General features: G+C 45.8%; 7 protein-coding genes and 1 non-coding gene across 24 annotated transcripts; 4 read left to right on the top strand and 4 right to left on the bottom strand.

The window, feature by feature from the left end:
- The first annotated feature begins 16108 nt into the window (after nt 1-16108).
- On the top strand, nt 16109-56072 carry ari-1 (E3 ubiquitin-protein ligase ariadne-1). 3 transcript variants are annotated; one of them, XM_065427424.1, is made up of 11 exons: nt 16109-16330; nt 16404-16653; nt 22965-23032; nt 25229-25310; nt 28721-28792; nt 29534-29749; nt 30425-30531; nt 36309-36423; nt 39857-40306; nt 45585-45697; nt 55203-56072. In XM_065427424.1, the coding sequence occupies exons 2-11, from the start codon at nt 16441-16443 to the stop codon at nt 55282-55284; spliced, it is 1518 nt and encodes a 505-aa protein (XP_065283496.1). In that variant the 5' UTR covers nt 16109-16330; nt 16404-16440; the 3' UTR covers nt 55285-56072. The 3 variants fall into 3 exon arrangements, with proteins under 3 accessions (XP_065283496.1, XP_065283494.1, XP_065283495.1); XM_065427422.1 differs by having other exon boundaries at nt 16110-16330; nt 16432-16653; XM_065427423.1 differs by lacking the exon at nt 16109-16330 and having other exon boundaries at nt 16337-16653.
- A 4405-nt stretch (nt 56073-60477) lies between these two features.
- Nucleotides 60478-62078, bottom strand: LOC135898485 (2-aminoethanethiol dioxygenase). The gene has a single exon (XM_065427425.1). The coding sequence runs from the start codon at nt 62044-62046 to the stop codon at nt 61369-61371; it is 678 nt and encodes a 225-aa protein (XP_065283497.1). The 5' UTR covers nt 62047-62078; the 3' UTR covers nt 60478-61368.
- Nucleotides 62079-64160: 2082 nt separating this feature from the next.
- On the top strand, nt 64161-74639 carry Dbp80 (putative ATP-dependent RNA helicase Dbp80). The gene is made up of 7 exons (XM_065427421.1): nt 64161-64318; nt 64371-64479; nt 64551-65000; nt 66511-66688; nt 68316-68716; nt 69693-69884; nt 73662-74639. The coding sequence occupies exons 1-7, from the start codon at nt 64256-64258 to the stop codon at nt 73721-73723; spliced, it is 1455 nt and encodes a 484-aa protein (XP_065283493.1). The 5' UTR covers nt 64161-64255; the 3' UTR covers nt 73724-74639.
- A 4192-nt stretch (nt 74640-78831) lies between these two features.
- Nucleotides 78832-139094, top strand: LOC135898481 (phospholipid-transporting ATPase ABCA3-like). Of its 8 annotated transcripts, XM_065427413.1 has the most exons (23): nt 78834-79083; nt 81391-81458; nt 81783-81995; nt 82417-82639; nt 83442-83636; nt 88518-88693; nt 90000-90134; nt 90830-90959; nt 92092-92246; nt 92699-92848; nt 93759-93969; nt 95476-95725; nt 99134-99186; nt 100244-100489; nt 109488-109817; nt 112688-112813; nt 115884-116174; nt 117637-117831; nt 119489-119895; nt 120565-120752; nt 124701-124874; nt 134487-134706; nt 138469-139094. In XM_065427413.1, the coding sequence occupies exons 1-23, from the start codon at nt 78897-78899 to the stop codon at nt 138739-138741; spliced, it is 4596 nt and encodes a 1531-aa protein (XP_065283485.1). In that variant the 5' UTR covers nt 78834-78896; the 3' UTR covers nt 138742-139094. The 8 variants fall into 8 exon arrangements, with proteins under 8 accessions (XP_065283491.1, XP_065283486.1, XP_065283485.1 ...); XM_065427414.1 differs by lacking the exon at nt 112688-112813 and having other exon boundaries at nt 78833-79083; XM_065427416.1 differs by lacking the exon at nt 83442-83636.
- Nucleotides 139095-139830: 736 nt separating this feature from the next.
- On the bottom strand, nt 139831-190510 carry LOC135898480 (cytochrome P450 4V2-like). Its single transcript, XM_065427412.1, has 11 exons — nt 189471-190510; nt 162680-162798; nt 160735-160820; nt 155795-155991; nt 154094-154163; nt 153037-153163; nt 151868-152056; nt 151070-151243; nt 150214-150280; nt 147752-147931; nt 139831-141494 (listed from the first exon to the last, which is right to left on the bottom strand). The coding sequence occupies exons 1-11, from the start codon at nt 189703-189705 to the stop codon at nt 141328-141330; spliced, it is 1611 nt and encodes a 536-aa protein (XP_065283484.1). The 5' UTR covers nt 189706-190510; the 3' UTR covers nt 139831-141327.
- On the bottom strand, nt 166160-170550 carry LOC135898479 (calcium-activated chloride channel regulator 2-like). Its single transcript, XM_065427411.1, has one exon. It carries the CDS (start codon nt 170249-170251, stop codon nt 167096-167098), a length of 3156 nt encoding a protein of 1051 aa, XP_065283483.1. The 5' UTR covers nt 170252-170550; the 3' UTR covers nt 166160-167095.
- Nucleotides 190511-206408: 15898 nt separating the features above from the next.
- On the top strand, nt 206409-237333 carry LOC135898448 (uncharacterized). 8 transcript variants are annotated; one of them, XM_065427368.1, is made up of 4 exons: nt 217742-217875; nt 228203-228389; nt 235309-235495; nt 237085-237333. In XM_065427368.1, the coding sequence occupies exons 2-4, from the start codon at nt 228359-228361 to the stop codon at nt 237305-237307; spliced, it is 441 nt and encodes a 146-aa protein (XP_065283440.1). In that variant the 5' UTR covers nt 217742-217875; nt 228203-228358; the 3' UTR covers nt 237308-237333. The 8 variants fall into 8 exon arrangements, with proteins under 8 accessions (XP_065283438.1, XP_065283437.1, XP_065283440.1 ...); XM_065427370.2 differs by lacking the exon at nt 217742-217875 and adding an exon at nt 227134-227325; XM_065427369.2 differs by lacking the exon at nt 217742-217875 and adding an exon at nt 227134-227440.
- On the bottom strand, nt 216892-216964 carry TRNAT-CGU (transfer RNA threonine (anticodon CGU)). The gene has a single exon. It is a non-coding gene; the product is annotated as a tRNA-Thr (tRNA).
- Nucleotides 237334-239697: the final 2364 nt, after the last annotated feature.

Below are 239697 nucleotides of genomic sequence, written 5' to 3'. Positions count from 1 at the left end.
TCCCTTAACGTTACACCCATCATTCTTCTTTCCATAGCTCGTTGCGTCGTCCTCAATTTGAGCAGAACCCTTTTCGTAAGCCTCCACGTTTCTGCCCCGTAGGTGAGTACTGGTAAGACACAGCTGTTATACATTATTCTCTTGAGGGATAATGGCAACCTGCTGTTCATGATCTGAGAATGCCTGCCAAACGCACCCCAGCCCATTCTTATTCTTCTGATTATTGCAGTCTCATGATCCAAATCCGCGGTCACTACCTGTTCTAAGTAAATGTATTCGCTTACCACTTCCAGTGCCTCGCTATATATCGTAAACTGCTGTTCTCTTCCGATACTGTTAAGCCTTACCTTAGTTTTCTGCAGATTAATTTTTATACCCACCCTTCTGCTTTGACTCTCCGGGTCAGTGAGCATGCATTGCAGTTGGTCCCCTGAAATATATATATATAGAATATAATTTATTGATGGGAAAGACAGAGAGGTCGACCTGAGCTACTGTGCTCTAATCTGCTACTCTTCAGTGGGGAAGAGGGATGGGGAGTGAAAGTACTGGGATGGATGATGATGATAAGAGAAGTGGTGGGTGCTTATGTACATGAGACAGTTCTCTTGCTAAAGCCGCTCGTCAAGCTTGGTGTCCTGCTAGGTTACTAAGCAAGGCAATATCATCAACGAATCGCAAGTTAATAAGGTATTCTTCATTAACTCTTATCCCCAATTCTTCCCAATCCAGGTCTCTGAATACCTCCTGTAAGCACGCTGTGAATAACATTGGCAAGATCGTATCTCCCTGCCTGACACCCTTCTTTATTGGGATTTTGTTGCTTTCTTTATGGAGGACTACAGTGTCTGTGGAGCCGCTGTATATATCTCAGTATTCTTACATACGGCTCGTCTACACCCTGATTCCATAATGCCTGCATGGTTTCGACTGAGGTTTCGACTGAATGAAACGCTTTCTCGTAATCAATGAAAGCTATATATGAGGGTTGGTTATATTTGGCACATTTCTCTATCACCTTATTTATAGTGCTAATATGGTCTATTGTTGAGTAGCCTTTACGGAATCCTGCCTGGTCCTTTGGTTGAGAGAAGTATAAGGTGTTCCTGATTCTATTTGCGATTACCTTAGTAAATACATTGTAGGCAACGGACAGTAAGCTGATCAGTCTATAATTTTTCAAGTCTTTGGCGTCCCCTTTCTTATGGATTAGGATTATGTTAGCATTCTTCCAAGAATCCGGTACACTTGAAGTCATGAGGCATTGCGTATAGAGGGTGGCCAGTTTTTCTAGAACAATCTGCCCACCATCATTCAACAGATCTGCTGTTACCTCCCAGCTGCCTTCCCCCTTTGCATAGCTCCCAAGGCTTTCTTTACTTCTTCCGGCATTTATTTTATAAAAGATTTTGCATGCAGAAGAAATGTTAGTAAATTTTATGTGCTTGGTTTTTTCAAGATTAATTTCCATTTGCCAATTATTGCACCATTCCTTTAACCTTGAGAGATCAGATTGTAGTTCTGCGACGTCAGCCATGCAAGTTATTTTCTTATAAATAACACAATCGCCCGCGAAAAGACAGATCGATGAACTTATGTTAGATGCTATGTTAGTAATGTGTAATAAAGAAGGAAGAGGACCCAGCATACACCCCTGAGGTATCCCAGATGTTACACGTTTCGGATTAGATACGTGATCGTTAAGTTTAACTGACCGTCACTGACTGCTTAGAAATTCTTCAATCCAAGCAGCCATTCTCAGGTCGAGACGCGCAGATTAAGTATTTTTAACATTAGTCGATTATGTGGAACACGGTGCAAAGCTTTTGAAAAATCAATGAACATGGCATCGATGTAGACGGGCATATCTGTCACATATCTGTCGCATCTGCATATCTGCAGATCTGTCACAAGTTCGAAAAGTTGTGTCTGACATGATAATTTTTCGCGAAAACCATGCTAGGTGTTAAGAAGTAAATTGTTACGGCTGAGATGACCCATCACGTGTGAATATATGATGTGCTCTAGTATTTTACACGAAATGGACGTAAGTGAAATCGGCCTGTAGTTGTTAGGATGATTGCTGCTGCCAGGTTTGAATACAGGTGCCACACAAGCAGATTTCCAGTCGTCCGGTATACAGCCAGAATCAAGGGATTAATGGAAGATTGATGCGAGCAGGTTAGCTGAATTATGGCAGGTTAATTTAAGTAGATTGGCGCTGATGCCATCGGGACCGGGACGCGTGTTTACAATTGCTAGTAGGTACAGCGGGGCGTGGCACTTGCAGAGACGCCGGATGTGTGTGCGCATGCGCGAGTAAGAGCAGGTGCGAGAGCAAATGTGGGCACTTTAGCTCGTTGAGTATACAACTCTGCCCAGGCGTTACAGAGGAGTTTCTTAGCTCGTGTTGTAGGCATTTGTCCATAGGCGTGCCAGCAGAAGTCATGGGGCGCGATAGTGCTGAACTTAGCGTCGCAAGTTGGTGGTAGGACGTAACTATATTTATTCAATCATGTTTTTTACTAATTGAAACAATGCGTCATTATTTCGCATTATTCGCGGCGCCTCCAGGACACCGAAGTGGCAATGGGGACACCAAAGCTGGAACCCAGCCTGGTCCGTGGGTTGGGGCTCGCCGAGGCCTTATTTTTTTCATGCCAGCTGCCATGATAAATTCTAAAACACCCTTACAGTAAGTACACTGTAACACCGTCCTATGTCTTGGCTTCGACTACGTTTTCCGGCGAAAATCCGACCAGGGCATTGGCGCATGCACACTAATTTCGAACCTTCTGAAATATATTAAATATCACCTCTAGCCATTTAGAACATCACGTACAAGGAGCTCACCTATCACAGACTCAAATGAAGCAGAAAAGAGTAAGCGCGATTGCAAGGAGATCACGCAAAGAACAATGAGTGTTGCTACCACGTAGGTCGTGGACTCGTGGCCGCCACCTTGTAAACTTGTTTTATCTAAGAACTTTTGATGGAGGGACTTTACGTCTACTTAATGCATGACTGAACGCCACCATGGTGTGCAGCTCAAGTTTGATTTTAAATGTTGACGCAGACGCCACTATACTTTCAATTTTGGCACCTATACGACGCGCCAAACATACGCCAAATGCGGTTGTCCTCAGTGAGCCGTGGTGCACCTAGCCCGTGGACTCGTCGCGGCGTCTACGCTTAGCAGACCGCAGCTACATGCAACTAAGTGTGTATGTGCAGCATTTGCTTTGTGCACGACAGGGCTTCAGTGCGTGCTCGTGCTCATATGCTCCAGTCTGGCCGTGCTACGTGGTGCGGACCGGCTTTGTCCTTCACCAGCTTGAGCGACAGCTGGTAGCCACATCCAACTTGCTATTTTGAAGTGGCTATCAGTAAGTCTACCGAAGTGTCTAACCAGGCTTGGCCAGGAGTGAGCGCACACTGGCCAGCGTGCCAGCGTGCGTGTGGTCTGACTGGTTCGAGGCTATAGTTGAGTGTAGAAAACCAGTCGAAATTAGCAGGGTGGCCAAAGTTTAATTCCTACACTGTTGGCTGCGGCCGTGCGTGCACGAGCAGACGATAGACGGCTTCTTCTGGAAATACGTAATTATTATCGAAATTTGAAAGCAGGTTTTCGCTTACTCAAGAAGACCGGGATGTGCAGAAGGGTTGAAATCCGGACCAGTTGGTACATAGTTGAAGGAAAAAAAAAACAGTCAAGAAACACAAAGGACAAGAGGAGAGAATCACACCACAATGACCGGTTGTTGTGGTGTGAACCTCTCCTCTTGTCCTTTGTGTTTTTTTACTGTTTTTTTCCTTCCACAGGGACGTGACAGAGACACAGGACAGTGCTATTGTTAAATAGCGCTAGCCTGTTAGATGAACTTCATAACTAAATATACGCAGTAACAGTGAGAAAAAGCGCACTGACCCAAACACCCTTCTTGATAGCAGCTGCATATGGGAATCTGTTATATTACAAAATAAAGCGTCCAGAAAAGTGTGCATGAGGAGCAGGAGCAAGCAGCAATAGACGAAACGACAGGAAGGTTAGCCAGTTCTCAGACCGTCTGGCTACCCTGTGCTGGGGAAAGGAGGGAAATAAAGATAACAGAAAAGAGATGCATGTTGCAAAAAAAGAAGGAATTAAAAGCAATAAAGAAAGGGGGAAAGGCAAAGGGAATACGGCACTGCTTAGAGTCTGTCTCTCCGCAAGAAGTGCAATGCCTTCAAAGCTTTCTGTGCTGAGAACGGTCTTGGCCAGTGTCCGAGAAGCCAAGACCCTTTCCTCCGACAAAAGGCGTTTGTCAAGACTATCTAGCACTCTTGAAAGTTCTGTGGGCACAGTGAAGCGGGCACACTAGAGAGAAGGGGGGCGATTGTTTCCTCTCATTCACAGTTATCGCATGTAGAGTTGCTGGCCATTCCGATCTGAAATCGGTAAGCAGTCGTGGAAGCCACGGCAAGCCACAAGCGGCAAAGAAACATCCCCTCAGCTCACGGAGGAAGGAAACTTCATGCCTCAGCTCTATAGTCCTGACGGAAGTCTTATAGCCGTAGATTCGGATCGAAGTTGTGAAGACGAGCATTGGTAAATTCCGTCGAGTTCCACTGTGCAAGTGTTAGTTTACATGCGAGCGAACGAAGCCCTGTAGTTGCGTCTGTTCTGGATAACGGTATAGCTACACAGTGGAGGCCATCATGAGCATATAGGGCCGCCTCATCTGCACGGTCATTCCCGTAGATACCGCAATGGCCCAGTATCCACTAATAAACTATGTTGTGTTTTTCTTTAATGCGTGGTGGTGAAGAAGTCTTATGTCAGCGACTAATTGTTCATTCGGTCCATGACGAAATGGCGTAAGGAACTAGAGAGCGGCTTTGGAGTCGGAGAAGACTGACCATGTCTGGGACAGTTCTTCAATTACAAATTCTAGAGCAGCACAGAGGGCAGCGAGTTCTGCAGCCATCGATGATGCAAACTGCAATGTCTTTGTAAATGTGAAGGCGTCTGCATGTGTTTCTCAAGCAGGAGCAGTCGTTTGGCTTGTAGGGCTAAAAATTACTATTGTGCTTTCTTATGGATTCCAGCGCAACTGTTTAGGTGTTTTGAATTCGCGATATATTGTGGTAAGGAATTTGATACTGAACGACAGGGTCTTCTCAGTGACGGCGCTGAGCCTCTGCTCTGGCAGTTCATTTAGCAGCAGGGGCAGCAGAAGCATTTCCACCGATTGCGTCACTCATTGTTCAGAAGGAAAGCGTGAACACGAGAACGCGTAAAGCCCCTAAATGATTTTTATCTAGGGGCTTTAGGAATTCGTGGCTCGCGCAGAGTGCATTCGCCGGAGCGCGGAACTCCGCAGGTGAAGTAGCGCTTGCACTCCGCTTTCCCCCTCATCCTTTCGCCACACTCCCCCTCATGCTTCGGCTGCTTTCCTCCCCCTCCGCTTTCCTCCTCGCGCTGCCTTCGCTCTCGCCATCTTTCGTCTGCGCTTCGCGTTCGCTCTTTCATCCTTCGCTGTGCTCGTTCACTCGGTTACGAGACACAATGCCGATGCATGCCACAGGAACGAGCGCCTGTGAGCTGCGCTCTAAAACTAAGGGGTTAACTAGCTCCTCAATGATTAATTAAGAAGCTAGCGCTATCTAAAAGTTGCTGTCTTTTGAATGCACGTCAGCTTTATTTGTAACGCAAAAATGTTTTCGGGCCACCAGAAGTATAGAATGTGTAGAATACCGTATAGCTACTGCGGCGGAGATGGTCACCTGCAGGTAGATACTGAATGAACCGTATTGTGTAAAATTGTGAGCGTTGGGAGCTCGGTTTCCCGGAGGCAAAGAATACACGTTTTAAAAGCATCAGAACGGAGAGTCGACTGGCTTTATTCAAAAGTAAGACCAGGTTTACCGAGTGACAGTGGTGGCACCCCAGTCGGGCAGCCGCTCTTCGGTTCCAAAAAAGAGCAAGAGGCAATGACCCCCGTGTTGTCTCCTTTCTTGTGTGTGTGGTTTTAACGCAAAACTCGTTTGTAATGACCCCCACTGCGGGGACAACCAAGTGACGGACGGTCGCTACAAGCGACGTCATCTCACACCATCTAAAGTACCGGTCGACACACATGAGGATGTACCTAAAATATGTCGGCAGGGTGGAAGAGGCCCCAACAAGTCTGAATAAATGTGATCGAAACAGCTTTCTGAGGGTCAACATGGCTGCACCACTGAACACTTGTGCCAGGCGTGTGCCGAATATTGGCCGCCGAATCTGATAAGGAACGAACGGGCGAGGAGCTGCCAGCTGCCTGCGATGGGTTGAACGTGATCAATATGTTGTGTAGGGAAACGGCACCTCCGCAAGCTGGAGCGACGAGCCTTTTTCTCGCAATTGCTGCAACTCGGGGTCGTTTTGCTGGGCGAAGGTTAGAGCTTGGAAATCCACAGGGCCAGCAGGCACAGTGCCGATCCGCGACAGTTCGTCAGCTGCCTATTTTCAGTCCCGGAGAAATGGCGGATGTCCATAGAAAATTCGGAGATATAGGAAAGTTGCCGAAACTCACGTCCTGAGTACGAGGAACTGTTGTTCTTTAAAGCGAAGGTTAACGGCTTGTGGTCGGTCAGAATATAGAAGCTACAGCCTTAAGAGAAAAAAAAAGGAAGTGCTTGACAGCGCAATAGATGGCCAACATGTCCCTCCCGAAGGTGCTGTAGCGAGCTTCGTAGGTTTGAGGGGATTTGAGAAGAAGCCAGCGGCCTCCAGTCTGTGCCATCTGTTACGCTTGGCGTGTAACACCCCGGGCAAAAAGGATGCTCCACCACCACGCCTCATCGAAACGAAGGATGGATTCCTAATTTGCCATAGTTGTCTCGAGTGGATGACTGGTCTGGCAGGGCCCGGCAGTGCTTACAGGCCCCTTCATGTGTGTGCATGCCTAAGCGCAACGAAGGATGGATGCCTAATTTGCGGTGGTTGTCTTGAGTGGATGCCGGTCTGGCGGACGCCCCGCAGGGTTCACAGGCCCCTTTGTGTGTGTGCGTGAAAACACTTTCCGCGAACCAGGCAGGGCCCCCAGGCTGCCGCCAGCGGAGTCACGCTCGTGAAGACGTCAACTGGGAGGATGGGTCACGCGCCTATCCACAACCAGACGCCTTTCAACGAACTCTAAAGCTCTACAGGAAAACTTCCTGAACCAACGTCGCCTAGAAGAAAGGATAAGCGCCTACGATCCCAGACCTGCTGTTTGCCACCTGCGGAGGCGGGCTCGTGAAAGGTCGCCGGGTGAGTGGGTGCCGCCGCCAAGCACCGTGGAACTCGGTGCATATCACGTGGCGTTGACGTGAGCAAGATCCCGCCTAGGACTTTAGCGGGCCTATTTAAAGGGCTCCACAATGTACCTTTTCACTTCATTCTCTTCTTCTCATCTTTCACCAACCCTTGAATAAACCGTGAAAGTTTCTAGAAATCGTCTCGTCCTTGCCTGGTCGCCATGGTCTACCGTATGCCTGCAGCCCGCCAACGCCACGCTACCCAATAGTAATGTCGGTCGAGCTTCGATAAACCGGTGTCGCAAACAACTCGGCAGCGGTGGGGTACGCTACTCTGGAGAACGCAACAACTGGTTGGCAGCGATTGGGATACGCTCCCCTGGAGACCCCAAATTTGGACGACATCTACGAGATCGTAGCCTCTTCGTCCTGATGACAACGTTCGGAAGGAAGGTGTCAGTATTCATGACTGCATATGATGAGTGCACGGCTTTTCTTCACTAAGACATCACTTGGCTTTACGTATTTTTTTTACAGAGCAGGGATTTTTCTTTAACCGTTGGCGGAAGTTTTGAGTACGTCGAGGTTGTTATAGAGTGAAGATTTAGCAGCACTAAGGGCAACCATGAACTTGAAGGCACTAAAGAAGCCGCAATTGTTGAGCTTGGCCAGAGTTAGGCCTCCCAATCGCCAAAACAATGAGGAAGCCGGAGATCATAGAACGATCGAGGCGACCGAGGCAGACGAAGATGAACTCAAGGAATGCCTATAGAGCATTGCGGATAAGGCGGAAAAGCGTAAGCGCCTAGAAGAAAAAGAAGCGCGTAAGCGCATGGAAGAAAAGGAAGAGCGTAAGCGCCTAGAGGAAAAAGAAGAGCGCGAGCGTGTTGCACGCAATGCACTCGAAATGAAGCGCCTAGAGATTGAGCTTCTGAAAACTCAAAATACTGAGAGACCTTGCACAGAGGCACGCGAAAGCGACCGCAGAATGACAGACTTGATGGCACCCTACGCAGTAGGAGGGGACATAGGTATTTTTCTGGTACAGTTTTAGCGCACGTGTGAGAAGGCAAAATTCGCGAGAAACACGTGGCCGCAACGCTTGCTTACGTTACTGCCAGTGAGGTAGCTGATATTATCGCCCGCATGGGGAAAGAAGAAGCAGAGGACTTCGATGAAGTCAAAGCGAATCTACTTAAAAAGTATAGGTTATCAGCAGAAGCATTCAGGCGAAAATTCAGGGAGGTCGAGAAGACCAAAAGTGAGTCATACTCAGATTTTGCATACACCTTGGAGGTAAATCTGAAAGAATGGCTCAGAGAAGAAGGTGCACTCGGCGACGCCGAAAAGACAATGCAGTGCGTTGCTTTAGAACAGTTCTACCCCCGGTTGTCAGGAAACCTCAAGTATTGGGTTCAGGATAGGCCAGGCGTAGACACTATCACGAGAGCGGCCAATCTCGTTGAGGAGTACGTAACTCGCCGTGCGTTCGAAGGCAACGAAGCTCGAAGGAGATGAATAAATACTGACCCGGCAAGCCAGAGCGATGGTCAAAGTCGAGTCAGTATAAATCCAAGGAAAGGTCAGATTCAGCGAATATTAGTGATGAGAACAGCAAGTGGAGGTAGGAGTCACTCGAACACAGGGCAGAAAGGCAAAAGAAAAAAAAAAACTTTCGAGGCAAAGAAACCAGTAGGTTGCTACAACTGCCAGCAAACGGGGCATATCTCCATGGGATGCAGAAATCCCTATAAAGTGTTGACGTCACTAAGTAGTAACGAGGAAGATCTGAACTTGCTAGAACCGCACATTCGAGACCTTATGGTAAATGGCAAACCGTGTCGGGTGCTTCGCGACTCGGCAGCCACAATTGACGTGGTGCACCCGTCGTACGTGGAGAAAGGCCAGTTCGCGGGAGAATGTGCTTCGATAAGGCAAGCCGTAGAGGCCTCCAGTGTTTGTCTCCCGGTGGCAAAGATCCGCATCGAAGGCCCTTTTGCAGTACTGGACACTGAAGCCGCCGTCTCGGCACATCTCCCGTCGCAGTATCCATATTTGTCTTCTAACAAATCCGAGGATTTGCTACGACGCAAGTTCATCGGGTTTAGTGAGGGAATAGTGCAAGCCCTAACCCGTTCCAAGGCAAGAAAGCTCGCGGCCAAGGCAGTGTACGACTGGCCAGTGGTGGAGGAAACGGGTTTGACGGAGGATTCGTCAACCAGCACTAAACAGGACAGCCCTATAGGGGATATTGCGGAAGGTACACTAGCTAATGAAGAGGCCGGGAAAGCACCGGAGCCTGAAATGTCTCGAGAGGCAGAATGCAGAAAAAAGTTATTGAATGTAAACCCTGCCACAATGATTGCTGAGCAGGAAATGCGCAAGGCCCAAAGCAATGCTAAGCATTACTATGACAGGACGAGTCGGACGCGACGCTTTGAAGTTGTGGAAAAGGTAATGATCCTGAAACCCTCATTAAAAAACAAACTACAGGTTCAATGGAAAGGACCGGCTGACATAATTAAGAAATTATTTGAAACAAACTACGTAATCACGGTACCGGGGAAACGAAGAACACCACAAATGCACCACAGCAGTCTACTCAAACCATACCGGCAGAGGGAGGCCATCGTGAACATGTCCCTTAACCAACCTCAGGAGATGCCTGTCGACTTTCTGGTGTTAACATCAGTAACGGGGCAAAAGACATTCACGAGACCATTGAAAAGCTAGTAGAGCAGGCGGAGTTTAATCCCAATCAAAGGGCCAAACTGAGGGAACTCGTGTTTGAATTTAAAGACATATTTTCAGACACACCTGGCAGGACCACTGCGATTGTTCACGATATCGAGTTAACCTCGTCGGACCCAGTTCGTTCGAAAGCTTATCGCGTTTCACCTCGTCAACGTCAAGTCATGACCGCTGAAATAAACAAGATGTTAGAGCTAGGTGTAATCGAGCCAGGAGAGAGTGATTATACCTAGCTTCTTGGTTGAGGTCCCAGGAAAGGAGCCGCGACCGTGTATCGACTACCGCAGGCTCAACTTAATCACGAAGGACCAGACCTACCCAATACCGCATATCGCGGAAAGGCTTGAGAGAGTTAATCAGCAGTGCTAATTTCATTTCCACGCTTGATTTGGTCAGAAGGTACTGGCAGGTTCCGTTGACCGAGAGGGCAAGCAGGCTTGCTGCGTTTATTTCCCCGATGTGAACCTTTCGGCCGAAAGTCCTGAGATTTGGATTGAAGAGTGCTTCCTATTGTTTCTCTAGCCTTATGGACCAGGTGCTACGAGGAATGGAGGACTTTGCACTTCCGTATCTCGCTGACATAGCAATCTTTTCTTCATCATGGACGGACCATATGCAATACTTTCGAACCGTGTTGTGTCGTCTTCGAGAGGCCAACTTAACTGTCAAGGCTCCCAAAGGCCAATTAGGGCGCGCGGAGGTAGCTTATCTAGGTCACGTAATAAGGCAATGCCATCGTCGGCCTTCCGAGGTTAAACTGACCGCAATAGACAACTTCTCGCAACCACGCACCAAGCGGGACATCAGGTCATTCCGTGGTTTGGCAGGTTTTTACCAAAGATATATCCCGCTTTATTCTGATATTGCAAGTTATTTAACAGATGCTCTCCGAAAAACAGAAACGCAGACGGTAAAGTAGTATGACGCAAAAAAAAAAGGCTTTTAGTATCCTGAAGAAAGCACTAACGAGTCAGCCAGTGGTGAACGCGCCCGACTACTCTAAGCCATTCATTCTTCAGTGTGATGACCGCGACAAGGGTAGGGTGGTGGTGCTTTGTCAAAGAGAGATGACGAAAACGAACACCCTGTACTGTACGCCAGTAGAGAGCTTTCAGTTAGGGAGGAAGCATACAGTGCATCAGAAAAGGAATGCGCCTGCTTGCGCCAGAAGCTAGCTTGCTATATCGCTGGTTCAAGGTTCATAATAGAGACTGACCACTGTACCTTCACATGGCTGCCGTCCATGTCTACGAAAAACGGTCGTCTTTTGCGCTGGAGCTTGGCTCTTCAACAGTACACCTTTGATATTCGCTACAAGAAGGGTAAGCTTAACGGCAATGCCGACGGTCTGAGTCGTTGCCCCTAGGTAACGAAAGCCTCATGCTCACTCGGGTTACCGTGGCATTTTTTCGTTTGTATTTTTTTTCGTACGTTTGTTTTATTATCGCGAAGTTGTAGTCGATTGTTAGCTGATTTTAGTAACCACGTATTAACGCTTTCAAGAAACGGCTGTTTTAGTGTTCGGGGTGGGGAGGGGGGGGGAAGGGGGGACGCGCGAAAGGAATGGCAAAGCAGTCGCGGGTTTTCTTCTTCCTTTTTTTTTTTGTAAAGTCTGGTGTGTCTTGGGGGAGGGTGGCCTTCTGCTCGCTGCTTTGTGGTTGTGGGTCCGGCCTTGTTCTGGGGTGATTGCTTGCCCAAACAGGAGACGAAAAGTTGCGAGACCTGTTTACAAGTCCAGTTTCACCGGACCGGGGAGAAAAGACACAAGAGCGCCACGAGGACTGATGAACGACTCCCGGGAATCTACCAGCCACGAACCAAGGGTTCGTCAGCCCTGAGGGGAATTCTGCTACTGAAACGCCGATCCCTCGCACAGTGGCTGCTGGCCTCTACGCTTCGGGATCTTCCTCCCCCGCCGGAGCTGCTGTTACAGTTGGCGTGTAACACCCCGGGCAAAAAGGATGCTCTACCACCGTGCCTCATCGAAACGAAGGATGGATTCCTAATTTGCCATGGTTGTCTCGAGTGGATGACCGGTCTGGCAGGGCCCGGCAGTGCTTACAGGCCCCTTCGTGTGTGTGCATGCCTAAGCGCAACGAAGGATGGATGCCTAATTTGCGGTGGTTGTCTCGAGTGGATGCCGGTCTGGCGGACGCCCCGCAGGGTTCACAGGCCCCTTTGTGTGTGTGCGTGAAAACCCTTTCCGCGAACCAGACCGGGCCCCCGGGCTGCCGCCAGCGGAGGCACGCTCGTGAAGACGTCAACTGGGACAATGAATCACGCGCCTATCCACAACCATGCAGACGCCTTTCAACGAACTGTCAAGCTCTACAGGAGAACTTCCGCGAACCAACGTTGGCTAGAAGAAAGGATAAGCGCCTACGTTCCCGGACCTGCTGTTTGCCACCTGCGGAGGCGGGCTCGTGAAAGGTCGCCGGGTGAGTGGGTGCCGTGTTAGGTGCTGTCGTCAAGCGCCGTGGTACTCAGTGCATATCACGTGACGTTGACGTGAGCAAGATCCCGCTTACGACTTTAGCGGGCCTATTTAAAGGGCTCCGCAATGTGCATTTTCACTTCATTCTCTTCTCCTCATCTTTCACGAACCCTTGAATAAACCGTGAAAGTTTCGCACTAGAAATCGTCTCGTCCTTGCCTGGTCGCCATGGTCTACCGTATACCTGCAGCGCGCGCCGACAACGCCACAGTATACCCAGTAGTAACGTCGGTCGAGCTTCGATAAACAGGCGTCGCAACACATCGTGCTGCCATGGTGCTGCTGCGGTACTACAACCACTGGCATGGTTGACGCGTCTACCACAAGGCGAGTTGGCGTGTCGGGCGACGGATAAATCAGCAACACTGCAATCGCCAACCGCGTTTTGGCTTCCTGGGAGGAGTGTTCGTGCTCCGAGGACCAGTCGAAGGCAGGCGTGTTTTCTTCTTCTTCTTCTGTTTTTTTTTTTTTTTGAGTCGCGGTGGAGCAAGTCGGTAAGCGGCTTAAGAACTTGTGCACAGGATGGTATGAAGCGCCTGCGAAAATTTATGAGCCCCAGAAACTCGCGCTACTCTCGGAAGGAGCTTGGAGAGGGGAAATCCTCGATTGCCCGCACCCTTGATTGCAGTGGTTTGTTGCCTCGGGGTGAAATGCGATGGCCGAGAAAATCCAGCGCTTCAACTCCGAAAATGCATTTATGGGGCTTTAGGACCAGGCCGTGTTCATACAGTCTCTCAAGTGGAAGGCGAAGGTGCTCTTTGTGCGCTTCGTCTGTGAGACTTGCAATGAGAATGCCGTCAATGTAGACGAAAATGAACGGGAGTCCGCGCGTAACTTCGTCCATGAACCTTTGAAAAGTTTGCGCCGCATTCTTCAAACCGTAAAGTACACGGACAAACTCAAATAGGCCAAATGGAGTAGTGATTGCTCTCTTCGGAGTGTGACTGGGTTCGACAGCAACTTGGCGGTACGCGCCCATCAAATTGATCTTAATGTATATTTCTCCTATATTTTGGTTCCTGCGAGACGAGTGCCGAAGCCATGTATGTCGGGAAGGCGATGTTGATCCGGAGTAGTGACTGCATTCAAAGCTCGGTAATCACCAGAACGCCGTCAGTCGCCACTGTCCTGCTTTGGAACCAGATGAAGAGTTGATGACCGCATTGCTGGAGGAAAGACGAATATAACGCCGAGCTGAAGTGTTTTAACTCACGGCGGGCGACTTGCAACCTCCGTCCAGCGAGCCTCCGTGGCTGGGCGGCGACAGGTGGGCCGGTGGTGGTGATATGCTGCGTCACCTTGCGTTTCAAAGGGCAGTGCATCGTTTCGGAGCTTCGTGAGTTGCGGGTACCCAGCAAGTATTTTGTACGTTAAGACCGGCCGAAACATACGGATACCAATAAATGAGGTAAGGTTGGATTGCAGGCCAAGTACAACGAGGGATGTGACGTTATTCTTCAGGCGCCGATTGCGAACACCCGCATCTAGGTTGAAATGGCTGAGGAAGTCCGCTCCCAGTATCCGCTCCCGTTTCAGGTCATCGCGTATACGCTGGGGCTGAAGGCGTACCCGCTAGGAAGTCGTCTATGGCATCGGCGGTGTCGGAGGGTAGCGCGTCGACAACGCACGTGCAGGTACTTTGCTGTCTGTGAAGTGATGCGCCGGAGTTGAAAACGGGCGTCTACTTGTATAAACCAAACTCGGGGATTCTCGGGCCAAAAGCTGTAAAGCTGAAGCTCTGCAGTGATGACCGGAGACGTAATCATGGCGTCTCTGTCAACAGGAGTAGGAGCAGCGTCGTCCATGGCTAGTGTTCGAAAAAAAAAAAACGTGAATGTCCTAGGTCGCCCCTTGTTGGGAGCTAGGTTTGGCGGAGGCAAGGAGTACACGTTTTGAGAGCTTAAAGAGTCGACTGGCTTTATTCAAAAGTAAAAGCAGGTTTGCCTCTTCGTGGCAGTGGTGGCGCCCCGGTCGGGCAGCCGTTCTTGGGTTCCAAGACAGAGCAGGGGGCAGTGACCACCACGGCGGGGACAACGAACCGACGGATGGTCTCTACAATTTAATAAATTGGTAAAGCATAGTTTAGTCTAATTGACAACCCGTTTTGCAGACTCGCTTAATAGCAACACTTAGCGCTCCTAGACTATATCCTATTCCATATTCAAGCTACCATTCCATATTCCGGAATCTCGGGCTTCCATTCCATTTCCATTCCATCTGCTAAAATGGAGTTGTTCCATTCTGGAACACCGGCTTTGCATTCCGGGCCTGGGCAAACGTGGAAGGTTGCGGAATAATTGTAGTTCCGGAGTTGCCACTCGGCACCTCTGATTGTGAGTGTGGGGGCACGCTCCGTGGCTCATATGTATCGCCTACACAATTTTTACGGCGAAAATGTATATTACTACGCCTCCGGCGGTGGTCGGTGACCGTCCGTCTACGCGTCGCGTCGACACGAAAAAAATTTAGTCTCCAGTTTCTTGCGAATGCTCTGTATCTCTCAATCTTATGTAGGTATCTTGGAAAAAGATCACACTTAAATAGGCCGCTAAGATGACTCTATCATTACGCCAAGTTTTATTTACTTGTCATAATTAGTTCACAGTGAACTTTTAAACGTTACAGAATTCCCGTCTGGCTTGCGGTGATACTTGCATACGCCACTACTTCATAAAATAATCATAGATTACTAGATCACTCCACAGCCAAAAGATGTATTCGTTGTCTGTGTCCTTTAACAACAACGACGACGACGACGACAATAATTACTACTACTACTTCTAATAATAATAATAATAATAATAATAATAATAATAATAATAATATATTTATATACATAGATGCGACGATTGAGGTCCACAGGGCCACAGCTTCGCTGCTCGTCCTTCTTCGCAGTGGAAGGGCTGATGAAATTTTTTGTGTATGTGTTGTTGTAAAACAAAAGATTTATGTACTATATATGAGGGGTTCGGCCCTCAGGGCTGTGGAGGCAGTGCGCCCTCTGCAATGAAACCTGTGTGCGGGCGCTCGCCCCCACCGCCTCCTGGTTCCGGAGCGCCTGATCTGCGCGCAACTTTTTCTCAAGCTCTTGCATTTTTTTCAGCGTAATATCCTACTTGGTTCTCCAGAGCAGCAACCATCGCTGTGCAACTAGCCACGGAAGTGGCGCGCTGGAGGCAACCGGAGATACTCTTGAACGAAACCTGAACCTGGACGGCGTACGTATTATACAAGCATAGTTTATAACTGGCACCTGTAATTTTTTTTTTTTCGCAGCTACATCTAGACAGTGCGTCATGAGTGGCTCCATGACCCTATCTAAAGTCGCTTAATGCCTGAACCTGTAACATTTCGACTTCGTTTCTACGAAAGTCTCGTTCTAGCGAATTAAGTGTAAGCAGTGGTAAAATACCAATGGGTGGAGGTGCAAAGCACTCGTATGGGGCTGGAGTAAAGAGATTTAATAATGGCAGCCGTTCTACAGTGCTCAAATGAAGCGCGAGAGACCGCATCGTGCGAATCAAAGGCGAAAGACGCGTGACCTGCACGCACACCACCTCCGGGGCTGGCAGGTGCGCGGTCGTGACCTAGTCGGTCCCAGCGGTAGCAACAGCAGCGTCGTTAGCGGCGAAGAAAATAAAGACGAAGTGGGGCGAAGCTGCTGGCCCGGCGGCCCGTAGAATCCTGCGGTGGGTCTACCGTGGGCGCTCGCCGCGGGTATCCGCGGGGTTGCCGCCGGACGCAGCCGCCGCCGCGGCGACCACAACTCGTCGGCCTCCTCAGGTGGCGCAAGCAGCGCAATGACGTCACAGGATAAACACGGTATGGAACGATGAGCTGTAAGGAGGCCTGTGTTAGGCCCAGTGCGGTTTCTCGATTTATACTCTTATCACAGTCTTCTGTTTCTTAACACATTCTCCAAGGACGTGAACATGGATTCGGAAGACGACAACATGTACAATACGGATTCTGGGAACGAATCTAGCGGCGAGGAAGACGACGGACTGTCTATTGGTTTGGAACCAGAACCGACGACGGCCAAAGAGAAAATGGAAATTGAAGACTTTCCTTTTGAAGTTCTCACAACCGAGGATATTGTGCAGCACATGGTTAACTGTATCAGTGACGTTAACAATATTGTCGAGGTGAGTGTGTCACGGCCGTGGTAGGTGCGGGTGGTGTCGAAGTGGTGTTTAAGCCTAACTGCCTGCTTCGCATCTGCCTGGGCGTCTTGGGAAAAACGCAACAACGGTCTTCTCTGGTCGCTCGCCAGTATGGAGAAGGCATCGCCCAGAAGGCCAGTCCCATCAGTGCCTTTTGAGATGCAGAGCCTGCCTGGGGCGTTTCGGTCGCAGCCCTGGTCAGGATCATTCACAACAGCGCCTGTCACACCGGACGTCCTCTATGGGCACGAATTATGCATCGGTGGTGCTGACTGCATGTCCATGCGGGCGACGGCAGTCTTGTGCTGATCGTGTGCACGGTTTCACGAATGAAAAAAGCGAAAAGAAAGTTTAGGATTTCGTTTATGTAGGCGTGTGTGACAGGAGTTCGCTGTGCCGGGGCTGTCGTCTGCTGCAGGTGTCGACGAGCGCGCTTGTTTAGGGGTCACGCGCAGATACGCGCAGGTGCCCTCGTGAATTGCTCGTGTGTTGTCCTCGCTGATGTCACCCATAACGGCAACGACACGATTCTTGTGTGGCCGTGCTCAACGCTCAACATTATCGAATGGTGTTTTTCGGCACTGAAGAAGGAAACCGAGTGGTTATAAGTACGTTGAGTCCGTTATGGGCAGCGATCGCACGCATTGGAATTGGAAACTAACCTAAGTATTTTCTTTTTCGTGATAATGTAAAGGGGTTAACAAAATAGCAGCTGAACGCTGTTTAAGGAGGAGCTAATCTAAATTTATTCTTGTATAGGTTTGACTAACACGACAACGCAGTAGTAGTTACGTTAGCATTGTTGAAACCATTAATTCGCATTTCGCTTGCGAATGATTGTCGATTACATTATAACTAGCCAGTATCAGGGTGGTATCACAATTGCTCCATTGTTGATACGCACATAAATTGTAGCATTACTAGGCCGCTTTAGCTGTTGTTAATTTCTGAGCAAACTCTATGCGAAGGGATACGTGCACAGTTGCACAATGCTGAATATATATATATATATATATATATATATATATATATATATATATATATATATATATATTCCCATCAACTAGATGCCCATTTCTTGGGGCATTTGCTGCTGTCAAAATATGACACTGCACAGACTCGAGTAGGCTGGCAAGATCTCTGATCTCTGTTAGCTTCTCGTATTGTTTCAGGTTATTTATTAGATTCCTTGAGCGCTTAGCAGGCAAGTTGCCATTTTGTATATCAACAGGCATGCATTCCTTTTTCATCTGTGGCCTTTGCATCATAGTATTAATCAAAACAAAACAAATGGAATCCTTGAAATTAGCTTGTTTATAAAACAATGAAGCTGAATTAATGGGTTAAACACACCTGATTAAAAAAAAGAAAAGTATGCTGAGCAGTGTCATGCTGTTAGTACCCCAGTCAGATGGGCATATTTAGTGACACTTTGAGCGTGTGCACTTCGCCTTTAGTGTCGCTCACAGGCTGGTAGACTGAAAGGACTAGTGACACTTGCTGTGTAGTGCACTCATCATAGAGTGTGTTCGACGAACTTGCTTCGCTGTGCCAAAGTGTGTAGCCCTCGATAGTGGTGCTTCAAGAATATATAAATAAATGCTCACAGCAGAGTCAACACTAATTCTAAAATAACTTTTTCATGATTTCAGATGATGTGAGGGACTTTACGGCATCAGGGAAGCCAAAATGAGCTCGTGACGCTCATTTACAGTGGAATCCGTCATTCTTTTGTTTCTTTAGATTTTGGATATGTTATGCACTTGTATTGACTCGAAACAAATGGATGTGCTAGCGAGATAATTACATTTTAATGTTTTATTGCAAAATTTAGTCTAAATAAACATTTCTTGTTGTAATAAAAGAGTAACCATTTCTAAAATTAAGAATACTAGGAATCATATCGAGCAGTACAGTTCTAAATCAATGGTGTTGGGCTGCTGAGCACGAGGTTGCAGGATTGAGTCCCGGCCACGGTGGCCGCATTTCGATGTGGATGAAATGCGAAAACATCCATGTACTTTGATTTAGGTGCACGTTGCGGAATCCCAGGTAGTCAAAATTTCCGGAGGCCCCCACTACGGCGTGCCTCATAATCAGAAAGTGGTTTTGGCATGTAAAACTCCATAATTAAAAAGAAAAAAAATTATTAAATTCTAAATCAGTATTGTCATCAATACCCGAATGACACTACGTTTTGCTGTCTAGCACCAAGCTGCTGAAATGACACTCATTGAGGCTAAGTGCAGTTGCTTGAAGTGTCACCAAATTTGCCCATCTGACTTGGGTATTAAACATAATTTTTTGCATGAAATGAAATTCATTTCACTTTAGGGGCGGCATTTACATGTTATAATAGTACTTGATCACCGTTGTGAAGGCCTGTCCTTTTGAGATAGCTGCTAGAGTATTGTTTCCTAAGCAAGATTCTGTAATATTTGCATTTTCCCCATTTTGTTGCTGCAGCATAACTGAGGGAACCTAAGGACTGGAGGGGTATTTATTTAGTGATAGGACAGTCGTAACCAGGCACAGGCTGAATGAGCAGTTTCATAGCACCTGTGCTTCTGCTTAGGATTGCGGTTTATGCTAGTAGTTAGTGGTAGCGGTGTTAGTGACAGTAGTGGTTCCTCGCTTGTTAGTCAACGTTTGAAGGTTAGTCTAGTTGGTGTCAAATGTAGTTCCTCTTCCACATGGTGTCATGAAACTCGCCATGTCAAAGTTGAGTTTCCATAATCTAGATTCACAATGCAACAGTCACTAAAAAGGCTTTGAGACAAAAATATATTTACCATTTTCTGTTCAGCGTAAAGCTTTTATATTCATCAACTGAGACTTATTAGAAATTCTATTCATGAAAAAAAAAAGTCCATACGACAACAATATGGCGAAAGATAAAGGCATAGGTTTATTAGTGATAATTGTATTATATTTAAGTGTTACACATGGCGATGGTTATGATTTCGCACAAAATTGGCACTTTTAAGTGAGTAATGCTTAAGAACTAAATCTGCACTTGCTAGATGTATATATGAGGGACATTCTGAAAGTAAGTTTCATCCTTTATTTTCACATGGACACATTATTACCAATAGAAGTACACCATGGCATCTTGAACTATACACCTTGCACTATTTTTCCACATAGTCGCCACTGTCATTGAGACATTTGTCATAGCGTGCAATCAGTTTGAAGAAACCGCTCTGGTAAAACTCGGTGCCCTGCGATACAAGGAATTCTCACGCAGCCTGCTCTACCTCAGCATTGTTTTGGAAGTGGCGTCCCAAGAGTGCGGCTTTCAGTGCAGGGAACAGGTGCCCATCCATACCGCATAACGGCACACACTTCCATTGGTGACCACAGTGTCTGCACACATCTATCTGCTTTCGTGATTTGTACTCGAATAACCTCGGGCATGCTGGTCTGCCGCTACTCTCTCTTCTTTGGCGCTCTTCTCATGTGTCATTCCTTGTCTGCTGAAGCCTCTTCCCTTATTGAACCCACAACAGGCGTGAATTCTTATGGCGATTGTTTGTTTCACCTGGTGTACTATCTTCTCATAAGAAAAAATTAGGAAACTTTTGGAACCTCCTTCGTATTGGTTGCAGTTAAAATAAGAGTAAGTGTAAATGCAGTTCCTTTCAGTCGTGGCTGAGTGACCCATCACATATGATTGCATTGACTTTTTTATTGTTTAATGAATGTCTAACACTCCAACTTTGGTCATTATGTTACTGTTTTGCAGCACTCTGAACATGTGACAGGGGCACATTTCTCACATTTATATGTCAGACCCACTGTTCTGGCTATTATTAATTCTATGGTAATATTACATTGATAAAGCATGCAAAAGCCAGCCATTGCGTATATCCCTTACGGGAAATGTCCTTGTAATTGATGAAAGATGTTCACCCAATTAAGCACAAAAACAAGAACAAGAAATAGTAAGCTTTTAGATTAAGAATACTATCATTGAAAATAAAAAAGAGAAGCTCAAACTTTAGATAAGTGCTGGAAAAAGTGGGCTGCCTTTTTGAAAAATAATATAAAATGCTGAACCATAGGCATTAGTTGTTCAAGGAGTTTCTTTCGTGATTCTTAAGTTTTTCTTGAAATTGCTTTATCTGACTTTCTATTCAAACACATCCCAACCTGCTAAAACTTGTTTCTTAAATCACTGTTGCCATTGTGTCACTGACTTTATCAACAAATGCTTGAATGCTGTTTGTAAACAGTTGTATAACTGCCTTGTGCTTTCGTTGCTCTAACTGCCAAAAACAAAAAAATGCCTGGCTCTTTTCATTATTTGGTGAAAGAGGTACTGTGATAGCATTATGTTTTACATTGAATAGCAACAGCCATTGTAGAATCGCTTGTTTTCATGCATTACAAGGCATGGTAACTAGTGTTGTTGCTTTGTACACCAGTTTTGTTTTTTCTTGGCTTCACTGTGCTTGTGTTTAAACTCATTTCCCTCTTTGATACTAATGTGCTTCAAGTAAGGCAGCCTTGGCTATTGTAATTCAAGGGTTTCTTTCACCTAATTCTATTCCATTGTAACTACTGCTCACAGTCTTACCATCCTGGTGATAATGGAGCTGAATTCTAAAACCACTGACGAAAGTGTGAAAAGAAATGACATTCGAATAGAATTGTTCCTTAGGCTTGCCACGTTCGCTGTCGGTTTCGAAAAACCATCATCATGATCTTATATACATTTTTCCTGTCCCACACAGCACCTCTAACTGCACTTAGTCATCCTTGCTGCTGATTTGTTTGTTGTGAAGCAGTCGATCCATTTAACACATGCATGTACCCAGCACTCAGCGTCCTGAAGGTGTTGTTGATTGAAAGGCTAATTTCACAACAGAAGGTGCCTCTTGTCCACCTTGGTATTGGCTTCAATGAGACTGTTGGCATGACAACAGGCTGACAGTAGCTTTGTGTTGTGTCAGTGCTGACACAATTGCAGCTGGGTGATCCCTGTATTTGCTCTCAAAATTGTGTGATGCGAGGTTCAGACTGTGAGGTATATAGGATGGGCAGTTCTACAGTTACTTCCTACAAAGCGGTTGTCTTGTACGTGGCATGTGCCCACATGGCACGGTTTCCAATAATTATGTTTTCGGCTGTGTATTTTTTGTTTCTTTATGTTTCTGCCAAGAAATTGGTGGTACACAGTTGTGCAGTCATCGTCCGTCTGATTAACCAGACACCCCTCATTAAGAAAAATATTTGCTGCCGTTTCTTCCAAACACTCCTTGTTATTTTTCATACACACGGATGTGTCTTTAGGCAAGGCAGGTGATAGGGACATCATATTGTATCTCATTGCTGCTATTCAGGCCTTGTTGCACAAAGTAGCTCCACTTTGGAATACACTCGGTATCTCATAGCACCATTGTGTGTTTTCAGCTTCCATGAAATGTTATGGTGTAGATGCTGGTGCAACACATTCCTTGAGGCTGTGCTCATTAGGAATATTGAAATCCAAGTGTTAACTGTTATTGTAATCATATTTCTGGCCCATTTGTAGCTGTAGACTAACTTATGAATGTTAAATTTGGTCTTGGCAGAAGGAGACAGGGTGCTGCGAATCAAAAATCACATATGGGATGAGTTGTTTAAAACACCAAAGTTTCATTGAATTCAGTGTGCTGGCTGAAACTTCTGTAGAGGCAAACTGGTGCACATGAGTGGCTTGCTGGAATTCCACTAATAGACTTGCATTACACTTGCCTGGATAAAGGGGTCGACATTTAATGTGATAATGTAAGTGCTTCAATCAAAGTTTTCTTTGTCCCTCCATTCATTCTTTTACTGTTGTCATGCCCCCTCCCACATTCACCCTACGTCAAAAGAAATAACATTGCATGCCACCGCCATCACCAGGGGAAATCAGCAATGTTACTGCGGCAATGTGAAGTTGGGAGCTCGACTGGCTGACCGCTGAGCTATGGCATTGCATTACCTAATGTGATGATGTACTGCTCACCATAATGGTGCAGCTCGTGCTGCACTCAAATATGCATATTGGTGTGCAATTAAACCTAAAAGGTGATGAATGACTTCAATGTGAAACTCTGCTTGCATTCACAGAATGAGCAGTATAATGACAGAACATGTCATAGTGACCATGACATAGTTTATGTGGTTAACTGTGTGGTTTACGTGGTCAGCTATATGAGCAGGGCATAATTATTCTGTTGCACTTCTGCCATAGCTTGCCCATAAATAAACTGGCTTGTCTCAATGATAACAGTTAGGGCTGTGCTGGCGCGGCTTCTGTGCAGATCCCGCCCACCACGACTCGGATCCTCCTGAACCATTTCAAATGGGACATGGAAAAGCTGTACGAAAGGTGAGCACAGGCACAATTGCTGACCTCGTCAAAAGCAGTGCTTGCTAAACATTTTTTGAAGCAGCACAGCTTTTTCAGGGTTCTCAGATATTGCAGTCATGACTTTTTGGGTAATTGTAGAATCTGAATAAAATTTGCTATTTATATCAATATTTGCCAAATGCTTTTTGCTGGAATTTGGCCTTATTTTGCCACAAGGAACCTCACTGGCTTTGACACGAAATACAAAGAAGAAACCTCCTCAAAAAGATTGCTCCATTTAATCGTTCATTTGGCTGCGTGACGCTTTTTTACCTAGAAATAAAAGCAAAAGTAGCAAACTCTTTATTGAGGAGGATATGTGAGCAGGTGAGTTGAGACTGCACTGGAGGGAAAGGAACAAGGGCATTGCCATTGATGTTGATGCTCACGGAATCCAATGATATTATCAGTACGTAGAATTTCCTACAAGGAATTAATAGAGGGAACTCTGGCACAATGATTATACATGGCACAGTCTTATTTCTTTCTGCATTAAAAAAAAAGAAAGGATTGCATAGAACTTTAAACCTATTAAAACAGAAAAAGGCCCATAAGTAAAGCTGCAAGGATGTCTGAAGCGACGAGCACAAAAATCAGACAAATCTATGTACCACTCTCCTGGAACCTGAATGATCATAGTGCCAGAGTGAGTTCCCTCTTGTGATTTTTGTAACTCTGCGATCTGTTGTACCCATGTAATCCTTTTTTGGGGAATCTGTAGCAGCAGCACACCACATTAAAAATATCTTCCGTAGACCCCCCCCCCCCCCCTATTTTTTTTTTCTTTTCTACTACTTTTCATGTTTGCTGATATGCAAAACCCAGAAACACATCGTCAGGAAGCCTCGTGTGCGGGTTCAAGTCGGTTTTGGTGGGGGAGCTAATGCTGCAGTGGATTGTAAGGAGAGTTATAAATTGTCATTATTTCAATTTTACTTGGAAAGGAAGACAAAACAGTGAGTGTGTTCACACGTTTTTTTCTGTGATCGTAGTGCATTGAGCTGTGCTCAGCTCAAGAAATACATGTGGCTTACATTCACTGCAGCCCAAACAAACGTGGCAAAGGCTGTTGCATGAGCATGTTGGAAATAACATTTGTAATATTATGTAAGAGCAGTCCTCGAATGACGTGGTTCAGTGATTCACACAGAGATGTCTTGCATTATAAAATTAAAGCTGCATGACTAGTCAAGGGGCAGCATCCGATCTTGAGCTTCATCCTTTAATGGTAAGCCATTCCTAGGCATTGATGCTGGTAAACTCATTTTAAAGCTCTCCCTATTGAATTTCTGCCCTCTGTATTAGTTTTTTTTAGATCACACGCTTAGTGTACTTGAGTAAATGCTTCAAAAGCACTTTCATGTCTATTCTAGACTAGACAAACATGGCACATAGGTAAATCAAGAGCAATAATGAAGTCCCATTTTAATTACATGCAGTTGAGCTGTGTTACCTAAAAGGCTTAGGCAAGCTTTTTTTTTTTTAATAATCCTGAGTTTGAACAAAGTACGTCCCAAAATAGAATTAAGTTATTAATAAACAGGTGTATGTACGGAACAGTTGCATGCTGCCTTCTGTGCAAATTGGAAGCATACATAAAGCAGGTGGATGCCTTATAAAAGTGGAGAGCCCTTGAGATGGCAAATTCTAGAGCCACGAAAATGTAACTGTGCTGGTGGAGCAGTCCTTGTAATGGCATCCATGAACATAAACACAAACGTTAGCACCAAATGTGAGCGCATTTTGGATGGTTCATGCCTTGTGTTCTATTGAGTTGTTTCTGGCTGCATTGTTTTGTTGTGGGAACTGCGAAGTTGGAATGAAAGCGTTAAGTGATTTAACTACAAAGTTTGAATCGACTGGATTGAATTAAAGCTTTAAGTGGTTTTCAAATGGCATTAAAAACATAGTGAGCCGATTGAAAATTTGGAATTTTGTTTAATTTAGCTGGCATCTTGGCTTACGAGTGTTTGAAGCATTGGAACCAGACTGTCTCTCGATTGCTGCCTTCGATCATGTTGTCTGCTTGCATTGAAATACATGGGTACTGGAGTTGTCATCTTTTGGTGTAACTTAGGCCAGCCAGTAAAATTTGTTGCTTGAGATATACTGCAGCAAGTTCTTCTGGGATGCATGCAATTTTTTTTGTTTTTTGCATTGGCTGTTTTCGTGCAGGTACTATGATGGTGATCAGGAGCGGCTTTTTAAAGAAGCACATGTGGTAAATCCATACAAAAAGCCTGCCAAATCACAGAAGGTGAGAGCTTGTATTTTGGAAGAGTTATAATAATCATTTTATGGACACAGAAAAGTAGTGGCAGATTTTTACATCTCGTGACTACATGGTGTGTGGATTAATTGAATTACATTCTCTTCTTCACTTTGCATCAGTTAGATACTTTCTTTTGCTGCCATTTGTATTTCTTGTTAAGCTATTTTGTCCTTGGTGGGGGAGCAAGTTTATTATGGAAGAGCTGGAAACTACTTGTTTAAATGTTTTGTATTGTGTTAAGCTAGTAGTAAAACAAGCCAACATGGCCAAACTTGATGAGCTTTGCTCAACAATATAAAAATGAAAGTACTGACAAAGTATGATTGCACAATGCTCAATTTAACTCTTTCGGGACCGGGGAAAAAACAGGCAATTCTGATGGGTGTCAAAAATTAGTTTTTATTACGAATAGTCATTACGCTATATTGCTGCAATGTTTATCAAAATGTAGCTAATTAGATGGTCTTTCATGCATAAAGAAAGGTTAGACTTAAAAGTGATATATAATATTTTTTTAAAAATCTCAAATTCAAGATTTGCTGAAAGAACAACATAAAAAAGTTGGAAAAGTCATGGATATACAAGTGGAAAAACATAATAAAAAAAATTCAAGATATACAAAATGTGCTACAATGCCTCCTTTCTTGCTTGTGAAAATTTGGCACGCGTATCTACAACTGTCTTTTTTTTTGTGTGAAATCTAGCTTGCACCAGTGGTCAGCCACTCAGGTCCCACGGTTCTTGTGCCACTCGACGAAGCAGTTCCGGGCAGTCGTAAAACACAAGTGAACTTGGCATGTGCTGCAAAAGACATTAGTTTTGAGCTCGATTTTCTTCTTCTCATAGCACAGCTTGCAGTTTCTGCGTTTTGCCACTTTTTCCGGCTTGTGGAGTGCATGTTTTGCGACGGGTGGTGGAGGCGTGTGTGCTTGCTTGGCACCGTCAAGATTCAGAAGCTGCCGAATGAGCTCTTCTCTAAAAGCTAGGTGGTCAAACCCGGCAGTGCGTGCCAGCTCAGGAATCTCTGGGTGCAATGTGCGGTGAGCTTGGAAGAGTACGAAACTGTTCACACATGCAATATCGATGCAGTGGAAGAACAGAGTCTTCCACCACCGTACGCTTCTCATGAGAACATTATAATATCCAATCATTTGATCCGATTTATCTACGCCTAGCATGCCAGCATTATAATCATGGATCAGCAGAGGCTTTGTTATAGATATCTGAGTCCAGGAGTTTTGCCTTCTTTCCCTTCTTTTGCGGTGACCGTGTCATTTGCAGTATGAACCGTGCTCATCATGTTGACAACACGCCGGTCTTTCCACTGAAGGTACAGGATGTTCTGATCGCGCAACCATCGAATGTCGCCACTTCGAGCTTTTTTTTCCCACCGTGCATCCTTCAGTTCGGCAGGAAATCCTCGGCGATCCTTGCGTGTGGTTCCGCAAGCCAATGTTTTTCGGCTGAGAAGATGACTGAACAGGCTAGTAGAAGTGTAAAAATTGTCCATAAAGATCCTGTAGCCCTGATCAAGATATCTGTGACACAGCTGGCAAACTACGTCGAAAGCTAAGCCATGGGGCCCTGGCTGCTCACGCTTACCGGTATACACACTAAACTGCACAGTATATCCGGTGCCAGGGTCAGCTAGGACCCACAGCTTGTAGCCCCATTTTGTTACTTTATCTTTGATATACTGTCGGATGCCTGACCGCCCTTTCGATTTCACCATGCGCTCATCCACGGAAAGATCGCGATGTGGCTGGAAAAGATTCGCTGACACTTCGTTCATGTGTTGCAGGAGCCACCACATGTATCGGAGCTTTCCTCTTGAACTTTGAGTGACATCGTCCAAGTCTGCAACTTGCAACATTGCGAGTAGAGCTATGAACCGGCGTCGCCGCATGATCCGTGGTGGGAGCAGACCGCTGTACAGATCTCCTACGTTCCAATACAGCTTCAGCCGAGGAACCTTCACAACGCCCATGTAAATTACGAGTCCGATAAACTTTAGCATTTCACTTGGGGTGACTTCTTCCCAAGATCCATCGGAACAAGCATGCGTTGGTTTTTCCAAAATGTGAGTCCAAGCATACTTGTTCGTGTTGTCACAAATTGTTTCGATCACATTCATCGAGAAAAACAGAAGAAAGAAGTCCAGAGCAGTCAAGAATTTCTTTGATCCGCTTCTGAGCGCCACGCCCACTTCTGCGTCCAAGTACACGCCAGGTTCCCGTTGCGGCGAAAACTGAATCCGCTTCTGCGCTGGCGGCAGCAGATCATTGCCGTAGCTTGTTGAGACCCTATCAAGTAAAGATAAAATAATGAGAACATATAGCGAGCCCGTTCACCTACTCCAGAAAGAAATGAATGTGGAACTATGCTCACCTTCGGCTACTAGATGAAGTCCGTGGCTCATCATCATCCGAATCGGAGTCCGAAATAAAATCGGAGCTGCCGAAGTCGTCTTCAGACTCTTCGCTGCTCGGTTCATCAAAAAAAATCCGTTGCCGAAGCAACGGAATCGCGCGATTGACGGCGTTCTTTTCGAGCGACCGGACGCGAGCACGACGCCATTTTCCACTGCGTCCGCCGCCGCCGCAATCGAGAAAATTCTCTCTCGCGTATCGCCACCTGCTGGAAATGAAAGAAACTATGCCGAAACCGAGAGTCTAGTTCCTGACGACCTCCTAGATGGAGCTACATGTCCAAGCGCGCGGAAATTTGAACGGGGCAGTGCGCGCAAAACCGTCGATCATATATGATCGATGGCCTATGGGCCGGTCCTGAAAGTGTTAAAGCTAGCTCTGTGCTTTCTGGCAACAAGGAGTGATGGAGGAGGGAAATTGAGATAATGGTGTGATGCTTAAATCAGAGAAATCTGTAATAAGGTTTAGAGAAGTAAAGCAACTATTACAGGTTAGCACGGGTGAAATTCAGTTCCTGTTATGTTGTGGAATTCCAGGAAAATAAAATGGTGTGTCTGTCTTGTTAAGGAGTAATAGCCGAAGTATTCTTTCCCAGTCTGCATTTAATTTGAGCACTTTAAGTACATGGAATGGTTTTCACAGCAATGCTTAGGTGGGCATATTCTTGAGCAAGTTTTTTAGAGCAATTAGTACCAACTTTTGATGCATATTGAAATTAGGCATCTTGTTTGAAGGAAAATAATTCTTGTATTTTGAGTTGACGATATTTTTAGAGAGCTTTTCAAAAATATGTTGTCTTCAAAAAATTGTGCATGGGATGTTATTGTGCTGGTATCTTTTCTATTTGGCACCCCTCTCTCCCCTCTGTCTTTTAAATTAAATTTGGCTTCATTAGTGAGGCATCATTGTGCTGTGATTTGGAGGATAAATGCATTATTGTGTGGCCATGTTTCCCCATCTTCACAGAAGAGACAAGTTTCTTCGGCAGCCCATGGCATGGAAGACTGTGAAATTTGCCTGCGCGACCTTCCAAGCTCGGTGAGTTGCCACAACCTAAATAGTGGCCTCCGTTCATGGGGCTCACACTGACGAATGCATGCTTGATAGGGTGGAACTATGCTTATGCTCTTCAGTGTGCACTGAGCAAAAGTTCACAAATTGTGACTCTGTGATACACAGTAAGTCAGAGTATGCAAAATAAAAGCTGACAGGAGTGCTTTTGGCAGACTTGGAATTCAGGTCCTAACAAATGGTGGTGTCATATTTGACTGCACAAAATTACTAGTGTGTGGTTGTAATAATTGAAGCCAAAATTTGTATTGTAGTTATAAAAGACTTCAATGTCTCTCTTTCGTCATTGAAAGCTGCCAGTTGAAACTTTCTGAGCTCTCTCCTGAGTCTAATGGCATGAAGTTTTTATGCTCATGTTGCACGAAACATGTCAGGGCTTTTTACTGAAATTTTTTTTCTGCACATTTACTGTAACACTATGCATTTGTTAATCACAATTAGAAAGTTTTGTCGTCACAACCATGGATGTTATTAACCCGAGCGTCCATCTAAATTTTGTTTAATAAATCATCTTACAGAGCATTGTTTGCGCTGATAATTTGTCTTAGCGATATTTACCTAAACCATATAACCGAGGTGCCAGTTGAGTGCATTTTGATTTGTGAAGTGCTCGTGCATGGGTATTCCAGCCTGTGGCCTATCTGGCAGAGCCTAGTAGGGTTCCCATAGAATGTTTAGAGGGGCTCCAGTGTGGCGTGTCATGCACAGATGATGACTGGGTTAGCCTGTGACCACCGGTTCTGCACCGAGTGTTGGAACTTCTACCTGACCACCAAAATTATGGAGGAGGGCATGGGCCAGACGATCTCATGTGCCGCTCACGGCTGCGACATCCTTGTGGACGACCAGACAGTAATGAAATTGCTGTCAGACCCCAAGGTGAAGCTCAAATACCAGCACCTCATCACCAACAGCTTCGTTGAGGTGAGTTCTTAAGCACAAAATAAGAGCTTTAGCTGAATGTTTGTGGTCCGCACTGCTCAGTAGGAAGGATACTAACAAATTGCACACAGGCACTTTGTAGGAACAGCATCTATGTCAGCTGCAGAAGTCGGAACACTGCGATCATTCCGCTACTGAGTTATTTGAGCAGAGCATGACAGAACACCCATTTGGCTTTTTTGTCGTTTTGCAGCCAAACTGATTGTATGTTGCTCACATCTGTCTTGAAAAACACAATGTATGAGTGCTCAAGAATCCTGCCTTTGATGCGCAGGCATCACCTTGTGATATTGCATACATTTTGTGTGCATGCATAGCAAGATGTATGCTAGTAATGTAAAGTTAATTCTGTTATAGGTAGTGCTTGTGTTCGTCCTTTCTGCCTGTGTGTGTGTGTCTTTTCCTTGATTTTTTGTGTGCGTGTGTGTGTGCTGATTGTCCTCAACAGCTATGCTATGCCCAACAGTTAGTCTTTCTGTGCATCTTTGCTTAATCATACCGCTCAGCAAAACACATTATTACTGTTGTCTGATTTGCGCTGAAATCTAGTTATTTATCATCATCTAGTGAGTAGACGAGCAACATGTTTTTGTCATTACTGAGTAGCCATACTGTAGTTGACCATGGGGGCTAACTGACCAGCTCTTTCTGCGCCAGTGTAACCGGTTGTTGCGGTGGTGTCCTCAACCCGAGTGCAACAATGCCATCAAGGTGCAGTATGTGGATACACAGCCAGTCACCTGCTCATGTGGCCACACCTTTTGGTGAGTCATGTTGTCAATAACAGGGCTATTCATAACATTGTCCTTGTGGGTTTGTCATGTGGCACACAGAAGCCGGTTCGCTTGCTTAGCTTGTTGCATGTTACACCCTGAAACTATGACGCATTGTTTACCACAAACCTGTTGTGACTGCAAGCCTCATATGGCTGCAAACTCTGAATTCTTGTTTGTCTTCAGACTGTGCAAGATACCATTTTCAGTGTGAAGTGCTACTAGCCTAAAGCTAATGCTTGGTATTAGATTTGTTGTCTGCATCAAACTCACTGTTGCTACACCTTCTGACTGAATTCTTCCATTGCTGGTTGTATGCAGGCAGGTTACTATTGGACATAGCACATCACTACAATGACCTAAAGGGACACTAAAGCAAATATTAAGGCAATGTGCACTGTTAAAATGTCGTTACAGAAACCTCGCAGAGCTCGTTTTGTGTCAACAAAAGACTAAGAGACAATCTAGTCTGAAGGGTCTGCACACCTTCAGTTCAAGTTGCCCGCCTCCAAAGGGGGAGTGGTGCCATTGCATACACCATTACTGCCCTTTACTGCCATCAGTGAGTGAAACGGCGCCTGACAGATGGTGCTACGGTTTGTTGCAAAAAACACAAATGCACGGCCATGGAGAAACTGAGCTAAGACAGAATGTTGGATCCACTGCTGCAGCTGCTCTTGGTCAAGTTTTCTTGTGTTTAATAAAGAATTTGTAAGGACAGTTTTGGTCTTATAGTATTCTAGTATTTTTTTTTTGTGGATTTCTGTATTGCTAGGGATGGAAGTGCTATGCCAATTGCGCCATCTTGTGCCAAACCATTGAGCTGCGCCAACCTGCGGCAAAACATTAATTTCGAATGAAGTTGCCAAACTTAGCAGGATGTGCAGGTTCAGTGGCAACCACGCAGCCATGCATTGGCTAGCTCTTAGCCCTGCAGTCCAAGCCTAAGCAATCCATGTCAGCGTTGGCTACTTCAGAGTGTGGGTGTGTTTAGTGGCATAATTGCAACTAGGCTACAAGAAAACCAAAACTATCTTGTGCTGTACAATGCATTACAAATGTTTTATAAAAGCGTTATGCATTTGCATATAAATGTGGGGGTATATTTTAATCCCTATTATTATATTATAATAATATATGACATTATATACTTATTTTATATTGTACGTGTATATTTCATGGGGCAGTCGGGAATGAAAGCCGCTCTGAATGAATACGTTCGCACAGCCTGCTCAGCATGTAGCTCATCAGTTTCGTTATGCATTCTAGCACTCGGTTTTGCGCCATATTGGTACATCAGCATCGATTAAAGGGCAAACAGCGTGCATGTGACGTTCTAAATCTATTTTGCATGTGCACCACGTCCAGTTACCGGAATGGTTGTGCAACACACCGACAAATGACCTGCTTGCTTTCATGAAACTTCTTGGTCACAAACATTCAATGGCAGTTGAAATCGTCACTTAACTGTGCACTCGGGCTACACAACATTCTGCCCGGCCGCACCACTCAGAATCAGGCTCTTGCAGCCGCAGAGCATAAGCCAAGGTAGTAAAGTTTCATATTTAGTCAAACTTAGCGGCCAAGTTATGGTAATAATTAAATGTTCGACAAAACCACAAATCTCTGAAATTGTGTTCATGGCAATGATATTCACGACACCACTTGCGCAGATCGAGTACAAAAATTATAATAAACCATTGTGCGATGCGCAAAGTATCGATTGCTGTTATACACTGGCTTTATGGCGCCTGTGGTGGAACCGCAAATAAGCCCAAATAATCAAGCTTATTCAAAATATTGGTCACTGACGCCAACCGGAGAGCCAGTGAACATTTATATCCCTTTATATATATATATATATTTTTTTTCAAAAATATATTATAGCTTTTACTCAGCAAGCGATGTTAAATTTTGGCGAACGTGCACTGACCAGTACGTCAGCTTCACATTTATTCTGTGGTATTGTGCTGTCTTAACTGAAGGTGGCCAAGAATGAAAAATTACCTGAGGTCACTATGTGAACGGTGTTCACTGTACCTTGATGGGTGTTGTTCATGGTGCCCACTGTGAATACTTTTCGTTCATTGTGCACGAATATGCTTAATTAGCTAAATTTATAAATTTACGTAATCAACGAGATGCCAATTAAAAAGTTGTGGATGACGTTGAGAAATGACCAATAACAGCGTTTAAAACAACCCAGTATTCGTGAAAACCTTAATGAGAAAAAAAAAACCTGTTGAATAAATAAAAAATAAAAACAAGATAAAGCCCTTTGTGGCCTTGACAACGCTCCTGCGCATAAAAAATTGCATCAACCTTTACGCAAACCTTGTCAAATAGGGGTACTGGGAACGAGTGGCTGTGCGTCAGCATTTTTTGACGCGCATCAAAGTAGCACGATCCTTGTAACAGTTCGCTTTCGAAACCGTTACACAGAGGTGGCCAAGGTTTGCATGTTCATAATAAACACAGTGAGCTGATGACGATGTTTACATCTGAGACCACTTACATTACTGGTGTGGGGACTCGTCACGTGGATGTTTTTGATGTTCTTTTTTAAAATTTTCCCAGGCTTTTTCTTGCTCCTTTTTTTATTTTTGAAAGAGGACTACACAAGACCTAGGTCGCTATATAGACAGTTTTTTCATGGGTGCCACCTTGTTGCTACACAGTGACACCATCTATGGGCAGTCGGCAGGCTGGCTTGGGCGAGCGCTCTGTTTTGCATGGCAGGTGTACGCTCGGTGGTAGTTTCTGGCGTTTGTTTTCGCACTCGTGCGCTCTGTTTAGTATGATGTGGCACCTCCTACATGGAAAACAGTTCTGTGGGACGTACTGCAGTGGTTTAAGTCGGCACAGCCGGACTTTCTGCTGGCATTGAGGCAGACAGAGCAAGCAGCGCGATATGTCCTCGTGTGTTTGAGCCTACAATCAGCCTCGGAGATAAATTGTGTATTTCTGAAAGTTCCATTCACTAATGTGACCTTATTGCAGTATTATCCTCTAGTTCTAAGCTGCAGTTTAGGAGCAATGAAACATACGCGACGATCGTAACAGCGTGGGTACTGTTCTGCTACGATAGGAGCTGTGCTGTTATACTTTGACAAGTGTTCAAACTTTTAGCTGGAGATTACATTGCGTGACTACTTGGTGCAGTGGATGAAGTTTCCACCCATGAATAAAATATGTTTTGTTAGTAATAACAGCATACCTTACAGTGTGAACTATACTTGTCAAGGAGAGCGACCGTTTACGAACTGCGCGAGCATCCTAAGCAGTGGTAGGTGCTGGATTACAAATATCTTTGTTCTATATAGTGCATGGTCCAAGCATGTGGCATCAATGTTTATAGATCTATAAACATTGTGCGGCATGACTATGCGATGTCGCACTGCAGCGTTAGCCCATTTTCTCTTTCTTTTTCGGGAAAGAGAATGATAATTTTTTTTTTTTCGGTTGTGTTCGTTTTGTTTTCTACGACACATTTATTACGGAAATTTTGTCCTAAAAAATAGCCATCGCATTGTTTTTATGCAATCCATTTTGGATATTATGGCTTTACAGGGCAAAAAGGCAGTGCTGAAGCACATAGCTTATATATTAAATGGGAAGAAAGGGGGTTAACCGAGGGGCCCGATTTTTATTAGTCATATCACAAGAAGCCAACAAATGCACGCGAAATGTGAAGGTTGTTGGATCGTTTCCCACCTACGGCAAGTTGTTTCTTCATCCACTTTCATTTCCATTAATTTATCGTTTCTTTACTTCATTTATTAAGCACAAGTAATTTCCCCTATGTTGTCCTTGGTGTCAGTGTTTGTTGGCGTCTTGTGATATAGCTTATATATGTATCATGCTGGTTCACCAACCGCCGTTATTGGCGCGTGGAGCAGCACCATTGGCCTCATGCAGGGGCTAGCATAGACATAAAGTGATTTCAAGCCTACTAGACTTGATATGCGTGAGAATGATGCCAGTGTATCACAAATATTTGATAGCGCCTGCTGCTTAGATGTCTCGTGGTTGCCTTAGGTTGACCATACATGAGCATGCGCTCTTTTAGTCCCTACGCCAAGCAGTCAGGTACTGAGCAGAGTTAACATTTGATGCTGCTAATACAGAGAGACGCCGGTTTTTTTCGTTGAATTAAAACCGATATATGCAAAATAGTTCACAACACATACACGCACCACGGCTGGTAGTGCGCATCGCGTGTTTGCTCCCACAAGAGATATTTCCGTGTACTGTAGTTACTAATGCACCGAAAGGCTTCCCCGACAACCTTATATGAACGGACATTGCGTAAATTTCACAAAATACAATCTAAAACATCCTGAAATCGTTCCTCAGCACACGACAGCAATACTTTCAAGCAGCGCCGCGCCGGATTGCACAAGCCAGAGAGGAGGAAAGGCTCGCCGCGCACCCTTTCCTCCTCACCCTATGGAAAGGTCTATACGCTGTTTTTAGTAATTTCTCGACGTATTTGACAACTGTTGCATTGACACGTTATTGAATAAGTAAAGTAATAAATATTAGTTCATTAAAATTAAATATTACTTGCTTGTTCACAATGAAAAAAAAAGAAAGAAAGAAAACTCGACTAGCATTGACACAAGTCTATCAGCATAGAGTGAGCACAGTTCACGGAAAGCCTTCGGTTATTATTTTATTGGACACATTTAGTTGGTGCATCCGGTATGTAACTTAATGAACCTTTCTGGGGAACCTGTATAGTTTTCTTTTGTAGCTTCATGCTGAAGTCAGGTGGATGACAATATTTCCCTGTTATGAATTTTGCTGGCCTTACGGACTTCCGCAGAACTGACCTGCCGTAATTTGAGAGTTTTCTGCGAAGTCAAATAAGTGACACCTTTTCTTCATATAACTGTATTTCACTAATATTGACCTTCACGAAGCTGCTCCAAAACACATATTTACTGCTCCAAAACAGACAATTCATGCTCCAAACCTGCTCCAACGTGCCACATTTGCTGCTCCCAGGGCTGCTCCAAAACTTCCTTGGCCGCTTCCATCCCTGTATTGCACTTATCGTGAACTGTGTGGAATGGGGTTGGGGCAAGCGTCCTTTTGAGCACTCATATTTGCCTCAGGCAAGACCTGCAAAACACAGATGTCTTAAGTTTTATTTAATCTAACCTAACGTTTTGTTTGGTATACCTGTAAAGGGACTCGAAAAAAAATATATATATACATGACCTGTGTTAGTAAATTGTTCTTCTACATTAAAAAAAAGAAGGAAAGGAAAAATGCTCTTGCCATGAAAAAAGGCTTCATAAGCCAGAAAAGGTGCAAAACTGAAGTAAAAATGGTGCCACCACCTTAATATTCCTGCTCCAGCTTGCTATGACATCATGAATTTTGATGGCACCTTGTTGGGCCTATTCAGCATTCATTGGTAAAAATTGTGCGCATTGTATTCTGAAAAGAGCAAGTGACTGAACCAAGCAAGGTTCAAGAACCTTTACATTAATACAATGGCCTGAACAGTACGAGAAAATACATTCAAATTTGGGATGTCACATAGATGTAGCGGCCCAATTTCGGTGTGAAGGTTGAGAACTGGAACTTTGACCTTCGTGTTTTTTTTTTTCTTTTAGTACTCATTCTATCCTGTGACATTAACAAAATTAAAGTTTTGAAAGAACACTTCAGTCTTAACTGGTGTAGTGTTTCTCCTTGGTGCGCCTTTAAAGGCCATGGGTGTGAATAGTGTATTGACACCAGGTGTACCTCCGCAGTTTCGCGTGCGGGGAAAACTGGCATGACCCTGTCAAGTGCCACCTGCTCAAGAAGTGGCAGAAAAAGTGTGACGACGACAGTGAAACGTCCAACTGGATAGCAGCAAACACCAAGGCAAGTTTCTGCCTCCTGTATGTGGCGATCACACTTGTCACTACCGCCATTCCTGGGACTGCACATCGACCACTTGTGCGTTTAGTCAAAGGCCCCACCGTGCAGTTTATGTGCCATGAAATCTGTTGATAAATTTGCAAAAAGAGTAATTGGAAAGAGATTATTTCTTTACATGACAGAGTGACCCACTACCCCTTGTTACATGTGCAGGATCACAGCTAACAAAGCTTGCCAACATTCTGATCTCAGTATGGTAGCAACAGAGCTAGCTTAGATGGCGAGCATAGCTGATATAAACTCTTAGGTATTTATTTTATCTCATATGGGCAGTTTTTGTTATCTTCATTTTGTCTACGTGCAGATTTTGGTTTCAGTAAAAGGTTGAAATAAAGGAAAATCCTTCAATATTTTGAACAGGGCATGCTTGTATTGATATGAAACAAATGTTGAAAGTGGTTTGAACTGTCACCCAGAGATGGGGTCTGCAAAGGCAGCATATTGCAACATTCAGATGCTCTGGTATGTGCCCTTAGTGTTCACTTCTTGGGTAAAGCATTTCACCGCTGGGCAATGTCCTAATGTTGCAGACACTTCTTCGCTGTACTCCTCAGAGACACCTGAACAGAACAGCTGGTATGTTAGTCACTATTGTGCATTCACTCAGTGCTGGCTGTGAGCACATTTTTTGGGGGTAATGGGTGCATGGGCTGTTCACCATTGTTTCTGTCTTCAAATTGGCTTGGCCATAGCTGCACAAAGAAACCGTCTTTTCTGGAGTTAGGTCCTTATAACAATTCTTGGTTCTCCCATAATCTTTGCATACTCAGTCAAACCTCGTCTAATGAACAGGTTATAAAGAACTAACAGATATAATGACATGATCACAATTTTTCTTAAAATTTTCATACAGACATTTGCATTTGAAATCTTATTTTAAACGCAAAAATTTATTACAAATGGATGTATCGAACCCTACCGGTGCCGCCTCGCCACGACACACTACCTCCACTGCCGTTTCCTGCACTCTGTGCACACAACATGCTGCGTCTTAGTCGAGTGCCATGTATGCTGGCATGCGAGAAGGAGATGTAAGCTGCAGAATACTAACTCCTAATACCTTAAGCATGGCTGTTATAAACTATTGCACATACACAGCCAAGTTAAGGAGAACATTTATGTTCTTTGCGATCGCTTAGCTTACAAGCTCTCTGTCTGTGCCAGCAGTGCACCTGCAAGCCTTCAATTTCATACAATGCTCGTTGCTGGACACCAGAGTAAATATTATGGCTTTTTTTGCTCATAAAACACTTATAGGTAGGGGTGGGCGATTACTGTAATATCACCAAATTGAACAGGGGACGTTAAAAGAATTCATTTCGTAAATTGAATATGTATGTACTATTAAGATTTTTCGGGTATTCGATACATTCAATGTAGGGACTCGTGCAGTGCCACATGTCGCGTGCGCCACAGAGCCCTTCATGCTCGATGCTGCCCAAGCTAGCATTGCACTTCATTTTCTCTGAAAAAAAAAAAGCAAAAAAGTGCTGAGCGCGCTGCGAATAAACCGCCCTGGCTAACGCAGTACTGGACTTCGTCACTGGGAGCGCTCCCCGAAGTTGGCCCGATGTGGGGATTGCATACACAGCACCCAAAAGCCAAAATTCACAGAATGGCACTGTGTCTGCTGGGTCCGCCTCTGTCAGTACAAGGTTCATCCTGGCCAACGGGACCAGCCGAAATGATAACGCAACGCAGAAAGAAAGAACTGCAACAAAAGCTGCATGTATTTTGTAAAGTGCAAAAGCATGAGGGAAGATCAGGCCAATTAGCCGCTGACAAGCATGCAAATCACGTTCGATACACAACGACAAGCTTCACACCGCTTCAACTGCCATCAATCTAACCTATATGCCCTATCTTGAGGATGATCACTGATAAGCCACATGCACGAACACATTAGCGGCAGGCATTTTGCGACGTCTTGCAGCCTATTAGCACATCTGCCTAAGCCATTAGGCCTAATCAGTGCTGTTTCATTGGGCGTCGACGACTAAAGTTGTGCAGATCCTTGCGCAGCAGCTGCATGACGCATAAAAAATAGACAAACCGCCTCGAAAATTAAGGTGAGTGCGGGATGGCAACAAAGTTGTTCATGGTCACCATCTTCGCGACACATCCGTCTCTTTTTGTAGCTTCGATAAGCCCGTCATAAGACAAGCTTTGGATTTACATGGAGGACGTAACAGTGTCATGGCCAGCTGTATGCATTTGTGCGGTTGGCAGATGAACAGGGAAAGAGAAGGGGGAAGCGAGCGTCGTGAAAACTTGCTGTGACCCTCCAGATTCCAGAGTTCTTGACCGGTGCCAAATCACGCCGAACCTGACAATAAAACGCCATGGATGGTGCCTGCTCTTTATCATCGGTGCCGGCTGCACATGGAGCGGTCATGAAGTCGCATGATTCACAGTCCTTTCGTCTGTCTGTCAGATTAGCCTTTTGATAATCCATCTGCTGGAAAGTTGGGATAGGCCTTCTGTATTCTGGAGAAAAACTGAAAAGCAAAGCTTTCTATAAAAAAAAAATAAGATTGTCGCAAAACACGGGTACACTACTAAAATGAGAAGCTAATTGGTACTTCATACAAGATAACGTCTCCAATTCTTCAGTTTCAGAGGGAAACAAGCACTTGATTCTATTCAACAGAAATTCTATTGATAAAAGAAATTTTCAGACTTTCATATACAAGAACTGAGCTGTTATCAGAACTGGCATACTAATTTGGTGTTCCCTTTAATAATAGTAGACCATATTGTGTATCTTGATTTCTATGTACATAAGTTACTGATAGCTTGCTACATTCTGGTTATGCAATGCTAGGAAACTCCCAAAAATGTTCAGTGCCATATTTTCAGGCCCAAAATTTGTAAACAATAAGTTTAGCAAAAAAATTTAAAATATTCAATATTTGATTTTATATTTGGCTTTCTTTCTTTCTTGATTCCACTCGATTCTAAATCTACTATTTTGTATCACGCACCCTACTGATAAGTCAAGTGATTGCCAAGAATGTCACTAACGTAATGTGCACAATAATTTAGCAGCTTATGTGCACCAGTTTACCACGGCATCGGCTAGACAGTGCAACATTTTTACGTGCCAAAAGAATGGCTTCCTTACACTGGACAAATGAATTGACATGTGGATTCATTTGCTTTTTATTAGCAGTGCTTGGCCAGTGCGTGCCAAGCTATTGCATCAGGTTAAACATATCTGGTGGTAATGGCAATATTCTAGTGCACTCAGGGTTGGGGATGATTAACTTTAGTCCAAAGCTTTCCCCTGAGTTGTTCGTATCATATAGTGCAGTCATTTCAGCTGGGTAAAGCAGTTTGCTAAAGCACAAGACCAAAACAAGGTCTCCACATGCAGGAGTGCCCGCGGTGCAGCGTGACTATCGAGAAGGACGGTGGCTGTAACCACATGGTGTGCAAAAACCAAAATTGCAAGGCTGACTTCTGCTGGGTCTGCTTGGGTCCCTGGGAGCCGCACGGCTCATCGTGGTACAACTGCAACCGCTACGACGAGGAGGAGGCACGGGCAGCGCGGGACGCGCAGGAGCGGTCGCGGGCAGCACTACAGCGCTACCTCTTCTACTGCAACCGCTACCTGAACCACATGCAGAGCCTCAAGTTTGAGCACAAGCTGTATGCGGCCGTCAAGGAGAAGATGGAGGAAATGCAGCAGCACAACATGTCCTGGATCGAGGTGCAGTTCCTCAAGAAGGCAGTGGACGTGCTGTGCCAGTGTCGTCAGACACTCATGTACACCTACGTGTTCGCATACTACTTGCGCAAGAACAACCAGTCTGTCATATTTGAGGTAAGAACTCCCACTGTATCCTCTCCAAATCCAGCAGTTCCCAAAACTTCAGAAACTTTTGAAACCCTTACCGAACAACAAGGAATTTCCACATTCCTAATACCTTATTGGCCAGGCTACTAGTAATTAATAATGTGGAAGAAGGCACTAACACCAAATACTATAAAGTCTGGACGGAATGATTAAAGTTCTGAAAACTGCTCAACGTTTGCTCTGCCATGGGATGAGTCACTAGTCTCTGAGGAAACTGCAGTTGAGGGCAATAAATCTTTTCCTCAATTTGAATCATTTAAAAATGTTATGCCATCTCTGGACTGAAGGGGGGGGGGGTAGCAAAGGATTTGGGAATCCATGCTCTGCTAGAGTGCTGCTGACCACACTCCTGCAAATAGCTAGACAAATATGCCAGCCAAATGGCTCGGAGAGGATCAGTGAGCTCTGTGGTAAAATTCTGTGAAACTGGCCAAATCACATCTTTGTTTATATTCTGCTGTTATGAACTAATTATCTTTAAGTTATTAGTTATTGAGTAATGTTGACCAATTATAATTGGTGGGTACACATCATGAGAGGCTGGTTCAATATTTCGACAGTGATACCGCCAATCTTGCGTTACGCTTTGTTTTCTCATGTAGAAAAATTGTGTTAGTAGCATTCACAAGTGTGGCAGTCTGGATGAGTTCAAACTATTTGATGATGTTTTCTTGAATCAGCGCAACTCTCAAAGGTTAAAGGAAACAAGACACACATGGAAAAACAGGAGGCAGGGGTGTAGCTAAGTGATGTAGGATTGGTAATATCGATTAATAATTAATTGATTAAATGTAGCCACAAAATTATTAATATTCATTGATGTCCACCTTTCATTTAATCGACTTATTCGATTTGACCTGTTCAATTAATCATTTACGAGAGTTGACAGAAGTGGCGCAAAAATTTGGAAATTGTACTGGAATGGCAGCGCATGAGTGCTGACTGTGCGGCTGCAGTAAAGCAACTGTTTCCTTTTTTCTTTTTTTTGATGCTGAGCCGAGCATGGCCTGACACTGCAACTACACTTCCAAAGAAGTCGAGGAGAGACTTGTACGCGACCTTTTCGTTGTCAGCTTGCGTGATAGCAAGCTCTCCGACAAGTTGTGCAGGTGCACAAAGCTCAGTCTCAAAGAATCTTTGATGCGTGTGCATCAACAGGGGGTTGCTGAGAAGGAGCGTATTGCACATGACTCCCTCGGCATGAGTATGGCGACTTTGTCCATCCGCATGGATGCTGCAAAAGCAAACACCTTCCGCAGCAGCCAAAGCTTCATCACCTCCAGCCTCAGGATGTGGGTGTTAATTTTATGGCAGAGCATCCCATCCAACAACGGAATGCCCAGCTCGACTTGCTCTCTGCAGCAAGTGCTGAAAAGAGGGCCACTTGTTGGTGATGTGCCATGCAGTATTCAGTGTCAGCTGTAGGGCTGAATGAGGTTGGCTCAGCCAATCTGCCCCGAGCCAAGTATGTTGACGTGAAAGTCAATGGGACACGGCTTAAGTTCAAGGTCGATAGTGGCACGGGAATTTCTGTCCTACCAAGCACATTCCCTTGAATTCCTATGTGTCTCAATCCTAAAGAAGCTGAGCTAATGGGCCCCAGAGGGCAGTCGCTGATGGTTTTAGGTACCTTCTGGGCTACCTTGAAATGGAGGGACCAAACGGCGGAGCAGAAAATGTACATTGTGTATTCGTAAATGATGCCTCCGCTGGGTTTTCCAGCCATTCAACCACTGCAAGTCATCAAATTTGCAGAAACCATGACTCAGGACGAAAAGTATACCACCGAAGGCCTCTCTCAAGAGCTGTTCGAAGGTCCCGGCATGCTGAAGGAACCATATGAAATCAGTATGGAGCCAGGGGCCATTCCATTTTTCTTATGCACACTATAAAGGATACCTATCCTATTGTGCCTTGTCTTAATATCCAAGCTCGACAGATTGGAAACATTGTGCATAATTATTGGAACACAAACACAACACATAATAGTGTGCTGGCCTGGTGGTGATGCGGAAGGACTGATACATACCGCATATGCGTGGACTTGACTAAATTGAACACATGCTATTGACGCTCGAACAAGTTCTGAGACTCCTCACAGTGGTGAAGGTCTTTCCAAAGCTGGATGCTTCATCTAGTTTTCACCAGGTCAAGCAGGTGGAATGGAGCCAGGAACTTACCTTATTCATAACACATTGCCACGGCGGCCGCATTTCGATGGGGGCGAAATGCGAAAACACCCGTGTACTTAGATTTAGGTGCACGTTAAAGAACCCCAGGTAGTCAAAATTTCCGGAGTCCCTCACTACGGCGTGCCTCATAATCAGAAAGTGGTTTTGGCACGTAAAACCCCATATATTATTATTCATAACACCTTTCGTTAGGTAGTGGTTTTGCTGCACTATGTCTGCACCAGAGTGCTTTCAGTGCAGGATTTCCTGCATTTTTGGAGGGGGCAGCAAGGCATGGTTAACAGGAATAATGATATTCTGGTGTTTGGCCGTAACTGAGAAGAGCAGGACAGAAAATTCGGCAAAATGTTAAACCTGTTAAGCCGGGCACGGCTTACCCTAAATAAGGAAAAGTGCAAGTTTGGTGTGTCCAGCATTAAATTCGTGGGTGTTGTAGTCTCTGCAGATGGCATCTTGCCAGACCCAGCTAAAGTTGAAGCTGTTCAAAAGATGGAACCACCTGTGAATGTCGGAGGTGTCCGAAGATTAATGGGAATGGTAAATCATGTCGCGAGATGCTTGCCACATCTGTCAGACATGTTGGCCCTGATTCGAGAATTTTTGTGCAAGCGGACAGCTTGGTTGTGGGGTACACCTCAGCAAGGATCCTTCGAAAAATTAAAAGGTATACTTTCTTCGAAACCTGCATGGCTTGCTATCACCGAACACGCACAATGGGGGTCTCCGCTGATGCAAGTTCTTTCAGGCTCGGAGCGGTCCTGATGCAGGATCAGCCAAAGTGCAAAAGACGTGCTGCAGCCTTTGCTTCACGCTCGCTCATGAAGACTGAGCAGAGATACAGCCAGATGGGAAAGGAGGCCTTACCTCTCATGTGGGTTGTCCTGTGTTTTTACAAACTTCTTTGAGGCCTCCAATTTGTCATTGAAGCAGGCCATCAGCTGCTAAGAACACTTCTGGGTGACATAGAGGTGGATCTGCTATCACCCAGGATACAGCGCCTGCAATGTAAGCTCAAGGTACTGTACATTCCAGGCAAGCTGCTAGCTTCTGCCGACAGATTGTCAAGGGCTCCGCTTCCCTCTTTGGACACTGCTATTGCTTCCCTTGAAAGCTACATGCAGCTGCATGCAAGTGGTCATGGCAGCCATTGGCAAGAGTGTGCCCATTGACTTGGAAACAAGGAGAAGGCATCAAGCGTCTGATGGTGCCTGCTCTACCTTGGCGAAGTTCTTCAACTATGGTTGGTCATTTAGAACGAGACTACTACCTGTAAACTTGGCAGGGTACTGGAAACAGCACAATGAACTTTTGCTTGCTGACTCACTTCTGGTGAAAGGAGGTCGACTGGTTGTTTCTGAAGTCTTCTAAGTGGAGGGCTTAAGACTGTTTCATAGGGGTCATCTCAGAGTGGCTTGGTCTAAGGCGAGGGCATGCCAGTCGCTATGGTGCCGGTCGCCCGGAATAAGCCACAGAATCGAGGAAGTAGTCGAGAACTATGAACATTGTGCAACTGTGAGACAGCAGAGGACAGAAACCATGATACGGGCGGCTGCCCCAGATCTCCCTTGGCAACAAGTGAGGGCAGACATTTTTCACATTGAAGGTCAGGACTTCCTATTAGTATTTCTCTACTACTATTCACGGTTTTTGGAAGTATTGACTCTTTGCGGAACGTCAAGGAAGTAATCATTACTGCATTAAAGATATCATGGCTCCAATTGGTGTACCTGAAACTCCTTAGGGTAACAACGGACCGCAGTTTTCATTGAAAGAATTTGCGGACTTTGGGTTGACATATGGCTTTATTCATTGCACGAATAGCCCTATTTCCCCCCAGTCAAATGGGGAAGTGGAACGTGCAGTTCGAACAGTGAAGGAACTGTGGAAGAACGTTGACTTTCACATGGCTCTGCTGGTGTACAGATACACCCCCGTTCAGGCTTAAGTCCAGCTCAGCTTTTGATAGGTTGTCACCTGTGCACCTGTTTGCCAAAAGTTTGTGACCATCTAACTTCAAAACTGCCCAACCACAGGGCCTTCAAAGAGCATGACAAAGCTGCTAGGCGCACGGAGACCACGGACTACAACTGTCACCACTGTGCTCAACTGCTACTGGGTCTACCTGGCCAGAATGTCTGGGTGAAAGTTGCCCAATGTGTGCCGCTTGGGTGCCGAGTCGTGGTCAGCATCGGCGAGGCTACATGGTGGAAATACCGAGAGGTGTGATTCAGGAACTACCTGGCCAGAATGTCTGGGCGACAGTTGCCCAATGTGTGCTGCTTGGGTGCTGAGTCGTGGTCAGCATCGGCGAGGCTACATGGTGGAAATACCGAAAGGTGTGATTCAGCGGAACTGTCATGTGCATTTTCCGTTTGCTGGTCGTAGCGGGTCACCTGGTTCGAAAGTGCCACTCCAGTGCCGGAGACAGCAGAGACAACTGACAGTGCGGAAGAACTCTTGGGTTCTCAGCCTGCTGGTGGGGTTCCTCCTGAGGCTCCACGCGAACTTGTGCCTTCCTTGCCAAATGCAGACGACCCAGGGATGGTGCACGCCGGGTCTCCACATCACTGTCCTCGGTATACTTGATCGGTACAACACGTTTGACGACAAAGAGGCTGGATCTGTATAATTAGTCTGTAACCAGTCCACCTTTTTGACAGGGGGGATGTAGTGTAGAGAGCATTTCTAACCCTACTAACGTTCCTGACAACTGACCCTACTTATTTGTCCATTTTGGTATTCTGCTGGCCAGTATAAAAATATGTGGCAATAAAGTGCCAGAATGCGACAGGCGGTTCCACTTCGTTCACTAGAATTACCACCTCCAATTGGCGTGATGTCACTTGAAAAGCATAGTCATGCTGCATTATGTATGCAATTTACACTGTCCAGTTCAAAAGTTGATGGACTTTCTTGTTTACTCTATAAATTGAGGCTTCGTACTGTGATAACCAAATTGACAGCTGTCAAAGAAAAAATTAAAATAAACAAGAACACGAGAATCTGATGTCCTTACTCCTCCCAAAGTCCTCACAGGTGATTGCTTTGTCCAGGACAATCAACGGGACCTGGAGAGTGCCACCGAAAAATTGTCCGAGTACCTGGAGCGCGACATAACACAGGCTAACCTTCTTGACATCAAGCAGAAAGTGCAGGACAAGTACAGGTATGTGTTTTCTGCTTGCCAATATTAGTGATGGCAGTGCATCTGTAGCTTTTGCTGGACAAGGTATTATGAAGTGCTGACCTTGTCCACCTGGCTCGTTGGCCATGTCTGCTGTGCACGAGTGTGTGTAAATTCCCCTTTATCATCCTATGCCAGCAGTATGAAAAGTAAAAGTGGCTGTGGTTTGAAAAGGTTAAGGAACTGTGGGCTCCCAGCTGCATGTACAGCATATTTGACTAGGATATTTATGACGCTGTGGCTATAAACTTGCCTAACAACTAAGCAAGTTTACTTTGCTGGAACCTGAGATCTCAGACTTGGCCCTCAAGGAAGACACCGAGATCAGTACGTCAAAAATTTAATCTTCCCATAAAACCAGGCAAGCTCTGACCGCTAGGCAGTCTGAGCGCATGACGAGAGCTGGGAACATGCCATGCCCAACGACCGGTTCTTCTCCCAGCAGCTAGCGAGAGGTGCCTCATACTTCTCCTGCATTGCAGCTAGTAGGCGCTCCAGGCAGGTAGTGGACGATCTATGGTCCAGATGGGTAAACAACCGCATAAGAAGCCATCACCGGCAATATCCAGACATGCACACTAACCTAGGAACTCAAAATAAGCACAGAGTCAATGTCCGTGCATGGTGTGAGGCACAGAATTGTCAGGCAGGCTGTACGTTTTTAGATCTGCAATATGTACTGGACTCATCTCTTCAACTCTCTCTCTCTCTTTCATTTGCATAGCCTGTTAGATAAGGGAGACCTTTTCTTGGTTATAATGTGCGGCCTCTCCGAATACTGAGTTGTTCTGAAATGCTTGTCCTGTGATGCGGAATTGGCTGTTCACTTTCTTGGGTATGGTGTCGCCACATGCGGAAAAATTCGATGTGCAGGCGGCAAAGTGAAACTCTGCTGTAATTTCACTAGTGGTTCAGAAAGTGAACTGCACTCACCCTCGTGTGATTGGTCAAAATTGCGCTTTTGCTGACAAAAGCATGATTCTGACCAGTCGCATGAGGGCATGCATACGATAAGATAGAACCCCTTTTAGAATGCACAACCACTCACCGCTCGTATGTCTTCTTGAAACAGCTGCAATGGACCTTTTTAATGTATTGGCTCACGAGCCGTGGCGTGTGGTGTTGGAGGCGTGTAGAATAATGGTGAAACGCAAGTGCAAATTTACTGAATAACTGGGAAAAAAATTGTTTTTTTGCATAAGCAAAACTTGAAACACATGTTCAATTTCATTTCCATCTCCAAAATTAGAAAATTTGAAGGAATAAGATGTCAGCTGGCACAAGATAGGGGGAATTGGAGATTGCTAGGAGAGGCCTTCGTTCTGCAGTGGACATAAAATAGACTGATGATTATTAAGGGGACCTGGTTAGTGTTGGCAGTATTCTGTGTGACTTGCTCAGTGGTGCTAGCAGTGCTTGCACGTTTTGTGCTTAGCCCTTCAGAGGAGATGTGAGGCTTCAACATGAGGATTCCCACAGTAGGCACTAGTGGGTTCATGGTGTACCGATATGAAAGGAAACGCCGGATTTCTGTTCAGAGCCAGTGCTCTTTGTACCTGCGCTAAAATAAAGCTTGCTCAGGGGCTATGGCATTGCACTGTTGAGGACAAGGTTGGAGGTTCGATTCCTGAGTGCATTCTGATGTGCACAAAATGAAAAAGCATTCGTATATCGTGCCTTGGGTGCACACTAAAGAACCCTTAGTTGACGAAATTATGTCATCCTCTATAACACACTGTATAGTTCATTGAAAACTCCTTGAAAAATCATGTTTTTTGGGAAATTTCTTAGTTTTGAGTTATTACTTGGTCATTCAACTCTTATTTCCCCAAAAGTCAAGGCTGAATTCAAACAAGAAATTGGTGAAAGATCAATCTGAATCACTCGTGATTCTCAAAACCACAAATTTACGTGCATGTCGGCAATCTTTGAACGCCCGCCTCTTGGAACCTCGGCATTGTCCACCATTGCAGTTTGTTTGGAGAGGTTGTGAAAGCCTCATTCTTGTAGACGAGGCACCTTCAAGTTTCGTATTTCTGCCGAATAGAGAAATACCCATTTCGTAGCCAGCTGTTCGCTTCTGTACTAGCCATTTAAATCACGTGATACTCTAGTGAGGCCACCATTGACTGCAGCTGATCAGTTCTGTGATCAGTCCACCTGAAGAGCTTGTCACATTAGGTAGCTTGCATGACCAAAGGAGAGTTAAGAGAATGTTTGCTCAGCTGAGGCACGAGATCATCATTGTGGCATGGTGAAAAGAGCATGCCTTGAGGACTTCACCGTCAAGAACCGGGAAGGACCAACATATGGACGGGAGGGACAACATATGGAGCTGGACAATTCTAAATGTACTGGCTGTGTAATGCGTGCATTGTTATATGTTTTCAACAATTTTCATGAAATTCTGGTTGTAACAGGTGTTTACAACTTTCAAATGTGTTTTTTCTCAATTTACATTTTCAGGCAGTTTTCAAAACTAGCATGCAAACTTTCGTGCACTTAATATTGCTTGTTGTTAATGAAATTTTGCACAAAGCGACTGCAGATAATGTAGAGTGCAATTAGTTGTCTAAAATATTGATGCCCCTTCATCATCATCATCATCAGCCTGCTTACGCCCACTGCAGGGCAAAGGCCTCTCCCATACTTCTCCAACAACCCCGGTCATGTACTAATTGTGGCCATGTCGTCCCTGCAAACTTCTTAATCTCATCCACCCACCTAACTTTCTGCCGCCCCCTGCTACGCTTCCCTTCCCTTGGAATCCAATCCGTAGCCCTTAATGACCATCGGTTATCTTCCCTCCTCATTACATGTCCTGCCCATGCCCATTTCTTTTCTTGATTTTAGCTGAGATGTCATTAACTCGCATTTGTTACCTCACCCAATCTGCTCTTTTCTTATCCCTTAACATTACACCCATCATTTTTCTTGCCATAGCTCGTTGTCGTCCTCAATTTAACTAGAAACCTTTCTGTAAGCCTCCAGGTTTCTGCCCTGTACGTGAGTACTGGTAAGACACAGCTGTTATACATTTTTCTCTTGAGGGATAATGGCAACCTGCTGTTCATGATCTGAGAATGCCTGCCAAACGCACCCCAGCCCATTCTTATTCTTCTGATTATTTCAGTCTCATGATCCAAATCCACGGTCACTACCTGTCCTAAGTAGATGTATTCGCTTACCACTTCCAGTGCCTCGCTACCTGTCGTAAACTGCTGTTCTCTTCCAATACTGTTAAACCTTACTTTAGTTTTCTGCAGATTAATTTTTAGACCCACCCTGAGCTAGTGTGCTCAACCTGAGCTAGTGTGCTCTAGTCTGCTACTCTGCACTGGGGAAGAGGGAAGGGGAGTGAAAGTACTAAGATGGATGATGATGATAAGAGAAGTGGTGAGTGCTTATGTACATGAGACAGTTCTCTTGCTAGAGCCGCTCGTCGAGCTTGGTGTCCTGCTAGGTTACTAAGTAAGCCAATGTCATCAGCGAATCGCAAGTTACTAAGGTATTCTCCCTTAACTCTTATCCCCAATTCTTCCCAATCCAGGTCTCTGAAAACCTCCTGTAAACACGCTGTGAATAGCATTGGAGAGCTCGTACCTCCCTGTCTGACGCCTTTCTTTATTGGGATTTTGTTGCTTTCTTTATGGAGGACTACGGTGACTGTGGAGCCGCTATAGATATCTTTCAGTATTTTTACATACGGCTCGTCTACACCCTGATTCCGTAATGCCTACATGACTGCTGAAGTTTCGACTGAATCAAACGCTTTCTCGTAATCAATGGAAGCTATATATAAGGGTTGGTTATATTCCTTACATTTCTCTATCACCTGATTGATAGTGTGAATATGGTCTATTGTTGAGTAGCCTTTACGAAATCCTGCCTGGTCCTTTGGTTGACGGAAGTCTAAGGTGTTCTTGATTCTATTTGCAATTACCTTAGTAAGTACTTTGTAGGCAACGAACAGTAAGCTGATCGGTCTATAATTTTTCAAGTCTTTGGCATCCCCTTTCTTATGGATTAGGATTATGTTAGCTTTCTTCCAAGATTCCGGTACGCTCAAGGTCATGAGGCATTGCGTATACAGGGTGGCCAGTTTCTCTAGAGCAATCTGTCCACCATTTTTCAACAAATCTGCTGTTACCTGATCCTCCCCAGCTGCCTTCCCACTTTGCATATCTCCCAAGGCTTTCTTTACTTCTTCCGGTATTACCTGTGGGATTTCGAATTCCTCTAGACTATTTTCTCTTCCATTATCGTAGTGGGTGTCACTGGTACTGTATAAATCTCTATAGAACTCCTCAGCCACTTGAACTATCTCATCCATATTAGTAATGATATTGCCGGCTTTGTCTCTTAACGCATACATCTGATTCTTGCCAATTCCTAGTTTCTTCTTCACTGCTTTTAGGCTTCCTCCGTTCCTGAGAGCATGTTCAATTTTATCCATATTATACTTATATTATGTCAGCTGTCTTACGCTTGTTGATTAACTTCGAAAGTTCTGCCAGTTCTCTTCTAGCTGTAGGGTTAGAGGCTTTCATACATTGGCATTTCTTGATCAGATCTTTCATCTCCTGCGATAGTTTACTGGTATCCTGCCTAACGGAGCTACCACCGACTTCCATTGCACACTCCTTAATGATGTCCACAAGATTGTCGTTCATTGCTTCAACACTAAGGTCCTCTTCCTGAGTTAAAGCTGAATACCTGTTCTGTAGCTTGATCTGGAATGCCTCTATTTTCCTTCTTACTGCTAACTCATTGATCAGCTTCTTATGCACGAGTTCCTTCCGTTCCCTCCTCAGGTCTAGGCTAATTCGATTTCTTACCATCCTTTGGTCACTGCAGCGCACCTGGCCGAGCACGTCCACATCTTGTATGATGCCAGGGTTAGCGCAGAGTAAGAAGTCTATTTCATTTCTAGTCTCGCCGTTCGGGCTCCTCCACGTCCACTTTCAGCTATCCCGCTTGCGGAAGAAGGTATTCATTATCCGCATATTATTCTGTTCCGCAAACTCTACTAATAACTCTCCCCTGCTATTCCTAGCGCCTATGCCATATTCCCCCCCTTCCTTGTCTCCAGCTTGCTTCTTGCCTACCTTGGCATTAAAGTCGCCCATTAGTATAGTGTATTTTGTTTTCACTCTACCCATCGCCGATTCCACGTCTTCATAGAAGCTTTCGACTTCCTGGTCATCATGACTGTATGTAGGGTCGTAGACCTTTACAACCTTCATTTTGTACCTCTTATTAAGGCCCTTAAAAAATTTTTAAAAGGAAAACTCATATGCCTATAATAGGAACATAAGGTATAAAAATATAGTCTTGAACTTTTCCTGAATATGTAACGTGTTATGCACACATTTTCTATAGTTTCCGGCACTCTACAATATGCAGCAAAATAAATTAGGGCATGATGTTTCGTGAAAAACTTTTTATAAGCTAAAACTAGGGATGTGTGAATATTTGAAATTTAGAATATGAATATAATATTTTACTCATTCGAAGCACATTCGATTCGAGAAATGCATCCTCGGAAATTCACGAATGTTTGAGGTGGCTGAATAACGGTAGAAATGGCAAATATTTAGACAAACTGCGAATAATTAAGCAAGTAATGAATTATATGCTTGTTCTGTAATCTCCTAAGAACATGTTTATTCACTGAGAACTTTGCGTGATCCACTCACTATCTGTATGCTCTGTTTCAGTCTATCTGCATCACACCCATGTGACATGATCAGTTTTGATTTCTTTTTTATTAAGCTTTATTCCAGGGCTCTTTCATAACAGTATGTGATGTACATTCGAGCTCTGTAAGTGTACACAATAACATGTGTATATCGAAAATATTACCTGGACAATTTTTAGATGTTTGGAAATTAAAAAGAAGAAAATATACGTCCGAGGAGAACATTGCATCACCATCGACAACTCCCGCCTTGTGTTCCCGCTTTTCTAAGGTGGTCACCGGCTCTTTGCTATGTGCTTTGCTCTGTGAGGCAAACGCAAACCACTCTAACTTCGCCGCTGCGCTATTTGCAACTATATCAGTGCTGATACAGCCGTTGCTCAAGCAGGTTCTCTAAGAATGGCATCAACTGTGGATGACGAGCCACCGAGCTAGCAAGAAAAGAAAGCCGGAAGAAGTCTATTTTGGCGGTATTACACAAGACGCGCTGTTGACAGCTCAGTGCAAGTTTTGCGAACGTGTTCTTCAAACGCCGACGGGAACAACCACTACTCTTCAGAATCACATGAAACAGCAGCCTTTGTTGATGGAAGAGTACAAAAAAGACGCCGCTGCAAACGTGCCATTGAAGAATCAACCGACGCTGGATGATATACTACAGCAGAGACAGCAGCCATTGTCTCAGAAGAAAGGAAACGCACTTAACCAGAAAGTGGCAGAAATGGTCACCTTAGATCTTCCTTACAGCTTTGTTGAAAACCAGAGGTTCAAAGCACTGATGAAGAAAGCAGCTGCACCATGCTACAGTCTGCCATGTTGAACAAAATTATCGCATGTGCTCGTAGTTCCGTGCCTGTACGACGAAACAAGAGCAAAGGTACGATATGATCTGCGAAATGCACTTTGACAAGGAACAAGCACTCTCGCTTTTACGAGTGACATCTGGACGTCACGTGCCAACGAGGGCTTTATAAACCTCGCATGTCATTTTCTTACGGTGAAGTTCGAGATAAATAAGTTCACTTTGAACATGCGACATATGCCAGAGAGTCACATGGACGTGAACATAGCTGCCTCATTGGAGTAGCTATGCATCAACTGGGAGATACCAATTGACTGCATGAAGTACACTGCGACGGACAACGGCTGCAGTATCCGAGAGGCTGTCAGGAGACTGCCACGGCTCCAGCAAGCCTGCTTTGCGCACAAACTGCAGCTGGCGATCGGCGATGCAATGTCGTGTACTCCGGCAATCAACAGACTCTCCATGAAGGTGAAAGCAATTGTAGGACACCACATGCATAGCGCTAGTGCGCAGAAAAGACTGAACGATCTGCAGAGGCAGTTGAGCAAAGACGTGCTGCATGTTGGGCAGGATGTTGACACAAGATGAAACAGTCAGTACCTCATGCTCTCGAGGCTCCTTGAACTCCGAGTCCATCACACTTGAGCTCACCGCTTCAGACACAAGCATAGATACCTCTAACTCTGCAGGGTGGAGAGATACACTGGGGTTTGTAAAGGCACTGAAGCCCTTGTTTGACACAACTGTGATTTCAAAGGGGCACTAAAGTCAAGCTGAAGTGATAGATTAGTGCTCTAGAATCTCTACGGCGTCAATATTATCACGAACAGAGGCTTAATAATCGAGAAATTGAGGTAAATGCAGGACATGATAAGAGACTCCACCGGGACATTCAAGTACTTGCCCGTTGATAAAAGCACTCCTCAGTTACATTCTATCTTTAGTACACAACCACTTGTTGCACAAAACAACCTTGTATTGTAGTACAAGATGAAATAAAGTGCTAGTTGTCCAGTTCTATATCATTTTTAGAAAACAGAACTCGTTGAAGTTACCCTTCGCAACAGCGCGGGCGGTCGAATGGTTTTGTTTTCTCTCGACTCCGTGCCGCCCACGCTTTTGCGTTTCAGTAGCTATCGCGCAGTGTTGCGCTGGTTTTGCTGGCTCGCTAAACTCGCACGAACTGCAAGTAACAGATAATTCAACTTCCATGTGATGTCGCGCGATGCCCAAGCAGTCTACACCACTTGACCAAAAAACAGCTGCAGCGGCGAATCCTCCGCTCTGTCTTGGTTTGGTAGCACTGTCTGTTGGGCGCCGTTTTACTCACCCACGGCAGCAAAAGATAGTGCTGGCGTACCCAACGTCGTCACTCCCCATGTTGGGTGGTGGGAGATGTGAATTTCGAAAAAGGTTCAGATGCAATTTTCTCGTAAGCTAAGTATTTTCTTTGCATGAAACAAACTATGCGAGGTTTCTGGAATGGTATTTAAACAGTCCACATCGACTTAGTATTTGCCTTTAGTGTCCCTTTAAGTGCTGAGAAGTACCTCTCCTTGTCATGTGAAATATCAATTATTTTTGGAATGGTGCATTGCCTTGGACGATTGCAAAGGCAACTTAGGGTTTGCTAACAATCTTGCAAAATGCATCAAGACTCGTTTTGCAGAGTGCAAATGTGACGAAGTGGCCAGCTTCACCATGTTTCTTGATTTGCGCTTTAAGGCCACAGTTCATCCGGCATCTGGTCAGGTGATTTGGCTGAAAGACCTTGTGACAGAGGAGCTCCAGGCAGCTGACGTGGAACCCAGTGGGGACACTGCCATGCCTGCGTCGACTTCATGTCCACTAGTGGCATCCAGTGTATGGAATGCTTTTGATGATCTAGTGATGAACAAAAAGAAGACACATTTGGCATCTGGCCCTGAGGGGGAAGTTACAGACTATGTGGAAAAGCCTCTTTTGGAAAGGGGCAATGATCCTTGTGAGTGGTGGCAGTCCATTGGCCATTTCAAGTACCCACTTTTAGGTACACTCACCCAGAAGTACTTGGCCATCCCTACCATTTCAGTTCTTAGTGAGTCTTTTCTACTGGTGGAAATGTTGTCACAGTGCGTAGAGCGCTTACTTTCTGAACATGTTGAGCAGTTAATTTTCCTTCATGATAATCTGTAACAAGTGCATTACCTGATTGAGAGCATTACCTGACATTACCTGACTGCATTACCTATAACGAGTGCGTCTTTAACCTGAAGCTGCCTTGTAAAATGCAATATTATTTTTAAAAGGGTAATAAAACTATTGTTACCTCATTTTGCAACTTTTTAATACTACACACATATTCAATATTCGATTCACATTCAAAAATTTCAATATTCGCACACCCTTAGCTAAAACATGTCCGTAAAAAAACTCTACATTTTATATTTGCAGATTTTGCAACTTGGGAACTATTACAGTATTAAAATCAACATCACGAACTCTACTAGTGGCCAAATTTTCAAAGTCGCAGGTGAAGAAATAAAGAAACATCTTTTTTTGAGAACCAGCTCCCCTTAAACCCCACAGTTTAGTTCCATGGGGGCAAGTGGGATTGAAGAACCATACTTGCAAATAGCTTCATAGCGAAACAGAACTAGATACACACGCGCAAGAGAACACAAGGACCAGCACCCGTCCTTGTGATTTGTCTCTGTTCACCATGGAGGTATTGTACCAGCTAGCTCGCACCCAGACCCTATTTAGCAAACAGCAATAAGTGAGGTTCTGACTTACACTTTTCCGGGAAGAACATTTATACTCAGATTATGTATTCCCTGTCCTATTGGTGCAGTGTGTACATAAGGTTCGATGGCACCTCTGTCAGGGATTCTCCTTGACTGTGTACTGTGCCTTGAAGTGTATAGATGCTAAATGCGCGAGGTTTCTCTTTAAAAAAACTTGTGTGAAACTTGCGTGTTGCTTTTGCTCTTGTGCTGCAGGTACTGCGAGAGCCGGCGGCGGGTCCTGCTGGAGCATGTGCATGAGGGTTATGAGCGGGACTGGTGGGAGTATACCGAGTGACACCACTGTGTGCGGCGGCGGCAGCGGCAGACGCTGTTTCTTCTGTGCCAATGCCCATTAAACGAGAGACAGTGCTCGCGCTGTGCCGAGCAACATTTCCATGGCTGAGGCAGTCAGGGGGCGCCACCTAGGGCCAGGCCCTGGGTATAAAGGTGGCTGCCAAGCGATGTGTCTGCTTGTACCCAGATGTGATGAAGGGGGGTATAAAGAGCAGTTTTCGGATAAAATTGTGCGCACGAGGACTTCATGATTCACTGAGTCTAGACTCCTCTTGGCCTTGTATGGCATCCCGTTTCCGTGGGTACGCTGCAGCGATGCTAGGTAGCATCGCTTCCGCTTTTTTCAGTGCTTGTATGCCAGAGGATGAGCTCAGTGGGCATTTCTTGGAAACAACAGCTGCCTTGTGAGCACTTGCTTCTGCCAGAGCCAGTGTGTCTTTGCAAAAGTCTCCTAGAACTTTTGGCCTCTCTTATGGCAAGTGTTGCTAGTGCTACAAATGCAACACCTTGTGATGCAAGTCGCTCAGCATTCAGCAAGTAATGAAGCCACTGTGAAGACATGTTTGGAATGTTCTCCATCCTTGTGAATAAAAACTCATGCAGCTGGCAATGCAGGCTGCTGTCTAATCCAGTGCTTGCTACTTTACTTGTCCATGCAAAAAGCCTGTGTCAAATGACGACATTGTTTTAGATTAAAATGCTTCATTTTACTTGATACTGTGCTCGAGTAGGATGGTTGAGCAGATTAGTTATATTTATTGTAATAAACTGCAATGTTTATTTCCCATACTAGTTATGCATTTTTTGTTTGTTCTCGGTGCTTATGTTTATACTGGAAAGTCGGCATGACTGCTGTCACTGTTAAAAGCTGCCAAGCTCTATGCAGTTATTATTTTTTACTCAAAATCATCAAACAGCTGATTGCAAGATTTCAAATAAGTTGACTTTCCTTGAAGAAAGGTGCAAATGTTCACTAGAATTATGGCACATTTTTCTGGTGCGGCAGTGCAAATAAAAAAAGACCCATCACCCATTTCTCTCCAGCACTTTGGCATGTATATGAAGGTAAAGTTGCTTATTGCAATACTGCGGTGTCAGTCGTAATGGCTCTTGTGAGCCTATGCTCATAAGGTGGTCTTTCAAGTCTGTTCGTGCAGATCAGTTGAATCACTGAGTGGTATCCTCCTGTGTCAGTGCCGAAAATTGTTTATAACTTCCCTTGAGGGAGGGTATGAAGGAAATGAAGGCACAGATGAAGGTATTGCCGCCGTCGTCCGGTCAAAGACGAGGGCAATACACAAACGAATTTACGCCATTAATCAGGCAGATGGTCATTTTGTGTTACTGCCACAGAGAATTTTGGCCAAACCCCCCTCATGGGTACGTGCTCTATTTAAAACAACCACCACCAACTGCGAGATATGTTTTGCACTCATTTTATGGGTAGTGCTTTAAGTTACACTTAATGCTTAATGGTAGGGAGCTGTTTCCTAAAGCAGCAGTGGTTTCCCCTTGTTTTCTGTGAGCCAGTGCATAATAGTTGCTGGCCCTTGATAATCACATTAATGGGCAGGATGTGTGCCTTTGCATTCTTTGGCATTCGTCTTGGCTGTGCAACGCTGCGAGTAATGTGTCGCACTGTTGGGACTGCATTGTAAAACTGATTTAGCAGTGCCAATGAGAAAACCTAAAGGGAGCTGCAATGACACAGAGTGTCACTACAGATTTAAATGAATTGCTACAGTTCCTGACCATCGGAGTGTGTACGCCCACTACTGTTGGAAGAGGCTCTATGCTATTCTAGAATGCATACAAGATTGTTAAGAGTACAAGACAAGCTTTTTCTTTTAAAGAAATCTGTGTAGGTTTCTTTTGCAGTGTCGAACTACAATTTTGTGGATTCAAACTTCCCGTTAGTGTACTTTCAGAGAACTCGAAGTTAAACGTCCGACTTTGAAAGACTGGCACCAGGTTGTTCACTTCAGCTTAGTTGTCTTCAGTGAGTAATTAGGGTTCCTGAATCTTAGTTTCAGTGATGATGTTTTACAGTGAAGCTGTCTATGGCCAGGATCCATGGATTTCTTTGTTTACAGAATACTGTAATCGCCAATGGCTCATACCCCGCAAATGCAATGGCCCATGTCACCGTAAGGCAGAGGCTACAAGCACTCAGCGAAGTGAAGCAAACAGTGCATACAATTCTTTGGAATCACTCATACAACATACAGAACGGCATACATAAAGAACAAGCTGAAAAGAAGCATCCGAATCACAATTGATAAGGCACTCCTGCACTATGGAATGCAAAGCACATATTGCTCCCTGCATAAGTTTCTCGGTAAAGACTACTGTTGCACAAGCTGACATGGCAACGGCAGCTTGACTATAGCATATCAAGCAGGGAGTGATGTAACTACACTTTCGTACGTAGAAGAACCCACCTAGCAATTGACCTGTGTTGTGACAGTGCTATGGGAAGGCCACATATAACGAGGACTTCTGAAGAGCAGTATGCATACAAGGCGAGGTGAATTTCTTGTCTCTAGTCCACTGTTTTTAGGTGTACGAAGTAGCGACACAAGCCAAGTCGCAGGCCATCGAGATCTCTTGGGCTACTAATTAGATAAAGTACATGTGAATGTCACCACATGAATAATTTCAACCTATGTTGCAATGGGTAATTGTTCTAGCCGTTTACAACTTCGCTGTTCAACCACCTTCACAGCATGAATTGGAGACCATGTTTTTATTTGGCAATTTTTTTTCCCTGACCCAAGTAAGTTGCATTTCTGCGCTGTTTTCTTGGGAAATGCTTATCGCCTAGTGTCTGCATGTGCCATATAACATTTCCTTTGGGTGTTTTTGAAGCAAGTGTAAAAAAAATACTATTGTGCTAGTGTATGGCAACATTGACAAAAAAAAATATGTTTTAAAATTTGCTTACATGACATTTCTACTCTGAGGCAACAGCTGTTCAGGTTTGCCCAAGTAAAGCAGTAAACTAGACTACAGCAGTACGTTTTGTATTCCCGCAGATAATCTGCAGTTGCCAAGCACTTAAAAAATGCTTTCCATGAACTTTATACAGCACACCCGTTAAAAGATTGCTCGCACATATTTTTCAAGCTGTAGAATCTCTATAACATGTTTCTCGATGGTAAAAGGATGACATTTCACAAGTGTGAAGGCAAAGGAATTAAATTTTATATTAAGGTTGGTCTCAAAATGCTAGTTCATAATATTCTGACTTCATGATGCAGCACAATTTGTCGGCAAGTAATAAAGCTATGGGCATGATTATGTAGCTCGTAAGAATTTTGGTATCAAAAGCAAAACTGGGTCGTAGAAACAAATATTGCAGTAAATTATTTATGGGGCTCTAATGCTTGCCAGTATTTTTTTAATAAGATTTGGACCTTCATATAGCACAAAAAATGTCATGTCAGTGCTGTTAGGAGCAAGGAAGCTGAGGCAACAAAATTCTTGAGACTGCTAAAGCTAGTAGTGCACATATTAAAGGAAATAACTGATAACGCCACTAAAAAATGTATTTCATTAGAACAGCAATGTGTCTGAGAACACAATCTGGCAACATTGATACCTTCAGGTAGCATGCGCAGGTTTATTGGTTGCCTTCACCCAAAGAGATCACATTCTCGTGACGCCTGTGGCAGAAAGGATGTTCTACATCCGCCGCCAAGGTCTACGAGTGGTGGCGCTGGCTAACACTCCCAGGGTTCTACTAGCAAACATAAATACCCGAGAAAGTGGACGGGAAATGGCGCTGCATTAGTTCAATTGGTAGAGCATCACATGCAAAATGCGAAGGTTGTGGGATCATTCCCCACCTACAGCAAGTTGTTTTTTCATCCACTTTCATTTCCATTAATTTATCGTTTCTTTACTTCATTTATTGCACACAAGTAATTTCCTCTATGTTGTCCTTGGTGTCAGTGTTTGTTGGCTTCTTATGATATTCCTGCATCAAAGTAATATGCAAATTGAGCGAGACTACACAAATCCTCACTTCTGTCCTTTTTATCCTCTAATGTCAAGGTCAAGAAAAATGAGCCAACTGTAGTTATAAATAAGCCTACTGTGCAATATTACAATTTATGTGAAACACTTGATACCAGCAGTGGTAATGTAATATGAATTTGTATAAGGACAAGACAGGGTGTCGGAGAGAAAATGTGGCAGCATTTTGCAGAACTAAATCTTCCAATAGATTGTTTTCACACATTTTTATGGCTGCATTATTAGAGGGAGAGTAAACAGTTCTGCACAAACTATGCCTGTGATTTCATCTGCAAATAATCTAATTTGGAGAAAGTGTAGGTGTGCATGATGTCACTGCACAGAAACAAGAAGGCAAATCCTGTATTCCACGAACAACCTTCTACAAGAAGTTCCCAGCTCCAGCGAGTAGGAAACAGCACCACCCTTTGACCTAAAAAGTTCTGACAGTTCCTGCGATTACATGTTTGTGAAATGCCCTGCTCTATAGTGCCTTTGAGTAAACACTGAAGACACTTTATCCCGAAATTACAGTTGCACAAATTTCCAAAGCATTCACTACTTTAAATCGCACAATGCTTCCCTTCAAAGGATCCTGGAGAAGAGGGAAAGATTCCAATTGAGGCACATTTGTGTACACATGAGAAACCAACTTGCACACTTCAGTTCTGATGCTTAATTTTTACCAATGATTTGTAAGTCAAAATCACGCATTTGTGCTATGTTTAAGTTCAACAAAGGTTTACCTTCATCAGTGTGCTTGTTCTGTGTGTAGTGGCTTTTTCTATTTCTAGAATGACTTGCAGTGTTCACTAGAATCATTACGCACAACTGACCAACAGTGTTCAAACAAGGGATGCCTCGGGCCAATGTTTTGACAAGCAGACTTATCTTTGTCAAGGCCCCAACGAAGACAAGTCATCCCTTGTTTGATTACTATCAGTCATCTAGTCTCTAAATTCCTGCAATTAACTGTGTTGGCTTCATTAAGCACAACAAATCATACATAGTTGGATGAGTCGGTGCAACTGCATTTAGCTTTACTGTGAAAGTGAATGAATGTGCCACACAAGCATAAAGCAGTGCCTGTATGGTGTGGCCTCTCCTCGGTGTGCCACCTTTCATGGTCGCACTAACTGTCCAGCTATGTAGCTGGCCTTGTCCTACAATTGCAACCTTCAGTTTTCAAACTGTTTTATTAAATCAAGGCAACGGATGTCAAGTGGCTCACTAGCCGTCGTGCCAGACAAAAAGAAAAAAAAAAAGCAAATGAAGCTTCATGTTTTTACCTGAGCATGGAATGAAAGTACTGGAGGCACCTTTTCTTTACCTAGCCTCTTCCACAACCAAGAAAAACGCTAACGACTTTTGCTTTCTAAAGGTAGCAAGAAAAATCTGAAATCAAAAGAAGTTTGCCTGTTGGATCTGACCTTAATGGCACCAAGTTGGCAACGAACGAGTGGTTAAGTTCTCGACCGTACAAATTAAAGTGATCAGAGCTAACTTACGGTTAAATACTGGCAACCTAACTGAATATACAATGAGGATTGAAACACCAACAGATCACAGAACACTTTCGCCAAACAGAGCTCGGGACCTACCGAAAATGGTTCCCCATGGCGAAGGAAGGTCAACGCAACCTGTAAAACTATACGATTAATTTACAACTGAAATGCTACTAGCTATAAAGGTCTGCACCGCGGTAGCGCACAGATGCTGCGGCGACATAATTCATATGAAAGAAAGCCCGTGCAGTGCAATGACCGCTAAATAAAAGGAGCTAAAAAAGTTCGTGTGCAATGTTCCGTAAAGAAGGCTATGTCTGTACTAGATGCGAGCACAGCGCGAAGGACATGGTGAATAAGGAGGGGCGGGCGTTGCTGCGGCATGCCGAAAGGTACTCGCTTCGATTCCACCACCACTGCTCACACAGAGAGTCGAGGCGTGCACGTCCATGTGCGCAACGCCGCAACCGACAGACACGCCATCTCGCACCAAAACGATGCGCGGTCTATTCCACTCGTGCGGAGGCGCAGCCCGACACTCAAGTCCCCATTTACTGTGCAGCTTATAGTTGGGGGCCGATGGGAGGTCCACGATAGGGCGCCGAATTGCACCAAAAATCGCGCGGCGGCGGCACCCGACGCAGGTGCACGGAAGAAGTTGTCTCGTCTGCAGGCGGCAGAGCCACGCTGTAGTAGTGGCAGTCACGCTCGACGCCGTCGTACGGCGGTGCGAGAATGTCAAGGAAAGCAAGCGGCCCGTCCAAGGCCCGGATCTCGTGCAAATTGCGTTCGCTCGGCGTCAGGCAGCAGGGCGCACTGTCCGGGGCCACGGTCAGATCCGGGTGGCGCTGCGCTTCGAGCACTGCTTCGTCACCGCTGTGCGGCCTCTGTGCGCTGTAACTGCATATAGTTCCGGACCCGTGTAGCACTTTGAGAACACCAAACATCCCGGGGTGATCGTGCAGCGGTATACGCTCCCCGCGCCGTATGATAAAGATACTCATGCTAAATGCCCGGCTCTCGTAGAGGGAGATATACGTAACAGGTGCTGCGCTGCCGCCGTTGGTAGCCTTCGACAGTGCATGCAGAAGCTTTTCGTCCAAATTAACGTCCTTGCACGTGACATGACCGATTGTCCTCTGCAGTCGACCAAGGCAATCGCGGAATGTTTCGTCAGCAAGGTAGCCACGGGCAAAAGTTAACTGAGCTTGGCGAGCAACTACCTGGATGAGCGCAGCCATGTTGACGCCGCCGGTCGCGCCATCCAGCGACACGTGCACCAGCTCACGACACGGCCACCGTGATTCACAATAAATAAGTAGCACTCAAATAATGAAAAATTGTTTAAAATAATAAAATAATTTTGTTAGGTGTGATTTTATAATTTTATGGCTTTTTACATATGAGATTTATGCGGAAAAGTGCATAGATAATAGCGATATTTGTTTACCTACACCACTACACTGACTACACGAGTGTAGCTATACACTATAATGTAGAAAGTCACCATTCTTTATTTTTTTTTGCTTGGTGTAGAAAAGAGTAGCTACGCTTACCTACACGAAGCTATATTTTATAGCTGTAGTGTAGCATAAAACTTACACTTTTTATACACGGTCGCTTCAATGAGTGTAGGCAGCAGACGACAAACAAGCAGGCTGGTTGGCTGGCGTTGCAAACGCGCAGCGCCATTTTGTCTGCGACTGTCGGTGCTGGCAACGATACAATAGTGAATATTCGCTGGAAGGACGGTAGCGAAGTGCTGGCACGACCATGTGTCACAGAAGAACATGAGCTAATCTTCCAAGAAGATAAAATTATCGTACTCATGGATGGTGCGGGCTGTTTCAGACTCCGCGCTGTATTATACGAATTAAAACGTTGTCTTCGTACCCTGCGCGTTCGCGATGTATTTCGCTGTAATTTGTCTAGATTTCTTGATGAAAGGAAACTCGTACACTGGTGCTGTTTCAGGCAAAGGCATATACGCAGCCATATAGTTCACGCAGCCAGTAAGTGCGAAGTCAGACGAAGTGCGGAGTCAGCTGGCGCTTTTCGTCTGCTGATGCACAAGCATTGGCAGAAGACAACGCGCTGTCTGCTCTGATTGGTTACAGCCAAAGTCCTCCCATACTGGATGGGCCACACGAGGCTTCACGAAGTGTAGGTTTAAAAAAAAAGCATTAATAATAAACATTTTTTTAGAGAGAGCAATGATTAATGATGTCATGTCAAGCTCGTTCGTTCTTCGTTGTGTTCGTCGTGCGCTCCTGCCTCCCACGCTAGGCAGTTCTCATTCGGTACAAAGAGCCATTGCGAGACGACTGAGAATATTCTAGTCGATATCTATAGATCATTGCAGTGAATGCTTCAGAAACCGTTCACAGGTGATCCCTGTGATTTCGGAGCACGGTTACGGTGGCTAGCCACCGTAGCACGGTCGTTTTCGGAAGTATCGGAAGACATAGCCCACTCGGTCCGCTCTATTCATAACGTGCTCATAACACAAGATAACAGAAAATGGGGTGCGATCGAGGCACTTTGAAGGGAGATTTCTGCTCCGGCGGGTCGGGCCAGCATTGCACTATCTTCGGGATCGGCCCACGTATGGGGAGTGCTTAACGCCCGCTTCACGTTCGCCGCGGGACGAGTCGGTATTGCACTATCTTCGGGATCGGCCCACCTGTAGGGAGTTTTTTGCTTACGGCACTAAAATTTCCTTGGAGGGTAAGGCTTCTGCAGACACGAGCGTACCCTTAACCCGGTCATCGTTAATAAAATTGGTTTTGCTCGATTTAGAACACATGCTTTGGCGCTGCTTGGCGTTGGCTGGTGATGGTTCTCGAGGTGAACAGTAGTGGCAGCGTATGCTGCACTGTGAAGTACTGGCGGACCAACTCAGCGCTGTCCGGAGGGCCCGTGTGACGGCAGAGGGGTTCGGCCTCTCTGTCCCGACGTGGGAGCGGCCCGCATCAGTCCCAGAGTGATCCCTCAGGACCTAAATACAGTTCTTCATACCATATAGAGGTATACAACATCGCTGCAATAAAATGATAGTGACATTTGTGGACGATCATTGTTAGTAGAAAATACTCACAGTGCACAACGGGAATAAAAAAAAAATAGTATTCAGAAAGCCCGCGCTCAACATAAAGTAAAAAAAAAAACTATATTTAAGAATGCGTATGAGCAACATTATGCTTTTTTCTTAAGTTGATTATGATATTATCTATTATAAAGCTATCACTTATTAGCATTCTCTGTGATCTAGTTTATAGTTGTTCCTGAACAAAAGGCGTTTCGCGTCAAAATTGCCGGAAAGCGAATAAAAAAGTAGGTGGCGCTGACGCGAACACATTATCACTATCATTCCGACGCGGTGTTAGCTGTGTTCTGTGTTGCGGTATTTCACTCCGTGTTCGAAGAATTGTGTTCGCCTGACTTAACAAAATGTCAAGTTGGGCTCAGGACGCAGACGAGCAAGAGAAACTAGTCTCAAGTCTCACTGACAAGGTAAAGAGAACGTTGTGAGAAACGGCAATGTTCGCTGACACTTGTTTTGCAGGTGTCGGGAGTTAGCATCGATGGGTCCGGAGACGCAGGTCCGAGCGACAACGATGAAAAGTCCAGTGACCCTGATAGCAAACCAGCGGCTACAGAGGGAGATGAGCCCGGTAAGTATTGCAATGCGTGTTTTACGTGAGCGAGACGACCACGTGGTTACACTACGCGCTCCTCGTTTCAGTGGTCACCCCGGCGGAGGCGTCATTGATGCAGAAAATAATCCGGTCGCGTCTTGTGCGCTCGACACATGACGTGGAGGTCCAGCGCAAAGACCCTAAGTCGCCACTGTACTCGATCAAGACGTTTGAAGAGCTGAAGCTTCGCCCAGAACTTCTGAAAGGCGTGTACGCGAGTGGCTTTGACCTGCCGTCCAAGATCCAGGAGACGGCATTACCCACGTTGTTGGCTGACCCTCCGCAGAACATGATTGCTCAGTCACAGAGCGGCACGGGAAAGACTGCCGCCTTTATTCTGGCCAGCTTAAGTCGAGTGGAGGAGGAGCAGCGGTACCCGCAGGTGCTGATACTGTCACCCACGTACGAGTTGGCCATACAGACTGGCGAGGTGGCTAAGAGGATGGCACAGTTCTGCACCCGCATCACCTTCTGCTATGCCGTGCGCGGAGTCACCTGTGAGGTTCCTTCTCATTTTTGCCGTCTATTGCCTTGTCGGCCGGGCTGTGTTGCATGATGCCTGCTGCATTGCAAGCTTTAGCAGCCCCCTATATGGGCTTTGGGATGATTTTGTTCAATCGTTGATCATTCCGTATTAAAGCACCATACGTAGCAAAAAAACATTCTGTCGAGCTTTAAACTTAATATGGCTTATCTTTGTGTGCAGCTATATGAAGTTCCTGCCATCTTTTGGGTAACACGCCAAAGTGAATTAACTGAAAACAGACATTGGCAGCCCCTCCAGAAATGTCAGACAATGAAAGCCTGAGGCAGAGGAGTAGAAATAGCAAATCACTGAAGGGCAGTGTTAAGAAATGACAGCCACCAAAGTGCCCCGCGAAAGAAGTGGTTCAAACATGTGTACGAAGTGGTGAACCATGTGACAGCTTAAAAGAATGTGTTGCTGGGCAGAGCATAACTGAAAACGAGATTTGCAGCTTTCAGCATTCAAGCAATTCTGTAAAGAGGGGATGAGCCTTAAGTACAGTGATATAAAATAAGTAGAAAATTGTCTGTGATAGGAGGGCAGGAGGGAGGACATCTATAAGAGCATCATTTGTAAAGGAACAAGTTAAAACTACGTGTAAGCAAGCCAGTCAAAACTATGTTGTCTGCCATATTTGCTACACTTAGCTTGCATGCGATGTAATTGCACGGTGTTTTAGTACTGCTCACAACCTTTGACGCACAGGCACAAATATGCTTGGACATAAATGTATTTCAACAAGTACAGCATACTAATGTGCTAGCAGTGTTCTAATGAGGCGGCTGTCACGACATTGTTGCAAGCTCTCAGTACTGTGCTGCATGTCAGGCTTTCTGGCCATTAATTACTTGTTTACCATTAGCCATTAATTTACTTTGTTTACAGGAACCTCCCTGAGAAATGTGACATCAATCCAAGTTATCTTTTACGTGTTTTTACTCTCTGTGGTGTTGGCCACTTTTCGTCATGGCACAGTTTTCCCAAGGTCACCGCCAACATAGACACCTAAGGTTTTCGCTTTAATAATAAACTTTGTTCCCTGGTGTTATCATTGCTGTTTTCCTGTAAACTCATGCCTCATACCTATGATCACAATGTGGCTTCGACTGCTGCATTGACCCATGCATCAGTGACACCACGTGACCCCTCACCCGCCCAATTTTCACGATGTATGCAGATGACTTGTAAACAAACGTGACACCAAAGAATAGGGCGCACGTTTCGAATTTGTCAGTTTAAAAGACTTTACAATTAGTGATTTTTTTGCTTGTTCGACATATTGATCCGTCGTATCGTAATTACGGAGTTGGTGGCTACTAACAAAGCAACAAAAGGCGAGAACAATTTTACACCAGTTCCCCTTCAATGTTGGAAAATGAGGTGAAACTGATTGTACTGAGACATTGGTGCATTCTATCAAAGACAGTGTACTAGCTGCCATCATTCACAATTTATGAAGGTGATGTTCCTGTGCTTTTCAGTCTCGCAAGGAGAAAAGATAGAAGACCAAGTAATCCTGGGTACACCAGGAAAGATCATTGACTGGGCCTTCAAGTTCAAATTCTTTGACCTGTCACGCATCAAAGTCTTTGTGCTGGATGAGGCAGACATCATGATTGCCCAGCAGGGACATCATGACCAGTCCATACGCATCCACAAGTGAGTGCCCTCAATGTTTATATTGTTCTGCACTGGTTTATAATGGCTGTGCAGCATTTGCTTAGCGCTGTTTGTGTGTTGTGTTTTCAGAAGGCAGGCTACAGCTTAGCCGACATGTCCTGCTGTGTATAATTGCAGCGCTGTGCAATACTAAACCTGTAATCCCTTGTTGAACTGCTATTGGATAAGCTATGATTTCATGTGTCATACTACTGTATAGAAGGATGTATGTATATGGCCAATATTTGACTGTATAACTTAAATGGTAGAGTTGTTTTTGACGACTGAAAAACAAAATAAGCAAAAGCAGTGCCTGTTTAGGTTTATAGATGCATCTGTTTTGTTTACCTCTTACTTTTGTTTTTGTTATATTCTGTGTGTTCATCATCAGAATGCTTATTTGTTGCACTGGTGCATTTGTCATATGTTTGCAAGATTATTTAATATTAATAAACACATCTGGCATGTCTGTATGTTTTTACCTTTCCCATTTTCTAGGTGTGCTGATCTTTACCAACTCCACCACAAAGTGTCACAGTTGCTAGCTGTCATAATGTGAAGAATAAATGATTGTTTAAAGCACCCCGCACTAGGTCTGGCCATTTTGAGCTGACAAGTGCAGTGCATACAATGCGTGCTAACGATCATGTCTGCCAAGTGTTACATTGCTACGCGCCACGGAAACAGCTGAAGTTTCAAACTGAATGCCATTTGCCTTTCTCCTCGTCGGCACCGTGCTCCAAACTGGAGGGTTGACGTATGTGCGCACGTGCTCCTATGTGCATGTGTTCGTGCTGTGATGTCGCTCATAGTGACTCATGTCCTTGAGAATCATTCAAGGCAACATCTGTTATTTGTGTAATCTGTTGCATCACTAGACAAATTAAAGTTTAGAGAAATTATAAAATGCACAAAAACAGAATGTCTGCATGTTTTTGATTTACTTTGCACTGCAGCAAGCGAGATGTACTTACGTTTCGTCTGCTTGTTCTCATGTAGTGCAGTCATGCGTGCTGACAACGAAACTATGTGATTTTCTACCGTGTTCCAGTGCGCGATCATGCTCTGTGATCCGCTTGCGTCTGCCTCAGTGTTCATGCAGCACTGGCTTATATTGCTAGTCAGGGTTGTCCTAGTGCACAGCGCACAAAATCATGCGCTGCACGAAACAAGACAAACGTAACAGCTCGCGTTTGAGGCCATCACTGTTAGCTCGTCGCGCAGCAAAAAAAGCGAGAAAGAAAAAAGAGTCTTTGCTCGTGACGTATGCATCACGCAATTCTCCAGCTCCGGCATGGGCGAACGCAGGGAAGGAATTTTGTTTGCGGAGGCTAGATGGGACAAGTGGGGAGAGTGTCTCTCTTGGCAGGGGTGTTCGTCTTTTGAAATTGAGGGTTTGCGACTCTGAAATATTTATATCTTGGCTATTAGTGAACCAATTTGAAAAATGCTTGCGGTAGAACACTCCTTAGAGTGTTCTACAACTTCCAGCACACAACTAACAACTTCCAGCGTATAACCGAAATTTGCTCTGCGGCCTGGTGAGGGGCCCTTGCATCTTTTTTGTTAAGTAGTGTCCATTTGGTATTTCAGCAGTCATTTAGCAGTGTGGCATATGTCTTTGCAGGCGGCTTTCTCCAAACTGCCAGATGATGCTGTTCTCAGCCACCTATGACAAGGATGTGATGGAGTTTGCAGAGATGATCATCTCCAACCCCGTGGTGATCCGGTTGCGCAAGGAGGAGGAAACCCTGGAGAACATCAAGCAGTACTATGTGGTGTGTGCTAGTAAGGAAGAAAAGTTCTCGGCTATTTCCAACATCTACGGTGTGCTGGCTATTGGGCAGACAATTATCTTTTGCCACACACGTCAGGCAGCTGTCTGGCTGGCCGGACAAATGACCAAGGAGGGTCATGCTGTGGCCCTGCTCTCCGGCGAGCTCACCATTGAACAGCGTATTGCTGTACTAGAACGATTCCGCAAGGGTCTCGACCGTGTCCTCATCACCACCAATGTCTGTGCCCGGGGTAAGTCTCAAGTTAATGGCTTCTTCCGTCCTACCATCACCATTGTCTGCTCCGGGCTCACTATTTCCACTGCCTTTATCGACAGCAAAAAGGAGGGTACTGTTTCCAGATTCACCACAAGCCTATTATCAGTCTCATACATGGCCTTATCCTCAACAAGCATAATTGCTACTAATTGGAGTGATTCAGCCTGTCGAGGTGGCCAAATTCAAAGGTGCTCACTTGCCTGTGAGAAATTTATTAGGGTGTTCTGTGCCGCTTATCGATGCATGTGTCTGTGGCGGAATGGTTTCAATGTCTGGCTTCTATGCTAGAGGTCTAGTGTTCTAATCCTGCCATCAATTTTAATAATGATTATTTAATTATTTATAGCCATACGTTGTTGAAAATGATGAGTTTAGAAAGTTGCAAAGGCGTTTAAAGCCAGGAGGACCAAGTTTAGGCAAATCCAAGGTCTCTACTAACCATCATTCCTATGCTGGTTGAAGCACCTCGCTTGCAGCTCCTGTAGACACTAGCGCCGTAGTTCCCTCTAGTAAATATTATATGAAACTCTAAGCTGTTATGAACAGCAGTAAACGCAAGGATAAAGTCTGTGAAGGCAAAAATAAGGAAAGTGTTCTGGCGTTAGCTGTCCTCGTATAATTTCTGCTGATGGCTATGGCAATACGGACTGTGCTGTTTCGTTTACATTGCAGTATGGTGTTTCGATACATTGCTTCAATGCTGATTGCAGTAAAATTGACATTCATTGTGAGATGGGTTTTTCCAGATGTATTATTTAAGGTTTGGTTAAATTTTTGTAAAACAGCAAGCATTAGTGGTACACCAGTTACATTGTCATTATTCTTTTGCTGGATCTCTTTCTTTCTTTCTTTTTTCATGTTGAGTTGTCTGGTCTGGTTCTGCTTTGTCCAGTTTCAGTTTCCAAATGTATGGTTTCAATATGCTTGCATGTTTGTTTGCTTACTTGCAGGCATTGATGTGGAGCAGGTCACTGTGGTCGTAAACTTTGACCTTCCTGTTGACATGAAGGGCCGGGCCGATTGCGAAACATACCTGCATCGCATTGGGCGCACGGGCCGGTTTGGCAAATCGGGCATTGCTGTCAATATGGTGGAAGGCAACCGGAGCTTAGCGGTCCTCAAGCAGATTGAGGAACACTTTGGTAAGTTTAATGTGTCACTGTTTGCCATTCCAACTTTGCTCGGCGGGTGCTGCCACATTGAAAGCCCTCTACGGGCTCTCGATAACATTTTTTTATTAGCACTATATTGCAAATTTTGGCACAATACTAGCATACCAATACAGTGGCAATGACTTCTGTTCATCTGTTAGCCTAACTGACATTACATTGGCTGACCACTGCTTCTGTATTGGTTGGGCATGTGAGCGTTGCATTATTTATGTTCTTGAAAAAAAAAAAATATGGTAGGGAACCCTAGTCATTGACTTAGGTGTCTCTTAGTGGCGATCACACCTAGGCGTTGGTGTTCTTTAGGTTAACTTTAGGCGAACACAATGCACAAACTGAACTTGGAGGCAACTGTTTTCCACTAATTAGCTGGTTAAATATCATGCCACCTTCTTGTGTGTGATGTCATTACTGACGTCATTACTCCCGCTTTCTACTTGCGGGATTCCAGGAATTTCGCCAAAGTCTTGCTCACGTGGCAGGTCTCCAAGTCTACGATTCTCTGCTTTGGTGTGCGGTAATCAGTGATTTCTAATTCTTATTATTCTGTACACTTTAGTTACTCAACTTGTAACTAAACTTATGCTCTGATATCATATCTATAATGAAACTCGTGAATTTTGTACAGTACTATACTTTATGATTTATTTTGAATTTCGTCCCTAGTCGTCTCAGGGATTCCTAATTAATTCTATTTATTCCAGACACTTCAGTAACTCAATTTGTAACTAAACTTATGCTCTGATATCATATTTATAATAAAACCCATGAATTTTATACAGTACTATATTTTTCCGATTTATTTTGAATTTACTCCCCAGTCGTCTCGGGAGGTTAATTGGAAGTGCTGTGCAAGAAACAAGAGTGTCACTCAATGCTCGTGCCCTTAAGAAAGCAAATGTAGTGCGATTGTTGTAAGCTTGAAAGCATGGCATGCGTCTGTGCTTGGTATGAGAGCTTGGAGTACCGTATTTACATGATTGTAAGTCGACTCGAATGTAAGTCGACCCCCCCATATCGCGTGACAGGAAAAAAAAGAAAAGTGGAGCATACTCGAGGGTGCATTCGCTAACGAAAATTTATTAGTAGCTGACATGGACACTGGACTTCTCGTCTTCACTAGTGTTGCCATCATCATCGTTGCTGCGGTCACACAGCACGTCATGGTCCAGCGAAATTTCACATTTGGCAAACCGCACCAGGACATCTTGTGGCACAGCAGCCCACGCCAAATGCACCCAACCACACGCAGCCGTCAGGGAGGCTCTTTTGACAGGTCCGGTTGGCGTTATTTTGCAGTCTTCTGCCGCCAGCCACTCATACCCACGGCGGAGCAAGGCGTTAAAATTAAGGCGAAGGTCTGGGCTTGTTTCATGACCATGTCGCACTTCACTGGCAGGGATCGATCACGCATTTCAACGACGTACGCTGCAAGCTAGCCTACAGCTCCGGAAAGTGTCCAGACTTCGGCACATGGGAAATTTCCCACTTGCCGGCACAGGTGAAAATTTCGCTTCGCTGCAGTTGCCACTCTCGCACCACCTGTTCAGAAACATAGAAATTGTGGCCCGCTGCGCAGTGATTTGTTTCTTCGGCGTAATGGATGGCAGCCCTCTTGAACGCTGCTGTGAACGAGTGCTGAACGATTAGTGGGGCCTGGAGCACTCATGACGACTGGGGAAGCATAGATGTAGCACGTAGCCGGCAGTCAAGTGGAATGCGTCGAACCAATGCCTTTCAACAGAGAAAGAGAAAGCTGCGAGTGGTGTCTGCTCTTCCATGAACCACCGATACTCCCCGCAAGCGCCGCCGTTCTGAGGGTGCCGCCGCTAATGGGAACAGCAGCGCTTCCATCAACTATTGACCCCCCCATGAGTGTTGCATGCACTGTAAAACTCTAAAAAATGTTGAAAAACTCTTCCAAAAGTGAACAAACATGCAGGATAGCGAAAAGATACGGGTAGGGCCATAGAGCAAACATAAAATTGTAACTACGTTGTAGCTCCCGTGGGTCTAGCTTTTTTTGGCGGGGCCATATTTTGGTTTCGTTTGTAAGTCGACCCCCCAACTTCAGACTTTCATATGTAAAAAAAGTAGTCAACTTAAAATCGTGTAAATACGGTATTTCGTTTTCTGTGGCTGCAGTCAAGAATTGAGAAACGTGTCTGCAAGGTAACATATTTAGGCTTGGGCAAATAGTCAATATATTCGAGTAGTATTATGCCATTTGGTATTCACTTTAGGTCGAATTTCAGTATTCCAAATTTTTTAATTATTCAGAATGAATGAATGTAAGTTTCAAAACATCTACAATCAATAGTTTTGGTTTCCGTAAGAAAGTCGCATTGCTGTTGACACAGCCCATAGTTGAGACAAGTTGAAGATGAAGCCGCCATGCCACTGACTGTTTATTTTTTTATTATTGAAGTTTCAGATATAATTACATTGTGTTGCTTGATTTTTTTTGGATGTCATTCGTACGCATGACATTGAAAATTGGTGCCATTTAAAATGTCTCCCGCGCACATCGCATTTTTGCTTTCTTTGGTGATGTAGTAGTTTCTTGGTGAACAAGACCAAATGACAAATTTGGTCACTAGCACCTGATGAAGCAGTGCTGATTATGCCTAACAGCCAAGGCAGTGTCGCCATGACGAAAATTGGCTACTCAGCTGCTTGATGTCAATTCTGGAGCTGTAGCTCGCACCTCACCCATCTCCCATCCCACTGTTGAGCAGTTGTAAATGGTTGTTTAGTCATAGTCAGACCAGGCATAGCTGAGTTTCTACTGTCATGTGAATGTCACGCAGAGAAGTAGAGCTTGTCTTTTCTTGCAAGCTGTAACCTGGTGAATGTACACTAAATTTGTGATACAGTCAAAACCCACGATAACGAAATCCCACAACTACAAAATTCTTGCGGCAACGAAATATTTTCGTATCCCCGGCGAACGCCTATAGGATTCAGTGCATTTCGTACCACTTGACAACGAAATGTAGCTGTACTACAATACCGCATCAACGAAATTTGCCGGAACGTAATCCCGCATATTACCTACTCGCTCAAGGCTAAAAGGCTGCAAAGTGTGCTCAAATGCGATTGCTTTGCACTAAGATTTCGTAATGTACCACCACATTACACTTGCCTGGGCACCGCCATTTTTGTTTACAAAAACAACCAAGTGCCGGAAGTGTTTGCACTTGAAACAAGTTATGGCTGCCATCTTGAAGCTGTAATCTTGATCGACAGCCTTCGTGTACATGAAGTAAGATCACTTGCGCACTCGTCACCGGATACACTGGCGCCTACGGGTGACAGCGGGAACTGGAGAATGCTGCTCCATGTGTGGAGTGCTGTTGCACTGCGTCCGATGCCGGGTTGTGCAATATTTCGCAAAAGTGATCGTATCTCTGAAAGCGGTTGACCGAAAATACTGCTCCACGGCATTGCTGCCACTGCTGATCGACACATGCGGCCCAATTTGTATGTTCGTCAATGCGGTTTTATATCCTCGAGCAAGCTTGCCAAAGTAGGCTAACGAAATTTTGATAGCAAAGTTTCATTCTGTGACACATTACCTATCTGCGCTGTCTCGTTTTGCAACAATGAAATTCTTGCGAAAGCGAATTTTTTTGTGTTCCCTGCTGATTTTGTTATTGCGAGGTTCAACTGCACTGCGGAATTTGTGAAAGGAGGCTTGTGTGACAGCCTGTTATAGTATAAGACTCTTACCTTGGTTCTTCTTGGCAGCGCGTCCCATTCAGAAATTGGATGCAGAAGACATGGAACAGATAGAGAAGATTCAGAAGTGAGCAAGCAAGCCCGCAAATTTCTCCAGGAGGATCTTCATTACGGCAATGCTACGAGCTTCTTCATCAATTCAACATTCATTTACACCTTGGCCACTTGTGACATTGTGGACTTGCTGCAAAGACTGTGGAAGCCAATTTTTCATAGGACTGCTCTCCGACCAATGTGTGCACAGAGGACAGTAAAAATGCTTTTTAGTCATTGATATAAACGTTTCCAAGGTGTCTAATGCAGTCACTAAGTTGTCAATGTGCTCTGTAAACATTGCTTCACATCAGCCTTGTGTGTGTTGTGATGAATGCCGGTGGTGCTGTGTAAGAAGGGTCCATAGCCCACCTTTTGGAAGCCATGCCGAGAGTTGGTTGTGGAATGTGTGATTTCTGGCTGTGAGACTCCAGATAGTTTGGATTATAGCTTGACTCTTTGGATGCTGCTAATATAGGAGCAGAAGTTAGTGCAGCGGTCGTTATTGAATGCAGTGTTGCATCAGAAAGCAGTTAATGTTTTATTTGCTAAATTTTTTTTCCTTATGCAGATTAGCTGAAATACATTGAATTCATAAATGCAGTTCAATGTTTTTAGTACCAGCTACTTAATCACTTAAGAAGAGCAGAGTTTTGTTCATTTCGTTGTCTGAATTTGTTTTAAGTTATTCATCATGTTGGTGCAGTGATTTTTATGGTGACCTCATTTGTGTGCCACAAGTAAAAATAATGACAGCCTGGTCATATGACTGGTCAGGCCAGATTCGCTGGTGAGCCTAAGAAAAGTTGGCTGAACCTCCACCAAATTGGTGCAGTGATGGTTAGACCAGATGTATAAACACTTGTTTTGCCCACAGCTACCACAGGGCATGATATGCTGTTGAAAAGGATGTGCCAAAGGAACCGGGAATAAAAACTGCAAAGGGTAAACGTACGCTGAGTGTTACAATTAATTGCACTGACTTTACCTGTGTGATGACATTTCCTTTTTTTCCCTTTTAATATGTATCATAAACTGTTCCTGTAGGAGCGATTAGTGGCTGTAGGATTCGAATGTTTATATAGTGGGAGCGTGTATGCAGCCAAGGTGTTGCTTGGTGTGCAGGTCGGCACTTGAGAGAGTGGTGTCTTGAAATGCTAGTCTGGTTGCAGTCATGGTGTGTTGCTTCAGATGCAGAGCCACAGATAAAACTGCTTACAACCAACACTAATACACAAGCTCTGATACAAGTTCCAGTTTCCCTATTCACATATCGTATATTCGAATATAAGGCTAGCTTTTTGCCATAATCCTTTACCTCAAAGTCACCCTCTGCCACATATGCGAGGCTGGTGGATTTGGTTAGTGTTTTAATATAGCAGCCACAGCATGATATTTTGGGCGATCCAGATTTTAGATGACAGTGAAAATTGTTGCAACTGATAGATAGACTGGCAGGTGAGACAGTACCACATTTTTACGCATATATCTCGCACCTATAGTATAACCGCACTGAATTTTGACAGTAAGGGCAGGGTGCAGGTTACATGCAAATTTTACCTTGCGGTGTGACTTCATGGCAGTGCTAATTTCACCTTATGGTACAGCACGCTCCCACACTGAACATGAGAATCTTAGGTTGCTGAGGGCGTAACATCCATGAGTGTATAAGCACGACTGAACGAAGACGTAGAAAGAAACACGTACTCAGAGACAGTGCTTCACTTTCAACTATAGATTTTATTTTCGCATGCATCAATAAATATGTACTGTACGAGCGGGAACAAATGTGACAGCAAAAAACATTCAATGGTGCATGTCGATGAACCATACACGTGTGCAAGGCATTGTGAAAACATATACTGCAATGGTTACAAAGATGAACTGAGGAATCATATCTCCTTTTGAGAAAGCGACACTGATGCTCACGCACCTTTCTTCTAATTTTGCAATTTCGTAGGCCTCCACAGTCTCCCTTGTCATCCTGCTATGAGCCCTATACAGAATGGAAGTGCTTTCAAACATGGGTTTGCAGGAACAATCTCGGCAATGAATACCCAAATGACCTGTGATTACCCTAGCGACATTATATCAATGCTCTTTTAATCTCTCATTGATGTATCTGCCGTTTTGAGCAACATACGTTTTTCCGCACAAAAGTGGAATGGCATAGACAATGTTATGAGTGCAAGTTACAAATTGTTTGCGATGTTGAGTAGAACATGCGTACCTTTTGTTGTTCTCTGTACTAATCTGTTTGCATAGTTTCTGTAGATGCTCAGGGGCAGAGAACACCAAGTCCACCACTGATTTTGCCGCTATTATTTTGAGATTATGTGAAATGCAATGAATGTATGGTACCGCAGCAACTTTCTTTGCTCTAGCAGTGGCACTGCTTCCATTCAATGCGTTGTTACACTTCCTGCTTAAGCTCTCCACGACAGAGGCCAGCATACGCATCGGGTTACCAGAATCTGCCAGGTGCTTGGCCTGATCTCCGAAACTGGCTTCCACTTTGTGGTCACATGACTTTGTCAGAGAATTATTGAAGTATGGTGTTACTACTGCGCATTTTACGAGTTTTGAACGAGCTGAATGAAATGGTAGGACTGGCTTATTGCCTCTCGGCTGATAACTCCAGCAGGCCTTTGTGGGGAAAAGTACAATCCTAAGTGTAAAAACCTTATGAAATTGCCTTCATGTGTCAACGACAAAGGGGACAACACTTCAGTGAACGAGGTTACGGTTTTTGAAACCAGCGAGTCAAAATTGTCTGATTCGTTATTCAATATGATTAGGAAATCGTCAACTAATCTGAACGCTTTCACTACATCGGTGTCATGTTTTAGGCATTCATCAAGAACCTGGTGACGGTTAGCTAGATATAAGTCACTTAAGCAGGGAGCAATACATGACACAATGCATATGCCATCTCTTTGTTTGACAACATTTGCTTCCCAATCGCGTAAGTCGAGTTAACATAAAAACGAAGAAGTTCTAAAAACCTGCCGCAAGTGAAACCACCAGCGTTTTGAAATCGAACCGCTCCAAACTGGTCAATGCAGTCATTTACACTTTTCATAACCTCATTCTGCGGGAGAGAATAGTATAGGTCTTTTAAGTCAATAGAAAAAGAAACGAGGTTCCTGTCTTGCCAGTGTTTAAAGAATTCCACCACTTGTTCAGAATTAGTTACCAAATATGGCTGGTCGATGGTTTCTATGTCCTCGTTCAGTCGTGCTTATGCACTCTATCATGGATAGAGTATGCCCTGTTCGCTTCACTTTGCGGTGTGCTTGAAGCCTCTGCCTTACCAGGGGTACGAGCCTCTGCTCCTGGCCGCGATCGCGCCACATTTCTGTTAACGGACGCGGACACGAAATATGCTGACTACCGAGAGGCTAGTAACTTCGCTAAGGAATTACAACTTCATCTGTTTTTCTATTTCCTTTGCTGAGGTATACTAAGAGCCAGCTCTTTGGACGTGTCACTTCAGCTTGGCACCAAATGCCTTGGACCATGCAATGCATAATGTTCGCGTGTACTCAAAGGTATACTTAGGCGCTTTAAAGAGTGGGCCCGAGATCGGCACGGGCCCGTGGCTTCAAGCCCAACCTGGGCCCGCGCCTCATGCCCGAGTCCTGCTCGGGCCCGCTGAAAATCGATTCGGACGGCCCCGCCTTGCCCTCGGGCCAAGTCGCGCCCAGGCTTTCGGGTCGGCCCGGGCACGTGCCGCGCGCAAGGCTGTGCACCTAAAGCATGTTTGTGATGAATGTGATATTCAACCGAGACTGGTACCTCGTTTTGGTGAAGGGCCTAATCCTTACCGCACTCCTAAAGCGCAACCTGTATTTAGTGCTTGTGATTGCGCCTTTTCTGTGTGTGACTGTCACTGTGTATCCCCTCCCCCCCCCTCTTCATAAAAAAAAAAGTAGTAGTCGAGAGCTAACACTTTTGATTAACAATCCAGGCTGCGCTACTACTTTTTTCTTCGATTTATTTTTTCATAAACGTCTCTGAAAACACACTCGGGATTACTTCGGCAGACGTCCCGAAGACTAGAACAGCCAGGAATGAGTACCCAACACCACATAAATCCCTCAATAAGTTGGAAGAGAACGCACTTAGGAGACTACAAACTAATACATACCCAACGCCAGCTAAGTTACACCAGTGGTACCCTACACTATACTCCCCGCAATGCCCACACTGTGGAGAGGTAGCTAACCTCTACCACATGGTGTGGGCTTGCCAATTTAATCCCATAGTTGACCCCATTCCAAATCCCTCAAAAGAGCAGTGGGAGGCTATTCTGCACAGCGATGATCCTGACCGTCAGCATTGGCTGGTGGGGAGGGCCAGCGCAGCAGTAGTAACCAGTGGGCTACCGGAATAGGCGGCCCACCCACGAGTTCAACGAATATCCTGCAAATAAAGATGTTTTCAATCAATCAATAGACTATACACGGTGACAACCTTCTGCGGCTGTGAAGGGAAAGCTACGAGTGCGTGGCTGCTGCGCATGTGTTACCGCGCCAAGTAGTCCGGCAGCGTATGACATTGCTTTTGGCGCCTGCTCGGAACAGACGCTGAATCGACGCAGCGTCCACGTGCAACGGTTTCGCGTTCCCCAAGGCGCGGAAGGGAAAAGCGACAAAATAAGTAAACCTTTTCACTCAGTAGTGTGTTCTGTCTTATTGAACTGTTGATAATAAGGTGTCCACGTTTTCTCTTCCCCAGCCTAAACTTACGTGGGTTAAAACGCGGGACTATTTTCAGAAGCGTTTTCACTTGTGCGCGCTTCTCCTCCATAGCTTTCTCTTCATAGCCACAGAAAGTTGTCCGCGAGTATACTTATGTAATGAAAGATGTTGTAAAATAAAACGTATTCTGCATTTCGGCCAAATACGCATTGAGGGAAAAATGGCGCAATTACAACAAAATATCGGCCTTTCAAATGGATGCATAAGTTCGCCTAAACACCTTTCTATGAGTGTAACTGTAAAGGGATGAGTTATAGACGCGAGAAAACACCCTTAAAGGTGCAATTCGCTTTATTACGTGCGCATCTCAAAGACAGCTCCCCCACTCGCGGCCGCGTTGTGGGCATGTGTCTTTACAGAGGAACGACGCCACCTATTTGAAAAGACGACGAAACAAAGAACGAGAACGAGCCTCCCTCGAGCTCTCGCCGCGCTCGCAGCAGTAATAATGTCTTTGTGGTGGCTACACCTCCGCTTGCTCTTGTGGAAGGACGTCTACACGTACCAGTTTCGCCGGCAGAGGTTTCTGACCGTGCTGGAGTTCCTGCTTCCAGCCTTCATCACCTACGTGTACATCTACGTCGCTTCGCTGACCAGCACCTCCGCACACAAGGGGAACGCGCGGCTAGGCCTCGGTGCGTATGCACATGTATAATACACGACACAGGCTGGGCACACGCACCCAATACACGCGATGACTACATTCATCGTGGTAAAGCTGCAGTACTTGCGCACGCTTTGATCAACAGCAAATAATAATAATAATAATAACTTCTTTATTTCCATCAGTGATGGAGGAGACTGCGGGTAAAAGTCGCTTTGGGCAAGCGACTTGACTAGAGCCCGCAGCCTCCTTTACAAGGCAAACAGCGATTGCACAGGAGGCATATATATACATAACAATTGACTATATGTGGAATATGCACAAATATAAACGCAAAAAACACAACTTATCTGAAAAACGCTCTTCAATTATTTAAGAAAGATTGAGTGACAAAATGTTCACGTAAAGCTCGTACACCAGTTATATAAATGTCAAGACTTGATTTCAGAAACAAATTTAAAAGCTTTTGTTTTGTTTATATTGATTTGTAGACAGTTTTGTTTTGACCATACATGAAGAGTTTTCAGAGCAGTGTTAGCTTTATTCTCAAGGCTACTAGAGTCAGGTGACGAAAAAAATATATTGGCGTCGTCTGCGTACATTACGTATTTCGCATCTTTATAGATATTTACTAAGTCATTTATATATATGATAAACAGGAACGGGCCAAGAATAATACCTTGAGGAACGCCTCTGGTGATATGCTTCAAATTTGAGCGGCTATTGTTTATTTCAACATATTGATAGCGATTATCAAGATAAGATTTTATAAGGCTTCCACAGTGCCCTCGTATCATGTAGCTTCCTCTTCTTCACTCCTTTTTCTGCTCAAGGGCAGGTATCAAAGATTCGGCCCAGCGCTGGGCGTTCAAGGGATGACAACCGTGCCTATTGCGTCGTTAGAAAAGAAAGAAAAAAGTACTGAACGTTGTAACATGGTGTACTGAAGCCACCGAAGTCAGTTGCATTGGAACGAATTTGTGTTCCACAACGTATGCAAGATTTGCAGGATTTCCTCGATGCGCTCCTGCACACGGCATATGTTTAAGTCACGTGAGGCTATGCCTAAGACAGTGCTTAAAGTCTGGGGGGCGGGGGGTGGCACCCCTTCATTTTGCAAGGAGGGGCGCGGCCCCCTCTAGGCATGTCAACTGTAGCACTGCGGCACCCATTCGACAAGCTCTCTAGGATATAGTGCCTTATCTGGGGTAATTCTAACTTTTCAATTTGTTGGTTAATGATTTTGTCGCAATTAATTGGTCGGTGTAACATGAGCAAAAACAGGTAAGCAGGTATCGTCGTACTGCTGCATGGGCATTTCCCCGAGGCACTGCACATGACGCCCACCACCCTTGTTCGAGTAAGATTCATGGCACAGCAAACTGTCTCGCAAGTCACCTGAGCGTGAGGCTACCTGCTTGTGAATCAGTGAGGGTTCAACTTGGTTCCTTTAGGTTACCAGTTAATTTTAATTCGTTTATTTCGTTATGAGCGCTGTGTTATGCCAAAGATGCGTGCATTTTGTACCCTTTTGTAGGTAAGTAGGTGTGAAAACATAAACTATATTGTTGTAGAGCATGAGCTTATCAATGAAGCAATGCAATTATTGTTCTTTGTTGCAGCTACACTTAATTGCCTTGAGTTAATATATCTCTAAACCTTTACCTCCAAAGCTGTGTTTGAAAAAACGTTTCCAAAATGCCAATATTGTCCAAATGCTTTATTGAATGGGCCCATATTAATAGATGCCCGAAATACACTCAGAATAATATATTTATTTGCATGAACATCCTCAAAAGTTCGGTTAAATCTAGAAAGAGTTGGCTTCACTACACTGCTTGAAGTTGACTCTTTCAGCGCCAATAAAGTAAACAAAAATGCACGTCTCAAACACAACTTCTGTGGCCTGTGAGAGTTGCGATGAAACCGACTGTCACGTAGAATCGCATTTAGTCATGTAGAGGAAGGCCCTAGCGCGGCACATCGAACCCAATATTAGAGAGTGTAATTCCACTGTCCTCACAGCGCGCATGCGTGTCCTTTTTTATACTTTGTCCGTAATGTCACTATCGCTTTTGATTTCAGATTTATTCTAAAATTAATTAAAATTAAATTCTGGGGTTTTACGTTCCAAAACCACTATTTCGATCGAACCACTAATTTCGGATATTCCAACCACTAATTTCGACCACCTGTCACACACACAACACACACTCGCACACACACACACGCACGCACGCAGTAATTGAGATGTCCCTTCACGCTCGAACTTTTTTCCTTATTGTCGCATGTAGTTGAGCATCATGTAAGGTGTTTTTGGTACAACGCATTTTTCCAGACGTATTCGCCTGGGCAGCTTCTTACCTCGGCGCCGTCTCAAGTGAGAGCGAAAACCTGATCCCGGTGGTGAGTTCGATTTCTTCAGAGCAGATCTGCATCGTTGTTGGAAGTGTGTAAGGCGATGACCCCATTCGCATAGCAAGGACGTATCACTTGCAATTTAGAACAGCCTTTAAGAAAACATTGCGATGTAGTTGTTATAGCAAGCGAGACGATGCATGTCCGACGACGTTCAATAAACACGGTATGCAAGTAGAGATATCAAAAGAGAAATGAACAAAGTACATTTCACCGCATGCCGAACACATACCTGAAAACGACCTTGCGGAGCCCCGTTTGCTTCTTTTCGAGCCACATTGTTAAATCTGCTTCGTTAAATGCTGCCGACAGGAGGGCGACGACGCGTACAGCATTCAGCAACCGCCGGAGGCACTCGACGAGGAGCTGCTGTTACCGGGCGACGTGGAGGAGCAGAGCGCGCCCCGCAACGACGCTACATACATCAAGATCATGTTCGGCATTTTTCCCTACGCGGTCAGCATGTGCATGATTCAGCCTTTCCTGGTGAAGAAGACCGCCTCTGAGCTATGCTCGGGCACTAAGGTAAGCGCGCGGAGGGCTTATGTTCCAGGAGTAGCATTTATGACAAAAGCAGCTATGTTCCAGATTCGGAATGATTGCGTCCACCTTCTCGCTACGTCATTCATTCATTCATTCATTCATTCATTCATTCATTCATTCATTCATTCATTCATTCATTCATTCATTCATTCATTCATTCACAATTAATTTATTTAAAAAGCGGTGCGTCTTTCAATTAATGCAAACAAAGTTAGAATAAGTCAAAAGTGTTGAAATCGCTGATGCGTGGAAGAAACAATTGTTGGAACACGAAAAACGAACCGCTCATCGTGTCAAGACAAATTATTACATGACCGACGCACTGTGTTAGCAGCAACCGTCGTGTATAAGCTACGGATATGCGAAGTGCTGGCGGCGAATGTCACTTTTGTGTGAAACGCAGGAGCTGATGGTGACCAATGGGCTGTCCGAGTTCGTCTGGTGGCTGGGCGGCTTCTGCTGGTCCTTCATCATACTGCTCATGGGCTCGCTGCCCGCAACCGTGCTCACCAAGACGCACGCGTTGCTGCCGCGCTCGAACATCGTCTTGTTGCTGATGGGAGTTATCATGCATTGCGCCTCGAGCTCCCTCTTTTGCCTCGTTGTCGCCACGCTCGTGCCCAGGCGTGAGTGCACCACCACCACCATTACTACTACTACTACTACTACTACTACTACTACTACTACTACTACTACTACTACTACTACTACTACTACTACTACTACAATTACTAGTAGTGGTCGCAGTAGTGGGTGGTAGTAGTAGTCACATTCGATTCTCATCCACCTGAATATACCATAAGGCTACAGGGGAACTTACATTGCATAATAACACATTCGTTTTAGCAATTGAAGAAAAACGTGATCCTAATCTGGTGTTTAAACCGGACACCACAACCTGCCCATGCCAGTGACTCTACCAATCAGGCTATCTCTTAATTTGCTGCTTGGTCGTGGGAAGGCGAATTAATAGACAGCTTGAAGCGTATCTACACTTTTTTTAATGATTAATGCTACAGCTTGTGGTGCTGCTTGAGCGTGCTGCCACCACTACCACCTATAAGGTGGTCTTTTCCCCACAATGTCTCTCAGTGCGGAAAAGCCAGCTTTAATGAGTTCTTTTAAGAAAAGGAGCATTTGCAGATACAATAAAGCACACCGCTTGTACAAAATGGAATGTACAACATGTTAAACGCTGCTCTAACCTTTCGGGACGAGGGCATAGCGAGGGAGAGGAAGGAGAGGCAAGGAAAGGCCACGGAGTTCCGACGTCCATGACTACGTTGCGTGCAAGGCAGGGCCGCGTTGATGCGGTCAAGAGGTGTCTTTTACTGCGGCGCTGGCATCGATGAACGTTCGAAGCCTTCTTAACCGCGCTCGCTGAGGCAGCCGAGGACTGCATATATGCCTCTCTCACTGTCGTCGCAGCATCGGTGGGCCTGGTCACCATGTCGTTCGTGGTGTTCGGGTCCCTGGTCGTTCCTTTCGGCCTCGCATCGTCCGTTCCGTCCGTCGTGGCTCATGGAAATGTTCTGGAGAAGGTCATTACCCTCTGCCTCCTGTTGCCAAATGTGGCCTTCAACTACTTCCTCATAAACGTCGCTGATCTCGGCTATCAGGGAGGTGAGAGGCCACCAGTTTCTCCGAGATTTTCGCAGCATTTGAAGGAATACGAATAAAAACTTGTGTATATGCGCTCCGTTTTCTGTTTCACATGGCAGGAACGGCATCGCCAGAAGCAGAGCGCGTTACAGAAATGTCCGTTTAGGTCGCTTGTTCACCTTACGCATTATTGTACAGCTGTTATTCAATGCCTGCACAAACAATGCGGTAGAAAATATGCAGATGCAGCGTACATATAGGCATATATGGCAAGTGAAGCTTAAGCGAAGACGTTAATTAAACGATTTACAACTAACGGTGATTCCTATAGTATTGTTTGCTTTCATATTATGCGACGTGTTATCTCATAGATTTTTTAAAACGTTTATCCACCACAAAGGTCACAAATTTATTGACATGCAGTTTTACAGCGGCACTGTTATGTATGTGTACCCTCCCGTAGATTTTTCAGTATTTGTGCCTCAAGGCTCCCGCGCACTTTCAAGGTCGCGTCATTGGAAACTGTTGGCGGTGCTTCTCGGAACGCTGATTCGTACTACTTCGCGCGCTGGTATATGCGTTCAGACCGCTCAAACGGTATTTACAATTGCATATTACATGTATTTATGCCTTGGGAATAGATGCCGTTCTTTCTCTTCTTTGTTTCATTTTTTTTTGAAATACCGCTCGGTGATTGCGCGTGCATTGTGGCCGCGGTGTCGGCTTTCATTCTACGAAGTTATTGTACGGTTCCCTTTGGAGAACAGATATCTTTCTTGTTCTTCAAGCAGCATGTACCTCTCGTCTATATTTTTGCGCACATAGTTTTCCATCAGTAGGTCTCTCGGAGCACAGACGGAAAAGCACATATAAACTTCCCGCTTGCCGCTTCAAGCAAATGAAACATATCTGCCCCGTCCGACGCCCTGTGGCCAGATTTACGGGAAGTATTCTTATAGATAAAGAAAAAAAGCAGTGTAACATTCCATTCATGTTTCCGTCTTCTTCGCTTAACAGAATGCGGAGAAACTGGTACGGGTTCTTTTATCGCGGTCGGACCTCGGGCGCCGAAAACAGTCTTAGGTATCCGTTACATATGCCAATATTTGGGCCGTAATCCATGTGAAATTTTTGGTCCAGTTCATGCTTAAAAAAAAAAAGCGACGTGGCTGCCTAATTTGTGGCTACATAGTGGATATGTCGTTGCGCTGCTGAACTCGAGCTGACTGGTTCAAACCAGGCGGCGGAATTCAATGGGAACAAAATGGGAAAACACTCGTGTACTTCTGTTTAGGGGCACGTTAAAGAACCCCAGTTGGTGAGAACTGAACAGGGTGCCTGATATAATCATGTCGCCAAACGTAAAACGCCACAACTCCTTTCTGGGCAAGTTGTTATTGATTCATTATACTAAATTTTTATATACGTAGTCGTGAGTGGCGCTCTGTCCCGTTGTTCTCTCTTGTGTGCTGTGTGTGGTTTTTAGGCGCCTTAAAAGTTTATTATAATAAAACGCCAGAATTTGTTTAATTAAAAAAGGGAGGTAGCTGCGTCCCTCGGTTTTTTGATAGGGGTGTAAACGAAATAAATTATTATCGAGTCCGATTTCTGAGAAGAACATGTTACGCTTATGTTATATTTCATACCTAAATATAATGCCTTTCCCAACTGTACGCCCGCTCAACTAAGCAGCTTTTGTATTATAAACAGCTGCTTTTAGTTATCCGACGCACTATCACAAGGACAATAATGAAGCAATTAAAGGAACAGCATGCCTCACATACACGTAGATATACTTGTAGATCTGCTGTGTTAAGTGTGGTACCACATTGGGCACCCAGTTTTAATGGGTTGCAGACATGGTGAGATTGTTAAAAAATGCTTTCTTTCCCTGAATCAAGTTAGCAGATTTACAGGCTGCCTCGAAACGGGGCGTTTATGTTGAACGATAGCTGGGAACTTGTTCAGCAGGACCGATTAACACCAGTGCATGCGTTAATTCTCTCAGGAACGGGTGCGCCTCTGCGCAACAACCACGGCTCTCCACCAGGACAATCATTCGGACGAAGAGTCCTCACTTGTATCGGCCCCTCCCCTAAATTCTGTTATGCGTTACATTCGAACGGAAACGGCTATTCAATAACTTTTAATAGTTAAGTCTGGAGGCGAATACGATCTGAATAGCAAATACCGTTCGATTAGGCTATATGTTTCTACTTTATTTCGCCTGCTGGCACATTGAAGGAAATCGCCCGACAAGCCACGGAGATCACATTGGTAAAGACTTCCTAGTTTCCCCGATTCAGTCTGAGTGCATCGACAATATCTTTTCCCTAACACTGTTGTTCTTATTAAGTTCCAATAATTAGCCCGATTCGTTTTCTCGGAAGGTAGATTGGTTCACCTGGGGCTGCTGCAGCTTTTAAAGGAAACATGCTTTTTCCGGTCGGGCGCTTTCACCTTTTCAGTCAGTGCATTTAAACTATTTGATAATATTGGACATACCTGTATAGTATCCTTAGATTAACATAGAAGTGCATTGGTCATCTGCATCTCTTCGTGTCACGCGGTAAATAAACCTGGTTTATTTCACTATAATTTGGTTTTCTTTGATCATTGTCCCTGATCAATATTCCACCAATAAGAAGCGCGCGTCAAATGACCCGATACCAATGAAATTTTCTTACGTAGCTTCATGTTGCAGATAGGCGGCCTCTGTGGCAAAAATAACGTGTTACATTTAGAAAAAAATGTTAAAAACAGCAGTTCAACTGGCTCAAACTACAATTGGTACCGGCCGACAAGAGTCGCTGGCGCACCAATGCAAGTAAAACCACAAAAAAACCTTACTGCAGAGACTCTTTGCGTGAAAACTGGGCGTCCGCCAGCGCCTGCGCAACGAACGCGCGCTCGCTAGCAGACGACGCACTTGGCAGCAAAATTGAAGACGTCATGTTGTATAATCCATGCCTCAAATATGTGTGCGTAGCAGAAAGGTGTCGATATAAATTTGCAGTTAAAATAAAGGACCATTATAAAAGCGTGCGCGCGCAGTCGGTCCCAGCGCCCGCAGCGAAATTACGTTGAATATGCCGCGAAGCACGTGTTCGCCCCAATCCAGTTCACTCGCAGCGCCCTCACACAATTTTTCCACACGCGACGGCTCAGCGGGAGAGCGCCGTTCGGCCCACTCGATCATTGTCCAGTACACTCTAGTTGACAGCTGCGCCGGCGTCGGAGCTTGAGTCATTAGCAAGGATTCCAGCTGCATAGGCGCGCGCTCATGCCACGTGCGCAACCAATCAGAGCCGTTTCGCTTCCGCCGGTGAAGGAAAGAGCAGGAAAGGGTGTCGCGCGTGCTGCGCCGGCTTCGTTTACATTCAGTTCAGTATCGGAAAACAAATAGGACGGCCACGCGTTGTGCATTCCACTGAGGAACGAGAAACCTTTGACGAGCGGCGGCCAGTACTCGCCCGTACTGGCCGTCGGCGCCCCGATCCAGCCGTTAGAGCCGCCCGAGCTCAGGCAATCGGACAGCAAAAAAGAGGCCGAAGCAATCTGGAACCGTTACCTCTGGGTTACTTAAATGTCACGAAGGTCAGGTGCACAAAGGACAAGCTTCGCTTACTGCATTTTCCGGTAGGGGAAGGTTTGGTCATTTTTCTTTATGCACTGCATAGTTCACAAGATATATGCCGAAATTTTAAGTTTAAGCTAAGAAAGTTTAAGTCAGGTGGATGCACAGTGTGAGACATATACGCAGCGATATCACAAGGACTTAGAGAAGAATGGTGATGAGAGGATTATGCACAAAATAGTGCGGCACGTATTAAGCAACATTTAGGTATTCTGTACCTCTTGTGTCACAGTGGGACCTGGCCATGCATTCTGGAGGATTGGCGAAAAACGGGCACATGTCAGTGGCACATGCCGATCATGCCGGCTAAATCAAGTAAAGTAAATGAAAGAACCTGCAAAATATGATTCGCCATTTTATTAACATATCGGTGTGCTCAAGAGATATCTGTGAGCCGACATTATATGTTCAGATTTCATGTAGGAAGTTATTTTTATGTTACGCAGACTAGAGCTGGACATATGTGGTTAGCATATAAGGTTTATATGCATGAGCCATATCGTGGGCACCGTCATATAACCTTGTATATATTTGCACAAGTATGTCCGCCGAGATAGCGACCAACCCAACAGCCAGGAAACCATGCTTGTCAAACCGTTGAAAGTTGGTAAAGAAAGCTTCGTTTAATAACCAAAGCCAGCCAGTGCGAAACGATGCAGCCCGTTTTATTTGCCACATATGAAACCGACCGTAACTCTTCCTTGCTTTTAGAGTTACCTTCTTCAAGCTTGAGCAAACTCTTTTAGTGGTCATATTCAATTGTTGATTTTTACTGTGGCAATGAATTATCCATTATATGCATTCCTAAGTTAATGCACAGAAAGAGACACGGATTAGTGCCTCAGCTGCTGCGGCACTAATCTCGATGGTGCCGTATATTCGTAGAATCGGGCGCGACCTTCAACATTTGCGACAGACAAAATTACGAGTGACTATGATGCGGCAGTGTGGGAATAAGAAGTCGCCCCCGAGTGCCGTGCAAACGCCGCGACGACGTATACGCCAAGCGGATGTACGAGACGAAAACCACCCGAAGGTGAGAGTCTAGCGAGGAGGTCTCGGATGCAACGCATGAAACGTTATACTTCTACCATTCATTCTCCCACCGCACGCGGCTTCTCCGCCTTCTGAATCTGTTGTTATTAACGAATACACGCTCTATATTTTACACACATACGTGTAGCAGCCTTCGATGGTGGAAACATTTTTTCGTGCCTCACACACCCGCGAACGCGGACGGCTGCCGCGCTGAATGCTGCGCGCAGGTCCCGGCGCGCACTTCTCCAACATGGGCCGCGTGGGCCTGCACGGCACCTGCGTGTACCGCGCGCTGCACGCCATGGGCGGCTCGTGCCTCGTCAGTGCTGTACTCTGCTGGTACCTGAGCAACGTGTGGCCGCACAGCTACTCGTTCCCGGAGGCGTACTGGTTCTTCCTTCAGGTGAGCGAATGCGCACAATGCCCGCGTTGCATTCTCCGTTTTTCAGTGTAGCTCGCATAGAAGAATGCACGCTGCGCAGCTGAAGCCATATGCGGGGTGAACCGAGATGCTGATTAATCAAATCGTAAAGGAATTTAGGTTTCTTGCATGCTGCCGGTGACACTTCTTTACCTTATATTGGTTTACGACTATTTTAGGACGTTATCTTACGAGGACATGGCTAAAGGTAAGCTGTTGCCTTACTGGGCAGTGACGTCATGACATTGTGCTTACCTTGTGTGCCTCTTAATATCCTCCTTAAGAACTAAAAGTGGTAGTGAATCACAATTTTGTGCGCGAATTACGGTGTTCAGAAGCTGAGAGAGAAATGAACAAATTTACAAGATGGGCGGACTACATCATTCGTGCAGGCATCAAGCTCACGCTCAGTGGCTGCATGCAGCGTTGCGCTGCTGAGCTTGAGATCACGGGCTCGATCCCCGCCGTGGCGGTCGCGTTTCGATGGGGAGCGAAATGAAAAAAACGATCGTTTACTTACGTGCATGTTGAAAGATCTTAATCCAGCGTCCCTCACTGCGGTTCGTCTCATAATTACGTAGATCGTGGTATTGGCGCGTGAAACCTACAAATTTACTTCAGTTTTAATGCCCACGTCGCTCCATTTCGCTCGCTTACTTGGATACTAGTTGGCACCGGTTCTTGAGACTGCGTTTGGGCTCAGGCACGACGTGTTGCTTAAAGAAAGCAAAAGCGACGTAAACGATCACAAGGGCTAACTTCTTGTGTTCGTTCGCGAATATGATAATCGATGACGCCTGAAAAAGTTTCTGCGGTGATTTCTGGTTACAGGTCACTTCAAATGTATGATTGCGGCCATTTTTAGCAACAAGGAGAAAGTTGTGCGTACATACTGGGGGCGATATAACACGATATATACTATTTTCTTGTTCAGGCGGCCGCGGTGTGATACGGCCGCAGCCAAGCAGTTAATCATCCAGAAAGGCATTACGCCACATAAGACACCAGTTATGAGGACGAGAGACGGTTAAAATTGACTGTTTGCACTTTACATCGCAAGACTGGACACATTATGGACAGAAACATATTGCCTGCTTTAAGTCGAACGGAACACGAGGAGTAAACACAATTAAACACCATGTGTCCCAGCAAAGAACGCGTTGACGTGTTTTAAAATATGGTGGCAACCAACAAGCCCATCTCGCAGTAACTGCATGATGTGTATTTAACTCGATATATAACTGCATTTGAGCGCTCCAAAAACACTTTCCTGCCACTGCCCACGCAGCCTTCATATTGGGGTTTCTGGCGACGCGTGGACATCCCGGAGGAAGGCCTTACTGAGATCAAAGAGAATACGACGCTCTTCGAGCCTTTGCGCGAGCAGAAGCAGGCGCACCTCGTCATCTACAAGCTGAGTAAGGTGAGAGCTGCCATCGAACTTTTTAAGGACCGTATTCAACAGTTCAGCAGGTAGCGTCAATCGTAAGCGAGCAGTCAGGCGACGCAGAGCAAGAATAGCTGGAAACCCGAACGTCTCACACTCGCGCCAATTACTGGCGATCCGGCTGGCTCACTGCTGCTTCACTGCAACGATTTGGCTGACCTTGTCCGTACGCTCTTCTTCAACAACATATCTTCCCAGTCCCCAGTAATTGTTGCCTCTTCTTGTAGGCTTCGTTCGAGAATAGCCTTCTTTAGGCTTCGTTCGATAATAAAGGTGCCGGCGGAATTGCATTATTTTGAATTGAGCTGCGGGCACATAGAAGCGAAAAATGTGGGCCATTTCCACACGTTTCGAGAGTTTCAAGCAGCATTCGGTAAAACCCTTTTCCTGAGGCGGACAAGGTTGCGTAAAAACGGCTTCAAGCGCGTTTTCGCCCTTGATGTGTCCGTTCACCCGGATGCACTTCGACTCTCGAGACTTCGATGCTTCGCGCGCTTGCGTTTTGTAGGTCGCCGACACAGGCACCATATAATATTGTGCGATCTGCTGCAAGCGGTAAATTTTGCAAGCTTATTGTACAGCTAACTGTGAGCTGTTATCGCAAGCAGCGTGAAGCGGGTGCTGCAGGCTGAAAGCTGGCGTTAACTTCGTCCTTATTTTTCTACCCACAGGTCATTAATCCGTTGTACCTGAAACATTACATCATTAACAACGTCACGATAAAATGTTACATGGACAGCATCACAGTCATACTGGGAAGAAACGGTTGCGGAAAGTCAGTGCTGCTCCGAATGCTGGCAGGTAGGTCCTCAACCTAGCTTGACTCATGGTCTGTTAAATGCTAGTCGTTTTAGTCCATACATGTACCTTATACGCTCATGCTGGCAAGTTTGAATACCGCTGCATATGCCACAATCGGCCATGCACACTCCATTTGCTGTAAAATGTCGCTAAGCCGTACCTGGAGGATCAATGACAGTGAGCGCACTAACCGGTAATACGAGTTAACCGAAAGCTATAGTATACTATTATAGTACTCACCTGCGCAAAGCGAAAAATTACTTAACGAGACGAAACGCCCTCAATAGACTATTTCACTCAAAACAAGAAAATTCTGTTGTTTAAGCCTGCGAATGCGGCGGTATGCGACGACTGTAGCCTCAAACTTGTTCTGTAAGGAATACACTGTTTTCTGGCATGTCGCTCTTAGTGGCCAAGAGGCGTATGATGCATCAACGCCTGCTTATATACTGCAATTCTTGCTTGTTCATGTCGTCAGCGTCGTTGTTCACATCACTTGAGTTATCACAGGTCTGTCGACGTCTGAAAAGTTGTGTCCACGTCGCGACAAAGTTCAAAATACGCAGCTTCGTTCGAAGCCCTGCAGCTAAAAAGTCAGCTACTAGTTTTTTTCAGACTTCATTTTCATACTCTCGGCGGTGTCATTCGTGCGCTCTTTAAAATTATACACGCGGGAAAGCATTCTGCACCGTCATAGAGTTGGCCTAACCGAGTTGGTCGGGCTCTATACTGGCTGATTCTTCGTCGTATTCACGAAGGTGCGATTATAGGGACGATTGGTCTTTTCACTTCGATCATTGCAAAAGCGTGAAATTCTTTAAAAAGAACTGCTGAATTTAACGCATAGTCATGTTCCTTGATTAGACAGGTCACGCGCATGCGCGCACGTGTGTAATAAGGAAAGAAGAAGGTCGTGCCAACTAATATTAATGATAATAAATAGTGGGGTTTTACGTGCCAAAAGTCGGTGCAGCTGCATGTTGCTTTCCGGGCCACCAATCTGTCGTTTAGACGCGGAAAAGGAGTTCAATTAAGTGAAATTAACAGTACTGTACTTAGCATTTCTTCGTTACTGTTTGCTGTTTCGGGAATTCCCCCATTTACAGCACAGTCTCTCTCTGTCTTTTCGAAGGTGCGATAAAGCCGTCGTCGGGGACGGCGTTCTTTGATGGCGCGGACATGCGCACCAACCTGTGGAAAGTGCGGGCGAACATCGGCTACTGCCCGCAGTACAGCACGCTCGTTCCATTTTTCACGGTGGAGGAGAACATGCTGTTTATAGCACACGTGAGCCACTTTTTTTTTCGCCCCATCTGTGGCGCGACACGGAACGAACCTCTTTAACCGTTGTATTAACAACATGCGTGGTTAATCAGAGTTTCGGAAGGAACAGCAAAAAAAAAATGCTGCAATGTGGCTTACCTTACCTAAACAAATAGTTTTCACGAAAAAACGGTGAGATACAAAAGTGCAAAAATAAACATACTAGCAAAACTAACAACAATAAACATACTAACAACAAAGGTGTTGTTAGTATCCAAGGATACACAAAATTACGACAGGATTCGAATACACATAACTATTCACTAATATGTTCATTGAAGGCGTTACAACGAAGTGGACGGCGGGAAAAAGAAATGGTTCGTGATGATGCTTCTGCGGTTGTTTGGTTTTTTAACGTTCTAGAAATCTTCCAACGCACAATGCATTCACGAAGGCTTCTCCGCTTTTCGTTACAGTTGCGCGATGCTCCGGACATCGACGACCTGATACTGACGCTCCTGATGCAGTTCCAGTTGATCGATAAGAGGGAGAGCCTCACAAGCAAGATTAGCTACGCCGAGCAGCGGCGGCTTCAAGTGGCCATGACCCTGCTCGATAGCCCAGAGGCGAGTCTGCCATGACCAAGTCACATATGCATGGCGTCAGTGTACTCAAAGCTGTGCTATCAGGCGTTCTTATAAGAACGCCGGATAGCACGGCTTTGAAAACTGCTTGCCGTTTTGATGAAAAATAAATGATGGACATGCTCCGAGAGATGGAGAGCAGCGTGGCATAGAGAGTGATGCAAATGTCTTCGGAACAACAACAAAATGAATTGAGAGGGTGTCCTAACTGAAATTAGGAGGAGAGCACTTCGAGCGTCATGTGATGCATTGGGCTGATTACAAATGGTATGTTAGTGACAACGACATGCAACGTATGTGACATATTCCAGGCTCGGTGATGCCGCTGCAGATCGTGACGTTCCAAAGAAGCGGTGGTGATGACGTCAAATTCCGTGCAGGAAATAAAAATAAAATTAAGAAATATGACGTATTATATTGTCGCGAAACCTTTTTCTAAGTCAAAGTTAATGACGTGACCAAGTCTTCAGAGGTTTCATGGTTAACATAGTTCCTTGTTCAAAGTTGCTAAAAGCGAAGTGGTAACGATCAAGCTCTCTATGCATGCGCTGTTCCTTTTTTTTTTTACAAGCATGTAGGTGTGACTACTATTTGTAGCGACAGCTGAAATACGATCTATGAAGCTGCCGCTTTAGGCTGGGAAGAGGATGGGAATATTGTCGAAGACGATTAAGGATAAAGTTGTCACATGGAGCGACGCGCAGGTCAATGGCTGTCGGATCTGTCGGCACCTATATTTTGGACCTCTCATTTCTTAGCTCGAAAGTTAGCGAGATGTTAACGCGCGCAGGCTGGCTGATATTAGACCTACGAGATAGGGTACCGTGTCGCAGGCGGCGCGGGCGCCAGTAACTGCACCGCATACCGACACGCGCTCCTTTTTCTTTTTCAGTTCGCCTTCTTCGACTGCCCGACGGAGGGAATAGACTCGGACTCACGAAACGTCATCTGGGACGCCATACTGAAGTGCCGCGCCCAGACCACGGTGCTGATCGCTACAAACAGCACCGACGTGGCTGAGATTCTGGGAGACCGCATCGCCATCATATCCAGGAGCCTTATAAGCTGCTGCGGCTCTGCCATTTACCTGCGCAAGAAGTACGGTGAGTGGGTTCCATAGTATTTACGGCAAACCGTAAAGACGGCGTATACCCCAGGCTGCTTAAACCATTACGGGGATGAAAGTATTGGGTCGTCTGCGAGAGTAATAGTCCGGCGCACGTGTCTTTATTCACTGCTGCTCTGCGCTGTACCTAACCGTCTCTCGAGGCAAGTTCTCGTACTGCCAGTGATTTGCAGGCACTTTTGTTTACCCTAATAATGAATTCCTATTCGTGTACATCCGGATGATATATATGATTCTGACGATGAGTGCAAGTAATATGTTTCAGTGCGTAACTTACATTTGTTCTTTTGATTTTGAAGGTTCGAAGTTTAGTGAACGTCATTAAAAGGAAGAACTGACGGCGTGAATAAGAGTATATTGCAGGACCCACCGACGATGATTGTCAATGAAATTAAGCGTACAGAACGAACGAACGAACAAAACGAAACGAAACGAAACGAAACGAAACGGAACGCAACGCAACGCAACGCGGAATATCGTGAGAAAACACGTTTTCTTGGACCAAATTAGCTATTTTCTTGCAAGTAGTTAGGCATTGCTAGACCGTTGTTTGACTGGCTGCTAATTAAATGCTTTGCATCGCGATGTCGTTGTTTAACTGTTGTTTTATTGCACACATGATGCACATAGTCATGTACAGTGGGTTGTATAATACACACATGGTTACTCGGTGGACAGAAGGAGGATCGCAGACTTGCACAAAGACCGTTTCGTGGTCCGTCCGAGGTGAATGGAGGCACAGCCGGCCGTTTCGCGGGCACAGCCCCTTCGCGCGTTTCGTGCGAACGCGCGAGGCTGCATGACGAGGCTTCAGACAGACAGAGGCGAGCTGCAGGTTGGTAGGCTAGTAGTGCTTTCGCACTGAGACAAATAGGCGGTAGCACGTACGACATCAGTGAGCTACAGCCTCGACAAGCCGACCTTTTCTGACGCTGCCTTCAGGACCGATCTGCACGCTGACTTTTGGGAAATAGACCATATGCATGGTTGCCCGACATTTTAAGGCATTGTTTGGTTCGTGGTAGCACTAACCGACGCCCTCGTCACGATTGGCGCTGTCCTCCCTCCCTCCACGCTACACTCCCCCCTTACTCTCCGGGTGCTCGGCGGCTAGAAATTGCCGCTTGCCTATCAGGCGTTGAAGGCCAGCTTTCCACGAACATTTCCTTCCGATCATTTCGTTACTACGGTGATGCTCCCTCCTAGACAAGTGCTTGTGCCCCCAGCCAGTTTAATGCAAGTATACAAGTACAGTCACGTGCAATATGAATTGCAACACCGGTGCCCGTGGTCGAAGGGGCTCCAAGGCTGTACGGCTGTGCGGACGCATGGTAAGTTCCAGACCGAAACACAGTTTCAATTAGTGGTGTCTATTAAACTGCTATTTCGCATGTCAGAACTGCTGCGCAGCCGTGGAGCCCCTTCAACCACGAACAAGAGTGTTGCAAGTCATATTGCATGCGACTGTACATACAACTCGCAGGCCAGGGCTACCGTCTGCAGCTGGCCGTGTCTTCTAAGTGCGACAAGCCGCTGGTCTGCTCGTTCATCGAGAAGCGGCTATCGACGGCGGAGAAGGTGCTCGAGCGGCGAAACATCATCGTCTACTCCCTCGGCTTCACCGCCGCCGCCGACATCGTGCGCCTGCTGCAGCAGCTCGAGGACAGCCGCATCAAATTGCGCGTGAGGAGGCTCTCCGTGAGCGCCTCGTCGTTGGAAGACGTGCTGCTCAGGTCGGGACCCGATGCGCTTTTGTTAAGCATAAGGCGAACGTTTGACTGACTTGGTATATGCCACACTTGAGTGCCACAGCCCTGCACAAGAAGGCAGGTTTCGCCTAAGGGCGAAGAAAGAGTGCTTGAAGGGCCCCCTCACCAAATCACAGTAAATTTCGGTTATATGCTGGAAGTTGTTACATGCCCTCTAAGGAGCGTTCTATCGCAAGCATTTTTTTAATTGGTTTATTAATAACCGCGGTACAAATATTTCAGTGCCGCGAACCCATGATTTCAGCAGGCGGGCTCCACTACCAAGCAAGACGCTCTCTCCACTCGCCCCGTCTAGCCTTCGCAAGTGAAATTCCTTCCCAGCGTTCTCCCATGACAGACCTCGAGGATCGCGTGACACTTAAGTCACGGGCCCGCATTCCTTTTGTTTTCTCGCTTTTCTGCTGCATGCTGCACTTCCGCTGACGGTCTCACGCGCGAGCGTTTGTCTCGTTTTGTGCAATAACAGCCTTCACGTCTTGCTTCTTGGGATGGTATGGTATGGTAAAACTTTATTCTAGTCTTTCGGAACGCGCGTCAGCACAGAAACAGCGGTACAGAAAGGCCGAGCCTCTCTGCTGCGTCGAGGGCCCGATGGACAGCCCGTAGCTGTGCTTCACGATCGGGCCATTTGGGCGACGTGATGCCGTCGCGTAACGCGGGGCACCGCCAGAGCATGTGTTCTAAGTTAGCTACGTCTGAGCATAGCTCGCAAATATTGGTCGAATGTATCTCTGGATAGATTCTGCTTCCTGGAATGCAGAATTTAAATTCGTTGTTGTTTGTTTGGATAGCCAGTATTACGGACTTCTCAGGTAAAGAAAAAAAAAAAGAGAGAGAGACAGAAAAGATCAGGGCAGGACACGCGCGTAAGCATACAGATCGACAACTGCTACGCGGCTTGTCCCAAAAAGACCACAGTTTCGTTTGCGCTCTATTCTATATAAAATCCAAGTGTATACCGTGCAATAATTCGAACTCGTCCAAGGTTCAGCTCCTACTGGTTGCAGAGGTTGATCTTGCTTTCCAAGTGAGTTCAACAGCGCGCCAGTCTGTCACGAGAGTGACACCTTAAGAGACAGCGGGAGAAGCGAGAAGTCGTGACGCTCTATACCGTTTCCTCACCTACACAGGAGCCACACATTCCAACAGCAGGCTGTTTTGAACAAAATGTGTGCTATATTGAGAAACATTTCACTTTGTAATCGGTTCTTTATTGAACCGCCTCTAAAATTTGACGGAAGGGCATACTTATCAGTAGATGACTGTCACTTCAGAAAATCGACCAGGCCGTTCAGGGGCGAGCGACTGACCGCTACATCACCGGTTATTCTACCGTTGCTATAGCCGCTTCGGCGCCATTGCTTATTTACCCACGTAGGCAATCGTAACTGAAGTACAGTTCAGCTGCAATGATAAACACAACTTAAACATATGCATGTGTGTATGTCGTCACTTCTTTTTCCACAGCGGAGGTGTTAAGGGCTCGTTTCCCTAGTATCTTGTCCGCGTGTAGAAAAAGCTATCATCATCAGTATTGCCTCCAGCGTCGTCGTCTTCCACTGCTGGCTCGTTAGCGCAACTCGGCGCTACCACGCGAACGTGCTTGTGCCACTACTACCATGCTCTTCACCGTCAGTAATTAACTAACCAAATAATTAATTATTGTTAAGCAATTAAATAATTATTTAATAACCATAGTTATGTAATGCATAATTGAAAAGGACTTTAACGTACTGTTGTTTAATGAACCCAGTGATAAACACCGGGGCCGCACGTTTCAGCTTCGCTGGTTAACCATCTGTACGGAGTGCTTGGGCTGGTAATTTTATGCGAAGCATATTACGAGAGCTCAACCCAGCTCCTCAGGCGCGGCGGTGTCGCCTTGAAACCACGTGACACCTTGACGTCACGACAGAGGAGAAGTGGCTTTGGCTCAACTCTTGCAAGACGGGCTGGGTGGGAATCGAACCAGGGTCTCCGGAGTGTGGGACGGAGACGCTACCACTGAGCCACGAGTACGATGCTTCAAAGCGGTACAAAAGCGCCTCTAGTGAATGCGGTGTTGCCTTAGAAACGAGCTGTTTCTAAGGCGTGCGTCTCTTGCTTAGGTGCACATTTCGTTGCCGCGCCGAACGCTGCTTTGCTCGACGCTCACCGCGTCCAATGCGGGGCGCGTAGTCGCTGCCCTGTAGCCCATTGTCTTACACCCCTTGGCGGGTCGACGGGAACGCTGCCGCGTTCCACTCTTGAAGGCGAAGCAGTAATGCATGAGTTGTTTCTTCGTCTAGCCGAACCAAATATAGCCAAGCAACAGCAGTTCACCAGGCTAAACAGTGGTTCAACAACTAAAATAAAGGCTAGTATGCTTCGCATCCTGGGCTTAACCTTACCTAAGCCACAGCAATTTTTTTTTGAACGCAACTTTCTTTGGACGTATTAGTAACTAGCAGCACCGTGGCACGGTATCGCCTCATCTCTGCGGAACAGCAGTGGGGCACTCCAGAAATTTCGACCACTGAATGCATTTCAGGAAACCTTTTGGCGCCAGTGAGATGCGCAGATTGCGATGCACAGGCCACGTGCGCCGATGCACAGGTGGCATCTTTCCGGATTGATCCATAGGTTCAAATACTGGTACTGGCTTCATATGATAGCGTTTATGAAAGGCTTACCTGTTTGCATTCTCGTGCGTGAATGTTGGATTTCTTTCTTCGGCTCCGTTGTGAGGCCCGATGGAGCAGCATAACAGACAAGTGAGTGAGGCGCAGCGAGTGTCAAGACGTCGCGATGTCATGTTCCCGTATGTAACATCCTTCTCCTACATGACATCTGGCTGTATCGAAACAAGCTGTATATGCGCTTTTATATTTGCCAGCATTTCAAGTAGGTACAGAGGTGTGGAGCCCACATATAACGCAAAAAATAAAGTATCAAAAATATCAAGCACACTCCTTTACCTTGTCATTAATCACTTTATTCTAAGCATTGCAGTTGCCGAATGGTTTCACACGTTTATCAACACATTTTCCTTAATGAGAATGCTAATACGTGATGTTAATAAGCGTAATTTAATTTTTTTTTGATGAAGCGTCCCCGGTGAGCGTAGTATGCACGAGAAATAATTACAAAAGTTCACGAAAAGTGACTCTCCCACTAACATGAAATGAAACACGCAATGGCGATTATTCACGCAAGTAATGCTCCGATTGCCACGCTATTCTTCGAGTCCCCTTTCGAGCCGGCTATGTATGGTCACTTGCGCACTGCCCGCGAAACGTTCCAGCGCTGTGCTAACCTTGGCACCAGTCATCTTGCGAATGAATAGGGTGTAAACACGTCTTTTTCATTCGGCTGGCTTTTCTCTTGTAACAGGCTGGACGAGACACTCGAGAAAGGCGACACAGCTGCTGCGGAGGAGGACAAGGGTAAGTGACACCCGAGTGGCGCTTCTCAAAGCTTTCGAAAAGCTCCAGCCACTTGACGTGTATCTGACGAAAATAATTCGATCTTACGTGCTCTTAGACATGCAAGTTGTTTGCTTTTATACTTTGCTAAGTGTAGCGAACGTGGTGTTTTTGTAGAAGAGTTGTGAGTTGGGGCTGACGTACTTTGCCGCTAATAACGTGACCTTGAGAAAACTAATTAACAAACTTTTGTTAATTAACTTTTTTCTAGAAGCTCGGGGGGGGGGGTTAGTTATCTATATGGAAAAGTGGGAGGCAGCCGCATTTCAATGCATTCCCATTTTTATTTTTGTCTTAAGTGTCACACCCAGTTCGAGATATTCAGCATTAAATTTCAGCGCTTTATACAAACAATATCGAAGCCGAGTGCACCGGAAATGTCAAAAACGCTTCTCTACGAGAACGCCCCTTGACAAAGCGCGGGACGAAGTTGATGGCATGTCACGGCAGATACTGATAGAGCACGTCGCAGAATATGCTTTACAGGCAGAAAGCGCCGCGTCAGTATCTACTTCTGCGTTATACAAATACAAATATTTTATAAAAATAAAACAAAACAACAACAATAACAACAATAACAACTACAACATGCACCCGGTGTGTGTGTCGGCACGCTGACATACTGCAGCATCTGAAGCAAGAGTCATCTTTACATCGAGATATTCCTGCTCTTTCAATCTGCAGACTTGCTCGGTTTGGAAGCAATAAAAACGAGGCGTCGCGTGTAACTGAAGAGTTCCTGAACTGCATCGAGGATCTTCTTTAAGTCTCTCCTGCTAAATTAATAAAATGCTAGGGTTTCACGTGCCAAAACCACGATATGATAACGAGGCACGCCGTAGTGGGGCACTCCAGAAATTTCGACCACTGAATGCATTTCAGGAAACCTTTTGGCGCCAGTCAGATGCGCAGATTGCGATGCACAGGCCACGTGCGCCGATGCACAGGTGGCATCTTTCCGGAGCACACCGAGCATCGTGTCGCGTGTTACAACGTCCCAACGAACTGCACGACGCAGGCGACGTGCCGTCTCCGGACGCGAAGGCGCCCGAAATACGGAACGACCTGTTCAGAGCTCAAGTTGGCGCCATAATGACCAAGAAGACGACGTATCTGCGGCGCAGCTACGTGGTGGTTCCGGTGCTGCTGCTCCTGCAGGTGTTGATGCTGGGTGCCGAGGAGATGTACCTGCGCACCGGCACGCTGGCGTGGGCGCGCGTCGAGGCGCTGTTCCCAAATTTCAAGACTCCTCAGGGACAAACGCGTGAGTCGCCGCTCTGATGAACTCCTCTTTTCGTTTTTGGTTTTGTTTCCTACAGACACGGAAGAGAAAGAAAAACGAGTTCAGCATCTGTGCAATAACGAAAAAGCCACTCTTAAAAAAAAATAAGATGATGAACAGTTAAAAACTATAAAGACCGGTGGCGACGCCGCCTTGAGGTTCATGCACCAGCCCGCCGTGACGTCATAGATTTTGACAGCATCTGCTCAGGCCTAGTTAATTTTTTATCGGCAATGACGGACCGCATTTCATTTTAACAGAACTAAAGCCTAAACTTAGCAGGCTTAAATAACGTCTCCGCCACAACGGGCCAAATATGAAGAAATGCTTTAAAATATGTGCCGCCACACCGACGTGTCGGCACTGATTTCGTCGGGGGGGAGGGGGGGGGGAAACTTGCTTTCATTTTTTACTCCGGGCCCTTTGGTTTCTTTTTGTCTCGTCCATTACTTGGCGAACGAGGGTCTCAACTCCGGCAAGTTCGATGCCTTCAGGTAGCATACGAGTGTTTATTGGTCAGCTGCTTGCTCCTAGAGGTTCATGTAGTACGTGACACCGTCGGTCAAAAGGATGTTGCACATTCATCACCATGGTCATGACTGGTGCTGGCTAACAATTCCTAGCCGAGATCTTGAATGAATTCTGGAGTTTTACGTGCCAAAACTACGATTTGATTATGAGGCAGGCTGTAGTCGCGGACTACGACATAATTTTGACCACCTGGGGATCTTTCATGTGCATATGAATGGGACACGGATATTTTCGCATTTCACTCCATCGAAATACGCTGAGATTCGACCCTGCGACCTCGTGCTTAGCAGCTCAACACCAAAGCCGCTAAGCCATCAAGGCGGGCCCGGCTTAGATCTTGTACGCATACATGAATACATGCGAATATTTGATATTCTCGAATATTCGATCGCATATATGACATTCCATATTCGCTTCGGCTCGGATTTCAGTATTCGAGGCTTTCGAAGTATTCGAAATGAACACATGATTATTTTACCCCGAATAACCCGCAGCCCTAATTGCAACACTTCGCAAAGAAAAGAAATGTGCGCGTATAATCCGCGGAAATAACTACATACAACATCCAAATCTTTGTAAAAAGCAGTCTTCATTTGCGTATGCACGCATCGTCCAGATTGTATCTTCAGTTAGTGGTGTTGTGTGCGCGCGAAACCAAGCACGCGTGTTATCGCGTGCTGTCTGCGCATGCTCTCTGCCCGGCTATCTCTTATCGGGTAGCCCGTGCTGGCTTTAAAAGACCGCTCGCACGGGCCCACCGCGCGCAGTATGTAACCTGTTGGCTGCCTGCCAAGTAGCAGGAATAAACGTTCTTTCGACGCTACGTCTACGCCGCCCAGTTCTTGGATGCCAGACATGACATATTGGCGACGAGGATGGGATTACCGCCGTACGGAATTCGCAGTGTGAAGAACCTGGCCTCTGTGTAAAAGCTTCCCGCCACGAAGATTTCCCTGCGGTGAAATTCCTGAAACTGGCATCACGGCAGCCGAAACTTCCAAGTGAGTCATGAGTCACATCGGCCACATTGAACCTTTCGACGAGACCACGAGTGACTGGCGCTCGTACGAGGAAAGGTTGAAAGCCTATCTTTTGGTCAACGATGTTCCAGTAGCAAAGAAGGTTCCTGCGTTCCTGAGTCTCATCGGCGCGAAGACCTACGCGCTGCTCAAGTCGCTGACGGCACCGGACGCACCGTCGTCACGAGAGTTTGACAGTCTCCTGAAACTCCTGAGCGATCACCTGGCACCGCAGTCGTCTGTCATCGCGGAGCGTGCTAAATTTTACAAGCGGTCACAGCGAAGCGGTGAGTCCATTACCGAATTTGTCGCGGAACTTCGAAGGCTGGTGCAGAGTTGCGAATTTGGAAGTTTCTTGGATGAAGCGCTCCGGGACTGTTTCGTTTGCGGCCTGCTCCGCGGGGACATTCAGCGTGTGTTGTTCACGGAAGACAAAAAGCTAACCTTCCAAAAGGCCGTAGATAGAGCTCTTGCCATGGAAACTGCAACGATTAGCGCGGCGTTCACGCATAACAGCGCATCCCCGGCGTACGAAGTGAATAAGGTTCGAGGCGAAAAGCAGTCTGTGATGTCGGCAAGCTGCTTCCGTTGCGGGTCACCCAATCACTCTAGCGAAGCATGCCCTCATATCGGCGATACATGTTACAATTGTAACCGAAAAGGGCATATTCAACGCGCCTGCAGGAAAGGAAAGAAAGCTAGGGAGGCAAAGCTTCGGAAACGTGTGAAGATGCTCACGTCCGTCCGAAACGAGTCGTCTGTCTCACTTAAATCATTCAACGCAGACCCATTTACTGTACCCGTGAACGTTGACGGTGTCCTACTGACGATGGAGCTTGACACCGGCGCAGCCGTATCCGTCATATCATGGCGCGAATTCCAGAGGTTGTTTCCACGTAAGCGACTTCAGCCAGCATCGTTAAAGCTGCGCACGTATACTGGGGCCATAGTAAAACCGAAGGGTCTGGCGAAAGTCGTCGTGCGCCACAACGACCAGTGCGTGGAGCTTCCCCTGTACGTCGTGGACTCTACAGGACCGGCACTCCTCGGCAGAGAATGGTTGCAAGATATTCGTTTGGATTGGAAGAACCTAGTTTTTTTTAATCACCTTGGTCTCTCTCGAGAAATATCAAAGCACTGGCAAGAAAAGCTGGAAGCCATGCTAGAAAGCCATTCCGAACTTTTCAAGGATGAGCTAGGTACCATCACGGAAGAGCAGGCCGAGCTTGTCCTTCGCGAAGGGTCACAGCCGAAGTTTGTAAAGGCAAGAAGCGTTCCCTTTGCTCTGCAACGTGCAGTAGAAGCGGGACTTGTGAAAATGGAGAAGCTTGGCATCATAACGCCTGTTGCTACAAGCGAATACGCAACGCCCTTGGTACCGGTAGTGAAGAGGGATGGAAGCCTCCGACTGTGTGGCGATTATAAAACCACCGTCAATCCCTGTCTAGAAGTAGACCGCTACCCGCTACCTCGGATAGATGACCTTCTCGCAGCGCTTGCAGGAAGGGAGGAATTTTCGAAGATTGACCTGAGTAGGGCCTACCAGCAGGTAGTTATGGCGGAAGGCTCCCGGAAACTACTGACGATAAACACGCATAAGGGCTTGTATACTATGAACCGTCTGGCTTTCGGCATTTCGTCCGCCCCAAGCATATTTCAAAGAATTATGGACAACATGCTGAAAGGGTTGGAAGGAGTCAGTTGCTACCTTGACGACATCCTGGTCACAGGCAAGACCAAGCGAGAGCACTTCCGTAACTTGGAAGCCGTCTTGTCAAGATTGCAGGAACGCGGTGTGCGCATCCGGCGCGATGAGTGCTCGTTCTTTCAACGAGAGCTCCGTTATCTGGGCCACGTCATCAACGCCGAGGGTGTTTGCGCATCGCCTGAAAAGGTACTGGCACTACTAAATGCGCCTGCTCCAAAAGACAAGCAGCAACTGCAGTCATTCCTTGGGATGGTCAATTATTACGGCAAGTTTGTTCAGCGTCTCTCGACTTTGGCACAGCCGTTGTACAGGCTGCTAAAGCAAACAACGGAGTGGACGTGGGATGCGTCATGCCAGCTTGCTTTCACGGAGATAAAAGCAGCTATGGCTTCCCCTCCAGTTCTTGCCCATTATGATCCGAAGCGACCGCTTCAACTTGCCTGCGACGCATCTCAGTACGGTATAGGCGCAGTTCTTTCGCAGAAAATGATAAATGGATCAGTTCGACCGGTTGCCTACGCATCCCGCACCTTGTCAAGTGCCGAAAAGAACTACAGTCAGATCGAGAAAGAAGCCCTTGCCCTCGTATTCGGCGTAAAGAAGTTTCACTTCTACGTCTACGGTAGGTTCTTCACGCTTGTGACTGACCATAAACCACTGCAAACAATTCTCGGCCCGAAAACAGGCATTCCCGCGATGGCAGCTGCCCGCATGCAGCGTTGGGCGCTGACGCTGTCAGCCTACAACTATGCTCTTGAATTCAAGAAATCTTCCGATAATGCGGAAGCAGACTGTTTATCGCGCTTGCCGCTCGACAGCAGCGAAAAGCAATCAGAAGAAAGCGAAATTTTTTATTCGCTTCGTTTGGAAACGCTGCCTGTCACAGGCCAAGACATCGCTCGTGAAACGAGGCGTGATCCATTACTAAGCAAGGTACTGAACTTCACAAGTGCTGGCTGGCCGTCGCATGTCGCTGAGAAGGAGTTGAAACATTTCTTCGACAAGCGTTTGGAGCTCACAGTTCATCAAGGGTGTTTAATGTACGGCATGAGAGTAGTTGTGCCTTCAAAACACCGAGCCTTCTTGCTTGAGGAACTTCATCAGGGTCATCCCGGTATCGTAAGATGCAAAGAACTCGCGAGGAGCTACGTCTGGTGGCCTGGTATCGACGCGGACCTAGAGCAACACGTGAAGAAATGTGAAGAGTGTCAACAGCAACGGAACGAACCAGCACCGGCTCCGCTTCATCCATGGTCATGGCCGACTTCGCCGTGGCAAAGAGTTCACTTGGATTTTGCTGGACCCATGAAAGACAAAATGTTCCTTGTTGCTGTGGACGCACACTCAAAATGGCCGGAAGTTTATGTCATGCAGAGGACTACGGCGTACCACACAATTCAGTGTCTCCAAGACCTGTTCTCGCGTTTTGGCGTACCCGAGACAATCGTGACCGACAACGGACCACAGTTCGTTTCCGAAGAATTCAAGAGCTTCGTCAAAGGCTTCGGTGGTCGTCATATCGTGAGTGCAGCGTACCATCCAAGCACGAATGGCCTTGCGGAGAGATTTGTACAGACAATGAAATCTGCGTTGCGGAAAGGACGACCCCAAGACTCCTTGCAGGCAACCTTACAGACGTTCCTGGTGACGTACCGCAACACGCCGCATGCGACTACAAGAGAAACTCCAGCAAACCTTTTCATAGGTAGACGACTGCGCACGAGACCCGACGCAGTCAAGCCTTCTGTCGGGGGAAGAGTGGCTCAGCAACAGCTCTCCGATATGGTGCGACGCAAGGCACGTGAGCGACTTTTCAACATCAATGATGAGGTCCTCGTGAGGAATTACAGAGGTCCTGAGAAATGGGTCCCTGGCACTATCATTCAGCAGTCTGGCCCCGTTTCATACAAGGTTCGCGTTAGAACGAATCATGGGGTGCTCATTTGGCGTCGTCATCAAGACCAGATACTGCTCAGCATCGACAGCTCAAAGCAGAGCATCACGGAAGATTTTATTCCAGATTTCAGGGATCCTGAGAGCGCCAACGAGCCATTTCCAGCTGCGGCCCCTGCGGCAACGACCGACCCTCCAGGGGAGCGACGCTATCCACAGAGGGACCGGCGACCTCCTGACAGATATCAGCCATAGCATTAGTTACATTGTATAATGTGGCAAAAGGACTTTGTGCTCATTAGGAGGAAGGAGATGTTGTGTGCGCGCGAAACCAAGCACGCGTGTTATCGCGTGCTGTCTGCGCATGCTCTCTGCCCGGCTATCTCTTATCGGGTAGCCCGTGCTGGCTTTAAAAGACCGCTCGCACGGGCCCACCGCGCGCAGTATGTAACCTGTTGGCTGCCTGCCAAGTAGCAGGAATAAACGTTCTTTCGACGCTACGTCTACGCCGCCCAGTTCTTGGATGCCAGACATGACAAGTGGCTCTGATCCCCACCCCTACGGCGCCGCTGATGACGAAATACTTTGCCCTAAAGATAACTTCACGGCAGCGTAGGTCATAGTGCCTTGAAAGCACACCTCAAGGTGAAATTTGCGCTGCCGTGAACCCACACTTAAGCGGAAATTTGTCTTCACGCACCCCGATTTTACTGTTAAATAATTAAAAAAAAAGTTTGGTGCGTGTTATTCGCGCAAAATATGATAAATTTTAAAACATACATAATCGACAGTTTCAGTTTTGGTGGTCCAGTCGCGTCACGGCGGTGGACGGCAAACAGTCGCGGGATGTTTGCCGCTTCGCAATGGTGGGCGTCGAGATGTGCGCGCTGAGAACCGCAAAGGCGGCGAACGTACCTACCAAGTTCGTCTGTGCCCTTGCAGGAAGGAAATGGTTAAGCTGGCGTGTACGCGAAAAGCATCCAGCTGAATTTACCCGGCGCAGCATAAACTGCCGGCGTCGCGCAATCAAAGTCGCACTTCACAGCATTGCTGCGATGACGCACGGCGTGCGAACGCGGCCTCAACCTCCACAAAATTTGAAGCCGACTGAAACACAACAGTGAGTGAGCAAGAGCTTGTAAAAAAAAATACTCTGCTTCTGGAGTTCTAAGAAATGTCCAAATTGAAATTTTCCAAGAAAATTCCTGAATAATGGCACTTTGAAAATAAACACTCCAGAGGTGAACCAGCTTCTTTTCTGACACGTAAAGAGCCAACTTGGTTTTAAAAGTATGTTGACATCTGGATTTTGCATCGAGTTTTTATGAAAATGTCGCAAATATTCGAACTATTCGCTTCGAAATTTTACCACACTAATTACTATTTGCTTCGACTTCGCCTAGGACCAAAAATGTGATATTCCTACAATCCTAATAAATACCCAAGAATGTGGACGTACGAACAGACACCGCCATAGCTCAATTTGTAGAGCAATGCGCGCGTAATGCCCAGAATGTTGGCTCGGCTCCCACCTGCGGAGTGTTGTTTCTTCGTCTACTGTCATTTCCCTTTAGCTTATTCCTGTACTTCTATCAAAACAACGAAATACCTGTCCTATGCTTTCCTTGGCTTTATTATTATTATTGTTATTATTTGGCTTAATATGGTTGTGACTAACAGAAATCGGGTCCTTCGGTTTCGCTTCTTGTTAACTACTGAAGATATGGTTTCGAAGCCTTATCAGTCTGAGCAATTTGGGCGATACTTCTTTAAGGTTCCTTTATAAAGTGGGTGAACTCCAGGGGTCCCCCTCTCCACGCTTTTCGTGCCCCACTTTTTAATCATGACCGTTTGGCTTTGAACGCGGAAGCTGGTGGCATCTGGTACGACGAGCGCAGTATAACGGTGGCACCGGGTATGGATTATAAAGCATGCGGAGCCCGTGCGCTCTGATAACCTGCCTTCGCACGATATGCTGCGCCATCGAGGCCCGCACGCGTCGTCTGCTACGCACGTTCCGAAGCAAATGTAAATAAGCGCTAAGCTACACACCAAAACGGAAATTGCCTGCGAGCTCCCCTTCTGCTTGTGAGATACTGTTTACGGATGGCAGGAGGAATGGTGCAGACATTGTGCTTGCTCGGTATAATTCACTTCGGTCGAGTGTAACCGCCACTGTTTGAACACATGCCCACGTGGCTAAGTATTGATCCCAATTTTAGCAGCGCTCAAATGGGGGTCAGAAGCTTTCAGAAATCAGTAGGCAGTGATTTCCATATGAACGCAAAACACTTTAGCGTGTTCTTATTGCGATGCCGTTGAGCTTCTCAGGGCACCGTCCGTATACCTTACCTTAACTCACCGACTAAACAACGAGCAACTCGCCATGCTGCTTTCTTTGAGCGTCAGCTGTAAATATCGAGTTGCTACGCAACCTCATGACGCCCATTAAGATTGTCCTAAATACCCGAAGCAGATGACAGCGCGCCGCACTCATGCATGAGGGCAGAGCAACTGAATTTTAGCGAACTCGAGGGGAAGGAATTGAGACAGCTATAGTAAACAAAGAAACATCATCAAAATATAAATTTGAAAGAAAGAGCTGTGGTTTCTTGCGTTGATAATTAATCTAAAACTCTAACGAAGATTCAAACAACATTAAGCCTTTAAGCTGTGAAATTTCGCTTCCATGATTACTAGTACCAGTGCTGACGCAACAAAGCCGCCTTCGGAACAGCATGTTACCGTACAAACAGATTATAGCATATTGCAGCAGATTGCAGTAGTGGTAGTGGAACTACAGGTTGCAGTAGAAAACGAAACTCGAAGGGACAGAGAAATTGTTCTGTTTATACGAAGTTTTGTTTAAGCGAAGGACGCGAAAATTGCCAAGAATCGTTTTATTCGAAAAGCGTCGGAATGTTTTGATATTACTGTGCTGAAAAGAGAGAGAGAGACGTCACATGCGCTTATCTTCTAATACTGTAGCGTCTTTAGCGCACAGTAATGCACACATGGGGCAGTAATATCTGTATTCACCAACAGATACATATTCTTGGTTACGAAGTTCACCGATAATATGTTTAACTGCCTCCTCAACAAGGGCATCGTCTGAGGTCTCTTATTCCTGGCGGTATGAACGAAGCAGCAGTGGCAGCCTGATTGCAAGATCACCTACTCCGTAGCGCTCACTCCCGCTTCAGGTATCGTTATTCGCCTTGCGAAGACCTCGTGAGGGAGACACCGTTTAAATTTTGACACCTTTAATTTGTATTAAGTTTACCACAACTGCCTGATGTACTTGATTTTTTTTTCATTATTTATAGCATCACGATTTGATTTGACATTTCCGTCGGACTTTTTCTGTTGCGTGTGCCGATGAGGCAGGTAGTAGTTTCGGTTTAAGTTCAGTTTAACCGGAGTCACAAAAAGATGTGTTCCGTTTAATCCAAGTTTGCTAACATTGTGCCTATTGTCCTGTAATCAAGGTTGTCACCATTGTTCCGCTTATCCGGCACTACCGTTTAAACGAGTGTTGTTTATGCGGAGTCCTCTGTCTATAATACGTGACTGCTGTGATGACGTATGCGCGCAGAACAATCTGGTCTCGAGCACAAAGAGCCTTTGAAGCATCGTTCTCCGCTGCATTAAAAAAAGCATAATACCTAAAATGCATTACGCTCTAATACAATGACTGGTGCTCCCGTTTTCATATTAAAAACAAACAAAGAAACAAACAAAACGAGCAAGCAATCAATTTACCTGGAGCACCCCAGAGCTTCGCGCCCAGACCGCAACTGTGCCTCTATGTGCGGCGCCATTTTCCCAGCGGACCAGGTGAACCAGGCGATGGTGGCAGCGGTGGACAGCGCGGCGTTCGAGATGCACACGGCCATCTTCGCGCAGCGACTGGCCAGCATGGTGCTGGTTCCGGTGTCGATGTCGCTGACCGCTTCGGCGTACGTCGACCTGCCGGTCAAGGAGCGCGTGAGCGGCCTCAAGCTGCTGCAGCTCATGACCGGCCTGTCCTCCGAGCGGTACTGGCTGGCCACCTTCTCCACGGACCTGCTGGCGCACGCCGTGTCCTCCCTGTTCTGCACGCTGCCGCTGCTGTTCCTCGACCGGGACATTTGGTTCTGCAGGGACCACTACAAGCTCGGTACGCGCCACACATCCGGGAGCAGGGTTTCTCGCCGGTGTCTTCGCGTTGTGCTTGCATATGAAAATAATTTTGGGGCTTTCTTTTGTGACATGATTCCTGAAAGCTAGCAGCTGTCGCTTCTTCAAGGACTTCGCCGCAACGTTGTCCGACCGTGGCCGGTTGCGTGACGAACGAATAAGCTTTCCCAAAGCTCAGGTCTCCTTAGCGGTGACTTTCAGTCACACGTGGTTTATTCCTCTCCTGCGATGCCACGCCCTGGCGCCTGTGCGGCCGGTTGGTTTGCAGCCTTGAATTTAAGCGGAGAAAGTTAAGCAAGCTAATCGGGATTCGTGTTTCCTGAAAGGCAAACATGCTAGCACGGGCGTAAATACGAACGAACGAAGTGCGTTTGATCTGAGGTCTTCGTTCGTATACTGAATTGCCTCTGTATCGAAGAAGATTGACTCTGTATCCGCCTCCACGTGCAGCACTGTTGCAAATCGGGATGCAACTTCCTCTGATATCCTCAAGCGATAAAGAAATTGAATTTGTTTGGCGAATGGGGAAGGTGGCAGCGGGGCAAAAGTTGTGGGTTCGCGGAGAGTAGAGTCTAAGCTTGTCCACCACAGTACTAACATTGTCATGGATTCGAATCCTGCGAAATCTGGTGGGCGACCGCATCTATCCGGCAGTTGCACGTCCGAGGAGTTATTACGCCACTGCGTGTGCATACCTTCGAGAAATGATGCAGAGGGATCGACGCATCGCGACAGCAAGAGGGAATCCAGGGGGGCGTGTGCCGTGGCATCAATGGCGCGGAAAGATCTTGTAGAAAGTGAGGAGACGGCCGGTCGTTCGATCAATGGCACTGCAGTGACCGCAGTGTTGCCAATAAAAAATTACTTAAGGTAAATATTATCTACGAGAGCTGCAAATACGTATGACGGTTCAGTTAGCATGGCAATGATTGGTAGTGCATGCGTGGACTGCGTGCATGCGTGGACTGCGGTAGTGCATGCGTAGTGCATGCGTGGTAGTGCATGCGTGCATGCGTGTTCCTTACATTACTTTTTCTTCCGACAAGGAATTGGTCAATCATTGAACAAGACATATGCAGAATATATATGTATGGTATATATACATTTACAGCATATTTCATAAATTTCATAAATGTCATAAATTTATGTTTTATCGTGCCAATAATAAAGAAAGAAAGATGAAGCTTTGAGGCAGCATAAGCGCCATTTTACATCCCATGCTGAGTGACTTAAGTGAGAAACTCGGATGCGTGAAAGTTTTGTATAGTACACAGTATTTCTCAGTGGATGGGCCCCATGTCTTATCTACGAATTCATTATTCTCAATTATTTAAGTTCTCTACAGGCTACTGGGATTGTGTGGGTAGGTTTTTTTTTTTGGACTAGGAATGAAAACTTAAGATATTAATGAAAAAAAAGGTTATATGAAGACGCGTGCCCGCTTACTTGCGTACACATTTAGCAGGCCCAGAGGTCTATATAGCACTCTGTGTACTTGGTCACTTGTATGTTATTTCTCATTTTCGCGCTACAATGTGACCTAACATAATAGCCTAAGTTGTATAAGGGGTTCCAGCAAGTACGGACGCGAAAACAAGTAAAAAATTGGCACTGGCTTAGCTCGGCTATGCCAGGATATACGTAGCTAAAGCTAAGGTATAGCATGGTTAGCTTTGGTTAATCTTGATTTCAATTCCAGGTTAGTCTGGTTGTCTAGCTATGTTGCGGCGTTTAGCCAGTCGTTCGGCGCGCTGTTCATCTTTTTCCTGGGCGATTCGCTTCCTCTTCATCTCGTTCCGATGTCGCCTCCTCCTGCTTATCAGAACTGTCGCCGTCCATACTACCGCCTCAACTGTGGTTGCGGCGCACGCGAGCTCACCTTTTCAATCCCCCGACATGTTATCAGGCATGCGACGCAGCTGCATGGCGAAGCGAGCGGAGGCGAGCGCAACGACGAGGAACACGGTGTAGGAACGCGGTGTGACGTCATGTGCCTCCTCGGAGCCCGGCCACGGCGAAATCGCAAGTTCGCGGCCAGTAAAGCTTTCGCTTTAATATCAGCGGCGAAGCGCGCGTTGTGACGTCATGTGCCTCTTCGGAGCACCGCTACGGCGAAATCGCAAATTCGCGGCCAGTAAAGTTTTCGCTTTAAATGCGCTGTCCTGTCCGTTTCTTGTTACTTGTGCTCGCGCCCGCGTATACTTGCTGGAACTCCTTATACGTTCACCATGTACCAACTGGCCCAGCAAACCACACTACTAAATAGCCTAAGACGTTGTACAAACTTGGACGCAGCGGAGCGTAGACGTCATGTTCGATCAAAAGCGAGTGTGTTATGACTGTCTGTCACGTGCCAGGTGCCCCGGCCACTACGAGCGCCAGCGCACGCAGCGCGAGCCCGCGCGTCTTCATACCGCGGCGACAGACCGTGGTGCTGCCTCAACATTATGTCGCGCCTATCGCGTATTGAGTGGCTAAGACGCATGTCTCTATTAGAGTGGGTGGTACGTAGCATTCGCAAGTGCCATTCGTTCATTGGGATTGAGTCACTCAATGCAGCACTGAGGCTATCAGGTATACGCGGTAGCAGAGGGCACCGATATTTCTTTACCGCCTGTGATTCCTTAACGCGCATATAAATCTAACGCCACTCTAATTCGACCGCCACCGCTCGGAATAGAACCCGCTACACTGTGCTCAGTAGCCGAGCGCAAAGGCCATTCAACCACAGCAGCAGATCTAGTGTCAGCACAACTTTCCGCTGTGCTTTTCTACACCTTTCAGGAACAGTGTCCTTTATCCGACTCTGGTATGCATTTTGCCAGTTTCTGACACCACCTGGGCTCGCAGGCACCACCTTTGGCCTTTACTTCATGTTCGGCTGGGCCTTCTTCCCGATGACGTACATCTCCTCTCTCATGTTCGAGTCGTCCCTGCTCGCCTACTTCTCGCTCGTCAGCTTCGGCGCTCTCTTCGGTGAGAGATCTGCTTGTGCAACATCGAGTATATGCATACCGCTTCCTATCGCGGAGCGTACAGTGTTGAATTTCAAAGTGCGCATAACTTTACTGGGTATAGTGGAATCAAATTTGGTGTACATGAAGCCGGCGTGAGCCTGTCGAGGAAGAAGTCGGGATGAACCAGCTATAGGGTTGTTGTTGCGACCTGTTACTTATATATTAGGGACGACTACAAAAATGGTGCTTGACGCTAAGTGTGCAGGACACACTTAGCGCCAAGCGTGTCCTGCCACTGTTTCTTTTGCCCTCGGCCACAATGCGCTACGTTTATTGCTCGGAATTGATCACCAAAAAGCCCAAATAACCACTCTAGTAAAGCTATAGACGTATAGCCGCGTTTACGCGAACTCACTTCTGTCGCTCTGAGATTGCACTGGTCGAAGTGAGAAGACAGAGCGTGCGCAACGAGTTTCCGTGGTTCTATTCCGGACACTGCCAAATTCTGCCATGTTGTTTGAATTCACCATCTTGGCAGCTCTGATTGGCCCACCGGGCTTCTACTGCCTCTCTGATTGGCTCAAACTCCGTCATTGCAAACTTTGACAACATGTAGGAATTTGACAATGTTCGGAATACATGGGGGAAGGAAATGAACTGCACGAGAGGACATTACGTCACGCAGCCAACCTTGCCAAGCGAACACTCCGTTCCCTTCGCTTTTTTCCCTCGCAGTATCGGCCCAACATGTGACCTCTCAGACTCGGCGCACTGGCCGTAAATGTTGGTTCGCGGTGGTTTGTAATCGATGCGGCAGTTGTTCGGCTGCCCTGCCGTCTGCAGAATGGGAGCGCTAAAGACTACTGGGGTCTTTGATTTGGCGATCGTGTGTTGGGCCAATACGTATATGGCTTCAATCGTATTGCACAATGCTCTCTCTAAACTGTTTCCTTCTTCCATGCCGGAATACTACCCCTGGTCGCTATACCCTCCCGCGCGGGCGAGGGAGAGAGAGAGAGATGTACATCGTGCAGTAGCCAAGTGAATGTTCATAAATGGATTTTAGCTAGAGCTGTTACCGCACCACCAATAATGTGCTACCGAGGAGATAACTTACCTAACTCTAATTTAGCTCAATCTTTAAGAATCGCTTGATGTAACCAGTGTACTGCTTACATCCAGCCATTATGACACATAACATAGCGCGTACACTCTAAACACGGTCAAAGGGCAGATTCTGACATTTATAGATAAATGGATCTATTTACTGGGATTAATGGTAGCAGCAGCGCAGGCATTGATGTTTTGTAATTTTTGATACTGTTTGATTGTAAAATCATTATTGCCGTAAAATTTACAGGGACAATGTAAATTTTACTACGAGCCATGATTGATGACAACGTTACAGGCGTGACGAAAAATATTCCATATACAGCCCGATTTCTGCGGATATTTACATCGTTTAGGGAAAAAAGTGATGGTTAGCTATACAGCGCGAAAATGTGCACCTTTAACGACATACTAAAGAGAAAAATACTTTGAGACGTAATAAATTACCCTACTTAATAAAAGAAAAAGAAAGAACACACTAGTACTGTTCCGCACTATTAATTGATTCCAGGCACCTCATCAGTAACAATAATATGCACGTAACGCCAATCTTATGCTACCTATGGTTCATTCTAACTATGGAAAAACGACATCATCATTCGCTCCAAAGAACTGTGGAATGATTTGCCCATCAGCTTAAAATCTTAATCTTTTCATACATTTAGTCATGCCCTTAAGCTGTTTTATATGTATAACTAAATTTACGTCATTCATTACACTACATTTGCCATTTCTATGTATTGACAGCTCTTTTTTTTATGCATTATAGGCTTGTATGCAGACAATTTGTTTTCGTTAATTTTATTTTTCTATCTTGTATTTTCACGATGGTGTTTGTTTCTTATAGTTCGCTTGCTCTTTTTTAATATATGTCTCCGTTGTTATTACCCGAGGGTCCTGTTGCAGTCTTTAACTTTGGGACCCTCGTCTGTATATTTTCGCTTACAAATTCATTGTATTTAAATAGTAATAATCAAACTGAAACTGAGTGAAAGCTCGGTAAGCCAGAAAAGACGCAATTTGAAGTTCACGCACCAGCACGCCATGACGTCACGCATTTTGACCAGCTCTGCTCCGGCCTAGTTAATCTTCTTATAGGCGGAGATGGACTGCATTTTACTCTAATAGAGCCATAGAGTTAACTTTTCAAGCTTCAAAACATTTGACCGAGCTAAATAACCCAAAACAGAAAAGAAAAAAAATTGAATTGAGTGACATCACAATAAAGTACAGTCGCTGGGCTTTCAGCGCCAAATTGAAGAGTTGGAAAATTTGACCTTCATTTTCTCTTCTAACAATCGACTTATTATCACGAAACTTACGAAAACAGAGTTTTGAAAGGATGCGTTATCTCTCTAAACTGATTTAAAGCGTTTTTTTCTTCTAAACACTGCCCCTTTAACACTTCAGCACCCAAACTTAGCTTAACATGACGGACATTTAGAAGAGCATGTTCACCTCCATGTCTGGCTGTGGAAGGTACATGTGTACAAATATCAGTGAAATGTTATTTGAGTTACAACTTAATTATTGCAGTAATTATTAATGTAGTTATTGGTTTGCTGAGCTGTTTACAACTGAAAAATCTCAAGCGTACCAAAAACGCTATTATAGGTTACGCGTTAAGTTCTCTCTGCTTAACCTTGTAATGCCTAAGCACAGTTCCACATCACGGAAAATTAGAAAACTTCTTCGCCTTTGCTTTTGGCCGTGTAGAGTGTATTTGTACGAGAACAAAAAAAAAATGTTATTGGAGTTCCAACCTGATTACTGTAATAAATAATTATTAATTGGTTTTTGAACTATCAACCACAAAAAGCTCGCTCCAGCGTATCGAAAAATCCCAAGTCATGTGTTAAGTTCCCGCTCTTAGACCACACTTTTGAGGCACTGACTCGGCACACTATATGTGACACGCTCGCGGTGGTAGGGCCGGGGGGTGCGAACGGCGTTGTTTAAAGCGCGTGGTCGCGACGCAGGCACGGTGCTGAACGTGTGCATCAGCGTGTTCGCCCCGCGCACGGTGTCGACGTACCGGCCGAGGCGCGACCTGGACGGCTACTTGGAGATCGGCTCGCTGCCGCTGCGCGTCATGCCCCAGTTCACGCTGGCCCGCGGGACGGGCCAGTTGCGCAGCGCGTACCTGGAGTACGTCGCCTGCTGCCACCTGGGGGCGGAGTTCCTGCTGCACGTCTGCAACTACACCTTCCTCAGCCCCACGACGCGCGGCGAGGCGCACATCGTCTCCAAGATACTCAAATGCTGCCAAGGCAAGGGTGGAGATGATGATCGACGATTCCTGATGGCATACACCCTTTGAAACGGGGCGGGATTTGCGTTATTGCAGTCGTGCATTTTGTCTATCTCTACTTCGTACTCTTCGTTAAAACCTCGTCCTCTATACTGTTACGTTACCTATGTCTGTAACGACGGCGGGGGTTCCTGTGACCCGAGCGTACGCGATCAACCGGAGTCGAACAAGGAATGTCGCTCTGTAATTAACGCTTCGACAAGGGGGCTGTCAGGGCAGCTACTGCTTTCCTTAGTAGCCGTTTATGTACGTGTAGCTCACTCTTCCTCTCCCTATGTGGGGGAGTCTAATAAGGTGTTGCGTAGAGTAGGTTAGAAAAGGTGGGATCGGGGTGGGATAGGGTGAGGTTGGGAAGAGAAGAAAATGTGGTCGTGGTGATGTTTAGTTGTGATAGAGAAGGAACATACAGAGGCACCTGTTGTTGGTAACAGAATTAAACAATTCATTTAGAGACGAATGTGTGCCGGTGCTTGTTATTCGTATCTTGTCCGTTTCTGCGCTGTAGTCGCAGCGTACGAATGGAATATGTAGTTATACTGCTTACAAACGTTATTAAGGCGCAATAGCGAAAAGACGTCTGCTGTGCCTTCATAGTAGTCACTGTTAGCGATGACGTTATAAGCGTCGCCTTTGAAGCTAGCCGGTGTCACGTGTCACCAAGCTCCTCGTCCTTTAGACATTTCGTCTGCGTCTTTACCTTTAAATACTTAATACGTTTAATTGAATAACTTAAACGTCTATGTTCGCTTCATTGGGTGTTTTCTCTTATTCATTTGAGCCACTAATCTTTCAATGGCCCCTTAGCAGTCTGCACCGTAGATCCATTTATACGCAAGTCATCAACCGTACGGGCGGACGGGCGGGCGGATTTTATTAGCATCTCGCTTTGAAACGTAGCAGTGTCTACTGCCACTATAAGCTCGTTTGTTTATCTTCATGCTGCGTTAACTCTCTGTCCTTAAAGCGACACAAAAGAGAAAAATAATTATGTGTGTATTGGTGATTTACCTTTTTTACAATAAAAAAAAAAGAAGCATTCTACTGTAAACAGGCTTTCCAAACCAGAAAAGACTCAAACACGAAATACGGGTCACGATGCCGCCACGTCATCGTGCCAGCCCTCCGTGTCGTCGTAAAATGTTAATGGCGCCAGTTCATCTAAATTGGGCTAAAAAGGGGCTAAATTCTATATAGAACAAGGCAAGCTTCAAAATATTTTCACTGAGCTACATTGGCCCAAATACGCAAAAAGATCGCGAGGTTCAAAAAATCAGTCTGAATTTCATTCCATCTTCTGTGCACAATCTAGAGGGGCGCGAAACAAACAGACAGTGGAGTTTCGGAAGACTGCCACCGCAATCTGATTCGCCGTTTTGCCGAATTCGTCGCACCATTTGACGCACACACCGCGTGGCGCGCAGTTCGGTGCGACCACATCTGCCCCGTGTACGAGGAGCAGCAGGGAATCGCGCCGCGCAGCAACTCGCACGTGTGGGACCTGACCATCTTCTTCCTGAGCGGACTGCTCTACCTGATGCTGGTCATCGGCTGGGACATGCAGACGCAGGGAAAGTTCGACCCGCACACCCTCGATTCGTTCTTCGCCGAGGAGCCAGGTGGGGGGCACCGCGCGGTTGTGCCAGTCCCCGTTGGAGACGTGACGCTATTGACGGGCATCGTCCGTCAGCGAGCGATTATGACCCAGGTGGTTCGGGAACATACTGTGCAACTTAATATGTGCACGGGGACCTCGTATTTCGTAGAGACTGCGCGTTTCTGCGCATGCCAGCGGTTGCATTTCTTTATTACTATCGTTATTTGTTCAGACCACTTTTTGCGGGGCGTTGGCTATGTGAAGTGTGCCTAAGTTCATCTATTTATTTATGTACAGTAGTGCATCGGACAGGACGCTGTACAGTTGTCCACCCGTTTCAAAGTGCAGAGCCACACATCATCATCATAATCACCATAATAATAATGATGATGACGATGGTGATAATCGTCATCATAAAACGAAACGCGAACGATGAATTGCAAAGTAACTGCTTGGTCGCAGCCTTATTAGCACGTAAGGCTCGAGCACTTATGATGTATACGCTTATCCGGTAGCTTTGACAGGACTGTTTATGTGAATGATCACCTGTCTCCCGAGAACAAAACATTGTTTGTCAAAGCCCTTCAAAACCACCCTTGTAATTAGATTTAGGTGCACGTTAAAGAACCCGAGGTGTTTAAAGTTAATCGTGAGCTCCCCACTACGGCGTGCCTCATAATCAGATTGTGATTTTGGCACGTAAATTCCCATAATTTCAAATATCAAGGCCCTTACACTGTTAAAAGCGCACACATGACAATTCTTGTGGACGGACAATTGCCGTTTCAAGGCTCGCAAGACTGGTGATAGCAAGGCATGTCGCATTGTCAAAGAAAATGACCTAAGCGCCTTTACATAGCAACGATGTTCTTTATGCATTTTTGTTCTGAAAACTTTTTTCGTTTCCATCTTCTCGTGATGGCTTTGCTATCTCCTGAAGAGGCGCATCACGTGCCAGCTGAAAGTAATCGTTCCCTGGCCCATTTTAAAGCACGAAACTCCGGAAAGATTCAAATAATGCCAGTAACATTATAAGTTATCTTGCTAATTCCTTCTACATCGGTTGCATCTCGAAAACGTGGCCATGCTCGTGTGACGCGAACCTTTTCGGCCTGCCATCGTACGAAGTTGAGTACTGCCACCGTTCTTCAGGTAGTTATGGTGGCTCAGCAGTCTTTATCACCCAAGGTATACCGCAACAAGATCTTGCTTTAGAAGTCAGGGTCCCGTTGCATTCTTGTACTTGGGAGCGTCGTCTGTATATTTCATATGCTGTAATTAACCTCCAATATAATAATAATAAATTGATTGATTGACAAGGCCTGCCTATGGATGATGTACGTTCGTTCACACAAAAAAAAGAAAAAAAGAAACAGTATGCTGCGCATGCTATGTCTGAGTGGCCCCCGTATATAGCATGGCAGCCGAAGCGACTGAAGGGACGGAGCAAGTCAATCAAGACGTCATGGGGCATCGACTTCCCGGGTAATATTTGCAAAGCGTTAATGTTTGCCGGCACTTTTTCTTGCCGGTATAACGCAATAAAAAAGAAAGTGAGAATCGCGTAGTCAGCTGTACGCCTTGCATTAATTACATTCATCTTGAGGCTTGTTTGCTTCAACAATTTTTTACACGATCGCGCTGATAAACAGGGCACATCGCATTATATCGTAACGCAGACAAAGCGGACAAGCCCGGCGGCAAGGAGCCGAGCAGCGAGGAGAAGACCGTGGCAGAGGAGAAGCAGTTCGTGGCGGGCCTCATGCGCTACCTGCTGATCAACGCGGAAGCCAAAGCTAAAGCGGCGCAGGCCTCGCGCTCCTCCGAAGGGGACGCCAGCGCCGGGACAGCCGAGTCGGGCGCCGACGTGCACCGTGCGCCCGCCGGTCTCGTGGTGCTCGAGGCGACCATGACGGGCACGCTGGGGCCCCTCAGCTTCCACGTGCCGCCGGCCGAGGTGTTCGGCATCCTCGGCCTGGGCCAGGCCGGCCGCTCGCTCCTGCTGCGCATCATCGCCGGCATCGTGCGCCCCGACGCCGGCAACGTCTTCATCAACGGCATCGACGCCCGCCGGCGGCCGCTCAACGTGAGCCCCCGCGTTTCGTTGCCCGCGCTCCGGGCGGAGTGCAGAAAACGCTGGCGTATACCTGAGACCCCAAGTGCGCGTTGAAGAAACCCAGTTGATCCAAAATGAGTCCCGCATCACGGCGCGCCCCGTCGATCGGATCGTAGTTTTTGCACGCAGAACTCCCAGAAGTTGATTTGCCTCCCGCGCACACTTTTTAGCAAACGGCGCATTCGAGCTGCCGCGGTGGCTCATCAACTATGTCGTCCAACTGCCGAGAACGATATCGTGGATCCTCTGCGCCGAGGGAAAACGGGTCACGCTATACGCCGGAGAAATGACATAGTTGGACGTTTAACAAGCGCGCACCTTATAGACGGGACCTAGAAGTAGACAGATGACGAGCGCCAGGGTGGTGTGGTTGCTTCTTTGTCCCGTTTAAAGTATATGATGTAAAAACTGCAAGTTTTAACCATCTATCTCAGCGACACGCTCTTTGAGTGACGTAGTGTATATAGTGCAGACGGAGGAGGCGTTCGAAATGTTCACTTTGCTGCCTCTGTGCTGTCCAGTGCCCGCATTTTCTATAGAGACGCCACATCGCGGAGAGCTACAGGCAAATAAACATTTCAACGCCACGTGTCCATATGCAGCGGCTATTAATATTCCCGTGATCCACGGCGCTTGCAGTACCAGCAGCAGGTGGGCTACTGCCCCCAGCAGGACCCTCTGCTGGACAAGTACACGGGCGAGGAGCTGGTGCTGCTCATGGCGCGGCTGCGCGGAGTGCACAAGCAGGAGCTGCAGGCCGAAGTGCACTACCTCGACTCCCGTCTCGGGCTGCGCAAGGCGCTGTCCTCCACGGTCTACAACTGCTCGTAAGCACTGTATAGATAAACACAGGGGGTTTGTAAGTTTAGCGGAATTTTTAAAAATCACCTGTTGCAGGTAACGTAATTCTAGGCCTTGAGTAGGACTATTCAGAGAGGCGGGCGTTGCTTGCTCGAGGAATCAAAATACATACACAACTATTTAACAAAATTTCGCTAATTATCTTCTTAACTAATTACCTTACGGCACATGTGACGCATTTGCAGATTGTAACCGGTGAGTTTGCAAGGCGTATCTGCTTAGAATGAATTTCCAGAATGAGGCCAGTTTAATTGAAGATATTCGCCATCGAACGCGCCGCAATAATGCACTGTTGCTCCATTCACATTCTTTAACAAGGCGCTCTTTTATGCACTGCAACACGCAAGTGACTGGAAAGCCGTCCATGTATTTCGTCCCACACTTTGCGAAATAATATGTCGAAACTGGTGTAATCCGGAAAATTCATTTCCAGTGGATGCATCTTTCAAACTCACCGGTTACAATTCGTAAATTGCAATACGTGCCGTTAAGTAATTAATGAGGAAGTTATTAAGTTTAATATCTGTTTCGGTTTCTCTACTATTGATGTCCGCCTCTTCGAATAATACAGCACTATATGACTAGAATTACCGTTACTGCAGGGATAGATCACTGAAAGAAGCTTCAACCAGCAATTTCAGCCAGTGTTATCGCAGTGCGCGTTTTTTTCGGAAATAAAGAAGCTGCAAGCAAATTCTAATTTTTCTGGTGGCAAAGTTTCTAATAACTATAAAACTGAATATATTTCTTTTAACAGATTTGTCAATCTTGTAGAAGATTTTGATTCATTAAAATCAATGGTTTGAAAAGTATTCAACTTTTTTCACAAATATATAAACATTCGCATAATATATATTATGTTAAACTGCTACATCTTTATTACATTGCAGATATAACTTTCGTAGTTAAAATATATGCGTGTTTTGCAAAAAATAATTAGTATCTACGGAGGTTTGGAGCTCCAATTCAAGAAAACATCCACAGCTATAAAGTAGAAGGTCCAGGTAATCCAGTTTTTTGCAATTCAAAGATGTTACAGGTAAAAAATTGCCATGGGTAAGTCATGGGGATTGTAATGTGATACCTAGTGTTAGAGCAGGCGATAAATATATAATAAAGAATAATTACGATTTTGACTCTACTCAAGCAACTTTATTTTTTTATGTATTAGTTCTGCGCCTCTTTTTGTTTCTTATCGGAATTTTTAATTAAGTAATAATTAATTATAATTATAATAATAATAATAATAATTAAGTACAAGCCAGATTATAATAAATTTCTGATATAGCAAACACATTTTATGCAACGAAGGTGTTGGCTATATCCAAGCTCGACTTAACGAAATAAAATTGGGAGGAAAAAAAGGAAGAAGGAAGCTGGCCAACGAAATGTATCACTTGTAGTTGGGCCAATGTAGACCCTTTGTAGGGCCAGCCTTAACCGATGTAGGCATCACCAATAGAGATTCAAACTGTGATTTATAGACGTATTTCTTTAACGTCGCCTACGACAGCACTGTTTCATTTCTGGAGTTGGACTACTCGAGATGTGGTCATTACTTGCATTATAAATTGAAATACATAATTGAATAATGAACAAAATTAATTAACATTCTAAGTAATCACCTATGGGCACATGTTACAATGCATGAAGTCGATAAGTTCTCGTGACGCGTACGTCCACTTGGAATGGTTTTTAAACGAGCATCAGTTTTTTTATAAGCGCCGTCAAGCAAGAATGCACTGTTCTGTCACTTATTTTTGCGCATGACGGCGTCCTGAGCAGTAGAGGGCGCATTTAAGTGATCACTTCACGTCGTCGTGCAATTTGGGAACGCATGCGTGAGAACGGTGCTAGCTCAGAATTTGTTTTGAACTGACCGGCTCCAATTCCCAAATTGCAGCATGTGCCATAAAGTAATTAGAAAATGTTTAATTAGTGAATTATTTGGTTAGTTAGTCCATTGCAATAGAACTCATTCAACAAAACCTCAAGAAACCGGATAGATTCCTATTAATATATATATTAATAGATTCCTATTAACCGGAGTTCCGTTTACTTAAGAGTATGTGCAGAGGATTAGCACAGTACTTATGCCATAGATAGATATATTAAACATAAAAGGGGAATGTAGCAGCTAGTTTGTTTCGTGTTTTACGCATGGTCAACAACCACAGGATTGACTAGGCTTCGTTCGCTGCGGTTTCGAGGAGGTGTCGGGGATGTATTAAAGAAAAAAGGAAAGAAAGGGCTAACCAAGTGTCGACGTACCTGAAGGTTCAAATGACTTAATGATTAAGATCAGATCCGGCGTTTTTTTTAACGATATCAGAATACTGTCATTTTCAAATGGCATTGACAGTCCTGTCACCGGTAGAGTGGTTCAAGTTGCTTAGAAATTCATCAGTGATATTAAATAGCCAATAAACGAGATACCGAAACCGAAACGGGTAGCTGCTTCGAGTGACGTCACGATGAGTCGATGACGTCAGGTACTACACTACCGTAATGTAAACACACAGAACGTACAGTCGCGGACAAAATATTATGGACCATGAAATCTAAGAAAAAGCTGAATATCTCCGCAACCTCACAACGCAATCTTGTATTTGCATTTTGGACCTCGACTGGAATATGCTAACAACATTGTCGTGGGCAGTATTACTGGTTACTGCTACAGGCTGCCCGGGAATTGAACGTTTTCGGAGATCCCGTGGTCCATTTTATTCTGTCCGCGACTGTACTTGCTAAATACGCAGTGCACGTGGCGCCTAACACCAAAGAAGCGAAGCTGATGATGCCTCCTGACGATACAGGGAGCTCTTGCAGATTTTCCGAACTAGACAACGGCGATTTCAGCGGCTATTTCAGCGACAGTGGCGGTGCAGTCTCTGACGTCACAAACACAGGGTGGCCACCAAAAAGTCATGAATCGGGAACACGCAACCCATCTTTAAAAATCATTTTCAGAAAAACTGAATGACTTGCAGCCATATTGTTTGGCACAGATAATCAGAGTGCAAAAGAAAGCGTATATTCAAAATTTTACTGACATCAGCGGACATCGAAAAATAGCCGGATTTGCCCTTTAAATGTTGGCTGTACTGTCTATTCTGTCTCTTTTTCATGTTGATTATTCACTCATTTCGTATCTTGTTTCACACCCATTACGTATACCTTGCCTAGCGTTGACACTTGTTTGACCCTGTCTTTCTTATAGCGTTAGCAGCGCCAAAACGAAAAAAATATAGTGTATGTGTGTGTGAAGTGTGAGAAGCCGGTCGCGCGGTAGAGGTATATAGTGCTACTGACGGTGGTCTGCTCTCAACCACCGCCAGTTGCACTGCGTTCCTCGAAGAGACAAGATGTATCGAATGAGATCCACAACGACACTTTGTAATCTGGTGAACGTGGCTTAAATAATAAATCCTAGACCTCAAAGAAGTGCGACGCTATGCTAACGCATTTCTCTCGCATTTACCGCTAAATCACCACTGATTTTTTTTCTTCTGGAAGTGATTACAAGATAGCCAGATCCCAGATACGCTAAATCCATGGGAAGTTAGCAAAGTAGAGGGTTTCGACGGGACTTGACGGGCGCAGGCTCCTTTCCCAAGCATATCACCTGAAGAAAGCCGAGCGCCAGGCCGGGGAACGCTTGTGCCCACCTTCAACGGCGAACCGGTGGGTGCCCGGCGGCCGTAGGATACGAACCCACGCAAACTCGACACGCACGGCGGGAACATGCCGGATATGGCGCGCACGCGTGAAGTTAGCGCAAACTCGGCACACCGCGGGCACCTGCCCCCCCCCCCCCCCCCTCCATCCCCCGAATAAGATTCCTGGCTACGCCACTGCAAAGGAACATGATCGAAGACGTGAAGACCCTGTGGGTGACGCCCGCGTTCTTACAGAAGCACGCACCGGCGCAAGCTGACCGTGGCCATGGCGCTCGCGGGCCGACCACCTGTGCTCGTTCTGGACGAGTGCACGGCGGGTGTGGATCCGGCCACCCGGAGCCGCCTCTTCCAGTCGCTGGGACGGGTGCACACCGAGTGCAACCTCACCGTACTCTTTACCTCACGCCGGTGAGGATCCCGAAATGACCGACGACTCTGCGTTTTTATTCTGATGTCTTTGAAAAGAAATGATGTTGCGCTTACGGCTGCTTTGTTTTTGCTTATACTCAGTAACGAGATACCATGATACCATTTTTTTTTCCAATAGTTTTAGAAAGCATTCGGAATCTTTGCTTTCCTGGTTCGGCATTGCATGTGTACTTCGCCATGGTCGAAGGGAGCTGCTGCGGAAATGTGAACTGGTTTCGCTGCCTGTTAGAGGCTTAAATGTGCGGACGAACCAAGCAAACAAGACAGGGTGACAGAAAGATTTATCAGGAAGGGTCCGAAGAGTTCCGCGAAAACTGTTTTAGGGTCCTGCGAGCGACCTAGACGAATCCACCGAACCCCCCTTTGACGGATGTTTACGTTAGAGTTCAAATTTCTTTCTTTCTTTCTTTCTTTTTCTTTCTTTCTTTCTTTCTTTAAGACAATGCACAGATTGTCTTAGGGGACAAGACTAAACGCAAACAATTCCCTGACTAGGCCGTGCCACCCGTACATTGGCAGCAAAATGGCAGTGGCAGGCTTTCAGGAGAGCACACGTGAAATTAAAGTAGTAAACATTTTCCAACACTTGAATACACAATTAACGTAAAAAGAAAGACAAAAGGTTAAACCTTACACAGTTTTCTAAGCACTTGAAGCGCGCAAACAAAAACATGTACGAAATTTTTTATACTTGTAGTTGAACATTTCAATTAGTCTTCGGATAGTAACAATTCTTTTACTGTCTGCTTAAAGCTTTGCTTTGAAATTCCTGAATTTAGCAGGTCCAATACCAAGGGGTAGTCGTTTAGAAGGTTAGTAAGTTGAACTGCTAGGTTTTGATCTCCGTATTTTGTTCTGCAACGTGGTTTTCCTATCAGAGTTTTTCTGAGGTTATAGCTTGTCATTCTGCCATGGTATTTGCTTTGGAAGGAACATCTGTCTGCCCAGAATTGCCGTGAAATTTCAAGGAATAATTTGTTAGGGTGAAGTTTTGATACTGTTAATATATTATATTTGTTATAGTATGGTTTAGTGGTATCAGTACGTTCTAAGTTACCTATCGCGCGCAGCGCGTGGTTTTGGAGTGTTTGAATTGATTTTAAGTTGGTTTGTGCAGTGTTTGACCAAACCAGGAAACAATAGGTTAATCGCGAATGTATAAGCGCGTTGTAAATATTGCGCTTCAAATTTATCGGTAGCAAATATTGCAACCTGTTTAGCAATTTACCAATCTAAACCCCCACTTCCGTATTTCGGTAGTCTTCGCGAGAAAGATTAATTCATCGCAACAATCATCGCGAGGCTCTGGGTAAGCACATGGGTGGAAAAAGAAGTCGGTAAAGGAGGGAGGTTCCGCAGCACTCTGGGTAAGCAGGTGGGGTTCCCCAAAGCCAGAAAGCTTGGAAACTTCTTTGAGAGATAAAAGACAAGTCCCCTTGTCGAAACGATGGCTCCAGCAACATTCGTTATTGGAGCACTATTTTTCTCAGCCAGCTTGTGCCTAGTGTTTTACTGAGTGAGTGAGTGAGTGAGTGAGTGAGTGAGTGAGTGAGTGAGTGAGTGAGTGAGTGAGTGAGTGAGTGAGTGAGTGAGTGAGTGAGTGAGTGAGTGAGTGAGTGAGTGAGTGAGTGAGTGAGTGAGTGAGTGAGTGAGTGAGTGAGTGAGTGAGTGAGTGAGTGAGTGAGTGAGTGAGTGAGTGAGTGAGTGAGTGAGTGAGTGAGTGAGTGAGTGAGTGAGTGAGTGAGTGAGTGAGACAAATGCTAAATTATTTTTTTTAACTTGTCACAATAAGAATATGTCGCTGTAGACAAAATGCAGAAGATGTCACAAAGAAACTGCCGCCAGATTCCATGCAGATAAAATATTGAGAAAGACGAAATACTATGGGAACAAATAGGAACGATTTATAGACGTACGTGGGTAAGTTTTCAAAAGTTTGTTGAGTAAGGTTCAAGGCGGGGAACTGACGAGGAAAGTGTCGATGAGTCGTCTGCTTTCCTTGCCTGCACTGTACCAGTTAGCTTACAAGCAGGTAGCTTGTCAGTAGCTGAAGACCTACGTGTTTTCGACCTAAAACTGGTACAGCGCAACACAGAAAGGAAGAAACAAGCCGAGCCGGACAGATGAAGGAACAGAGCGTCGACTTCCAACTGTTTCTTTCTTTCTGTACCAGTTTTAGAATGCAATACCAACTCGCCCCATCCTCAACACTAGTAAGCGTTTTCAGCTGTAAAGTCAAGCCATAAGGTCAGAGCCCATAAAAAAGCTGTGGCGCAACGGTGGCGACAATTAGCGTGATATATATATTTTTTCCAGAGCTTGATTGCGGATTGGCTCTTTGACGTGACGTTCAGTTCAATACGTGCAGACCTGCCGTGGTGTGCGGCTGTTGTTGTGACCCGCTTACTTTACAAGCGTGGATTCGGCCATAAAATGAAGATGATGCTTCTACTTTCAGATACATAGTAAACAAAGAAATGCTCCATCTAGTGAAGTTCTTGACCGATTTGAATAAAATTTGTTGCATTAAAGAAAAAACATTAACTTCTAGTGGATCAGAATTAAATTTCTTGTAATTAAGAACAGAGTTCTGCTAAATATCTGCAGCAGATCTTATACTTACAGGCTGTATTTCTAGTCGCAGAATAGCTGAAAACTGTAAATTACAAGAAAAGATAAGTCGTGTTTTTGCTACTGTAACATTGCTACAAAATTGGGTATCAGAGTTTCTTAACCTTCTAACAAAATTGCGGCATTTTTTTTCTTTCTCTTGCAACACTGGCGTACGAAAATAAACCAGCTCATGCAAAGTCTAATGCAATGTTATAATTGTCCGTTCTAGATGCCCCAAAGTTCTAGTTTACAGAATAGAGCTATCTATCTATTCGTAGCTCATATTTACACAGCTGTAAACTTGGTGCCTTAATTCATCTATTTTCGGCAATTGAAAAAATAAATGAATGAAGAGAGAAAAAGAAGTTAGTGCCAGGTCGAAGCTGCTGCTCTAGACTAGTCGCTGGAGTTCCAGTTTTAGCGCAAGAGCGTTAATGGCCCGTGTCGCAGAAAATCCGGTGTCGTTGTCGGCGCCGTTGTCCGTGAGTGAAAATGTCCGTATACATTTAAGTATACTCATATGCCACGCCTTGCTATATGACATGCGGTATATGCGGGCTATATTGCCACGCCATTCTATCACTAAAGTTGCTCATACCTTGTCTTACATTCTTGACAAAGTTGTTCCTCGGAATTTTGAAAATGACAGCCCTACAAACAAATATGATCAAGCAAAACATCAGCAGCGCATGCCTTTTATGTTGAATCTTCCCAAACTGAAATATTAAAAATACCAAACAATAGCATAAACCTGAAAATGATGTTTTTTTTTTTCACTTGGCTGTGCACTACCTCCGGGATTGGCCCACGCAAGAGGCCGCGTTTCTACCAAAAAGCTCACCTTCGTGCATAGCGTTCGCCGCTAGCGTTTCCCGGTAAACATTGCGGTTACATCAGCTGCAGTTGCCGGGAGTCGTGAGAAGCAGTCAGGGATCTTTGAATGCCATCGCGTTCTACTCTTACAGGCGAAACTTAAGGGGAAGCGTTAGCTCTGGTGCTCCTATATAAATACATCCAAAAGGAAAATACGTTTTTCTCGGCAACCACTGCACCAGTTTTGACGACGTTTGTTGCATTTAAAGGAAAAACGTAAAATCTAGTGACTGTTGGTTTCAAATTTTCGATTTAGGTCGTCATTTTTTTATTAAAAATTGGCAAAAATCGGAAATTCGTAATACGAAACTATGAAGTTTACAACTCTGTAACTCAGCAATGAAAAATGATATCATTATTCCGTGAATCGCATCTAATAGCACATCTAAAGCGGATGAAATTGATATGTTACACATGAATCTCAAAAATTTTGTAATATGGAAATAAAGCTTTTGCAGAACCCTTGTACACAGCGTAACAGATTCATGTAAGATATAAAATGACATTGAATTTGTTCGCTTTCATGCATCTAATAGATGCCATTTACAGAACCGCGATATCTGTTCTTGATGCAGAGTTATTAATTTGTATACTTAGTGCTTCTATATTTTTCAAACTTTCCAAGTTTTGAAAATTTTTAAAACGAAATTCAGACTCTAAATTGAAACTCTGCTTCCAACAGCCACTATAGTTTAACTTCATCTCTCAAATGCAATAAATTTTATTAAAATCGTTCCAGTGGTTTTCTCAGAAAAACGTTTTTGCGTTTTACGTGTATTTGAAAACGCTGCGTCGGAGTTGGGCCCGAGCTAAAGCTTCCTCTTAATAAGCGTTATACAATTTTTTTGTTATGATTAAACACAACATATTTTGTCCGAATCAGATACGTCAGCGGTCTTCTAAAGCGACGTAATCTGCGTTTCACATTTATGACATTAAAACACGCTGTTCATCCTTCCCAGTGTTGTGGTTACTGTGAAAACTCGCACACCATTTTATATCGTTCAAGAGCGCATTTTTATGATGAGATTTCCTTACAACTCCTGTTTACTTACCGTATAATCCACTCCAAAAGTGAGCCTTTTCTTCGAAAGAGACGTCTCCAAACTTTGGCCATTACCATTCACTCCCACAGTTTAAACTTTACGTGCTTTTGGGTACATTAAAATTTCCGTGAGGAATGATACCGTTGCTCTCGTTATTCTCGTCTCAGATTTTGGAAACGTTTCTGTCGTGGTAAAACCTTGCTGGTTACCTGTGGCATTGTGCTATAACAAGAACGCTTTTCCGTAAAACTGTGCAACAGTGAGCTATTGTGCAACCACTCCTATTTGTAACTCGTGGCGGCTGGAGACTCTCCTCGTTGATGTCTGGTGTAAAAGGCAGCAGAATTGGCGGAGTAATGTGGCAGAGTAGATCTGGCAGAAAATGAATAAAATTATCAAACTCGTAAATTTGCCTTTACGGCAATGCGACACCAGTCACCGCCGCTTACAAAGAGAAAATATCTATTTATTCAAAAGTATCGAAAGTTGGGCGAGTTAGTATGCCTTCATTTTCAGGAAAGTTAAAACAGCGCGAAAAATACGAATAAAAAAACGCACACAGACAGGCATAGAAACAGATATGATAAGTGCTGCACTATCAAATGATATTTGTTAAAGCAACATGTTCAGATATACAAAATAAGGAAGGAGGGAGAACCATAGCAGAGTTCGCGCTCCGCAAGTTGCAGTGAACTGAGAGATCAAAAATTAAATGAACAAAGCAGCAAGACATAACAGTGGACTTGAAGATCAGGTTGCATGATTTCAGCTTGTTTGTCTACCCCTCTGTATGTTTTTTTCATAGATTCATACAATAATTATTAGAGGGAACTCTGGCGCTACTCTCTACGGGAGCTGCAATGGGGGCGGTTGTACTAGCATGGGCATTGTGGGAAGTACGTGGACTTGCATAAACTTCATCCTTCTGGCTTCAAACGGCTGCAGCGCCAGAGTTCCCTCTAGTATATTTATAGAGTTTCTCAACTCTATGAGTATTAGAGTACACTCTAATGAGTATACTGTAGGAAGCTCTAGGTTTTTTTTAATGCTGGGGCAAGGCTTTGGCTGGGGCCGTATTCTGTAACGGTTCGCTTTAGAACCGGTTCGCTCTCACGAACGCCATTGGTCGGCGCTTCGTTGTCGTCATCCATGGTGAGCGTGATTACAAATTTTGTTGTAGTTACAGAGGTCGTCAATCATCTGGAAAGGAACCCATCGTCCGCTACGAAAGGAACCAAGGTGGAAGAACCGCGAAGAAGCGGTCCGCTCGAGGGTCGCGCGCGTCCGCGAGCATGATATCGAGGGTTGCTAGGGCAACCATGGCCGTCTGCTAGTCTTGCGCTGGCCGGCGTGACGAGAGGGGCACCGATAGTGACTTCTTTAAATTGAATTGAATTGAATTGAATTGAATTTTATTCTCCTTGAAACAAATACACAAGGAAGGAGCAGCCACAAAAAGCTACTGAGATTAGTCGCTTGACGAGGTGGCTGCCCCTTTACACAGCAGCAGCAGCAGTAGTTATGAAACAATTTTCGTGCAAATGACTGCTTTCATACATATGCACGGACAATGATTGCACAATGGAACATAATGTAACATAAGCATTTTGCAAAATACAAAAGAAAACTTCACATTAATGAGCAAAATATACGAAAACATAAATAAATGCATCATAGTTCACAGGAACTGATCTCGCATTGTTTTTTTGGACAACTGTGACACATCTACAGATTTGTTGGCAAAATTATTGAGCAGAGCTGGGAGAGTAAAAGTGATCGATTGTTTCGCATAGTTGTTTTGAGGTGCAGGTATGTGCCAAATATTATGGTGACGCGTAGGGTATACGGCAATATTTTCTCTTAATTCTGAAATCTCGCTGTAAAAAGAGTTGTTCTTTTTTGTGGCCAAACAGTATGTCTGGAGTAAACGATAATTATAAAAATCATGGATATTTATAACCTTAAACTGTTTAAAGAGTTGCTGCGTGTGAGAATCCTATGGGACGTTTGCAATTATTCGCATAAACTTCTTTTGAATTAGGAACAGTCTGTTTAGATTCGTTGTTGTTGTTGTGCCCCATACTAGGTGGGCGTAGGATAACTGAGAAAGGGCTAACGAGTTATATAGTAGTAGTTTTATACGTTGAGGAATGATATGTCTACATTTGTTTAGCATACCCGCAGTTTTGCACAATTTTTTATGAGTTTCGCGGATATGGTCATCCCAAGTTAAAGTACTTGAAAAATATACGCCCAGCACTTTCATGCATTCTACTATTTCAATCACATTGTGGCCAAGTGTAATCAGCGGCAAATTTACAACCTTATTTTGCTTGTGTTGTTGGCGAGCGTTGGCCAAGTACAACGACGTGACGAGGGGCAACGGCGTGACGCGTTCGGCATGAGCGAAAGCGAGTTCCGAAGGCATTTTAGGCGTCCCAAAAACAGAATGCGGTGGATTTACGGCGAGCTAGAATATCGCGGACCACAACGTTTAGTAGCGTTGACACTACGACGTAAGTGCTGTGTGCGCTATACGTTTTCTTTCTTTCTTTTTTTTTTTCTACGGCTTGTTTTCAGCAGTGCGTCTGGAATGTAGAAGCTATTGGGTTGTCGCAACCGTAAGTCCGTCGCATCATTACCGCCGTCGCTAGGGTCATTATGGCTGAGGGAAAAGAAAAAGCGGTGTGAGATTTCTCTCCACGCTGTAGGAGAAAGCCGTATTCAAGAACGCTTCCTTGACCGCAGCAAGATACTTGAAGTTGTGGGATGTGTGGGCGGAACTCTCATCGCAATCGTCCGCTCTAAGAAGCTCAGCCACGGCTAAACGAAATCCTATTAGAGCGGAAGCCTACACGCAGAAAGTCGCTTTGATTGCTTAACGTATGGCGCACCACCTAGCAAAAAAATAATAATAAATAAAACAACGCAGATAAAATTAAACCACCAGCTGTCTGCGTCAGAAGCTCAGTTATTACTGGAAATGAAATGTGCGAGTGTTGTATACATGCCAATATTCTTTTGCCAAACTATCAACAACCTTCAATTACTATATCGTCCCCAAAGTACAAAAACGAAATGATGACGTGACCTTGCGACAGAACGCTGCTCGTTCATTTGTCTCCCTCGCGCCGCGAGACGTAACAGCCAGATCCAAAGTGAACCGTTACAGAATACGGCTTCTGTATCTATCTATCTATCTATCTATCTATCTATCTATCTATCTATCTATCTATCTATCTATCTATCTATCTATCTATCTATCTATCTATCTATCTATCTATCTATCTGTCTGTCTGTCTGTCTGTCTGTCTGTCTGTCTGTCTGTCTGTCTGTCTGTCTGTCTGTCTGTCTGTCTGTCTGTCTGTCTGTCTGTCTGTCTGTCTGTCTGTCTGGATGTCTTACTATATGAGTAAGACATCCAGACAGACAGAAGTGTCTGTCTGTCTGTCTGTCTGTCTGTCTGTCTGAACGACAGGAAATACTTTCCTGTCGAGACAGACAGGCGCCAGGATACGCCTGTCTGTCTGTCTGTCTGTCTGTCTGTCTGTCTGTCTGTCTGTCTGTCTGTCTGTCTGTCTGTCTGTCTGTCTGTCTGTCTGTCTGTCTGTCTGTCTGTCTGTCTGTCTGTCTGTCTGTCTGTCTGTCTGTCTGTCTGTCTGTCTGTCTGTCTGTCTGTCTGTCTGTCTGTCTGTCTGTCTGTCTGTCTGTCTGTCTGTCTGTCTGTCTGTCTGTCTGTCTGTCTGTCTGTCTGTCTGTCTGTCTGTCTGTCTGTCTGTCTGTCTGTCTGTCTGTCTGTCTGTCTGTCTGTCTGTCTGTCTGTCTGTCTGTCTGTCTGTCTGTCTGTCTGTCTGTCTGTCTGTCTGTCTGTCTGTCTGTCTGTCTGTCTGTCTGTCTGTCTGTCTGTCTGTCTGTCTGTCTGTCTGTCTGTCTGTCTGTCTGTCTGTCTGTCTGTCTGTCTGTCTGTCTGTCTGTCTGTCTGTCTGTCTGTCTGTCTGTCTGTCTGTCTGTCTGTCTGTCTGTCTGTCTGTCTGTCTGTCTGTCTGTCTGTCTGTCTGTCTGTCTGTCTGTCTGTCTGTCTGTCTGTCTGTCTGTCTGTCTGTCTGTCTGTCTGTCTGTCTGTCTGTCTGTCTGTCTGTCTGTCTGTCTGTCTGTCTGTCTGTCTGTCTGTCTGTCTGTCTGTCTGTCTGTCTGTCTGTCTGTCTGTCTGTCTGTCTGTCTGTCTGTCTGTCTGTCTGTCTGTCTGTCTGTCTGTCTGTCTGTCTGTCTGTCTGTCTGTCTGTCTGTCTGTCTGTCTGTCTGTCTGTCTGTCTGTCTGTCTGTCTGTCTGTCTGTCTGTCTGTCTGTCTGTCTGTCTGTCTGTCTGTCTGTCTGTCTGTCTGTCTGTCTGTCTGTCTGTCTGTCTGTCTGTCTGTCTGTCTGTCTGTCTGTCTGTCTGTCTGTCTGTCTGTCTGTCTGTCTGTCTGTCTGTCTGTCTGTCTGTCTGTCTGTCTGTCTGTCTGTCTGTCTGTCTGTCTGTCTGTCTGTCTGTCTGTCTGTCTGTCTGTCTGTCTGTCTGTCTGTCTGTCTGTCTGTCTGTCTGTCTGTCTGTCTGTCTGTCTGTCTGTCTGTCTGTCTGTCTGTCTGTCTGTCTGTCTGTCTGTCTGTCTGTCTGTCTGTCTGTCTGTCTGTCTGTCTGTCTGTCTGTCTGTCTGTCTGTCTGTCTGTCTGTCTGTCTGTCTGTCTGTCTGTCTGTCTGTCTGTCTGTCTGTCTGTCTGTCTGTCTGTCTGTCTGTCTGTCTGTCTGTCTGTCTGATCTGTGCGTCTGCTGACGGCTGAACAGTGCCAGCGTAAAAATATTACACAAAAGGGCAAGCAAAAATCAATATCGGGTGTAAGTTTACTGGAAGGTCTATTTTTTTACAAGATGGAAGTTCCTCACACCGTACGCAAGCCCAGAACTAAGGACAACAATCGTGGCAGTAAACAAATGGTGGCATTGGTGGACGTGACCACCACTCCGGTCGACCTCTCCCAACACATCCATCTTTTCTAATTCACGCACTGGCTGTGGCCGCAGAATGTCCGAGAGCGACATATTCTGTGACCGGCTGGCCATCCTTTCGTACGGGAGCTTCATGGTGCTCGGCCGCACGGTGGACATCAAGCAGACGTGCGGCCAGCGCTGCAACGTGGTCATCAAGATGAGCAGTGACCAGCACGGAAAGAAGGTCTCCAAGCAGATCTCGCGCGCCGTCGGCGACATGTTCCCCAACTCGGTGATCGCCGAAGTCCGAAAGGTGCATATGTGCTTGCTGCTTCCCCGTTCTCTCGCGAGCGCTTTGCTGCGACCGAACGCGTGTGCGAATCGTAAGAGTTCTGCTCCATGCGTCAGCTTCGGTAAACTATTATCGATACAGAAATAGCCCAAGTGACTTGCCCGATTTCATTTTCTAATCGTATACTCACAGCAAAAATTTAAAAAGAAAAAGAATATAGAAAATTTCGGTTATCCAAATAGACAAATATATAGCCATGATAACAAACTCTCAAATTTATTCCTAATACATGCACGAGCGTTCCAAATGAGCAACATTTAATATTCTTACCGAACTGATAATCAGCCAGTAATTTGAGCCCGCTCACACGCGCCCGAGCATGACTTGCGGATTTTGCGACTCCAGCCATGATCTGCATCTTGCATCTCAACTGTGCTGCGGTAGCAACTGCGTCTTTCGCGACCGGGCACAAGGGCAACTGACGATAGCAGCTCAACCTTCCGCACGATAAGGAGGAAAGCGGGGAGGCATCGCGGAAGGGAGGGGGGCCGGCTTCGACTCCGCCAACAAGTGTGTATACTTAGCACAGCCGTGCGCGGTCGCCCACGCTGTATCTTGAAAGGGAGCTGCAGACAGCTCATATCATTGTGCACGTTGTGTACTCACCCCTCTTGCGTTGAAGCCATAGGCAGCACTCTTAAAGCAGTTGCACCATTTGGGGTGTATATTTGCCCCGCATCGATAATCGTCATCAGCCCTGCTTGCGTTTCCTTTCTTGAAAACGCTGCACTCGCTACTTTCCTGTCGAGAATGCTGTCGCGCTGATAACGCACAAGCCGTTCGTAACTTGGAAGTACCGTGTTAGCACCGTTAAAGAAAGGAGATGCGGGCAAGATAGATGACGATTGTCGTTGTGGGACAAGATACGCCCCAAAAGGTGCAAACTTTTTTAAGCGTGAGCACGAAGGTCACTTCGCTCGCTGCTGCTGCACTCTTCAACAAAATTACACCCTTTGGGTCGTATCTTGCCACACAACAATAATGGTCATCCGTTTAAGATGTCGCTCACACCAGCGTTTTGTCAGCCAGTGTCCGCGCCCATCGAGTGTGATGTGTTCATGTTTGCTTGTGCGCACCGACACCATGTTTGTTAATTCAGTTATCAAGCGAATGTTTGCAAGTTTATACGGCCGATAAAATTACTGTCCTTACTTTGTGTAGCTGCCTACCACTTCGCTATCGCAGTCGATGTGTCGCCTTTCGGACGAAAACTGCGACTGTTTTTAAAACGATGTGAGACAGGAACATATGCCTATCCATCGCAAAGTGTCAAGAATGAGGCAAAGAATGTTTCGCGTTAAAACAAGCAGGGTTGAAGAGGCACCCAGAGGGTAAAGGTAAGTGAGTAGGCGCTCTATCATGGCACAGGTGTCATGTTTGCGCTTGCTTTCATTGGCTCCCCGTTGCGTCGGGCAGCCCATTCGCATCACGAATAGTAGGGTTGAGACCACGTGATCTCCGAGCTCAAAGGAGCAGACAGACACCGTCGACTGAGGCGTACCCAATAAAAAAATTATCATTTGTGTTATCGACATACGTCATCACAGAAAACGTTTTCAAAGTCAGACATGCGCTCTCAGCAGTTGAGGATTTTATTTTTAATGTTCCTTCGGTGATAAAAAACCCACCATAGACTTTCTACCAGCGACACAACGCAGATATATAGCATTAGTAGAATGTACCCGCCGTGGTGGCTTAGTGGCGATGGTGTTGCGCAGCTATAGGGCATGAGGCCGCGGGATGAAATCTCGGCTGCGGCGGCTGTATTTCGATAGAGGCGAATTGCAATGGCGAATTGCATAAACGCCCGTGTAGGGTGTATTTGGTGCACGCTGAAGAACCCCAGGTGGTCAAAATTAATCCGGCAGTCTCCCACTATGGCGTGCCTCACAATCAGGTTATGATGCTGCCACGTTAAACCCACGAATTTAATTTTAGCATTAGGAGTATTGTTCACCCGTTTCAAAAATGAGCAGGGATTATAGCCGCCCATACACACAGATGTAAAGCTGCCTGTGCATGCCTGCAAATGTAATGGGACGTATTTTTTGAGTAGTGAGCGCAAAGAATCAAAGGAACCGAGGGGTATGTAGCGGATTGGGCTATAGTTGGTATTTCATTAGTTTTGCCCCCAAGGCGTTCAGCGCGAAGCAGCAAACGAGACGACGACAGACAAGCACAAGCGCCGACTCCCGACTGAGGTTTGTTGTGATGTGCCGCTACTTATGCAAACCAGAATTTCGAGCGCCGCTAGCTGGCAGCCACCATGACTGCGGGGGAACTAGCGAGAGATCGAAAAGGATGCTCGCTCAGCATGTTCTTGTCACATGCGCGGGCCGCGCCGAAAGATGGCGACGGGGGTGCGCTTGCGCCAAACATGGCTCGACAATAAAATGTTCTGGCTGAACGAATATGAGAAAAGGCCAGATAAAAAGCAGGCGCAGGAAGCTACAAAAGCTAAGCAATAAAAAAAGAGGCTAAAGGGAAAGAGGGGGCGTGGTTTGTCTGTTGTCGTTTACTGCTTTGTGCTATACGCTCTCGCAGGAAGAACTGAAGGGCTCGATTTTTTTTTTTTGCACTACAACCACATGAGGCCAACATACAAAGAAGTGGTGGAAAGCATAGCAGAAATTGGACGAAGAGGCAACTTGTCGCAGGTCGGAGCCGTACCCACATCCCGTCCACTTTCTTGGGCATTTGAGTTTGTGTACCACGCACCTAGCACAGGGAGTTGCTGGCCAGCCTGCCACTCATGCGCGCTGCCATGCCCGCGGATGAGCAACATCATTTCAGCTGAAGATGTCACGTATAATACTTGAGAGCAGACGTCTGGCCTGCTTCTTACATGCTTTCATTAATTTGACGTGGCAAGCAAATCAGCGAGATCGTCTGTGCTAGCTCTGTACAGCAAGGCACTTGCACAAGGAATGCTATCGATTGTTGGTACAGTTGGTACAAACGTTACATGTGTCCACACTTTTGTAACTCAGCCACTTCAAGTGGATTACTGAGCAGGCGGACAATAGTTGGGATGATAAACTGCTGTGTCCATTTGTGTTCCAATTATTATTTTTTCAAGAGCCACTTAGCTCCGCCAACTGCGGGACGATGCTAAGTGTAATCCCAATCAAGCATATTCTAGCATATTTAGGAGACAGGTAGCTTTGGGATATTAGGTCTTGTTGTTAACAGGCTTGAACAAATTGGCGAAAACATATACAAAAGAAATGAAAAAGGGACTCGAGAGAGAGGACAAATTCTTGCCCCGTTTATGTCGGCTCATGTCCTTGCCCCTAGCCTCCCTCCCCCTCCACACACACACTCTTGTTTTTTCACCGAATATTCCAACCTGGACGCGACTGGGTGAGGTCAAACGGAAGTAACTCATTACTGATATCTGGCTTAACTTTTTGCGATTGATACATGTGCCAGAAAAATAGAAAATTGATAGAAATTTGTTAGCTAACTGAATGTTTCGGTTTATTATTGAAGTCATGTCCGCTATTTCAGTAATCCGCCTGAAGAAACAGGATTGTTACACGAAATTAAAAGGTAATATGCTCCTCACACACACGTACGCACACATTAGGAAGACCGCGAAGGGGCTGCCTGCTTCGAAATTTCGAGCGCGCGCGGACACAACACGGCCGGCGAAGTTCGAGGGCGTTACGCGAGCTATTTACGCCAATTCGAATCAAAGGCTTCCTGCGCGCACCACCGCAGGACCAGGTCTGGTTCCGTATCCGAGATGACGCCATCTACTGGAGCGAGGTGTTTGATGGCCTGGAGACGCTCAAGAAGCGCCTGAAGTTCGGCGACTACCTGGTCAACGACATGTCGCTGGGCGAGATCTACCTGGGCTACGCGCGCGAGAGAAAGATGGTCGACTTCGGCACCATCGAGATCAAGTACTTCGACAAGCTCAGGCCGCCCATGGAGCTCGAGGCGCCGCTGGCCGGCGCGCCGCCGCTGCTGCCGCAGCTCGGCAACGCGTGAAGACGCGTGGCACCGTCTGCTGCGGCGGCAAGGCGCGCCACAACGCGCGTCAGCGCCTGCAGCGCGCCAGAGTGCACAACGTTCTCGCTGGCGGCGGCTGCAGGTCGCTGTACATATAATACGAGCATATCACGGTGCGTTCGCTGGGCGCCTCATAAAAAAGCTGCCGTTATTCAGCTGCCACGTAAAAAAGAAAAAAAAACAACTATTAAAAAGCGCTTACGTTGTCCTTGTTTAAGCACTTTCCTGACTAGTGAGGCACGTTTGAATGATGTTTCAAGATAGACCGTGTTGTGCCCTTACGTACAGATAAAAAGGAAAGAAAGCAAATAACGGTATTTTGCACGGAATGGTAGACGCTTCAAAGTCCATGGGAGCACATGCACATTTCCTCCGGCTCCAATGGCGGGAAGCTTGCAAAGCTAAGAGACCTAACTTGACCACATTCGCATTCGTAGCTTTCTACGCACCCTACAACCACGCACAGCATACAAATACAATGCTTCCAGCTGCAGCATTAGCAAAAATGATGTCTTGTACAAGCACGTGCTTCCAGCTCCAATGGCGTGAAACATTGCAGAACAATATGACAGACTTAATCCGATCCAATCTAACCTGACCTGACCTGACCAAACCAAAGATACGGTAACAAAACTTAGAGACAAGACCGCGAGGAAAAAATTTACAGAGGCACTCCTTACCTGCATTGAATGCGCAAGCAGTACGACTCTTCCGCGCTATATTTTTCACTTGGTCATGTGCACGAATTGGGCAATGTCAGTTTTGAGGCTGGGCCAAGTCAATTTTGGATTGGACCAGGTTGGTTTTGAACGCGGGCCGTACAGGTTTGTCCCGTTTTGATTGGGCTTTATTAATGTGAAAACAATATATACCGCATGAAGCTTAAACCAACGTGAACAAGTGATGACGTCACGTTCCCGGCGCTAGACCTGCTGCGGCTCCCACTGCGAAATCCCACAGACGCCATGGCCCACCACAAAATTGAATTTGCCCAATTCGAAAAATGAGTTGCAGTGCATCAAATGCGGTTACAAACGCACGTGCAACGTAAAAATGCATATATGGTGGTGTCGCTCGATTTTTATTGCAGTGATACGAAGGAAAGGTTTAACACAGCTTTCATGGGGCGCCCGAATCGGGTGCCAACATGCTATGTTGATGTGCTCGCACTTGCATCAAGTAAATCGAACATACACATACGATGTTCTAGCGAGCATGTCGACACCTTGAAGTGGCGCTCTCTTCTGCCGCACGGCAGCGATAACGACAGGCAAGAACAGAGGAAATAGTTCAATTGAAAAAATGAAACTCCCAGACGCGCATTCGTGCAGTCATGCAGAACACGAGTTGTTTGAGATGACATAATGAGTACGCTCAACAATGCTAGAATGCTGGTGACGGCACGTTTTGCGCAGCGCCGTTACCGCGCCACATGACCTATGCGTATGAACATACAAAAGTCAAATTTTGAGCTCTTGTAAACGGAATGCTGCGATCCGTAACAGTGGCTACTTGCTGATTTGGGGCCACGCCTCGATACTTCAGACAATGGTTGTCGAATACTGTCCGTAGCGTTCGGTAGGAATAGCAGTACTGCATAGAGTTGGCTGGTTGGTTGTTCATTACTGTAATTTGCTCAACTCGCTTTGGAGGATCGGGCAAGAATCTGGAGGTGGAAGAAATCAAGAATTCGAAGAGAATTTCGAGGAGCAAGTTGAAGCGAAATTATTAGTTAAGGGTCGGCCAATGCAGATAAGCAGTAAAGAATGTGTGACGTATTATTGCAACGGAAAATCCCAATTAATGAAAGGAGACAATGTCTATACAGCACGTCTACACCATTTCTTTAGCTTGTCTCCGTCGTATTACGACGCACGTGACGCCTTCAAATGGCTATACCATTAGGACGGCTCAAGAACGCTTCGTTTTAGCGGGCACAATAGCACAGCAAATGAACAGCGCATATACTTCACAAGATGTCTCCGTGTGAACCGGGTGTGACTCGTGCGGCACTCGAGCGGCTGACATGCGCTACAATCGGTGATCGGCGAATAGTGCTTAGGAATGACCCATAACATCATAGCATCGGCAATGAGAAATAAACAAGAGCAGGTAAACACGAACCGGGGTCCCATGCACGTAGGCACGAAGATGGACATACAGGTTCGTATTTTTCCCGCTCACGCGTAGCACAAAGAAGTCCCCCATCTTTCTACCGAGCCGTTTTTCACATGTGACAGAAAGGTGCTTTTAGGCATCCTTTACGGCCTCTATAGAAACGGGAAGTGTGTGGCTAACTCTCTCTTGTGGCTAGCACCGTTCTGAGGCGGGACTTTCATCAGCAAGGACAACAGAGAACGCTCGTGTCGGCGTCACTGCGCCGGAACGTTGGCAGCGTTCGTACAACTTCGGTCCGATACGCAACACTGAAAGCAGTCCTCCATATAGTGTTTCCTTTGGCTGTGTGGACGTCACCAACCTCCACTTGGACGAATGAGACATCTGTATTAAGCGTGCGTTAAAGGCAGCGTTGTGGAGAACCAGGCCCGGCTTTCCATGAAACGGTTACGCCGACTTTCTCGGAAGGAACTGCACCCGAAGTCCGTCCACCGGCCTCAGCACCAGCTCCCACGTGAGGCGTATGGTGTCGCGGTGATAGGGGCTGTGCAACCGGAAGTGACGCAATACTGTGGATATCACCACTTTTTCCTCTTGAAGGGCGAAGCGTTGACCTGCAAAAAGAAGGGAAGCGCCACGGTGCTCCTGATCGTTCGTCTTCATATTGCAAGTGACGTACAACTTATCGGGCGATGCCGAACTCGAATGATGGCTGAACTAATGTTCAGTGCAAGCGGCATTCTCACCTAGTGTTCGCTAGGCTTTCAGTACAGTATTTTCTGTTTAGCTGCACCCTCGAAACACCGAAGCGTGGTAAGTTGAGGTAAGCAACAGCTATATATAATTTGAACGTGACGGCGCGCGCTATAGAAAGAATGAAACGAGCGAGAAGTTAAGCTTGAGCTGCGTGTTAAAAAGACTCAAAAAAGTTATATTAAGTTGGGCTGTACCGCGAAACTATATGTCTGAAAACGCCAGAGGAGATGCCATTAACACAATTAGCGAAGTATTAGTAAACGGAACAGATGCAAAGATGAATGGCAACGCCAATTCGTACTTCCCGCTGTAACTCCTTTTTGATGTCGTGCATTTTGGCATCACCTGCGCGGGTTTGCGCTTAATTGATAGGAAATAATCATTTTACATTCTTAAAAAAATAAAGGCTGAACATAGTGAGTTTTGAGAACATTTTTGTACAAACGAAATCAGTCTGAACATCCGATAATACCTTGAAATTCGTGACACCGTGCTAACATGCAATCATACGGGCGCTTGCCTATATATACTAACAGCACGGACTATCATATTGGTGCTGACGTATAACGCTAACACAACGCACCAACACACCGGTGCTGCGGTTCGGGCGCGATGCTCAAAAAGGGAAGTGCGCGCCTTAATTTTACCTGCTAATAACCAAACTTCATTCCAACAAATGAGAAACGAGTCTCGAAATAGTACCTCTGCTGAACACGCAAATTCGGTGTTGCTCTTTAATGTCTATTTAGGCTGAACCGACTTAGTAAAGCAAGCTATGCACGTTGAAGCGCCCGAGGTTGAGATAAAGCCGCTGCTCCATTACCAGCGAAACTATATTCTAATGGATCAAGTAAACAACGAAGTTTCTGTTAATCTTCATCACTGCCTTGAAAGAAAATTAATTTGAGCTTTTGCTGGGAAAGAAGGTTAGCCATAGCTCGATGAACTTTACATCCTGTCTAGAAAGCAAAAAGAGCAAAAGGATACCGCAGTCCTGTACTGAAAGCAGATAATACCGATGTAAGGGGCGGTCATAGAGAACAGAGCGATGACATAAGGACACGGAATAAATTCGCTATCTTCTCCTTTAGACCGAGGTTATCTCAACCTGCACATCAAATAAAGCTTTATCTCAGGGTTGACTCCGCTTTTCCTTATCAAATAAACATGAAATGCAGAAACAATGTCCTTGATCAGTCAATAAATTTGAATGAAGCCTGTTGCACTAAAGAAAAGGAATTAAACTTAACCGACTGCTCGAAGCAATACTTTTAATTACTGCGTCAAAATTTCTGGCAAAATGGTCAAACAGCGGTAAACTTGAAGTAAATAGAAGCACCAAGTTTACAACTTCGTAATTCCGCATCAAAAACATATTGCGATTCTCTAAACTGACTCTGTAATAGCGTGCAAAGCCGACGCATAAGGCGGGCTAGTTAGGTCGCGGTTCAGGTTCAGGTTCAGGTCGCGGTTAGGTCAGGTTATAGCTTACGTGATATCGTTACGTTGTTTACGAGTGTTCTGCAAAAGTATATTCGCAAATTGTAGATGTTTATGCAGTTCACAGTACTGCGATACCTGTTTTCATCGGGGAGTTACACGTTCTTCTTATTTGTTCTATGTTTTTATTTCCTGCAACTCTTGCAAAATAATAAAATGTAGACTAAGAATTTATTCCAAACTGTGTATATAACTTAAACTTTTCTTATAAGTACTACAACCCTCACCAAAATTGGTTCAGTGAATGACAAGACGTAACATTTTCTCTTTTTCCATGCATTTAACTTTGCATAAGTTTGCATACGTACATGTTACACCTGAAACACGTCTGCAACGTCGTCAGTAGGCGCACCACAAAACCCAAACACCACCCGACACGAAGGAAAACTATTACTTGTTCACCTTTATTTCTGATTATGGAGAGTACTCCTACCAAAAACAGTAAATTGTCATTTATTGACTATAGCAGTTAACTAGCAATTAGTTTGCTCAGCTATCCAAAACTGAAACTTCGCTCGAGCGTGTTAGAAAAGCTACTAGGAGTTTTGCGTTAAGTTCACCGAGCTATCAAACGCAGCGTATCAAATATGATTAGGAGGTAACCGAACAATGCTTCAGACAGGACAAAGTAACGAGGGCAGACTACAGCGCTGACTAACAACCAGTATTTATTGCACTTGAACGGCAATATATTGGAAGGAGAATCTGCGCAGAGAACAAAAAACACAAGCCATGGCAGACTCTCAGCTCACTGCTTCAGAGTAAACAAAGAAGATGCGAAAAAAGTGGAATGTGAAAAGGAACACGTGCGATGCTTTGTTGAATGCGCAATGGCCGTTATTTACAAGTTGCCATTTGCATGCGGGCGCTGTCACATCGGCCAAACAGGCCACTGCATCACTGATGGTCTATATATGGAAGCACGCGCACTAGCTTTAGGGCTCAGTTGCCAGTCATTTGGCGAAAAATTTAAAATAAATAAATAAATAAATAAATTCGCTCGTAAACCAATTTTTTTAGAAGAGCAAGTTTTCTAGAACGCTGCAGAGAGCAACATGCCCGACAGATAGGCGAAGCATTCCCGACATTCCGACACGTTGATTCTTTCGTTAGCGTGGCCTTTCATAGCATCTCTGTAGCAGTGGACTAAGGTATATATCGAATGCGTGACTGCCTGCCGACAATCGAGGGCTTGACATGATGTTGTCTTTTTCGTTCTCTGTGCACAGATCCCAGGCACGTACCCAGGATTTTTTTTCGGGGGGGGCCCACCCCCTCTATCATCATCATCATCATCATCATCATGTTTTATGTCCACTGCAGGACGAAGGCCTCTCCCTGCGATCTCCAATTACCCCTGTCCTGCGCCAACCGATTCCATCTAGCGCCCACGAATTTCCTCATTTCATCGCTCCACCTAAAAAAAAAAAATTTCAACGCTCCACCTGTAACCCTAATGGTCCAACGGTTATCTAACCGGCGCATTACATGACCAGCCCAGCTACATTTTTTCCTCTTGATGTCAATTAGAATATCGTCTATACCCGTTCGATCTCTGATCCAAACCACTCTCTTTCTCTCTTAACGTTATGCCTAGCAATCTTCGTTCGATCGCTCTTTGCGTGGTCCTTAACTTGCTCTCAAGTCTCTGCCCCATATGCACTGGCAAAATGCACTGGGAAATGCACTGGCAAATGCACTGGCAAATGCATTGGCACTGGATATATTGCACTGGCAAAATGCACTGATTGCACACCTTAGTTGTCAATAATAATGGTAAGCTTCCAGTCAGGAGCTGGAAATGTCTGCCGTATGCGATCCAACCTATTTTTATTCTTCTGTGAATTTCCTTCTCATGATCAGGGTTCCCTCTGATTAATTGACCTAGGTAAACGTACTCCTTCACAGTCTCTAGTGGCCGACTGGCCATTCTGATCTCTTGTTCCTTTGCCCGGCTATTTATCATTATCTTCATCTTCTGCATAATAATATTCAACCCCACTCTTACACTCTCTCTTTTAAGGTCTCCAATAATTTGTTGTAACTCGTCTGCGTTGTTGTTGAATAGAACAATGTCATCGGCAAACCGAAGGTTGCTGAGATATTTGCCGTCGATCTTTACTCCTAAGCCTTCCCAGTTTAATAGCTTGAATTTTTCTAAGCACGCAGAAAATAGCTTTGGAGAAATTGTGTCTCCCTGTCTGACCCCTTTCTCTATAAGTATCTCCCTGCTTTTCTTGTGTAGAACTAGGGTAGCTGTAGAACCTCGTAGATATTGTAAAGCGAAAGACGAGTCAGTAAGACGAGAAACTATTTACAGATTATATTTACAACAACGGTTGCAGCGCTGACCGGTTAGATTCACAGCGCGAGCCCAGTTCGTTCTTCCTCCTCTTTTCTGGAGTGATGGCGCCTACACGCCTCGTTCAAACAAAGAAATACCTCACGCAAGTAACAATATTTTCCAAGCTTTTTACGTAAGCGTTCTGTACTCCTTGATTAAGTAGTGGCTCTACGATTGCTGGTATCTCTACTGAATCAAATGCCTTTCGTAATCTACATAAGCCACATAGAGAGGCTTATTGTACTCTGCAGATTTCGCGATAACCTGGTTGATGACTTGGATGTGATCCATTGTAAGGTATCTCTTCCTGAAGCCAGCCTGTTCCCTTGGTTCACTAATTCCAGTGTTAACCTTATTCTATTGCAGATTATTTTGGTAAATATTTTATATAATACTGGGAGCAAGGTAATGGTCCCATACTTGTTCAATTCCTTAACGTCTCCTTTTTTTGTGGATTAGTATAATGTCTGCATTCTTCCAGTTTTTTTGGGACCCTTGCAGTCGATAGACATTTCGTATAAAGAGCCGCCAGTTTTCCAAGTATTATGTCTCTTCCATCTTTGATTAAATCGACTGTTATTCCACCTTATACTGACGCTCTTCATCGTTTCATGTCTTGCAGGGCCCTTCTGACCTCATCGCTAGTTATAGGAGAGTTTCTGTATCCTGTTCATTATTGTTTTTAAGTGAATCCTCTGGGTACTCCTCTGAGTACTCCACTGGGTACTGTATACAGGTCAGCTTAGAATTTTTCCGCTGCTTTTACCATATCTTCGAGATTGCTGATGATATTATCCTTCTTATCTTTTAGTGCATACTTCATGGTTTGTCCTATGCCAGGTTTCTTTTTTACTGATTTCAGGCTGCGTTCATTTTTTACGGCTTCTTCAGTCTTTCTCATGTTATAGTTTCGAATATCAGTTATTTTCGCCTTGTTGATCAGTTTTGACAGCTCCGCGAATTGCGTAACGCTGTGCGGCCGCCAGTCCCATACAACCGCGTAGAGCGCGGGACTCTGCGATTCTAGACGTACTGCGCTCACTGCGAAAGGTTAGAAAAACACCCACATTAGCACAGCAGAGAAGTGGCTACGTGAGGCAGTTCGAACGATAACTGTAGAAGCGTCATTCAAAACAAGTAATTGTTCTCCACTTCCGGCGGCCTTTTCTCTACTTCCTTTTTAAATAAAAAGATGTTGGTCCATAAATATTCACATAAACAAGGGTTAACTTTTTTATTATTCGCTTTTGCTTGGAGCTTGATTGTTACCTTGGCTCTCTCCCTTAGTAGATCGCTTAGTTTCTCAACTCCTTGCGATTTTTGTTTCCGGTTTCCAATTTTTCACGAAAAGTGCTATACAATTAAGGAAAAACAGACGAGGTAACGGGCGACAGTCATCTTGCTTATGGGTTTAAGGGTTATTGCAGGGTTTCATGATGGACGCTCTTTCACATTATTTTATTTCCCACCTTATCTTACCCATATCACGTGTATATGGTTCCGGGCATCTGCCAGCGTCGCGGCGAGCCGTAACTCAAGGAAACAATGAAGCAAAGGGATAAGTTAAACGCAATTGGCGTTTTCTCCGGCCGCAACTCTTTCCATGAGAGTACAGACCAGCTGAGTAACAGCCGCATCCCTCTCCTGGTCCCAGGGTCAGCCTAAACAAAGAAGGTTGAACTAACAAAAGCAACAGCTTTGCGCGTGATGGTTGAATAGATGGTGACAACTGAACGCATATCGAGTTAATCGCGCGGGTGCGGAATCTACGAGAAAACTGTCCTTCACATTACAAGAGATGCCGATAACTACCACCATGTAAAAGGAGTGAAAAAGGCAGCATAATGCTGACCGATGAACAGCTGCCAAGTCTCAACATTGATCTGGCGGCGCTTTAGAAATGTGTGAGGAGTGGTGGCGTGGGTGGGGCGGGGGGGGGGGGGGGGTATGCCACTTGATTTCGGGGGGGGGCCCGGGCCCCCCCGGGCCCCCCCCTGGGTACGTGCCTGACAGATCCTATTGCCTTTCAAGCGCAATAAACACTGGTTGTTAGTCAGCGCTGTGTCTGTCGTCTTCACTTCGTCCTGTCTGAAGCGCATTTCGATTTCCTTCTAATGAGGCATCATTCAGCGCAGTTCAGCAGACTCTTGTATCACATATGGTACGTTGGGCTTCGTGGGGTCAAACGAACGAAAGAGTGCGTGCACTTGTGGACAATCGACACTCCGACTCGGTCTACGCAAATTAGTTACACGCACGACACGTGCGTACCGATGCAGTTGCGCGGTCCAGCCGAGAAAGGCACGTAAGCGTACGCGTGCCGACCGACGCAGTTCTCGGGCAGGAAGCGCTCCGGACGGAACTCCTCTGGCTCTGGGAAGAACCGCGGATCCCGGTGCAGCGAGTACATGACGGTCAGCAAAGTGCAGCCGCGAGGGATGCGGTAGCCCACTGAAAGCGATCGGAAGAACATAACCAGAAAGCACGATCAGACACAGCGACAACATTTGAAGATTTTTAACTTGTCCGTGAACCGCATGCCGTTCGCGGAAAACCGTCGACGGCAGTAGAAAAAGTAGCAAAGCTGGCAGATACATCTTGCGAAGACTTGTGCAACTGCAATGCGTTTGAAACATTTCTGTGCTGCATGAGTTTTCTCGTCGAAGGAAAATTATAAGTGCACATTAACGATTACGTCTGTTCAAACTTCTTTGCAGCACCACTTGAGTAGCATATGCTAGGTTACTGCGGTGTTAGTTTTGTGTGTCCTTTGTTAAAACTATGCGTCGCGAAGTGTGTCGTTAACAGCGTTGTTGTTGCCGTACACTTTTCCGGTAACCCGGTATTTCGCAAACAGTATAACATGTTCACGGGCAAGCTAACACTCTCAATAAGAGAGTTTTAACTTGTCTGCACGTGTGTTCTTGTTGCAGAATATCGTGTTACCGGAGACTTTTACGTGAGTATAGACGCATTAGTGGCGTCTTGTGGCATAGACTTCAACCAAAGAGGACACACAGCTATTGTTGCATTAGCCCGCCGTGTTCTAATTAAGTGCTGGTGCAAAGAGCCGGTGCCAACATATTTGTTAACAATCAGTCCCTCTTTAAATTTTATTTGACGATAACACTCGCGTAACAAAAAAAGTTCACCCACGTGATAGTTGGACAGAGCGTCACAAGGTGTCGTTACCTTGCAGCTTTACAACTGCCTTTTACGCCTCCGGTAATCCGTGAACGCTGGGAAGGTTAGGGATAAGCCAAAACTCCTTATTGATGCAGTTCCTGCATGACGCAGGGGCTGAAAATTTCCCTGTTAGTTTTTTTGCTTGCGATAGCACGATAGCACGTTATACTTTAGGTTTGAACAGGTTTGTGAATAGTCTTGCCTAAAGCATATTGCGTGTGATACGCGCTTCCAAGATTAAAAATAAGGAACAAGTTGATATGCAAAAGCAAGTTCTACTTATTATTTGGGCGGTTTTGTGTAATGTCGTGGGGAACCATTTTGTGTAATGTCTAATTGTGCAAAAAAAAAAACAACAGAGGAGAAAGCCACAATGCGGCGACAATTTAGGTTTCTTCATTCCACTTGCCGCTGTGATAAGCGACCACGTCTGTTGCTTTCTGCAGGCAACCGAGATCAATTAATGGCGTGAATTCCGAAACCGATGGCTGTATCGCTGCCCTGTCACTGCAGCGGCAGCACGCTTAGTTAAAAGCGTTATTCATTCCCACTGTTTTGACTAGTGAGATGTCTTTGGGATGTTCGGTTTTATCCGAAGATGTGGAATTCACTTTGCTCGTGGAGGAGTAAGTGAACGTGGGGCTGGGCTCGATATCCAGTACGCTTTACAAACACGTTTATATTTACGTATTTACGAGCAAATTCAAAGTAAAATTTCATGCTGAAGTTGTAGCAGCCGATCACTCCCGCCGTCCATCGCTTCTTTAATGTCCTTCACGGTCATTGTTCAGTCACTTTCCCCAATCCGGCGTCAGGTGACCGATGACATCAGGTCCCACCAATCCGGAGGTCGGTTGCTCTGTCCCTCTGAAGAGAGCTTTTTCGGAAACGCAGACACATCACTGCGCACTAACAGGGAAAGGGAGGGGGGGGGGGGTACGCTCACTCCGATCGTACACTGACTCCGGTCCCGGCGTGGACATTCCAATTTGGGCGGCTAAAAAACACGAAGGCTAAAGCTGCAGCAATTAGACCGCTCGTGAAAAACGCATGATGGCACACAAATCACCGACGTGACAGAAGCGATAGCTGAGTGCACAATACGTATTTGCCGTATGGAACGCACTGAAGTACGCAAAAGCACACGGAATCTTTCACAACATGGCGCCAAACGCCACGCGCATCTATTTAGGACAGCCGTCGTCTGCTAGCTGCTAGCGCTTGCCCGAGCAAAAATTTACTGACAACTCCAAATGTTGGCGGACAGTCCGCGACTTCCGGTCCATGAAAAACTCGATTCTGGCAGCCCTCGTATTGGTGGGCTGAGCTTCCGAAGCTGTTCGAGAAAATCGAATCTGGGAGAGCAGTCCCAAGCGGTACGGAACTGTCAGGGACTGATAATCGAAGAGGCCCATTGTTTATCGGTAAACGCTACCTGCTAGATTTGGTGCCAGCAACCGTGTTCCCGCAACAGGTCATGGTGCCGTGTTGCGCGGCACCATGAAGTGCCTGCGCGGAGCCGCCATGACTTGCACGAGGAAACTTACGGATTTCGGCGTCTTCGTCGGCGTTCCTGGCCATCACCGGTACAGGTGGGTATAAACGATGGCTCTCCTGTTAGTGTGGAAGAAACGAAAGAAAAAATATACTGAGGGAATGTCCCGTTAAACACAAAAGACAAGCGTCATAACATGTGTGTACATATACTCGCGTTGGCAACATACAAAGCAACGAAAGAAAAAAATATACTGAGGGAATGTCCCGTTGAACACAAAAGACAAGCGTCATAACATGTGTGTACATATACTCGCGTTGGCAACATACAAAGCAACGAAAGAAAAAAAATATACTGAGGGAATGTCCCGTTGAACACAAAAGACAAGCGTCATAACATGTGTGTATATATAGTCGCGTTGGAAACGTACAAAGCAACGAAAGAACCTTTATTTTTTCCCCTTTCTTTTTTCCCCTTTGTTTCTTCTGCCAATGGCACAAGCAATACCTCGTGAAGTCGCCTTCATTAACCGCATAAAACACGTAAAGTATCACGCGGCCGCTTTGGAGAAAGTGGGCCTTCCTATCAGAACGTCGGCCAACCATCTGAGCATATTACGATGATTTAACCTTTTTGTTAAGCGTGCAATTAGATAAAAACGTAGTATAATTTATGTCGCTCTCTGCAGTGTTCCCAATCTTTAACTTGCTAAGCGCTACTTTTTCTGTGTGGCAGCACGAACAGACCAGTGAATGGTGATAGCCTCTCAGCATTTCCATTAGACCCAACTGCAATCTGGCTGCTGCTACCGAGACCCCCCCCCCCCCCCCCCCCCCCGCGACTTATTTCCAGAGCAACCAGAAGCACGCATAACCACTGCAGTGCAACCACGGCGAGTGCTTCGGTACCTTGATGACGCACTCCAGGTAACGCATCTCCTTGAGGTCCTCCACGGTCGCCGCACGTTCGACGTCCTCCCCGAAGATGGCCTCCAGTTCCTGATAAACTTTGTCCTGTGCCTCCTTATACAAGCCCAGCAAGTACAGCGTGAACGAGATGCCCATCGCCGTCGTGTCGTGGCCCTGCGACAGCAAAGGCGCGCTTGAAACAACGTAGATTCTTCCACGTATAAATCTCACCCAAAACAATACCGCGCTCACTTAATGTCGAGGATGAATGCATTGACAATACAAAATAAGCCTTCACCAGCAGAACTCCTGGATTTCTTCGCTCGCTAAACAGTTTGCCTTCGGTTTGCGCGCCTTCGCCGCCACTCATCTGTTCAACGATTGGCCAACTCTGAACTTAGGAAACGCTCTTAGGCGCGAACGGCTTTTGAATACACGTCCTCATCGGTTGCGCGTCATTCAGAGGAAAACTGTATTTAAGTGGAAGTAAAATACAAAAAGTACACAGTTGATCACAGCGGGCGCATTTTCGCGTTCTAACACCACCATTGGCAATTGGTTGTAACTGCGATCCACCCCCTCCCCCTCCTCCTGCACCGAATACGCTTGCATTTCCACTTTATTCAGATTGAAACCTTTGGTGCCTCTGTTTCTGTACTTTTCACCCCCTTCTCTTTTCCACGCTGTACCTCTCGCAACAACTGACTTCGTCTCTGACGCTTCTTAATCTCCTATTTTGCGCTTCCTGGCAACCGGAGACTGGAAAAGCCGCACTATCGAGAGCACTGTCCATCTCACCTCGAACATGAAGGTGTCCACCTCCTCGCGGATGCCTTCCTCGGTGAAGCTCGGATCCCTCAGGTGGCTCATGAGGAGGATATCGAGGAAGGCAAGCCGTTTTCCGCCGTAAGGCCGGCCCACTTCCTCTTCCGAGGCCGCGATAACCGGCGGGTTTTCCAAGTACTCGCTCTTGCGGGACTGGATGATCTAAAGGAGGACGAGTAGGTCTCGCGCTAAGCTGACATCACAAGATCCCAGGAAATTCCTCTCAATGCGATGCACGCACGTCACGCTGTGTATACCTACAACAATTGTCACTGCACACGCGAGAGTATAGCTGTCGCGGAACCGTGGAACGGAACCTTTAAGTGGGCTTCTGTACCACTTTCGCGACACTCAAAAATTTGTACATTATAAAGAACTGTCCTCACTAGCTGATATAGTGTCATCCTCTCACATATGTAACGTATGACACATATGACACGAAGGCACAGGGCACGTGCGAACTTTTCCCTCCGGCAGGCGCCCGGCTGCGCAGCAGACTTGTGGTTGGAGACACTTGTGCGGGGTGCACTAGCACATAGGTACAGCCGGCTATTGCAGTTGGAGAGCCTGTTCCCTTTAACAGGGAAAAGCACATGTCAGCGGAGCATCAGACAATGCCTCAAATTGCACGTTCACGGAGTACAGGAAATTGCGAGCTACTCTGTCATATTGTAGCCAAGAAGACGTAAAAATTAAAAGGGTGTACTTATGAAGTTCCAAGGAACTTTCGCTCTACGTATGCCTGACAGGCCAGACCAGAAACAAAAGTCGCCGTCAGAGCGGTGTCTACAGTGCTCAATGATTGAAACGCGATAGTCGGAGCGCGTGGCTGCCAACGCATTTTGTGCCACCGCTTAACGCTGTAGGCACACCACCAAGCTGAATAATTATGCGATGAAGTCGAGAGCCTGTGTGACGCATTGTGACTGCACTTAGTTCCCCAGCGACACCCGGCGCTCTCCGGTAGCGCAAGAAAGCGCTGGCTGACATGCGGTCCGAGTATCGCGTTTCGGCGGCTGAGCACTGTACGTGCAATATTATCGGAGAACGGCGTCTTACGTGCGGTTTCTGAGCAGTGTCAACGTAAGTAAACAACGAATTAGGTGTAACCGGAGACCGCAATTACATTTAGGGAGGCATACCCGTTCGGTGAAGCGGTGCAGGTAGTCGACGTTTCGTTTGACATTCCACCCCGTAGGGTTGCTGAAGAAGAAGGCGTCGACCCACTTCCAGGGGCTGACGAAGCGCGACAAGAACGATCCTGACACGCTGCGAGAAAGATGAGAAAGTATTAGCGACGCATTCGCCGTAAAGTGAGCACCCGACAAAGAGCGTTGATGTCACGTGATGGTGCGTGTTTGAGCCTTTCTACATTTGTAATTCCTTCGAAATAAAATATGTTGGTGCCCAGCGCCCGTTATGTCCACCATGTTCCTTGTCATGCCCATTTAGCGTAATTACCGTGTTCCAGCAAACAACTCTCCCAGCTTACAGCAGTAATTGCTAACACTAAGAGTTGTGAACAAATGATACAGGAACGCTGATGTGCGAAGATAGCCCATGCGTTGCTTTGATATGATCAATCAATCAATCAATCAATCAATCAATCAATCAATCAATCAATCAATCAATCAGCTTATATAATGCTTCAATATTCAAAAGCGTGCCGGGTGTACGGAATTCTGAAAAAATACCCCTAGAAGTATAGGCACCGATTGAGGACCTCGTCTTTATGAGGACTGAGTGCTTTGGATGCTTCTGAGGTATCTGATGCTTCACGCAACACACTCTAGGCTAATGGCTATTCCCGCCTGGCAGTCTATCAATCTTGCAGTAGTAACTAAGGCACTGAAAGCAGGAACAATCGATGTCGTGACCAATCATAGAGAACGAAGCGATGACACAATAACACAAAAAATATTACCCTCTCCGTTACAAGGGCCGGCCTCCTTTAAAGAAATCCTGATTTGACAGTGAATTTATTTAACTTGATGGCAAACTCTTCTCCGAAGTCTCAACTTATACCATAGCCCATAACATGAGGTCGGTCACGCTTGTTCACATTTTACCAATTAGAAGAAACGAAACTCGACTGCAGTAGATCTCAGATCCGGTTTGTATAGGCTCTCTGATCTATTTATTCGAATAGAGCCAGTTCAAAAAAAAAAAAGAAAAAGACGGCGGGTGTGACTGACTTACACTTTAACTGCTTTCACATAGGGAGAATCATTGTCTTCCTGGGCGTTCACTGAAACTCCCATGGCAGTCTCTGTAAATAAAAGAAGGCGCGTGCTGAAATGAAATGCACCTTGGTTGCTGTGTCGCAAAATGCACTTCCACAGGTGTGGCTAAATTCTGCTCAAAGGCGTCAAGGCCAATTTGGGAATTTTAGAGCTTGCTTATCTTTCACACCAATGTACTGTTAAAAAGTTCGTTCCTCTTTTGTTTGGTTGGCTGGCACGTACTAGTACGTCAGTGTAGCACGCTTTAATGCGTTTAGCATTCTTTGGGAACTAATCGCAATTTGTTGTGACTGTCTAACCGTTTTCGTGGGCCGATCCAGAATATAGTAGAATGTAACACAGCGGTGATAACCGCGTGGTGGTACGCCAATACTGTACCAACATGCGGATGTACCGGTGATAGGTGGCACGGTGGTACGGAGAGCGTTCATGCAGTCTTTCCTCGTGACAGCTATAGCGTTCTGAGGCGCTATCTTTGATAAGCTGCACCTATGGTCGACTACGCAGACGCTGTCGTTGGAGACGCTCCACCTGACCGTTTGCTCCCAGAGGTAGTCGCAGACGCTTCAAGGGGTTCCGAACTGTACTTGAAGAAGTGGCGCTCGAAATACCGGTCGGCTTCAGCGTACTGGTGCGGCACGGTTGTAAGGGGAGCGCCGTCCAAGACACACAGTGTAACATAGTGCCACAAATAACCACCTCCCAAAGCACCGGCGCTGGCTCTTCATAGTGATTTTCGTACATATACCCCTAAGCGCGGTGATCATGCAAGCTGTATAGAACAGCAGTGCTACCCTATACAGCTACGAATTGCCGGCGCTGTAGCTCGACAAATTGGCGTTTGCTCACATATTCAGGTGGCCTTAAGATCTGTCAAGGTGGTCCACTTTCTCAACGTGTCAGCAGGACAAAAAATTAACAGCCGCTACGCGATCATCATCAGTGTGCGGACTGCGTGGTTAACATAATGGAAGCTACCCTTGGACCGTGCACACTTCAGCATTCTGCAAGGACAGTCGTACGTAACAAAAAAAATGGCTGTGGCTTAGGTAAGGTTAAGCCCAGGATGCGAAGCATACTAGCCTTTATTTTAGTTGTTGAACCACTGTTTAGCCTGGTGAACTGCTGTTGCGTGGCTATATTTGGTTCGGCTAGACGAAGAAACAACTCATGCATTACTGCTTCGCCTTCAAGAGTGGAACGCGACAGCGTTCCCGTCGACCCGCCAAGGGGTGTAAGAAAATGGGCTACAGGGCAGCGACTACGCGCCCCGCATTGGACGCGGTGAGCGTCGAGCAAAGCAGCGTTCGGCGCGGCAACGAAATGTGCGCCTGAGCAAGAGACGCACGCCTTAGAAACAGCTCGTTTCTAAGGCAACACCGCATTCACTAGAGACGCTTTTGTACCGCTTTGAAGCATCGTACTCGTGGCTCAGTGGTAGCGTCTCCATCCCACACTCCGGAGACCCTGGTTCGATTCCCACCCAGCCCGTCTTGCAAGAGTTGAGCCAAAGCCACTTCTCCTCTGTCGTGACGTCACGGTGTCACGTGGTTTCATGGCGACACCGCCGCGCCTGAGGAGCTGGGTTGAGCTCTCGTAATATGCTTCGCATAAAAAAAAAACGAAATCGCAAAGAACGAGGCACGAGTGCGCGTACCGCAGACGACGTCCAGCGTGCAGCACGACACGAGCGGCACCACGTCCAGCGGCGCCTGCTGCCGCTGCGAGAGCGTGCGCAGGCGGTTCGAGAAGGCGCGAGAGTGCTCCACCATGACTGGCACGAAGTCGTCCAGCAGCTTGAAGTGGAAGGCCGGCGTGAGCAGTTTGCGACGGGCCCGCCACTTGCGCTTCGGGCTGCATCAAACGGCGCGTTACTTAAGCGAACGCGTTCGTTCGTTACAGGCGTTCCGTTCCGGTTTAATTGCTGCTCTGCGCAGTAGTAGTCGCGATAGCGCGTTTTTTTGTGGTCCTTGTTTCTTCGGCGTTTCATCTATGCTATTCTTTAACTGTGCCAAAAAGATGTACTGGCTCTCCCACTTTCACAAAATTTACCATTTTAACTTGTCAAATATGTACTTAGCGAGTTAGCATATATTCTTAGCAGTTAAAGAAGAGCGTAGATGAAACGCCGAAGAAACAAGCAAGTTCTAATGACACAAATTTTGCCACCCGGCTTCGCTTCAGCGTGATCATCAACTCGAACTAGATGGTGTGTTCTGTTCTGTAACACAAGGGTTGCAGTGAAGAGATTGAGGTAGAGAGTACCATGGCTACTCTTTTCTGTATAAGTTATGCAACAAAATAAATAAATAAATAAATAAATAAATAGATAATAAAAATTTTCCTAATAAAGATAAAGCCGCGACGGAGAGTCCACTTGGCGTCTGTCTATATATGCGCTTTGTAGATGCTCCCCGTTTTCGTCAAAATATTTAATTTCCAGCTTTGTTCCCGAAGCAAGCAATTCACAGAACCACCCGGTCGACCGCCACTGCAGGGTGGGCTGGGCTCGCCTTACACGGGGCTCATCTTACAAGGGTTTTAATGTGGTTGAAAACCAGTATTACCTCGGTTTCAAACATGTGTGGATCATGAAGGCGGCCTAATTGACTATGTGGATGTGCTGATTCTGGTACTGCTATCACATCGCGTATGCGCTATAAGGTGTAGAATGGGTACCTGCCAATATTTTTCTTTGAGTGTGTACTGTCAGTGACTGCTTCTGGCGATGGGCTTTTATTCTGAGTGGTGCACAAGGTTGCTTTGTTTTTTTTTTTTTCAAGCACAGACACTGCTAGACGTGTATTGATTGTACAAATGTGCTTGAATCTGCGCTGCGCGTAACGTTAAACGTTCATTTTCGGCAAGCGTGATCTGACACCTTACGGCTCTGACTGAGCGTATTATTTATTTATTTATTTATTTATTTATTTATTTATTTATTTATTTATTCTCAAGGTCAATACATTACAGAGAGGAGTGGGTAAGACACACAAAACAAGAATGGAATGGGATAATACGGTTATACAACGATTCCCTTGATGGCAGCTTTGAAGGCATTTGTATCTGTGATTGAAGCAATGGGGGCGGGAATGTGGTTCCAGTCGGAGTTTTTGGCGACAACAAATGAATTAAACTAGAAATTATTGCGGCGATGGGGCACATCAACTTTGTATTGCTGGTCAGTGCGTTGGGAACTATACACGGATGGTAAGAAAAGCGAGTCACGTAGGACAGGGTTAAAGTGATACATTTTATGGAAAAGACAGAGATGGTAAATTTTACGAAAAAGTGAGAGGTCACGCAAACTCAGATGATTTCACTAGAGTGACGCTAGCTGTAGCGTCCATATTATAGCTTGCGTGGTAGGCCTCGCTTGAATTATTTGACGTTTCATTCCTTTGTCCTTATTTTCTTCCTCTTTTCTTTTACGCCCTTTCCTTGCAACTTGAGGTATCTTTGTTTACGTCTGTGAGATAGCGAGTCCTTCGGGGGCCAACTTTTCCACGTTTACATCATGCAATAAACATCAAGCACGCTGAGGCATTTGGGATGTGTTTTGTTGACCTCTACGAAGACAACTCTCTCGCCCCGTTCTTCCGAGCTTGGTCACCGCAGAGACCCCGAAGCTGCTCGCCTTTTATTCTTCATCGATTATCTGACGGGTTGTCATGTGTAAGCGTGACGTTCAGGTACATTGATATGATGGCCATAGGGATATCACCAGCAGGAAATAAGGCTTCGCTCAATGAGGGTCAACTTAAATGCTGCGTAGGCGCCTAACTGGTGGCCTAGAGAGTCGACGCAACGTCCAGGCGGCTCGCACAGTTTTCAAGCGCGGCACGTACACGCAGCTTCGCGGCTTGGGCTGCGTTACTCGGATTGTTCGCGTCACCCCAGGAGGCCTTGCAGTAAGGGAGCAGCTGGGTTCAACGACCGGTTCTCTCCAATATACCCGCAATTCTTGCCCGCTTGTCAGCAAACACGTCGCATTCGACGCACCTGAGCTCCCGTCGCTTCGCACCAGATGAAGGCGGTCAGAGCCCAAATTTCATAAATACCTAAGACAGACTTCGAACCCTATAACGCCTGGAACGTTCTAGGCCACCGGCGTTTGCGAGCTTCCACTGAATACGTTAGCAAGAGCTATTGGCCGCGAGATCGACCTATAGGTGGCAGCACCGTCGCCCCGTTTGTGTGGATGTCTCGCCCGTGCGGTGTGTGGAAGTGTAGGGAGCTACTGTTTTCATTTCGCGATTCTGTGCTGCGTGCCCGCAGAAAACGCTTCATTTACCATCGTGAGATTCTGTTTGGTTCGGCAATGCAGCACATATTGCTCAGAGCCAGGGATAAGCTTTCACTACTATCCCGTTGACGCGGCACGTCGCCGAGAATGGCTCGTCAGGCTGCGGAACGGCAAGGCCCCTTCCGAGTATGCGATGGTGTGCAGTAAGCACTTCGACGATGGTGCGTTCAAGCGTTCGTTGACGAAAAAGGATGGCGAGTAGTCCAATATGATATCACGTTTGGGAATCCAAATCGGCAATCTGGGCATTAATGTTTGCTGCATGCGTAGTTGCTGTGTGGTTGCTGTGCGTGTGAAGATCATTGCAGTCCGCGAAAGTTCGTGTCGGCGTGGCCTGGGATGCCAGTAATGAGTTGCCTGTGCTTTTATATACTTCCGCAAGTAAATTAACCGCGTGTCCACGCATGCAATTTATTCTATAAACTTCATGCGCCGCCTGCACAGTGAATTCAAGGTTCGCGCTCAGCTGCGAGTCCGTTTAAACGACCGTCACCGAGCGTGACTAGTTGTCACGTTTTTCGTTGTCTTTCCTCAGCCACGGGAACTGTTCTCCGTGTTCAGAAGTGTAAAAACGAGCACCGAAACACGGCAAGTGTGTACGCATGATCTCGTACAGATTAAACAGTGTCGTTTCGCGAGCCAACAGCGGATGGTCCATTAAGCGATGAACGAACATGCGCGAGCGAATTTATTGCTACTGCTCATATTGATATATTTTTTCCTGTCTTTTATAGGGGGGCGGAAAGAATTGAAGCCCGATGCACTGCATTCAAGCACCACTGCAAATTCAAGTGCCTGCATGCGAAAGTAATTAAAGGGATCTAATGATTATGATACAACATAAATTATACGTTGCATGCTTTATTTGAGCTTCGTGCAACGGTTGCAACTGGTTATAAAGCGACTCGAAAACATTTTACAATGGTAGTAACACTCTGAAACTAACTCGTGATTTTGTAGGTCTGGCTAAAAACAAAAATTGATAAAGTAACTTAAGTTCTCTAAATTTATCGCATAACGTAAACACATCGCAAATCAGCGAGTCAGCTTAGTGTGATGTAATGTAAACAAATCGCGATACGCGCCGCGACCAACTACATCCGAACAACTTGAGGCAATACTTTACCCTGCAGGGCATGTGCAGTTCAATTCTGCTATTTTTGTCTCGTCGGTCAAATTCAGGTCGACTCGGTGTGGGTCTTTACTAAGCGCGGACGATTGCAGCACGAATGCGATAACGTGCACAGGACCGCCAGAGCAGCAGGCGGAAGCGACGGCACTACACTCAATGATGTGGGCCGCCGCAACGACTTGGTCGCCTTCGACGAGACACCTGACACCGTCCCTAACATGGTTGAGAATTGTGCTTAGAGGCAAGGGTGCTGTAAAACGGAAAAAGAACGCATGTTAACCTCACAACACGTTGACAGGAGACGAGCGCACATGGTGTGGTCGCGTTAAGCAAATGCTTTTCGCATCAGTACACTAAAAACGTACAGCGATTTACTTTACGAATTTCCATAACAAAAATGAAAGAATAACAGGTTGAGAGGTTACTAACCATCGCACAAACCATCCTCGACAACATCCATCGTGATTTCGCGAACTACGATCGCTACACACTGCGGCTGGAGCCGCGACGGGCCGCCGGCATCCACACTTGGGAGCTTCGTCACCTCGCCGCTAGGAGCCGACTCTGTTCGATCTCGAGGCCAATAGCTATCTGCGGTAGGGAGTCAACGCTCGCTACTGCAACTGTTACGGCTTTGCACAGGAGATGTGCAGGCTGCGTATTTGGTTTGGCAACACCACTCGTTGTCCATCCACTCGGTAGAAAAACAGCGCTGAACACTGCACAAGGAACGAGAACGCGCGGGACGCAGCGCATGTCTTCTTGTTTTTCGCCCGGTGTTTGCCATCTGTTTTCTCCCAAACTGTGTAGCACCTAGTCGCGCTATCTGCTAGACAGCGATGTCTCTCTCGTGGCTCTAACGGCTCGTGTCACTTGGCTCCGAAACAGTTCGGCGTCGCTCGCAATACAGAAATGAACAATACGCAGTTTAGCGCCACTAGCCTTATTAGAGAACCGCATTAGCAGAGCTATTTTCCTGTTTTTGTATCGCCTTCGCACGCCGTGGTATTTTATTCATTATGAACCGACCAGCGTAAGAAATCTAAAAACAGGTTCATTCTCACGAAGTACCTCGGTCGCGGTACTTATTCTAAACACAGTAATAATGATGGCCATGTGGGGACATAATGCCTCGTAATGCATAGAAACGTGCACTAACCTGGTGAGCAGTCCCGTGCCAAGCCATGAATTCATCAGGCCATAGAGCAGGGCTTTGTCCAGAAGCGTGTTGCTTTTCATCAGGGCCTAAAAAAAAGATATATAAGCGGTGTTAATGAACATGTACTAGAAAGTTTTTTTTCTTTTTTTTTTGCCAGTCCCAGGGGCCGAATTCCCAAATCTCTCCGCTCGTAAGTTCTCTTTACTATTGGCCGTCCGTCTTCGCTAATAATGTGCCCAACATCACGATTGATTGGCACCTGCTATTAAGAAAAGTTTTATCTCAATAACCGTCTTTTTTATGTGTGTGCGTGTTTGTGAATACAGGTCCAGTTTCTTTGCATATGCACGAATTCTAGACATTTCTGGAAATAACTGATGCTCGGCTCTACCACCATGCGGTGCATGATCTTCATTGCGACCAGATAATCTTTAAGAGGAAGCTTTAGCTCGGGTATATAGTCCTATATCAATACATCTAAAAGCAGAATTCGTTTTTCTCGGCAACCACTGCACCAAATTTGACGAGGCTTGTTGCGTTTAAAAGAAAAACTTAAAATCTAGTGACTGTTGGTTTCGAATTTATGATTTAGGCCGTCAATTTTTATTAAAGATTGCAAATATCGCAAATGTTCAGAAAACGAAACTATCAAGCTAACAACTCTGTAAATCATCAATGAAAAAGGATATCATAATTATGTGAATTGCATCTAATAGTACCTCTAACGCGGACAAAATTGATATGTTACACATGAATGTAAAATAATTCAGTAATATCTAAATATAGCTTTTGAAGAGCCCTCGTACACAACGTAACAAATTCACGTAAGATAAAAATTGACATACCAAATTGTTCCGCTTTGAATGATCTGATGGATGCCGTTTACAGAGCCGTTATACCTGTTCCTGAAGCAGAGCTAGTAATTTATAAACTTCGCGCTTCTATTTTGTTCGAACTTTCAAAGTTTTGAATTTTCTTTCAACCAAATTCAGGCCCTAAATCAAGATTCGGCTTCCAACAGTCACTATAATTAAGCTTTCTCTCTCAAATGCAACAAATATCATTAAAACCGGTCCAGGGGTTATCTCAGAAAAGCGTTTTTGCGTTTTACATGTATTTGAATGGGCCGCATCGGAGTTTGGCCCGAGCTAAAGCTTCCTCTTAAGTCTAAAATTTCGGCGATGACACAAACAGTGACAAAATCTTTCTGCTCACCCAATTTACCTCTAGCCACCATATCCAGTTGATGCATTTGATCAGCGACGCGGAGAGAAATAATAGTACCAGTGCTTTTCTTGCTACAAAGCTACGCGTACATCTGCGACCGCAAAACCGCTGCGCTACCACGTGGGCGAGCGTTTACTGGTATTTACTGCATCAGAAATTTCCCTAGAATTTTATAGATGAAATTTTGAGTGTTAAGCAAAAAGTAACAAGAAAAAAAAAGAATAACAATTGAGCACGGAGGAAGAATACCACTGCATACTTGTTGCGCGACAAGTTGTGTTATTATAGCCTGATGTCTCTGTGATAAGACATTCATGAAAAGCGCGTTTCAGTGCTCTTTCAAGTTCGCCGTCACCGTATAGTGGCGTCGGTTGTTCTCACAGAAGGCATCTTTCTGTGTTTCAAGGTAATCAGCGCACAAAGCCTCATTGCATAAGCAGTGCCCCTGCACGCCTGCGTCGTCTATAGTAGAAGTATACGAATAAATTGCTATTATTTTCTTATTAGCATTAGTGGTTCATGCAGAGGCCACAACATGCAGTACGTCTCTGCTTCACAGAAAACTTTCTGTCGTGATCTATCTCGCCACTATTACCAAAACAGATAGGTGACATACGTACTGAAGTCCAAGTGCATAACGTGCTATTGCACCAGAGCGTGGCTTCGCATGACCGACAAAAAAAAAATAACGTCAAATCACGAAATTGCAGGCACTCACCTCGACTGCCTCAGCCGAGCAGAGAAAGACGATGGGCCAAACTCCGATGTAGACCTTGCACAGGGCGAGCTTCGTTGACTGCACGATCCGTGTGAAGCCTATCACGAACTGTAGGGCCACTGCGAAAGTGTGGTTGCGCCACCACGCGCCGAACGTCACTCACGCGAAGGCGGATTGTGTCGGGCCACTGGTGCGACAACGTGTTTACATCACAACACGTAAGAATGGAAATCACGCGAACATGGCACAGGGGCAACTTAACGCTGTACTTGTGTGCGTCGTCCCTGCCCTATCTTTGTTGTTTTTGTTGTTTCTTAGCTATGCTATCAAAGCACAATTCATCTGTGCTAAGGAGAATCAGGTGCTGCGGGGAAATAACAAAAGAAGAGAAGAGCAAAAATATGGTAGTAGATGTGGTGGCGTTCTTCGCTACTGTTGGAATGGGAGCCATCTTCGCAGCATTGGACTGCTCAGTTCAAGTACGTTTGTGATTGACAGGGTTCAACGCCCTACTAAAGACCTACATGATTATATAGGTTTATGTGGGAACACATACGTTTTAATGCGAAACATCCTTTTCCGAGTCAGCCCAGTTTTTGTCGTGTATCTGGATAGTGTCATGCATCTAGATAGTGCTGTCTAAATATATGCGCCTCCGGGCCCACCGGGTATATGCTCCGGGCTACGTGCCACTGGGCCCACTGGGTACGCGCCATACGGTGTGCCACTGCATCGATATGTACTGCTGTGTATTCGCACTATAGGTGTGTCCCGCTGTTCAGTGAACATCTCTGACGTCAAATTGTGTGTGTGCCATTGGGTATGTTCCGCCCTTCAAACATCCTCTTTGACGCCAATTTCAGTGCGTATCACTACAACATGCACCACCTACAGATTGTCATCTACTTACAGCTTAGCGTTACCTAGGTGTCAGCTCGACTTGCGTCTGCTTGGCATATTTACACAGGATTCCGTTTGATTATTATGGGTTATGAATATGGGGCATAAAGTACACATGGCTTTTTTTTTTTTTAGACGATAGCGAAAGCTACTCGCGGGACATAACCCACAAGAACTTCCGGAATGATGCGACTGCAGCGGCTGGCAAAGTCCGCGATTTGGTGCTCTGCAGAGGAATGTCAGAGCCACTGTATTCCAGCACGGAGTTTAGTGCCGGCGTGATGATAACTGCGATCTGATTCCTATCGAACGCCTTTGTGTTACCGGCAAATAATGTAGCGATGTAGAAAACTATGGCATAACTTATTTATGGAAAACGTACAGGCATCTTCGCAATGGCGCACGCGCGCGCCTTTGCGCTGGTGTTTTTCTGCTTATACATATATCACAATGATGGCTCAGGTGAAGCACTGCTCAGCTGCTGTATGGGCACTTGAGCAGACACACACACGGGGACGGATAAATACGTTACGGCAGACAGTTCATCCGCTCTTAAACATGTACATTTGGTTCGTGTAAATTAGATTATCGGATTTCGTGGGCCTTCACCACGATCTGACTACGAGACACGCTGCATTGGGGGACTCCGGCTTAATTCTGACCATCTGGGGTTCCTTATCGCGCACCTAAACCTAAGTACACGAGCGTTCTCGCGTTTCGACCCCATCCAAGTGCGGTCGCCAAGGCCGGGATCGAAACCGCGACCTCGAATTGGGCAACGCGACGCCATAGCCATGTAGGCTGTATTGCGGCGGGCATGGCTCACGTGCGTGGTGATTACAGACGCCCCATTGTGGGCTGCTGCTCGCCGCTAATTCGCGCATGTCGGTGACCTGGACAACACAGAGACAACGAAAAAGAATTGTCAGCCGGAAATTAATTTATCACTAAATTGGGCGGTGTAATGACAAATACGGTGATGTTTATGACGATTAGAGAAGGGGAAAAAAAGAGTACTTAGGGGTACGGCAACAGGGCGAACGCTTTTCCTTGTCCACGCGTCTTCTCCTGAGCTACCGTATACTGATAATGAATAATTACCAACTAGGTCGGTTGCCAATTCTATTGTCCGTAATTCCGATGACAAAAAGCACTCAATTCCCGAGGCAAGCCGGTTCGGTCACGTAACCAGGGTGTTCAAGTGCGTCCTAGAGCCCAAATCATTACAGTAGTAGACCTAGAAGCACCATACACAATCCAGACGGCTTGTTATTAGGCCTTTCCGACAAGAGCTCCCTCGATGCCGCTAAAATATTCGCATGGCTATTGTGAAAACGCGGCACGACCTGTACATCCGAAGCGTCAAGAAATTCCCAGTGCCCGCGCCTTGCGCGTTGTTTGCTAAGATTAAAAAAAAAAGACACGTATACTGATGCCCACACGTCAAGTCCATAAAAAAGTAAGAGAAATACATATACAACTTCGAAAATCAATAAGAGGACAAACGCCTACATGGGTTTGAATCACGGCCACACCAGACTACAGCGTGGATTCGGTTCCACTTTGCTGATTGTCATTTCTGATGAAGACCGCCTTCTTTGAGCCTTTTCTGGCATACATGGTAAACCGCCGCCGTCAGCACCACTTGTGCCTGTAGGCGAGGTCATAGTATAATTGCTTAACTTCAGTTCTTCAGCTGTATACGTGAGCTGGATTTTGACTTCCACCAGTGTTGCAGTGGGCCAACATTCTCCAAGAAAAAGGCCACCGCCAAGATTTTGACCTTTCTATGACGTTGGCCTTTCTATGACGATGACCTGACCACATGTTGGCGATAAAACAGTAATCAAGTCCAGAAAAAAGCCAGTACTCGGCACGGCTGGCAGCCTTGCTGAAAAAAGGCAGGTAGTATAAACACATGGCACAAGGTTTCGGCAACACAGGACATTTCACATACCAAGGAGAAAAAAAAAATACTATATGTTCCGCCCAAGTACTTCTGTATAAAGCAGAACAGTGAGCGGACTTTCAGCGATGCCGATGTGCGCACAGGCATTTTGGATAAGTGGTCACTGCGTCATTACGAAGACCACGTGGTCGAATCGACACCCTTAACCCGCTATGAATTCAAGGGACAGCAGTAGGTGGTAGACAGCCGTTTAAGCTCTACGAACAGCGACTACCATGGTTTGCGGCTATGAAGCAGCCGAAGATTGAGAGGACGCGTGCAATCTCGAGGTCTATTGTTCCCTTAACGACATCTTGCACGCACAAGCAAGTACTATTGAAGGATACGTAGAAAGAACGTTTCTACAGTAATTTCGACATTTTCGAGAACAAGTTCAACGTAAACTTCTGAGGGACATGGAGCGTGATCCAAGTCGATAAGGACGAACCAGCTCCAGCGATACTTACCGTTGTACTCGTGCTCAAACGAACGCGGAATTGCGCATTAAAATTGTGTAATCTCGGGAACACGCACGCTTCGGCAAAGGCGATTCAGTAAAGCTTTGATGCTTTTGCGAGATGATTCACGAAAGAGATAATAAAAATTACCAGCACCAAGACAGATACATGTCCTGTTATTCACTGAAGAAATTGTTTTATTCAGCTTTCGTTTCATACATCTAATCATACGACGGACTAGAAGCGGATGCATTTGGCGCAGGCAATAAACTGAGCGTATCAAAATGACATGCACGTATGGGAAAAACGCGACGTTGTCTCTTGGCTTCTATTGAATTTCGTTCTCACAGTATTCATACGGTAAAAACAACACACATGATATGACGCTAAAAATTTCTAGCTATGATCGCATCACGGTGAACACACTGAAACAATACAGTATCAGCTTATGAGTACATTTACAAGGAGTAAAAATCTGCGCAAGGTGAAACGTACACCAATAATAAAGCAAAAACAGACGATGCTATTTTGTACATATGCTCGGGTGGCCAACACTACACACTCGCGGGAACGATATGAAAGGTGACGTGCAAGTTCAAACAAGTCCGCAACATGAACACTCGCCGAAGAAAGCATCTATACTATACGAAATAAAAAAAATTTTAGAGAAAATGGGGGGCTGCCGCACTTTCCTTACAGGTTTATACCGAAGGTGAACTAAATCTTCGGTACAATGGCGCATGCATACGCTTTAACGATTTTCTGTTACAAAGGAGGTCGTGGACAGCGAGAAAAGACGCAATTGTTAGGGCAGCGGCTCAAGCAATGCAAAACGACTTTCTCAAGCTGTAAACAAGCACACACGCGATCGTCACGCAAGTACCACAACCGGCCTTGTTGTCTTTCCTTATCGAGAGCTGCAGTTGCAGAGACCGTGCAGGATATGTATGCCGCCTTCCCTCACAGCAAAACCGTTCGTCCGCTTTCAGACAGACCCAGCTGTCGCAGGCACGGGCAGAACGCGGTTGAGGGGATCAACCCACTATACACAGAAGCCCGTAGCACTTGTATAAACGCACTCGTAGGCTCTCATGCCGCGCTCTTTCGCAGTTACACAAACGTTTGTCTCCTGGGCACAGTCGAGAAGTCTGGAGGCAAGCGACGTGATCCTGGGCCATGCGGCGGGCTCTGCAGGGGCCTCAGTTCGGTCACGTACGGCTTTACGGCCGGCAGGCCGATGTCGTCCCGATCGTCCCTGCCCTGCGGCGTCGTCCATACCTGTTCAGGACGATGAGATCGATCTTCCGAGGGTGCATCTGAAGAGGAGGACAGATCAGCGCGCTGCGGCGCCGACGGCGTCCTCTGGGTTCCATTTTGTGCCGCCCTCTTGGCTTTCTCGTATTCATACTGGTCCATGAGGTAGTCTGCCGAGTAGGAGTTAATGGGACTGATGCTGCTGCCGTTCATGAGCGACGTCGCGTACGGGCTCGCTTTGTCCTCTTTCTCGGGAGTCGCCGAGCCCTTCTGTGCGATGGGAGAAGAGATGATGGGCCGCGCCCTCGTGGGCGGTGGCGGCGGCGAACCTTCTTGCGAGCCCTTGCTTCGTTTGCCTCTTCTCCGGAAGCACACAACCAGTAAGACGATGATGGCCAGAATCAGCAGAAACAGCAGCGGAAGCACGATGGCTAATGCAAGTTGAAGGGACGTCAAACCACCTCTCGCGTAATTGCGGTCGTTCTCGTTCTCCGTACCGGTTACGATTGCGTCTGGCGTGCCCCCTTCTCCTGGAACAACCGTGGGTGGTGTCGGCGCAGGGAAAGTCACTTCTACCACATTGGACACGGGACCTTTGTTCGAATTGTCATTCGCCCGGATGGCGAAGTAGTAGCGCCCACCGTCAGCACCGTGGTTAAAACTAAACGCGCACTTTTCGCGTTCGCCGAAGGGTTTCGGCGAGTAAGCAAGATTGTCGATGTCGTATTTCTCGATTATTTTTCCGGACGTTTCAAATAGTTGCGCGAAGTCGACGTCGCTTTCGAAATATCTGATTTCGTAGCTATTTGCCGTACCGTGATCGTAGTCGTTTCCAGGTGCAGTCCATTCAAGTGTGACACGATCGCCGACGCGGCTCCCAGTCAGGTCGGTGACGCGACTTGGTGGGTATATGTCACCTTGAGGCCTGTCGGCGATGCTGAAAAACGACCCGTATTCGAAATGACGCACGAACGATCCTGACGACACTGACCCTTCTTCGGGAAACTGACTTCCACAGCATTGAGCTGGGGGTGATGTCGACGCTTCGTTCCACACGGCGCCACCAACTATGACGCTCTGATCGGACCCTTCGGCAGTCACTGACAAGGTATAGAGGCCCTTCTTCGAAAATCCAGTGAAGTATCGGCTATAGATTCCATCTCCGGCGGTGATGTCGGGGATCCCGGCCCCGTTGTCCACAAGACGAAATTCAGTCATGTTTCCCTCTGGATCGACCACTGTTGCAGTGACGCTAACGTAGCGAATAGGGTTTGAGCCTTTCCGAACTTCGGCGTAGATAAGAAACGGCTTCGAAGGGTCTACATTCGAAAATTCGGAGCTAAGCCAGGCAGTGATCGTAATTGGCGGATCGGCAATCGTAGACGTCTGAAGCCAAACTTCAAGCTTCACTGGATTGGGCATAGACGTCTCAGGCTTAATCCGCAGCGTCCACTGTCCGGCAGAAGCGTTCTGTATCTTGAATTGCTGAACATTAAATAGCTGACCTGTCAGTTCTGGGCTGCCTACATTATAAACTTTATCTGTCGGTGAATGAAGTACAATGTAGTTTGCATAATAAGACGCCTCATCTGTCTGCTCGAATATGATGTCCACTCCGAGCGTCATCAAGCCTTCCGAGTCAACATAAAATACCTCAATGGTTTCCGCACCTTGTTTAACTGGGTCTATTACTTTCTGTTTCAAGATTATCGGGGCCTTAGTCTCCCCGTAAGACGTTTTGCTGAATGCCAGCGCAGCGATTGCATTCGTCTGCTGCGTGTAAGCTAGCGCTCTTTTGTTGTAAGACTGGGCTAAAAATACATTGCCGTCGTATTCGGAGCAGAGCTTTTCAACATTGTTTTCAGCGCCGCTTTTAGAAAGGAGCAGAGCGTGAACCCTGACTTGCTTACCGGCTAACTTTTTCCTGGCAGCGTTGAGGTCTTCTAAACGAATGTCGTCGTGAGATATTAAAAGAATAGAGCCCTGTGGTCCCGTCCATCCTTGTGCGTTTGCGCCCAGCAGTTCCAGAGCCTTGACGACTGCCCGCTCAAGAGTTGAAGGGTCACGGCGAGATGTCGGATAGCTTTTGGCGAACAGTTCTCTCTGTTCCTTGGTATTCATGACAATGAGCCTGCTATCGGCATAAAACACGCTCGTACTGTAGGCCACCAACGCCATCATCGAGTGTTCGGGGACCAGTGTCTGAGCAAACTTCCTGAGCGCAATGAGTGTCGTCGCGTACGGCGTGGGAGTGGACAGGTCGCTCGATTCGACATTCCAGACGACGACGAGGTGCAGCGGAGCCTCTTGGACGATATTCAACTTGGCGCGCTCGTACGGAGACTCGCCCTCAAGATTGACGCCACTAAAATCGCCAGACTCGAGAATCACGCGCAGAGCGCTTCGCGTTTCGCAGAGAACGCCCTGCTTCGTGGCGTTCGCGTCTGGCGAGTACAGAGGGTCATTCGGCAGAGGCTCTTCACTGAAGACGCCGTACCTGAGGCGGAGCCATTCCGCGGCCATCGCTTTGCCGTCGATCTTGACGACAGAGGAGAACGGCAGCACCGTTCGCAGGCCTTGGACACCGCACGAGCCATACTGGAGGGTGTACGGGTGCTCACCGAAAAGGGCGCCTTTGTCGGGCTCGATCACGAAGTGCGAGGAGCTGAAGCTGGGTCTGGAGCTCAGCGTGATTTTAACGTCGTCACTGCTGCGGTTGCTGTCGACGATGTTCGAAGCGCTGAGCGAACTGGGAACGAGCAGGGTGACCTCTCGGAAAAAGGCACGACCTGGAACCAGTTCTCGGTACACCTTCTTCGATGCCACCTCGACGAGCTCGGCGACGGTGTGCGCAAAGTCGTCAGGCAGACTTCCTTGCGATATCCGCGGTGAGAGAGCAATGGTGACGCCCGTGTAACCGTTGCGACGAAGTACGACGTTACCTTGGGACACCACAGAGCCGCACAAGCAAGAGATGACGAGCAGCAGCGCAACGCAAACACACCAGCGCATTTCCGGAACCAATGCTGCGACGATGGCAGCCTGGCCGTTACTTCGAAGCGGGGTCCATTTTGGAAGAGCGGGCTTGTCTGTGTGCACACCCGCAATTGCGGCTGATAAGGTTGCTTAGCAATCATCGGTCGTCGGAGATAAGCGACCTCGCGGGGATGCCGGCTGGGAGATACGCTGTGGCGAAGAAGAGCGCGATGCCACGACGCCCATGGCCTATGGATTGGGTCGATCGAGAGCTCCTAAGATTGATGCCCCTTTCACGGCACGATAAAACCAGCGTAAGGCAAAGGACAGTGTGACGTCGGGTGATTTTCACGCAATGAACAGGACGAGCGCGTGAAAATAATCGGCAAATCACTTCTGCGGAAGCCCGCAAAATGGAGGAAAGTTCACGGAAGGGAAAAATACAAGGGAAAGCTTGCCCTTGGAAGACAGATATTAAATGTACCACCCTGTAACATCATTATGGATTGAAACTCCCTCGGATACATAACGATAATAAATTTTATTTCGCCATAGTGCGCTTCGCAGTAGTAGTTCACAGGTCTTGAAAATCACGCTATTATTTTTGTGCCACGTTATAAAATCATGGATTGAATCAAGTTATAACTGAATGTTGATGCTTCACATCGAAAAAGCACAGTCCGCTCAGGTCAAGAGGCTTTTAACAGTAAAGGCAGCAGCAGGCAGTGATAAGATGATAAAATGTGTGACAGCACCCACGCTGACTGCGTCACGAAGTGAACGTGAATCACTTTGTGCGTACGTGTTTCTTTTATGATTCAGCAGGAAGATGACAGGAGCTGATGCCAGACAGTTGCACATCCTTTTGCTCCCTGTATATTCGCTTCATAAGTTATAGCCTATCGCGTTTAGAGTTGGCAAGCGAACTTAAGTTGAGAGATGCGATCCAGACACGTGTTTCTCTTCTTCCGTTATTTTTGTTTGTAGCATAATCACAGGTTTCTTAAGAAAGTTAACATGTGTGCATTTTCTTAGACAAAACTGAGTTATGAGCCTGCATTTGTGTTTTATTTTTCTCATCAGACCCCTGTTTCCTTGCGTGTGTTGCAGTATAATACAGAAACACATTATTCCGCTAATGGCTGCGCAACTAATGCCACAGAAATTATCGCGCTCGTTCTTCTTGCTGATTTATGCATAATATTTAACATTCGCTGTAATATCGAAGCAATGGCGCGACATAATCGGATCTACAGCTAGTGATAAGCTCGTTTCTCTTATCCAGCGCAACAGTTTATTGTGAATATTATTGTTGAAAAATTTGTCCTGGTCCGGGTTAGCATTCCGAACCAGAACGACTCTTTCTAATGCGAAGCGTTCTTTTTGAGGAACCCGTATTGGTTTCCTTTGTAATTTCATGCTACATTCGGGTGGATGACAATTTTTCCTTTCATGAATACTTCCTAGACCTTACGGGCTGCCACAGAGCTTGTTTGCAACATTTTATTGTGTTTGAATGAAACCACTATCTTGTGCGTGTACAAGAGTTAAGAAGCAAGAGCTGCACAAGAAGGGCGCGCATCTCAACTGGAAGGCACCAGAAAGAACACAATCGTTAGCGTATTGTTATCATTGTTGTTATCGCTCGTAGCGTAGTGGCGGTCAAACGTTCACGTGGGGGACGCAGGCGCACACTTGCGCCTTAAGAAAATAGATGGCGCCTCGCACATATAGGCGGAAAGTTTTCATTTTTCAGGGCCGGGGAGGCCTGGTGCTCCTGGGAAATACCAGCATTCCGGAATATGCCACAACTCTTCTTATGAAAGGACCATAATATAGCATTGAGGCCAGCGTTCCTATGCATGAATTAGCGGCGTTTAACAGAAATGTGGCCAGGCAAGCTACACCGGAGGACAAAGAAAGATGTGTGCTTGATGGTGTGGACAGTCTGAAAAAAAAAAGCATTTCAGTGTATAGGTCAAGCCGTGATGCTGCTGTTATGCGGAAGACTGTAGCGTTTTGCAGATATTAACCTAGTTATTTTGGAAGCAGACAAAGGGAGGTGTGTTGCGGTATTTCCTAGAGGAATGTGCAATGAGAAAGCCGCGAAGGTTGTAAGCAAAAACTTTGCACAGATTAGGAAATCTGAATCAAAGGTAAAAGAGTAATGTTGTCAAGCTATGTAAGGCGCTCAACTTGGACAAGTTGGCCAAAGATATTAACAATGTGAGAGCTACAGCGCTAAACATATATTTCAGTGCAAAGACGCACAAGCCCAATGTGCCGTTTAGGAGCATCGTGAGCGAAGGAGGCACGTGGCAGTTGTTACTTAGTAGGCACATTCTAAAGGTGCTAAAATCCGTTAAAGTAAATGACCCTTTCTCGACAGGCAATTCACAAGACACAGTGCAATTCCTACGAAAGAAACAATCCATAGGCAATGCGTTTTCTGTAGATGTTGAGGATCTTTTTTATTCAATTCCACATGATGTACTTTTTGCTGCGCTAAAAATATGCACAGAAGGAAGCGGCATCGTAGCTTTTCAAAATGCAGCCGGTGCCACGCTTGAGGACCTTTTAACACTATTGGAAGCCGATCTTAATGGTGTCTTCATCTGTTTTGACAAACAGCTTTTCTTGCAAAAACGCGGCATTTGCATTGGTTCGTGTATTGCGCCGCTGCTGTGCAACATATTCTTGTCCAGTGTTGATCGTCTGCTGGATGAAGCTTTTAAACGGGACAGCACTTTAAATATTTTAAGGGTTTTTCGATATATGAACGACTTCTTAATTCTTTTTAACAGACAAGGCTCACTGAAGTGCCGCGGCGATATTTTAAACATATTTAAGAACAATGACAATGGGCTTTCGTTTGCGCATGGAGTGCCACAGTGTAAGACCTTGCAATTTTTTGATTTAAGATTAACCTTTCATTACGGCCAAACTTGTTGGCAATGTTTCCCACGTGCCAAGAAGGGGTTACTGCCGTATGATTCCTGTCATTCCAAAATTGTCAAACGTGGAATTGCCTTGCTCTGCTTGGAGTCGGCCCACAAGAAATCGTGTGCACACACGATGCAGGCCTCGTTCGATAATCAGATCATGCGACCTAAAGCTGCACGGTTCCCCGACTCGCTGCTGACATCAGTCACCGAAACCCTCTTACGGTAAGTAGAAGGTGCAAGCGCCAGAAGGGAGGAAAAAAAGTGGCCGAACCGTAAGGCCTGCAGTGATTCCTTGTGTTCCTTGCCTGCCATAACCTCAAGAAGGTGGCCGGCCGGTATGGCGCACCCAATACCTTTTCTGCCCCCGTCAAATTCGTTCGACTCTGCTCGAGAACCACTCGCGAGAAGACCGGTTCGCAACGCTGTGGCAAGAAACATGGCGCGTCTTACGGGAAATGCGCCACGGGGGTGGTGTACTAAATTCCCCTTGAGTACAGCAAGTCCTACATCGGACAGACTGGACGCTGCATAAATGAACGAGCCAGGGAGCACAAACTAAATCTAATTAAAGAGGGTGTGGCACATTTTCCAGCGCACTGCAAGGCCTGCATGTGCAAGCCACGTTTTCATGAGATTAAGATTCTTGGCAGAAGCATAAATTAAACAGCACGTGAACTAATGGGACCTTTTTATATAAAAAAGAAAGGTTCATGTTGCATTGGCGATACATCTGTCTTGCTCTACAAATCGGAAACGAGATTGTTCGACCACTCGATAACATAGGTTCGAGAACAGCCTGTGCAGGCGTGTATGTGTATATATATATTACTGGGTCACCGCCCAAACTAAATCAGTTGGAAGTGCCGCCCATGGTGTCTTCTATGTATCTTCTTTCTGTGTGTGTTTTAACTTGCGGCAAAAAAACGTGTCTTTTAGCGAGCACCAACTAGGTCAACAAGCTGTTGCAGGCGTTTCGAAATCCTGGCCCTGCTCGCACCACGTCGACAGAGTGCGCACGCAGCTATATAGTTCGCGCCAGAAACTTGCTTCGGACCAAAGCCAAATTAAAGTGATGGTTTTATTTTTCATGAAAGTGCATACATGCTGCAAAAACAGGGTCGCGGGAAAAATAAAAGCGAAATAAACAGTCTGGGAAGCGACCCACGCGTAGAGAAAAAGCAAAAGCAATGCGTTCAATTAAGTAAATGACCACTTCTAAATGAGCCGAATTGGCAATAAGGACGCCTGCGCAAAAACAAAACAAAAGATACATTACATTTCAGTGTGCCCTTATTACCTATCAATTCGTAAGCGCTGTTGAATACCAGCTGCTTCTACAGACGACGTGTGATCTCCAGCACTAGCGCTTTCCCTGTGGCACAACAGGCGTCGCACCGTCGAACGATGCGTGTCTACCCAAGCCTAACCACAGTCATGTCTAGCCACCGCCTTAGGCACAGCCGTCATACCTGGCTTAACGATGATTGTACACCTAAGTATAACAATTACAGCTAAATCAAAGGTTAACCAAGTGAAACCAAGACTTAACCAGGCTAAACCAAGCTTTCGCTTTGCATATCCAGAGTTAGCTCAGCTAAGCCGCAGCCAATTTGTTTTGTCTATGTGTGTCTGCACACGTTTACTTAGCCAGCTTATGTTTACTGCTATTCATGCTGCCACTAAATTAAGCTACGAATCCTATTTCGTGCAATATTGTAACATGTTGCTAGAGCATACATTGTTTCGTCCTTATGGTGAAATCGTTATTGTTTAAAAAAGTCGCAGTTCCGCAAGAAAGGCGAAGCAACGATTGCGATAGCAAATTAGTTAATTAAAATTAAATTATGAAGTTTTACGTGCAAAGCTACTTTCTGATTATGAGGCACGTCGTAGTGGAGGACCACCTGCTGTTCTTTAACGTGCACCTAAATCTGAGTACACGGTTGTTTTCGCATTTCGCCCCTATCGAAATGCGGCCGCCGTGGCCGGGATCCGATCCCGCGACCTCGTGCTCAGCAGCCGAACACCACAGTCACTGAGCAACCACGGCGGGTTGCAAATTAGTAGAAAGCTGTACGAAATAAGGGTAGTAGTTTTATCGGCCGTGTAAACTTGTAAACAGTCGCTTACTAACTAAATTAACAATGAGAGAATGTATACGCGTGACTCAACGAGGACGTGGAAAGAAACACGCATGTGTGTCTGCTTCTTTACCATTGATCTGTCGCGCTCACACATTATATCACTGATTCAAACCAACTAGCCCGCCAACGTGTTTTAACTAAATTAACCAGCACGGTGTCACGCGCGCACAGGTAAACATGGACGTATCTCGCTCGATGAGCGCGGAAAACTTGCTGTCGAAATACTTGGTGGAGGAATCGCGGCAACAGCAAGCGAATTGACCTTCATGCACATCTCGCTTCAACGCGAACTAAACGTCGAAAGCACAGCGCATGCGAAACGAAGCTACCGGCACTACACGCACTCTGTAAACATCGCAGATCACTTTGGAGATGAGACCACGTCGCAGATCGCTTTCAAGACACACGAGCGCCGGCAACGCGTTCCTATACGGCGTCCGCCTAAGGCGTCTACTACGGCGTCCGCGATTCACGTGGGCAATGCCGTAGTATACACTGCGGTTATCTCCACTCTGTACAGAGCGGCGGGCGAGGAGGACATCGAGGCACCCTAGCAGCCGCCGGAGAATAACGCCCCTCCTCCCTTGCCTGACACACCTACCTCGCACGCGACCGGGAAGGGCACGCGTCCGGGCCGCGTTCCTGGCTCTCGCACGCGAGAGTGAACCGCGTTCGCCGGCGCACCCTCCCACGCTTTCACTCGTACGGAACCGCACGGCGACGCCGACGGCAGAAATGTGCCTGGATTGTACGCATAATTGGTATCTCAATACTAAATAAATAGGTGAATTTGTCCAACGGGCGGATTCAAACACAGGTTACAAGATCTGGCACAGAAATGTGATACTGCAACCATTACGCCACGGACGCTTTTCCCTCATAACGGCGTGCCTGATAATCGGATCGCAGTTTTGACATGTTAGATACCGGAGGCTATTCAAAATTAATCAACACGTCATCATACGTCAAAGAGTGGGCCGATCCCGAAAATGCTCCTCCTGCTCCCCTACTCTCCCCCCCCCCCCCCCCCGCGCGCGAGGAGTGACGCGATGAAGCGCGGTGCGCACTGACTCAGACCCTACCTCATCCCCAACTGTATATAACTCAGGAAGACGTTGTCTTTCATCAAATTCAACTGGAGGTTGAATAGCCTTCTAACTTTTTAAAGTTTACATATGGGGCAGATACAACAACTCTAACCTTTTAACTTGGCTGCTTAAAGAGGCGGATATTATTTGCACGAGAAATCGAAATCTATAATAGACTAATTAACAGAAATTTACTAATTAAGTTTCTAGCTAGTTACCTTACGCCTCATATTGCAATATATAAATTTTAGCTGGGAAGTTGGCAAAGCGGATCCAAGTTGAACGCAAAGCAGGTAACAGCAGTTTTGAGACATCCAAACAAATTTTCGGTTTCCGAAGAGGAATGCCCGGCGCTGCAGCCACATCGCCAGACGTCCGGGAGGCGCGAGCTAGAGATTGCCTGAGCTGCTTTGGTTGAGACACGCTGCCTGCTGCTCTCTTGTACTGTATTCATATTAGATTCTGGTGGAGGTGCTGAGTGACGCAGTTGTCATCTTTCAATTTTTCATTTAGACGTCCAAAGTATAAGGAATAAGCACGGCAACACAGATGAATTACTCAGACAGATGGATACTCGAGTAGACATCTTGCTTTTTAGTGAAACATGGTTATCTGATGCCGACAGACCTTTATGGCTTGAGCACTACAGAGCATTACACGTACCACGGAATAAACAGGAGCTGTTCACGTGGTGGCGGGATAGCGGCCTATTAGCGGAAGGACCTTGATTAGGAGGTAATTACAGATTTTTCGCTAATAAATGAAAATATCGAATACCTTACAATCCATCTTAAAACAGGAACAGTCGCAGAAGTCTACAAACCACCTTGTGGAAACAAAAGGGAATTCCTCTCTTACATCGATAGGCTATTGCTTTACCTCAGTAGAACAGGCAGAATGTTTGCAATACTAGGTGACGTGAATATAAATATGGTGGCTGAGGACACAATTACTAGATAATTTCACCAGTTGCTACACGTTTATGTATGCTTTAACATTATAGCATTGCCTACAGGTTGTGACGTACAGCACAAAGTTCCACTTTATTGGATGTGTGTATCACCAATCTACAAACCCCTACTGTGACAGCGGGTACCGTGTCCTTCGACATCTTGCCATACTAAAATCAGGTGACACATGTTCCTTGTCTAACCACCGGCCAATTTCTTTAACATGCACGTGCTGCAAAATACTAGAGCACATAATCTTGAAACACTTAACAGAATTCGCGGAAGCAAACAATTTAATCTATTCAAACCAGCACGGTTTTCGAAACGGTTTATCAACAGTCGCCCAACTCGTGGAAACCCTTCACGACTTAACTCAAAACATAAATGAGCAACTACAGGTAGACATAATCTTTATGGATTTCTCTAAAGCGTTTGATCATGTTTCCCATGTTAAATTGATTCTCAAACTTAACCGCCTACTTGGTAACGGCCCTGTTGTTGGTTGGATCAATGACTTTCTGTCAAACCACTCCCAATACGTAGAATACAATGATCACCTTTCTGATGCTGTCCCTGTTTTGTCCGGCGTTCCCCAGGGCTCAGTTCTAGCCCCACTTCTGTTCTTATTATACATAGATGATGTAACCAACCAAGTCGACGTCACCATTCGCCTCTTTGCAGACGACTGCATTCTTTATCATACTGTGCGTAACCACGAAGATCAAGCAAAACTGAACACTTCCCTAAATAAGGTAGTGCAGTGGTGTGCAGATTGGCAAATGGTGATAAATTCCGATAAAACTGTCTGCATGTCGGTCACAAACAAAAAATCAAGTCTGCAGTTCCCGTACGGTTTCAATGGCACTACTCTACAAAGCGTCACCCAGTATAAATACTTCGGCGTAATCATCTCATCCGACCTCAGCTGGAATGCGCACATACAGTACGTAGCTAAAAAAGCCTTGAACAAACTGTTCTACCTCAAACGCACCTTATCGCATTCCACCAGCCAGACAAAACAGCTTGCTTACGTCAGCCTTATCAGACCGGCACTCGAATACGCCAACATAGTATGGTTTCCACATTCCAAAAACCACATTCATACGCTGGAGCGCATACAAAGAAAAGCTGCCCGATTTATCTATAACCGTTTTAAACGCACAGATTCACCAACCGAACTTCTTTCTCGCGCAGGCCTCGCTACCCTAGAAATTCGAGCCAAGGTTCAACGATTAAAGTTCCTATACTTGGTATTACACAGTGCGCTGAAATTGGGTCCCGCCACTTTTCTAAAGTACAAGCTCACTAGACCGACTCGGCATAAACACGCTTTCACGCTAGAGGAATTTCTTTGTAACAACAATACTTATTTCTTTTCATTCTTTCCGCGAGCTGTGCGAGAGTGGAACTGCTTAAACCCTGCTATTACTGCCCAGCCCACACTAGAAACATTTACCAATCATCTAGAAGAAGCAATCGCAATCACAACTTAGTCTTTTAGTTATTTTTTTTCTCTCTTCTGCAAGAGCAATTGTGTGAAGACCAGTGTGTTACTCAATAAATGAAAGCGTCCATGTTTTTCTATGCTAACTCCTTGTTTGCTCAGTATTTGCTCACATTGTACTTTTTTGATGACCATATGCCCACTCCTGTAATAATCCCAATCGCGATTGACAGTATTGTGAAATAAATAAGCGATCATCTCCCTCTCCTCCTTTTTGCCATGCCCTCAAAAATTCATGCATAATGTGCTTGAGTATTCTTATCGCCCCATTGACACAACTGCGCTAGCACACTTTCTATGTCTTATCAGCTTAATCAATTGGGAAACTGAACTCCTAGAAAGCGTACCAAAACAGTACTGTACCAAAACAGCCTACATGTGCCGAATTCTTTAGCACGATTTCCAAAAATGTCTGGTGAAGTAGAAAGGTGATCGCTGGCTTTAAGAACAATACTACTGTAGGATTCCGCAGTATTAAGTCTCCGACAAAATACCTATCTGATATTATTTCAAATGTCTTAACCTACATTAAAATATCATGTTTGAATCTGGAATTCTCTCAAACAGATTTAAGATAGCCAGAGTTTGCCCAGTTCACGAAGGCGGTGCTGACTGCTATGTAAACAATTTCATTCCAATATAAATATTCCCGCTTCTTTCAAAGCTTTTTAAAACTATTATAAGTACACCATTGGAAGTTCTTGTGAGGAAGTATGCTATAATTATTGAGGCACAATATGATTTTCAAAACTATCAGTCTTGTGAACATGCGCTCTTAAAGGTCAAACATAAAATATTATAAAACACTGAGAGACGATTACACACGATAGGATTATTCCTGGACCTGCGTAAAGCATCCAATAGCCTGAACCATGGTAGGCTCCTGCCTAAACTCCATGAATATGGCATACGTAGGACTCCATTGGACCTAATGAAAAGTTACTTAACTGAACGATATCAATTTGTTTCATTTAATCAGTTCACCTCGTCATTTCTAAAGTAAAGACTGGCGCCTCGCAGAATTCCTTACTTGGTCCCTTATTATCTAGATAAACGACCTACCAAGCATTCCTTCTACACCTAACATAATCATGTACGCTGACGAGAGAAACCTTTATTCCCTGCAAATACTTCAAAAAAGAATATGAATGCATATTTAAATTTATTGGCTATGGTTGTAAATAAACAAGCTGCAATTAAATGTTAATAAAAGGAAGTATATAATGTTCGTACCAGCAAACAAGCAATTGTCATATAACTGTTTTATTTCGAATGAACTGTTTAGTTCAAGTAAAAACACAAAAATTCTTGGGGTCTGATTCCAAGATAACCTCTCTTGGTACACTCATATCAATAACCTAGCCAATGTGCTTAGTAAAGTAGTAGGTTGTATATATAGGATTGATGCTCTTGTTCCATTATGCCTAAAGAAAGCAATGTGCTACGCCATCTTTTACTCTAAGCTTACTTGCTGTGTATTAATTTGGAGAACGACTTCAAGAAATGAGGGAAAAAATGATACTTTTACAAAAAGTAGTAATATGGATGTTTGAAAACCACCATGGTACGGCGCGAGATCCACCGACATGCAATCTGACAAGTACTCACAGCTCCGAGCCAGCCAGACATATAAATATAAATTACTTTTACATATAAAAAGCAATAGTTTTCACATCGTTAACACACCTCCTTCTCCATAATGTTGCCCATTGGGCAAACGAGCGGCAGTAACACCACTCGCCTGCACAAATTATGGGCGTCAAGACCTAGACTATTAAATAATCTGACTATTAAATATTGTTGAGCCGGAAATTGATTTTTATGCACTCCAATTTAAACATTATATAAAAACGTTTTGTTGAATCACGTCATTTCCAACAAATAATTACGCTCCCTGTACTGTAATGCTGGTAGGAAAAAAAATGACCTTTTATATACGTATCGCTTCGTGATGCTTTTCAAGTTTACCTGATGAATAATTAATATTAATTATATTTTTTAGTATGCAAGGCGCATGAAGAAAGTGTGTCACATGATGTGCGCGCAATCCATGTAATCGTGTCTGTGTTAAATGCGAAATGTAGCTGCGTGCTGAACGTCAACAGGACCAAGAGCATCTGTCATGCCCCATGGCCTTTTGCTCTTGCTCCTGTTTCTTGTATAAGAAACAAATGAGCTGAATGGGACTGAATTCCTCAACTGTGCGAGAAAATACATTGGCAGTCCAGTTACTTTGTTTCAGTGCATGAAACAGCGTTTTGTTAAAAGAGTAGATGGAACGACAGTGCATTTTGACCGCAAGTGTGATGGCGCATATCTCGAAAATGGTGCCATCCACATATTTTTTTAAAGCGTATATGCAGTGCTGTCTCACCAGCTGCAATTTGTAAATTGCAATATGTGCCGATATGTAATTAGTTAAAACCGTCATTATATAGTCCATTTTTATTTATTAGTTCATTATGCATTTCGATTTTACGTGCAAGTAGTATCCGCCTCATCTCAATTAAGGACTAGAATTGTGCAACCTGCATAGACGATTTTTAAAAATTGCTGAATTTCTTCGCAGAAACACCTGGTATACTTACTATAGTTTTAAGACCGTTTAAGAAGTTTATGTCCGGGCGAAGTCTGCAACCGCTTCGTAGTGCATACACACATGAACTGACGAAGCTGGCAAGCAAGCTGAACCACCAAGCATCCTAGTTCGCTGCGTACAGACTCACGAGTTCCCGACTGGCATTCGTTTCACACAATTTCTTTCCCAAGCGTGAGATAGAGCGTTACTGAGTGACGAAGGGAATGAGGGGATGAACGGGAGTGAGTGGCGGTGAGTTTGGGAAGACGTGAGTATCAACGGGAGTGACTGTCGGCGAGTGTGAGTGGACGTTTGTATGTGAACGAGCGCCGGTGAGTGGGCGCCAGTATAGGAGCGTTGGTGCTCATCATCGGCCAAGTGTAAATCAATCGAAGAGACCAGGAACGCGAGTGAGTGAGCCCGACTAAGAACTTGAGTGGGTGCCGTCGACTGTGGGTGCACACGAGTACGAGTGAGCATTGGTGAGTGAGTATGATCGAGTGAGTAACCGCTTATTCTGCCAACCCATGTATGGCTTTATGAGACAGCTGCCGAGAAAAATTAATTAAATTATGGTGTTTTACGTGCCAAAACCACTTTCTGATTATGAGGCACGCCGTAGTGGGGGACTCCGGAAATTTCGACCACCTGGGGTTCTTTAACGTGCACCTAAATCTAAGTACACGGATGTTTCCGCATTTCGATGAGACAGCTGCCGAGAAAAATTAATTAAATTATGGGGTTTTACGTGCCAAAACCACTTTCTGATTATGAGGCACGCCGTAGTGGGGGACTCCGGAAATTTCGACCACCTGGGGTTCTTTAACGTGCACCTAAATCTAAGTACACGGATGTTTCCGCATTTCGATGAGACAGCTGCCGAGAAAAATTAATTAAACTATGGGGTTTTACGTGCCAAAACCACTTTCTGATTATGAGGCACGCCGTAGTGGGGGACTCCGGAAATTTCGACCACCTGGGGTTCTTTAACGTGCACCTAAATCTAAGTACACGGATGTTTCCGCATTTCGCCCCCATCGAAATGCGACCGCCGTGGCCGGGATTCGATCCCGCGACCTCGTGCTCAGCAGCCTAACACCATAGCCACTGAGCAACCACGGCGGGTGCCAAGAAAAATTAAGAAAATACTGGTTTCCTCTGGACATTTTTTTATCAAGTCCTGTAACAGCTGCTTTTAGTCCAGAATGAAGGTCTCCATAATACTAAAATATTATGACCACTTGTTGCCTAATCCCGCAAGGATTGAACAAGAGTGGAAAACGCCACCTTCTTAAGTTTACCCGCGACGAGAAAGCCAAGTGCTTTCGAGAAAGCCAAGTCCAAAGAAACAACCTGTACTTGAAGAAACTTGCTAATTTGACAGAAAGAGTGAATGTCTATTTATTTATTTATTTATTTATTTATTTATTTATTTATTTATTTATTTATTTGTTTATTTAAAATACTTTCAGGGCCCAAAGGCACTACAGAAAGGAGTGGGGGGAAAATGGCAAGGCGTGCAGCAAAAAAAAAAATATTACAAGGCGTCTTGTAAAGCGATCTTGAACTTATGGTCATCAGTTATGCTGGCGATTGTGGAGGGAAGGTGGTCCCATGCAACACTTGTTCTAGGAAGAAAAGAGTCATTACACAATTTTGTGCGACAAGAAGGCAGACCCACTTTGAAGCGATGATCGGTCCTTGAAGATATGTAATGAGGTGGATGAAACAGAACGTCCTTCATCTCCTTGTTATAATAATAGATTTTATGAAAAAGGCTAAGGCGAGATGACTTTCGACGCAACGAAAGGTCAGGCAAGTTCAGGGTTTTCTTCATAGATGTGACAGTGGAATGATGCGAATAATTCGATAAGAAGAAACGTGCTCCGCGATTCTGAATGGCTTCAAGAGTTTGAGTGAGTGTAGTCTGAGCAGGATCCCATATGGCGCATGCGTACTCTATTTTAGAATGTACCAAGGTTTTGTAAAGTGTTAACTTCAGGGACGATGGGGCATCAAAAAAGTTTCGACGCAGATAACCAAGCATGCGATTGGCGTTGTTCTTTACATATTCCACATGCGTATTCCACGATAGATTAGAAGAAATGTGAACACCAAGGTATGTATAGCTGTCAACAGATGGTAATGGAATATTATTAAGGCAGTAAGTACGTAATGATTAGTGCTGTGGCGGGAAACCTGCATACTTTTACATTTAGTTGTATTAAGCGTCATGAGCCATTGACTGCACCATTCGAATACACTATCTAGATCATGTTACAGGTTGAAATAATCGGTATGGTTAGTAATTTTCTGGTAAACCACGCCGTCATCTGCAAACAGTCGGACAGTTGAGGAAGAAAGGCAAGTAGGAAGATCATTAATAAAAATCAAGAAGTGCAGAGGGCCCAAAACGGACCCTTGCGGGACACCAGATGTTACGGCAGAATTAGGTGAAGAGAAGTCGTTAGCCGTCGCATACTGACTACGGTTAGAGAGAAATCCCTTAATCCATGCAAGTACATTGGGGTACATTGTTAAGTTGATTAAGCTTGAAGATAAGTAGATCGCGTGAGACGGAGTCAAATGCTTTAGCAAAATCTAAATATATGCTATCAGTATCAAAGTCATGATCCGCGTTAATAAACAAGTCGTTAGTAAAACATAGCAATTGCGTTTCGCACGAAACTGCTTTACGGAATCCATGCTGATAAATGCTGAAGAAGGAATTGGACTCAAGGAATTCAATGAGGTGCGAGTATATTATATGCTCTAGGATTTTTACTGGAATGGATGTTAATGATATGGAGCGGTAATTATTGGGGGAATGTACGTCACCAGATTTATGCACATGGACCACCTTCCCTATCTTCCAATCAGAGGGCAGTGTAAACATCTGTACTGACTGTTGAAAAAGCTTTGACAATATCAGTGAAGAATAAACTTGGGTACACTTCAGCATTTTTGACGAAATACAATCTGGACCGGCCGATGAAGACACTTTTAAGTTGACAATCAGCCTTTCGACACCAACTGCATCAATAGCAATAGAATCCATTGGTAAGAAGTTGGCTTTTGGTATATGTGGAAATACTGTGGGGGTGCTCTTATGAAAATGAGTAACAAACACATTGTTCAGAAAATTGCAGCATTCGCTTTGAACTACTGGGAGATCAGATTTGATTAACTGAATGTGTGTCCTTTTAGTACCGTTAATGATGCTCCAAAATTTACGGGGATTAGAACGAAGTAGCAAAGGAAGAGTTTCATCAAAGAATTCCTTCTTGGCTTTTGAAAGCGCAGTACAGAATTCTTTGCTAAATTTTTGATAGCAAGACCAAGGCGCGGAATCACTTTTTGGTTTTCGCCACAGACTCGTACTGACTTTGGCCGACAAATGATCGCGTACACATTGCCTCCTCCTTTTAACCACCAGCATTGTTTTATGTTGTGAGGCTTACGCTTTTTCTTTCTCCAGGTGTTGGTTGATTTTTATCTCGTGCAGAAAAGTAAAGTATTTTCTTGTTAATGTTAGTTTCTAGACGTTAGTATTATATTTTACACGTACAGTTGTGCCGTGATATGTTTGTTGCGTACTGGCATTTCGTTTTGCCTCTGTCAGTGTGCCATTATCGGGTGCAGACCCCGTCAAGCGTTTAGTGGATTTTAGTCTGTGCTCTCAGTATTTTGTGCATGCTACAAATGTACCATAATGTCGAAATAAAAATGAATTAAAGAAAACAGTCAACCGCATCATTCTAGGGAAAATGAGGAAAGGTAGCGACTATTATGGCAGGTAAGAGTTTAGAAATATCTCCACGTAGACCAAACTCAAAGAAATATTTTACTGCGAAAGCATTATGTGGCTCATGAAGCGGAATATCCGGCGTTGTCGCCGTTGGCGTGACCCCATGATCGTCCAAAAAGGCAAGGGAGCCCAAGTGAGTCAATCGATGACGGCAATTAAGACAAAGTTAATTAAGACAGAGTGAATTAAGACCAATGTAATTAAGGCGAATTTAATTAAGGTATGTTTAATTAATACATAGTTCATTACGGCACTCGAACCCACGACCATTGGTGGGAGTCAAACCCACGACCTTGCGCTGTGCGAACCTTGTGACGAACACCGTTGGTGGTCGCAATTGCGCAGTGCATCAAAACGTTTCGGTCATGTAGTTATGCTCAACGACTGAAAGAGCAAAGGCATTGCGCGGTAGTCGCAATGATTTCGCATTCATCCACATAGGGGATAACTAAGTGCCCCTCGAGTTTTATTGCGATAGCGATTATATATGGACACTGCAGGCGGATTTGTGCCGTCGCCGTCGCCGTGAGGTTCCGCATGAGTGAAAGCGTGCGGGGGTGAGCCGGCGAACGCGGTTCAATCTCGCCTGCCCGAGCGAGGATCGCGGCCCGGATGCGTGCCCTCTCCTGTGGCGCGCGAGGCAGGGGGGTTCAGGCGAGGGAGGAGGAGCGTTCTTCTCCGGCGGCTGCTACGGTACTTCGATGTCCTCCTCACCCGCCGCTCCGTACAGAGTGGACACAACCGCCGCGTCTATTACGGCCTCGGCCACGCGAATCGCGGACGCCGTAGTAGATGCCTTTTTTTGGCGGACGCGGTAGGGACGCGTTGCCGGCGCTCGTGTACATGTCTTGAAAGCGATCTGCGACGTGGCCCAAATTGCGCGCCCGCACGGGTTTCATCTTCAAAGCGATCTGCGATGTTTTCAGAGTGCACGTAGTGCCGCTAGCTTCCTATGCACTGTGTCTTCGACGTTTCGCACGCGTTAAAGCGACATATGCACGGAGGTCAACTGGCTCGCGGCTGCTGCCACGATTCCTAACTCCAGCGTTTTCACAGACAGTTTTCGCTGTCATCGAGCGATGTGTGTTCATGTTTACCTGTGCGCGCGTTACACCGTGCTGGTTAATTTAGTTAAAACAGACTGACGGGCTAGTTGCTTTGAATCCATGATAGAATGTGTAAGCGTGACTGAACAAGGACGTAGAAAGAAGCAGACACAAAACAGCGCTGTCTCCGTGCGTCTGTTTCTTTCTACGTCCTCGGTGAGTACGCTTACGCATTCTGTCATTCTTAATTTAGTTAGTAAGCGAATGTTGCAAGTTTATACGGCCGATAAAACTAATATCCTTACTTCGCACAGCTATCTACTAATTTGCTATCGCAATCGGTGTTTCACCTTTCCGGCGGAACTGCGAATTTTTCACCGCATTTCTAAAGCTGCGATTGAACTTTGCCGAGCCCTCTCCAGAAGGAGTGATGCCACAACAAAAAAATGTCTGTGGCTTAGGTAAGGTTAAGCCCAGGATGCGAAGCATACTAGCCTCTATTTTAGTTGTTGAACCACTGTTTAGCCTGGTGAACTGCTGTTGCTTGGCTATATTTGGTTCGGCTAGACGAAGAAACAACTCATGCGTTACTCTGCTTCCCCTTCAAGAGTGGAACGCGACAGCGTTTCCGTCGACCCGCCAAAGGGTGTAAGACAATGGGCTATGGCGCAGCGACTACGCGCCCCGCATTGGACGCGGTGAGCGTCGAGCAACGCAGCGTTCGGCGCGGCAACGAAATGTGCGCCTGAGCAAGCGACGCACGCCTGAGCCTTAGAAACAGCTCGTTTCTAAGGCAACACCGCATTCACTAGAGGCGCTTTTGTACCGCTTTGAAGCATCGTACTCGTGGCTCAGTGGTAGCGTCTCCGTCCCACACTCCGGAGACCCTGGTTCGATTCCCACCCAGCCCGTCTTGCAAGAGTTGAGCCAAAGCCACTTGTCCTCTGTCGTGACGTCACGGTGTCACGTGGTTTCATGACGACACCGCCGCGCCTGAGGAGCTGGGTTGAGCTCTCGTAATATGCTTCGCATAAAAAGCGGGATAAACTTGAGCTGAAAAGCTCAACGCCGTCCTTGAATATCAGCTTTCGCTGAGTCTGGCTGGAGCTGTGCCGCCCCCCCCCCCCCCCCAATGTGAGCGCCAATATTATACTCTATCAAAAGAAAATGTGCCGCACAGAGATATTTGCTTGAGTTTAGGAGAGTAAAAATTTATTTCTGTTTACGTAGTCCGCGCAAGATTGTGCAAGACAGCCCAATTTTGAAAATAAGCAGCCAATCATTACTGAATGGGCCTCGTGATTTGATACCCTCCCCGCCCTAAAAGAAATTGTATTTCTGCGATCACATTTATGAAAACGTTACTGCAATAGATATCGCAGTTTTTCAAGAAATAATTAGATTCTAGGGTTTTACGTTTCAAAATCACAATATTATTACGAGGCACGCCATAGTGGGGGACTCCGGATTAATTTTAACTACCTAAGGTTCCTGGACGTGCACCCAATAAATGATGCACGGCGTTTTTGCATTTCACCCCTATGGAAATGCGGCCGCCGCGGCCAGGATCCTAACATAACGCAGATCTTGAATTGCGCGAATTTCAGCCGCAGGACACCGCTTGATAAAATATAAAACCCATGCAAGCGATCTCGCACGCGTCAGCGACAAGCGATGCGATGGAGACATTGGCTGTCGCGTTCGCTCGTCGCCTAAAGGTCGGTGTTTCCAATGAGAGCGACGATTTCGAGCGACGTCTCCCCGGTGTTGTCGGTATGAGGGCAGCAACATACGCGCCGAAACTAGCGTGACGCGTGCTTTATTAATTTAACTTGATGTATTTTACTGCAAAAAGCAGCATAAAATATTTCTGGATGTCTTGCACTAGGTTCTTGACCTTGCACGTGTAATAATTCAATCGTTTGCTCGTTCCGTGCGACAATCGGTAGTATTTGAGTGTTGTACATCCAGTTCCAACTTCGCGCTATTTGCTGGTCGCTCATAGCACTTCCGCGCGACGAATTCTAAATTTCCAGAACCGAGCGATCGAGCGCCAAGGCCGAGCGATATATTGAAGCGACGGCCCGTTTCGCCGATCGAAGCCGTCGCTCGTCGCGCACAAGATCGCTCTCATGGGTTCGACGTACAGTCGAATGCAGAAGTTTAAGGACCAAAGGTGTCGCTGAAATTATTATTTTTTTTTCTTCGCAGCCTAGGCGTAAACGCTGAAATCAAGGGGTGTCACCTACGTGCGCCTGTTTGCTGATGCCGTGCTTTCTAGACTTTTGCACTCGACTGCACGTAGAACGAGAAGTTACGTCATACGTACAGTTGAGTGCAAAAGTCTAGAGACGTTCTTTCAGAAGACGTTTCATTAGAAAACGTTGACTTTATTGCGACGCCAGTTACATGGACATTCCCGGCGACCTTTCGCCATCGCTGCCACCGTGAGGAGAGTGAGCGGCCTACGCGACACGTGTGTGTTGCGGGTGCGAGGGCACAGTGCATTAGCGTGCGTACGAAAACGACGGCGACTTGATGCGCGCCTTCCTCCTGCTCGTCAAATGTCGTGTGGTCGAGCATTGGGGAGGCGGACATTTGACATGTCAAACTGCTACCATATTGTCTGCTTTTATTTTTACAGAACTAAATATTGAAAGGCAATAATGTATGAGAATTTAACTTTCAAATCATTTTACATTCGCTATAGGAAATATGCGTTAAGAAATGTGGGCGAGGTGGGGGGGGGGAAGGGAGGGGGGTGACACGTCGAGCAGCCGCACCAGGTACCGGGAAGCCGAGTGATGTCACTGGTGTGGCCTGCAGAACAAATTTTTTCTTGATCGACTAGCTCAGTTCGTCATTGCATCCTGAGTGCAAGCTCCGTGAGGGCATTGGACAAGTCGATTGTCGGCGCCACGACACCGTACGATTAGCAGCGAAGGCTTGATTATATGTGGTGAGATGCAGGCAAATGGTTTCCTACGCAGAAAGGCTGATTGGGCAAGTTGGTGATTCATAACCGTTAATCGTAAGTGTACCGCGCGAAGGTTAAACGTGGAATAGACAAGTGAGTGACAAGGACAAGCGTAGACTTGTCCGTGCCACGTCCACGTTTGACATTCGCGCTGTACACTTACGGTTTCCTGTGCTAGCACGTAACAACACTAGCGGAAGGAGTATGGAGCTTACGAAGTTTGAATTCTTCGGGAGTAGACGAGGCTCTCGAGATCGAATTCTTCGCTGACGACACGTAGGCCATGGGTAGCCAATCCGGGGGCCCTGGAACAGTCCTGAGCATCCTCCAGGCACGGATGAGCATAGCAACATGGCTCCAGGTCAACGCCACCAGCGGAACCAAGACGGACGCCAACAACACCAGCGCAACGTTCACTGGCATCGCGCCGGCTTGCCGCACGACGTCCATCGCTGGAACACTCGGTGTGTCCTTTGAGAAGGGCTCGACACTCGTCGGCTGTTCGAAGAACCGCTACCTCCTCGCTTCTGGAGGTTTTCGATATTCCTCCTTCCAAAACAAATTCTACAACCCCTTATTTCATGCTCTCGGGTGCGGACTCTGCAAGGGTGTCTTTTTGTAGCCGCTTAAATCTGGTTTGACTAAAACGATGGTGGGATTTTCGCCGATCCTGATAGCGCCGAGTGTATATGACACTTCAATTGTAGAGTGCCACTGTCCGATAAACTGAGCAACCTAGACACATCCAGTCAACGGGCGCATTCTTTGAGGACTACTCGGAAAGCTTAGAAAGGGCAACAAGAGACTCTCGACGAGTCAGCGGGTATTTGCGCCACCAGGAATAACGACCGAGAAAAGTACGGTATGGCTGCACCGATGAGCTACATACTCGGCCTCGAAAACTTGTCGTTGAAAGCAAGTTTTGTGGCGAACAAGGTACATTCAAGAACAGATAAGATTAAAATAACATGCACTTTCCCTCAGCTCACGAACACTTAGCGTGCGTCAAGCGTCAACTTTCACTTGTTTAACATACAGGCCGGCCTTATACGAAGAAACGCGACCTATGGGACACTCCGATATAAACCAACAAGCCGGGCGCAATCTAACTGCGGTTCCAGAAGTAACCGAAGCCTAGTACAACAGGAGTAAAGCAAGCACAACTTCGAGTGCGACCCGCTGAAATGTTTGGAAGAGCCCGCGACACCAAGCGAGAGGCGTCGCATGTAAGGGAGGGGGCGAGAACGGATAGATATGAGCCTCGACTCGGTTGCGCAGCTGTAAGGGAACTGCGACAATTGGCGGCCGCGTCGGATGTAAACACGACGTGAGATGGCTTTTGCGGAGAGGAAGAAACGCTACGATCTGCAGCCCTTTCTCAGAGCGGCGCGCGCACACGCGCACAGTGGGAAGAGGGCGCCGGCACGTGTTGGACACAGGGACCTTCCTTTCCCCGGCCTTTGTCCGTTCGGCGATGGCGGGCGGTCAAGAAGCGCCCGCGGCTGCTGCCCCAAGGTCGCATTAATGCACGATCGTCCTTTCAGCTATACCATGCGCAGCAGCACTTCTCACTAATTTGAATGAAAAAAAAAACAGAACGAAATGCGCGGACGCGTACACATGGAGAAACACAATTCAGACCAGAGAGCTCGCTGTGTTGAAATGTCTTAGCAGCGTGGTTTAAGCTTGCAGAGCTTATCGGCTCAAAAGCCCTGTTATGTGAGACCTGTCGGCGTCGAGAGGAAAGCTCACTCTCCGGGCCTCTCTCTCTCGACGTTCGGCCTTCAGATTCTCCTAGCCTGACTTTCTTTCTTTCTTTAATTTGCTCGTCTAATAGTCCTATCAGGCTTATCTTGTTTCTGCAGTGTTCTGTGTTGCGCGGTTTCATCGAGCCACTGAAACAGAGCTGACATTGATCAAGCCCCAGGTTAGGGAGGCTAGACATTGTAAGTCATTTATTCATTGCATGCCTCTAGCAGTTACGGCGACGCGGTGATTCGACATACTTGCAGAGCACGGAATTCATTGCAAAAGGGGGACAGTGAGCTTCCGCATATCAACGTACCCCTTACGATGATCAAGGCTAGGCGGTGGACATGTCTGATCTCCAAGTAAGACAAGCACCAATGAGCGAAAAAATGAAAGAAAAGAAAGATAGCGGCTCTATTCAACCAGTCGCTAAAACTGTCTCTGTTGCCCATGGCAATACGCAATAAAGTAGAGGCACGCGTGCACTACGGCGATGTCGGCGTACCGTAGTTTGAAATATCGGCTCGCAGGCTTTCATGGCGGACAGGGGATTCGCACACAACATGCGCTGGTTTAAAATCATCGGACTTCCATGCTCCCTGCTTATGATTCCTACTCTTCAGGGCCTGACAGCTTCGCTTCTCGGACGCATGTCATCGGGAATCGAGTACGTAAAACTCCCGTGAGTTAAAACTTCAGCTATCATTAAACATCTTCATTAAGTGAACAAATCATGGACGCAGATATGCCTTGGGAGAGGGCGAAATTTTCCTCAACTACAAAGCTTTCTTTCCGAGGAATCCGCATCAATTTCTTTTCTAGGTTTATGTGACCTTCACGTAGGTTCGAACTTTAGTTTAAATAAAAAAAAAACTTCTATTGCTCCCTTGAAACGCTATTGCTCCATTAAATAACCGCGCCCCTCATAGCTAACGCGTAAGCTTTGAGCCGTCAAACGCGATCAATCGTCAATCATAGCTGTTATTATCGTTCTTTCCTCTTCTATAATGGTCGTATAACCTTCGCATACAGAGGAAAGAATAAACGCTGGCGAGCGAAGCTCTGTAGGCCGGTACCATTGCTAAACTGCGACACAACGCTCCAGCGGTCCCGTCGCTGCGGCATTTCTGTTCGTAAGCAGGAAAGCGCGGGCCGGATCATACCCTAATGCGTTTCTCACATTTATTTCTCCTTTCTCTCGGTGCCACCGGTCAAACCTTCGCACGTGGTCTAACTGCACGACAGAAGTGCATTTTCCGGTGGCAATGGGCAGCGATTGCGTTACGGTTGCACGACTGCGTGAATTACGGCCAGGGTGGTCGTAATGCGCTCAAGAATAAAAGAAAGGCGGCCGAAGTGGGAAGGGGACGTGGTGGTGGGGGGGGGGGGGGATTTACAGTGTAAATCGAGAAATGTGCTATCGCCTTGCTTGTGCGCACTGAGGTAAGACGTGGATTAAGAGACGATAAGCGACAGGTCCAGAAAAGCTCAAGCGAAATAGAGGACTGCATCATGTAACCGCGCAAACAACAAAGGACAAAGAAGGAAACACACAGGACAGGCGCGCCCGTCCTGCGCCTGTCCTATTGTGTTTCCTTCTTTGTCCTTTGTTGTTTGCGTGGTTTTCATGATGCATTCCAATATCGACCACCAACTAGCCCGCCTATCCCTGTGAAATAGAGGACAGAGGCGAAGCATGCGAATATAGCAAGGGCTAACTTCGACATACATGTCAACCTCTGCGTTCGTATAGAGAAATGAAGGGCTATAAGCAGTCCTCATGAATAAAGTGTGCAGCGTGTTGCTCCATGCAAGTTCCATCTTAAGCGGGCTCAGTCATTACCCAGAAATCGATTGACGCTGCAGTATAGCGATAGATAGAGAATTGTGTCTCAGCTTAGCAAAAGCCGTTTGCGCCAAAATGTGCACGCGAACGGGCAGTTGTTACTCTGCCGGCAAATTTCTCTAAACGTGTTGCTCAATCATTCACTACTGTTTTGGTGACAACTGTCTTACTTTTAAAGTACCTCGGAGTCAGTAGAAGTACCTCGGCCAATTACTCACGATAATTGGTGATGGCATCCGGTTTCTGTGACGACTTCAAAATAAATACGCAAGATCAAAATTCGAGCTTACGAAACAATTGATTCGGGTGCTATCCAACGCTCAATTGTGCACTCCACTTGATACCACTGTCGGTAAGCCGCAAATGTTGCATCGACTAATTAGCCCTAATGAATTATTTAGTATTTAACATTGAAAAACACAGACAAACGGATAAGATTTGCAACTGCTTGCAGGATGAAGTTGGCTCATCCAACGCGGAGTCCACTGCTTAGTTGAGGCGATCGCTTGTGACACCTTTATGTCAAGTACGAGAAGAAAGGGGGCTTACCGAGGGGCCCGATTTTTATTAATCATATCATGAGAAGCCGACGAACAAAGACGCCAAGGACAACATAGGGTAAATTACTTGTACTTACTAATTGAATTAAAGAAATGATAAATTAATGGCAATGAAAGTGGGTGAAAAAGGAACTAGCCGCAGGTAGGAAACGATCCCACGTCTTCGCATTACGCGTGCGATGATCTCGCATGACGCGATCGATGTCAACTAGCCATTCATCTCATTCATACAATCATTCATTCATTCGTTTATTGGTTTATTTTACGGTTCGCTCCTACGTTCAGTCTATTGAATGTCGTTCAAGAAAATTTCAAAAGTGCCGATGGAGTTTCTCGAGTTGGCGCAATAATTTCTATGATGGAATATCTGTTAATGCTATATACCTGTTTAGGATTGTCTAATTTTTTCACAAAAAGAAATGTTAAATAACTAAATTTGTAATGCATTTTAATACGGCAGAGTTGTTCAGAGATCTGACGATTCTTTACGTTTCAAGTTTGCTTGCGACACAGCGCAAAAGAATGAAAGCCTAATTCATGACACTTTTGGCGTGAACGATGTCGAATATTTTCCCCGAACATTTTGGTGTTGGAAAGCAAAGTCGCTAGTTATGACAAAAAACTACCCTTAAAAGGTTTTCTTTTTCTTTATTTGGACGCGAACTTTCTGGCAGGACTCTTTTGATATAGGTAATTAATCTGTGCTCTGTATTGTGTCGGGCACTTACACTGCATTGTTTTCGTTATGTATTGGTTCTCATATTTTCCGACAGTGTGTTTCAGGCAGACGGACAGTTGAATCGGAGGTGACCTAGAGGAGTCTTACGTCTCAAGACCACCATATAATTATGAGGCACGCCGTAGTGTGAGACTTCGGTACAATTTTAACAACTTGTAGGTTCTTTGACTTGAACCTAAATCTAACCGCACGGGTTTTTTTTTTTGCGTTTTGCTCTTGCACCCCGACAAAACGGGGTCGCCGCGGCCGTGATCAAAGCCGCTACCTCGAGCTCAGTAGCGCAGCGTCATAGCCACTCGGCAACAGCGGCGGTTCATGACTCAGCGGTAGATTATGTATTGTTGTGCCATTACCACAAGCCCGGATTCCGAATCTGCAAGATGCAGAATCTATCCTGCGAGCGCCCTAATTCTCCCTTCACAAGTCAAGATGCTGAGCCGTCAGGCAGCGGTGTCATGCGGGAGAAGCCTCGGCGAGCAGCATGTTTGGACGTGTCAGCGAGTGCCAGACAGCCCGGCGCCGCACCTCCTTTTGCATGGAGGTCACCGCGCGCGCGAACTTTGAACCGGGTGGCCAGCGCGGTCGCTGGTTGGACCTCTCGGACGACCGCCGAGTGGTGACTTTGTATTGGGCCGTTTGCGTGACAATGGTGCCTCGGGGATTATAAAAGACGCGACGCGCCACCTGAAAAACAGGATCCGCCGACCCACCGGGAGACAGTGTCGCTCCCGACTGGGGTGAGATGTGTCACGCGTTTTCGCCGGACGTCGCCGTGCGGGAACAGTCGCGTTTGTGTGAGCTCTCGGCCCCAGTGCCGATCCGATCTTGTCCTGTACAATGACCTGTATATAATGTATAAAATCCCTTTCGTTATTCTCATCGACGCCTGGCTCGGAGTCTTCGCTACCAACGCTCTGTCACGAAACGGGTGACGAGCGCTACGGGACCACAAAGTCGTAATAGTGGTGCAGCGGTGCAAAGCCGTAACAGTATGTAGCACTGTATGTGTGCCTCTCATTCGCCAGTATGATTGAATCACACATATACATTATTATGGAAACAAAAAATAGAAAGACACGGCAAACGGTGGAAGTTAGAGCGCAATCGCTGGAGAGCATAAGGAAAATCTCTTGCGAGGAAAAAAGAAATTACGCGGCCAGCGATCCAAACCGGCGACGACGAATTACGTAAAGTGAAGATACGTGCCTTTTGCGAAGCCCCTCCGGAACGCTGCAGTCTGCGAGCGCTTCCCTATTATTAAGTAGCAACCTCGTTGGCACGCAACGTCTCTATATTTTTCTGTGACCTTGATTTATTGCTTATAATTTCTCTTATTTGCGTTCCTATCATTTCTGTTCTTTTCTCTTTTTTTTTTACATTGGCGACACAGAACTTCGGATTCTTATGTCAGGTGAAAGTTACTGTCGATAGACTAAAATTGGGAGAAAATGACATGTGAATGAAGCATGCCTCACTCAACATAGCGTGGCCGAAACAGTGAATCATAATGTTATTTAAAGCACACGTAACTGAAAGTTATCACGAGCCTGCCTCGATCATAGCAAGGTCTCAGCACATCAGGCTTCCTAAACGCTCAGAAGGAGCGTAAGCTGAGCGAGTTGGCGCTTATGAACATCGAAATTTCAGCGCCATTAGCAGGCGACGACGGAAAGGAAGCCACGCGACGCCAACGCTGACAATAAAGACTGACCTGTATTTCAAAAGTAAATGCTCAGTTGTCGGTCAGCGCTCGTCTCGCGTGATCTCCTTTACGTCATTGTCGATTTTTTCCCCTAACCACCACGTGTAAGATCACGTTCCGTGTGACTTACGTTCTTTTGGCGATTCGGGGCTTGGCCTCCGTACACATTTTTTAACAGGGATAGGCGGGCTAGTTGGTGGTCGATATTGGAATGCATCATGTAACCGCGCAAACAACAACGGACAAAGAAGGAAACTCACAGGACAGGCGCGGAACTTCAACTGAGATTTACAGCGGGAAATCCCACATTTATACATGTATCGTAATCACACTTGCTAATCATCAGACAACCATCACTCGACGTTGGCATGCGGGCGTGAGTGGCATAAATTTCCATGTAAATATTTGAACTCTTTATCACTCAGTGACACTGAAGAGCTGCTTACGCAGCTGCCAGATTGCATTTTTGTACAGTAAGCTTCATAGATTTCTCGGCTCAGTTGTGACGCAAACATCTTCAAGACTTTAGTGTCGCGGAACCTAGGCGTGCAATTACGACAGGGCGACAATGGTCAGCCAATTTGCTACCCCCCGCCAATCCTTCTAACCCTGCGCGGTGCTCCTGCAGTCTGACGTTTAGACACCGTGCCGTCTAAACACCGTTGACGGTGTTTAGACACACCGTCAACGTTCGGTACTGCAGCACGCATTAAGTCTACGTCCCCCCTTACTCGTTCTCTTTAATCTTTTTCCCACCACTCACCTTCCACTAGCCAACACAACCTTCATCTCTCTCTCTCTCTCAATTATTGGTAACCACTCGGCACGTTTATGGTAATGCACTGCACCGTGCTGCACGCCTCTAGACAGCGGCCTTCTGGTCATTAAATACCGATTTCTGAGCACGAATTCGATCTACATTTCTGGGCTTTTCTGTCTTTGTATTTTTTCGCTTCTATAAAAAATGCTGAACATTCCAAACTATCGCAACGTTGCTGTGACATTACACGAGGAAATATATATACCACCTGCTCCAAATGGGAAGCGCGAATATTTTCTTTCTTTCTTCCTTCTTTTTTCCATGCAGTAGAGACATTGTCTTTTTTTTAGGGAACACGTTAATTAACACGTTAGGGAACACGTTAACACGTTTAGGGAACACGTTAACACCGGCAGCGGCCGAGGAAATGTGCAAACGCCATTAATTATCTATTTAGGCTTACTGATTAATTTCTCAATGAGGAAGGAAGGAAGGAAAAAGTGGAGAAGCAAAGGCAGGGAGGTTAACCAGTTTAGCTTAACCGGTTTGCTACCCTACACATGGGAGCGGGATGGGGGGATGAAGGATGAGGAAAGGAGATAGATAGATAGATAGATAGATAGATAGATAGATAGATAGATAGATAGATAGATAGATAGATAGATAGATAGATAGATAGATAGATAGATAGATAGATAGATAGATAGATAGATAGATAGATAGATAGATAGATAGATAGATAGATAGATAGATAGATAGATAGATAGATAGATAGATAGATAGATAGATAGATAGATAGATAGATAGATAGATAGATAGATAGATAGATAGATAGATAGATAGATAGATAGATAGATAGATAGATAGATAGATAGATAGATAGATAGATAGATAGATAGATAGATAGATAGCACAGCACAGCACACACATCGTCCATTAGAGTCCATCACTCTTGCGTGGTACGTGATCTCACTGTCACATCCGCTTGTCCAATCCCGTTTCTTTCAAAAACCGAAGCAGTCCCTTCGTCGCCATTTAGCTCCGATGTATTCTGTCTGGTCAACCAGTCTGGTTAACCTCCCCGCCTCTCCTTCCTACACTCTCTCTCTCTCGCGCGCGCGCGCGCATGCGCGTGCGGTTGCCGCAGAAGAGTTTTCGGCCTACAGGCGAAACGAATGGACGGACGGACAGAAAAATCGGCAAGCCATATACAGCTTAGCTGTAATAAGCGCGTGTATTCAAGCATTGTAACAGAAATTATATATTAGGTAGAAAATAAACCGCTTACACACAATATATTAGAACAGAGATAAAAATAGGTTCTCCACAATAGTTGTGCATATGTTAAAAAAAAAAAACTAGATGTATGCGTTTTATAAATGCTTATATAGTATATATCTCGCATGGTGTTTTCTAATACCCGTACGTGCAGGGCAGTATTGTACTTTCATTTATACGAACATAAGAAATCTGCTCAAGTGTCTGACATACGGAATTTTCACCCTCTAAATATAACACCTCTGTATGCCAGGACTGGCAAATTCAAATATAGCTTTTTTCCCCGATCCATCGAAATGTGGAACCAGCTTCCCCTAACAATTAAAAATTTCCATTTCATAATTTTCTTAAGGCAATCAGCGGTTGATACCTGTCATTCCTAGCACCATGTATTGCATACTATGTATATACAGTATGCATATATGTATGCATTGAGACCTTTTCTTTTTTTTAACATATTCCTTGCACTTATGCTTTGGTGTGTGTGTTGCACTTTTGATTTTTGTACCCTCTTAGATTTGGAGTATGTATAAATAAAATTAAGAAATAAAATACTGGCACAATGAATGAGAAAACATTGAATGAATGCCGACGAAATTGTATCATCATAAACTGTGTTCCAACGATTAGCGGCAGTATGCAGTGTGTCCCAGCTAACTTTAGCTAGAGTTTCAAATATGTGAATGCCACGTAGCTGGACAGAACCAAGGTAATAATATTCGCCGTCGCTTGGAGATAATCAGGATATTTTTTCCCTCTAAATAATTACATAATTAGGCCTAATTAATTAATTAGCTTCTGAAATATTATTATTAGATGAATATTAGAGCAACATGAAAAACTCCCGATACAGCTTTCTGTTGCTCAATACGTGCTACATAAAAGAGTTTTTCCGCGCGTGAAAGAAGCCTGCGAATTTACACAAAGTGCCTCGAGCGGGCAGTTGCCCGGCAATTTTGCGTGCATTTGCGGGCTCCTTTCAGGATCGGAAAAACACTTTTATGCAGCAAGTATTGAGAAACAGATAGCTGTATCGGGAGTTTTTCATGTCGCTCTACAATTTTCTCATTTACACTTTTCATCTAATTATATAATTTGAGACGTTGATTAATTAATTAAGACCAATTATCTAATTATGCGAAAGAAAAAATAATTTGAGTATCTCCAATCGATGGCAAACAACATTACGTTGGCTATCCAGCTACGGGGAATTTGCATATTTTTAAACTCTCGCTAAAGTTAGTTGGAACACCCTGTATACTTGTGAATGAGAGCGATCGATAATTTGTACTTCCACGAGAAGCAGCCAACAACGGAAAATGAGTATCTTGTTGAATATTGTGGCAAGTGGAGATGTAATGGAGTGTGCATAAGTTACTCAGAAATTTTAATGCAAGAACAGCGATACGTAAGTGAATGTGGATATTCAGTGTTGCAGGATCTTTGATTGATAGAGGATAGGCAAATGATGCAGAGTCAGTACGCTTGGCAAAACTATTTATTTATAGCACTATGTTCCGAGCAACCTGAACTGACTGTAAAGCTGACGGATACGTTTAGCCCCTACACTGAAATGCATTGTGTGACATGGAATTCTCGTACATTCACAGCAACAACACCAGAGAACAGTAACACAAACAAAATTGGCCTATGCGCTGAGCTTCCTCTTTGTTATACGTAGAAAGACAGAAAATTGGTGATGTGGCCACGCTTAATTTGGTCCCGTCAACGCTCCAGTGTAGGAAAGCAGGCTACGCTTGCCAACTCGCAAAGTATATGCTTTCCAGACGCGTACGTGAGGCACATAGTGCTTCCGGAAGTGATCGAGGACAGTGCGAAAGGATGTCTCGCGTTCTTTTACTCGCATATCTACGCGACATTGACCTGATGAACAGACGATAACAGGTTTCCGAATAGCTGAAGGAGACCCTGAGGGCAGAGCACCTTCCGACCCCGATTGTCAGATTAAGCCGTAACACCTCAACCGGCCAGTGACCACCAGCGACGGTAAGAAATAACAAGCACGAGCAGACTATACGGCCTTGGTGGATGAGAAACCAGTCGCTTACCTTCATAGCCCCTGGCTGCGATTTCGCAACATCAGGCTTTTATTCTCTGCTAGCGACTCCCTCCCCTATTCTACGCTTTCACTGAATTGATTATTCCGGTGCGAACAAATGTCCGCAGCATTCGCGTATCGTACATCTACCATCTATATCAGTGCCTATATTAAAAGAGAGAACACGTAACGGCACCTTGTACTTCTTCCGGTATATCGAGGCCACATACGTAACCTCGCAATGTCGGAAGATGTAGGCGATAACCTGTTAATAGGAGACACTTGACCTTGCGACTGTAGCACTTTCATCCATTCGTTATCTAAAAAAAAAAAGGACACAGCGCACACTTACCCCGACACGCTCTACAACTTTCTTTTTTTTTTTACCAAAACAGCAACGGAAACTTCCACAGGGCGCCCTCTGGTACTGCACGTTAAAGAGCCACTAAAGAGATAGATCAGCTGAGCTGTATGAGCAGAAGGCCACCCCTATGCAAATGAAAAAGGCCACACTTAGCGCGAGAAGACGTTTCATCGAAGCCGCCTTGACGTTCCCGCAGCTCCTCGCCGACACTTCATTTCTTTATGACGGCCTCTGTTCGCCTAGTTATTCCTTTTTATTTTATGATTAAAGATGGACTACATTGCATTCTAAAGGAACCGAGGAGTAAACTTCGCGAGTTTCGAACTGCGCCCGAAAGGGCGAAAATACGAAAAGATAGTTTAAAATCTGTACATCACACTGATGCACTGGCGCTGTGGCTTAGACGCAAGATTAAAAGAAAAATCGAAGTTCTTCCTTCGGTTTTCTTCTCGTAATCAACCCCTTACTGCTAGATTAAGTGAAAAAAAAAAAAGGTTTGGAGGAATGTTTTATTTGTCTGTGCTGATTTAGCGTTTCTGTTTAACCCTTTAATTCCCAGCTTATCGCATTTGCTGCGCAAAGTTTGATGCCTCAAAATGCTGGTTTACTTATTTATACGTTTACCTCAGAGGTTCCCAAGTTTGGAACAATGAGTGAAAGAAGGATGGGAGGGGAGGGGGAGTACAGAAATAACAAAGCGAGTAGATGGTACATAGCACAAAAATATGCTCAATTTGGACAAAATGTAGTACTATAAACAATTGAAACAACCTCTTAGCGAAACAAGCATTCAAAGAACACATCTGTAGAGTATGTAAATGACTACCAAAAAAAAACGAAAGCAGAAAACAAACTTTATGCGATGAACTATAGTGACAGCAAGAAACCTAAGACGAAATTAACTTTATGCATACTCGACGTAAGAAAATGAGATTACGAGAAAAATGCAATTATCTCAGTTCTGAAAACTATTGGGTGACGTATTGGGTGAAGCCCGTTCTGCAGTTTAATCGCACGACGAGATAAAGTTGGTTGTTGAAAGCGTGCCTTCGGACAAACGGACGTTGAGAACATGCATAGTTATTAAGGGTGGGAGAATATAATAGTGTCAAGTACAAATTGAATATTACGCACTAACAATTTGTATTCGTATTTGACAGGAACCATTCGGTATTCTCGAATATATTAAACTAAACAAATATTGATCATTAGAAAATAATTGTTGAAGCCTGGCTGTATATTAAATAAACTATCGCGAACTGTATTAAGTGAAACAATGAGAGAAGTTTTCGAAGCAATGCAGAAACAAAGTGATTAATGCAAGCTCTGTTTTTGGTTTTGCGGCGGGACCATACATTACAACCTGGTATTTTTGCTTGTAGTCTGCGATTTAGTATCCGCCGCCGTGCCTGAGTAGCTTCGCTGATAATTTTGAGGGCGCGGGATCAAATGCGGGCCATGGCGAACCGCATTTCAATGGGGGCGAAATGCAAAAACACCCGCGGACGCTCATTCCGCCTATGGTAAAGAACCACAGGTTGTCGAAATTAACCAGTCCCCACTATATCGTGCGTCACAACCATATCGTGGTGTTGGCACGTAAGACCACAGAGTCCAATTTTGAAAAAAAAAAGAAATGGCAGGCGACCCTGTTCCTTGACTTAGGTGTCTCTTAGTGCTCTCGCAACTCGGCGTTGGTGTTCTTTAGGTTAACTTTAGGTGAACGCAACACGGGAACCGAACTCGAAAGCAACTCTTTTCCATTAATTAGCCGGTTAAATATCACGCCACCTTCTTGTGTGTGACGTCATTAGTGACGTCATTACTTCCGCTTTCTACTTTCGCGTTTCCAGGAATTTCACCGAAGTGACGCTCACGTGGCGGGTCTCTAAAGTCTACGATTCTCTGCTTCGGTGTGCGGTAATCAGTGATTTCTAATTAATTCTAATTATTCCAGACACTTCAGTAACTCAACTTGAAGCTAAACTTATGCTTTGATGTCACATCTATAACGAAACCCATAAGTTTTGTACTGCATTATTTCTTTCTGATTTATATTGAATTTCGTCCCCGGTCGTCTCAGTGATTTCAAAATAATTCTAATTATCCCAGACACGACAGTAACTCAACTTGTAACTAAACTTATGCTCTGATATCATATCTATAATGAAACTCATGAATTTTGTACTTTCCATTTTTTTTTTAGTTTTCTGATTGATTTGAATTTCCTCCCACGTTGACACAGGAGGTGAATCGGAAGTGCTGCGCAAGAAACAAGAGTGTCACTCGTTGCTCGTGCCACTAATAATTTAGTGTTTTTGACGCTCTAGTCATGTAGCAGTTTTACCGTTTAAGCTACAACTTGTGATGTTTTTGTTTTTTGTTTTTTGCAACGGGCCCTTTTCCATGCGACTACGGCGCACAAATTCTTAAGCGCTGTTGCAACTTAGCGCGGCGTTACTGCAATGAATCCACCAAGCCCATCGACTGCAACGTCATGTTATAAGAATGAAGGGAAATGGTTTATTAGCTTAGTCACACGGCTCCAGTTACGGAAACCCACTCCATGCATGAGCAAGTTAAACGTCCCCGTTCACATCAGGCTACCGTCTGTCCCACTGCTCGAAAAGTCTCCGCCTTTAATACCGTCGTCTTCCCTATATAGGCGAGTCGGCTACGGAATGTGAAGACTTCCCAGCACCACATCACAATCGTCGGATCCTTTGCGATGGATCCACGCCCATGCTCGCAACACACCGCAGTAACCCCGCCTCCGAAGCTCGATGGCATGGAATATGCGGTAGGAAGTCAACCTGCGAATCCCAGGTCACCGTCGTTGTTTGGTAGCATTGGATGGGGCTCCCCTTTCATCCTTAGTTCAGGCTGCCAGGTAATGCTAGGGTTGGTGGCCTTTTTTGGGACCCGTCAAGAGTCGGTGTCCACGCTGCGTTCACGTCTGGATAGACGCTGATAGATAGGCGGGTGTTTGCCTTGTGGCAAAACGTCCAATTTATGCCTTCGTGGTGTTGAGACGTGACATCCCCTTTTATTTCTTTCCCCACAAATTCTTACTCTATTTAAGCAACCATTTATTTAGCGTTTCTGCAGAGCCAGTCACACAGTAATTCTTGGAAAGCTTATTTGTAACAAGGCTCCAAAGATGTTGAAAGGCAATTCGTGCAGTTTTTTTTTAATGACAGTAAGTGATCTTGTGTTTAAAGCTGATTCTTTGTTCCTTATAGTTAGCTGTCTTTCTTGCACTGGTCAATTTAGGTAAGGTACATAATTATGCCGGAATAAACATTCTTCTGGTATATATGTGTCTGCATTGGACTATTCGATATTTGATTCAATATTCGATACTAACGATTTGTATTCGACTCGCATTCGAAAAAGATGATATTCGCACACTTTTAGTTATAATTTAAGCGGCTCGAAATTTATGCTCGAGAAACAACGCCAAGTTCATAGTTGCGTTTATTAGTGATCCTTCAGCTGTGGATAACTAAACAAGCCAATTACTAATCAAATAAGTACTGTACGAATTACGTTTTGCCTCAAATAACATTGAATTGGTTGTTTTTTGTACAAATGTACCCTCCATAGCCAGAAACAAAGATGGGCAATTTTTACTTTTTACTTCTCGTGGAACTATGCTTGGTCCTTGCAGGGTTGATGTCCCTATAAGAGATAAGGGAACGCTGGGAGCTTCTTTTGCCAGGGCAGCTGAGCATAGCACATTTAAGGCTATTTTCCCTGGAGTTCTCGCAGTTTACAGTGCAGTAATTTGGGAACAAACACAGTAATTGCACTCCATCGGTGAGTACCGGAAATGTCGAAAATTGAGTGAAACGTGGAAAATGCAGTAATTGCTCCGGCGTAAAGGAGTAGCGGGCATGGTGCTGTATTATCCCGTGCGGTTTCTTGCTCGCGCGGCGCTTCGAGTTGGGCGCTTTAGAGTCAATTCAACTCTACCTCACGTTTTCTTTTTTTTTTCGAGCCACTTCGTAAACGTCTGCCCCCCTCTGTGTTATTATCATTAAATGTATGTAAGGAGATATCGGAGCCTCGTAGAGGACGCGGGCAATTCCTCTGCTTTGACGTGCATTAAGAAGACGAACACTCTTGGGATAACAAAGCCACAGCAACGCAAAAGCACTCAACAAGTTCCCACGAATAGTTCGCAAGTCGTGACACAAAAACTACCAGTTCACCATCCAAATTCACAAGCTACAACACAAGTGCAACGCTATCCGCGTCTTATTTGGCTTCTCCGGGCTCCAAATATTTACCCTGCGTCAATACCAAGAATTGCGAATAAATTTAAGCTACCGGTAATAGACTCGGAATATCTTACATTGTCACACAACTACACTGAGCGCCAAGGCCGCATTGAAGTATATACAGACGGATCAACCACCAATCAAATTTGTGCTCCAGCGTTCTCGATTCCAGTTTACGAGGAACAGGCAGCATACAAATTGTCTCACAGTACTCCATCAACCACAGCCGAACGTTAAGCACTTCTCTCTGCAATGAAATTTATATGTTCACAAAGACAACTGTGATAATAGGTAGCCTTAAGCGATTCTCAGACATGATCACTTCTCTCCATAAAAAAAATAGGTATCAATATCAATTCAAATATCAATTTTCGTTCAGCAAATTATTCTTGAGTATAGAAGGTACAAAAGGCTTACACCACTGAAAAAGAGAAACAACACGATATAATACCCCAGTGAGATCCTAGTCATTGTGGAATACCAGGGAATGATGCTGTAGATGCTTTAGCACGCGAGCCTCATAAGAAGAATAAAACTTGGCTTCTTCCTTTGTCAACAAGAGTGGGGCGCTGCGCTGTTAGTTAGCGAAATCTGCGCCCGAATTACAAAAGAGACTTGGTTTAATAATGGAACACAATGTTCAACCTTATTCAGGATAGATCCGCTTATGATGTTCACTATACCGATCAAGATGAACCACACTATATGGGGTGACCCAGCTAACTTTAACCAATATGTTCAACGAAAAAAAAAGTATTGAAATAACACGCTACCATACAAAATTTTTAGGACCTGGGACGTTCGATCATCAGAGGTATGGCGACCGAACACCGTAGCCCTTATAATTCTATCTTCCAACATACAAAAAATAACACCTACAAAAAGTCTCGGTGCCCCATTGCACAATAGGCCACAATGTGCACAATCAAATTTCCGAGAGCGTGTAAAGTACTGAATTTCCTACCCGCATCGTTGACAAGCACCACTGACTCTATTCAATTAAAAATTTCTTTACAACGCTGATTACCCAATCACCGCTTTTGTGTTTGTTCATTAACTGCTTTTAGCATCCCGTTTTGGTTCTCGCCTACTATTATTGTTCATCAACTGTCTAATAAGTTTCTAAGACAATTGTTACGATTTTAAATCCTTTTTCCTCTACTGTTTTATATGCTTGTCTGAAACGTGTTTTGTTTTCTTTCTCATTGTTGTGAATTGCCCTTTCCCTCGGAAATGTACTGTGTACCCGGAGGGTAACATAAATAAATAAATAAATAAATAATTCAAGATTTTATTGTCGAAGTACACGTAAAACATTGCATCGTGATATATATATATATATATATATATATATATATATATATATATATATATATATATATATATATATATATATATATATATATATATATATATATATATATATATATATATTGCTTAATCGACAGGCTACTTCCAAAAGAGGCCGTTACAGTCCGAGTCGTCGAAGGGGCAGCGCAGCACCGACACAAGGGCAAGGCCCAGCCCGACCTCGACTTTTTCTGGGAGCAAGTGGCGCAAGCGCGTGGCAATAACAATACAATAATGGTCATGCGCTTTGCTTGCGTTTTCCTTCTTGAAAACTCTGCGCTCGCTGTGCACTTCCCTGTCGAGAAGGCTATGTCACGCTGACAACGCGCGTGCCGTTCGTGGCCTGGAAGTACCGGGCGCGCACCGTTAAAGAAAGGAAAGGCGCCCGAGATATAGATGACGATTATCGTTGCGGAACGAGATAAGCCCCAAATGGGTGCAAACTTGTCTCGGAGTGCTGTACGTGACCTAAATGACAACTCTCGAGAGGATCGAACGCGGAGCTTTACGATATATATGCAGAGTTCGAACTGGTGCAGATTACATTTGCGATTCCCCGCCTCATTCACCCACGCGCAGCGAGACGTTGACACTGGTGCCGTGTTTGCCTTCTACCCTCGTTGGAATGCAGAAGCCGGACTTGGGCAAGGTAGGCCGCTCTTTCCTAGCAACACGCAAGAACGAGTTACGCATGCTATAGTCGCGTACCATTCGAGTGTACAGCAACACGTCGTCGCTTCGCTTTTGGAGTTATTTCACGACCTCTTGATTTGCACCAGAAGATAGCGGCGTGCACTTAATTCTGTCGCACCTTCTTGTGATAAGCGGTGCGCCAAAGCTCCACACGAAACCTTCGCTGAATTCTTGCCGTCTAGGTGCAGCGTAACTCTTTCGGAGATAGAATCTCGTCATGAGAAACAGGGCTGGAATATTTGCAAGACAGGTCCGCAGACCATCAGAGACATCCATCTACGAATATATTGTTCCTTGCGTTCTCGCTCACTCGCTCGTGGAGCGAACTTTGATTGCGCCTGCTGATATATGGTATACTTCAATAATATCGACTCCAATATTGTCTCAAACAAGCTAAGGTTTATCCTCAAAGGAAAAGTTAAGGGTCAATTAGGAAATGGGGCGTACACGCGCGCATTGTCAGTTCGCAGCAAACTGCTATGCTGTCCTCCTTCAGTAGTTACCCGCCGTGGTTCCTCGGTGGCTATGGTGTTGGGCTGCTGAGCACGAGGTCGCGGGATCGAATCCCGGCCACGGCTGCCGCATTTCGATGGGGGCGAAATGCCAAAGCACCCGTGTACTTATATTTAGGTGCACGTTAAAGAACCCCAGGTGGTCGAAATTTCCGGAGCCCTCCACTACGGCGTGCCTCATAATCAGAAAGTGGTTTTGGCACGTAAAGCCCCATAATTTTCTCCCTTCAGTAATTACGTAGATTCGGTGAAAATAAGAGCGAGCGAATATCTCTCCGCCGACGCCGCGATTTCAGCATTAGCATTTAGAAATTCCAACAGGTCGAAGACAATCCAAAGCATCATAAAAGGGATTGCGAGAGAAAAATATTATGCACTGCCAGAGGTGCACAGTTTAACGCGTGTGATGCACTGGGAGCGTCCTGTATATAACGTTGTGCCTACAGATAATATGTTGAAGACACATGCATCTGCAGGATACGAAGGCCCGGGCGCCAAGTTTCATGCGCTTGTTTTAAAAGCAAGGAAAACGTGAAATGTAGAGGTCGCAAATAAGGAGTGTCGGGCATCCGCACTCGAAGAGGTTCGTGGGTCGTGCGATCGAGGCGCACGTCCGCCCGATAAGCGATATCGCACGGAAAGACGCGTGTCGACCATACACGGGAACAGCGTAAACAAGACAGGCTTGTCACGTTCGAAAGTCAGCCGCTTTCGACATGTCATTTGCATGCATCGTTACCAGCATCGCTCCAGTTTGCACCGTACCAATATGCAGCGTACCAGTTTGCGCTAGCATCACGCAACCAGCATGTAAACTTCCGGCATGGAAAAGAGTACGCATTTGGGCTGGTTGGTTCATGATTACGAGCAATAAAAACAGCGCTAAACGACGGGACAAGTGAAGGGACACAGACAACGGCGCTGACTAACAACCAAAGTGTGTTTATTCCGTCAGTCGGCATATATATGCTCCGCCGCTATCTGAAACCACAGAATCTACAGGATCGTCCCGTCGTTTAGCGCTGTTTTTATTGCTCGTAATTCCGGCATGGGTTTCGACACAGGTTGTTGTGGTTTTAGAATCGCGCTGAGACGCCAGGATTCACCGCCGGTTCCGTGTCGCACGAAGAGGATGGACGCTATCAATTTCTCGGCCTGCACTTCAGCCGGCGAAGCATGCACGAGCACCACAAGAATAAGCCCGTGACGAGGTGCTTGTGGGCCGAGGTGGCGAGAATTGTGATGTCCAACGCTTCCGTAACAGGCAAGCGCTCAGAATATTATGCGGGTGCCATACGGGGCACTTTCAATCGCGATCGAGCCCGATTGCGATCGAATTTCTCGATCGCAATTGTGCACAAGTATAAACTATCCTCAAATCCAAACGGTTCATCCGAAGGTGACCTAGTCCCAGCACTGTGCGCGCAATGAAACGCTCACTATTGCGCGCATCATGTGGCGCTGCTCGCCCTTCGTCACGCGCGTGCGGACTCAGAGACGCGTAACCCGCGCTCCATGCGGTCGGGTACGAAACAAGCACGCACGCACGCTCATGTTGACGCTCCGCTTCTTGAACAAGCGTTACCACGCACACGTTAAAAAAATCTCAGGTGGCAAACATAAATAAATTCTCCCCATTATGGCGTCACTTGAAGTCGAGATGCAGCGTTCGAGCGTTAAACACGATCGATCGATCAGGATCAATCAATCAATCAATCAATCAATCAATCAATCAATCAATCAATTGTTGGGCAGCATATAGCGCAATAAACAAGTCAAGCGATACAAAGGCGATATTTATGATGATCGACAGCAACGACAACAATATCGAGTGCACGAGTCAAACATTTCTCATCAGAATACCAGCAGCTTTATTCATGTCGCTCAGGAACTAAATTTTATTTTGGTTAATTAAAGAAACAGTAACTATAAGAGATGTGAGCGCGGAAGTAGGCACGTATTTTTCGAATTATGAGACTTATAAATACTGGATAATATGTTCCCTGGTTAAAGTTAGAAAATACTGAACCCTATAGCATGCGTGTAAGAAAGCTAGCAGCTCCCAAAAAAGCAAGCTGTTTAGAAATTAAGGACCAAAACACCCATCCTCTAATCCTTGGTGGTGATGAAATTGTTTTTGTTATGATAACCTGCATAACAGTCTCTCAACGCGTATTTAATCCGTCGTGGCACAAGAATGAAAGCTTGTAATGCTTGCTTCCCTGACACAAGCACAAACACACAAACGCGCACATTTTTAACACAGGATAGGAATGCGAATGGGCCGCTGCTTGAAATAGTGCAATAACGATGTTATTGTGGCTAGCAGCTCTTTATAGTATATGAATGCAAGAACAAAGGGTGGCGTTCTGTGGTTGGTCATGCAAAATGGTGAATGGGCTGCGGCTTCTTGCTGCGGCTAGCGACCCAGTCCTGTTTTCCTCTCAGTGAACAAATGAACCGTTGAGAGAGCCGCTCGGTTACACGCCCCGAGAGCCAAAGTTGCAACAGATATCGTTCTTGGAACCGAACACCCGAGGCATTGAAGGTCACCGCGGGAGAGCATTTTACTCACCGGCAAGGCGTTCGAGCGTACCTCCGCGGCAGTCGCAAAAAACATCGCCCGAAGCAATGTGGCGTCGCAGCGAACGTAAAGGTTGACGTCTTCACGGCTCATGTCACATTGTAAGCGCTGCAAGTTCATTTTAAAGCAATTCAACTTAAAACTGTGCTCTGTAACGTCTCGAAATTGCACAGAAGGTGCTAAGGGGTGCCGTAGTGGAGGATTCTGGGTTAATTTTGACCATTCGTGGTTCCTTAACGTGACCCCAAAGCATGGTACCACGAGCGTTTTACATTCTGCTACAATCGAGATTCGGCCTCCACGGCCGGTATTCGAACCAGGGACCTCGTGCTCAGCAGCAGAACGCCATAGACCCTGAGCCACCACAGCGGATTATACTAAAGCAACGTCAATTACTTTATTTTCTTCCCCCTAAATTTCTTCTCCTAAATTTCTTCTTCTATTCCCCTTCCATTTCCCCTTCTATTTCCCCTAAATTTCTTCTCAAAGTGTCACTGCAGTAGTTTCCTCGGTCATAACAATGGTTACCGTCAAAATCAGAAAGTCTGTTGCTCAAGAGTCCCGTTAGGATTTGGTGGGGCTGATTCTGTATTTCGCGAAATCGCGGTAACAGGCTGGAAGAGGTCAAAGCAGACAGCGACTGCCTTTTCCCGTTGGTGCTCCTTGCTCACATCACATACGCATGCTGCGACTCGTCTGAGCACGTGAACGTTTCTGTTGTTCCCTTCTTTTTTTTTTCCGTTCGGCTACGCTTGCGCGAGTTCCTCGGAAAAAATCGATGCAGTCGTGCAACGCTGCACTTTCAAGCACGTGCCTTGACAGATCTGTTCGCAGGCTGCCAGGCCGTCCGAAAAGGCTGCGCAGGTGAAACCATGGTGCAAGGGTGAAACCCAGAGACAAAAGCACGCGCGTCCCGCTCGATTCGTAAACAACGCGAACTGACAAGCGTGGAGCCTTTATCAGATAAAAAAACAATGGCGAAAGTGCGTATCAATTACATGCTGTTATCAGTGTACGCGGTAGCGAATTCCATGTTTCCTTTCTAATTATCCCATCTGTATTTTTTTTCACTGCAAGCAGCATTCGTCGAGAGCATAACATATGCCACCAAGCACAAGGTCCCGAGTCCGATTCCCGGCCGACGGGCCTGTATGCAAAAACGCTCGGGTTAAGAACCAAATGTGGCAAAAATTTATTCGGAGCCGCTGCCACCACGTCGTCTCTTGTAACACTTGTGTTATTCTGAAATCTCAAGCCCAATTAATCAATCAATCAATAAATAAATCAATCAGTGAGTCAGTCAGTCAGTCAGTCAGTCAGTCAGTCAGTCAGTCAGCCAGTCAGGACATAACAGCACCACCACTGTCTACTAAATCAGCCTAGACTTCAAGATTACTTCTGCATTTATCCGACGGGGAATGACTGCTTATTAGCTGAGAGAACGAAGGCCAAACTTCTCTTTTTGAATTTGCGCCCGAACCAACCGCCACTGACGCCATCTTGATGTCATGGTCATCTATGTATTTTCGTGTACTTTTCATACAAGATGGGCTGAACTTGCCCGACTGACAACGGTTATTCTGCTCAAGAAATAACCTGTACTTAGCTAAACGAGACAGACACGTGTGCTCATGCATCAGTGATACAAAATTTGTTAAAATATTTAGATTTGTTGATGATTTTTTAGTGTTTGTCAATGTTAAGCTAGACAACTTTGACACAGAGTGTTAAGCTGTTAGTAATATTATACGCGAGTGCCTTTGTCCACTGGAAGTTACGTTCGAAGTGCCCATAGAACAAAAGATCAAGTTTCTTGATGTTAAATTTACCTTCGGTGGTGATCTAACTTGCTGGTGTTACAGTCCCAGGACAAATAAACCGTTTTTGTCATATCATTCAGCCCGTTCTGAACTGGTAAAAAGAGGAATTGCGAGAATGTGTTTTACTAACGCACTTACCAATTAAATCATGTCATCATTGCACTGACGAAGCATTCACACAACAAGCCATGCGGCTACATGGAGCAGGTTATCCCAGTCATGTTCTGGCATCAATTGCAGAGGGAATACTTAGGCAAGTGCAGCAATCTGGGACTTCTGAACGTGCGGAGGAAATAGTAACCGTGAGAAAAAAAGACCAGCAATGATACCTTATATCCACCGGCTGTCGCACAACCTAAAGAAAATTGCCCGCCGAGGTAACACTGATGTGGTTTTTTTCTGCACTTGACAAACTAATCAACTTGCGCAGGAAAACAAGACCAGAAAAGAAAGCGCTGCTAGCTGCCAAGTTAAACACAGGAGAAAGATTAGAGATCGTAAGACATCAATTATATATCGTATACCCTTATCGTGTAGGAAGTATTACGTCGGACAGTCGGGCAGATGCATTAATGATAGACTGCGCGAACACAAAAATAAAGTCGACAAAGTTGTATCAGATGGGTTTCTCTCCCTTCATTGTAAGCAACATAAGTGATCTCCTCTCTTCAAATCAAGAACCATTACTGGTAGAAATAAGTGCGAACTCACTAGCCATTAATAGAAGCTGAGCAGATTGATGCCCTACGGGATTCGTGTATCAGCAAGCCGTCATTGGCTCTCTCTGAAAAAGAGCTGAAATTTTTGCGCATGGCTTAACGTATGACTTAAAAAAATGTTCCGCTCTGATTGTTGATCTGTTCACGTGGCTGTGACTCATGTTGGCTGAGTGTATACGTACGACCTGGTTTTCGATAATAAACATTGTTGGAAGTTAGCGCTGCGTGTGTCCCTGTGTGTCTTCTTTTGTCCCGTCTTTTAATTACGCTACTGCGCACCCCTTGAAGAAAGAATGTTCAGCTGTTTTTATGAGATGACTTCCGTTACTTCGATTTTTAATCGCAGTACTTCTATAGAAAGCCAATAAATAAATAATATATGCACATCCATTATATCAGTTATTGCATCAGATACAAAAATCAGTTCTGTGGAAGCCAACAAGGTGGAGGAAGGTTGCACATGTAATCTATGAGAAGCTAAGCTTTCGCCAAGTGGTTATGAAAGACTAGAAAACTAAATGCGATGAGTGCGACTGTCTTTATTTTCATCATATAAACAACGAGCAATCTATCTTACGCAATGCTTATGTTTATGCAGGTCCCAACTTTATTAACGCCCATACAGTGTAATTTTTTCGCTGGAGGAGCTTGAAGCGGCACTGGCGACTTGCAGGCGCTCTTCGTCACCTGGCCCGGACGGGGTTACCTATGCGGCGCTCGCCAATCTTGGGCAGGCAGCACGACTCATGCTACTAAACCATTACAACGAGTCTTGGCGCAACGGTTTGGTTCCACGTGACTGGAAATGCAGCCGCTTGGTTCCACTTCTCAAACCTGGCAAATCACCGTTAAACTTGTCATCGTACCGCCCCATCGCTCTGGCCAGCTGCATAGGGAAAATAATGGAACGAATGATTTTGACTCGCCTGGAATGGTACCTGGAAAGTTACAACGTGTACCCAGATGCTATGGCTGGCTTCCGGCGTGGGCGCTCATCCATAGATAATGTCATCGATTTGGTTACATTCGTTCAGCATCAAAAACGCCGGAAACGACTCACTGCTGCATTATTCCTAGACATAAAAGGCGCCTATGATAATATAGCACATTATGCCATTATAAATGCTCTTACTGAAGCCGGAATCGGTGGCCGCACTTTTCAGTGGCTGTGCAGTTATTTGACCGACAGGCATTTCTTCGTGATGACCGAGGATGGCGCCACGACTCAACACCAAACGTGCCGTGGAGTACCACAAGGCGGAGTGTTAAGCCCGACGCTTTTCAACCTAGTGCTCGTTGGCCTAGTCCGATCCTTGCCCAACACAGTTCAGGTATCAATATATGCCGACGATATCTGCATTTGGGCGTCTGCCGTAACACGGCTGCAGGTACGAGCACGGCTGCAAAAGGCAGCTACGATAACATCTCTGTACTTGCGAAAACAGAACTTAGAGCTGTCTTCAGAGAAATGCTGCCTTGTTACATTCACTCGGAAGGAAATGAAGCGTTACAGTGTAAAGGTCAATGGGCAAGCAGTAGCGAATGCACGAAAACACCGCTTTTTAGGGGTAATTATTGACCGAGACCTATCATGGAGCCCGCATGTTTCATACCTGAAGAAGAGATTATTGACAATAATACATCTCCTCCAATTTCTCGGCGGAAAGTCATGGGGCACTTCGGTGCGGTCAATGCTGCAGCTGTATAACGCCTTGTTCCTCGGCTTCGCAAGATACAGCCTCCCTGTGATTGGCAACACCTGCAAAACAAACCTGCGTGTACTCCAGGGACTACAAGCTCAGGCCCTAAGGACGTGTCTCGGTCTTCCGAGGTGTGCGTCTACAGCGGCAACGATCGTCATAGCTCGAGATCACCCAATATCAACGTACTTGGCAACCGACGCTCTCAGGGCGCATATTCGGCACGTTGCCCGATTACCTTCTCACCATCTTGCCGCTCTACCCACAGAAAGGCCACACACAACTTTCAGTCGTTCAATTGATGCAAATCGCCCCTCATTGCCATCGAACTACATGCCTGCAGCAAGACCATGCTTACCTTTATGGTGCCTGCACAGACCTGACATACGCCTCACCATCCCAGGAATCATGAAGAAAGCCAACATGTCCTCGTTTGCCCTTAAGCAGGCCACGTTAGAACATTTACATGAGGTGCACAGTGGCCGCGTACACGTTTACATCGACGGTTCAGTTACATCTGCAAGCGCAGCTGCCGCTGTGCTGATACCAAGAAGATCCGTCAAGATACAGCTAAAGACGTCACATGTATCATCAACGACAGCTGCTGAACTCGTAGCCCTGCGTGCGGCTCTTCATTTTATTAAGGAGGAACCATCCCAGGCATGGTCAATCTTCTGTGATTACAAGGCAGCCCTACAGAGTGTACTCTCAGCACTGCGCCATGGATCACATGAGCAGCTCGCCGCAGAGATCAGAGAAGTCCACCATCGACTAGTTGACGAAGGGCACGATATAATATATCAGTGGTTGCCTAGTCACTGTGGCATACATGGCAATGATCGAGCAGACGCAGCTGCCCGATCTGCCCATGACGGCGTCAACTGCGTTGCCATTCCTCTTTCGAGAGCCGACGCAGCGAAAAAACTTGCCACACTTGCGCGTGACCTGACATTAGCCCAGTGGAATTCATCCGATTTCACAAGTGCACGCCTCCATACTCTAGACCCTAATTTACAGCTCCATATTCCGTCCGAGCTTCCACGACGTGACTGCACCCTTCTTATCCGTCTATGGCTTGGAGTAGCATTTTCAAATGCCTACTCTTTCCTTATCGGAATGGCCAACAGCCCACTGTGTGACTTCTGCGGGTGCAACGAAACGATCGAGCATCTTCTTTGTCAGTGCTCTCGTTTTAACCCACAAAGAACTGTCCTCTCAGCCACCTTAGACAAACTGGACAAGCGCCCTATGACAGAAGACAAGATCCTTGGAACCTGGCCTACGCGAACATCAGCGCGATCCGCTATGAAGGCGCTGCTGCGATACTTGAAAGACACGGGACTTTCTGACAAATTGTGACAGTACACTGTGTGGCGCAGGACTGTACGGTGACACTGCGTAAGACTAGGAATGCCTTTGCGGGTTGCGTGACAGTGCCCACAGAAATAGTTCGTGTGTACGTGCGTGTGTGTGCTTAGGTTTTTTTTCCTTTTTTTTATCCTTCTTTCTTTCTCACCTATTGCATCCCCTTTCCCTTCCCCCAGAACAGGGTAGCCAACCGGAGATAATCTCTGGTTAACCTCCCTGTCTTTCCTTTGCCTTTCTCTCTCTCTCTCTCTCTACAGTGTTTATGCACTATACCGCTCACAAGATACGCCGAAATGCAAACACTAATTCAAGTGAATGCATTCTGCGGGGCGTCGGCGCAACGATGTTACGAGTACGAAGGCGACGTTTGATGTTCACTAAGGGAAGAATGGCAGGGGGTGGGGGGAGAGCGATGCATGCACGGTGAAGGGCGACACATGTCTGTCAATAAATCGAAGGCTTCTGTACTCCTTAGGTCACAGTGGCACATATCTATTGACCCAAGAATAGAGTTAACGATATATAAGAAATATAAGAAAAATCAGAGAAGACGTTTTGTGCTATTCCAATAAGAGCTTAAGAGATACCTTTGAGCTGACATTAAACTACTGTCTTTTTGAAGTAATCTATTGCTTGATAACGTGGATCATATGTGCACTCACTCGCACTACCTTCTTGGTTAAAATCCCGTGTTATATAATTACGATGGCACATACACATGTTTTAAATATACAGTAGCCCAAATTGCGAACGTTAAATAAACCGTTCAATATCAAGCACCATGAATTCCATGAAGTCATCTTTGAGCTTTAGAGATACCTATGAAGCTCCACTATTGGAGAGGTTTAGACTATGGGGATATCTAGAGCTCAGGGTGCTCCAACCAGCGACCGCCTGGCGCTCGCGGCCTACCCCGCAAGGAGAGGGGTGGGGGTCGCTTTAAAGTAGGGCTTGCGTTGGCGTCGCGTGATTGCGGCGCAAATGATGGCAAATGAAAACATAATGGCATTTTTTATGGCAAATGAAAACATAATGCCATAGAAAAAAAAAACATGAAATGATGCAATGCGTAATATTTTACAGTATGTAAAGTATAGCTGAGAGTTCATTATTTTCAATGAGGAGGCGTTGGACGCGGTTGTGAGACGTTCGCGGAGACGTTGGTGGCGACGCAAAGCAGGTTTGGGGCATCCAGGCTATTTCTGAAATTCAGCGTTACGGGCATGTGAAAACCCAAACCCAGGGATGCCGCTTGATGCCGGCCCATGCGCAGTGGCGAGACGCTAATCGTTACGGGCCCCTATGTGTGAGGGCGCCTGTTCTAAACCAGTTTACTGTGTACATGTTTTACGTCGTGTTATGATGTTTGAGTTGCAGAACAGAGGTGAATATGCAATGAGCGAGAACAAAGGAAACAGAGGGGCCCGATTATTATTAGCCAAATGGTAAACCAACAAACAATGACACGCATAGGGGAAATTATTTGTAGTTCTTAAGTGAAGTAAAGAAATTATAAATAAATGGAAATGAAAGTGGATGGAAAGACAGTTGGCCGCAGGTGGGATACGAACCCATGTCTTCGCATTACGCGTGCGATGCTCTTGCCAACTGAGCTACCGCGGCGCCGTTTCCCCATCCACTTTCCGGGGTATTTATGTATAATCTACTAGAACTGACCCTGGGAGTGTTAGCCAGCACCACTACTCACGGCCATGGCAATGGATGTAAAACATCCAATTTACCTCAGGCGTCATGCAGTACGGTAACATTTTGGATGAGCTACAAATAAGTTATTCTATGCTGTCGTTCATGTCATTATTTATTGGCTTCTTATAATAAAATTCGAGCCCCTCGCTTTCCTTTCCTCTCGCTCATTAGATATCGAGGGTCTCGAATCCGGCAGCTTTTATGTGTTGAGGTAGCATGTGGGGGTTCATTGCCCAGTTGCCTTCAAACAAAATAGTATGTATGTGTATATATACATATATATATATATATATATATATATATATATATATATATATATATATATATATATATATATATATATATATATATATATATATATATATAGTTTACTATCATTTTTATTATCGAGGGAGAGAGACGACCGTATTTTTGCTGTTTCTACCCTCCTTGTTGACTTAAAACACATCCAACGCGGTAAATGTGCAGAATAAATAAATTGCTCATACGTTCTAAAGTGTTATAGCTCTATGATTACAAACCATATTAAAGAAAAACATGCACACTCCGTGCGGCCTGTGGCCATTCTTCGATGACCCGTTGCTATGGGTCCAATCTTTATGACAGGGAGCTGCTACGTGCCGGCTGTTCAAGCCTCAATACCTAGCAAAAGCCTCTCTGATAACGGGAACATAGCAGAATGAACGGGTGAGAGTGACGGAGATAGCGTACCAGCCCCAACGCGAACGAAACAGTTGGCAAGAGTCGTGTCAACGCGAAGACCAGGCTATAGGCCGACAAGAGGTTTGCTCACTTCACCTGAAGACTTCACCGCCGAGGGGAACCACGTAAGCGTTGTCTCTCTTTTCTTTCTTTTTTTTCTTGTCATACATAGTAAAATGATGGAATTTGGCGAACAAGTCGATTGCCAGCATGGGACGTGCTTGTTTGGCGCGCGAAGCCTTTGCCAAGATTGCTTCGACATGGCTGACACCGGGATAAGTTTCGTCTCGCTGTAGCAGGGCGTGGCCAAAACTTATACTTTAACGAGACGAGCAACGCACTGGCAGCGTTAGCGCCAGATTGTGTAGTTGATTTTTCGGCTGCTAAATCACAGTTAAACTGCCCTCCGACGTTGAGTTTACGAGGCATGAGCAACTGGAGATATGGCACTGGGTAGCTGAAGATCGTTGGCAGATCTGCCAGAATGGGTATGTGCATGCCGTTGGTATAGGCTCCCGAATAGACATGCAGGACAGGAGGCAAGAAATAAAGGAATCGGCTGCACAGAAGAGAAGGAGCAAGAATAGCGTGGAAGAGAAAGTGAACAAAACCGAACCAGAGCATGCACAGAGCGAAAGGCGTTTAGCTAAGCAGACGGGAAGAAGGGGAACGGGACATATTTGGGTAAACATCAGAGAGGGCCTCACTTTGACCGATTTCCACATGTGCGTGGGATCCGCCGATTTCTTTGCTAAACTGCGGACAAATATTGTCCATATGCACTTTCGACCAATTCATGCTTATAGCATAACATGTCACGACGAATCGGCAAGCCTTTCCTTTTTAGCGCGACGAGACCCATTCATTCCACTTGCTTCTTCATACCACCATTGCCTGCAGGCCTATTATAATTTATCTAGAACTGGCCTCTAAATCATCAACCCGCTAACTGTAAAACACTTGTCACCAACAGAAGATGATTACACACACTAATCCGCTTAGGAAGTTACCATACAGCATCTAAGCTTTTCTAGAATGTGCCATTTCAAGTATGTTTCAGGCCGAACAAGGGGAAAAGAATAACTCGGTTTTGTGAGGTTACGAGTGTGATATGTTTATGCTATGCTCAGCCCGCCTCGTGTCTCATTAGAATAAAGTAAAGAGAGAAGGTAAAGAGGATAGCGAGGTGGGACGTTGAGCTGCAATAACGAGGGTTATGAAAGGAGGTGAAGAGGGAAAAAATGAATGTGAGGAGAGTCGCTGGTAAAAGATGCGGGTGGTTTAGAGAAAGCAAGGAGAGAGAGAGAAAGGAAGGGCGGGGAGGTTAACTAGATGCGAGTTTTCGGTTTCCTACCCTTCAATGGGGAGGGTGAGGTGGAGGAGGGGGGTATTGTAATGGAAGAGTGGTACAGCTACCGTAAGCAGCCGATTCTGGAGGCCTTTCCGATTTCGCCTTTTTTTTTACATTTTACGGGCACTTGTTTTCGTGATTTTGTTACTTGATTTTCTTGATACTGGTTTTTGTTCTCAGCCGCGCAAAATTCGTAAATTGGTTGGAGCAAATAATTTATTTATATGTGTCTTGAGACGAGATATTGAACAAGCTGGAACCCCCCACCCATTTTCGTAGCATTTTTAGATAAATCGCACCTCCTAGTTTCTATTTTTTGTTTCGCGGGTGGAGTGCCGCCGTCATTACATAGAATTGACAGCGTGACGTTCCTTCATTGTGACTCTGTAGATGAGCTCTGTTTTGTATTTGTCTCAGTGATTTGTTGATATGGTGTTGTCTGACGGATTGCGCCATGTTCGAGTGTGAGTGAGCGATTCACTTGAATGAAACTGGAGACTTTGGCAAATTTTGCGTCACCAATTTCTTAACAAGCATTACATTGTTCAACGATCGAAGCATGATAACATGAGGTGATATGGCAAACGTTTCGTCAATACAGGCCATTTCATAAGCATGCTTAATTAGTCATTAGAAAAACAACAATAAAACAACACATTCTGCAATTTCTGCTATTAAACACAAGGAAATCGATCATTTCAATGCCATTGCACAAAATAAACAAATGAAATAACACAAGGACATACTTAAAGTTAATGCATATATATAGTATCGCTTTCACTAACAGAGGAGAAGGCTAGCTAACTTAAAATGATACCACATAAATTTCAATAAGGAACGTTATTATGGTTTTCAGAGCTGATCGCTGTAATGACATCTGCGGGTGTGTCGAGTGCATTTCTAAAATGTCTTTGGAGTTGTCATCTGGAAGAGAGCTTCGAAAGTGGTCAAAGGGCGAGATGCGTGACATACAATTTTCGTGTCCACAAGCGGCTCTCATCGTTTCCGGTTGCGCAGTTATCCGCTCTCTTTTGCGAAGCTCTACCACAGTCCGTGTGTGACTCTCAAGGATATGCACGTATAAAGGGTCGAGTAGAAAGTGCTTGCGCGGAAGCTGTGCTGACATCTCCTGTAGTGCTAAGATATCGTTTCTCTTGCGCTTGCCTGATAACGTGAACATCAGGTTCTTGCTTCCTTGCTCGCAATGGACACACTGTTTGCCTTACCGTAGGCTTTCCTCGTGAGAAAGCGCGCAATGTTCGGTGTCACGTGGCCCACCTTGACTGAAGTAAGACGCTATCACTCCTTCACGCCTCACAAAAGCTCAGAGCTTACAAGGGATGACAAGGATGCACATTGCACGCCTCAATGTCAGTTTTTGGCGGCAGCGTAAATCCGCCCCGATCTTTTGACAAGGATTGTACGAAAGCCGGCAATCACTATATTTGCGAGAGCAGTTTTTTTTTGTGCTTCTTCGATATCGGCCGTTTTTACAACGTCGGCTGCAACTTCCTTTTTCGGAAAGCTTAGGCGCGGTGAAAATGGTTGCACCGATGTTTGATAAAGGCCAGCGGTCGCAGTGGCTAGAGCTCCCATGCTTGATTAGAAGCCACTTCTGAAGGTCTTATCAGAGAAGCACGCCCCCGCGCTTCCTGTTTGCGAGAGTCATGACGCCGCCACATGCAATAGGCTGCAAAAAAAAAAAAATTGTCAGGTATGCTGGACTCGTGTGCAATCTCACGAAACAAACGGTGTAATCAGGTTATTCCTGTTTCAATCCGAACAATAAGAACTCGACAAAGATACATGACCTATCACATTGCTCGCGATTTTTCCTGTGTCCACGTCAAGTCCGCGCTGCCAGTGTCTTGAAGAGATAGCGATTGTAATGTGTGGTGCATTGCTGATAAGTCGACTTCTTTCGATAAGCGGCCAGTTTACGTTTTCCAGTGCGCCGTCACCCTGTTTGGTGCACCGATTGGGTTTAACTATTCATGTTGTTAACAGCATGACGTCAGCGGGCCACGTGTGTCAGGGGCCACAGTCACCAAGTTTATGGGAACAGATTTGAGCTTACTATTCGAAGTCGTTCGTCGATATGTATATTGTACGCGAGGCTTTCTTTACCTATCTTTCTGGGGCTTGCCATGTTATCATCCTCTTCCTTTGTGAAAAACGATTGGTGTACCTCGCTCGGTCTGTTTCTGGTGTCGATGGCTTAGCACAAGCTGTCGATCAATAAATTACACGTCCGACGGTGGGTTTCCAATCCGGGTGCCCCACAGCATCATCCCCGATGCTCTACCCATTGCTAAACTCTATGCGCAGCCGTAAGCAAGGCCAGAGTACACCGAGCCTGTGTCCTGACAGCGATTATTTGTGACCTGTGCAATCAATTCTAACGCACTAGTACGTAACAAGCGGCTTTGTTTTCTCGTTGCACATTTAGTCTCACTGAATTTGTTCTAGACATCTGTGCTTCCCCACTGAGGCGTCTTGAGAGCCATTTCGGTGCCGCACCGTCTCTCGTGGTAGGGGTTTCGAAGTCCAAGAGGCGTACAAGGTGTGTTCCAAAAGTTCAGTAAGACGGCAAAAAAAAAAGAAAAGAAATGTGGGAGGTAGCGGCGTCGCTCTCTCGCTGTGTCCACTCGAACGAACCCCGTTGACCTCTAGTATATGCTTGATGGTTTGAATGAAAAGGCCGAATTTTATGCGTGCACTTCTTGTGAAACCCACATTTAGTCTCTCATAATGGAGCTCGACGAACAGACGGAACAAATGATCAAATTCCCAAATTTCTTGAGAAATGGGGCAGGGATAGCGTAGCAATTCAACGGATGTTGCAAAATCCGCATGGAAAGGATACCTTTAAGGAAACAACTGTATTCAAGTTGGTCCAGCGTTTTCGGGAAGGCCGTGAAGGCCCCAAGGACAATGCAAGCTCAGGACGCCTTTCCACCTGGTGCGAAGGTGAAGCCATCGATTGTGTACGTTCTATTGTACTCAGCGACCGCCGAATGACTGTTGGAATGATATCAGAAATTCGTTGGAAAATTCGTCTGTTCACCGAATATTGACAGAAAATGTGGAAATTATAAAAAAGGTTTGCTTGAAGACGATGCAGAAAGAGCAAAAGTTGCGACGAAAACGATGTTGCACTGATTCGAAAACTTCAGAAGACAGCGAAGAAATGTGAAAAGGGTCATCACCAGCGAAAAAAAAATATGTATTTATGAATGCGACATCGACTTGAAGTAGCAAAGCAAGGAATAGAAAAATAAAGATGAGCCAAGGTCAAAAACTAAATTTTAATATATATAAAGAAGAGCGGGAGCCCTGTGCGCCGCGTTTGACCAAATTTGCGGAATGAAGGGCGATGATTCTGCACTGCAAATGAGCCTATGCGCACTCAGCATTGATAGTGCGCGAGTTTTTCGGCACGCAATTCCAAAACTCTGCTGGGACCCCTGAAACATTTGTTTTTGATCTCCAAATGCAAACTTGTGCTCCGAGGGCCGATTTTGGCCGCTATGACAATTCCGAAGTAAACGATATTGCTGCTGCAGCGATTAATAGAAAAGGGCTTCCAACGGTGCTTCTAGCAATGGAAGAGGTGAAACCAGTGTATTCGGTCTAATGGGGAGTATTTTGAAAGTAACTACATTAAGCATACAAAGGTTTCAGATTTTTAATGCGTTGGCATTCTTTGGGTACTTCCCGCACTTTCTGGGATCTGTTTGTCTGTCTGTCTGTCGACCTGTAACTTCTCCCGCCTACTTGGGTCACTTGGCAGTCAGTGGTAGAATGGCGAGCGCATCGGTCTGCTGTGCTGAGGTAACAGAGTTAGAAAGCAACCATCCGATCAACTTGGGTCACTTAGTACGTGCCAACGTGTACATACGTGCCTCTCTTCAACAAAGCACTCTCACGCCGCCATGGGTAACTGCAGACGCGGGATTGGGTAGGCACCGCCCTTAGAAGAAACTAACTTACGCTGACTTGGAGCACTGGGTACCTGCCACTCGGTCTGTGCTGGCCTTCAGTGAACGTCTTTGACGCCAGCTTGGGTAACTAGGTATGTGCCACTGGAGATGTGCCACTCTCCGATGGCAAGATTCTTTCAGATTATCTGATACAGAGCGGAATCAAATCCGCATCACAATGGTTCCTCAAGAGCGGCAACATAACGCATTAGCAAGCTGCGCCATGAATGTACTGGGTTATATGCCGCTCTTGAATGGACCTCTCGCCAACCTGTGTTACTGAGTATGAGCCACTGGATGTGCGGCAAGCGAGTGAAGAATTATCGGCGTTCGCGCGCACCAGCGCGCCATGCATTTCGGAAGCCGCGCGCAGGCTTCGCAGCGGCGGCGCTAGATGGCGCCAAGGGTTCTTATGGAAGCCGAAAGGGCAGTCTCGCTGCCAGTACACTCCTCACACATAACTCGCTTCGACGGTGGCAATATGTTGTGTCACTGTACTTATTCGATGCTAACGCAATGCCGTCGACAGTCATCGTCAGATGGGTTCTGCCGCAATTTTTTAAAACATACTGCACGAACGTTTGGGGGAATATACTCTGCACCTAACCAATGTGAGCCAGTAATTGGGGCACGAACATCCACGCCGGTTACAGTGGATCTCACTGAGCTCACGGATCAAATGATACCCTAGACAAAACCGCTAAATCAATATTAATCATTTTTGCGTTTAAAACAAAAAATTCAATTGCAGCAGTATGGTATGGTATGGTATGGTATGGTATGGTATGGTATGGTATGGTATGGTATGGTATGGTATGGTATGGTATGATGAACTTTATAATTGTCCTGAAGATCAACTCTTAGGTTGACGCAGGTGGCTCCCACGTCGGGACAGTCAGGTTTAACCTTACCGCCGTATCCTGGGCCTTCTGGATGGCCTGTGCTTGATCGGAAAGAACTCCATTGTGTAGGACTCGCCGCCACCAGTCTCTCTCCTTCTCACAGTCTGTGAAAGACACAGGACATTGCCAAAGCATGTGATCCAGAGTAATGATGCCATTACACTTCTCGCAATTGATTGGTACCTCTCTTTCTAGATATAGCTTGTTAATAAAGTTTGGACTTGGATAAGTTCTTGTCTGCAACAATCTCAGAGTCACCGCTTGAGCTCTATTGAGCTTAGCGTGTGGCACTGGGAACTCCCTTCTGTTCATGTAGTAATGCCTCGTGATTTCTTTATACGTAAGTAATTGGTCCCTATTCTCCTCCTGTATATTATTAAGGTCTTGGTGGCGTACCGCATGGATAGTAAGTCCTCGTGCAGCTGCGTTAGCCATCTCGTTTAAGTTTTTCCGAAATGGATCGACAGACCCCATGTGCGCAGGAAACCAGCGGATTTCGATCCCTTGGCTATCCAACTCACCGATGTGCTGGGCAGCCCTTTTGGTTACACACTCTAAAAAATGTTTGCACCCTTTGAGGTGTAAATCTGCCACACAAACATAATCGTCATCTGCCTTGATGCGTTTCCTTTCTTTAACGCGACGAGCCCGGTACTTCCCAGTAACGAACGGCATGCGCGTTATCACCATGACATAGCATTCCCGACAGGAAAGTAACGGGAGCGGCGTTTTCAAGAAAGGAGACGCATTAAGGCAAATGACGATTATCGTTGTGTGGCAGAGATACACTCCAAAGGGTGCAAACTTTTTTTTTTAGAGTGCAAAGCCATTGGTAATTAAAGCAATAGTTGGGAGCCCAGTTTTCATTTATGCCACAAAGCTTCCACAAAAATAAGAGTTTTACAGTGATGAAAACATTGTGCACAAGGTTTTTTAAATGTTTATACGTTTTAATAATTGCAAAAAAAGTTGGGGAATTAAACAAAATAAACGCGGTCTTAAAAGTCCCTAAACTCTCAATTATGTTTCTTTAATGCGGATTCCTTTAAGTTATCCCGCTATAATCAAACAATAGCGTTTTCCCTTTATTGTTTTCTGTACCTACTTGAAAAGGAACAGCACGAAGCACAGCTACCTGTTAAACACCTGCTCCTCCCACGCAAGCAGCAAAATATAGCAGAGACATAGCCAGGCAGCCGGGTGCCCTTCAACTAGTCGCGACGGAAATAACATCTAAGGGCGCACTGATACACGCGCAGTGAACCATCCATCTAGCGGACAAGTGCCAAGCAGGTGTGCGCAGGCAAACGGAATTATACGAGCAATTCGAAGTTTCAGCTCGGGAGCTGAAAATACAAAGAACAGACTCAGCCCTGGGCTACCATTACGTGCGACGTTTATCCACGGCATGCCAAGAGCCATTCCATCATTAATAATGCTCCTCTCGACAAGAAGCCTTGTACTCTGCCTTTCAGTACGTTTCGGCAACGACAGCCGGAATGTGTGTTTCTTTTTCCGTGTTCTGCGTGTACGATTGCGAAAGCTAAGGTGCCAGTATAAACCGACGGCGCACTTGACAACACGCATGGTCAATGAGAGAGAGAGAGAGAGAGAGGTAGAAAGAGAGAAGAGTTCAGCGTGAGGCAACTTCTTTCTCTATGGCGAGGCTCTCGAAACGTACAAAAGCAGCTAGCAGCCAACATCTGTCACCCGTGCACGTATTGAGAGCAGTTATAAAGTTATATATAACTGCAATTAGCAGTTATATGCTAATTGCAGTTATGCTAATATGCTAACTATAATAAGCAGTTATGTGCACAGGGTGTTTAAGCTAACTAGGGCTAAGTATAAAAAAAAACAAGGTGGTACGCGTGTCGAATTGGCGCATTATTGTTTTGAGCCATACGGAGCACGTCATTATATTATTTCCGATCTTCCAAGCTGGCTAATTAACACAGATTGCTTAATTAACTTTCTAAGTAGTAACTCTAGCGAAAAATCTTGAACAGAAAAGTTGTAGCACTTGTTCAGAAACATCGGATTATAAAAACTATGCTGAGATAACTGCCCTGATTAATCTTTTTCCAGCCTTTCTTTAAAGTCTGCGAAATTAAAAGAAAATAGCACGTGACTGCCGGCTAACGCGCCGCGCTCTTAATGCTCTCAAATGTAAGTTGAACGAAATAACAAAAGCTGCTCCACGCACATAGATCGCTTGAACAGGCTGTCGGTGACTGCGATGGACGTTAAGTGACAAAAAGGGCGTACCGTTTTAAAAAAAAAAAATTATTCCATGAAAATGCGGACGCCACGTGCAAATTACCACGTGATATTTTTTTTCGCAGACTTTAATGAAAGACCGGAAAAAATTAATTAGGGCAGTTACATCAGCATAGTTGAAATAGTCCGATGTTTCTGAACAAGCGCTACAACTTTTCTACTGAAGATTTTTCGCTAGAGTTACTATTTAAAAAGTTAATTAAGCAATCTTTGTTAATTACCCAGCTTGGCGGATTGGAAATACTATCATGGCGTGCTCCGTATGGCTCAAAACAATAACGCGCCAATTCGACACTCGTGGCGCCCATTTATTTATTTATTTATTTATTTATTTATTTATTTATTTATTTATTTATTTTGGTACTTGGCGCGAGTTAGCTGAAACATCCTGTATGTTCGAGCAGATCTCAGGTCGCCCAGTATGGAGGCTAAGTGTTTGTCATTAAATGTACTACATATCAACGTATAAACGCCACACCCAACCTAATTTTGCGGACATATACATATAGGTGCAATGAGCGCAGTCATATAAGGTATCCCGGTTAGCTGCACGGTGAACAACAACAAAAGAAAGTATTGATGGTCGTAAAAGTCAATTATGGACTTCTCTGTCATCTAAATGCGCAATTTTTCGTTTCTCCCAGTAAAGGAAAAAAAAATATTACTCTCATAAATGTCGCGCTAATTGCCAGTTAAAAGTTTTTTTTTCGCAAGCTTGTTCTACTATATCTTCGTTTCATTTGTGCCTTGTAGAAAATGTGTCACGGTGGCTAACATGGAAAGTAACCAGCAGCGGCTGGAAAGAAATCGCGAGGCAACGTCGTCGCCTGCAAGCGGCCCATCGCAGCATACGCCCACCTGTCGTGCACGTATACGCGTTACAAGAGTTGCTCGCAGCTACACGATACACAGAGCGCCTCCACCGCCCACCCGCTCGCATGCGAAGTGGAGCTATTGTCAGAGCGGCAAGATAAAACTCTTGAGCACCTATTCCGGGCTGTCGCTCTCACTGACGACGTACGGCGCCGTTTCGCCGGAACGAAACCTCCTTTGCCGCATGTACGTGCACCTTTCCTGCGTTAGCGCTCGTCTGTGTAGCTGAACCACGCGGACGTCAAAGCGTGAGTGGACCTGGCGTGATGCAGCGCTAATTACTGCTTTTCAACCTATAGACGTACGTCATCTTCCGCGTGACTTTTTGACCTACCCGTCGCAGCACTGCGATATTATTTTGTCGCAATGATTCCCCCATCCTGTACAGTTCTTTCATGTCGCTGTTCGTGCACTTGCTGCCCTACATCTTCCCCGGAAACTGTTGACAGCTGCCTTTTGAACGATTCCTATTTGCCCCAGAAGTAAAAAGTCGCGAGCTTTGTTGAGCAGTAGATTGATTAATCAATTGTGAAAATGTTGAACTATTTGACGGATCGATTACAGTGATACACAGTTTAACTTGGCCCTGCAACCCGCAGCTCTCTGCTTCCGTCTGCACGCATAGTTACCATGCTGAAAGCTCTGGCCTACAGCAAAACTTTCCGACAGTGATAGCGACACTTATTTTACTTATTTTTTATCTTCTTTATTTATCTTTCTTTCAACGTTGGCTGTACCACGCAGCGTCCATTACACTGTCATTACAAGACTGTATCGCTTTGTGCAGCACTGCCCGTTTCCCATTACGTCTTGATGTGTTTTGACGTGTCTTGACGTTCCTCGGCGATATGCGGCCCGATGCAGTAATCACAGAGGATGCACGGGATCTCACTAAAAATTTTAAATGTCCCGTTTGACACGTAAAGCGTAGACGCATCCTTCTGTAGAGCAAGAAACGAGCATGCTAAGCGCAGAATCAGAGATGGAATCTATAGTACAGTTCGAAGATTTGTCTCTGTAAAAGACGCTCACCCCGGCAACACCACACTTTCCCGCTCCGCAGCCACTCCCAGATTGCGCGGTGAGGAACGTCAGCCGGCGGCACCTTGCCTGTATCGTCCAGGACGCAGTGCCTGCCGCCGAAGGAACGCCGCCTCCGAGGACGGTCTACGCGATCGCCGACGCGACGTGAACAGCGGAGTGCACCTCGTCGGTGCACATGGGATGCGTTGAGTCTTGTGACGCAGACGGTACGGGCAACATTGCAGCTCATCGGGCAAATATCCTCTTCCATCTTGTTTCGCGCCATATGACATGCGCCATAAAGCCGTGGTCGTTTTAGTTGCATTCTTATAGCATGAAAAAAAGATGGCCTAAATGAATTAGCGGTGTAAATATATTGTAAGGCCAGCGAAGTTTGACCAAGAGCTATTGTGGAAGAGTGCGGCGTCCCTCCATAGTGGTCTTTCAAAGGCGCGGGGTGGGGCACACACCAGGCACTTGCAACCCCCCCCCCCCCCCCCCCCCCGCCGCCCTCGCGAAATTTCTGTGTTAGCATGCAGCCTGTCTGAACTCCACTCCGCGTCCCCGTCCCCGAACAAGAGGATGTCCTTCCCGTCCCCCTGCCAAAAAAACAAAAAAAAAACATGCCTACGCCACTGTCCCTCCATGCAGGGTCACGCGCAATATGGACTGTTTCACCCACGTAACCTAGCTCTTACGAGACCATTAACTTGTCGCATACTTGTTTACACCAAGGTGTACATTCATCTTCCGAGGTGCGACAAGTAGCTGAATTGGGATTTACCGGCGGTTGACAAATAAGTGCACACTGAGCTATACTGGAAGATATCAAATGAATGCCGCATTGGGCCAGCGAGTTCATGGTACGTGCAGAATCTTAACCAAGAACACGCGATAGCTTCGCATCTTCAATACTATACTCGGATCCCCTCACACGCATAAAGATTAAGGAACTCCATGGTATAGATAGGGCACATTGACTTTGCTGGGGGCTCTGGTCGACCGGTGCGGCTATAGGTTCAATGCGCTGAATACTTCGCAGAATCAGGTGCGAAATTTAGATCGTATAACCTTTTTGGTAGCATGAGATCAAGTATGTCTCTATCGCGTGAACTTTGCAGATTAGAAGAGCCGGCTACAGAAGTGGTGTGCGGTTGGGGGAAAAAAACGTGGCAGTGAACATCGGCCGACGCACACTTGAGGGGCAGAACTTGGCGCTGTGCTTATCGATGTACACGTATCCGCACAGTGCAGCGACGCCCAAGTTCGGAACGCTGCGCACGTTTCGTCTTTGCGATAAGATAGCGCAGGTACAAGGTCCCGACGTCTAGAAAATATGAGTAGTAGTAGAGGCGCTTGGGGCAGTGCAAGAGCTGGCGAATAGAGGGAACTTCCAGGCTACGTACGAAAAGCTAAACCACGTGACCCGCACTCACAGCTGAAGGGAAACCACGGTGACAAAGAATAGCGGGCCCTTCGTGTACAATATGTAGTAAAAGCGGAAGTAACCTATCGGTGAGCCTTTCCTCCCTCTGTACATAAGAGCGGAGGAACAGGATGTACCGTAACTGGCCTTTATGCTCAGCTGCGCATCGTCGGGCGGCCTTTATGCAGAAATGAGCAACGCACGAAATTTTGTAGGGTAGGCAACGGATCGGCAACGGATCGGACGCACTGATCGTTGAACTGTTGCGCATTATTTTCTACGCTCGCGTGCTGCACACACTGTCCACACTGGCCGTATGACGTACACATGGGAGGAGAGAAAGGGTAGCGCAAGATGATGGAGTAAGGGAAAACTATATACGACGTGATCATTTCCAAGTTTTCCGGAATTTTTAAAAGGTAGCCTGTTGCAGATAACATAGGTCAAGTCTTTGAGCTGGATTATTCACTGAGGCAGACGTTACTTGCAAGAGCAATCGAAGCAAATGTTCAACTAATTAACAAATACTACTACTTAACTCCTTAATTAATTACATTGCGGCACATATTACAATTTACGAATTGTTGCCCGTGAGCTTGCAATGCGTATCCGCTTGGAATGAATTTCCAGAATTGCACCAGCTTGGAAATATGCGCCATCAAACTCGCCGTAAAGATGCACTGTTGGTCCACTTTCTTTTTAACAAAACGATCTTGTATGCATTAAGCGCGAAAGTAACTAGAACGCCCGTGTATTTCGTCCCGCACTTCGGGAAATAATATCTCGAAACTGGTGTCATCCTGGAAATTCATTTCAAGCGCATACGTCTTGCAATATGCAATATGTGCCGTAATCTAATTAACTAGGAAGTTATTTATGAAGCTTTGTTAATTATCTGGACTTGTGTTTCGATTTCTAGTGCTAGTAATGTCCGCCTCTTTGAATAATCCAGCTCAAGGACGAGAATTGCGCTATCTGCCACGGAATATTTTTTTAAAGATTCCTGAAATCTTGAAAGTGATCACCTCAACTTGCAAAAATTGAACAAGTTTAACGAAGAAAAAAATAAATAAACGAGGACGAAAATCCATCGCGATGGCTTAGCGCCACACGCCGTGGTTGCTGACTGGCTATGGTGTTAGGCTGTTGAGCACGAGGTCGCGCGATCGAATCCCGGCCGCGGCGGCCGCATTTCGATGGGAGCGAAAAACACCCGTGTACTTAGGTTTAGGTGCACGTTAAAGAACCCCAGGTGGTCAAAATTTCCGCTTATGAATGAGGCACGCCGTAGTGGAGAACTCTTCTCTCTCTGGAGGAGAGTCCTCCACTACGGCGTGCCTCATAATCAGAAAGTGGTTTGGCACGTAAAACCCCATAATTTAATTTTTTTTTAGCGGCTATAGCGTTGCGCTGCTGAGCATGAGGTCACGGGTTCGATTCCGGCTGGGGCGGACGCCGCACTCCGGCGAGGGCGAGATACAAAGACGTTCGTGTACCGTGCTTCGGGCGCGCGTTAAAGGATCCCCATGGTAAAATTAATCCCCATGTGGTAAAAATTAATCCGAAGCCTTCCGCAACGGCGTCCACCATAATTCACTGTGCGATTTTGGTACGTTTAACCCCACAATTAACGAATTTTAACAAAGACGAAACTAGTGACGGAAATTGTAAATGTGTATAACAAATACGCTGAGCAAGAAACACCTCTTAATGTTCAAGCAACAAAAATAACTAATTTCGTGCTCCCAGAAAGTGGTGAAAGTCGGAATGCAACTAACGCATTCCAGTGAGCCCCAACTTGCTCGAGTTTCATTTGTCCACTTTGACAAAGCCCATCACGTCGGCATTTTTTGACGGCCCTCGTGGTACAACAAACGTCTATGACTTATCCCTGTTACGTGCATTAGGCCCAATATTGATGGCTTGTGCTCTGTGACGGAGTACACAGAGTGCCAAAGATCCGCATACACTTCCTCCACTCTCCTGGCGTCGCACAAGTGCCTGATTGCATTCTCAACGAGCGCAATCCTGAAAAATTCGAACACTTATTGCTGGCTATAAGTTGTGAATATCGACAGTTTTGACATTGTCCAGTACATGATAGTTTAATTATGGTTACCAATCAAGTCACAGTACCATAACCGCTTCCTACGGTCCAGCCTGCCAGATGGACGAAGCAGACTTCACTCTTGAGGAGCTGTGACACGCGCTCATGAAGGCTCTTCAAACGCCGCCCTGCTCCAGGTGAAGATGGTATCAAGCATTGCGGAAGTTTTATAAGAGTTTTCATGACCGTATATCGGACATGTAAAATAAAGTATGGAGAACCGGTGTAATCCCTGCTGAATGGAAATCGTCCGTGGCGATACCAATTTTAAAGCCCGGGCGCCCTGCAAGACATCCCAAGTCCTACCGACCAATATCTCTAACTTCAAGTGTCATCAACTTAACGAAGCGAATGGTCTTGTTTCGCCTACATGTCAGGCTAAAGGAGCTGACTTTTTTCCCTTATGTCACGAGTGGCTTTAGTCGCCGCCGTTCAGCTCTGGACAGCATATCAGACCTTGCCTCAGCGCTCGAACTTGCCAGAGGAAACAAGCATTCCGCCTACATGCTCTTCCTAGACATACAGCAAGCTTTCGACTCAGTTGCACATAAGGCGATTATTTTCGCTCTTGCAACCGCGGGAATTTCAGGTCGTCTGCTCCGCTTTGTGCACAATTTTCCATCGGTGCGCAGGATGAAAGTGCGTGTCGGAGGAATAACAAGTGAATCCCGAAATGTGAAGTGCGGTGTCCCACAGGGCAGCTTTTTATCGCCGCTTTTGTTTAACACCGTACTCGCCACGCTTCCAAGTCGCTTGTTTCGGGACAGTGACTTCCCTGTGAGTATAGCTATCTACGCAGGTGACATTGCCCTGTGGATAAGCGGGCCTTCGCACCTTGGTCCCGGCTTCGTGCAAGCTTGCAAAGAGCTCTGAACGTGACTTCGGAGTACCTGGGTGAAGTTGGCGCCTTGCAGATCTCAACCGATAAGTCTGCTGCCATAGCATAACACTCTAAACAACGCGCTCGTTGAACAATCAGCCGACTGTACCTTGACGAGACGCCGATAAGCTGAGTGTGACAAAGGTACACCATTGTTTCGGGTTAATTGTGGAATATCGCATTTCTTGGCATCCTACCGTTAAATTTGTACGACGCAAATCGCACTCCCTCCTTAAGTATGTGGCTACCTTGTCTCCTGGAGGTGCTGGCTGCCACCAAATAACGGCTCCCCAGGTGTACCAGTTATCTGTACCTTCAGGCATGATGTATGCGTTAGCAGTCCTGAACGTACCACCAAGAATTTGATGGCCCAACTGGAACGAGATCCTCGAGTTGCCCTTCGACTAATGATTTGATTACCTCTTGAGGCGCAATCTGTTGCGTTACTCGCTGAAGCGCATCAGTTACCCCTGAGGCTGCAAGCAGACCAGAGAGCTCTATATCATATTGAGCGTCGGCAATGCGCATATAATGGTCAATTGCTCCTTGATCGTCTCATTCACCGCCCGTTATCTCGAATAAAAAACATGGCGGCAGTATTTATGAATATCAATGATATTTCTGAACATGCTGCTTTAGTTATGCCTCCGCCTTCAAAAGCTATCACGGAACACGTGTTCCCCATTTAGTTCACTATCCCTGACGTACACAAAAAGTCTGATATGCCTGTTTCGGCAATATTCCAATTGGCTCAGTCCCACATGTTCGAAAGATTTCTAGATTATCCTCAAGTATTCACAGATGCATCTGTACACAGCGACGGTCAAGGCGCCTCTGCAACTTTTTTCTGCCCTTCGACTCGAGTACGAGGTATCCTTCAAATACCTCATCCAGCATCAACAATTGTGAAGCTAGCAGCGGTTAATGTTGCACTGAAATACACGCAAGAGGAGTTCACCACATCGAAGATTGCCATTTTACGGTCTCCCGAGCTGCCCTTAGCAGGTTACAACGCAGTGAGATTGATTGCCCAGTTGTGTGCAGCATTTCTGACTGCAAACAAAATTTCATCACGTGAGGTACCTCTCGTCGCTCAATGGATACCTTCACACTTAGGAATCTCCGGAAATGATGAGGCTGATCGACTGGCTTCAACTTACACTTATAACAACTGTGTCTGCCCAGAAATTTTGTGCAAGCTTGATGACGCTCGTCTGCTGATTCGTCGCCACCTACTCAAGCAGCATCCAGGCCAGCGCGTCGCAAATGGAACGTGCCCGCCCGTGTTCGCGGTCGGGGCTTGCTTCGCCGCACTACAGCACGACAATATACTCAAGCTAACGGTTGACTGTGTGAACGTGTGCGAACGTTTATACCGACAAGGACGTGTGGCCAGTCCATCGCATACGCCTTGCCGTTGCTGTGACACATTTCAGCACCTGGAATTAGAGTGTCCCGGGCCGCTTTCACTGCGCAGCGCACGTCCCTGGTGAGGGACCATCATCTCCTTGGCCTGCGGTGTACGACACTCGACGAATGTTTGTACCCCGGTGGCTGTGCGTTTCGACGCGATCAGGCTCATCGTACTCTGATTACTTTTCTAGAGTTAACTAACTTAGGTTAGCGTTTGTAGCGTCGATACTATTTCTTCTATTTAACATTCTGTAGTAGCGTGACCTCCAGTGACCGGCCTTACTGTGTGTGATCTGTACTGTGGGTTCTACTTTATTCTTTTACATTTGTCCAGTTGCTCTTTCTTTGCTCCTTCCTCCCCTCCTTCCTATCTTCCGTTTCTGTGTTTCTGTCACCTCCCTTCTGAAGAGTAGGCAGGCGTTGTGCCCCTTCCGGTGGCAGTTGCCAGCCTGCTCCTCGCTTTTCCTTTCCTGTTAAATGTATGTATGTTAAATGTTTATATGCAAAAACAAATAATAATAATAATAATAATAATAATAATAATAATAATAATAATAATTGCTGTGTGTCGCTTAAACTTTCTTGGATACCCGCCGGAATAGTTTGACCCCTACGTCGTTTATTTGCCTTTACTGCTCCCCACTCACGTAGTGCCCCTTTCGGGCCCTCGACGAGGCTAACAAATTACGATGATCACGACGTTGCCCAGACACGACGTTGCTTCGCACGTCCCATGGTTCCATTCGAGCCCGACTTTCTGATACATGCAATATTTGCTTAAGTACGACAGAAAAGTAGAATTGTGTCGGTTTCTGTACAACGCGTGAATGCTTGGTCGTTGAGTAATTCGTACAATACTCTGATGATTGATTGATTGATTGATTGATTGATTGATTGATTGATTGATTGATTGATATTTGTCAATTGGACACCGGATATTAGGCATTATATATGGTACCAATAATGGGAGACCTTTGCGATGTCGTAGCTTGTGACATTCAGTCATGTCGTGAGTGGCGTGCCGGGTCAATTGTCAGATGTGCGTTTCGTTTTCTTTAATTTTTTCCCGTCTATTCTCAAAGGCCACCAGTGAAAACTCTGTACTTCACCTAAGAAACGTTTAGTGTAACAATGCGCTGCTCTACACGGTGAAAATAAATTGATTATATAATAAGGGCCGACTGGAGCACGAGCGATTGTCGCAAGATCGAGGTAAGCGAACAAACGTACTGCGCACTTCTGTCGTAGATCAATCGATCTGTAAGAAACACTGTCCGTCATGCATCCGCACTCTTTTCCAATACCGTATTACTGGCGCAGAGGTAGACAGCCGAGCAGCCATGTCCACGTACCAGCCTCCTCCGCCACCTGGCAGCGACATGTACGTGCCGCCGCCTCCGCCATCCGACCAGGTGGACAGCTACCAGTCACCCGTGGGAACCGACTACTGCCCACCACCGGCACCGGACACTGTGGACTCGGCGGCCACCTACCAGCCGCCCACTTTGTAAGCGCTCGGCTGTATGCTTCCGAGACATCTGCCAGCATTCGAAACGTCCTTGTGCGAATACTTTGAAGCTCCTATTTACTAAAGTTAAGTAAGCAAATACGTTATTTAATAAAGGTGTGACACTTCGGCATACCTGGGTAAAGGTAGGGGGCGGCGGGGTGAAGTTGTCACTGAAATTAAAATGAAAAAGGGAGGCTAGTTAGCATATGCAGCGTGTTACTTCTTTACTTACGATTTCGTAGAAATGAAAATGTAATACTTTTTTTTAGTTCTCCCTTGTACAGTGACGCTCGAATTTAGTTTTGAAGATCTAAGACAACAGCGAGAGTTTCCACCTCCCCAGTGGTCATAACGGCAAAACGCGCTTGGTGCGGACAGCGGCCGTAGCAAATTGTACAGCAAAGTATGAAACTTTACCGTGCTCACTTCTCTTTTATAAGATTGCTTAAGTTACTATGTATATTCGAAGTGCCCTGAGCTCCAAGGGGTATCTGGCAACGTATATTGGGAAGCTTCAATATAGGTCCGGTGATTGGCACCTCTTCGCACGTCCCATCCCATCCTGGTGATTATTTCAAAGTTCCTTGTATCTGTAAAGGCAGTTCCATGCGCAAAATGCTGACCTTATCCATTGTCGATCATTTCCTTCTATGCGTGTCATTCCTATATGACGCTGAAAACTGCGGCCCTCCCTTGGAAACGAAAACGCTCCACTCGGCGACTATTCATCGTGGTATAGCTCTCGTTTGTTCTGTCTAGCGCACAGCCTGTTTCACATTATCGGTTTCGCACTGCGTTTTTTGCAGACGCACACATGAACTTCGCATGCACCAATTTTCAAGTTTTACGCGCACCAATCATGGCGGCGGCTGCGATTCTCCCTTTTGCAAGCAACTAGTGGAAGACTGAATTATTATTGGCGCCAGTCCACTTCGGTAAAAATAATTTAAACAAATTCGAAATAAATTGGACATTACTTCTCGTGGAAGTAGTGTCCGTTTCTGCGAGTAATACCGTTAATGGATAACAATTTTGCGGTCTGCGATTAGTGATGCTTAAGAATTATGTATAGTCTAAAAAAAAGTACAACATACTATAACGTTTTTTACAAAAACCACCGCAGAGAACGAACTGTGGCGAGTGTGTGCGAGGGCTGCATATATGTCGGTTCAGCCAGCGTGGGATTGATTGGAAGCATGCATATTTGCCCAAACGTCGTCCTTCTCGCTTCAAGCGCCTTTCCTGCTTTGCAAATTCATCGCTCTCGACTAAACATTGCGCCGCGCGCGCGCGCAGTAACTTATTGCCTCACTGTGTCTAGAGAAATATGTGTTTGCACGGATATCTTGAAAGATAACGCGTAACAATTAACGGCATTCACGTAATTCCGGAGCCCGATGACAAGACGAGCCAGTGCAATATATCGTTCCCATGGTGGCTGAACGATCACAGCGACGGAGCTTCCTCCGGTAATTTGTTGTGGGCACCTCTGTGATCATCATGGTGACGAGGGCGATGATGATTTTTACACTCTGATGTCAATCTCTACTTACCGACCGTCGTGCACACTTGTCTTCCCTGCACAGCAGCTACCAGCCGCACGGCGCAGGGTACACGCCAGGCAGCACCTACGTGCCGCCTGCGCACCCCGGCGACAGCTACCAGCCGCCCAGCGAGCCGGCCTTCTACAGCGGCGACACGTACACGCCGCCTCCCGCTCCGGGTGGCGACGCGTACTGCCCGCCACCCGAGCCAGGGTACGACGCCCCGCAAGACTGCTACGTGCCTCCGCCACCCCCAGAAGATTGATACCAATAAAGGAGTATACAGAGTGACGTCTGGAGGACTGCTCTTTGATGACTCTAAATCGTCAACCATGTGACGCGTTTCTTTTTCTTTCTTTCTTTCTTTTTTTTTCGCGCGTCAATGCATCGTCACGTAGCGCGGCGTCAGCAAAGGCCACGGCATAGAGTTAGTTTCGTAATAGTACTTAGAAGCTGTATGGCCGGCCATGGCGTCGGAACGCTTTCCCCGATATGGGAGCCAGAACGTGTCCCCGTCATCACCACCATTCTTGAGGTCTACCTAAAGGGGCACAGGTGAAAAAAGAACTCAAGTCACAGCGACGATATACTTGTCGTGACCTCCAGCTGATGAAAACAATTAGCACTGCGCACACAGGAAGGGAAGACAAAAAGTAGAATCGCTGCCGTGTGTGTGTGTGTGTGTGTGTGTGTGTGTGTGTGTGTGTGTGTGTGTGTGTTTGTGTGTGTGTGTGTGTGTGTGTGTGTGTGTGTTTGTGTGTGTGTGTGTGTGTGTGTGTGTGTGTGTGTGTGTGTGTGTGTGTGTGTGTGTGTGTGTCATGATATTATTTAGCATGCGAAAATAAAAATAATACCGGCATACGGAGGCCTCAGGAGAGCACATTAGTGTACAATAAGTCTTTTTTGCCAGGTCGCGAAGGAGGCGGGAACTTGCGAAAATATTAAGTGTTTAACAAGGCGTCATTATTTTGAGTACTTTGGAGGCACCTGTAGGACATCAAAGTGGCAACGGGCACACCAGAGCTGGAACACCGACTGGTCCGTGGGTTGGACGCTCACCGAGGCCTCAACCCAGGAATCACCTGGTTCCAGCCTTGATCCGCCCATTGAACACTGTGTGCCCCAAATACCCTGTGCCGTCCATGGGTGCTCTCCTGAGGCCTCCGTTTGCCGGTATTACCATGTATTACCTTTATATTCGCATGCTAACTCATATCATAGGCTTAACTCGCACAGTAAACCTAAATTCCTTCCCACGGAAAGAAGCGCAAAAGGAGACGTGCGCAGAGAGAAGAGGCGGGCCCTCCCGTAACGTACCGCAAAGAACCGCGCTCATTTCTGCCTCTAGACTGCAGCAACCTTTGTTACAGTGGCGCAGCCAGGGTGTGGCACATAGGGCACATGCGCCACCACTCGCCCACTCTTCAAAAAAATTTCTGGCTACGCCCTATGCCCCACTGCAGGCAAAAACCTGCCGCATGTGTGCGGTGGCCAAAGTTTCAAGGCATGTCGAAGAACAACTGTTACGTTGTCGGGTGCTCAGGTACCTCAAAAGCTTGCCGGCGACGTTGTTCAAATCATTTTCCGCGAGGCCTCATGAACGGGAGCAGCGGCAGCAATGGACCACCGACGTTCGGCGGGAAATTTCTTGTTCTCGCTGTTCTTTTTTTGCCATCTCGGTGCTGCACTCGATCACTTTTACACGGGTAAGCGCCGAAGTTAATCACGACGAACCCATGCTCTGGTTCTGTTCATCCGCAGTGCAGCTCGGGTGCTCCTATCTAAATACATGTACAAGGAGAATTCGTTTTTCTCGGCAATCACTGCACCAAATTTGACGAGGATTGTTGCATTTAAAAGAAAAAAAAACTTAAAATCTAGTGACTCTTGGTTTCTATTTCTTTACTTAGGTCGTCAATCTTTCATTAAGCATTGGCAAAAATCGCAAATATATCTAATTCATAAGCAGAATTACCATGCAGGGTGATTTGTTTGCTTCACAGCTGATTGCCTTTTGGCGTGTGCATTTTGTACTTTCTTATTAGAGAGTTTTAGATTAGGTAGGCAAGTCGCTTGCGTCCCCTAACCTAAAACTCTCCATTATCGTTTGCGGTGCAGGAGTTCAATGGCTACGCCGCAAAAGACTAATCCAGGCCTTGCCGACAGTGTCCATGCACCTGCTTTGGCAGCGCTGTTCGGCCTTTAAGCGTATCATGTGGCTGCTCTCTTCTGTAACATTCGAAAAAGAAGTACTAAAAAGTTGACAAGACTCTCTACACGTTTCCAAGAAGATCACTCAGGGAATTTCAAAAAGCGCAAGCTGCAGCGGGAGGGGTAGTTTGTCGACGTACGCAGCGGAATTTCATCGGTGCTGCAGCGCCAACTCGCGCTTGTATTCAGCCGTGCTCCTGGCGACTTCGCTGACCGATGCACGCATTTCCTCGAACAAATTCGCAGTTGCTCTTCTTGAGGCGATTTCGACGGCACTTATTCCGTGATGTCACGTGTATTCATCGGTAGCAAGGTTACTACGATGTGTACCGGCATCGCGCCATATGGAGTCGTTTGAAATATAAGTCTGCACCAACGAAGTATGCCTGTTATTGAGGAACAGAAAAATTATTACAGCGAGGGTATAGAATTTAAAGAAACGAC

Source organism: Dermacentor albipictus, chromosome 2 (genome assembly GCF_038994185.2).
Source record: "Dermacentor albipictus isolate Rhodes 1998 colony chromosome 2, USDA_Dalb.pri_finalv2, whole genome shotgun sequence".
Taxonomy (NCBI): Eukaryota; Metazoa; Arthropoda; class Arachnida; order Ixodida; family Ixodidae; genus Dermacentor; species Dermacentor albipictus.
Note: the sequence above shows the minus strand (reverse complement) of the source record. Positions and strands in the feature narration are given on the sequence as shown.

What these genes read in the sequence shown, in the direction of transcription:
- ari-1 (XM_065427424.1), top strand. Translation starts at nt 16,441, where the DNA reads ATGGATTCGGAAGACGACAACATGTACAATACGGATTCTGGGAACGAA. An exon ending in ACGTTAACAATATTGTCGAG is followed by an intron (nt 16,654 to 22,964) that starts GTGAGTGTGTCA and finishes GCTTCTGTGCAG; the next exon opens with ATCCCGCCCACCACGACTCG. An exon ending in ACCAGTCTGTCATATTTGAG is followed by an intron (nt 40,307 to 45,584) that starts GTAAGAACTCCC and finishes TGCTTTGTCCAG; the next exon opens with GACAATCAACGGGACCTGGA.
- LOC135898485 (XM_065427425.1), bottom strand. Translation starts at nt 62,046, where the DNA reads ATGGCTGCGCTCATCCAGGTAGTTGCTCGCCAAGCTCAGTTAACTTTT.
- Dbp80 (XM_065427421.1), top strand. Translation starts at nt 64,256, where the DNA reads ATGTCAAGTTGGGCTCAGGACGCAGACGAGCAAGAGAAACTAGTCTCA. An exon ending in TGCCGTGCGCGGAGTCACCT is followed by an intron (nt 65,001 to 66,510) that starts GTGAGGTTCCTT and finishes TGTGCTTTTCAG; the next exon opens with TCTCGCAAGGAGAAAAGATA. An exon ending in CAGTCCATACGCATCCACAA is followed by an intron (nt 66,689 to 68,315) that starts GTGAGTGCCCTC and finishes ATGTCTTTGCAG; the next exon opens with GCGGCTTTCTCCAAACTGCC.
- LOC135898481 (XM_065427413.1), top strand. Translation starts at nt 78,897, where the DNA reads ATGTCTTTGTGGTGGCTACACCTCCGCTTGCTCTTGTGGAAGGACGTC. An exon ending in GAACGCGCGGCTAGGCCTCG is followed by an intron (nt 79,084 to 81,390) that starts GTGCGTATGCAC and finishes GCATTTTTCCAG; the next exon opens with ACGTATTCGCCTGGGCAGCT. An exon ending in CCCGCCGGCGGCCGCTCAAC is followed by an intron (nt 119,896 to 120,564) that starts GTGAGCCCCCGC and finishes CGGCGCTTGCAG; the next exon opens with TACCAGCAGCAGGTGGGCTA.
- LOC135898479 (XM_065427411.1), bottom strand. Translation starts at nt 170,251, where the DNA reads ATGCGCTGGTGTGTTTGCGTTGCGCTGCTGCTCGTCATCTCTTGCTTG.
- LOC135898480 (XM_065427412.1), bottom strand. Translation starts at nt 189,705, where the DNA reads ATGGACGTCGTGCGGCAAGCCGGCGCGATGCCAGTGAACGTTGCGCTG. An exon ending in TGGACACCTTCATGTTCGAG is followed by an intron (nt 151,244 to 151,867) that starts GTGAGATGGACA and finishes TTGCTGTCGCAG; the next exon opens with GGCCACGACACGACGGCGAT. An exon ending in ACCTGGAGTGCGTCATCAAG is followed by an intron (nt 150,281 to 151,069) that starts GTACCGAAGCAC and finishes CCACACTAACAG; the next exon opens with GAGAGCCATCGTTTATACCC.
- LOC135898448 (XM_065427365.1), top strand. Translation starts at nt 206,462, where the DNA reads ATGCAGAGTTCGAACTGGTGCAGATTACATTTGCGATTCCCCGCCTCA. An exon ending in AGAAGCCGGACTTGGGCAAG is followed by an intron (nt 206,595 to 235,308) that starts GTAGGCCGCTCT and finishes TTACTGGCGCAG; the next exon opens with AGGTAGACAGCCGAGCAGCC. An exon ending in ACCTACCAGCCGCCCACTTT is followed by an intron (nt 235,496 to 237,084) that starts GTAAGCGCTCGG and finishes TTCCCTGCACAG; the next exon opens with CAGCTACCAGCCGCACGGCG.